Source organism: Ovis canadensis, chromosome 12 (assembly GCF_042477335.2).
Source record: "Ovis canadensis isolate MfBH-ARS-UI-01 breed Bighorn chromosome 12, ARS-UI_OviCan_v2, whole genome shotgun sequence".
In the NCBI taxonomy this organism is placed as follows: Eukaryota; Metazoa; Chordata; class Mammalia; order Artiodactyla; family Bovidae; genus Ovis; species Ovis canadensis.
In genome coordinates this window covers 12327113-12609368 of record NC_091256.1, presented here as the reverse complement: position 1 = coordinate 12609368, position 282256 = coordinate 12327113, and the positions used below count along the sequence as shown (strand labels likewise).

Sequence of the window (282256 nt, the reverse complement as noted above, 5' to 3'; positions counted from 1 at the left end):
AGTGTCGAAATAGATATGTGAATTCACAGGCACGTAAGAAGTACTCAGTACATCTCAGTACATGTCAGCTAAAGTGGTGTAACATGGCAACTGAAGACCACACAGTTCCTCTTGGTTCTTGACAAAGCAAATATTTTAAAGAATTGCAGAAGTAGTCTGGCAAAACGAAGCCACAATTTTAGAAAAGGATCGTGGAACTTTGATCAGTATGGAGAATAAGCTTTATTTCTGAAACTGTGTCTAAACACGGACCACAGGCTGGCCATGAGGAGCATAAACCATATTCTGGCCACGAGAGAGGGCCCCTGGGATTGGAGGTCAGGGCCAGAGCTTCGAGGGGCCCTTTACTGACACACACAAAGAAGCTGCCAATTAGTGTGGAATCTCTGGCTATCGCCAAATTGTACATTTGGACCTTTTCCCTGTTAAAACTGAAAACCATCATCAGTCAAAACTGAATATGCGATCTTTTGCTTTCTGTGACAAGTTGATTCAACTTGTTGGGGACGACTTTTAGAGTATGTGGAAAAATTCACGTTGTGTGTGTGCTCAGTCATGTCTCTGCAACCCCACGGACGCTGGCCCAGCAGGCTCCTCTGTCCATTCAATTTTCCAGGCAAAACACTGGAGCAGGTTGCGATTTCCTACTCCACGGGATCTTCCCAACCCACGCACTGTTTGGCAGGCAGATTCTTTACCACTGCGCCATCCGGGAAGGCCTATATTCTTTGGTGGTTAACAAATTTATGTGTATTTCCATAACAAAAAACTGGACTTCCCTGAACTAAAAATTTCATATATGCTTTCATGCTTGAAAATTCTAAATTGTTGAAGCCATCTAAGATCTCTTCTAAACCCTCTCTTCTTTAAAAGAATGACATTAGTTGAGTTAGAATAATAATGGGTAAGCATCATTGTCAGAAAAAAATCTTCACATGTGGGGAAGTTTGGCACCATGTCCTTGTAAAAGGTTTGTAAAGACAAATAGAATCTGTGAAATTGGATCACATACACGAAGGTGCAACAGCATTCTAACCGGGCCTCTGCTGAGGCAGGTCTCAGCCTGAAGTGATGCGCGACTACTTAACTCACAACATCAAGACGCTCCTACACCAGTTTTATTTAAAACACAAATGAGCATTTATCTTACTGTGATGGCGAACTGTTCAAATAATGGTGAGCATGAGTCACTGACTAACACAAGGCTTTACATATGGAACAAAAATTTTTTTTAAAAGCAAAAGAATAAAGGTTATATACAAAAGGGACCTGGAATCTACAAGCCGATTCCAAAAACGAAATGAGTAGAAAATCTGTGGTGAAACCAGAACATTTCACCCCTGCTTTGGAGAAGGGCTATTAGACAACACTCAGTCAGCTGAAGATGGACTGGTAGGTAAGTATCTATACATCAATTTCAAGTCATTTTTGCTTGTGTAGAATCATCCAGATCTTCCCAAGACTGAATTGGGCAGTCCTGTGGCTTTCTTCCTTTTCATATTCCCAACAAGGCTACACGAGGTTCAACTCTTGATGAGCCGCTTACAACAGCAGTTCCTTAGGAGCCAACACGACAGGTGGGTCAGATTTCCTTTTGAGAAACAAAACTGGCCACCTACAGCAAAGTATCAAAACGGGCACGTCCTTTCCTCTTCCTTTTGATTATGTATGTACAATATGTCTCCTTTCAAGACTATTATCCCCATCGTACTTGTTCCTTCACAAGTCTAAACCTTGAGGTGATATGAAGGAGATGAACATCAAGAAAAGAAAATTCAATTCAGAAATGAAGAAAACCGGAAGGCATACAATACACCCCCAGAGCATCTCGGTAACTCCTGCTACAATACAATTCCGGGTACTGCTGTAGTCCATGGATAAATAATGGCAGCTTGAGTGAGCTCGTTCTTCCCCCTCAGGTGGGTAAAGGGCACCAAATAAATACTGGGCAAGAGGAGTTTGCAAGGAGAATCAGAAATGAAAAAAACTAACCAATTTTTATCCCTGTGATAATACACACCAGTAAGGAAGCAAGCACTAAAGAAGAGAAGGGACAACTTTCTTGCTAAAAAATAAATTCCTGTAATCATTACGTCACCATCTCTTTTTAAGAATCCAGGGAATCCCAGAAATAGAAAATTAGTTTCAGAGGACCCCTGAGGCACTTTAAAGCCTTAAAAAATTACAGTAATAATAAATTAGCTATTGCCTTTCAGAGGCTTACAGAGCAGAAGCGTGAAAATCAGGTCCAAAAAAGTTATGTCCAAATTACAGGTTTCCTGAGCTGCTCAGCTGTTTCTAAAAGCTTAGTTGAATTCTCCAAATACCTTTAAAAAGACATACAATTTAACACAGACTGAGTGGATATTTTTTTTAGCGGCGGCATGAAATTTGGTCCTTAATGGTAGCAGCTGTCTTCACCCTTTTCGAACCCAGGTTAACAATAGGTACATTAAGACAATACATAAAAGAAATTATACAATAAAGGGAAAAAAGGTGAAAACTGACAAACACCTCAAGGAGTCACTAAGTTTTCTTCACCCTTTCACTTAGGTCTCCCGCTCAGTCTTTTTGTGGAGAGAGGGGTAAGACAGAACTTTTTTCTCAAAGATGCTGAACAATGGCATCAAACGGACAAAATGATTACCAAGGGATTTAAAAATCTGACCCCAAGGAATCCAGGACTCGTGGATAACTCAGACGTACACTTCTGATTTGGGGCAAATTCTAGACTAAAGAAATCACCGTTTTGGATAAATGTTATAATAGATGAAACTAAGTCCAGTTTTTTGGTGAGTTTTTTTGTTTGTTTTGCTTTAAATGTTCTACTACCACCTTCAGCTATCAATCATTTCTGACAGCTCAAGCAGAAGGTCATCTTCATCCTTCCCAGGATCCAGATCAATCTCAGCTTCTAATTTGCCTCCTGAAATCTCCCATATTAGTTTCTCAAAATCATCCTCCATAGAAAGTGGGGGCTTTCCTGTTGAGGCAGAGCTGAGTCGGCGAGTTTTTGTGGCCATCTGGGATGAGGAAGGGCCAGATACTTCCGGTGGGGGAGGCTCTGAAGAGGACTGGGCTGGAGGCAGTACAAAACTGTAAGAAAAAACCCAAAAGGTTATTAGATAATTGCCCTTTGTCAACGGGTGGCAGGTCGGATCACCTGGTCCTGTCAATGGTTGGCAGGTTGGATCACCTGGTCCCAGGTACACAAAGAATTTTAGTGAAGAGCTGTTTTTGAGAAAACACATAAAGAACTGTTTTACTGATTTGGGATAAACCAGTTTCATCCTTTACAGGAGAATTCAGATAGGTGTTTAAAAACATTTTTTAAATAACACAGGCAAAATACAAACAACAGCATCAAAAGAGAACAGCAACCCTGAATATCAGGGGTTTTTGCAGTTAATTTGAAGTTTAACAGATTTATTTAAATGTAGCTAAATTGTAAATATTTCAAATTATCTAGCAGTGTTATTCTTAGAAAACAAAAATGGTAACAGTGGTCTAAACTGTGGTTAGAAAGAACTGGAAGGCATTACCTGTCTCTAGGTTTTTCTGTCTCAGGCACAGTGACTGATTTGTCCTCAGAGAGAAGTGGGACAATAGCCTACAAAAGTGAGAGTAAGGTAACTCAGTGGCAAAGTCAGACTTTTAAATTTGAGCAGATTCACTTTTTTTGCTGCCTTCTTAGAATCACGGGGTTGCAAAGTGTCAGACACGACAGAGCGACTTTCACTTTTCTTCACTAGAATCACAGCTACCATTCTTTAAGACTAGGAATCCAAGAATCAGTCCAAGAATCAATAATCCAAAGACAGAATGTATAAATAAGCAAAATATTATAATTAGGCTTAAAAACCCCCAAAGAACCCTGCCTAAGCTGTAAATATAAAATACAGTAACTACCTACACAACTAAAAAAAATACTTAGCAAGTGACAGAAGATATTACACATAATAAAGAGAGCTAAAAGAGAATCTTCCTCGCTTTCTTATCACACAGACTAGCGTGCCCGAGCTGATCTGCCTCTTACCACAGCTGCTTTTTTGGACGGGCTCTCCAGCAGGACACTGCTGGAGTTGAGCGGCTTCACAGCTGCGATGACAGCAGGGTGGACCTCCACCGCCTTACGTTTCGGGGCCAGTTTGGGTGATGAGACAACTTTTACCACAGATGGCTTCACATTCACTTTAGGTTTAGCTACAAGACAGAAAACATCTGATTAGAAGCTAAAATAATCCCCTTTTTACATGGAGAATAAAATTTGGAATATCAAAATTCCTTCTCAGCAACAGTAGTATCACAAATAATTTTAAAACCAACCAAACAAGAAAACCAGATTAAAGATGGCCCATCAGCAATATGTGCTACACACAGCCATACACACACACGCGCACGTATTTATCTCATGAAACAATTCATGTCAATGGCTTTCGAATTTGCTGCTCACTCTTCATTTCCCCAGTGTTTCTCTCCTTTAAAACCAGAGGAAAAATGCACCATGGAAAGCTTTAGATAAAGCTTTATAAAGATCAATTTTAAATTGTAAGAAAGGAACTCATCTAGTCTTTTTGTCTCTTGAAAAACAGAAATATCACTATCCACCTGTGTGACCAGTAAACAAAGGCAAATGAAATTCAACCCAATTATTGCCAGGCGGTCACTGAAACTCAGTAACTTTGAAATTCAAAAAAAAGATGCACTAGTAAAAATACTCACCTTTACTTCGTTTTTCCAAGGGCTGCGTTGCACATTTCACATTCAATATTGAGTCCCCAATCCCTGAGGTTTCTACCTTTGCCTTCTGGGATGACTTTGAAGGAAGCCGCTTAGTCAGGTGCCGTGTGATGCCTAGCATGGTGGTGAGCACTGGTTTCTCAGCTAACTCGGTACTGTAAGAGAGTAAATCTCCCCGAAGGGGTGTCAAAACTGATTTTTCCTTCTGTGAGGTTCCTTTCTCTGGCAGTTTCGGCACATACTTTTCTCTCATTGTCTTACATCTCTTGTCTTGAATTTTAGTGATGCCAACTGTTGTGGTCTCATCTGAAGCCTATGGATAAATTTAAATGACAGAATTAAAAATCCAGTACCTCTAACAATCTGTATGATAACTATATTTATAAGTTAACAGGCTAACATCTACGTCAAGCAGTTACTAGATATGATCCAGAATACAAGAGCTTTTGCTCTTTATTTTATATTAAACAGAAGTGGAAGTGAAAGTGCTAGTTGCTCAGTCATGTCCTACTCTTCGCGAGCCCATGGACTGCACTGTCCATGGGACTCTCCACAAGATCGGAGTGGGTAGTCATCTCCGTCTCCAGGGGTCTTCCCGACCCAGGGACTGCACCCAGGTCTCCCACACTGCAGGTGGATTCTTTACTGTCTCAGCCACCAAGGAAGTCCTCTATCAAATAGAAAACTCAAGGTAAAAGACTGAAGATGTGTGGAACAATAAAAACCCAAATTCCATAGGTAGACAATCCTGACTGTAAGTCTAATACAAAATGTTTCCTAATCAGACACTTGCACAAAGATTCTGTAAAAAGATGTTCACCATCTTAATTGTGTAAAACAATCTAGTTCAGAAACAGACTATATTTGTGTAACAGGACACTAAATGACCAGTAAAAGCTATCATCTGAAAGAATTATTAATATGGTAAAGTAGGCTGCAAAATGATACACAGTAGAGTTCTCAATTATGTTCTAAATATGAGTTAAACATTAAACACATTCACATACATAAATATATAAAGAAAAGGCTTGAGGGTCTTCCCTGGTTGTCCAATGGTTAAGAAGAATCTGCCTTCCATTGTGGAGGACGTGGGTTCAATCCCCGGTTGGGGAAGGAGTCCACGTGCGGGGGTGGGGGTGGGGGGTAGGCACCAAGTCTGAGCACCACAGCTGCTGAAACTCCCGAGCCCCGGTGCCTAGGCACCACAGCTGCTGAAGCCCCCGAGCCCTGGGGCCCGCGCACCACAGCTGCTAAAGCCCACTCAGTGCAGCGCAAAGCCTGCACGCCAGAATGAAGGCCTGCACGCTACAACTAACACCAGAGGCAGCCAAACAGATGAGTATTTTTCTAATAAAGGAAAAGGCCTGAAAGATATGCATAAAGAAACTAACTGTGGTAACATCTGGATTGTAGAATTAAGGAGCTACTCATTCTTAAAAAAGAAAACCCCTAATTTTACAAATGAGTAGCATTACTCTGAAAGGCAGGGGAAAAACTTACTTTAAAAAATATTAATGGCCAATTAAAAACAATTTCCAGTATTCTTGCCTGGAAAATCCCATGGATGGAGAAGCCTGGTGGGCTGCAGTCTGTGGGGTTGCAGAGTGGGATATGACTGAGCAACTAACACTTTTCAAAAACACCTTAAAAGGGCATTAAAATATTGATGCACATAAAAGTACAGAAAACTCTGAAGGAAAATTACAAGCACAGTGAAAGACTGTTTACCTGATATATCAGTGAAGTATTAAACAGAAACTTAAAAGAACACTTATCATTCATCTAACCTTTGGCTGCCATGGATAAACCTATAAAATCTATCTAAATAAACCCACCTTTTTAGCTTCTGTTCTAGAAACACTGCTCTGAGAAGCAACATCACTTTCTTCTTGAAGTTTCTTCTCTTCTTTCATACCTAGATTCACATTAAACGCACCATTAATAATTTCATTCATGCTGCAACTTAATAACAGATGAAGTTAAATAAAACTTTTCTTCAAAAAAGTAACGAGGACTTCTCTGGTATCCTCTTAATGAGGCAGTTAAGAATTCGCCTGCCAATGCAGGAGACCCGGGTTCAATCCTGATCTGGGGAAGATCCCACATACCTTGGAACAACTAAGCTCTTATGGTAACTACTGAGCCTGAATGCCACAACCACGGAAGTCTGAGTGCCCTAGAGCCTGTGTTCTGCAACAAGAGAACCCCACAGGCAGCAGCACGCACACCACACCTAGCGTAGCCCCTGCTAACCACAACTAAAGAAAGCTCGCATGCAGCAATGAAGACCCAGCACAGCTAAAAATTTTAAAAAAAAACCAATTAAAAAAAAATTTTTTTTAAGAATAAAGATAGGCCAAATAAAACTGTAGACAAAATTTTAGTTCTCATACAGATTCAAAATGCACATTAAGACATCAAAGCTCTATACAACACTGCTATAAAGAAACAGCTTCACTTTGTGTGTGTGTGTTGTGGGGAGAGGGGAGCGGGGTGCTATGTGGCTTGTAAGATCTTACTTCCCCAACCCGTGTCTCCTTACAGTGGAAGTACAGAACCCTAACCACTGGACCAGTGTAATTTCTTTTAATCCAGTAGTTTTCAAAGTTATCTGAGTAAAGAAGAAGTTCTCACAGAAATCCGATGAATACTGTGTGGAATACTGCCATCTGAAATACTATCTGGGGAAAAGGTACTACAGATCAAGCTCTTTTGTCACCTGCTTTCTTAGTGATCCGGAGAAGCCGCTTCGCCGCTGGCACGGCCTCAGGCTGAGGCTGGGCGCCGGTGCTGCTCTCAGAGCTCTGCTGCACCCGGAGAGCCTTCTCCAGCTTAATTTCTTCCAGCGTCTTGATATGCACTTCCTGCATAGACTTTGCTCTACCTACAGGTTCCTCTGATTGTCCTCTGCTGGCTACAGTGGGTGGCAAAATCACTGTTTTTTTAATTTCATTGTCAGTCTTTAGCTTGACACAGCTCATGTCCTTTTTGCCCTTTTGTCTCTCTGCTTCCTGCTGCCGGTGCTTCTTTTCAGCCAAGACCTCGGAGAATGTTTTGATTCGGATGGTGGAGGAGGTTCTCGCTCCTGATGCAGAATCATCAACTTTTGAAGGTCCTTCTGTCTTGAGTTTAGTTTGCAATTCTCCACGTTTCTGACTGGCTCTTTCCAGAAGAATTTCTTCTAATGTCTTCACATGAATCTCACCAACTTTAGTAACTTTCTCTGTTTTCATGGGGGAAAAACACACCACTGTATTTGGAGTTCATCTCTTAACAACTTATGCTCTCTCTATTCTTGGATCAGGACAGAGTCCAATAAGAGTCATATAATTTAGGCAAGAAATTAAAATGAACAAAAGCACATTAGTTTCAACCTCAATTTTAGAGAGTGGTCCTCAAGGAAAACATGTAGGAGGCAAAAATGACTGATCTGGATTTCTATTCACAAGTTTATTCGTGAGGATTCTCAAAGCCTTTTACTAGTTGGAGAAGGTTGTCATTATAAATCTTACTAAAAAGAATAAATTAGTTCTTCCATTCATGGATAGATACAAACATCTGCCAGATACTACAATAGAAATATAATGGTAAGCAAAATGCAAACTGCCCACACATATAGTCTGCAGTCTAACAAATGAATAATTAAGCAACAACTAAGTGTGCTAATAATAACAGCTTTGATAAAAGAAGTACAGTTGATCTTTGAACAATGCAGGGATTGGGGTGGGATTATCTGGGCACTGAATCCTGTGCAGTTGAAAACCCCCATATAAAACTGTACAACTGGGCTCTGCATGCATGGTTCTGTATCTGTGGATTCAACCAGCCGCCATAGATCGGGTAGTACTGTAGTAAGTACTTAACAGAAAAAAAAAAGAATGCACATAAGAGGACTCACACCGTTCAAACGCACGTGGCTGAAGGCAACTATATAATGCTATGTAGAAGTATGCAGCAAGGACATCTGCTGCTGCTGCTGCTAAGTCGCTGCAGTCGTGTCGAACTCTGTGCGACCCCACAGACGGAAGCCCACCAGGCTCTTCCATTCATGGGAGTTTCCAGGCAAGAGTACTGGAGTGGGGTGCCATCGCCTTCTCCAGCAAGAACATCTAGAGTTTGGTTAAGGGAAGCTTTTCGGAGTAAGCGATATTTATAATAGCCAGGACATGGAAACAACCTAGATGTCCATCAGCAGATGAATGGATAAGAAAGCTGTGGTACATATACACAATGGAGTATTACTCAGCCGTTAAAAAGAATACATTTGAATCAGTTCTGATGAGATGGATGAAACTGGAGCCGATTATACAGAGTGAAGTAAGCCAGAAAGAAAAACACCAATACAGTATACTATCACATATATACGGAATTTAGAAAGATGGCAATGATGACCCTCTATGCAAGACAGCAAAAAAGACACAGATGTGTTATAACGGACTTTTGGACTCTGAGGGAGAGGGAGAGGGTGGGATGATTTGGGAGAATGGCATTGTAACATGTATACTATCATGTAAGAATCGAATCGCCAGTCTACGTCCGACGTAGGATACAGCATGCTTGGGGCTGGTGCACGGTGATGACCCAGAGAGATGTTATGGGGAGGGAGGTGGGAGGGGGGTTCATGTTTGGGAACGCATGTACACCCGTGGTGGATTCATGTCAATGTATGGCAAAACCAATACAGTATTGTAAAGTAAAAAAAAAAAAAAGTAAAAAATAAATAACTAAATAAAATGAAAGTAAGGTTAAATAAAATACTGTACATTTCACTACAAAAAAATAAAAATTCTATAAAGACTAAAACTTATCCTCAATATCATAGTGTAGAAAAAAATTAATTATATTTCATTAATATAGTGTGAATAGTAAACCTGGTGCTTAGAATATAGCATCTGAACTATCACTATTACAAGTAGTTAGTAGAGGTGATAGTCAAGATAGTCATAGGAATACTATTAAAAATGTCATCTCAATGTTGTGATACATACTTATAACATTAGAGAGAGTTTAAAAGTACTTACAATTTCACTTTATATAACACAGAATATACTACTGGTTAATGCAGATTGAGGATGATTTCCACACTAAGTAGCTAACTAGAAAATACACTGGATTTTTTCAGGGGGTAGTCAGCCCAAAAAATAAATAAATAAATAAAGAATGAAAAGGAGGTAAAAACAGGTTAAGACAGAAGAAAAATGAAAAAGGCCCAGAGACTGGCATGCCACTGAAGTTATTTTTCAAAATACATTAATCATTCTTTATGTGTTTAAACTAAAAAGCAAATTTCATATTTGGCAGGGGTTAAAGAAAGAAATAATGAAGTAATGTGAGAAAAATAAGAATATGGAGATTACACACACACATTTAATCTCTAAGCAACACCTTTTAATGAAACAACAAAACAAAAAATACCTTTTACAACCTGAAACACACCACGTTCTGCCTCATCTTCTGAATCTCCGAAACTGCTGCCCCTTCTACATGGACAGTGCCTACCGGTCACACTTCTGCTGCTGCCTAGCCAGAGTGAGCTCAGCTTGGAGCCCGACACCCTCCCGTCTAGTTTGTTTCTCTGATCACAGTACTGATCACAAAGTACGTTAACTGCTTCTATTTCCACGTCATGAAAACAGTGACTATATTTGTTTCAGTATAGAACCTATTACAGGGCAAGCATTCACTCAGTGATATTTCTTAGGTTTTTTAAATAAAAATTCTTCAAGATGGTAGTCTGATCTCAAAATTATCACTTTAAGAAAGTACATGAACAGTGACACAGAGACCCCATTTCCCTACCCTACAAAACTTCATCAAAACAACAAAGACATTAAAAGAATAAACCCACAACGGCCATGGAAAACAAGGATGCCAGTGGCAGAACTTAAGTCTTGAGAAATCTGAGACAGAAAGATGTCTGAAATTACAGAAACAGAAGAACAGATAGAAGTATAGGAGTGAGATCTGTTCTTTCTCAAAGAGAAAAAAATCTGCCCAACTAGTATGAAAACGAACAACGGCAGAAGTAAAGGACGATTTACGGAACGGCTGCGTCAGTGCAGCCCTTCTGCTAAGAGCTGCCCTCTCAACAGAGAAGACTCTGTAGGGAAAGGCAGCACAGTACAACGAGGTCGGGTGGAAGAGAAGTAAAACATGGACGTTTCAGGCCTTCCTTCCCAAATGCCAAGCAAAAAAATGAGACATGAGGGAGAAAACGAAAAGCAGAGCTAGAAAACAGTTAGTTGCACTCTGAAAGTAAACCAAGGCTTTTTCATGGCAGCAATTATATGAGCCCTCAGCCTTCTAGCCTATAACCAACGTAAGACACCACTTGGTGTACCCTCTCTCACTAAGACAGAGGTCTCCCAGCCAGGAAAATGGACTACTGGGGAAAAGACCTTTAGAATCACAGAAGAAACCTAGACCTAAGCTATGAAAAAGCAACATTAAAAATGAACCGAAATGAAGATAACCAATGAAGAAGACAAAATAACACATAGACCCATTAAAAGAAAAGAGTCAAATTAGAAACCCCAATCAATAAAACAGAATAGATAGCTCAGAAATAAATCCACATACCTACAGTCAACTAATCTTTGACAGAGCCAAGAAAATACAATGGAGAAAACAGTCTCTTCAGCAAGTGGTGCTGGGAAAGTTGGACGGCTGCTCACAAAGCAATGAAGTCAGAACACACTCACATACCACATACAAAGAAAAACTAAAAAGAAAAAGAAAAAGTCAAAATGGCTTAAAGGCTTTTAATATAAGACATGACACCATAAAACTCTTAGAAAAGAACACTGGCAAAACATTCTCTGACATAAAATTGTACCAGTTTTCCTAGGTTGGTCTCTCAAAAGAAAAGAAATAAAAGCAAACAAAAACAAAACAACCAAATGGGACCTAATCAAACTTACAAGCATTCGTATAGCAAAGGAAACCATAAGCAGAAAGACACCCTACAGCCTGAGAGAAAAATATGTGCAAATGACGCAATCAGCAAGGGCTTAACTTCCAACACACACAATCAGCTCACACAACCCAACGATAAAAAACACACAACCCAATGGAAAGATGGGCAGAAGACCTAAACAGACATTTGTCCAAAGAAGATACACAGATGGCCGACCAACAGGCACATGAAAAGATGCTCAACATAAACAATTATTAGAGAAATGCAAATCGAAACTATAGTAAGGCACTACACCTCACACTGGTCAGAACGGCCATCATCAAAAAGTTGACAAATAACGAATGCTGGCGAGGGTGTGGAGAAAAGGGAACCCTCCCACACCGTTGGTGGGAATGTAAACTGCTGCAGCCACTGTGGAAAACAGTATGGAGCTTCCTCAAAAAAACTACAAACAGAGTTGTCACATGAATCCTGCAATCTCACTCCTGGGCACATATATGAAGAAAACTGAATTCAAAAATGTTAAGGCACCTCCACACTCATTGCAGCACTACTTACAATAGCCCAGACATGGAAGCAACTTAAACGGCCACTGACAGATGAATGGCTAGAGGTGTGACAGCTGCAATGACTCCCCCTCAGTCACAAAAAAGGGTGAAATCACGCCATTTCCAGCAACACGGATGGACCCATCACCCAGAAAGGGAAAGACAAATCCTAGGCACTGTTACTCATGTATGTAACCTCAACTATGGCACAAATGAACTTATCCGCATAACAGAAACAGACTCACGGGCACAGAGAACAGACTTGCAGCTCTGCCAGGGCGGGGTGGGAGGGTGCAGGCGTGGGTAGGAGAGGAATGCATAGGAAGCCCGGGATTAGGAGATACAAACTATCACACATAGAATGGATAAATAACAAAGTGCTTCCTACCATGTAGCACAGGAAACTATATTCAATACGCTGTGATAAACCACATGGAAAAGAATACGAAAAAGGATATGAATATATGTGTTACTATATCACTCTGCTGTATAGCAGAAATTAATGCAACACTGTAAATCGAGTATACTTCAACAAATTTTAAAAAAAAACCCTCAGAACTGCGAGATATCAAGCTATGGGAAAGGACAAATCAGAGAACTAAGTAAGAAAAGTTCTTGAAAAATAAAAATCCAAGTGACAAAATAAATCTAACCAAACAACAATAACACTGCAAGGCCAGTAGAAAATCAGCCATCTAGAATAGGGTCAGCAAATAAATCTGGTCACGATCTATATTTCATAAATAAAGCTTTACTGGAACACAGCCATACTCATTTATTTATATACTGCAAACAGCTTCTTTCACATTAGTGGAAGAGTAGTTGCAGCAAGAGACTGTGGACCTCAAGCCTAAAATATTTACCATCCAATCCTTCACAGAAAAAGTACGTCAATTCTTAATCCAGAAAACAGCCAAGCAAAAATAACAGAATGTGAGGCAAAAAGCAAAGGAACAGAAAGCATGAAGGCCAGGTTAAGACATGTAGAGTATACGTCCGAAAGTTCCCACATCTAGTAAGAACTTCATAAAGAGAAAACATAAAAGGGTGGGGAGGACATACTCAGACAAGTTAGAGGAATATTTTCTACAATTAAAAAGTTAAGTCCTTAAAGATTCAAAACTCCCAGTGAACACTAAGCATAATGATCTCTCATACCAAAGTCCCGCATAAGAGGAAGAAACAGAAAACTCTTAAAGGAGGAAGAATCACAAGCTAGAATCAAGACAGCTGGGAGAAATATCAACAGCCTCAGAATTGCAGATGATACCACTCCAATAGCAGACAGTGACAAGGAACTAAAGATGAGGGTGAAAGAGGAGAGTGAGAAACTTGGCTTAAAACTCAACATTCAAGAAACTAAGGTCATGGCATCTGGTCCCATGACTTCACTGCAAATGTAAGAGGAAAAACTGGAAACAGTGACAGATTTTATTTTCTTGGGCTCCAAAATCACTGTGAATGGTGACTACAGCCATGAAATTAAAGATGACGCTTACTCATTGGAAGGAAACCTATTACAAACCTAGACAATGTATCACTTGGCTGACAAAGATCCGTATAGTCCAAGCTATGGTTTTTCCAGTACTCATGTATGGGTGTGAGAAATGGACCATAGAGAAGGCTGAGAGCCAAGGAACTGGTGTTTCAGAACTGTGGTGCTGGAGAACACTCTTTTGACAGTCCCTTGGACTGCAAGGAGGTTAAATCAATTAAACCTAAAGGAAAGCAACTCTGAATATTCACTGGAAGGACTGATGCTGAAGCTGAAGCTCCAATACTTTGGCCAACTGATGCGAAGAGTCGACTCAATAGAAAAGATCCTGATGCTGGGAAAAACTGAAGGCAAAAGGAGACTGCGGCAGAAGTTGAGGCAGTCAGACAGCATCTCTGACTCTATGGACAGGAATTTAAGCAAACTCCAGGAGACAGTGAAGGACTGGGAATCCTGGTGTGCTGTAGTTTGTGGGATCACAAAGAGCTGGACATGACTTAGCAACAGAACAACAACAATAAAAATTAGAGCACAAGAGGAAAATTAAATGAAGAAGATTAAAATTACTTAAATTAAAAATTAAAATTACTTTTAAGTGATTTTTTTTTATAAACACCCAGATAAAAACCAATGTTAACACTTTGGTGTATTTTTCTTTCTAGGCATTTAGTTTTATTTTTATAAAACTGGAAATCACCTCATACATAAGGACATTTTCTGAGGAATATGTTTCTATAATAAGAAAATAAACTTTATTACCCACCTCTCACCAAAAAAGTTTATGTTGCTCTAAGTCAAAAGCACTATGTGCTCTTTCATGACCTTTCCTCCTTCAAAACAGCGAGCTAAGCTTCCGACATCGCTGCTGTTCAGAATATGACTTCTCATGACAGCGACTATTTTAACACCTAACTATCTTAATTCCTTTTTGTTGAATAGATTATTTCTAGTTTCCAGTTATTACTGCTATCATAAAAAAAAAATCATGTTGCCATCTTTAACCACAAAAAGAGAATTCATACCAGTGAGAAAAATATTACTTAAAAGACAAACAAATCCATACATACAAAAAAAAAAAACCCCAGAACCTTCAACCTAAGTCAAAAGGTAAACTGGAGAAAAAGATTCTTAAAGTAAGGAAAACTTATCAGGAGCTAGTATTAGGGTTTACCTACCTGCTGCTTCCTCACTGTTTGGACCAGTCGACATGCCTAATCGCTCCTTCAGAGACTTGGAAACTTGGACTGTTTAACAAAAGAAAAGATTTAAAAAAGAAGTTAGACTTCTTAGAGATCAAAAATATTTTTCAAAGGTTACAAATCAGACTTATTACACTTGTTTTCTAAAGAAAATGCTTTTGAAAAATCTCTTTAGGTCTTAAAAACCTGTCTTCTTCACAGTATAGATAAGATTTATAGGAAATCACAGATTCTCTAGAGCACTTTGGAAAGCTCAAGGAAAAAAAAGTTACCTCTTTACATCTGAAAAGCAAAAACTACTTAATTTCGGGGAGTAGCTTTGCTATTGTACGACATTCTGAAATCTTACTGGCATCAAAAAGTACCCTGCCTTTTGAAATATGCTCTTTAGCTATGAGTCTTCAATGTGATTAACAGGCGACAGGAAAGGACATTTGATTGCAAAGAAAAAAAGCAACTTCTGTTTACAGGTCTGAGAATGTAAGAAAGAATATAGACCAAATATAGATGGTCTATTTATCAAAGCCTCTTGCGCTAGAGAAGACGTGGAAAGAAATTTCTTATCTTCAGGAGAAGTTAAAACTAAATACAAGAAGAAAAAACACCTTATTTATTTATTTAGTACTTAATACCATTGTTTCAACTGCATGTCATATAACGGGAAAAAATAAAAACCCTACCACTTCTTTCTATACATAAAACTTCAACTATAAAATCATTCTAACTCCCAACTACCTCTCAAGTTAGTCCACGCTTCTTCATACCAACCTCTAGAACACTAAATCCATGCCACTGCCTCTTCTTGCCTGTATTACGTTGAAAGCCTGCCAACTCCTTCCTGGGGAGCACTCTTAACCCTCTTCTCCGCATCTTAGACAAGGTGGTGGTTCCAAAATGCCAATCTGGGCACCCTGTTCCTTGTTAATAACCTTCCCATTGTTTGCTACTATCTTAGGATGAGCCCAAACTCTCCAAGATTTAAGCCATATTAGGCTTAAAAGACTCTGCATGACCAGCAGTCCCTTCATCCTCTCCTGTTATCATGCTCTTCTTTCCAAATTCTGATTCAGTCACAAGTGAGTCCCTTGAGCTTTGTGCCTTGCACGTGTTACACTCTCAGCCTCTAACCCTTCCACTTTACCTGGATAAACCATGTTTCAGGGCTGAGTGTCAACGTCACTTCCTCTGGGACCCTCACCCCGACAGACGGTGAGATCAGGTGCCCTTCCTACGTGCTCCCGTGACACCGTGCACTTCTGTCACAGAATTTATCACAATATATGTAGGTGTTCCTATCTACCATGAGACTACAAGCTCCTGAAGACTGTGATGGTGTGTTTAACCCAACGGTGACCTAGAATCCAGCAGAGTAAACCCTCACATGTTTGCTGAATGAAAAAACAGACATGAGAAGAGAATAATCTAATCCACTTGAGCAAAAAGAACGACAAACCATGCCTGTTACCATCACAACAGACAAGCATCAGGATCACACACACCAAGCGTATTGGAACACAGGTACCTTTCTTTGGTGTTCTGTCAGTGTTAGCCTCTGGAGCTTCAATTTTCTTCCCTAGCCTTTGTGCAAGGCTACGCTTTAATGGAGGATCACTGTCACCACCTACAAACAGAGGGAACTCAGCTTCAGATTTCAAGTCAACTTTCAGCAAGGTCAAGAAATACAATATAGAATAATTCTGCAAGCTTTCTGCATGTATATGATGTGTTCACCTTCTAGCTTCCTTATAACTCAATGTTAGAAAAGGAATAAAAAGGTACCAGGAAAAAGAGATGACAAAAAATTAGGAAGCACAAATTAACATTTACCAAATAATTAAAACTAAAAATGGAGGATTATAAACCCTGATTCAAGCTGAAATTCAAGATTTAGGAATATAAGGGAAAAAATCTTCATGCACAGAAAACTCTTTAATTGGCCAACTGCTGAAATCTAGGTAGATTCTGTGATTCAATGCAACTGGTATGATTAGGAGTACAGCAAAAGAACCATAAAATTTAAAAATTTCCTGTGACATCAAGACTGCAAAGGCCAAAACCTCATTTCAGATAAGAAAGCTAAGATTATGAAAGATGCTGTATCTCACCCCCAAGTTATCAGTCAGGGATAGAGCCAGGACCTAAACCAAGATTCTTAACTCCTGGTTTATTACATTACACTGGTCAATACAAGCTATTTAAATGTCAGAAGTTTTAAAAAACTATTCTTTGGATCACTTAACTGAAGATAAACCTTAGCAGGGTTCTGTAAAAACTTTAAGACCCTATACAGAGTATACTTTTCTGTCTCCTCTTATTTATACTTTAAATATACAAGCAAAAAAATCAAAAAGTTATCACATATGCTGATATTAAGAGATTATTTTCATAATTTTTTACCTAAAATTTCTCAGGCAGCAAGAATGGTATAAAACAAAACAGGTAAGATTTCATATGCATAAGCACATGCTAAACGAGTATGAAAGAAGCTCTGATGTCAATTAAGATTTTCAAAATAACTCTCTTGAGACAGACACACTAGGGTCACTACACAATAATTTAGTTACATGGTAAAATACTTGCCCTAAGTATAAAGCAGCACTAATAAATTTAACTGAATTTTAAATCTGTATGACTGCGCATGTTAAAAACATAAAAAGATTTTATACATGCTTTCAACCAGAAATACAAGGGAGTCAATATCAACACTGACTGGGCACAAGCAAGCAGAAAACAAAGAATATGCATAAAACTTATCTCACCTACTGAAAATTTTCGTTTCCCCAGTCTCTCGGTTAGACTCAATCTTACCAGAGGTTCGTCCCCTAAAATGGCAAAAACGGAATTTCTCTATCATTATCCAATTTTTCCTGTATTCAGTAACTATTAATGGATACAAAGTATGCTCTGATATTAAGAAAGTCTCTTGGAAATCAGATCTTAGTCATGAGAAATAAAGACTACTGACATTTAAAGGGGGAAAAAAAAATCAACCTATTGAGTAATAATTCAAATAAACAGTCCAAAGGAAGCAATAACACAGTCCTAATTATTAACAGTAACCAAGAACACAAAGACAAGCTGTGTCTAACCAATCGGTTACAAAACCCAGGCTATATTTTTGCTTGTGCACTTCCATATGTTAAATGAAATCACACTTATTCCACTGCTGCTGCTGCTGCTGCTGAGTTGCTTCAGTCGTGTCCGGCTCTGCGCGAACCCACAGACGGCAGCCCACCAGGCTCCCCCGTCCCTGGGATTCTCCAGGAAAGAACACTGGAGTGGGCTGCCATTTCCTTCTCCAATGCATGAAAGGGAAAAGTGAAAGGGAAGTCCCTCAGTCGTGTCCAACCCTCAGCGACCCCATGGACTGCAGCCTTCCAGGCTCCTCCATCCATGGAATTTTCCAGGCAAGAGTACTGGAGTGGGGTGCCATTGCCTTCTCCATACTTCACTGCTAACTCTCCTATATAACCTTCCTTGATCCAACAAGTAGTGAGCTCTTTTCTTAATTTTTTGTTGTCTGAACGACACAAACATTTAAATGTATCTGCATACTATATAATTACTTCTGTCATATTCCTTATTAGACTTAAAATTACTAAAGGAAAAGACTTTTACATTTCTCTCTAAATGAAAGGGTTTATTATAGTTCTTTACCTGCAATGGACAGTCAATAAATTCATTGGATAAAATAAACAATGTAAAACTTAAATATATAAATATGAAAGCTGCATGATTAACAATTTCAACCTTTTAAACAATAGAGTCAAATGCACTAATTCTCATCCTTCTATCCAATCAACATACTCAAAATCTCCCTGCAAATCCACCAATACACCAAACCCAGGGATTCTGCTCTCCTACTTAAAAGCAGGAACTTACAGCTGCTCAGATCTACCTGTACCTCACCTTGCTTGCTGGACAGAGTTACTGTCCTCACCACAGTCCGGACATTCTCTTTTTCAGGACCTGGCATGGGCTGTGACTGGAGTACAAGACTGGAAGCTCCCGAAGAAACTTCTAAAGAAAGTAAGTCAAAGAACCGTAAATAATCCATGAAAAATGAAGCTATCACAAATCAAGAAATTTTGTTTTTTGAGACCAGGTAAGTCCAATACAGACCACTGGACTACAAGCCAAGCAATCTTTCTGTTCCTGTTTGCCTACAATGAAATGGGAGTAGGGAAAGGGAAATAATCTTATTTCTTATCTGCCTTTGGCACAATGTGAAAATAAAATATAAATTGTTCTGAGTTACTCAGGCACTCAATCTACTTTTATTTACAGTAAGTAAGGCTAACATTATACTAAAGTTAACCTCAGAAGCACATCAGCTATTAGGTGTGTCAATTCAATTTTTTCCTTCCATACTCAACCATCTGCAAGACATAACTCCGAAGTTGCTACAGAACAAGCTTTAACAAGAACCAATCCTCTGATTCTTTCTAAATACATTTCACACCGTATCTATTAGGTTGGTACAAACGTCATTGCAGCTTCAGACCATGAATTTTAAATCAGTATAACTAGGCTCAAACACATCTTTATGCATCAAAATAGGAACCATTACAATTAATACATTCTTTGCCAATGAGGAATGTTTATTCCTGTAGCGTAAGAACCCATGCATTCGATGAACCCTTGAAGAGCATTTTCTGCATCCTGCTGTTTGTGAAACCATTTTCCCTGCAAAAAGTTGTCAAGGTGCTTAGACGTGGTTATCGGTTGGCAAGAGGTCAAATGAGTATGGAAGATGAGGCAAAACTTCAGAGCTCAATTTTGTTCAACTTTTGAAACATTGTGGAGAAGAACTGGGCCCTTTCTATTGACCAAAGTCAGCTGCAGGCATTGGGGTTTTCAATGCACCTCATTGATTTGCTGAACATGCTTCTCAGACGTAATGGTTTCACTGGGATTTAGAAAGCTGGAGTGTATCAAACCAGAAACAGACCACAAAAGAGAGACCGTGACCATGTTTTGGTGCGAGTTTGGCTTTGGATGTCCTTTGGAGCTTCTTCTCAGTCCGACCACTGAACTGGTTGCTGCCTGCTGTCACGTACAATCCAATTTTTGTTACATGTGATCGAGGAATGTGTACATAAATGTTACATATGGTCAAGGAATGGGTCGTTGTCATTGTGTAGAATAAGAGGAGAGCACACTTCAAAATGACGATTTTTTTGGTTTTTGGTCAGCTCATGAGGTTCCCACTTAACAACGTTCTTCACCTTTCTAATTTGCTTCCAACACCAAATGACCACAGAATGATCAACACTGAGTTCTTTGGCAACTTCTCATGTAGCTCTAAGAGGATCTGGTTCAATGACTGCTCTCAGTTGGTAAACTGTCAACTTCTGAGAGCTGTCCACTATGATCTTCATCTTCTTTTTTTTCTTCTGATCTTCATTTTCAAGTCTCCTTTGCAAAACTTCTTGAACCACCACTGCACTGTTATGCTTGTTAGCAGTTCCAGGGCCAAACGTGTTGCTGGTGCTGAGAGCTGACTCTGCTACATTATGACTCATTTTGAACTTGAATTAAGAAAATCAAAAAGTTGAATCTACTTTTTGTCTAACCCCATTTCCCTAGGCTAAAATAAATATTAAAATACATAGCAAGTAATAAGTCACTAGCAAAAAACAAAGTGAGAAATGAACATTAAAATGATGTATAACACATATTATTTAAGAATGTATCCCAATATCAAACAGCAAAGTTCAACAATGTAAAATCGCAATTACTTTTGCACTAACCTAATATTTTTATGGTTGGAAATACCGATCAACCAGACTAAGGCAAGTGCTAGAAGAAAATTCTAGCAGTTCCTGAGGAAGAATTCACCTACTACAAAATAAAGTCTTTCCCCTTTTAATAATAGTTTAGGGAATTCCCTGGCGGCTCAGTGGTTAGGACTCTTGAGCTATCGCTGCAGGGCGCACAGGTTCAATCCCTGGTCAGGGAACCAAGAGCCTGCAAGCCACGCAACATGGCCAAAAAGTTCACATGCTATTCTTTAGTTATATTTCTCAAAATAAACAAGCTCTTTCAGGGTTTCATTGTGTGCCTAGCTCTGAATAGTTAAGGACTGAAACACAGCTGCAACAGTTTAAAAAAGCAACTATGATTTAAATAAGACCATGTTTTTATTTAAACAAGCCACAAAAATCAAAATCTATTTGCTCATTTTGGTTCACGCCAAGTGTCCTTTTAGTCTTCTCTAGCAACATTCAATTCTCCATGTTAAAACTCCTGAGAACTCACCACCTTGCTTCTTTGATTTTTCCTTCATTTTCTTTGATTTAATTTCTTCAAGAGTTTTTATTCCAAAATTCAAACTTTCACCTAGGAACACAAATAGCAACCACGTGAGGAACTAGCACCATTTTACCCTTGCATTTTATTTGTACATACATAGCTGGCATTCCAATGTTTTCTCAATGAATAAGAGAAAGTATATTTAAGTGTGTATGTGTGAATGAGTGTAATGGACACAAGAAGAGGGAGGTACTGGTAACCATGAACTAAATTTCAAAGGTATTTAAGATAGTCTGGACATATCCAATAGTGCTGTAAGATTTACGAGCAGAAACTAGCCTCAAAATAGCCCCTTCTTACCTTGTTTTAAATTGACCCCAGGTTTCCGGGCAGAAGTCATTCGTAATCCGTTATGAACTTCAAGAGTTGGTTGCAGGGTAGGTGTTTTGGTTTCATCACCTTCCTCAGAAAATTGATCTATATTGTCAACATTTAAGGCAAATTTCCAATTAAAAAACAGATGCAGTTTCAAATCTGATGCTAACTCACTAGGTTACCCTGATCTTTTCCTTGTCCTAAAGAAAGAGCTAAAGCTCACCGTCATCGTCTTCGTCGTCGTCTGCAGCATTGATCACCACTGGTGGGTGTGTAGGGCTGGGAACGTTTTCTGAACTTTCTACTTTCATAACACTTCGCAGCTGAGGAGAGGGATTAGACTGGACAGATAATTTGCTCTGCTGAACTGTGAGCTGGCTAGCTTTCACTTCCTCTTCTGGTGACTCAGGCACAGTGGGCAACACAGCTAGACACAAAAAATTAGTTGTAAATTAAAAAAAAAAGTCCCAATTAATCAAAAAATTTCCAACTATCTATAATAAGCTTGGTGATTTGAGCACTGTCTTTTTTAATTTGTCTTTTAATTAAAATTTAATTTTTAATTTCCCCATTTTCCCAATTAGGTTCTAAACTTCCAGGAGGGAAAATGTGGCTTCTAGCTAAAAACTATTCACTCCATGTAAACACAAAGTGGGCACTCAAAGAATAAAAGCTAGATGCATGGTAATTATTTACACATTCTAGACATTAAATTTTAACACTGAAATTCTAGGCTGTAGGATCAAGAAGCAGCTTTTTAAAGAGACAGTGGGTAATACTTTTGAATCAAATCAAAAAGGAGTGAGCGTTTTTTCCCCTTAAAGAAGATAAGAATATACAGCCATCAGATTTTAATCACACAGCAGATGTGGCTTTTAAATGGCTGATCACTCCACTAGGAAATTACTTTATAAGGAAATAAATACTAGCTTTTGACAGAGTGTAAGTTTTATTTTAGATTATACCCTAGAGCAGGATAAGCAAAATTTTTAATATAGAGAAGTATACAATAAATATTTTAAGCCTTGTAGATCTGTGTTTCAACTACTCAACTCTGCAGCAGTAGCACAAAATTTGGCCATAGAAAATATGTAAACAAATGGGCAGGGCTTCATTTCAGTAACATTTTACTTTGAAATACAGGTGAAAGACCAGGATTGCCAACCCCTGGCCCGGACAATCAAGTTTCTTTTGAAAATCTCTGTAAGCATGGTAAGGAAATGGGAAATGACGTAAGCTAAAGTAACCTAAACTGCCATGCCAAGAAACATTTGTGAAGCAGCACAGCTTCTGTCAACAAAGTTTTAATCATGACTGCTACTTTACTGGCTTATGACTGTGCACAAGTCATTTAACCCTAATAAAGTTCAGTTTCCTCATCTGAAGTGAAAATAAAACTGCTCTCTCACAAGACCACAGAGACGGCAATGTTGACAGTACTCTACCAAGTATGCACGTAGGTGTTCGTTATATAGCAGCTAGCCTTTTAAAATTAAAAAACCAAACTCACTTTTGCTTGGAGGTAGGAAAAGGCCATCAACATATCGTCCTCTGTTGTGATGGAAAGCACAGTTTAGTTTCTGACATCCCATTGGCTGATTTTCCCAATAACAAGGAATCTCACTGCGTTTTTTCTGTAAGAGGAAGAAGACATCAGTATGACCTGTATTCATTTGGTCATGTTTTCTGGATAAAGTTCACACAAGGTTAAAAAATCTGAGGCATGTGAGGATTTTGAGTATAAGGAAAAGGGGTTGCTGAAAGTGACATATCCTAGCATGATGGAGAAATGAAAGAGAAGGGAAGAACTTTGCTGTTCTCTCCTCCTTGCCCTCATCTTAAATGTCCATAATTTAGAAAAGTGCGGTAATGTAGTAGGTTAGATTATAGAGTCCAAGATAATAGTGTTTGATTCTCTATCGCATTACTTACTGACTGTGTAATGACAGACAAATAATACCTCTTAGTCTCACTTTCTTCAGCTATAAAATGGGAGTACAGTAGCTATCTAATCAGGTTCTTATGAGAAATAAATGCAATAATGTACAAGAAGCACTTAGCGATAAAAGAGTCAATAAACTGCAGTTGTTATCTGAAGCTGAGAGTTCACGATTTGGATAAAAAAATTCTTCCCATTCACGATTTCTCAAAGGCTCATGTAACACACTAGAAAGGTTTCCTTCCCAAGCTACCTTGCTTTTATAAAAGGGAACAAGAAAAACAAGAATAGAATGATTTGCTGGATCACAGGATATATGTCCAAGAGAAATACATATTAGTTCTAACATAGACATTGCATTAGATATATATAAAGAATTTCAAAGCAACACTATTGAAAAGAGCTCCAAAATGGAAACAAACCAAATGTACCGCAACACTAGAATGGATCTATTCCAGCATATACATTCTGGAACACTTTGCAGTATATTCATAAAATACAATGCTACCCAGTAATAAGAGGGAATAAACAATACCATGGGTGCAAAATCGAAGAAGCCAAACAAAAGAGCACATACTGTATGATTCTATTTGCAGAAAAACCAAACAGGCAAAACTTTACTATGGCAGAATGGTCAAGATGGTGACTAGTTTTGGGATTGTGGTGAATGACAATGAGGAGATAAAGGGGGAAGACAGGGTTGGAAATGTTCTATTTCATGATCTGGGTGCTGGTCTATCAGGTACACTCACTCAATGAAAATTCAACATGTAACATAATGATTTGTGCACATTCCTATGTAACTCAAAAAAGTCCCGATAAGCACTTCTGAAAAGTAATTAATGTCTGATTAATAACCTGCATTATGTTAGATCTCTCATAATAAAGCAGCGTAAGCTTTAAATTTCAAGACAAGAACAGCAGTACTATTCAAAAACTTCCATTTTTCAATATGGAAGAAACAGAGAAACAACGCCTGAAACAAAAAGAACCTTAAAGGTATCAAGAAGGGCAATGATCCCAGTATCTGCTATACTGGGAGACTGATAATACACTGTGTTGGTAGGAATATGAAGAATCATGAGTCCCACACACTGATAACAGAAATGTAAACTACCTCAACATCTCTGAAAGGTGATTTGGTAAAAATTATGTCACCGTGCTTATTTAACTTATATGCGGAGTACATCATGCGAAATGCCAGGCTGGATGAAGCACGAGCTGGAATCAAGATTGCCGGGAGAAAAATCAACAACCTCAGATATGCAGATGATACCACTCTAATCAGAAAGTGAAGAGGAAGTAAAGAGTCTCTTGATCAAAGTGAAGAGGAGAGTGAAAAAGCTGGCTTAAAATTCAACATTCAAAAACACTACTAAGATCATGGCATCCAGTCCCATCATTTCATGGCAAATAGATGGGGAAACAATGCAAACAGTGACAGATTTTACTTTCTTGAGCTCCAAAATCACTGCAGATGGTGACTGCAGCCGTGAAATTAAAAGATGTTTGCTCCTTGGAAGAAAAGCTATGACAAACCTAGACAGTGAATTAACAAGCAGAGACATCACTTTGGCAACAAAGGTTCGTACAGTCAAAGCTATTGTTTTTTCAGTTGTCAGGTACGGATGTGATAGTTAGACCATAAAGAAGGTTGAACATTCAAGAATAGATTCTTTAGAACTGTAGTGCTGGAGAAGACTCTTTAGAGTCTCTTGGACAGCAAAGAGGTCAGCCAGTCAAATCCTAAAGGAAATCAACTCTGAATATTCACTGGAGGGACTGATGCTGAAGCTCCAATACTTTGGTCACCTGATGCAAAGAGCCAACTCATTGGAAAAGATCCTGATGCTGGGAAAGATTGAGGGCAGGAAGAGAAGGGGATAATAGAAGATGAGATGGTTGGATGACATCACTGACTCAATGGACATGAGTTTGAGCAAACTCTGGGAGAGAGTGAAGAGCAGAGAAGCCGGACATGCTGCAGTCCACGGGGTTGCAGTCACACATGACGGAGAGACTGAGCAACAACAATGTAAAAGAGTTATGTCCTGCACTTCCTGAACTTTATAGTATTTACTAGTATCCCGCTACCCTTAAAGGTTAGGTCTAATAGCTACAACTGCACTTCCCTGGTGGTACAGTGGCTAAGAATCCGCCTAAGTCAGGGCACATGAGTCTGGTCCCTAGTCTGGGAAGACTCCACGTGCTGTGGAGCACACTAAGCCCATGTGCCACGACCACTGAGTCCACGCTCCGGAGTCCGTGTGCTGCAAGTACTGAAGCCTGTGCTCCGCAACAGGAGAAGCTACCACACGAGGGGCCCGTGTACTGCGATGAAGAGCAGCCCCGCTGACTGCAGTTAGAGAAAGCCCATGAGGAGCAACAAAGACCCCAAGCAACCAAATGAAAAGTCGCTCAGTCCTGTCCAACTCTTTGGGACCCATGGACTATACACAGTCCATGGAATTCTCCAGGCCACAATACTGGAGTGCTAGCCATTCCCTTCTCCAGGAGATCTTCCCAACCCAGGGATCGAACCAGGTCTCCCGCATTGCAGGCAGATTCAAGACTGAACCTGTAACCAGCTGAGTTACCAGGGAAACCCATGAAGCTACCAGATGCTACCATTGTTATCACCAGGGAAGTGCAACCAAATAAATAAGTACATAAATACATAAACACATAAATAAATGTTAAGAAAAACAAAGCTACCATTTCTCTTTAAAATAACAAGTATCCAATTACTTCTTGAGGTAGCATCTAATGCCAATCTTCCCTGCTCCTGGATCTGTCTTTGCTTCTTTCGTAAAAGCAACCTTCAAATTATTGGATATGATAGCATTATCTTTAAACTGAAGTCACAGGACATTTATTTGACGTGTTTAATACCATTACTGAATTTTATTTCAAAATAAAAAGTAATATACAAATAATAAAGATGACTTGGAAAATAAAATTAATACCTATTATGCCATTACACAGTGAGTCACTTATTTTGTTACAGAATTCTTAAAAAAAAAAAAAAAAACCTGTAAAATGTATTGATTCACACTTAAAAGTTTTCCATATAATTCTGTGCATTTTCACTTAGCAACACATCCTCATAGTAACATTCTCCTACATGATTATTTCTTTAGCTTTTAAAAGAGCTATATATTTAACACATGGTTCAAAGATATACAGCTGGTCCAAAGATACACAGTGAATGCTCCTCATCTGGCGCAGTTCATGTACTATAAAGCTACCGTAAGTATTTAACTAAGAAATATGGAACCATTCTGTGCCTTAAGGACCCAGGGACTGAACCTAAGTCTCCTGCACTGCAGGCAGATTCTTCACCCACTAAGCCACCGGGGAAGCCCCATGTAATGGGCTTCCCAGAGGAAAAACACGCACACGTGTTGCTGCATGTTCACTGTTGGGAGAAGCGTATGTTCTCTGTGAACCCTCATGCAGAGATCATAACAGAAACGCATGTATGAGTAACTCCAGACTACGACTGTCTTTTGTAATCAGTGTATCCTTACTCTATCACTGTAATAAATCAGAATTCACATAAAATGCAGGAAACGTGGGAGATATACATTCAATCTCTGGGTTGGGAAGATGCCCTGGAGAAGGAAATGGCAACCTGCTCCAGTATTCTTGCTTGGAAAATCCCATGGACAGAGGAGCCTGGCAGACTACAGTTCATGGGGTTACAAGAGGCCAGCCACGACTGAGCACACACACATGCATGCGTGAATGCTTGCATAAGCCATATGCTAAGTCTCCTGAGTTTTCTAGAGACTTCTAAATGTATTAGGCTGATGTAAAACTGTGGTTTTCCCATTGTTGAAAGCTGCTGTTTCATACTGGAATATATTCTTAAATAAACATGATTATGTTATACATAATTTTAACGTGCATTTCTCACTTTATGTCTTTCTGCTAATGACTTATTAATGCTGTTTATTTTATATTTATTTTAGACTAGGGAAATGATATAAGACAAAAAGAAAAGTCAAGTGATTTTCTTATTCAAGTTCAAAATGGGTCATAAAGCAGCGGAGACAACTCACATCAACGATGCATTTGGCCCAGGAACTGCCAACAAACATACAGTGCCATGGTAGTTCAAGAAATTTTGCAGAGGAGACAAAAGCCTTGAAGATGAGGATCAGAGTGGCTGGCTCAGAAGTTGACAATGACCAACTGAGAGTGATCATTCAAGTTGATCCTCCAAAGAACTCAAAGGTGACCATTCTGTGGTTGTTAGGCATTTGAAGCAAATTGGAAAGGTAAAAAACTTGAAGAGTGGGAGCCTCATGATCTGACCAAAAATCAAAAATATCACTGTTCTGAAGTGTTCCCTCATACTATGCAACAAACCATTTCTCGATCATATTGGGACAAGCAACAAAAGGTGGATTTTATACAACTGACGATGACCAGCTCAGCTGCTGGATGGAGGAGAAGCTCCAAAGCACTTCCCAGAGCCAAACTTGCACCAAAAAAAAAGGTCATGGACCCTGGTGGTCTGCTGCCAGTCTGACCCACTACAGCTTTCTGAATCCCAGTAAGACCATTACATCTGAGAAGTATGCTCAGCAAATCAACAAGATGCACAAAAAACTCCAACATCTGCAGCCAGCACCGATCAACAGAAAGGGCTCAATTCTTCTCCACAACAACGCCCAACCACTGCACAAGCAATACTTCAAAAGCTGAACAAACTAGGCGATGAAATTTTGCCTCGTTCACCATATTCACCTGACCTCTCGCTAACCATCACTTCCTCAAGCATCTGGACAACTTATTGCATGGAGAACGCTTTCACAACCAGAAGGATGCAGACAATGTTTTCCAGGAATTCATCAATTCCCGAAGCAATTTATTTCTCATTGGCAAAATGTGTTGATTGTCATTCATTCTATTTTGATTAATAAAGATGTGTTTCAAGCTAGTTATAATGATTTAAAATTTACGGTCTGAGACAGCTATTACGTTTGCACCAATCTAATATATGTTCTTAGAGACTGGCACAGCTTTCCTAAGAGTTGTGCCAGTTTACTCTGCTTGCAATGTTACAGCATGATTTTTCAAAAGTTGCAAGAGCATTTCTTTTTCTGAATGTACTTAGTCAATCTGCTATTTGGAAAACAGCACAGAATGTTATTGTTTATTTGCTAAGTCATGACCACCAGACTCCTTTGTCCATGCGATTTCCCAGGCAAGAATACCAGAATGGGTTGCCATTTCCCTCTCCAGGGGATCTTCCTGGCCCAGGGGTCGAGCCCACGTCTTCTGCACAGGCAGGCGGATTCTTTAGCACTGAGCCACCAGGTACTCAACTGAAACCAGAATGGAGTGGCTACACAACCCCAGACCTACAAATTGCACACTTCGGCTCTTTCTTCTTTCCCCACCCCTTCTCAAACAATTCAGAAAGTCATTATGTGAGGCTGAGAGAGGTAGGAATAGCTGCTGGGAGAGGAAGGGCAAGTGGCCCAGAGCAGAGCGCTGGAAGCTGACTGAGATGAAGAAGGCATCCACGGGATGAAGTGGAATCGGCCCAAGTGGTCAGGGTTAGCAAAGCATGTGTGTAGGAGGATAGCCGGCACAATGCTGGAGCCTGAGAAGGGTAGGAAGGCCTCTGTGCAGAAGCAATCTCATTATAGGGTGAGGAGGGTGTACTCATGGAGGTCAGCCTAGAAGGGGCATCAAAGACTAAGCAGGTTGAGGAAGGCAGGATCTTCCCAAGTGGGGGTCTAGTGTAGTCAGATAACGAGCAGGGTGGGCAAACAAGTAGAGCATGTGAACCTGGACAATCCTGTTAGGCCAGAAAGTGAAGAAGTGTTCAAACAAGGATGGAAACACCACAAAGACACAAAAATCAGCTTTAAGGGCTCTTATCGGCCAAACATCTGAGGAGAAAAAAATGACAGTAATGGCATATACCACACTGAATAAAACAGGAAATCATTGAGGCCACACATAAAATGCTGGAAAAAAAAACCTTCATTCAAAATTTGATATGAAATGGGATAATTACAAGGTCTCAAAGTACCTTTCCAAAATACTTAATTACAAAAAAAAAAAAAAAAGTATAGTGAAGCAATCTGGTGGCTACCACCTTCATGAAGTGATGCAAGTTAACATCAGTAATGGATAATTAAAACTGTACACCACTCAATGGTAAGCGGTGAGAAGAATATCACCTCTGTGCTACTCCTGCCAAAAATATAAGATCTGAATTTAGCAATGAGGAAGTATTAGATGAACCCAAAGTGAGGAACATTATACAAAATAATTGTACTATAGTGACCAAAAATATCAAGGTCAATGAAAGGCAAGAAAAGACTGATCAACTGTTCTAGACAGAAAGCCAAATCACTATGACAACTCAATGCAGCACATGATTCTGGACTCACTCCTATTGCAATAAAGAACATCACCAGTTCAAGGGCAAAACCTGAATGGGATCTGAGGAGTCAATGAGAGTAATATATAAATGTTAATATTCTAATTTTGATGGTTTATCACAGTTATGGTTTAGTGGAAAGTTTCATACTATACTTGCAACTTTTCTCTAAGTTCAGACTGTTTTAAAATAAACACAGAAATATGAATACTCCCTAAATATATATATGATTTTTACACTTTAGACAGATTACCAAATGGCCTTTATGAAATATGATACTAATTCATACCATAAAGCATCTCGATATTAAGTGAGCATTTCACTAATGACAGAAATTTCACTAGGTCATTAAAAAAGAATTTAACTCATGTTACATAAAATGTTTTTTACTGCCATATTTTTTATTGTCCCATCAGGACACAAGACTACTTACTAAAACACCAGCTGAAGACTTACATCAATCTCCATGTGCCGAAACCTGCACACCTGTCGAAAACAGCGCCCTTCTTGCCATAATGTGCAAACAGTTTCATTTCCCAGTGCAGCTTCACAGTGACGGAATGGACAGCTGTCACCCTGTGAACAGAAAGAATACAGAAACAACTGTGGGATCAAACCAGCCCCCAGGCAAAACGCTCACTGTAAGTTTCTCGGTACCTAGACAAGCACAGAAGAGGACGGAGAGACAGGTAGACAACAACTGAAGTGGGATGGTAAGAACAATCTGAGGTCAAGAAATGTTTAATTTCCTAAAAGTGATTTCTTGACAGTATCGTTTATCTGATCTGACAACATGAATGACACAAGCTGAGAGATCGGGTTCAAAAATACAAGTGGGAATATTAGGTACCCTTAAAAAATATGTTTTACAGTTAATCTTCAAAACCATTTCATATATCCTGACTTGTATAACTAGCTTTAAGTGGAAAGTTAGAAAGTAATTGATTCAAATTTAAGTATAATTCCATATTTCACTATAAATTTCATACAATGCTACTATTTGAAATAAAATGCTACTGTTGTGCAACTTGTTGCATAAACTCAAAGCTTTGCGCAAAACTAACAATTTAAAATATAGCACCAAAATGATTTAAGAAAAGTACTTGGGGGAAAAAAAACACATGTGAAGAATTAGCCATCAAGGAATAACAGGAAATAATGGATAAACCTAAATGGAGCTGCAGAAGAAACAAGCTGAAAAACAGGAAGCTCCAACAAAGACAAAAGCTCTGATAGACCTGCAAAAGCGTGTCTAGAAAAGTGGCGTTAGGGTTCAGCAGGGAACCTGAAGACAAGCCAAATTCAGTCCATGACAATTCTATGAATACAACACAATCCACCCATTCATTTACTACAAAGTAAATTTACTACACAAAGACGAAAGTTAGCAAGCCACAGTCAAGTGTTCCTGATTCCTTAAAAGCACCCCGAACAGATTAATTATAGCTATAGGAACACTGAGTGATGACTAAATACTATCTTTTTACTTCTGGAGAGTATGGAGAACATAAAATGAACAGGAAAAAAACGATGAGTAACGAATTCGCTTAGGAATGCTATCCTTTACTAAAAATTGACAGCAGATAATAAACAGTTGAGCAAAAAATAAAAGACAACTTGGTATGCTGGGAAAAGTTTAGTCAATTTTATTAGGGAAATCATAGAAAGAACTGACTTAGAGATGCTAATTCTTACTTTAGTACAAGTAGAATAGAAAAAAAAATAACAGTCTTCTCCTTGATTAGGCATGCTGAGTAGATCCTTGGATGAGAAGTGGCTTTTTGAAAACAAGCCACTGCTTCCTCTAGGCGAGGACCAGCTCCAAGTCCTCTTGATATGGGTTTAATCTTCCAAAAGACAAGTCAATCACAGAAATCGTCTTTTAAATGTTAATCCTAAAATGAGAAGACAACAAATGACTTCAGGTAAATTCTTTCAACAATCTTCTCCAAGTCACCCTGACCAATGAGCAGAGCCTTATGAAAATTCTGATTCATATTTTAATCTGTGAATATTGTACATTCTCATCTACAATGCAAAATTTTTGTTAAACAGCCATGCTTCTTTCTTTGCATTCTCTATGGTGCTTCAGCATAAATTATGTAAGCATTATATACTCAACAAATGATCTGCAGTTTAGATTATTAACTTGGACTATTTTACACAAGATAATTTGCTCAATTTGTATTTCTGACAAACTAGACTTTTTTCATCTAACAAATGTTTCAATATGTTAACAAGCATTTTTGTTATTTCAAAAGCATATAATTCTAAGTATGTGGAAAAAACTCTCTCGCTGGAATAGCTGGTGAACCACTACCCTTGAAAAATCTGTAGAGCAAGCTAATACGATGAAGACGACCCAAGAGCTGCACACCAGTTACACACAAGGAGCAAAAGAAGTTCTCAAGGCTTATCCCTAAAACTAGTGCTTATGCAGAATGACCAACATTCCCTCTCCCCCTTAGTCCTTGCCATACCATAGTTCTCGCACTCAAGGGTTCAAGAAAGCAAGCTACAGAAGTAAAAATACATGACAAGAGCACATGTCAGAATCTGAGGGGTTTCTACAAACCCCTGCATCAGAGGATAAAGTTTCAGACACATGGATCTAGGGATTTCCCTGGTGGTCCAGTGGTTAAGACTCGCAATTCCACCACCCAGAGTGTGGAGTTGCTCCCTGGTTGGGGAAGTTCCACATACCAAGAGGTTTTAGCCAAAACAAAACAAAAAGATCTTAAAAGAGAAACATTGATCTACAACTTGAAATTAAGATGAATCAAATTTATTCACATTTTCTGCTAACAATTCCTAATCCAAGAATAGCAGGCCATGGTAAAACCAGCCTTTAACGTAGCAACCTAGGTTAGAAGAGTTATGTTACTAAACACACACGAAACCTTCAAAATTTAAATATCGTATGACTTTCAATTGTATTTCCAGAATTTATCCTGAGATTAATATTCAACAGTGGAAACAGTGACAGACTATTTTTGGGGGCTCCAAAATCACTGCAGATAGTGACTGCAGCCATGAAATTAAAAGATGCTTACTCCTTGGAAGAAAAGTTATGATCAACCTAGACAGCATATTAAAAAGCAGAGATATTACTTTGCCAACAAAGGTCCGTCTAGTCATGGCTATGGTTTTTCCAGTAGTCATGTGTGGATGTGAGAGTTGGACTATAAAGAAAGCCAAGCACAGAAGAATTGATGCTTTTGAACTGTGGTATTGGAAAAGACTCTTTGAGAGTCCCTTGGGGAGATCCAACCAGTCAATGCTAAAGGAAATCAGTCCTGAAAATTCACTGGATACTTTGGCACCTGATGCGAAGAACAGACTCATTTGAAAAGACTCTGATGCTGGGAAAGATTGAAGGCGGGAGAAGGGGACAACAGAGGATGAGATGGTTGGCATCACTGACTCAATGAACATGAGTTTGAGTAAACTGCGGGAGCCGGTGATGGACAGGGAGACCTGGCATGCTGCAGTCCATGGGCTCACAGAGTCAGACACGACTGAGTGACTGAACTGAACTAATATGCAACAAATATGAAAAAGAATAGTGCATAAGAAAGTTCATCACCATCTTCTAACAATGAAAAAACACCTAGAAATCTACATGTTAAAAAACTGATGCTTCTATAAGCCAAGGAATGACAAGGATTGCCAGCAAACACCAGAAGCTAAAAGCTAGGAAGGATCATTTCCCTACAGGTTTCAAAGAGAGCATGACCCCGTCAAAACCTTTTCAGACTTCTAACCTCTGAAACTGTGAATAATAAACTTCCGCTGCTTTAAGACATCCAAGTATGTGGTACTTTGTTATGGAAGCCCTAGGAAACTAATATACATTACAAATGGAGTCAACCGATCTTTGCCAAAGAAGCAAGGCAATTTCAAAGGAGAAAGGACAGTCTTTTCAATATACAATGCTGGAAGAAGTGGATACTGCATGCAAAAAAATATATCTAGACAGAGACGTTATACCTTTCACAAAAATTAAAATGGATCACAAATGTGAAATTTAAAAACTCCTAGAGAATAAAACAAGAGAAAATCCAGGTGATTCTAGGTGTGGTGATAGCTTTTTAGACATAACACCAAATGTACAGTCCATTAAAGAAACCATTGATAAGCTGGAGTTAATTAAAATTAAAAACTTCCACTTCTCAAAAGCACTATTAAGAGAATGAGAAGCCAAGTTACAGACTGGGAGAAAATTTTTGCAAAACACATAACTGATAAAAGGACTGGTATTCAAAATATACAAAGAACCCTTACAATGCAACAGTAAGAAAAACAAACCAGGGACTTCCCCAGTGGTCCAGTGGTTGACTCCATGGTTCCAATGCAGGGAGCACGAGTTTGACCCCTGGTGGGAAACTAAGATCCCATCACCCATGCCATGGGGCACAGCCAAAAAAATAAGTTAAAAATGAATTTAAAAATGGGCAAAAGATCTAAACAGACACCTTACCAAAGAAAATATACAGATGACAAACAAGCATATGAAAAGACACTCAGTATCGCTGGGAGTTGCAAATCCCTTTTAGAATAGCTGACAAAAATCCCAAAACTGACACCAAGTGCTGGTGAGGATGCGGTAGCAGGAAGAAAGCTAGAAAAATATAGAGCAAAGGTCAGTAGTAGTGATAATCACGGTGGTAGGATTACAGGTGGCTATTTATTATTTTATGCTGAGAATACCACTGCATTTTCTAATATGATGAAACACAGATGTAACAGAAAATTCAAGTCTACCCTAACTGACCTGACCATTGCTGATATACTACAGAACAGAACAAGGATTGGGTCTTTAATACTACTTCACCAGTCCACTACCAACATTCCTCTGACCACAAAGAGAATGCATTCCACCATCTGGGGTACACCAAAAGGTAGCTTTAAAGTCAGAGGGAGGAAGAGAATTTCCTGGTGGTCCAGTGGTTAGGCTTTGGTACTTTCATGGCCTGACTTCAGTCCCTGGTTGGGGACTGAGATTCTGTAAACAGAACAGCCAAAGAAAAGAAAGAAAATTTAGAGGCGGGAAAAATCAGGAGTTTAACATATACATACTACTACATATAAAACAAACAATCAACAAAGACCTGCTGCACAGCACAGTCTACTATACTACTCTGCAATGACCTGCATGGGAAAAGGATCTGGAAAAGAATGGATATCTGTGTATGCACAACTGAGCCACTCTGCTGTACACCTGAAACTAACACGGCACTGTACATCAGCTCTACCACAACATCAAATGCAGACTAAGAAATGGCCTCCAATGGGATAAGGCCTCCAGGAATGCTCAATCAACTACAATGACACACACAATAAGAAAAGTATTAGTCAGAAAAGAATGGAAACGTTTTACAATAGAAAGGTCTTTTGGTGTCCCTTTCATCCCTGAAATCAACATCCCAAAGAACATAAATGAAACTGTTGTTGGTTTCAGTAAGACTGCTACATATTAATCAAACAAAATGAGCTGCATGAAATAGCAGAAGAGCATGAGTTGTACTCCCCCGCCACCCACCGTTTTTTTCAAAATCAATTCTGTAAAACACCCTGAGGTAGGCAAGGCAAGGCATGGAGAGATTGAATCCTGAATAGATACGCACCACATTACTAATGTTTAAATAGAACAGTTCTTTCATATATCCCTTTTACATACTGAACTTCTAAAACTTTCACTAGGGGGTGGGGAGAAGGATATAACTGCTATGCAAGAAAATAGCCCCCAAAAATGTAGAGGTAAAAAATTGACTGTAATTATTACTACATAAGACAAAAGTCCAAAACCATGGTGCACATTCCCTTTTTTTAAAAAAAAGAAATAGTACCCAAGATAAATAAAAATTTGAATAAACACTGATGAAAAAGACAAAACTGAATTATAGAATATTACTATCAGAACATTCCCCAGATTGCAAAAAGATGTCAATGTGAGAGGAAAGATATATAAAATAGGAATAATTCCAGAAGATTCCATTTCTACACAGTGAAAATTAGACAAGGATGGAATGGAACTGGTAGAAATGATAATAAAATAAAAATACAAAGAAATTTCCCTAAACTGGATGAACTTAAGTCTTTTAACTAAAGGAGTCATCAAATGCCAGGCAGAAATTTTCTTTAAAGACATCGCTACTTCACCATATACTATATATAATGGTGAAATTTTTGAATTCCAATGGTAAAGCAGAATTATACAGACTTCTAGGGAAAAGCAGACTGAAAACAAAGGAAAGAAAATCAGACTTGACATTTGACACCTTATTTGAATCTCTAAAATTTCAAAAGACAAAATATCCAGAATTTAAAGGTGATATTATGACCCCAGATTGAACTTTTCAAATTACATTCCAAGAAAAGCTCAGGACTGGGAAGAAGGTTTTAGAAAGTCTCATAAAGTATATATCATATATGTACTCCACGTATTCTTTTAAAAATTACTAAAGGAAGCAGTCTAACTTCAGAAAAAAAAATTAGAAAAAATAAATAGTAGTAGAAAAAGAACAAAACAATGAAAAGGCATTATCTCATTATTTCTTTTTAAGTTTTAAAGCAACTACTTGGGGGTGTCTGATTTATGACACAGCTGATAAATCCTAAATAAAGTGAACCATATAGTATATCAAAAGAGTAACAAAACATGATCAAAGGAGGTTTATTCAGAACCAAGAGTGGTTTAACACTGGGAAATTCATTACTAGAATAAACAGGGGCTAAAAAAGGAAACTCTGCGGTGTCTTAAGATTTCAAGAACAGAAAAATGGTGAAAAAAATATTTAAAACTGTAGTTTTTTTGAAGTTAAAATGGCTTTTAAAAAACAGCTACAAACATCTATTCCCAATAAAAACTCTTTGTAAATTACAAGGAAGCTTCTTAGCATAAATGTACTAATTGATCAGAAACTATATGTGACATGGTAAAACATTACAAGTAAATCACTCAAGGGAAAAAAAAAAAGCCTGTCTCTACTACCACCCAACACTGTTTCAGAGTTCAGTGCATGCAATAAGGGAAAAAAGTATAAAGATTAGAAAGGATGAAGCAAAAAATTTAGTATCTGTAGATTATATGCCTGCAAACTATACAATCTAACAATCAATTAAGTAAATTGTAAAAATTAACATGTTTTTTAAAATCAGTAAATTTCTTATGTTCCAACAACAATCATTCAAATGATAACAAGAGTCCTAGTCACAATAAAACTAAAACATATAGGAAGAAAACAAAAGAAATATAAAAGACCCCATCAAATTAGAAACAAAACCAAAACTATTAAACTACTAAGGCACAAGAAGACCTGGATAATGGAGAGATAACGGAGTAGAGACTTAAAGAAGTCTACTTTTCCCCTAAATACCTTAAGTAGACTGAATGCAATTCAATTCAAAATCTCAATGATACTTTATTATTGGAACCTGACAGACTGCAAAATTATCTAAGAAAATCTGAAGAAGAATGAGAGGGCCCTGGGCTTCCTGTAATTACCACAGGTGTGAAATATAACATTTAAATATAATGTTGGCAAATGAATGAGTACAAGATAAACAATTCAGGCAGTTTCTGGAAAAAGTGGCATTTGAAATTAACCAAAATAAATTTAGCCATCCATTTGAAAAAATTAAATTCTATATCATACAAAAAAGGTTCCAGGAGAACAAAAGCAAGGATGACAAAGATGCTGTAACTCACTAAAAGCACTATATAAGAAAGAGTCTAAAGTCATAGCTATGCGGAGCTAAGAAAGCATTCTTGACAATGCTTAAGGGGAGGAAGATCGGCAATGTCATGCGACTACAATCCTTAGATTACATTTTAATATAAAATATGTAAACACTTAAGTCCTGGGAAGAAATGCATGGTTTTTTTTTAAATAAGCTCAGGATAAAAAAAATCTGTCCTAAACATGATACCAAAGTTACAAACCAAGACAAAACTCATAGAAATGACTACATAAAATGAAAACCATTCATATGGCAAAAGATCAGCAACATGGCCAAGGATTAATACCTTCGCTAAAAGGGATGTGTTAAGAACTTTTAAAAATCAAAAAGACTTCACTAATTCAGTAAATTGGTATAACCTCCTTAGAGAATTGTAACAATTCTACAAATTCACATTTAAGAACTGGTTCAAAGAAACAGTTCACACATATGTGTGTGTGTATATATACATATATATATAGCTGTTTTTAGATAAGGGGCTATTTTTGTTTTCAATGGCAAAAACCCAGAAGTCCATCGATGAAGGACAGACTAAGTTACTGCATATCCATTTCTATAAAGCAACAAACACAGCCACTAAGAAGAGGTGAGGCAAAGCTACGAGCATGGACATGGAACGATGCCACGATCAACTGTCAACGGTGGTCTTCTCTGAGGAGGCAGAATTACATGAAGAATCCACCTTGTCTACACTGCTTTTACTTTTATTATAAGTACATATTATCAAGAAAAAAAGGAGTAGTGATATTCCTATCAAAAAAGCCCCAAAACTTGTAAACAATTACAAGAAAAAAATAATGTGTTGACAATTATCCTTTTGATTTCTTACTGGTTCAGGAAAATTATGCCCTAAATTACAAAAATGTTTACCCCTTTAATGATTAAAAAAAAAAAAAATTTCCACACTTACATTAGCTGGTTGATCTCAACAGGAATGTCTGTGTCTTCACTGAGTTCCAATTTATTACGCCTGTAGGTCGAACCAACACTCAATCCATGAATTAATAATAATATTAGAGGCAGAAAGAATTTTCCTCCTCACATTGCCAAGGAAACCTCTCAGCCACAATTCAAACACAGGATGTGTTTTTAAAATATCTCTCAACTACTGAGAGTTTAAGTCCATTCAAATAACCTTTGTCAAACTGGAGACAGCTAGGGTTAGTTATCTCCTCAAAAACAAAAAAACAACAAAAAAAGAGTTCATATAAAGATGAACTTGAGATTCAAAGGATTATTAAAAAGAAAAAAAGATCAATCTTCCATAGCCGAACAAGTAATTTAAAAAGAAAAAAGAAAGAAAAAAATTTAAAAAAAAAACACCAAAATTCAATAAGATCCAATTTCTGGTCTTCAAGATTTCTTCACCTATTAAGAAAAAAACAGAAACCTTCCCCCATCTTTATTATCTGTATAATAAAAACATACTTGTATGTAAAAATATAGTGTTTTATGTATAATATACATATACATATATACTAACTGGCTTATAAACACACACACACACGTACACAAATGTGTAGAAATAAAACATCTGGGTAAGTTTTCCCTTTTAAAATACACTACAAAAGCCTTCAAATTTGGGTCATTATAAAAATAGTGAATTTCCTCTTATACAAAAGTATCATGAAGTCTTTTAATGTCACACTAAATTTTGCCCGGCCCACAAGATAAAGATGAAGGGAAATCCTTACACATGTATCACTGTGTATAATATGGATGCATGTATACTGTCACATCATCTTTCATCATCTTCAGGGAGTGTTTAACCAAAAAAGATAGAAATGCATAGTTACAGAGCAACTACAGAGTGGTGCAGCAAGCTGTAGGAGGCAGAGCAGCATTATAGCCATCCTGAACTGGCGCTGTCAAAATACAGGAAGTTTCTATCTAAGGGAAGACTTTTTTCTTCCTTTATAACACCAGTGTCACTGGCATGACATTCAACGGCGGCCCTGCAAAGGCTTATGCAATCTAGCTCCACATTCTTTACTAGTGATGGCTACAACTAAAGACTTTGTAGTTATCCATTTACTCCATTTAGTAAAAGGGTAAACTTTTGGAGTTGAAATTTCATTTCACAATGGTACATTTACCATTTAAGAATTTCAAAAAAACAAAAATGAAGAGCGATTTTGATACATAGAAATGAGTTCTAAATTTTGAAACCAGCCCAGTAACAAAGCAATTTGATTCTCATGTAATAAATACTACATAATTTCTAGGCTAAATCTTGCCAAATACTATCCAAGACAAAACTAAAATCAAAACTTTAAAAAAAGTGGACACCTTTTACTCACACTTAATACTAGTCAATTTTCCAGGAAATTTTTGGGCAGGGAATATCCCCAAATCTAAAATGAAAAAAAGGAAAAATTGGGATCTTACATTAGTTATTCAGTCTGAAACTTTTACTAAAAGTCATCATTTCTGGCCTCCCACTCGATCACAAAAACAATACTCTCAGAGTGGAAAGGGACAAGATCAACTGAGATCAATTCTTTCATTTTACCAGTGAGGCAATGATTACTAACACATGAAAATACTGACTGCTTATTTTGAGATAAGAGTTAAGGCCAAAATAATCTCACAGTTAAGAATATAGTATTATGGGTCATTCGATGTAATTTTTAAGAAGACATTTATGATCACTTAAATTCAGAGAAACATTCTTTGGGAAATGGATATTGGTTTTGTCACAGTATGCTCACGGGGCTTTCGTTTTTATTCCCATTTAATCTTCTCCAATTCTGTAAATTTTTTGTCATTTACCCATAAATTATATAAAAGTACCTATATAATCTTTTATTGTTTTTACAATAAAAGTTAAATAGGGCAATTCAAAGACTAAAAATATCTAATTGTTTTCTAATGTTTCCGTTTCATACAGAACCAATCTTAAATATAAAGGGCAACTCTATCACACTTAAATTATAAAATTGACCAGTATGAGGAGGCAATTAGAAACTCCGAAGTATAAAACAATTTTGTGAACTTTTGTTTTTGCCAAGCTGTAAGTATGAATCAGGGTTTTTAAAGAAATAGAAAAATAGTGGTGGTGGGGGGAGGGGAGATATATCAGTTTAGTACGAAAGTAAAGTCGCTCAGCTCCATATGACTTTGTGAACCCATGGACTATACAGTCCTGCCTTTTCTCTATTTCACTGGTTTCAGAGCAATCAACCTTCCCAAGTTGAGAGAAATTTTAACTTAAAACCAATTACTAGTTCAATCTACCAGCCAGAAATAGCCTAAGGCCTTTCAATGCTGCACTATATTTTTCTAATTAAAATATCTCTTTTCCCCTCTCAATTGGAACAAACAAAATTTCAGGTGATAGCTATACTGAATTACTACTATGAAATCTTTAAAGTTAATCTTTACTTTGTCGATACTGTATTACCTCTGAGGAATTTTCAGCCCTTTCTGTGTTTTCAGGTTTCCCCAGATAGTGCATAAAGAATAATTAGTATAACTACATATAACAATTATAGCAATTAGGACATACTAACATAGGAATAAGTTGCCCATTTTAAATGGAGAAAGGAAAAAGAAATTAAGATAGTATTTCTTTTTCATTGCTTTGAATAACTTCATTCTCAGGATCCCAGCTTAGAACCAATGCAGAATAATCATAGTTAACATTTTTCAAGTTCATTTTCAGAAACATCAGCTGTTCTATATTATCAAAGTCCAGGCTCATGATCTGCTTTGGATGAAAGTGGCTATTTGCAGTAAAGACACATTCAGATTGCCAACTACACATGGGGCAGCTCAGATACTGAATAGCAACTTGGGTCAAAGCTGGCCATACGTTCACCTTCTTCTGCCAATAAAACAAAGGGTCATCATCCCCTGAGATCTCTGAATACTTCTCTTTGAAGTATTCATCCACCACTGCCATAGCAGAAGGAAACATGAAGCTTTTGCCTCCAATGGCAACAATATCTGCAGCTGAGCTATCAACAGATCCTGAAATGGAGGTGCCTTCTCTTATAGATGAGGTAAATGAATCAGCTTCTACTATAGCTGAGGGGCCAGAAGCTTCTGAAGTTGCAATATGGCAGACCTCTGGTGAAGATTCCATATAGTTACAAACTTCTTCTGCAAGGATCTGCTTATAAGTTTCCAAATCAGCACCTTGAGGAAAAAAGTCTCCCAAACTGTTTTTAAAGCAAGGATCTAACAAAGTAGCCAAGATACAGGGCTTGGATTTGAGCATGGCACTTAGTAGGGTGTCAGTTTCAAGTTTCAGAGATAAACTGTCTACCAGATTGAGGGCCTGAGTAATACCTCTGACTTGAAAATCTTCTCTGAGTTTCTGCAGGGAAAGGAGTAGATGATGGATGAGGGGTAGCACCTGATTCAATCCTATGGTCTTCACACTCACTTTCTGGGTGGCCTCCTCAAATGGTTTAAGAATATCACAAACATATGTCATTAGAGTCCACTGAAGGGAGGTGAGCACAACTCCACTGGCTCTACCAAGACTATGGTGAACTGAGTAGCAATGCTCCAAGAGCCATTTTAACATATAAAAGGTAGAAATCCAATGGCCAGCTTCATCTTGTTTCAAATTTTTCCATGGAAGTTGGTGATCATTTTGGAACTCTTGCAGTATCTGACGGGCCTTGACTGAATGACTAAAATGATGACAGGTTTTCCTGGCAGCCACTAACATGTTCTCAATGCTTTTGTGCTCACAGAAAAAGTCCTGAATGACTATATTTAAACAACGCAGGAAGCATGGCACGTGGGTAAAACCGCCATCTTTGACTGCGTGTACTACACTAGACGAACTGTCAGAAACAATGAAGCTAGGGATGAGGAAATTAGGAGAAAGCCACAGACCAATCTGGTCATTTAATTCTTGTAAAATGTTGGTTATCAAACAGTTTTTGGCTAAACCTGTTACACAAAGAACTGCCCACCTTCTAAAGTTGGGGATCCTGCCATTATTGAAAGAAGGTGTAGTTTCCAAAGAGACCCAATGTACTGTCACAATGAAATAGTCAGTGGATGGGTCATGGGTCCATATGTCCACAGTCAGGTGAATCTTTTGGGTCTGAACATTCTCCAAAGTTAAGAAAATTTTTTCTCTGACAGAATCGTATAATCGAGGTACAGCCTTAGTGAAAAAGAAAGTTTCAGACGGTAACCTATAGTCAGGGGCCACAATCTGCAGGAACCTCTGAAAGGCTGGGGTTGAGAAATAGTTGTAAGGATGCATATCTTCCACAATCATTTGAATAACTGCCTGACTTATTTGACTTGAAGTTGAATTTCCACAGTATGCTGTGTCTTGCTCTTGTGCATGCATTTGAGTGTCTTGCTCTGCAGCAGGAGTAGGACTCTCAGATCTTCTATTTTCAACCTCTAATACAGGAGGTTCATCTGAATCAGAGTCACTAAGGTGCTCAGCTGCTACGTCTTGGCCGCCTGCAGACTTCTCTCCATGCAAAGTGTCACTCAAGAGATCATTTCTCTCAGTTTCAGCTTCATCTAATCCATTTCCAACTGCACCACTGTCTTTGTTGGCAACTGCCCAATGGATGGGATGAGTGGCCTGCAGGTGTCGTTGAAGTGTTGAAGTTCCTAGATGAGAACCTGGCCTACCCCGGCTCACACTTCGCTTACATATATTACACACAGCTCTTGAGATGTGCTGAGGATCAGTATAGAAAAAATTCCAAACTGCAGATGTCTTGGCTCTTGTTCCAGGAATTAAGGCATGCTTGACAATGTTACTTTTAATGAGAAATCTCCCTCTTTGTGCCCTCAGGGCATCAGATACTGATTTATCACGTTTCTTACCCATTCCATTATCTAATGGATCAGCAGGGATATATTCAAAGCTTCCACTGCTTCCAGCAGAAGAGGGAGATAAAGGTGCATCCAGAGGAAAATCTTCCTCCCCACTTGTAACTCCAAATTTGTTGGCCCTTGTCCAGTGAGGTGAATGCCTTGCCTGCAGATGTCGCTGAAGAGTAGATGTCCCAAGATGGCTACCTGGTTTACCCCTACTGACACTTTTTTCACAGAGGTTACAAATAGCCCTCCAGGTATACTGCGGGTCCACATGAAAGAAGTGCCACACAATGGAGGTCTTGGCTCTGGTACTAGGTAAATAGATCTGTTTTTCTATATTGCTTTCAAAGAGACTTTCTTCATCCTGCTCAGGGGCACTAGAAGCTAACAAAGTAGGGGCATCTGCAACTGGCCTCCCAGATACCAAATCCTTACTAAACTTTTTCGCAAGGATCAGCTTCTTTCGTCGCCTTTTCCCCTTAATTCGCAAACCCTTCTTTCTTTTCTTTTTAGTGGGCAGTTCTGCCTCTTTATCCATTCCTTCTGCTACCATCTTTCCCTCTACCACATCTTCTTCATCTGTGTTAGAAGTAATAGGAACACACCCCAGAATCCCAGCACCGCCAAAAGTGCTACGTCTCCTACCAGCAGAAAGTGAGGAAACTGGTACAGTTAAGGTACATACACTCATCCTTTTTACGTCTCCAAAATTCGCACCAGACTCTGTTAGTGAGTTTACTCCTCAAACGTATACACAGCTGTTCCTCTCTACTTGCATTACCTTTTCTCCAATTTCTATGGGGAGTCAAATTCCCTTTGGACCAATGACTTCCAAGCCAGGTTATTTTTGGAGGAAAAATGACAGCAATGGAGAACATTCCCAAACTTTTTCATGGAGGGCTTTAAGATCCCTTCCAACTTTCTGAGTTCTGAATTCAAATAGTCCAATTTATTCATGTTTACAGAAAAACAACTGAGGCCCACTTTCCCAGTGTAATAAAGTTGATAAGTAGCAGCTAGAAACCAGGTCTTTTAAATCCCAGGTCCATGTTCTTTCTATTTCATCAAAAACTAAACCTGCTTGAAATGTCTTCAGCTTTTAAAATGTTTGTTTTTTTTTAATGCTGCCTGATGATAGCAACATCAATTTCCCCTAATTCTCAATGAAGTTAATTATTTTCCGTAAATTTCATTTAAACAAAAACATAGTGCATCATTCAACATTCACCATTTAGGACTGCAATTTGGCAATACAACTCAAAACGTCATTTCTGGAAACTTAAATCAGACTCCACATACTGGTCATTAACAGCAAAATGCTATTTGAGCCCTTTCAACTCTAAAACAGTAACAGTAACACAGTTCTTTTAAAAATATGGGCAGCAAAAAAAAAAAAAGCTTTGAGAGTAAAACTTTAAAATTTTACTCACAAGCGATTTTTCAATTTATTTTTCGTATCAAGAGTTAATCCATGCTTGGTTTTCGGACATGTTTAGACTGGAGAAGCTGTACAGCCTATAAATGAGTAACTCCTAAGTTGGACTCTATATAAGCAGCAAAAAATGAAATACTAGCTTTAAACCATTCTCATGCCTTCTTGGTTGATCCCTCCCCTTCCCCCAGTACCTACACACATTTATCCTAAAAAACATCGCTATCACTAGTTCAGCCTCCTTCTCAAGGTCCAGAACCAAGGGCTGGAAGATGTCAACAATATGAGCCTTCCCCATAGGAATCCGCACCGATTATGGGAGTTTAGGGGGTGTTCTTCATTACGGTTTCATCAATCCCACAAGGAGAACGGAAGTGTCCCTGTTGTTCTTGATTCCGATGCTGAGGGCTGGGGGTGGGAAGTGTAATTAAGGTACGGAAGGGGTGTAGGATACCGGAATAAGGTCGGTGGCTTTCTGTGTGTGGAGTTTGAGAAAATCTCCCAAGTAGTGGGGCCCTAGAGAGGAATGAGAGTAAGTAAAATCAGCTCCTAGCACTCAATCCCATTTACGCAGCAGGGGTCCGCTAAGCTAGGGAAACTCTTGCCCCCGAAGGAACCGATTTAGTGTCAATACTCCTCTGGAGGAAGGCTAACAAGCCGGCTTCCAGGGGCTGCTCCGGGATCCCAGTTTCGCCAACACCGGATGTGGGGGAGGGGAAGAAGGCTGGGAAAGGAGCAGGCGCCGTGGGGGTGGGGGAAGTGAGGCGGGGGCGGGGTGGGGGCAGGGTGGACGGGAACTGGAAGCGGGAACCTGGGGCCCCCAGCCCGCCCTGGCGACGGCGGCCGCTGGAAGGTGGAGGAGGGGGTCGTTACCGCAAGACCTAAGGACCCGCTCTGACTTTCCGGGCTAGGCCGCGACCCAGGGGCGAGGGGAGGCCGCGGCCACTCCCCTCGCCCTCTCCCCCACCTCCCCGGCCCCAAGCCACCCGGGAAGCAAAAAAACGGGTTTAGTTACCAGAGAACAGAAACTTTACCGAACCGTCGACACTATCCCCGACTCCCGCTTGCTGCCACGTCTTTCTTCTTTCTTAGCCGCTGCCGCCCGCCGTCTTCTCAGCAGCAACACCAGCAGAAATCCAAGACTGCCAGAGTCAAAGATGGCGCCCGGCTACAGGCTCAGCTCTAAGACCCTGCCAGTAAAAGTGCCAGCACGACGCAAGCCGCAAGGATTGTGGGAGATGTAGTTTCCTCTATGAGGCGATGCTTAAGATGGCTTCCCTGTTTGGGAGGGTCACGTGAGACCGGAGGCGCTCAGCCGCAGCATCCCTTATCTTTTAGAAGTTTTAGAAAGTTACAGGTTTCTTGAAACTGTCTTTTATTAAAAACAGATTTTTAAAATCAAATTAACATAATCGAGAAAGCCGCGAGAGTTTCATCTAACCCGACAGTAGGCACTCAGTTTATTCTCACCAATGGGTTTGCTTAATGAATAAATCCAAATCCTGTGTAAATCTGATTTAGAAATAAACAGCTTTTTTGCTTGCGATGTTGAAGAATTTGTGCGTTTATTTTTATTTGCAGAAGTGAAATGTGTTTGAAGGGAGTTTCTTTTATTTATTAAAACATTTTCATATTGGAAAAAACAGTTCATGCTCATTAGAAAGTTGAGGGTTAAGATGTGAAAAGGAAATAACATTAGTTGCTTACCCACTTAATTATTAATATTAGCCTGTATTTTCCCATTGGAATATCTTTACCTTTTTTATTCGATTATAAAGGTATAATTTCTGAGGGTTTTTTTTAAGGTAATAATAGGGAAATATAAAAGTACAGAGTTTAAATCTCCATTAACCTCATTCCTGAGAAATAATCTCTCAGAAATTATCCTGTATTCTAACCTGTAATTTATCCTGTATTCTAACTTTTTTGAATGCAAATACATTTGAATATATTACACTAATATAGTAGGAACCCAAGATCCCCCTAGGGTTATAGGCTCAAGAGAACTTGCTTAGGATAACATTTTACTGAACTTGGATAAAGGATACCCTTTGATGGTAAAGCAGTTGAGACTCCAGGCACCTTTTATTTCCTCTTGGTCTTGTTCCTTCAGCTACCAGCTTAATGAGAGAGTCCCAGCCAGTCCAGGACTGGGCATGAATCAGGTCAGAAGGGTGTTGAGTCTCTTCACACTTGGACGTTGATCTGCTTTCAAAGTGAGAAGCCACAACATTAGAATTCCAGCCCCAATCACTCCCTTACATGACAATCCTCTGATTGCCATGTCAACCAGCCCTACAAGCAGGTTCTTGGTAACCAGTTTCTGTTTGTGCCTTAACACCTAGGGTTTTTCAGTTTAATAGAAGGCTTTCTAAACAGCTGAAGGGTTTTCCAGACTAGGGCTTTCAAGATGCAACCTGGTCTGATTAGTGTGCTATATACAGTGTTAAAAAAGAAGCAGGAGCCCCCAAATGGGGTCACTTATGCTAAGCACCACCAAGACTTAATACCTAAGGTAGTTTTGGCCTCTCCCAGGAGTGAGACATTTTAAACCAGTCTGAAATGTCTTGGTCTGCACTAGTGAGGCAATCTGCCTACTAAGATTCCACCCACCTTTCAAAGAAAAGGTAAACTTCCCCAAATAATCCACTTTAAACTTCCTTGTCCTACCCTCTTTCTGCCTGTAAAAAGCTTCCATTTCCTCTTAGCAAAACTTCCATTTTGTACAACTCTGTCCTTCTATTTGTCTTCTGTCTGGTACATGAGTCGTTGAATAAAGTAAATTTCATCTTTAAATTTATTTAGTTCAAGTTTTGTTCTTTAACAATTGTTGTATTTCATCAAATCTAAGGTATCATTGATTATGTATTTTATTTTATAGACCTCTAAGAGAAAAAACTGCCAATTAAACTCTGATAGGCCATTGATCAGAGATGTTAAAATTTGGTAGTGTGTGTGTGTATCTTAGAATGAATGAAATATAGTAATTTTAGGATAAGAACAGGCTACAACTATGCATATTGTTTTGCAACTTGCTTCCCCCACCTTCACCCCAGCCCCCCTTTACAATATATCTTGAATATCTTGGAATATTGTCCAATGTCAGAGCAAAGGTTTTGTAGCTTAGCCCTCTGGGCTTCCCTGATAGCTCAGTTGGTAAAGGATCCGCCTGCAATGTAGGAGACCAGGGTTCAATTCCTGTGTTAGGAAGATCCCCTGGAGAAGGGATAGGCTACCCATTCCAGTATTGTTGGGCTTCCCTTGTGGCTCAGCTGGTAAAGAATCTGCCTGCAATGTGGGAGACCTGGGTTTGATCCCTGGGCTGGGAAGATCCCCTGGAGAAGGGAAAGGCTATGCATTCCAGTATTGTGGCCTAGAGAATTCCATGAACAGTACATGGGTTTTGGACTGCAGAGTTGGACACGACTGTGAGAAAATTAGATTAAAAAGTGATTATTTGGGGCTTCCCTGGTGGCTCAGTGGTAGAGAATCCGCCCGCCAATGCAGGAGGCACGGGTTCGATCCCTGATCCTGGAAGATCCCACATACAGTAGAGTAATTAGGCATGCACACCACAACTGTTGTGCTCCAGAGCCCAGGAACCACGGTCACGGAGCCCACGCACAGCAGCTAGTGAAGCCCTCACGCCCTATAGCCTGTGCTCCACAACAAGAGAAGACGCCACAGTGAGAAGCCAGCACACGTCTAGAGAGAAGCCCTCCAATCGCCACAGCGCGAGAAACGCCCTCACGGCAGGGAACACCCAGCGCAGCCAAAAAAAAAAGAATAAAATAGCAGTGAACATTTATTTAGACGAGGAACAATAAACTGCATATAAAAATTATCTTAAACCATATACACTACAAACTAAAAAAGTCATTTTTTTATCCAATAAACTCTATAATCTTCTATAATAGATTTTTCTATATATTTGGCTACATAGTCTTTGATTGTCTTTTCATATGACAGTTGTGTAATATCTCCTATAAAGAGTATAAAAGTAGACCAGTCTTCCCTCTGGCATTTTATTTTGTTTTTTGCCTGGCTGGGTCTTCCTTGCTGCACGGGGGCTTTCTCTGGTTGCCGCGAGTGGGGGCTGCTCTCTGTTGCAGCGCGGGCTTCTCGCTGTGGTGGCTCCTCCCGTTGCGGAGCACAGGTTCGAGGCGCCTGGGCTGCAGTGGGTGCAGCACGCAGGCTCAGGAGTTGCGGCTCGCGGGCTCTGGAGCGTGGGCTCAGTATTTGTGACACTCGGACTTCGTTGCTCCACAGCATGTAGAATCTTCCTGGACCGGAAATCGACCTGTTCCCTGCATTGGCAGGTGGACTCATCTACTGCGCCACCAGGGGGCCCTCACTCTGGCATTTTCAATAAAAGTAGTTTTATCCATGATAGTTTAGAAAAGTCTATTTCACAACTTACTGGTAAAATTGGTGACAATTTTAGATTGCTGTCAAATTTAGGGAAACTTCTATCAAGTTTCTTACATATATAAGCACTAAAACTTTGTAGACTTTATGTTGAATTACTTAATATAGTCTTGGCCAAGAGAGAACAATCATTTTTGGTAGATATATTAGTTATCTATTGCTATATATGTTATCCCTAAATTTACTGACTTAAAACAACAAATATTTATCACCCCATGGCTTCTGTGGGTCAAGAATTCAGAAGCAGTTTAGCTGCGTGGTTCTGGCTCAGGTTTTCTCATAAAGTGGTGATCGGTTTGTCAGCATCTGAAGACTTGACTGAGGCTAGAAGATCCATTTCAAAATTCTCTCATGTAACTGTTAACAGGGGACCTCAATCTTAGCATATGGACCTCTCTACCAGGCAGCTTATCTTATGGGCTTCTGGCTTCTTCCTGAGGGGGAGAGAAAGAAGGCGAGAAAGAGGGAGACTGAGACAGGAGGTGTAAGCTGCAATGGGTTTCCCGACCTAGCCTTGGAAGTGACATGCCACCACCTCTTCTGTATTCTATTGACCAACACTGACATAATGTGGGAGGGGAGTAGGGTGTGAATAACAGGAGACAGAGCTTATTATCTTGAATGCTTGCTATTGTATCATGTGTTAATGATCCTCCGTTAGAAATTTTTCACATATGGTGATTGGAAGATTTTTCCAAAAATTAACTTCTGATTACATAACTTTCAAACCTGTCTCTCCTCCACAATCTACATACCACTTATATCAAGATGGTCCTACAACTGGTCCTACAACTATGGGCCATAACACCAAATGAGTCTACATACCAGGTAATAGAGATATTCTTGAAAGCCATTTCTACATTTACATGTGTGGCAATGACTCTAAGTGAAAATGACTGTATACCACATAAATACAGCTCAAAATATTTGTATCCCAACTCAACTTCCTCTTAGCAGATCCCAGAAATGGCTAACAGGGGGAAGGTATTGGAGAGAGAGTCTGAGTGAAAGGATACAGGGATCTTAATCATTGCTATGAGAATACTTTACTTATAGAATTTTATAATGACTGTATGAGCACATTGCTAAGGCCTTGCCCAGAGCCTTGAAAAGGGGTTGTGCAAGGAAGTGGTCCTGAATTTAAAGTTGGCTAACTTCATGGTAAATCCTCCTTTCTTGGCATAGTGTTAGGATGTGTTGACTGTGGTGTCATACGATCAGGATTCAAATCCTGGCCTGTCCCTCCCCTGAATCTCTAATCAACTCTGTAGACTCTACAAGTTGGCAATAGCCCTCTGTTTGTACTTCCCACATTAGAGAATAAAGTGGGAGAGAAACTACCATATAAGCGGTTCTGATCACCACTAGCCATCATCCTTGCTCTTTTTCTTCTTGCCTTTGAGTCTCAACCATCTGACCTGAGTGAGGAAATAAGAATCAACAGAGCCTCCTAGCCTGAAGCCTTGATAAGAGCCACAAATATCTGCTAACTGCAATGGATAAATTTCAAACCTCTTGCTCTAGCTGCAAGACCAGAGCTGGTATCACTGAAATCAGCCTTTCTAGGACTGCCTTCCCCTGTTCACTCCCAGGGCTTTCTTGTTTCCAAGTACAGAATTTTTCCCTTGGAATTTATTTTTGGAATGGGATAACTGTAGTTTTGTTGGGTGATGAGTTAGTTAAGAAAAGGCAGATTAGGTTCTCATTCCCATTTCAGTCAGTTCAGTTCAGTTCAGTCGCTCAGTCATGTCCGACTCTTTGCGACCCCATGAATCGCAGCACGCCAGGCCTCCCTGTCCACCACCAACTCCCAGAGTTTACTTAAACTCACGTCCATCGAGTCCGTGATGCCATCTAGCCATCTCATCCTCGGTTGTCCCCTTCTCCTCCTGCCCCCAATCCCTCCCAGCATCAGAGTCTTTTCCAATGAGTCAACTATTCGCATCAGGTGGCCAAAGTATTGGAGTTTCAACTTTAGCATCATTCCTTCCAAAGAAATCTCAGGGCTGATCTCCTTCAGAATGGACTGGTTGGATCTCCTTGCAGTCTAAGTTACCCTCAAGAGTCTTCTCTAACACCACAGTTCAAAAGCATCAATTCTTCAGTGCTCAGCTTTCTTCACAGTCCAACTCTCACATCCATATATGACCACTGGAAAAACCATAGCCTTGACTAGACAGACCTTTGTTGGCAAAGTAATGTCTCTGCTTTTGAATATGCTGTCTAGGTTAGTCATAACTTTCCTTCCAAGGGGTAAGCGTCTTTTAATTTCATGGCTGCAATCACCATCTGCAGTGATTTTGGAGCCCCCCAAAATAAAGTCTGACACTGTTTCCACTGTTTCCCCATCTATTTCCCATGAAGTGATGGGAGCCCATTTATCTTATACTAAATATTCTATGTTTAGGTTGCTATGCTAGGCATTGTGGGGAATCCCAAGTAGGCATAAAAGTTCTATGTGGAACTTTTCCAGGAAACATGAGAAATGTAAAGATAAATAATTGCCTTGTAGTGTACGCCACGTGTCCAGCTGCAGTTGAGACTTGGGTTTATAAACTCAAATGTTTACATGAGTCAGGCACAAGTGTGTATGAGAATGATGAGCCAGGTATAAAAATAAAACTTGAGAATGCACACCCTAGCTGAAGGGCCCACTTTACATTCAACTCCAGTCCAGACGTGCCAGGAGAGAAGGCCTGATTTTTTCAAAAAAAGCCAGAAATTCAGACTTTTTATGTGAAAACTTCTGATTACACTACTTAAAATGAAACAGACAGAAAAAATCACTTCATGGCCTGGCTTGTCACTCTAGTTCTAGGAGAGTTAGAAAGGAAGCGGGGATCATTGAAAAGCATAGTGTTCCAGGAAATACTTTCTGGAGGTATAAGCTGAACTTTAATTAGGACAGAACAAGAGGTAAGTGAAGACATTGTTAGGGGGATCCCTGAAGGAGCTAGGAGAGAAATTCAGCTGGGGAAGTCTACAGATTATAGGGAAAGACAGCATTGTAAACATAGCAAGATTATGGAGGGCCTTGAATGTTGGGAAGACATTTCAATACTATTCCTTGGACCACGGGAATTCCTTGATAGCTTTGAAAGAGGGACAACAAAGCGGAGGACGTGACATTTGCAGACTTAGGTTTCATAAAGCCTAAGCTAGTGGTAATGTTCAGCAGGAGCGAGGGCAGTGAGAGTCAATGGGAGCATCAAGCAGTGGTCCCGTATCGATCTTACCCATGACCACCTCTTGTCTGTTGTTTCAAAAAAAAAAATTATTGAACTATAGTTGATTTACAATGTTGTTTTCATTTCTAGAGTACAGCAAAGTGTTCGCTTATCCATATACATACGTACTCTTTTTCATGTTCTTCTCCATTGCCGTTTATTGGAGGAGAGGGACATAGTTCCCTGCGCCGTGCAGCAGGACCTTGCTGTCTACCCATTTTATATGTAGTAGTCTGTACCTGCTAATCTGAAATTGCTAATTTACCCCTCCTCTACCGTCTTTTCTCTTTGGTAACTGTAAGTTCGTTTTTTGTGTCTGTGAGTTTGTTTCTATTTCATAAATAATTTCATTTGTGTCGTATTTTAGATTCCGTATATGAGTGATATCATACGGTATTCGTCTTTCTTTTTGTAACTTGTTTCACTTCCATACGTTAATCTCTAGTTTCATCCATGTTGCTGCAAATGGTATGATTTTGTTCTTTTTTTGCGGTTGAGTAGTATTCCAACACACACACGTACAATCTTTTTGATCCACTCGTCTGTCAGTAGACATTTAAGATGTTTTCATGTCTTGGCTATTGTAAATAGTACTGCTATGAACATTGGGGTCCATGTATTTTTTTCAAATTATAGTTTTCTCCAGATATATGCCCAGCAGTGGGATTGCTGGATCATCTGGCTATTCTATTTTGAGTTTTTTAATGACCCTGCATGCTGTTTTCCATAGTGGCTGCGACTTAAATTCCCAACAACAGTGTAGAAGAGTTCCCTTTTCTCCACACCTTCACCAGATTTGGTGATTTCTGGACTTTTTAATGATAGCCATTCTGACCAGTGTGATATGGTCTGAGTGTAATTTCTGACTCACTGTAGTTTTGATTTGCATTTCTCCAATAATTAGAGATGTTAAGCATCTCCTAATGTGCCTATTGCTTCCTAGTGGTAAAGTGGTGCTAGTGGTAAAGAACCCGCCTGCCAATGCCAGAGACATAGGAGATACGGGTTCAGCCCCTGGGTTGGGAGGGTCCCCTGGAGAAGGGCGTGGCAACTCACTCTGGTATTCTTGCCTGGAGAATCCTATGGACAGAGGAGCCTGGCGGGCTACAGTCCCTAGGGTTGCAAGGAGTCAGACATGACTAAACTGACGCAGCACTTAGTAATGGGCCTACTGGTCGTTTGTATGTCTTCTTTGGGTAAGTGTCTGTTTTGGTCTTCTGAACACTTTTCAATTGGGCATTTGCTTTTTTGTTATTGAGTTGTATGAATTGTTTGTATGTTTTGGGAATTAAGCCGTTGTCACTGGCATCATTCGCAAATATTTTCTCCCAGTCTGTATGTTGTCTTTTTGATTTGTTTATGGTTTCCCTTGCTGTGCAAAAACTTGCAAGTTTGATTAGTTCTTTACTTTTGCTTTTATTTCTTTCCTTGGGAGACTGACCTAAGAAAACATTGATATGATTTATGTCAGAATGTTTTGCCTATGCTCTCTTCTAGGAGTTTTATGGTATCATGTCTTTAAGCCATTTTGGGTTTATTTTTGTGTATGGTGTGAGGGTGTGTTCCCACTTCATTCATTCCCATGCAACTGTCCAACTTTGCAAACATCGCTTGCTGAAGAGACTGTCTTCTCTCCACTGTATACCCTTGCCTCCTCTGTAGAAGATTACTTGACTGTAGGTGTGTGGCTTTGTTTCTGGGCTCTCATCCTGTTCCTTTAATCCATATGTCTGTTTCTGTGTCAATACCACACTGTTTTGATTACTGAGCTCTGCAGTATTGTCTGAGGTCTGTGAGGTTTCTGCCTCCAGTTTTGTTCTTCTTCTTCAGGATTGCTTTGGCACTTCTGGGTGTTTCTTGGTTCCATATAAATTTTAGGATTGTTGGTTCTAGTTCTGTCAAAAATGTCAAGGATAATTTGACAGGGATATCACTTAATCTGTAGATTGCCTTTGGCAGAATGGCCATTTAACAATATTAATTTTTCCAATCCAAGTTATATCTTATATTTTTAATTTGTCCCTCTCTAAGTTCTTCCCCTCCAGTACTCTTGCCTGGAAACTCCCATGGATAGAGGACCTTGGTGGGCTATAGGCAGTCATTGGGTTGCAAAAGAGTTGGCAACTAAAGAACAAGAGCAAGTTGTCCCCCAAAGCCTAATAATATACATGTTCTATATTCTGAAAAGGCTGGGGTGGGGGTGTAAGGGAATATTATGCTCAGTTCCTTGCTTCCCTCTGGCACACTTGTTTTATCATTTAATTTTCAATACCGAATTCCTTGACTCCTTTTTCTCCTCTCATATACTCTTCAATATGCTTAATTTGGATTGATATCTGCATGGCTTCTCTGAAATTACTGTGACAGGGTCATTAGTTTTAAATTGAATGAATTACTTTCAGTGTTTATTTTTCTTCTTATTAGAAATCAGCATGTAATGAGTTTATTATATATCAGGCACTGTACAAACAGTTTTATATACATTATCCAATTTAATCACAAAGTTTTGCCAAAAGAACACACTGGTCATAGCAAACACCCACTTCCAGCAACACAAGAGACAGCTCTACACATGGACATCACCAGATGGTCAACACTGAAATCAGATTGATTATATTTTTTGCAGCCAAACATAGAGAAGTTCTATACAGACAGCAAAAACAAGACTGGGAGCTGACTATGGCTCAGATCATGAACTCCTTATTGCAAAATTCAGACTTAAATTGAAGAAAATAGGGAAAACCATTAAGCCATTCAGGTATGACTTAAGTCAAATTCCTTAAGATTATACAGTGGAAGTGACAAGGGATTCAAGGGATTAGATCTGATAGAGTGCCTGAAGAACTATGGATGGAGATTTGTGACATTGTACAGGAGGCAGTGATCAAGACCATCCCCAAGAAAAAGAAATGCAACCCCCCCCAAAAAAAAACCCAAAAAGTTAACTGAGGAGGCTTTACAAATAGCTGAGAAAAGAAGAGAAGTGAAAGGCGAAGGAAAAGAGGAAAGATATACCCATTTGAATGCAGAATTCCAAAGAATACCAAGGAGAGACAAGAAAGCCTTCCTCAATGATCAATGCAAAGAAATAGAGGAAAACAATAGAATGGGAAAGACTAGAGATCTCTTCAAGAAAATTAGAATACCAAGGGAACATTTCATGCAAAGATGGGCACAATAAAGGACAGAAATGGTAGGGACCTAACAGAAGCAGAAGATATTAAGAAGTGGCAAGAATACATAGAAGAACTGTACAAAAGATATTAATGACTTGGATAGCCACAATAGTTGTTGTACAGAATGAGACATCCTGGAATACGAAGTCAAGTGGGCCTTAGGACGAATCACTACAAAGCTAGTGGGGGTGATGGAATTCCAGCTGAGCTATTGGAAATCCTAAAAATTGATGCTATTAAAGCACTGCACGCATTATGTCAGCAAATCTGGAAAACTCAGCAGTGGCCACAGTACTGGAAAAAGTCAGTTTTCATTCCAGTCCCAAAGAAGGGCAATGCCAAAGAATTTCAAACTATTGCACAATTGCACTCATTTCACACGCTAGAAAAGTCATACTCAAAATACTCCAACATAGGCTTCAGCAGTATGGGAACTAAGAACTTCCAGATGCACAAGCTGGATTTAGAAGAGGCAGAGGATCCAGAGATCAAATTGCCAACATTTGTTTATAGAAAAAGCAAGACTTATATTCTAGAAAAAGCAAGATTTGATTATAGAAAAAGCAAGAGAATTCCAGAAAAACATCTACTTCAATTTCATTGACCAAAGCCGTTGACTATGTGGATCATGACAAACTTTGGAAAATTCTTAAAGATATGGGAATACCAGACCACCTGACCTGCCTCCTGAGAAACCTGCATGCAGGTCAAGAAGCAACAGTTAGAACCAGACATGGAACAATGGACTGGTTCAAAATTGGAAAAGGAGTACATCAAGGCTGTATATTGTCATCCTGCTTATTTAACTCATATGCAGAGTACATCATGAGAAATGTCTGGTTGGATGAAGCACAAGCTGGAATCGAGATTGCAGGGAGAAATATCAATAACTTCAGAAATGCAGATGACTCCACCCTAATGGCAGAAAGTGAAAAGAAACTAGCCTCTTGATGAAGGTGAAAGAGGAGAATGAAAAAGCTAGCTTAAAATTCAACATTCAGAAAACTAAGATCATGGCATCCAGTTCCATCACTTCATAGCAAATAGATGGGGAAACAATGAAAACAGTGACAGACTTTATTTTCTTGGGCTCCAAAATCACTGTGGACAGTGACTGCTGCCATGAAATTAAAAAAAACACTTGCTCCTTGGAAGAAAATCTATGACAAACCTAGACAGCATATTAAAAAGCAGAGACTTTACTTTGCCAACAAAGATCCATCTTAGTCAACGCTATGGTTTTTCCAGTGGTCAAGTATAGATGTGAGAGTTGGACCATCAAGAAGGCTGAGCACTGAAGAATTGATGCTTTCAAACTGTATTGTTGGAGAAGACCCTTGAGAGTCCCTTGGACTGCAAGGAGATCAAACCACTCAATCCTAAAGGAAATCAACCCCGAATATTCATTGGAAGGACTGATGCTGAAGCTGAAACTCCAATACTTTGGCCACCTGATGGGAAGAACTGACTCACTGGATATGACCCTGATGCTGGGAAAGATTGACGGCAGGAGGAGAAGGGGATGACAGGAGATGAAATGGTTGGATGGAACCACAAACTCAATGAACATGAGTTTGAACAAACTCCGGGTGATGGTGAAGGACAGGGAAACCTAGCGTGCTGCAGTCCATGGGGTCGCAAAGAATCAGACACGAATAAGCACCTGAATAACAAAAGCAAATGACTCTATTAGGTAAGTAATATTATTCATCTTTTTTTTGCAAATGCTTATAAAGTTTGGTGTGTGTCCAAGGTGTCATTGCTGGTAATTGGCAAAGCTGGGATTTACACCTGGGTCTGTCCAACTCCTAATCATTATGCAATCATTTGGCCTCACTCACCATTTTCTCTTTCTTTAAACTCCTGCCTTGGTTTAAAGGACCAAATCTTACCTCAGTTTCTTTCCAAATTCTCTGGCTGCCTGGTTTCTAGTTCCTTTGCAGGTTTCTTCGCTCTCTCTCGTTCAGTTGTGGATATTCCGTAGGATTCAGTCCTCAGCTCCCATCTTTCCTCACTCTGCATTGTCTCCATGGGTTATTTCATTCATTTCCTTGGTTTTGACTATGAATTGATTCGATGTGGTGACTCCGAGATCTGTATCTCTGACCCAGATCTCTCTCTAATTGGCTTTAGGAATCTTTGATTAGATGTTACAGAGGCGCTTTAAACTCCAAACAAAAACTGAAATCATCCTCATGTCTCCAACATCTATTCTTCCTCTTGAAGTCTTTGTCTTAGTGGATGGTGCCACTCACCATCCACCTAGTTACTGAAGTCAGAAATCTGGAAGTCAATGAGGACTTTTCTCTTTTCTCACCTCCCATATTCAAATACTTAGGAAATCCTACCAACTTAACCTCCTAACTCTCTCTCTCTCTTGAAGTCTGGCTGTGGTGGCTCTTAATCGCTGGGCACAGGCTCTCTGTTTCCATGTGTGGGCTTCTCTTTAGTTATGGAACGCAGGCTCAGTAACTGCCTGTGGCACGCGGGGTCTTAGTTCCCCAACCAGGGATAGAATCTGCCTCCTCTCCATTGGAAGGTGGATTCTTAACCACTGGACCACCAAGGAAAGCTCTTAAATATCTCTTTTTAAAAAAAATTTTATTTATTTAGCTATGTTGGGTCTTAGTTTTGGCCCATGGGCTTTCTCCATAACACATGGAATCTTAGTACCTCAACCTGGGATCAAACCCATATCCCCTGCGTTGGAAGGTGGATTCTTAAACACTGGGCCACCAGAGAAGTTCCCCCTAAATAGCTCTTGAATCTTCCCTTTTCTTTTCCATTCCCATAGCTTCTGCTTAATTTGAGCCTTTGTCACTTACTGCTCATTTTCCAGATTGCTGCCACAGCCTCTTTGTTGCTTTTACTGCCTCCCCATCTTTCCCTCTCTTTACTCTCCCTTCCAAACAGAATCTCTCCTCACCACAGAACTTCTCCTTCCAAACTGCAACTATAATCTAAATAACACACACATACATGCTTGCTTATGCACAGAAAATTCTCTGGAGGAGGGTATTCATGGTGGTTAATTGAAGAGAAAGGAGCTGGATGTCCTGAGATGGAATGGAGACATGTTTTGTATTTTTTGTGTACTGATTCAAATGTCATTTTACTATACATATGTATCCCTTTTATTATACAAAAACTGTTTTTGAAAAATGACTTCTCTATACTTCGACCCAGAAATTCCACATCTAGTTTATCCTGCACTTGCATGTGAGCAAAGGCGACATGTGCATAGACGCAGTATAACCTGCACATGAGGTCGGCCACTCAGTCGTGTCCAGCTGACTCTCTGCGACCCCGTGGACTGTAGCCTGCCAGGCGCTTCTGTCCATGGGACTTTCCAGGCAAGAATACTGGAATGGGTTGCCATTCCCTCTTTCAGGGTATCTTCCCAACCCAGGGATCAAACCCATGTCTCCTGCATCTCCTGCATTGGCAGGTGAATGTTTTACCACTATGCCACCTGGGAAGCCCCCATGATATAGCTTAATTGCCTATAAATACTATAATCAGTTCAATTCAGTCATTCAGTCATGTCCCTTTGCAACCCCATGGACTGCAGCACCCCAGTCTTCCCTGCCCATCATCAACTCCCAGAGCTTGTTCAAACTCATGTCTATCAGGTAGGTGATGCCATCCAACCATCTCATCCTCTGTCTTCCCCCTTTCCTCTTGCTTTCAATCTCTTTCAGCATCGGGGTCTCTTCCAAAGAGTCAGCTCTTCCCATCAGGTGGCCAAAGTATCGGAGTTTCAGCTTCAGCACCAGTCCTTCCGATGAATATTCAGGGTTGATTTCCTTTAGGATGGACTGGTTTGATCTTCTTGCGGTCCAAGGGACTCTCAAGAGTCTTCTCTAACGCCACAGTTCAAAAGCATCCATTCTCTGACACTCAGTTCTCTTTATGGTCCAACTCTCACATCCATACATGACTACTGGAGAAACCATAGCTTTGACTAGATGGACCTTTGTCAGCAAAGTAATGTCTCTGCTTTTTAATATGCTGTCTAGGTTTGTCATAGCTTTTCTTCCAAGGAGCAAGCATCTTTTACTTTCATGGCTGCAGTCACCATCTGCAATGATTCTGGAGCCCAAGAAGATAAAGTCTCTCACTGTTTCCAAATGGCCACATACAAAAATAGTATAACTATATGATGAAGTTCTATGCTGTCATGAAGAAGAATGATGTGCTTTGTACTCTGTACCTCTGTGTATTAATGTACACGAACATGCAAAAGATCATTACAGCATATCATAAAGCAGAGATATTGCTTGGAAGAAAAGCTATGACCAACATAGACAGCATATTAAAAAGCAGAGACATTACTTTGCTGAGAAAGGTCCATCTAGTCAAAGCTATGATTTTTCCAGTAGTCGTGTATGGGTGTGAGAGTTGGAGCATAAAGCAAGCGGAGTGCTGAAGAATGGATGTTTTTGAGACTGTGGTGCTGGAGAAGACTCTTGAGAGTCCCTTGGACTGCAAGGAGATCAAACCAGTCAGTCCTAAAGGAAATCAGTCCCGAATATTCATTGGAAGGACTGATGCTGAAGCTGAAACTCCAATACTTTGGCCACCTGTTGAGAAGAACTGACTCATTGGAAAAGATCCTGATGCTGGGCAAAGTTAAAGGTGGGAGAAGGGGATGACAGAGGATGAGATAGTTGCATGGCATCACTGACTTGGCAGGCTACAGTCCATAGGGTTGGCAGAGAGTCAGACACAACTGAAGCAACTTAGAAAGCACACATATTTAAACTTTACTTGCTGCTTTTAGGATAAATTCAAAGCTTCTAATATAAGCTTCTAATAACAATATCAGTTATTATTAAAAATCTTACTCCTGCCTATCTATTTATCTCAAAAACGTATTAGCCCACTCTCCTCCTCTAGTTCTTCGCTTTGTCTTGTTGAATAACCAGCAGTAACCTGCATGTGTTCTACTTCTCAAGTCCTTGTACTTTGGCACACACAGTTTCTTCTGCCCCCAAATATCCTTTCTCCACCCTCAAACAACCTACTGAACCTCTGAGTTCCAGCAGCTTCTGCTTTGCCCCATGGTTTAGGAATTGGCATATTGCTCATTTCCTTCTTTCCATACACTGTAAACTCACTGGGAACAGTAACATCTTGCTCATCTTCATAGCCCCAGTGCCTGAAGGCATTCAATATGTGTTTGAATGAAATTGGGGGAGTAAATGCTAAACTGTGTAGATAGGGGAATAGAGTTTGAAAACCAGGGAGAGGAATTTGGATAATTACAAATAAAAATATCACTGTTTCTTGTGATAGAATGGAATTGGGGAGAGAGACTCTGGAGGAAGAAAGATTAGACAGGCAAATGTTGGGCACAGCACTGGTATAAAGAAATGAGTACTAAGATTAGGGCTTTGGCCCTGGGATGGGTAGGGAAAGTCTAAGGAGAAGCTGGTTTGGGAAGAAGGATGAGTTTATAGGCAGAAGCAAGCAATAATAGTATGATAGTAGTTAGCATTTGTTGAACATCTATGCCATGTACATGCAAGCATGTTACAGGCCTGAGCGGACCTTGAGCTCTTGTTGAGAGTTCAAGGTTCCTGCCCCAGTGCATCTGTTTGCTTTTGGGGTTTGATTGTCGTGGTTGGTGGATTCTGGTGTAAACACTTGTATCTTTCTGCAGCCAAGAATTTATTTAGGAACTAATCCACAAAACAGAGGGAGCAGGAACTCTGAGCCCACTGAAATTTAAGGTTACAAAAACATGATTGATGTATGGGGAAGGCCCAACCAAAGTAAGGTTTCAGGAAAGGACAATCAGGTTCCTAAAATCCCTACAATGTAAAATGGACTTGGGGTGAGTGACGTCAATTCAAAGACCAAAAAGGGAGCCTCTTTGACAGTGTATTGAGTGGAGGTGACTCTAGAGGAGTTATACGCATGCAAGTTGAATGAACTTACCCTACTTGGAGGAGCTTCCTAAGTGGCTCAGTAGTAAAGAATCTGCCCTGCCAGGCAGGAAACGTGGGTTTGATCCCTGGGTTGGGAAGATCCCCTGGAGTAGGAAATGGCAACCCACTCTGTATTCTTGCCTGGAAAATCCCATGGCCAGAGGAGCCTCTTGGGCTACAGTTCATGAGGCTGCAGAGTTGGACCCAACTGAGTATGCACATACATACACACACACCCCACTTGGAGAGTCAGGCAGCTTCTCCATGGGTTTAGTGGAGATGGAGTGTGTTCTCTCCCATTTCATTAAAGTTGTACTGTTGGGGGAAACCTAGAGAGGTCTAAACTAAGGCCAGTAGCAGTCGACTAGGGTTTTATTCCTTCTGCATAGCTGGGGTTGAAGCCAAGAAAACTGACACCAGTGCTGTGGATGGATTTCTAGCTTTACTGAGTGGTTCCATTATTAGCAGCAGCAGCAGGTGCCTGGCTGCCCACTCTGGAGCACAGGCCAGCAGGCATGAGTAACTTGGTCAAAGTGGTATCTCTGAGGGGCTGTTAGGGAACCAGAACTTGGGCCCAGCTCAGAGTGTACTTTTGTTTCCTTTTCACTAATGGGCTGAAGTACCAAGCAGTATCAAGGCTTCTTCATGGCCATGTTAGCATCATGGGGATTATCAAAAGCAGGAGCAGAAAGTAACCCCTGGAAAAGGCTGTAGCTTCCTATTAGTCAGACAGGCAGAGACTCAGCAATACCTGGAGCGTTGTTAGAAATACAATTCTCAGGCCTACTGAGTCAGAAAAACCCGTACTTTAGTAAATCTTCCAGATGATTCAACTAAATATTGAAGTTTGGGAATATCGTTGCAAAGTAAAATAATTTATACTGAGAATGACAAACACAGTTTTGACTGAAAAAAATTGTACAACCTAAAAGTATTATGTTTTTAAAAAAAATATTTGTAATGGTCTGCTTTTTCACATCAACACATTTATTTTATCTTATTTATTTTTGGCTGTGCTGGGTCTTCATTGCTGCATGCAGGCTGTCTCTAGTTGCGATGAAACAGGGCCACTCTCTAGTTGCGGTACATGCACTTCTTGTGGTGGCTTCTCTTGTTGCCGAGCACAGGTCCTAGGCATGCGGGCATCAGCAGTTGCGGCTCATGGGCTCTAGAGCACAGGCTTAGCAGCTGTGGCACATGGCCTAGTTGCCCCTTGATGTGTGGAATCTTCCCCAACCAGGGAATGAACCTGTGTTCCCTGCATTGCAAGGTAGATTCCCAAGCACTGGACCACCAGAGAAGTCTGAGAATTATGTTTTATTTGGCAGACGTACTGAGGACTTAAATCTGGGAAACAGCTCTGAGAGACTGTTCCAAAGAGGAAAGGGAGGAGCCAGGACATGTAGGAGTTTTTGCTGGAAAATAAGAAAGCCATGTATTCAAACATCAAAAGGTTACTGACCTATTCATAAAAGGTTACTGAATAATGATTTTAGTACTTTTCTATTAATGGGAAGATGCAAGAATCTGGCTCATTGCCGATATTCCTTTGATATGCATTTTAACTATCTAGGGCCAGCATCTTGTTTTTCTCTATCCTGAATTCCCTTCTGGTTGCACCATCAGGGGCTGTTGCAGTAGCTGATGTCCTTATCTCTGCAATATCCTTTGGTTACTGAAATGCAAATGACATTCTTTGTCCACACTGTGTGATATCATTTATGTGTGAAATTCAAAAAACAAAACAAACTTGATTATAACAAAAAGAAACAGACTCACAGATACAGAGGAAAAACCAGTAGGGAGATCGAAAGGGGGAGAAGAGCAAGGCAGGGAAAGGGGACTAAGGCAGAAACCACCATGAACAAAATAAATAAGCTGCAATAATAAACAGTACAACTCATGAAACAGAGCCAATACTTTATAATAGCTATAAATGGAATATAACTTTTAAAAATTGTAAATCACTGTTATACACCTCTATAGTATTGTACATCAACTATACTTCAATTTTTAAAAAGTAAAATCATTTGAACTCAAGCTAATGACGTCTTAGATACAGACTCTCTATAATCTATAATCCTCAAAATAGCCCACTTAACTGACAGAGAAACTCAAGTCACTATGTGCTCTGTGCTGACAAATCCAAAGAACATCTCCATGCCCCTTCTCACTCAACCTCTCAGCATCACTGACTATGGAAGACCATTCTTTCTTGGGAGCACTCTCTTTGCACGGCCTCTGTAACAACACATTCTCACAGTCTTCCCCCTATAACATCAGGCAATTTAGTCTCTTTCCCTGCCCATGGCTCCAACTTTCCAATGATAGAGCTCCAGGACTGGGGCTTGCATCTCCTTCTTTCTTCTATCCTGATCCTCTCCCCAGGGGACCGCTTCCCCATCCACGACTTTAAATTCTGTTTGTGGGCTTGTGACACCCTCGACTCCAAACTTTCATCTAATTACCTACTTCACATCTCTACTTGGCTGTCTATAAGTATATCAAATGTAATATATCCAAAATAGAGCTCTTACTTCCCCATGGAATTAAGAGGGTCCTGCTGCAAACCCCAACTTGAGTTTCAGCTAAAATCCTCATAGGTCTGTGCTCTTGGCTCTTCATACTTGGGAGCAGCTGACACCACAGTGAGAACTCCCATCATCGCCTTAATGACAGGACAGATAAAAAGGGAGACAGGGAAGGCAGGAACTCTTCAATCTTTCCCAGCATCAGGGTTTTTTCTAGTAAGTCAGTTCTTCACATCAGGTGGACAAAGAATTGGAATTTCAGCTTCAGCATCAGTACTTCCAATGAATTTTCAGGACTGATCTCCTTTAGCATTGACTGGTTGGATCTCCTTGCAGTCCAAGGGACTCCAACACCACAGTTCAAAAGCATCAATTCTTTGGCACTCAGTTTTCTTTATAGTCCAACTCTTACATCCATACATGACCACTGCAAAAACCATAGCCTTGACTAGACAGACCTTTGTTGGCAAAGTAATGTCTCTGCTTTTAATATGGTGTCTAGTTTGGTCATAGCTTTTCTTCCAAACAGCCAGCGTCTTTTAATTTCATGGTTACAGTCACCATCTGCAGTGATTTTGGAGCCCAAAAAATACGGTCTCTCACTGTTTCCTTTGTTTCTCCAACTATTTGCCATGAAGTGATGGGACCAGATGCCATGATCTTCGTTTTCTGAAAGTTGAACTTTAAGCCAACTTTTTCACTCTCCTCTTTCACTTTCATCAAGAGGCTCTTTAGTTCTTCTTCACTTTCTACCACAAGTGTGGTGTCATCTGCATATCTGAGGTTATTGATATTTCTCCTGCAATCTTGATCCAGCTTGTGTTTCATCCAGCCCGGCATTTCGCATGATGTACTCTGCATAGAAGTCAAAGAAGCAGGGTGACAATATACAGTCTTGATGTACTCCCTTCCCAATTTGGAACCAGTCTGTTGTTCCATGTCCAGGTCTATGTGTTGCTTCTTGATCTGCATACAGATTTCTCAGGAGGCAAGTCAGATGGTCTGGTATTCCTTAAGAACTTTCCAGTTTGCTGTGATCCACACAGTCAAAGACTTCACCACAGTCAATAAAGCAGAAGTAGATGGAACTCTCTTGCTTTTTCAAGAGCCAACGGATGTTGGTAATTTGATCTCTGGCTCTTCTGCCTTTTCCAAATCCAGCTTGAACATCTGGAAGTTCACGGTTCATGTACTGTTGAAGCCTAGCTTGGAGAATTTTGAGTATTTGTTAGCGTGTGAGATGAATGAAATTGTGCAGTATTTTGAGCATTCTTTTTCTTTGGGATTGGAATGAATTCTGACATTTCCAGTCCTGTGGCCACTGCTGAGTTTTCCAAATTTGCTGGCATATTCAGTGCAGCACTTTCACAGCATTATCTGTTAGGATTTGAAATAGCTTGGAATTCCATCACCTGCACTAGCTTTGTTCATAGTGATGCTTCCTGAAGCCCACTTGACTTCGCATTCCAGGATGTCTGGCTCTAGGTGAGTGATTATTTGGGTTGTGAAAATCTTTTTGTATAGTTCTGTGTATTCTTGCCACCTCTTCTTAATATCTTCCGCTTTTGTTAGGTCCATACCATTTCTGTCTTTTATTGAATCCATCTTTGCACGAAAATTCCCTTGGTATCTCTAATTTTCTTGAAGAGATCTCTAGTCTTTCCCACTATTGTTTTCCTCTATTTCTTTGCACTGATCACTGAAGAAGACTTTCTTACTTCTCCTTGCTATTCTTTGGAACTCTGCATTCAAATCGGTATATCTTTCCTTTTCTCCTTTGCCTTTAGCTTCTCTTCTTTTCAGAGCTATTTGTAAGGCCTCCTCAGATAATCATTTTGCCTTTTTGCATTTCTTTTTCTTGGGGATTGTTTTGATCACTGGAGCTGTACAATGTCATGAGCCTCTGTCCATAGCTCTTCAGGCACTCTGTCTGTCAGATCTGATCCCTTGAATCTATTTGTCACTTCCACTGTATAGTGTAAGGGATTTGGTTTAGGTTATACCTGAATGGCCTAGTGGTGTTTCCCACTTTTTCAGTTTAAGTCTGAATTTGGCAATAAGGAGTTCGTGATCTGAGCCACAGTCAGTTCCCAGTCTTGTTTTGCTGACTGTATAGAGCTTCTCCATCTTTGGCTGCAAAGAATATAATCAATCTGATTTCGGTGTTGACCATCTGGTGATGTCCATGTGTAATACTAGTCAGCCATAAAAAGCAACACAGTTGATTTAGTTTAAATTAGTTGCTTTTTGAACTCAAATAAGAAAATCACTCGCATTTCCTTCTTGTCTAACATCATTCCCAGAGTCTTAGTATAAAATAAACAGCAAGAAATGTCTTTAGAAAAAAAAAAATAAATAAAGCAAGACATGCACATTAAAATGATGTATAACATAACCACATTTATTAAGAACATATTCCAGTAGCAAATGGCAAATTTCAACAGTGCAAAAGCTGCAATTACTTTTGCACCAACCTCATAGCTTAAGTGTTGTGTGTGTGCCCGCCCCCACCCCGTTATCTGAGTGAGTTCTCCAAAGGAAACTGAAATATAACGAGTAAGCTATTCTTCCAACGCATCCTGATTCCAGGGTCTTCCCTGCCTTTCCCAGTAAATCCTATTCAGAATGTTATGAATCCTCTGCCCTCACTAAACCAACAAGGCCATGCACCCCAAAGTTCCCCCATCCCCCACGCTGGGCGTCACGGGAAATAGCAGTGGGAGCTGCCGTGCTGGGGGTCGTAAGGCCTCTATATGCGTCTTGCCTGTAGTTTTCACTGACATGGTCCATGCTGTTTAGTCATATGCTTTTTTCGGGTAAACATAAGTAGTTATATTGGTGACGAGATGATGCCCAATCCTGCCGTCTTCTGCTATCCTCAGGATAGCTATTTTTCCCGAGTTTTCTGTTCTTCTCTTCCCCTGGCTTTCTGTTCTGGGGAGTTACGGGAGCACAACCCCCATTTTTAATGTCAACAAAGGCCCCTCGGTGACCCTTTCTCTCCTTTCCCTGGGCTAGAGTGTGGTCTAGCCGTCAGTAGCCCAGAGGACGAAGGAGAGGCGGAAGCTGGCTGAATTGAGGGCGCAGCCATCTTATTCTCGGTGATCATCGTCGTGCTCGTGACTGCCTTCAATGACTGGAGCAAGGAGAAGCAATTCCGGGGGCTGCAGAACCGCATCGAGAAGGAGCAGAAGTTCTCCGTTATCCGGAATGGGCACATCATTCAGCTCCCTGTGGCTGAGATTGTGGTGGGTGACATTGCCCAAATCAAATACGGTGAGAGCTCTGTGGTTCTTTTCTCTTTTAGCTCTGTTTCTTACACCTGTGCCACCCTCCCTAACAGAGGGCTAGGTCCTTTGGCATAAGGGGGCTGGGAATTGCTGAGGATCCAAAAAGATAAGACCCCAAATTGTGTTAGCTTCTAGGTTAGAGTTTAAGGAGGTTATGGAAAAATAATTCAAAGAAAGCAGTAACTGACCCTGCCAAAGATGTCAGACTGTACCCTGTATGTCTTAGACTACAAGCAGGTAATATTCAGGCCATGGGAAGGTGTTTGGGGATCAGGAACCGTTTGAATTTATAATACCCAGAGCAGAGTTTTATCGCAGGTTGTCAGATCTGAAGCTGTCTTTCAGAGGTTCTCCAGGCTCTCCCGGGCTGTTGCCTCCAGATGGAGGCCCGGGAGCAGCCCTGAGAAGAGGCCAGATGGTCCTCACCTGCCCTCTCCCTGTCGCCCCTTCACCGCCGTGTGCTAGGTGACCTGCTGCCTGCAGACGGGATCCTGATCCAGGGCAACAACCTCAAGATTGACGAGAGCTCTCTGACGGGGGAATCGGACCATGTCAAGAAGTCCTTGGAGAGGAACCCCATGGTGCTCTCCGGTGAGGCCCTGATGACACCAGCCCCCCGCCCCCTCCCCGCAGACACAGCCGCAGAGACCGGTCCAGACCTTGCCCTGTCTTCCGACTGTGCCCCGACTCCTGCCCCAAGGCTCAGCGGGGGCTGTAGCGTGTCAGTGGGTTGAATACAAGGATACTGAGCAACCTAACGGAGGTTGTCCATGGAGCAGATGCTACAGGAGCCTTGAAGGGCTCTGCTGGCTGGAGTGGGTGGTAGGAAAGGAGCCTGACCCCAAAGCCGCTACACACATTGTTCTCCTTCCCCCCCGGGTCGCTTGCTCTTGATCTTTGCCTACTATCTGCCAAGTATAACACCATGCAGAGGAGGGAAAGGAAGAGGGATTGCTCTCTTCCAAGTTTGTGTCCACACCAAAGGATGGCCAGGTATTTAAAAAAAAAAAGGAAAAACTCTTCTCCCATCTTCTTTCCCATATAGGGACCCATGTAATGGAAGGTTCTGGACGAATGGTAGTGACTGCTGTGGGTATCAACTCTCAGACTGGAATAATTTTTACCCTCTTGGGAGCCAGTGAGGGGGAAGAGGAAGAGAAGAAGAAAGGTAAGGGGCTTTCAGAAGAGCCTCACCCCTCCCATACCCACAGACAGACTAGGAGAGGGAGCTGGTCTGCAGTGGAACACCTGGTTGGCAGACTGCAGGATGACGAGGACAGATCTCCAAACCCCTTCTTTAGCTGACGGTTTCCTCCCTGACTGCCCACGGTGCTGTAATGGAGACCAGATCCAGCTCTGCTCAGCGGTCAGGTTGCACTGGTTCCTGCGTTTACTGGTGGCTGTAAGACAATGAGGTGGAAGGCCTGTGCAAACGGGCCGGCGGTGTGCTCTGGCTCCAGCCCTCGCCACTTTCTTCCTCGGACACGGGGGGTTATACGAACCATCAAGGCTAAGGGAAAACTATCCAGGAGAAGAAACTGGTTTCCTGCTGAAACTGTGAGCAGGAAGAGAGATACAGCCAGAAGGGTGGGAACAGAGAGGGAATGTCTGCCTCAAAGTTAGCCCTGTCTTTGCCATTCACTTGTTCCTGAAAGCGAGAACAAAAGAGAAGTGGAAAGCAAAGGAGAAGAGGAAAGATATGCCCATTTGAATGCAGAGTTCCAAAGAATAGCGAGGAGAGATAAGAAAGCCTTCCTCAGCAATCAATACAAAGAAATAGAGGAAAACAATAGAATGGGAAAGACTAGAGATCTCTTCAAGAAAATTAGACATACCAAGGGAACATTTCATGCAAAGATGGGCTCGATAAAGGACAGAAACGGTATGGACCTAACAGAAGCAGAAAATATTAAGAAGAGGTGGTTAGAATACACAGAAGAACTGTACAAAAAGGATATTCACGACCCAGATAATCACGATGGTGTGATCAGTCACCTAGAGCCAGACATCCTGGGATGTGAGGTCAAGTGGGCCTTAGGAAGCATCACTATAAACAAAGCTAGTGGAGGTGATAGAATTCTAGTTGAGTTCTTTCAAATCCTGAAAGACAATGCTGTGAAAGTGCTGCACTCAATATGCCAGCAAATTTGGAAAACTCAGCAGTGGCCACAGGAGTGGAAAAGGTCAGTTTTCATTCCAATCCCAAAGAAAGACAATGCCAAAGAATGCTCAAACTACCACACAGTTGCACTCATCTCACATGCTAGTAAAGTAATGCTCAAAATTCTCCAAGCCAGGATTCAGCAATACATGAACTGTGAACTTCCTGATGTTCAAGCTGGTTTTAGAAAAGGTAGAGGAACCAGAAATCAAATTGCCAGCATCCACTGGATCATGGAAAAAGCAAGAGCGTTCCAGAAAAAATTTATTTCTGCTTTATTGACTATGCCAAAGCCTTTGACTTTGTGGATCACAATAAACTGTGGAAAATTCTGAAAGAGATGGGAATATCAGACCACCTGACCTGCCTGTAGAGAAACCTATATGCAGGCCAGGAAGCAACAGTTAGTACTGGACATGGAACAATAGACTGGTTCCAAATAGGAAAAGGAGTAATCAAGGCTATATACTGTCACCCTGCTTATTTAGCTTATATGCAGAGTACATCAGGTGAAACGCTGGGCTTGAACAAGCACAAGCTGGAATCAAGATTGCAGGGAGAAATATCAGTAACGTCAGATATGCAGATGACATCACCCTTAAGGCAGAAAGTGAAGAAGAACTAAAGAGGGCCTCTTGATGAAAGTGAAAGAGGAGAGTTAAAAGTTGGCTTAAAGCTCAACATTCAGAAAACGAAGATCATGGCATCTGGTCCCATCACTTCATGGCAAATAGATGGGGAAACAGTGGAAATAATGACTGACTTTATTTTTCTGGGCTCCAAAATCACTGCAGACGGTGATTGCAGTAATGAAATTAAAAGATGCTTACTCCTTGGAAGGAAAGTTAGGACCAACCTAGACAGCATATTCAAAAGCAGAGACATCACTTTGCCAACAAAGGTCTGTCTAGTCAAGGCTATGGTTTTTCCAGTAGTCATGTATGGATGTAAGAGTTGGACTATAAAGCAAGCTGAGTGCCGAAGAATTGATGCTTTGAACTGTGGTGTTGGAGAAGACTCTTGAGAGTCCCTTGGACTGCAAGGAGATCCAACCAGTCCATCCTAGAAGAGATCAGTCCTGGGTGTTCATTGGAAGGACTGATGTTGAAGCTGAAACTCCAATACTTTGGCCACCTGATGCGAAGAGCTGACTCATTGGAAAGGACCCTGATGCTGGGAAAGATTGAGGGTGGGAGGAGAAGGGGACAACAGAGGATGAGATGGTTGGATGGCATCACCGACTCAATGGACATGGGTTAAGGTGGACTCCGGGAGTTGGTGATGGACGGGAAGGCCTGGTTTGCTGCGGTTCATGGGGTTGCAAAGAGTTGCACACGACTGAGCAACTGAACTGAACTGAACTGTTCCTGAAAGAAGGAAAAACAGAAGGCAGAAAGATAACAAACCAAATGTGCACCTTTCCCTAAGCGTTCCTTGTCTTGGAGAAGAAAAGGATTTGTACCATTTGGCTGGAGGTGCATCTTGGGCTGTTTAGGGAAGGGCAGTTAATGAAAAGGCAACAAAGCTCATTCAGTTAGGAACCAGCCTGTTTCTGCAGCTGCCTTCAGAGTGAGTAAGGAGGAGGCTTGCCTGGTGCTGGTGAGCTGACACGGAGGCACCTTGCGTGGCCTTTGCTACCAGGCAGAAACAGTTCAGACCTCTCACTCCCTAAGCCCCACCCCATTTCTCCAAGTGGTTTGACTCAAGCCAGAAGCACCTCCCAACAGCAGCCGTGCTCCAGGAGAAAGCAGCTCAGGAGGGACTGTGCACGCCCCTCCATGAGTGGCCTGGTCCAAACCCCAGGGATTTGTGAGAGCCTCTAATAAAAATGGGGATAAACAGAGGTGTGAGCTTCCTTTACATCCCCTTGGCTGCAACTCAGACCCTTTGCTGTCACCCTTTTAGGCTCTGACCAGGACCGGCAAATTGGATATCTGATCTCTGAATAGTCATTTTGGGTCCCCACCCCATTTTTTTCTTTCTTGTTCAAACAGGTAAAAAACAAGGAGTCCCTGAAAATCGCAACAAAGGTAACCTTTCCACTCACTCATTTACCACCTCTACCTGCCCACACTCAAACCAGACCTTTCCAGGCCATCTGCCTTCCCCCTGTTCCTCTCCATAAGTCTGTTAGCTGCTTCTGTGGCCCAGATGCCTCATCCTGAGGATGGTGCAGAGATCTGGGGGTGGTCCCAAGCTGCCAAACCCAATCTAAGGTGGGATGCAGCACCCTCTGCTGTTAGCTCAAGGGGCCTCCTGTCAAGATTTCTCTCAGGAAGCCTGTGTGGTGATCTGCTCTTCCCAGGGTGCTGACCTCCTTTTTCATTGTCCTTGGCCAGAGTTAAAGAGCAAGGACCCTTAGTCTCTGGGTTGGAAGTGTGCAGGGTCCTTATGGGGGAAGGAGTTGGGATGGGCAGTCCCTGCACCCTCTTCTTCCTCTTTTGGTGCCGTCTTCCCATCTAGATGCCTTCTCAGCTAGTCTTCTCTGGGGTGCAGAGAGCCCTTTCTCTGTAACCTCTGTCCCCACTTCTTTCTTCTCTCCAGTCTGTTTTCTTCTTCCTAATCTGATGTGTGTTTCTTTTTTGGTGGTTGTGTTTACATCCTGTCTCTGTCTTATTTGTGAGTCTGACAGCAGAGACAATCTCTCAGGAAGGGCACCTAAGCAAAGGAGCAGAGCTCTGCAGGGTGAACCTGGAGGGGTGCTGGGGGCCAGCAGGAACTGCTCTCTTGAGACAGCTCCTGGAGCCTTTTTTCCTTTCATAACCCGCATCATAGTGGATTTTAGAAATAAAGACATCACGTTGGAAAACCAGGACTCAACAAAAAGTAATTCTTAAATTTCAGATCTCTTTAACTCTTCTTTTTAAAGGAAAATGGATTTCTATGTCTGTCTGTATCCCTGCCTTGTCTTGTTCCAGAGAGTCCCTGTACCAACTTCTTTCCTTAGGGAAAGGTACTCTGTACCTCCCTACCTTCATCAGACAGGGGAGAAAGGCGATTTCCTTCCCCTATGGCTCAACTAATATAAGAGGGAACTGGAAAATACCCTGTGTTTGGGCTCTGGGTTTCTTCCATGAAAATCTATATCTATGTAGAGAGAGAGGGGAACCTTTCAAAGAGCCAGCTAAGACCCTAATGTGTTTCCCATGTGGCTCAGAGGTAAAGAAACTGCCTGCCAATGCACGAGATGCAGGTTTGATCCCTGGGTCAGGAAGATCTCCTGGAAAGGGAAACGGCAACCCACTCCAGCATTCTTGCCTGGGAAATCCCATGGACAGAGGATCCTGGTGGGCTACAGTCCATGGGGTCACAAAAGAGTTGGACACGACTTAGCAGCTAAACAAGACCCTTATGCTCTAGGAACATTTACTAACCTTCCCCTTCAGCCCCTTTCTGCAGTAAAGAGTCACTGTTTTAAGCACTGAATTCCAGGAAGGATGGCTGTTGGTAATAGCACCGAGTGGCAGGACAAATCCTCTTGCGAGAAGAAACCTGGCTCAGGGCTCTGAGACAGTGCCAGGAAGCTGCCACTGAAGAGGAGAGCCATCCATTTCACCTCCAGTTGTTAAGATACCCTTCCCAAGGCCCTAAGAGAAGGTCAAGCTCCCTGTCTGGCATGGGGTGAGGGAGGTCAGATCTGATGCCAGAGGTCCAAGGTGTGTTCCAGAAACAGACAAAGGGGCGTGTTAGTTTCCCCTTGCTACTACTCAGGGCTGCTGCCTTGCCTGCTGACCTGTCCTCTTTGTGTGTGCACCCTAGCAAAGACCCAAGATGGAGTGGCCTTGGAAATCCAGCCACTCAACAGCCAGGAGGGGATCGACAGTGAGGAAAAGGAGAAGAAGGCCGCCAAGCTGCCCAAAAAGGAGAAGTCCGTGCTGCAGGGCAAGCTGACCCGCCTGGCCGTCCAGATTGGGAAAGCTGGTGAGTAGGTGGGGCCTTCTCAGTGTGTCCGTCAGTCTTCCTCTGGGTCCTCGCCACTTTGATTACCTCCTGTCTGTACCAACCAGGTCTGGCAGGAAGGAGCTGAAAATTCCAAGTGGCTGGTGCAGTTCAAGAATCTGTGTCCTTCCCTGTGACTGTTGGACCCTTGGCTTTAGCAGAGAGACATGTCTTTCTATTTAGAGTTAAAGGCCCAAAACAAATGGGAGATTAACATTAGCAAGAAGGAAGACTTTAATAACTACTCACCTGCTCAAGCATTGGCTTGAAAATTCCTGAAGGGTAGAGAAGGCTGCTGTTGGCTGGGAGCAATTCTCTAGCATAAGAATGGCCAGGCACAGAGCAATGAGTTCAAAATGAGGACTGGAAGGCAAAGGAAGACAACGATTAAAGAGGGGCTTTGCAGAGCAGAGGTCACTAAAGGTACTCCTGTGCATCAGGAAAGGAAACAGCTTCTCCATGCCTGACTCTGGAGAGGGTGATGGGGAGGGTGCGGGGAGGGATGGAGCTGGAAGAGGCAGTGAAAGGAAGACTGCTCCCTCAGCGGGTATCCCTCCAAGCAGTCTGCTCCCGCTGTTTACTTCCCGACAGCCCCCTGTGTTCACTACAGAGTCTAGCCCAATGCATCTCTCCGTGTGCTGTTCACCTGGGACCTTGTTACGCTGCAGATTCTGACTCAAGCAGTCTGGGTGGGACCTGTGTTCCTAACAAGCCCCTGGGTGGGGCCCGCGCTGCTGCTCTGCTGAGCACAGTGAGAAGCAGGAACCTGCGGCGATCCACTTGAGCATTCAGCTGCTCGGTCACATCAGCCTGTTTCAAGTGGTTGGTCACCACATGTGGCCAGTGGCTCCCTATTGGACAGTGCAAACAAAAGCCAAAGCAACTCTCCATCCTGAATAGGGAGGCCTAGGAGAGCTTCCAGCTCAGGGGAAGAACATGCAGGTTAGCAAACATCTGAGCACCTAGTGGGTATAAGCTATATGATGAAGTCGTTTTTAAACATTATCATATCTTGTTTGTCGACAGTACTGGGAATTAGGCAATACAGGTTAAGCTCTTCCCATTCTGCAAAAAAAGAGGGTCTGAGGCCGAGACGACACGTAACTGATCCGGATTGCCCAGCTGGTAAATGGAAGTGTTATCGTTCAGCCTCTGGGTCTCTGCCTTCAAATCGTGCAGTGCTTTTTCGACTGCATAATACCTGTCTTGATGTACCAGATAGGATATCTGATGAGGTCAGGCTTTCTTGGCTTAGATTGCTACCCGTGAAACAATTTACTGCCCTTTGGTGACGCTATGAAACCTCCAGCATAGGGAAAAAGAAGGACAGAGCGTAAAAAGGGAGGTAGTGACAGGGATTAGAGAGGAAGACCAAAAAAGCATCTTTTGTGGGAAAGCGGCCCTGCCCTCACCCTGGCGCACCTGTCTCCCCAGGCATCATCGACAGCACTGTCGGGGACCAGCGACAGGTGGTGGCTGTCACTGGTGACGGCACCAATGACGGGCCGGCTCTGAAGAAAGCAGACGTCGGTTTTGCCATGGTAAGCAGCTCAGCGTAGCATCTCTCTCTGCCTGCAAGCTGCCTGCGCCAGAAGGAAGCCCAGACAGGCTCTGGTACCCTGCTGCTTCCTGGACCTTCATAGCCCGCTTTGTGCTCTTTTCTCTAACTCCATCTCACCTGCCTGCCTGGCCAATAATAATAGATCTAATGAGGGACTCATGAAGTATGAAGACAGGGAAATCATGAGGTTTCATTACCCAGGAAAATAAGACAAACTGAGACTTACCCATGAATATGATCATATTGTCTGCCTAGGCACACTATAGAAAATTCACGTTCCATATGGAAAGTGTTTATTCTGTAGTTAGCACTGTTCATCACTCTGTTTGTGAGGCCAGGAGCATCAGAGTCACTTAGAAAGTTCATTTAAAATCACATAGGTCAAGGTTCGACAGTCAGCTATCTTGATTGAGTAGCATCTGGGCCAGGTCCCAGAATGTATGTTGTTGTTCAGTTGCTAAATTACGTACGACTCTGCGACCCCGTGGAGTTTGCTCAAACTCTTGTCCATCGAATCGGTGATGCCATCCAACCATCTCATCCTCTGTCGTCCCCTTCTCCTCCTGCCCTCAGTCTTTGCCAGCATCACGGTCTTTTCCAATGAGTCAGCTCTTCACATCAGGTGGCCAAAGTATTGAAGCTTCACCTTCAGCATCAGCCCTTCCAATGAATATTCAGGGCTGATTTCCTTTAGGATGGATTTGTTTTATCTCCTTGCTGTCCAAGGGACTCTCAAGAGTCTTCTCCAACACCGCAATTTGAAAGCATTAATTCTTCAGAACTCAGCCTTCTTTATGGTCCAGTCTCACATCCATACATGACCACTGGAAAAACCATAGCCTTGACTAGACGGACCTTTGTTGGCCAAGTAATGTCTCTGCATTTTAATATGCTGTCTAGGTTGGTCATAACTTTTCTTTCAAGGAGCACGGGTCTTTTAATTTCGTGGCTACGGTCACTGTCCACAGTGACTTTGAAGCCCAAACAGAAATCTTTAGGTGTTTCTAAATAGGTACACTTGTTGATTCTAATGCTCAGGGACACTTAGAAGCCCTCAGATAGCAAAGTACGTTCTCCTATTCAAGTAGGTAATGATTGTAAGCTTCCCATACATTTTGAACTGTTGGTGATTTTTAAGCAGTAGAAGGTGATTCAAGAAGAAATCTATCTTTAGGGTGCTCTCTTTACCCAGAAAATAAAATTTAAAAGTTTTTATCCAAGGGAATTTCAAGAACATACAAAAATAGAATAGTTTATTGAATCCCCGTGTACCTGTCACCCAGAATAAGTCTTGCTGGGTGGGCCAGTGTTGGCCCACACATACACATTTCCCCTTCTCCAGCTGGATTACTCCGAAACATCTCCAAGATGTTATATCATTTCATCCAGTATGTGTCTCTGGAAGAGAACTATGTATCGATAAAATATATTTAAAAGAACCGTATGCCATTGTCTCACAGCAATATTGATTCCTTGCTGCTGCTGCTAAGTCGCTTCAGTCGTGTCCGACTCTGTGCGACTCCATAGACGGCAGCCCACCAGGCTCCCCCGTCCCTGGGATTCTCCAGGCAAGAACACTGGAGGGGTTGCCATTTCCTTCTCCAGATTCCTTGCTATCATTAGCTATCTAGTCCGTGTTCACATTTCTCTTGATAAGATTTTTGTTTTTCTAAATTATTTGTCCAAATGGGAATCCAAACAAGATCCATACACTGTGGTTGGTTGATATATCTCTTAAATGTAAGAATCTATAATAGCAGTTCTTGAAGTGTGCTCTTCCGCCTCCGCCTGGAAACCTACAGAAATGCAGATTTTTCAGGCCTTGCCCCAGATCTACCTAGTGAGAAACCTTGCAGTGGGGCCCAGCACTCCGTGTTTGAACAGGCCCTCTGGGTGATCCTCACGCACCCTAAAGTTTGAGAACCACTGACCCCACAGGACCTATGTGTTAGGGGTTCCCAAGACCACCCTTCACATTTGTGGATTCACTGGAAGGGCGCAGGGGACGCGGCCTCTAACTGTACTCATGGCTAAGATTTAATCCACTGGTGTACTAAGAATCTAGTAAGACAGAGTCACAGACAGGGTCTGGAATCCACATGCAGGCTTGCTATGATTACTCCCTGCTCTGAGGGGGTCAAAAAGAGCACCTGCTTTCCCTAGCAACAAAAATGTAGTGATGCAGGTGATGTTTCTGCCCCGAGAGATGCATCAGAGACTTGGCACCCTAGAGGTCTATTAAGGTTGGCCATATAAGCACCATCAACCCTGCATATGCTAAGATTCCAGACTCCTAGAAGGAAGCAGGTTTTCAATGGAAAATAAGAAAAATTAGTGAATCGCTAACTGATTTTCAGTTAATGTTGACTGAGCACATTCTGAGAGCCAAGTTACCAGATGCTAACCAAGTGCCAGCCTTGCAAACAGACCTTTCACAAGATAGCAGTCTCAGTCATGCTGTGTTAATTCTTTTCTGCACATGCCCTTGCGTCTTTTTCCCGAGCTATTTAATCTTGAAGGAAACGGTTTGTTTTCCTATGTAAGATATACCACGTCATGGATTTTGTTGATTATATCCCTGTGTCCTTTAAAGTGCCCTTGTATTTCCTATAAAGTAGCATTTAGTTCTATGAGCAGTCAGAATCTACACCCCATCTTTCACTAAGGGCTGCAATATGACAATGTTCTGATTTTCTTTCTTTATTAACTTGAATACTTCTATAAAAAGACAATTACCCTCATCAACTCTTTGGTTCAGCTCCTATGTGAAAGATAAGCTAAATGCTTGATTTTTCTCCACTATTTACCAGTTCCCAAAGTAATGAGTTGATTTTGGGGGGGATCATCCAAAGTTGTCCAATGAACCTCATGTGAAGAGTTGACTCATTGGAAAAGACCCTGATGCTGGGAGGGATTGGGGGCAGGAGGAGAAGGGGATGACAGAGGATGAGATGGATGGATGGCATCACCGACTCGATGGACGTGAGTTTGAGTGCACTCTGGGAGGTGGTGATGGACAGGGAGGCCTGGTGTGCTGCAATTCATGGGGTCGCAGAGTCGGACACGACTGAGCTCCTGAACTGAACTGAACTGAAACTACTAAAAGTTAATTGTTTGTTTTTCAAATATCATTATGAGCTCATATTCTTTTGAATATATGTGGCATGTCTCCGCCCATTGCCCATATTACCATCTTGATGCTCACACTGGCCCACCATTAGCCTCTCCCGCTCTGCTGAGCACTGTGAGTGTGACCTCAGCTCTCTGGAGTAGCGCTCTCGGCCTCTTGCACGGTGAGACGTGCCACACCCGTCATGCATGTTTCTTGTCCTAGATCTAGAATCATCCACTTTGCAGAGGAGTTCTGCGTTGCTTTAGTGAGAAATGGCATTTAGAGAACACAATCTGAATGTCAGGGTGTTCTTTACTTCTGAGTAAATTCTTGTTTCTAGAACTTTTCAGTGGACAAAGCTAGGAAATACATCTTTTATATCGTATTTATTTGGTTTTGTGTTTCTTTGTTTTAAAGGTAGAATGCTTCATGAATTCATATTGCCATTTCCAATTCAAATTTAGAATTCTAGAACTTCCTAATTTTACTTGCCTGATTTTACATTGATCTAAGGGTATTAACATAATTATTATTGGCTTTATCCTAATATATATGGAATAGTCTCAAGAGAGCAATAATAATACAATTACTGTACTAAAAACAGGTAAAGATTTTTCTTACAGTTCTTTTTATCCTGTAGGTATGTCCTACTACAGATGTAGGATCAAAGTGCTGTGGATTTCAGAAAGTCATGTAGAACTTTGCATTTTGTGTGGTTTGCTATCAGCTGGTTATACCACTTCGTGATATCATGTGTTGGGCTGGCTTCTTTTTTTCCATTTTTGAGATTGCTTATCTTACACTTAGTCTTGTTTTACGCCTGTCTGAAGTAGTTACATGATTCTCAACTAAAATACATGGAACAAGGTCTGTTTATAGAAGTCTAGCTTCCATCCCTGTCACCTCCAGCCTGTTGCCTCCTTCTCAATCCCTCAGATAGCATCTTTGATTTTTGGTTTATCCTTCTGTTTGCTCCTTTAAAAATACAATCAAATGTGTAGTATCTTTATATCCCGTTCTCTTAAATAAGGGACAGTTAGCTATATTCACCTGTATACACACTATATACTCTTTTTTTCCCCACCTTGCTGTTTTTCATTTAACAACCTAACTTGGAGATTATTCCATAGTAGTACAATATAAAGACATCCTTTCTTTCTTTCTTCTTTCTTTCTCTTCTTTCTTTTAACAGTGCATAGTACAGAATTGTGTGGATATATTAGAGAATCTTTTGAAAGGGAAATTGAATTATATAGTATATCTAACAGATATTCATTTGTTGCAGTCTGGATAGGAAAATAATACTACCAGGTAAACAGAACGTATAATCTAATGGTACTCTGTAGGTTTTAGGGGTTGTGAGACATGGCATAGAAGTACGGTCTGGGGATATTAGGAACAGTTTTGTTTAGCAAGCAGGGCTTAAATAATTTACGGGGCGTTTAGGATAGATATCAGACACGACTGAGCAACTTTCACTTCATTAAGGATAGATAGGATTTAAATGGAAGGGGAAAGAGGATGCTCCAGGCTTGGACAAAGGGTGTAAGTGGAAGACTGAACTCTCGAAGTGAATGAGAGAATTCAGGGAGTCGTGAATAAATCAGTAGGCTTTGAGCAGAAAGCTTATATAAGAGCAGTTTGGAAAATGAACCACAGTTCACTTGTTGAAGGCTTTGACTACCAGCTTAGAAAGTTTAGTGTTTCTCAAGCACTGCTTTCTACCACTGGGATGTCTATTTACAAACCTTGAGTGGCAAAGAGTTGGACACGACTGAGCGTCTGAACTGAACTGAACTGAGTGGTTACCTGGAAACAGGATTTTGAATAAGGACAGAATATCTGAACCATGCTGCTGGACTGCTCCTTCTAGGAAAGAACGTAGAGTGACTTCAAGGTGTGGGGGACATGAGGATTTAAAGTGGATATTTAATTTGAAGGTAGAACAGAAAGGACTTTTCCCCTATCTTCTCATTGCTCTCTAAGATGGAGAAGTAGATGGGACAGGAGACCGGAATATCAAAGGCGACTGTGATTTCCAGCCTCAGTTAGGAGTGCGGTGCTGACACCATCGAATATGAAAGGCGACTGTGATTTCCGGCCTCAGTTCAGGAGTGTGGTGCTGGCACCGTGGAATATCAAAGGCGACTGATTTCCAGCCTCAGTTCAGGAGTGCGGTGCTGGCTCCATGGAATATCAAAGGCGACTGTGATTTCCAGCCTCAGTTCAGGAGTGCGGTGCTGGCACCGTGGAATATCAAAGGCGACTGTGATTTCCAGCCTCAGTTCAGGAGTGCGGTGCTGGCACCGTGGAATATCAAAGGCGACTGTGATTTCCGGCCTCAGTTCAGGAGTGCGGTGCTGGCACCGTGGCCCGGTGCCCTTTTGCACGCGTGACAGCGGCACATTCCCCTTCCTTTCCTCTGGGGGAGAAGACCAGATCACGCTGGTTTAGTCTGTGGAGCTCGTGTGGCTGCTGTGCCCTCTGGTGTTTGTGCCGAGTTCTGAAGCTTCTTGGAGTTGAGGAATGGGTTCCGAGTACAGAAGAGCTCCTTTTCCAGTTCCTCACTGTTTTCCTCCCCCCTCTTACCTAAGGGTATTGCAGGCACAGACGTGGCAAAGGAGGCCTCCGACATCATCCTAACAGACGACAACTTCACCAGCATCGTGAAGGCGGTGATGTGGGGGCGGAACGTCTACGACAGCATCTCCAAGTTCCTGCAGTTCCAGCTCACCGTCAACGTGGTGGCCGTGATCGTGGCCTTCACTGGAGCCTGCATCACCCAGGTGGGAGGAGCTGAGATGGGAGGGGTGGGGCTGGGGCCAAGAAACAAGGGGTGTGACGTTACAGTGCGTCGCTGAGGAGCAAGGCCCAGCGTTTGTGCAGGGGTGTTGGGGCAGGAGTTCGCTCTCCCGAGTCCATCTGCTCCTGTGGGAGCATGATCATGTATCCACCATTGATGCAGCACTTACCTGTTAGCCAGCATGCTAAGCACTAATTTGGGGTTCTCTGATCTTCATAAACAGCCTTGTAGAATAGGCATTATCCCCGTTTACAAAGAGGTTAAATAAGTTTCCATTGTGACTCAGCTGGATAGCAGGAGGTAGGCCCTTTCAGGGGCAAAGGTGAGGCTGACCAGTGAGGTGAGGGGTCGTCTGCAAGGAGAGCTGAAAGGAGTGGTGGCTCTTCCTGCCAGGACTCCCCACTGAAGGCCGTGCAGATGTTGTGGGTGAATCTCATCATGGACACCTTTGCCTCGCTGGCCCTGGCCACAGAGCCTCCTACAGACTCTCTGCTGAAGCGCCGGCCCTACGGGCGCAATAAGCCTCTGATCTCGCGCACCATGATGAAGAACATCCTGGGTCACGCCGTCTATCAGCTCACCGTCATCTTTTTCCTTGTCTTTGCGGGTGAGCCACGGGGAGGTTGGGCAGGGTGGGGTGGGGGCCAGCGTGTGGAGTTCGAGAAGGAGATGGGCAGAGAGGGGCCCGAGAGGAGGAAGGCGCAGGGCGCAGGCTGAGTCAGCGGGGCAGGAGCCTTTTCGCGCACCGGGTGCACCTCTGTTCCCAGGCCGTGGTGCGTTATGGCATTCTCTGACTCCTCTTAAAAATCTCTCAGGGGTAACTTTATGGCATATGGGGCTGCGAATTGCTGAGGAGGAGGGATAAAGACAGACATAGAAATCCATTTTGCTTTAAAAAGAAGAGTTAAAGAGATCTGAAATTTAAGAATTACTTTTGTTGAGTCCTGGTTTTCCAACGTGATGTCTTTACTTCTAAAATCCACTATGATGTGGGTTATGAAAGGAAAAAAGGCTCCAGGAGCTGTCTCAAGAGAGACAAGTCAAGGCCTAGGAGGGGCATTCCTCTAACAAGCTGAACCCAACACTGGGGCCGACCTAAGCCAGACAGGACTCTTAAGGTGCTGGGACCAAGAAGGAACACCCTCTCTTTCTCCCTCCAAGGCCTGGTGGGTCTGGAATCCCCTCAGCAGGCAGGCCTTCTGGGTCAAAGGCCAGGGAGAGAGAGAAAAAACGAAAAGGGCCCACGGGTGTTGCTGAGAGATGCCGAATTATTCTCGAATAAGAGACAGTTTCCTCTGTAATATATGAAACGCTGGCAGGTGGCAGCGGGTCAGGGCTGGGTTGAGTGGCCCAGGACCCGTCTTCTTCTCAAGGGGCCGCGGCGAGAGAGGCAGAGTCCCGGTCCTCCGCGCCTGCTCAGGGTCCCCGCCCGCAGCACCTGCTACTTCTGCCCCCCCTGGGCCCTCCGGTTCTGACTTTCTTGGACACCCAAGGCCATCGACCCCTGACAAACCTGACTCAGCACTCCCTCCCACCATCACCGGGGAGGGGGCGTTCCCGTCCCGAGAGGAGGTCTCCCGCCGGAGACCGCAGGGAAGCCAGGAGTCAGCCCGGCTCCCAGGCCCCCAGACGCCACCTTCTCCCGCCCGCAGACACTGACTGCGCCCTCGGTGCTGAGAAGCCAGTGTGCGGAAGCGAACTGTGCTCGTCCTGCTGGGTTCTGAACCCAGCCAGGGCCGCGGAGAGGGTAACCGGGAGAAGGCTCCCGGCACCCCGGGGGCAGGGAACCGCGCTCGGCCCAGAGCCCGGGGTGCCCGGTGTGCTCAGCCCCCGCAGGCCCGGGGCGGGGCGGCGGCCGGGCGTGGCCGCGACGGAGGGGGCGCAGCGCGGACACGCCCCGGGCCCGCGGGGTGGGCGTGGGGAGCGGGGAGCCCCTCGGCCCCCGCCCGCGGCTCAAAGCGGCGGGCGCGCCCCGCGCGTCCGGGAGACGCCTCCGCGAGCCCGCCGGGGTTGACCCGGGTCAGGGCCCTTCTGCACGCGGGACTCCCCCTCCAGCCTTCCATGGACAGGGGTAGGGTGGGGGGTGTCTACTCACCGGTCCCCACAGTGTGGCAACCACGCCGGAGTTGTTAGCTGGTCTCTTCTGCCTTCCCACGGAAACCAGGGAGTGGGCTGGGTCTCCACCGGCCCTCCCAAGGGAAGAACCTCTCAGGCTCCTGGAAGGAAAGGGGCGCCGGGGAGCTGGGCGGGTGTCCCTGGTCTTACTTTTCTCGGAGGGAGGAGAACTTTGTTCCTCCTTTCAACGCCGGGATTTAAACGGTTTCAACGGCAGAGCTTTCTTAAGAAAACGCTTGTCATGGCAACAGCTCCAGCCAATTGGGGCCACACTCTGGCTCACCAGCCCCGCCCCAGCGGGAGAAGGGGCGGAGCGAGGCCGGGCAGGGTGGGGCTTGGCGGGGAGCCAGGCCATTCCTCCGTGTTAAGGTGGTCCTGTTGCAAGCTGCAGCGGGTTCCTGGTTTGTCTTAAGGTGGTGTGGGGAAAGGAGCGGGGGAATCCTCTTTCCGGTGGGGTTTCCTCTCCGCCCTGCTCTCCCTCATCGAAAGCAACGCAGGCTGGGGGTGGAGCGAAGAGTGGGTGTGGGTGGTGGTGTTCAATGGTTGCTGGGTGGAGGGGAAAAAGGAAGCTTCTGCAGGTCGCTGGCTTCCTGCAGCTCCTCTCAACCTCTTACTGCCTTAGACCCGGGACCCAGATGTCTCAGTTCAGTTCAGTTCAGTAGCTTAGTCGTGTCCAACTCTTTGCGACCCCATGAATCGCAGCATGCCAGTCGTCTCTGTCCATCACCAACTCCCCGAGTTCACCCAAACTCATGTCCATCGAGTCAGTGATGCCATCCAGCCATCTCATCCTCTGTTGTCCCCTTCTCCTCCTGCCCCCAATCCCTCCCAGAATCAGTCTTTTCCAATGAGCAACTCTTCGCATGAGGTGGCCAAAGTACTGGAGTTTCAGCTTTAGCATGAGTCCTTTCAAAGAGCACCCAGGACTGATCTCCTTTAGAATGGACTGGTTGGATCTCCTTGCAGTCCAAGGGACTCTCAAGAGTCTTCTCCAACTCCACAGTTCAAAAGCATCAGTTCTTCAGCTAACCCAGATGTCTAGGTGTCTGCGAACTTGGCCCAGCCCCTGCACCCTCCCCCTGTGTAGGGAGCCTGCTGGAGGAGAAGGAATTGCTTTGGTCCAATACACCTGGACACAGCTTTGCTTGTACACACAGCTTAGTGCACAATCCTCACCCAGATCTCACAGACCCGCTGCCTGGTTAACCACCTCAGTAACCGCCTCAGGAACATCCCCAGTGCGTGATACTAGCTGCCTATATTGAATCTTACTATATATGGGCTATGGTGCCAAAAGCTTTGTACACATAATTTCTAATGTTCATTGTTAGGGCTCAGAGTATCGGTGCATAGCTCAGTGAGGTATACGAAGCCTAGGACCTGAGTCATGTTTCCTTAACAGAACATTCCTTGATGAAATTTGGAGAAATTCCTATACGCACCAACCTAAAGAAGGCTGGACGTGAGCTCATCCTACCTAGCCAATCATGTAACGCCAGATACCCCTGTATCTGAGACAAAAAGCTGCCTGTATATAAGCCACCATAATCCTTTGTTCGGGGCTCTTGTTGGATTCCACTGTGCTGGATGAGACTTGGGCCCTAGTGCGCTAGAAATAAACTCCCTTCTTGCCTTTGCATTACTGTGGTGGACTTGTTCTCTTGGTCGGTTTGGAGATACGGGCTCGGAGTATAACATCTGGGGGCTCGTCCGGGATCTCCATCCAACTGGGGAGAACAACTCTCCTGGTAGAAGGGGGTAACCTCGTTAGGAGGTATGAGCTCTGAGCACCGGTGTTAACGCTGTAAAGGCCCAGACTAAGTCCGGGGCCCAGTATCGTACTGGGGAGGCATCTGGGTATAGGTGCAGAGGGCAGCTGGCACTGAGGACGTCCTGACGGTAAGACGCAAGTAGAGAAGGGGTTTCTAGCTGTATAAAGAGGACCAAAGCATGCTGGGATTGGGTACCTGTTTGTTGTGCCGTTCCTGTGTCTCTGTGTGCCGGCACTGTCGTCGTGAGTCTCATTGTTATTTGTGTTCTTTGTACCCATGAGGCAGACTACTTCTACTCCGCTGTCTTTGATGACTGACCACTTCTCTGATTTCAAGTCTAGGGCTCAGAACCTGTCATTACTGGTGAAAAGGAGCCGACTGGTGACTTTCTGTTCTGCCGAGTGGCCCACCTTTGATGTCGTATGGCCACGAGAGGGAACCTTCAATCCCCAAATTATCCAGGCAGTTAAAGAGAGGGTGCTCACTCCTGGTCCTGCTGGGCACCCAGATCAGACTCCTTATATTCTGGCCTGGCAAGATCTAGTGAAAAACCCGCCGGAAAGGCTTAAACCTTTTGTTCTCACTCCTCCTAGGCCCCCTAAACCTCCCCGTCCCTCTTCCCCGATTCTAACCTCGCCAAGCCCACAGGTGCTAGTCATGAAGGCTTCCGAAGAGAAGGAAGGAAAAAAGGACAAAAATTGACCGAAGCCAGTCTTCCAGGAATCTTCTCTGTATCCTAATCTGATAGACCTGGAGACCAAATTGTCCCCACCCCCATATGCGGATCCACATCCGCCCTTGCTTCCACAGGTTCCACAGGTTTCATCGGGAGAAGCCCAGAGGGGAACCGAACCTTCAGCTGCTCCCAGAGAAGGGGGCCCCGCCCAGGGAACTCGGGGAAGAACAAGGGGAATGGCCAGCGTAGCAGAAGAAGAAGACCCAGAAGTCCCCTCCTCCACCATTCACGCGTTTCCGGTCCGGGCGGGGCCAGCTAGAGAGGGTGGGGAGCAGACATATCAGTATTGGCCCTTCTCCACTAGTGATCTGTACAGTTGGAAAACCCAGACTCCCTCATTTTCTGAAAAACCGCAGGGTCTTATTGATCTTTTAGAGTCTATCCTTTTCACTCACAATCCCACTTGGGATGATTGTCAGCAACTGTTACAGGTGCTTTTTACTACAGAGGAGCGCGAGCGGATCCTGTCAGAAGCTCGGAAGAATGTGCCAGGGGTGGATGGGAGGCCCACAATACAGCCTAACCTTATTGAGGAGGGATTCCCCTTGGTGCGACCCACCTGGGACTTCGAACGCGCTGAAGGTAGGGAGCGTCTCCGAGTGTACCGCCAGACTCTTATGGCCGGCCTTAGAGCGGCCACCAGGAAGCCAGCTAATTTGGCCAAAATAAATTCAGTGAGGCAGGAGCCAAATGAGAGCCCAGAAGCCTTCCTTGAAAGGATAATGGAAGCTTTTAGACAGTATACCCCTATTGACCCACAGGCAGATGAGTCACGAGCGGCAGTTATGTTAGCATTTGTAAATCAAGCAGCCCCCGATATTAGAAGAAAGTTGCAAATGATAGAGAGGTTAAGTGAACAATCCTTGCAAGATCTAGTGAGGGCAGCCGAGAGGGTTTTTAATCATAGAGAGACCCCAGAAGAGAGAGAGGACCACATTAGACGAGAAGAAAGATAATTTAGAGCTGAAAAAAACTATAAAAATCAAAAAGAGCTGGCCCAGATATTTTTTGCTGGGGTTGAAAACAAAAACAGTTTCCAAAGAGGAAAAAAATTGGACTTGAAAACTGAAGAAGAAACAAGGCGTAAGCTTGAGAAAAACCGATGTGCGTTTTGTAAAGAGTTTGGACATTGGAAAGATAAAAAAGACCAAAAAGAGAGACCCAGAACACCCAAGAACGAGACCCCTTCTCCCGAAAGTCAAATCCTCTACACGGGAGAGGATAGCGACTGGAGGGGTCAGGGCTCGATGCCCCTCCCCAAGTCCTGGGTAACCATAAACGTGGAGGGGAAACCGGTTGGCTTCATGGTAGACACGGGAGCCCAATACTCAGTCTTAAACCAAAAAGATGGACCTATGTCTAAAAAAAGTAGCTGGGTACAGGGAGCAACCGGGGCTAAACGATATGGATGGACTACAAAATGGCATGTGAACTTGGGAGCCCACCAGGTAACCCACTCTTTTTTGGTGATACCCAAGTGTCCAGCACCCTTGCTGGGAAGAGATTTACTGTCTAAAGTGAATGCCCAAATTCATTTTGACCATGGACAAGTGTCAGTCTTAGATGGGACCGGACATCCTCTTCAGGTCCTGTCTCTGGCATTGAAAGATAAATACAGACTATATTTGCCAGAGGCCCCAGCGACAATAAGCCCCGAAGTACAACCATGGGTTCAAAGATACCCTCAGGCCTGGGCTGAAACAGCAGGAATAGGACTGGCCAGAGGCCTCCTATCATTGTGGAACTAAAGGCCAGTGCTTTCCCGGTGAGAGTATGGCAGTATCCCATGAGTCAGGAGGCTCGACAAGGAATTACTCCTCATATACAACACCTCATAGACGCTGGGGTCCTGAAAAGGTGCCGGTCCCCATGGAACACTCCTCTGTTGCCTGTGAAAAAGCCTGGGGGGACTGATTTTAGGCCGGCTCAAGATCTACGAGAAGTCAACAGACGGGTGAGTGATATTCATCCTACGGTTCCTAACCCTTATACACTGCTAAGCAACTTGCCTCCAAACTACATTTGGTATACTGTTTTAGATTTAAAAGATGCCTTTTTCAGTTTACCTCTTGCCCCCGCAAGCCAAGAGATCTTTGCCTTCGAATGGCAGGAAGACGGTGATCAGACCCCTGTGCAGCTGACATGGACTCGCTTACCACAGGGTTTCAAAAACTCGCCCACGTTATTTAATGAGGCCCTCCCTGGACGAAGACCTCCGTGAGTATCGGGTTAAACACCCTACCATTGTTTTATGACAGTATGTTGATGACCTCATGCTGGCAGCCGTTACAGAAAAAGATTGCCAAGAGGCAACACGTGACCTCCTCCAAACTTTGGGGACTTTGGGTTACAGGGCCAGTGCCGAAAAGACCCAGATCGCCAAACAAGAGGTCACATACCTTGGTTATAAGATAAAACAGGGCCAGAGGTGGCTAACACAGGCCATGAAAAAAACCATCCTCCAGATCCCTGAGCTGGCTAACCCTAGGCAAGTGAGAAAATTTCTGGGAACTGTGGGATATTGCCGGTTATGGGTCTTGGGGTTTGCAGAAAAGGCTAGGCCCCTATATGAAGGGAGCAAAGAAAACAAGGACTGGAAATGGACTGAGCCAATGAAGAAGGCCTTCCAAGAGCTCAGGCAAGCCTTGCTGGAAGCTCCTGCCCTTGCCCTCCCTGACCCATCTAAGCCTTTTGAATTATTTGTAGATGAAAAGCGGGGGATAGGAAAAGGGGTACTAACACAGAAATGGGGACCATGGAAGCGACCTGTAGCTTACCTTTCCAAGAGGCTGGACCCAGTGGCAGCCGGATGGCCACCTTGTCTCCGTATCATCGCGGCCACCGCTCTCTTAGTCCACAATGCTGATAAACTGACTTATGGACAGAGACTCTTGGTCTACACTCCTCATGCCATAGAGAGAGTTTTAAAGCAACCCCCAGGTAAATGGATTTCTTATGCCCGCTTGACGCACTATCAGGCCTTGCTGCTTGACACCCCATGGATACATTTCCAAACGCCCTGTGCTCTAAATCCGGCTACTCTTTTGCCCAATCCGGAGGGAGATAGCCCCCTCCATGACTGTGATGAGATACTGGCCGGGGTAACGGCAATACGAAAAGACTTAACAGATACGCCACTGGATAACAGTGAGCTAATATGGTTTACAGATGGCAGCAGTTATGTAAAAGATGGACAGAGACGGGCGGGAGCCACAGTAGTAGATGACGCTGGACAGACCATATGGGCTGAGGCCCTTCCCCCAGATACCTCCGCACAAAAGGCAGAATTAATTGCCTTAATTCAAGCACTAGAGAGAGCTGAAGGAAAGAGAATAACCATTTTCACTGACAGTCGCTATGCCTTTGGCACGGTACACATCCAGGGCCCGATATATCGGGAACGGGGGTTTGTGACAGCTGAAGGAAAAGAAATTAAAAATTTGCCTGAAATCCGTAGACTTTTGAAAGCTGTACAGATGCCTCGGGCTGTGTCAATAGTACACGTACCTGGACACCAGAAGGGTGACAGCCCCACAGCACGAGGGAATCGTGCCGCAGACCTGGCAGCTCGAAAAGTAGCTGATGAAGATTTCATCACCCCTGTGTTGGCGATCGGACTTCCACCTCCAGGTATGGGAACTCTGCCCCCGACCCCTGAGTATTCATCCTCAGATCTTGCTTGGATCCAAAAACACACCAACCTTCAAAAAGGTGAAGATGGGTGGTACCGAGACTCAGACGGCTACTTGATAACTCCCTGCTCAGTTGGGACGGCAACTATGTAAACATCTACACTTGTCTACTCATCTGGGAGAGAAAAAGACCCTGATGCTCTTTCAAACTGTGCGCCTGCGATTGTTTGGTCCCCCGGCACCAAACAACTGTAAAGAACATAGTACATGCTTGTAAGGCATGTCAACAGATGAGACCAGGAAAAGGACAACATGCAGGACTGAGGTATGGGGAGAAGGACCAGGGCAACACTGGGAAATAGATTTCACCAAGGTAAGGCCAGGCAAGTATGGTTACCGGTACTTGTTAGTCTTGGTAGATACCTTCTCAGGGTGGGTAGAGGCTTTTCCTACAAAGGGAGAAACCGTGATGATAGTGGCAAAAAAGATTTTAGAAAAAATAGTTCCCAGGTTTGGCTTGCCGGTGACCATTGGCTCTGATAACGGACCTGCTTTCGTGAGTCAAATAGTTCAGAGCCTTGCCCTAGCCCTGGGGACCAAATGAAAATTACATTGTGAATACAGTCCACAGAGCTCAGGGCAAGTTGAAAAAATGAATCGGACCCTAAAGGAAACTTTAACTAAATTGGCTATAGAGACTGGTGGGGACTGGGTGACCCTCCTTCCCTTCGCCCTCTTCCGTGCATGTAATACTCCTTATCATCTCAATCTGACCCCATTCGAAATTCTGTATGGGAGACCTCCCCCTATATGTCCAATCTTTGAAGGGAAGAAACTACCACCTCCCACACTGGGACAATTCCAAGAGGCCTTGATGGCCTTAAGTAAGGTGCATTCCGTGTTTGGAAACTGCTCCGGGAAATACATGTGGGTCAGAATAAGGGAACTGTCCCCTCACATGACATTGACCCAGGAGATTGGGTATGGGTCAGAAGGCACCAAACCAAGGCACTAGAACCCAGATGGAAGGGTCCTTATGTTGTTCTTCTTACCACCCCAACTGCCCTAAAGGTCGACGGTATCGGGCCGTGGGGGCACTGCAACCACGTACGCCGAGCCACCTCAGCAGAGCAAGAGAACGCCAAAAAAGAATGGGGAGCATCTCTACACCTGTCCAACCCCCTGAGGCTGAAGCTCCGTCGTCGACAGGACCAAGACAAATCATCTGGACCACCTTGTGGATAACCATGTTATTCTGCTCCGAAGCTGCCAGTGTAAACCCGCATCAACCCGTCAGAATCACCTGGAAACTGCAAAATGGACTAACACGTGAGACGCTCAACTCAACCACCGCCATGCATCCGCCAAACACGTGGTGGCCAGATTTATACTTTGACCTTAAGCCGGTGGTAAATGTGCCTTGGGCTAGGGGTTACCTCCAGATGCAGGGGTTCTGGGCATGCCCGGGCCACCAGAGGACCAACTGGAAGACTTGTGCGGGGGCACAAGATTATTTTTGTAAATCATGGGATTGTGTTACTTCTAATGATGGGCCTCGGCACTGGGAGGTGGGAAATTGGGACCTGCTTAACTTCTCGTTTGCAAAACCCACCCCTAGAGCCTTGGGGACCCAACTTTTAAATGTGAAGAGAGTTGTAACTATGCACAGGTTAGGGTAAGGTTCAATCAGGAAAAAGAAAAAAAAGGGGGGGCTTGGATTTCTGGCCTATCCTGGGGAATACAAACAAGGGAAGTGGGAGGCACATACATTGACGGGGGAATTGTAATTATAAGCCAGATTCTAGAGCCAACGCAGATACACAGTATAGGTTCCAACCCAATGGAAAAAATTGATGTAACTCCTTACCCGACAACCTCCCTACCTATATCACAGAGACCAACAAGGGACCCAGAGGCAGGCCCCCTTGTTAAACTCGGACATACGGATCCACTATGGAAATTGGTAAAAGCAGCTTATACCACCTTAAATCAGACCCATCCTGAGGCAACTAAATCTTGTTGGTTGTGTTACAACTTAATTCCTCCTTACTACGAGGCAATAGGCCTCAATGCCTCTTACGACTTGGCCAATGGCACTGATCCTCCCCAATGTTGATGGGGAGAACGGAAAGTAGGCCTCACAATGAGAGAGGTATGGGGAAAAGGATTATGTATGGGCAAGGTATCATCAGAAAAATCTCCACTGTGTGCGCATGTCGTTGAGCTTATGGACTTGCCCATAGCCAGGTGGCTAATACCACAGATGGGAGGATGGTGGGTCTGTTCACACACGGGGCTGACTCCATGCATACACAGCTCAATCTTTGACCCCAAAAAAGAATTCTGTGTTATGTTAACAGTTGTGCCAAAAATACTGTACCGACCAGAAGAAACTATATATGATTGCTGGGCCCAGAGGTTGACCTTAAGTTCTCAAGAAAGGACTGACAGAGTTAAGAGAGAGCCTATTATTGCCATAACTATAGCAACTATGTTCGGCCTTGGAATAGCTGGGGCTGGAACAGGAATAACAGCCCTGTCCCTGCAAAGCCAAGGATTTAACTCCCTGAGAGCAGCCATAGATGAGGACATCACCCGTGTAGAGAAATCCATCAGTCATTTAGAATCGTCTTTGACTTCCCTATCTGAAGTAGTTCTGCAAAACAGAAGAGGATTAGATCTGCTTTTTCTGCAACAAGGGGGGACTCTGTGCAGCCGTAGGAAAAGAATGTTGTTTTTATGCCGATCACACAGGAATAGTCAGAGAGTCTATGGCCAAGGTGAGAGAGGGACTAGCCCAATGTAAACGAGAATGCAAGGCTCAACAAGGATGGTTCGAGTCCTGGTTTCAGCAGTCCCCTTGGTTGACCACTCTAATCTCCACGTTGCTGGGACCCCTGCTAGTGCTTCTACTGATGCTTACTTTCGGTCCCTGTATTATCAATAGACTTATAGCCTTTGTAAAAAAATGTATAAACACAGTACAGCTATTTGTGCTTTGGCAACAATATCAAAACTGTGTCTCAGGACCAAGGGGAAGATTCCTCTATATGATCTAAGGACAGGGGGGAATGTTAGGGCTCGGAGTATCGGTGCATAGCTCAGTGAGGTATACTAAGCCTAGGACCTGAGTCATGTTTCCTTAACAGAACATTCCTTGACCAAATTAGGAGAAATTCATATACGCACCGACCTAAAGAAGGCAGGACGTGAGCTCTTCCTACCTAGCCAATCATGTAACGCCAGATACCACTGTAACTGAGACAAAGCGCTGCCTGTATATAAGCCACCATAATCCTTTGTTCGGGGCTCTTGTCGGATTCCACTGTGCTGGATGAGACTTGGGCCCTAGTGCGCTAGAAATAAACTCCCTTCTTGCCTTTGCATTACTGTGGTGGACTTGTTCTCTTGGTCGGTTTGGAGATACAGGCTCGGAGTATAACATTCATGACAATCTTTTTTAACAATTTCTTTATTTTTAATTGAAGAATAGTTGCTTTCCAATATTGTATTGGTTTCTGCCATACATCAGCATGAATCAGCCATCAGTGTACATAGGTCCCCTCCTCTTGAACACTCCTCCCACTTCCCACCCTACCCTCCCACCCCTTCCCCCCTCCCCCCCCCAGGTTGTCACAGAGCACCGATGTGAGCTCCCTGAATCACACAACAAGTTTGCACTGGCTCTTTTCCAGTGGTGTGTGTGTCTCCGTGCACCTCTCTCCATCGTCCAGCCCTCTCCTTCCTCCACCCCTCCTGCCCACAGGCCTGTTCCCTGTGCCTGTGTCTCCACTGCTGCCCTGCAAATCAGCTCGTCAGTCCCATCTTTCTGTATTCCATATGTATGTCAGTAGATGGTGCTCGTTTTTTCTCTTTCTGACTTCTTTCACTCTAGAATAGGCGCCAGGTTCACCCACCTCATTAGAACTGACTCAAATGCATTCCTTTTTATGGCTGAGTAAAATTCCATTGTGTGTGTGCACCACAGACTCTTGATCCATTCATGTGTCGATGGACATCTAGGTTGTTTCCATATCCTAGCCATTGAAATAGCGCTGCGGTGAACATTGGGCTACATGTGCCTTTTTGAATTACGGTTTTCTCAGGGTATATGCCCAGTAGTGGGATTGTTGGGTCATATGGTGGTTTTATTCCTAGATTTTGTAAGGAATCTCCACACTGTTCTCCATAATGGCGGTATCAGTTTACATTCTCACCAGTAGTGCAAGCTAGTTAAGTCACTTCAGTTGTGTCCGACTCTTTGTGACCCCATGGACTGTAGCCCACCAGGCTCCTCTGTCCATGGGATTCCTAGGCAAGCGCCCAATAATGCAAGAGGGTTCTCTTTTCTCCACACCCTCTCCAGAATTTATTGTTTCTAGATTTTTCAATGATGGCCATTCTAACCGGTGTGAGGTAATCTCATGGCAAACTTGAGAGGTACTTATTATCTTCGTTTAAGTTGAGGAAATTGAGGATCAGTGACTCGTCCAAGGTTGCACATCTGGTTAATAACAGAGCGAGGATGTGAGGCTGAGTCAGACTGAGTCCAAAGCCCATGCGCTTCCCTGCACTTGGATCATGTTCCAGCACATATTTCCGTTTTAACTTGCACACAGATATTCATGCACACTTACACACAGACTATAAGCTGTTAACCACACCCAGCAGCCACACACTCACTAGCACTGTGTAACAGTGCCTCCCCCAGATGTTGCCTGAAACCTTCTGGCTTTCAGGTGTAAACATGCACCATCAACGGGTGCACATCTGCATGGACTGACATATTCCCATACCTCCCTCAGCAGGCGTGTAGACACAGGCAGACACACACACTCATATGCTAATGGGAGGCTCATCAAAACACAACTCACAGGTTAAAGCCGTAAACTATGATGTAGAGAAGGTGACTGGCCACAGCTTCAGGGTTTGGGAAGAGGCCTCTTTGATCTTCCCATCTTAACCCAGCTCCTCACACACACACCCCTGTCTTCCTTTGCCATCCACCCTGCAGGCCCAAGCATGAAAAGCCACGTGCACGTGGAGAAGCAGAGTTATGAGTTACAGCCTTGTGGTCTGGTTTTCCTCTGCCTATTTGCACCCTTGCCAGTGCCCTACCATTTGGGTCCTTTCTTTCCTCTTTTTTTCTATTCTAATAGTTCTCAATAACTCATTATGTCCTATTTCTGAGCCAGGGAAAGTTAAACAGACAAAAGTAAAGAAACTGTGTCGAGTGGTTGGCTGGGCGCAGAGCTCAGAGTTCCCTAGTGCGGTGCTAGATCGCCTGCCCCTGTCTGTCCTGGGAACTGAATCCAAAGCAAGGCCCATGCCCACCCTCGTGCCTGTCTTTCCCGGTCCAGTAGGTGCAGGATTCCAGGGGTGTGGAGGGGCGTTTAGGCTCGCACTCTCTGGAAGCCATCGTGGATTGTTTTTCAAGAAGCCCTTTCTTCCTCGGGAGTTAAAGTCTCCCCCCTTGGCATTAGAGGAACCCGAAGGTGAGGTGTGCGCTCCTTCAGCGCCCACCCCTCTTCCAGCTCCTCTGGTCCATCCCACTCCAATCTCCAGAGTGTTTCGGTGGAAGAACTGGTGGCAGGGATAGAGATGTTAGAGTTTCTAAGGTCCCACCAAAATGTCAGCTTCAGGAGCCCAGATCAATTGTTGAGGAAGACAGGGAAATGAAAGGAACGGAGTCAGTGAAACTGAACTTCATATTTAACGGCCGTCAGGCTCCCTGCCTGGTTGCAGCAACTTGACATTTTAGTCCCCAGTGAGTGTCAGCTGCATCTTCATCATTCATGAAAAAGCCAGTCTCTGAAATGGTGCTTTATATGGATTAAAGTGTATTTTAAGCTTGTCTGCAGTGGCTGTGTGGAGGCCTTGCCTGACTGTTCTTTGAGTTTGCCTTGGAGGAGTAACAATTTAGACAAGACGTGTGGTCCCATTTGAGGAAGGATCTCCTTTGGCGGCCTGGCATGTAGGGGCTGGGAAATGATGCCTGGTTAGTATGGAAAGGCTAGAGAGTCTCCTCAGACTCCCTGGTTCAAAGGAGGCAGGCTGTGCAGGGGTGGTGCATTGGGAGGCCCCAGTGGCTGGCTGGGATCCCTAGGTCGTGTCAGGTAGGATCTTCCCCGTGTCCCCGTCACTCGTGGGGCTTGTGGGATGAGGGGAGAGCCCCCTCAGCACAGCGCAGCTCCAGCCCCTTGAAACCAGGAGGGAGTGTGGAGTGGCTGCAGCTTTGTCTCTGTAACTGAACCAGTCCTGAAGCCAGTGTTTGCTGGATGCCCAGAAGCCTCCGTGCCTTCTTTCTTCTAGCAGGGGGCTTGAGGTCTAGAAGGGATAAAAATAAATCTACCATAAGAATAACTGCCCAGCGTGGGAGAGCAGAGGCGTGCCCCTTCTCCCACCATGGAGAGGGGAGGGTGTCGTCTCTCGCACTGGAAGTTCCTGGTCGGGCTGTTGTGGATGGCTGGTTGACTAGCTTCTGACTACACCCTTTTCCTTCTCCCTGCCATGCCCCTGCCTTCACGTGTTCTCCGATCCTTGAGCTGCAGCCTGGCTCTCCTCAGCCACGTGTCACGGCCTCTCCAGAGCCGACCAGGCCAGTGGGCTTCCGTCACTGTCGAGCCTGTCCCCACGCTGGCTCTTACTTGAAGAAAATGCAGTCAGCCTTGTCTCTCCCTTAGGTGTTTAACAAAGCATATTCCTCTGGCCTCTTGAGCCCCCCGCCTTGAGTTCCCCAAATCACCTGTGCCAGTTCTCCGCAGCTTTCCTGAATGCAGACTCTACCCTGCCTCACTGTGCGTGTCTACCGCTTCATCTGTCTAGAACACCAGACCTCCCCGCTGACACCCAGGCCCAGTTCTTCTTTAGGACAGTCTTTCTCCTCACTGCTGATATGGGAACTCCTTTTATTAGAAGCCCATCCCTACCTGACCCAAAGTGCGCCAATTACATTCCTTTCTGAGATTTTTGACTAAAAGGCCAAAGTGAAAATGAGGCTTGATTCCCTCCAGCAAGGACACTCAGAGGAATGAAGCTCTGGAAGTATGAGGTACTACGTTCCCTGCCACATGAAAGAAGCCTGCCATCGTAAAGAGTAAAGCTTACGCGCAGAGAGAGGCAGAGCAGAAAGCTGAGGAGCGAGTTCTGGCAGCATTTGAATCAACTCGACCTCATATCCTGCTATACCCTTGCTTTTCCCACAAATGAGTTAGTTACACGACTCATTATCAATGCATAATCTAGACTAAATTGGGTTTTTTGATCACTTGTACTAAGTAATACAGTAATATAGAAACCTTGTAAGTCGATACATACCATTTCAGCTCAGTTCAGTTCAGTCGCTCAGTCGTGTCCAGCTCTTTGCGACCCCATGAATCCCAGCACGCCAGGCCTCTCTGTCCATCACCAACTCCCGGAGTTTACCCAGACTCATGTCCATCGAGTCGGTGATGCCATCCAGCCATCTCCTCCTCTGTTGCCCCCTTCTCCTCCTGCCCCTAATCCCTCCCAGCAGCAGGGTCTTTTCCAGTGAAGATACACTCATTTCAGTGAATTTTATTCATTCATTTTATTCATTACTGAATACCTACTATTCAATTCAGTATACATTTATTGAATGGCTACCGTTCTAACATCCACTGGGCCTAGACGAGGCATACAGAGATAATAAAGCTTATCATTTAGTGGAGGAATAAAGATGTTCACAGCATAAAAACCACAATAGAAGGTGTTACAGTTATTCTTTTTAAGAAGTTATTCTTCTTTTAAATGTTTATTTAGGGCTTACTATGCGCTGGATAGTATATGGTGAAATTTGAAGTATGAAAATACTTCTCTGGAAATTCCAGGGAGTGATAACTTTTGACAAAAACATTAGAAGGCACTAGAAAATAGATGCTATTTGGAGGTTCCTGAAAAATCTTGAAGAGTACGCTTTAGCCTGTTTTAGACTGGGGGAGTGGGGAGGGGCGCGGGGCTGGCTGGAGCGGAGAGCAAAAGTCCAGAGGTAGGAAGAGCAGAGAGTGGAGACTGGGAGGCAGGCTTGGTATGGACTCTCCAGAGCCCTGAGTGGCCTCTTCAAGTCTATGTTTAGCAAGCTGGCTGTGGCAGCAACTTGTAGATAGCTTGGAAACCTAGGTGGCAGGCAGGGATAACCCACACCCAGTGCAACGCTGGGCAATTTTATGTAGTGTAGTTATATATAACGTAGTCCTGTCCTCTGGAAGCCTCTGATCTAGTTGTAGAGACCCATAAAACAGATCACAAAACAAAGTGTGTGATTAAGTCCAAAGCTTGGATCCAGATGAAAAATCCAGTGAAGTTCTAGTGAAAGGAAAGCTGCTGATGGGCTGGAGCCTTGCGGAAGGCTTTTTAGAGTTGGTGGGACTCCTGCTGGACTTCAAAATTCTATCCAAGGTCTCTCTTCTCATTCCCCTGCAGAGCAATTCTGGTGGTGGCTGAAGGTAGGATAGACAGAGACACTTATCCAAGCAACATCTGCCCCCATGCCCTTCGTGTGTCCTTATACATAACCCAAGACAAGGCTGCTGATGGAAAGGAAACTGGAAGACAGAGCTTAGGAAAGCAGTTTGGTTGCAGGTTGGTCCCCCAAACTGGGGGACAAGAATGCCTGCTAGCAACTGGGAGTCAGTGTGCTAGGCAGAGATATCAAAACAGAAGCCTACAGAATGAGCCTGGGTCAAGATGACAGGTAATGAAAGAAGACCACAGGTAGATAAGAACACGGATAGCCAAGACAAGCTCATCTGCTCGAACAAGGAACTCTCGACTCTGTGGTGAGCTTTGTTCCAGGAACCAGAAAGGGAGCACTCTATCCAGGAAGGCAATAGTGATTTCAGCTGGGAGGGTGGTAATATGAGAGAGACGCAAATCACAGCAGCTGTCTCAGCAGCAATAGCAGCAACAAGCTGGGGCTATTTTTCCACTGCAGGAAACTTGCTGGGCCCTCCACAGGAGGTCAGGCTTCCAGCTCACCCCTTGCTGAGTGTGGGTGGTCATCTACCCTAGACAAGCAACAATTTCATTTTTTCCACTTCCTGGGATTTTTGTGGAGAGGACTGGGTGGGACAACCTTTACTGAGATCATTAGAAAGCATGTCAGCTGTAAAGGGTGTGATGCAGGATTAAATCAAAGGATGCTTTCTCTGCTAACTGGAAGGAGCTGGTCTCAGGATCACCAGTCTCTGGCACCACAGAGGCCTTTGGGACTCAACTTTTATTCGCTGGATTTTGGGTGTTTAGTTGTGTTGCTGCTTCAATGCTCTGATTCTGGCAACAATGAGGCTTAGTAGGGGTGCCGAGAACTCCACCTCCTTCTGTGATCGCAGGCAGAAGAGGGTGTATAGTGGGGAAAGAGTTGAGATGGGCAGTGGGAGAGTGTTTGATGGGAAAAACGTGTGTGTTGAGCCCCTCCTGGAGTGAAGGGATTCTCTCTTCTTCATCTCTGCCTCCCTGGTGACTAAGCACACCTGAGGTGTCCGGGGCATCCTGTGAATGGAGTGCAGGGTCTACCGTGGGAAAGCCTGGACCAGCAGAGGCGAGGGCCCGCAGCACTTTCGGGATCCAGCGCTTCTGATGATGTGTAAAATTGGTTTGGTTTACTTGGGAGCATGTTTTACTGTTTCAATTTTACTCTTGTTCAGTTGTTTTGGAAACTTCAGTGGTTTGGTTTTAATTTCACTTTGAACTCATTAACTAGTTTTTGGTGTTTTTTTTTTTTTAAACTCAAGTTTGGTTTGTGATTTGTTTTTCTAACAAAATATTTGTCTTGCATTTGTTTCAGTCTACATCAAATCAGGGTCATTTAAAAATAATTTTTGGTTAATGTCTGTGTTCAGTAGAGCTGAGAAAGTAAATGTAGAAAGAAGGGAACAAGTGATGACTTTTAAATTTAATTTTTAAACCTAATTAGAGGGTCAGCAGTGCCTTAAGTGCTCATTAAGTTTCAAACAACAGAGAAGGCGTCAATGGCACCCCACTCCAGTACTCATGCCTGGAAAATCCCATGGGCGGAGGAGCCTGGTAGGCTGCAGTCCATAGGGTCGCAAAGAGTCAGACATGACTGAGCAACTTCACTTTCTCTTCACCTTCATGCATTGGAGAAGGAAAGGGCAACCCACTCCAGTGTTCTTGCCTGGAGAATCCCAGGGACAGGGGAGCCTGGTGGGCTGCCGTCTGTGGGGTCGCACAGAGTCGGACACGACTGAAGCGACTTAGCAGCAGCTGCAGCAGCAGCAAGTTTCAAACGAAGATCAAAGAAAAGCCAATTGGAAGGATCGTTTCTGGCCTCCACGCCAGACAGGAAGAGTTTATAATCTGTCCCATCTCACAGGCCCTCTGTTCCAGTCTTTAGTAGCTCTTCCATGTTTGCCCAGTACTTGCAGTTTACATGCTTTTTCTGCATAGAATAATTGGATCCTTGCAGTAGCTGTGTATGGTAGGGAGAAGAGGGTATGAGCTATTATTCCCGTTTTCCAGGTGGGGAACTGTCGCTTGGAACAGGATTGCATGATATCACATAGTTTGTGTGGCAGGTCCTCTGCCTGCTCAGCCGAGGTGCTTGTCCCCTGTCTTGAGTTGACAGGCCTTCTCACCCTGCATACCTTGGGTCAGTTCTTCAGACTTCAGACCCTCTAGGCTCAGGGGGTGCTGTGGAGCGCTGGGGAGAACAGCCCTGGCTGGGAAGGGCTGCAGGAAAGAGGAAGCAGCAATGGTTCTGCCTCCATCCCAGGAACTGAATTCTGGCCCCTCCTGTTTGTTCTCAAACTGACACTGGGTCCTAGATTCCAGAAATCCTCCTTCCTTCATGTTTTCGTCTGGAGAAGACCATAGGAGGTGGGCCCTCGCAGAAACCCAGAGTCGAATTTGCTCAGCAGGGAAGGCTTAGGCTGTGTACTCCAGGACCTAGGGCCCTTCAGTCCCTCCTGTTATTTAGGCAGCTCCTTAGCTCCCATCTTCATTTCCTTCCAAACACAGAGTAAGCTGAAGGGTTCCCACAGGGACCTGGGTAAATGCTTAGGCTGAGCACTTACCTTCCAGTCATTTCTCCAACGAATATCTACAATGGGCAAGCCAACTCACTTGCCTTATCTCCTTTCACTCTGGTGGTCCTATGAAGTAAGTGTCGTTACACTAATTTCATAGGAAATGAAGCTCAGAGAGGGCTTGTAACCAGTAAGTCATAGAGCTGGTTCCCCCGCTAGACATTCTGACCAAGCCTCTTGTGCCCATGTACTTCTGTTTTACTTGAAACGATGGACATGTGAGTGTGGTGTCCACACTAACTGAAACCACCCACTCTGGACAGGCACCATAGTAACCATTTGTGTGAATTATTTTGTGATAGGAGGTCCTGGTAAGGAACACAGTACTAACAAGCCACCACCAACCGGAAGAGTTCAGGAAAGGTTATAAGGAGATGCAATGTGTCCTACCACCTCCCAGAATCCTCCTTGCTGGCGGCCATCTTGACTGAGCAATGCGTGCACCACCAGGAAGGACCCTGAGTCAGAATGATTGGCCAGAAACAACCCGGAAACGAATCCATCGCCATAAAACTGTGAGCCACATGGCTGAGCGGTCCTCCTGGGTTCCCTCACCCTCCTGCTCTCCGCCCAATAAAGTCCTACCCAACAAAGTCCCTTGCTTTGTCAGCTGTGTTTCCTTGGGCAACTCATTTCTCAGTGTTAGACAAGAGCTCCCTTTCAGGCCCTGGAAGGGGTCCCCCTTCCTGCAACAAAGCCAGAGTGGCCAGTTCAGGGAGGAAAAAGAGATTTTTAAGTGTTTGGCTCGTCTGTGTGTCCATCTCAGTTTAACAGCCTCCAGAAAGCAAGGACTGAGGATGGTGAACATCTCTGTGACCGGTGTACAGGCTTTTGGTCAAGAGAGGAGGAAGAGGGACAAGAACACCCACTCTGTGTATTTAACCTGGGTGTGTGTGGGGGGCTGGGGGGAGTAAGCAGATGCAGGGCAGACCCCAAGGTGAAGGGAGGGTTCTGAGGGTTGGGGTGCCCTCTCTCCCCAGTGACCACCTACTCCAGAGCTCTTGGGGTCTCAGCCTGACCTCTGGATGTGTTGCGCCCTGTGCTTCTAAGAAGTCACTCAGTCCACACCCCTGCCTCCAGGCGATCCTGCTGAGGCTCACCAGGTAGAGAGCCCTCTTTCTGAAAATCTCCCTGAAGAAGGAGATTCTGCTGCCTGCTTACATTACACATTCCTTTTTTGATCCATTAGAAATAAGTAAATTCTTCAGAAGGGCTAACCTGAATCCGTCTTATTCAGATCCTGGTTGGCACTCACCAGAAAGAGAAAGAGGAGGATAAGTGAGATAGAGCACATTTTAAGACTTTTGCTCAGCTGTCTTCCCTGACACCCGACTCCACACTGGTATTTGGAGTCTGGAGCTCTGCCTTAAAGGCACTCTCGTCTGCTGGAGCTGGAAATGAGGGTACCAGAAAGAGTGCATCCACCAGGGTTGAGGACAGACAAAGAGGGGCTGCCGCAGCTGGTGGCCCCAGGCTGGCTCCCTTAATCTTAGTTTCTTCTGGGATTCAGTGGTTGTGGAGTGGAGAGAAAGTACGTCGGTAGGAAAAGCTATTTTTCTTTGCATTGTGTGGAGGGGTGTGGCTTATCTGACCAATTCAAGCCGATACAGACAATGTTCTATTTTTGGTTCCTCGAGTGACCTTTTGCAAAGTGTTCCGCTTCTATAGGCCTCGGTGGGCTCCCCACACCTGTGGCTTGGGAGCCTGGAAGTGGGATGCGTGCATGTCTCTCCTGGTGTGTGAAACCTGGTTAACTGGTTTGAAGCAAAGAGAATGGCAGCACTCTGAGCCAAGATCCTTGGGATAAGTTAGAAATAGAGTCAAATTCTGAAACTCTTATCAGAGGAGCCTCCAGAGGTCATCTGGTTCTTCCCTTCCATATTCCAGGCTGGAAGGTTCTTGTCACCATCCAATCTAGCTGGTTCTATATGAAGAGAAAGTTGTTCCATACCCTTCCCCACCACTCCCAGTCTCTGTGAGGACTGGCCTCTCTTCCTGCACTTTTCGTCGACCATGGTGGATGCAGCAACCTATGGGTGCATTCCAATGGGACCGCCTGCTTCTGGGCCTTAGGGCTTCATTCACCATAGGAGTCCTTGGTGCCCACGTTGTCATCACCCTAGAATCATAGGCATTGGGGTATAACTTCTGCTTGCTAATTACCCCAGTGCCGTCAGCTTGATATCATCTCCATGAGATAACCAGCCTGGCAATAACCAACTTGTTAGGCTTCTTGTATGATAAAGGCTGAGAAATAGTTCTAAAAATAACCGTTGCTCAGATCTGCTTGCTCAGCCGTCCCTTAAAACTCAGCTCATGTGTCACCTCCTCTGAGATGCCTTCCCTGAGTCCCCTCTCCCAAACACAAGGTAGGTGCCCCTCAAGGCTTCAAAAGTGTTCAGAGGTGGCCCTTATTAAGGCACTTATTGTGTACCGCAATGATGGCCTATTGCTGGGTCTCCTTCGCATTAGACTCCAGGCTCCTTGAGGGCAAAGCATCTTACTCAATTTTATATTTCCAGTAGTTGATACAGGGCCTGGCACAACAGGTGCCTGACAATTTATTATGGGAAAAATGAATCAACAGCTGACTGAATACATGAATGAGTATAAACTGTGGTTGGTGCTAAAGGTTTGGAGTTAGTCACAAGAGCATCCCATCAGATTCCAGAGGCAGGCAGGCCAAGAAGTCTGCCTCCTGGAGGTCTTTAAGAAGGAGCACCATGCTGTCTGCCTCTGTGTGTGTGTGCGTGCGTGCGTGGTCACTCAGTCGTGTCCAGCTGTTTGTGATCCTTTGAACTCTAGCCTGTCAGTCTCCTTTGTCCATGGGATTCTCCAGGCAAGAATACTGGAGCGCGTTGCCATGCCTTTCTCCAGGGGATCTTCCCAACCCAGGAATCAAACCGATGTCTCCTGTGTATCCTGCATTGCAGGTGGATTCTTTCCCCCTGAGCCATCAGGGAAGCCCTGCCATCTGCCTGGTCTGGGCCAGTTTTGGTTTTGCCAGGCCAGGGATGTAAGTCTCTGACCTTGCAAACCACAGATGTGAAACAAGGGAGGTAAAGAGTAGGGTCAAAGTTCTCCCTTTGGGAACTCACCCTCTGCTCCCTCATCTGTTTCTGAGGCTGCTTGTTGCAGAATAAAGTTGAAATGCTCAAAATCCTTTGACATAGGGAGTCTTGGGTAGGGTCTACACCCACCATTGATCATACACTTCTGAGTTCCTGCTGTGATAAAGGTTTTAGTTAGGCTACTGTATTTGAGTCTATGAAACCTTGAGGGGCTAGTATCATTATCCTCATTTTATTGAAGAGGAAAGTGAAGGTCAGAGAGGGTTGTTAACTTATCCAGTGGCACATAGCTGGTAAGTAGCAGCACTCAGTTTCAAACCTAGTTTCCTTACTAGGAAGGAATGCCCATATTTTCTCTTCCAAAGCCTGGGGCCCGTGGCTCTTGGACTTCTGACTGTCCCACCCCCATCCCTCTGCCTCTACGTGCTCTCTCTAAGTATAGAGCTCTCAAAACAGTTTATTTCTGGGTCTGGCATCTTGGTGGATAAACACAATCTGAATGAGGTAACTGATGCAGTCTCTGCCGTCCAGCGTGGACTGGCATGGGCTAGCCATCACACACTGCCACACACTAGCTAGCACAGCCACGTTTCCAGCTCCCTCTCCTGGATTCCCATTCCTTCCATCCCAGACCATGGCCAGGGATATTTCTCTTAACTTCTCCTGTCACACAGGAACAAAACCTCCTCTGTCTGGGCAAAAAAGGTACCCTGATTTTCATAACAGCTCTCTCAATTCAAAGTCATCGCATCCCCTGCATTGTGAAAACTGGAATTTTGCAAGAGGTTTCTGCCTCTTCGGGGTCCCTATGAGCACCGAAAGTTTGACTAAATATCCATTTTTCTTAAACTCACAGTCTTTTAAAATGCCCTGGAGGTAGTCAAGTCAAATGTTCTGGTTTCAGATTGAAGAAACAAAGGTGGATAAGACTGACTCTGGCTCTGAGGGGCTAGGAGTTTGTCAAAAGTTCCTCATGGCATCCATTTGTGTAAATGCTTCACCTAGCCCCAACAAACGCTTTAGTAGTTACACTGGACGTCTTCATATTAAGAAACTTGACCCACTGATTGAAGACAGCGTCTGTAGTGGTCATTGGCATCTTTGTCTGCTGCTGACAGCAGCAGCTGTTTACTCCAGGATCTAGGGCCCTTGTGTGCACAGAAATCCCCTAATAGGGTGACGTGTCCAGAATGTGAGCTTCAGATTTGATACCTACACCTGCAAAATTTCAGGTCCCTTTGCTCTGGTGGGTAAAATCACCCCCAGCTGATTCCCTGAGTGGTGGCACTTGGATTTTTTAATTTTTTCTTTGAAAACTCACTGCAGAAGGAACCATCACAATACTGTAGTGCAATTATCCTCCAATTAAAATACAATTTAAAAAAAAAAAAGAAAAATTACTGCTTCCTCTTGCTAAAGTCTTGCAGTTTGGGAAGAATTGGCCCTACTCCTGACTTCAAACCAGGGGATGAAACTCAATTCTGGAACTTTGGTCAAAATCTCTTCCAGTAGTGTTAATACCTGGATATGTGGGGCCATCTTGGCAATGCCTCCTGGAGAGCCAGCGTTGAAAGTCCAGCTGCAAGTGACAGAGGAACCAGTCCTGACAGTGAGATTTCTGTAGGCAGCCAGGCCTGTATACTCATGGATTTTGCTCAGGCCAGGTTTAGTTAGGTTTCTTTTCATTGCAATGGAAACAATCCAGACTAATGTTGGATTGAGGCCCATATCATTTAAAAAAAAAAAAAAAAGTTGCCTTTTTCTCCTGGCCTGAGGGAACAGGAGCAAACTCTTCTCCCTCCTACATCTCCTGCTATACATTGGCCTTTTCTTACTTCCTTTCCCCTTTCAGGTTACCCCAGAGTTTGGTCTAACCGGATTTCATCAGGATAAGCGTGTTAGTGTGTGTAGATGATGGAGGAACGAGCAGATTTCCAGACAGCGTTGTCCTGGTGGGGCAGGTGAGGCCATGGGGGACACAGAAGGAGAGCCCTCGGTTCAGGCTGGCTCCCGCTGCACGGAGTCGCAGAAACAGCCCTCAGGATGGCAGGCCACTAAGCTCGGGCGAGGGAGAAGCGGGTCCTCAGTGGGCAATTCCGCAGCCTCCTGAGATGTCCACCCTGCACCTTCTAACTCCTGATACTGAGATCACTGTCCTCTTCGCTTCAAAACTCCACAATACCCAGAGGTCTTGTTTCTATCCTTTTCTGTCCAAGACCCTGCTGTTGAGAGAGTCAGCTGGGGGTGATTTTACCCACCAGAGCAAAGGGACCTGAAAACCTGTGGTGATGGGTATCAAATCTAAAGCTCACATTTTGGACACATCAGCCTATTAGGGGATTTCTCTATGTACAAAATACTGCTCTAGCGCATCAGACCAACAGCTCTCCTTGGGGTGCTGCAGATGGACTTGTCAGGCGCGCCTCTGTCTGCTCCACTCCTCTGTCTCCCTGGCTCCTGTTCCTGGCTAGATTCAGTTTCTGAATTACCATCGAGAGGAGTAGGACTTGTATTAATTATCTGCACAATATTCGTCCCCTCTGGCCTGTGCTGAGATGAAAGGAAGAGCATCCTAGCTAGAAATGCCTGAGGGAGGGAAGCTGAAGAAAGTTCCAGCCAAGGACTAATGAGGGAGCCATGCCCAACAGGCTCCCGGGAGCTCTTTCCAATCCGACAGGGAACCAGTGTCTTTCTGTCTCCAGCTTGGCTGTGGCTTAGTCCGCAGGTACTGCCCCAAGCTTGGGTGCTACCTTGGCCGGGTTCTTTCTGTATTTGAGCTGATCTCCCAATGGCCAGCACCCTCACTGGCCAGCACTCCAGGTAAAGGTCCCCCCTCACTGCCCACTGCTGTTCCCTATTAGGCTGATTGGACACCCAGCGCCATCTGTTTTCACATGGGCCCCTGTTCTTTTGGTCCCAGGCTGCCTGAGGTTTTCTCCAGGCCCAGTTTGTGCAGCAGCATCTGCATTTCCGTCTCAGCCTGGCTCCATCTGGTTATTTCCTCTCTCTCACAGTCCCAGTCACCTTGAACTAGATCAGCAAGACAGAAAGCAGTAAGGAGAAGCGGGCTCTGAGCCCCTCTGCAGGGCAGGCACCTTTGTTCTGCTTGTGCTAGTGGCTGCTGCGCCCACACTCATTTGTCCCATCTTTGCTTGACCAGCAGCACAGTCAGCCGGGGTGGCCTGGACTCTGAGCCATCTATAGCCTGGACCCTAAGCCCTGATCTCGTTAGCCTAATGCTCCAGCTAAGCTCAGCTCATTTGCTCATTCAAAGCAGCTTTAGCATAAAGTCTGTGCCTAATTTTGTTATAGCTGCATGAGGAGTTACAGAAAGTCTATGGTGTAGTTGACTATAAAAACTTACACCTATGAAAATTCAGTCAGTTCAGTTCAGTTCAGTTCAGTTCAGTCGCTCAGTCATGTCCGACTCTTTGCGACCCCATGGACTGCAGCATGCCAGGCTTCCCTGTCCATCACCAACCCCCAGAGTCCACCCAAACTCATGTCCATCGAGTTGGTGATGCCATCAAACCATCTCATCCTCTGTCATCCTCTTCTGCTCCTGCCTTCAATCTTTCCCAGCATCAGGGTCTTTTCAAATGAGTCAGTTCTTTGCATCAGGTGGCCAAAGTATTGGAGTTTCAGCTTTAGCATTAGTCCTTCCAATGAATATTCAGGACTGATTTCCTTTAGGATGGACTGGTTGGATGTCCTTGCAGTCCAAGGGACTCTCAAGAGTCTTCTCCAACCCCACAGTTCAAAAGCATCAATTCTTTGGCACTCAGCTTTCTTTATAGTCCAACTCTCACATCCATACATGACTACTGGAAAAACCCATGAAAATTACCCAACAGCATAATAAGATTCCATGGACAGAGGAGCCTGGTGGGCTGCAATCCACGGGGTCACACAGAACAGAACATGACTGAGCTACTGAGCATGCACGCACACATAATAAAATGAGATGTGAATGACACAGAGTGTCCGGAATGGCCTGTGATTTGTTGTTGCTTGAATCAGAAGGGAAGTGCTGAGGGTATTCCGAGGACGGTGCGATGCCTGACGCTCTGACTGTTAGAGGACATCTGTCTGGGTTGATGCAGGTCTTGAAGCTTTGGAGGATATGGGCCAAGTGGGTCTGAAATTATAGCAAGTAGCTGGAACTCAGGGAGGCCTGAACTTTGGGGAAATCATCTTCCTGAATAATATTCAAGTTGCTGCTGCTAAGTCGCTTCAGTCGTGTCCGACTCTGTGCGACCCCATAGACGGCAGCCCACCAAGCTCCCCTGTCCCTGGGATTCTCCAGGCAAGAACACTGGAGTGGGTTGCCATTTCCTTCTCCAATGTATGAAAGGGAAAAGTGAAAGTGAAGTCGCTCAGTCATGTCCGACCCTCAGCGACCCCATGGACTGCAGCCCACCAGGCTCCTCCGTCCATGGGATTTTCCAGGCAAGAGTACTGGAGTGGGGTGCCACTGCCTCTCCTTACCTGTATCATATTTACTTACTTGTTCAACTGGAGGATATACTTAGTTTCAAAATTGCTAAACTATACTCCCATGAGACACAAATTTATCAATTAACACTGCAAGTGTTTGTGTTCAGCTCTTTGTGTCTTCATCTTACATTTTCAAGCAAAATATTGTTTTCCAAAGTTACTTGGGCCAGCTCAATTTTCCCCCACTCCCTTCAATGACATTATGTCATACATTTGTAAAACCAATTCAATTTTTACAAAATTTCATAAAATTTTTACACTCTGCATTATATTGTGGGCCCCTCAACAGCCTGGTGAGGTTTTAAAATTTGCATGTAATAAAGTCATCCTTTGTGCTGTACGGGCTTTTTTGTGTGTGTTTTGACAAACGCATACAGTCAAGTATCAATCACCTTATAGAAATATTGTCCTTAAAATTTCCTTGTACAGCTCCTGTGTTCCCGCTTCCCAAGCCTCTCAACCACTGATCTGTTTTCTGCCTCTACAGGTTTGCTTTTTTCAGAAATGTCGTATAAGTAGAACCATACAATATGTAGACTTTTACGTAGAGCTTCTTTCACTTAGCAAAATGTGTTTAATATTTGTCCATGTTGTTGCATGAACCTATACACTTCACTCATTTTTACCGTTGAGTGTGGATAAATTCATTGTGTGACTATAGGACAGCTTGTTTATCCACTCACCTGTTGAAAGACCTATTTCCAAGTTTTCACAATCATGAATAAAGCTGCTATAAACAGTCATGTATGAGGTTTTTTTTCCTCTTGTGAACACAACCTTTACACTTGGATAAATACCTAATACTGGAATGACTGGGTTATATAATAAGTGTATGTTAATAAGAAACTGATGCACAATTTTCCAGAGTGAAGCTTATGGCTTGCAATCCCCTTAGCAATGATGATAATTATTATTCTGCATTTTCTCCAGCATTTGGTGGTCCACACTCATTCTAGAGTGGAAACTCTCCCTCCCCACCCCACTCCAATTGCTTCATTCCTTTTGGCCTCTGCCTGGATTACCAAATAATCTGTTCTAGCTTTGCAGCCTGCTGGTATTAGCAAAGCCAATGATTTTAGGCTACATCGTGTTTCCACTGCGCACTAAAGGACTCTTCCGTTTTTAACCTCCTAACAATTCTGTAAGGTAGTTTCAGCAAACATTCTTAAGTTGGTATGAGAGGTAACAGAACCTTGCTGAGAAGAATTACTTTCTGGCTTTCTCAAAACTCTGCTTTTGAGAGCCCCTTAGCTCCTTGCTCATTTCATCTCCTTAGCCTAACCAAATGAAACCACTGAAATACAGGGTCGTCAAGGGTGATTCTGGCAGCAGCGACCACGTCATGTAGCTTGCCGGTTGGGTGGCTGGGTCTCAGTTTGTCAGGAAAGAGCCGTGGGTCAGGCCGCTGCTCAGCCCCTGCGCCTGCCTCGGCAGCTCACACATTCTCATAGTCATGAGAGTCCTCACTTGACGTCTCTGTCTCTTCTGCATGTTTCCACGGCCCGGTCTCACTGTGGGCAGATGACTGACAGGCCACGTAATCCTTTAAAGCCAGGAAGCTCCCTGACTGCACGGCAGGTAGGATGTGGGTCTCTGGACCGTCTGTCCTGCCCTCTACATGGTGTGTGTTTGAGGATGTCACTTCCTCCTCCTGCTGCTTGCTGCTACTGGGACCTGGTGGTACATTTTCATAATCCCTGCGGCACTGAAACGTCCCCCGGAGCTGCTTCCCTCGGGGGGTCCCGAGGTCCAACTCTGCCACGTTGACATAGTCATTCGAGGTCTGAGAAGACCCTTCCCCATCGCTGAGTGGGTCACTGTTATCAGTTCCTGGAGACCCCAAACTGGTGCAGTCACTGGCGTTCCCACAACCCTCATCTATTTCTTCAGACAGTGCCAGCTCCTGGGTGCTTGGGAGGATGAAGAGGTTCCCAGGAGGGTTACTGGCAGAAGCCAAAGTCTCAGCAAGCTCCTTGGCTGTGGGGATATTGACATAGTCTCTTGAATCCTCTGAAGAAGTGCTCGGGGAACCTCTTGAAGCTCTGACATTGACATAGTGAGGCGAGGGAGCAAGGTTTCCACACATCTGGGGCCACATGGCATTGTCATAGATGCCCACTGCATGCCCCATGGCGTGAGTATGGGCTCTGTGCACGTGGAGGGTGTCGCCTGCTTGGGAGGGCTGTAAGTAAGAAGAGAAGGCGAGTGACAGGGCAGGAGCAGGAATAAGGACAAGCCCTTTCTTCTCCCTACCCGGTACTGCTGTATCTAATGGCTCCTTCACTCAGCTCTTCACTGCAGAGAAAACCTCTGCAGCAGGGGTCTCAGATCACAAGGCTTCCGACGCCAGGTTGGGATGAGTGAAGTGCGCTGGGTTTAAGGAAAGCAGCAGTGTAAATGTGACAATAAGTTGTAACTAGTTTCTGGCCGCACTGTGGGGGTTCAGTGGGGGAAGTATTATGAACTAGAGAGAGCCTGCCACCCCAGAACATATTGCTAGGCCCAGCATAGTGGCTAAAGATAGAGGCTTAAGTTCAGACTAACAGTGCAAGTCCTAACCTTACCACTCTGTGCTGAGTTTACACAGTTACCTAATCTCACTGTGCCTCAGCTTCCTGACTTATACAATGGGGCTAATCATAATAATATCAATACCATGTGATTTTTGTGAAGAAAAAATGAATTACTACCTGTGAATTGTTTAGCTCCTGGCACAGAGGGGACACTACGAAATGCTTGCTGTTATTAGCATGGGCGCAGCTGACACACAGATCAGCTACGGCCATTTAGGAATGCTGGTCTGATGTTTCCAGGACGTCTGACTTTCTCAAAAAAGGCTGAATATCTGGACTTCAGTGTGAAATCTCTTAGGTTTTTAAATGTTCGCAACTGGTTCAAAACGTCCTTCAAACAGTACAGAGTACAATCCAAACCTGTTTGTAGGTTTAAGTCAGCTTGAGATCTAAACTCTAGGTGCAAAATCCCCTCAGGGCTCAGCTGAATCCGAGAACTAGCTTAAGCAGTAGATTTCCTCCACTCTTCCATTTATAGCCACGTGGACCTGCTGCCCTAGGAAGTCTTAGAAGCAGGACCAGAGTCTAAGAATGGGACACGCAAGAGCAGGAGGAAGCAAATGTGGCGACTTGGAGGCTGCCACGTGGTCATCAAACCTGCGCCCCCGGGTAAAGAAAGGCTGGGTAACAAGCCAATCAGCAGCCCTGAGTAAAGAAAGGCCGGGTAACGAGCCAATCAGCAGCCCTGGGTAACGAAAGGCTGGGTAACAAGCCAATCAGCGGCCCTGGGTAAGGAAGGGCTGGGTAACGAGCCAATCAGCAGCCCTGGGTAAAGAAGGGCCGGGTAACGAGCCAATCAGCAGCCCTGGGTAAAGAGAGGCTGGGTAACGAGCCAATCAGCAGCCCTGGGTAAAGAAGGGCCGGGTAACGAGCCAATCAGCAGCCCTGGGTAAAGAGAGGCTGGGTAACGAGCCAATCAGCAGCCCTGGGTAAAGAAGGGGCGGGTAACGAGCCAATCAGCAGCCCTGGGTAAAGAGAGGCTGGGTAAGGAGCAAATCAGCAGCCCTGGGTAAAGAGAGGCTGGGTAAGGAGCAAATCGGCAGCCCTGGGTAAGGAAGGGCTGGGTAACGAGCCAATCAGCAGCCCTGGGTAAAGAAGGGCTGGGTAACGAGCCAATCAGCAGCCCTGGGTAAAGAAGGGCCGGGTAACGAGCCAATCAGCAGCCCTGGGTAAAGAGAGGCTGGGTAACAAGCCAATCAGCGGCCCTGGGTAAGGAAGGGCCGGGTAACGAGCCAATCAGCAGCCCTGGGTAAAGAGAGGCTGGGTAACAAGCCAATCAGCGGCCCTGGGTAAGGAAGGGCCGGGTAACGAGCCAATCAGCAGCCCTGGGTAAAGAGAGGCTGGGTAACAAGCCAATCAGCGGCCCTGGGTAAGGAAGGGCTGGGTAACGAGCCAATCAGCAGCCCTGGGTAAAGAGAGGCTGGGTAACAAGCCAATCAGCAGCCCTGAGTAAAGAAAGGCCGGGTAACGAGCCAATCAGCAGCCCTGGGTAACGAAAGGGCTGGGTAACGAGCCAATCAGCAGCCCTGGGTAAAGAGAGGCTGGGTAACGAGCCAATCAGCGGCCCTGGGTAAGGAAGGGCTGGGTAACGAGCCAATCAGCAGCCCTGGGTAAAGAGAGGCTGGGTAAGGAGCAAATCGGCAGCAGCGGCACCATGGCCGTACTCACCCAGGGGTGCGGTAAAACCGAAGAAAAAAATTCTTTAACAAGCTAACAAGGACTTATCTGCAGAAACGAGCGCCCTGATCTTCAGGACAGTCCCTCTGCCCCACACTGCTGTGCGTCTCCTTCTTGGGAGCTGACTTCGGAGCCAAACGCAAAGGTATCCCCAACACGCTCAACACTTTTGACACCAGTCGCAGTGCTGAGTGACTTATGAGTATTTCTGCTATGGAGGAAGGTGGAAACAATTTGACATAGGCTTGGAAGTAATTCCCAAAGCAGAACTTTAAGGGTGCTTTGAGCACCAACAGCCCTGTAGGAAAATTTATGCACCCTCCCAAGGTAATTACGGTACAGGAGACAACACTTATTTGGGAAAATGCATTATCGTGTCTTTGTTAAAGCAGTACAGTTCGGTTCCAACAAGTATCCATGAACACATGTGCCTTGGTGCCTTTCTTAAAATCTCAAGCACTTGCTCCTCTCTTTCGAAATTTTTTGCCTTGGGTGGTAGGGCGGTCCTGAGGCTAGTCTTCCCATTTTCTAATAGGGCCTGAGGTGCTGTTTATAGTGAAATAAAAAGCAAAACCTAGAACTCTTGCACTTCAGCTCTTCTGCCAGAGACACGTCATTTCTCCCAAAGGGACTGTCGTTTAGCCTCACTCTTACCACATGCTCAGAAGGAGGGCTGTCAGAATTCCTGGAGAGGAGGCTTTCGGTGCTGACAATACGGATGCTTCTTGAGGGATGTCTTCCTGAAAGGACAGAAAGCAAACCCTGAGTGCAGTCAGCCAGTCCTCCAAGTGCTTCAGCCTGTTCATTCCTCACATTCTGGGTGAAGTGGACCTGTCTGATATCTGGTATTTGGGGGCCAGTGTTCTGTGGGGAGAGGATCAGGGCTTCAAGGATGATGAGCTGGGAGACCAGGAACACTCCTCAGCTGGCTGAGGACAAATGGACACTAACACAGGACTCGAGGAGGCTGGCTGGGAGGAGTCTTCTCGGGTGAGCCCTCCCTGACTTGAGGCTGGAGGCCATGTTCTCCTCCTGTGTGTCTTTCCCAACCTTAGACATACCCAGCTAACTACATCAGGAAAACCCAAAACTGTAGCCTGTGTAATCAAATTATCATGCTGTACTCTGTAAACTCATACAGTGACATAGGCCAGTCATTTCTCAATGAAGCTGGAGAAAACCCCAAACCAGATCCCTGACCCCGATGGCTCCCTGCTCCCTCTTCAAGCCCCCAGGCCCCACTGGAGGTGAACCTTGCCACCTGTCTGTCTCGTCCTCTTGCCGGCTCCCTGAAGAGCAGGACGGTAGCATGCTTAGAAAAAGCCGCTTTTGCAGGTGAGACCCTATATTCTGGGGGCAGAAGTTCTGTAGGCCTGGATTCCATGGATGAGAAAGAAAAACCTACCCAGCTCTTCTTGTCTTCGGGGCAAGAGGTCATAAATATTTTTGGCTCGCTGTCTGGGTCGAGGCAGAGTCAATAAGGGCGTGATGGTAACTCGGAGGTAGGGAACTTGCCCTGCAAGACAGTGAGAGACACAGAGGTCATGGCTGGGCTTAGCCACACAGAATTGGGGAAGAGACTGCGCCTGAAAATATTCCCCACCCTCACCATGTATTATGAAAAACTTGTTTCCAGACTTGACCAATGCCTTTGAGCTAGAAGAACAAGGGACTCAGGAGACAGAAGCAGGAAGAAGAAATGGGCACAGGGCACCAGGGCATGGCTTTCAGAATGAAGCTCTACTCAGCACGGAGCTTTCAGAGCCATGGCTTGTGATCCCGACGGAGACAATGACCTGTGTTTACACACAGGTAAGAACAGAGGACTCCTCAGTGCAATGGTTTATCTCGGGAGGGCGATGTGCGTGTCTGTGCTCCATCATGTCTGACTCCATGTGACCCCATGGACTGTTGCCTGCCAGGCCCCTGTCCATGGGATTTTTCCAGACAAGAATATTGGAGTGGGTTGCCATTTCCTCCTCAAGGGGATCTTCCTGACCCAGGGAGCGAATCTACATCTCCTGCATATCCTGCATTGGCAGGCCGATTCTTTACCACTGTGCCATCTGAGAACTGGGCTTTAAATTCCAGACTAGACAACTGATCATAGTGTGTCTCAACTCTGGACAAACAAGGGACTCACGCTTCTTCCGTTTACCGCAGTTCCACAGGACGCAGAAAACTGCCACAACCAGGAGGATGGCAAGGAGAGCCGCAAACCCAGAAAAGATGCTGCTGCTGTGGTCTCCAGTCCTGTGAGGAAAACCAAGGGCCACGATCCAGCCATGGGCCCGGGGTGGGGGGTGGGGGGAGATGCTTCCTCCAGAGGCAGGACTCGAGGCTTTGGGGTGGGAGCCGAGGGAAGGAAAACTGAGGTGGGATGGGCTGGGTGGTAGAAGAGCGTGTTACCTCCTCATGGAGAGAGGGAAGGAGGATGTGGGAGAAGGGAGCTATCCTTTCTGAATGCTCACTGGATGCCAGTGGTTTGCATTAAAGCTTATTTAATCTGTATAACGATCCCATCTCTCTTTGTGACCAAGGAACCTGAGATTTAGACTCAGTAAGGTAGAGTAACATAGGGAAGATCACATAGGTAGGAAGGAGCATGATGGAATGTGAATCTAGGTCTGTTTGGGCCCAAAGACTGTTCTTTCTATGGCTTCACACTGTCTTCCAAACTTGTCAAATCCATTTGCTCCTGCTTACCCTGTTCCCTGCCCCTCAGCTTTCTGTCTTTCTTGGAAGAGATTATCCACTTACAATTAAGGAGCAGCTCTGGGACAAGACTCCAGGTTGCTTGCATTTAATAATCCCTGTAGCATCAGCTTGTGGGGCTGGTCTTCAAGCAACACTCTGCTCTGCTGTGGAATGTGACCCAGGCAAATGCACTGGGTAAGGACCGGGCTGTTCGCAATTCCTGGGCAGGGCCAGGCTAGCTCTGTTTTGGCTATAGGAAGCAGCCAGTTGAGGTTACAGAGTGCATCACTAGCAGACTTGCCCCTCCAAATGCTAGAAACCAGGTCATCCATCGGGGAAGGTTTTTGTCCTTATGAGTTCTAGACTTGTTCACCCAGTTTCATACTGGACATTTCTATGTGGTAACCTAATAGACATCTCAAACCAAAAATGTTTAAAACAGAACTCCTGTTCTCCCCCACCCCCCATAAGCCTGTTCCTCTGGTGTTTCCTGTCATCTGATGGCTTGGTCAGAACCCTTGGAGCCATTCTTGAATGTTTTCTTTTTCACACCCCACTGCTAGTTAACCAGCAGTTTCTATCTGCTCAACCGGGACGTGTACCCCAAAGCATCACCTCTTGCTCCTCCATTGCCACCACCTCGGTCTGAGCCAACATGAGTTCCACACAGACCTTTGCCAGAACCTCTCTAATGAGCTCCTTGCTTTCACTCTTGGCCCCAACATTCTATGTTCACACAGGAGCTAGAGTGATCCTCTAAACAGTTAAATCAGATCACGTGCCCCCTCTGCAACCCCCCATGACTTCTCATCACACGTGGGATAGCATCCATTGTCCCTAACAGGTGAGAATGTGACGGCCTCCTCTCTTCTGCCTTTGCCTGCCTCTGACCTCCTTTCCTACTATTTTCCTCTGACCTTGATGACCAGGACTCCATGCTGCTTCCAGCAAAGCACAGTCTTGTCTCAGTCCCGCTGCCCCCTCTACCACAGTTCAATCCCCTCATTTAATTTAGGACTCTTCTGAAATGTCACCTCCTCAGATAGGTCCTCCCTGGTCACACCCTCCTGGGTCCTCCAGTCCCCTTACTCTGCCCTGGTTTTTCTTCATAGCTTACGACTGACTGATGTTATGCTAGCCATGCTTTTGTTCATCTGTTTGTATCTGACCCTCCCACTTAACTGTAACCTCCAGGAGGCTGTCCTTGTCTGTCCTATTCACCTTGTGCCTGCCACCGTGCTTGGCACTCAGTAGGAACCTGATGGATATTTGTTAAATGAATGAATGAATAAATTATCAAATGAATGGATGTAGAAATAGTATTGGAGGAGTGCTGCAGGATTCTGACACTTTATGAATTCCTTCCCCATCAACGACCTTGTCCACCTGCAGGGGACAGGTATTTGTTTATCATGGTAATGACATTTACCTCCCCAAACTACAGTGATTTTTAATTTATTGCTGTTGAGCTGTGCTTTTATCACTGCACTGAAATCAATACCTCTCAGTGTCAAAGTTTCAAGTATTGATGGACTTTTTGTTAATATAATATTGAAGGTTTTAACTGTAATATAATATTGAAGGTTTTAACTGTTAATATAATATTGAAGGTTAATATAATATTGAAGGATTTACATCTATGATTAATTCTGTGGGGTTTTATGATCTAAGGCTGTGTCTTTATCATATCTGTGATTCCATTTTCATTCATGGCAAGTGTTTAGGACGTAAAAGCACATCTGCGTAAAAAGTGGGCCGTTTGTTTCCATCCAAGTAGAAACTGGTTTTTGCTTCTGTTTCTTTGAGGAGTGATCTGTGGGACTTGAAAAAGGAAAGCTCAAGGACCGCCATGCGGGCCTCTGAGCATGAGAAACCCAGCCATGCCAGGAAGCCAGCTCTAAGGAAGTGGTGTGTTATCATATTTCCTCTCTTCCCAACAACTCCTTTCTGTTCGCAATACCTATTCCTTTCCTCCCAGCAGTTCTGAGCAAACCTCTCTGAGCCAAGAGTTTAGCGGTCTTAGGAGACGAGAGCCTGGTGAGGGGTGGCAAGGCTGCTGGGGCAGAAGCTTCCCAGGATAGACCAGGACCCTCTTTCTAAATCAGGGGAGGGGAGTGCTCACCGCCCCCGGCACTCACTTGTTCAGGCTGCCGAGGGTTCCCCGCAGAGTGCTGGGCTCTGAGGTTCTCCCTGCGGGCTCCGACTGCGCTGACGTGGTGGCATCCATTATTCTGCGACCCTCTCTGGCTTCAGCTTCTCCTCCTAGGCCTTCTCTTAGTCGTCATCAGCTTGCCAGTCAGCTTGCCACTTTTCCTGTCTCTTCCTAAACTGCTGACTCTCAAGAGAAAAGGCAGAATTGGTTTGTCTTTTACATATAATCCCATCTAGTATAAGCATTTTTTTTTAGTAAAGAAGAATGACAGAAATCCTCCTGGTCTCCATTTTCTGAACATTCCCTGACATACAACTCGACTCTCAAATTTTCATCTTCTTAAATCTTTATTTATCAAAATCCATCACAAAAAGTCTATTGGTTTTTACTTCTCCCTTTCTAAAGCTTCCAGTCTTTCTTTCTAGAACTTTCTCTCCCACAACCAACTCTACCTTGCGTCTATCCCTGAAATGTCAGGCTGACTTGACCCAAAATACAAAACAGCAAGTTTGGCTCTACCTGGTTGTGGCTGCGATGCTGACTGCAAGAGGGGAGAGCGCTTCTGGGTGTGGAGCTCCCCAGCTCGGCTCAGGGGGACGCCAGACGCTCTGCCTTGTGGCGGGGACGTGCGGGGCTCCGAGGGGGAGACGGCCAAGAGGGCAGAGACGGGCTCCTTGAGAAGTTCATCCTCCCCCAAACCCCCAAAGCAGAGAGAAGAGAGCAAACACTTTGCCAGAATGGAAACAGATAGTCAGCCACAGGAAGCAGTACCACCGACGTGCTGATGAAGCCTGGGGCCCAGGAAGTGATGCTCAGCTCTCAATATGATAGAAGCAAGGGCGCCTGCACCCTGTTGCCTGGGCTGGCTGATGCGCTGTGGTCTGCGGGGAGCGTGATTCAAGAGGGGTCAAGGTGATAGGGTGTGTGTGATTGCTCCCCCTGGGTTTCTGTGATACTGAGTTTTATCGGCCTCCGGATTGACAGTGTTTGTTTCAGCGTCTGAGGAGCACTGGAAGGTGCTTTTTAGAAACAAATGCAGATTTTGGGTGCCTGTGGCTGGCTCGTGGGTGCAGGGCTTCCCAGACCTGGTGCCAAGAGCAGACGGCGTGTGCACGGGCAGCCTGGAAGATGGCAGGTGGGGAAGCAGACAGAGCCAAACCTCAGAACCTCGACAGCTGCTTTAACAAAATTTTCAAGAACGTCCCCCTGCCTGCGACCATCTCAAGGTTTTCCCTTGTGTGATCTTATCATCTACACAGCGTGTTTGAGTCAGCCGAGTCTTCCATCCCCTCTTATTTTCTCCTGCCCCCATGCTTGAGGGAAACAGCCTCCTCACAGGAGGCTCCCAGGCCTCAGACTGAGCTCTGGGTCTTCCGGCTCTGGCTGCACCCCTGCCCTCGCCACAGTAAACCAATTAAACCAACCACTCAAAACAGAAACCAGGTGTCTGAAGCAATTCGTCCTGATAGTAGAAGAAAACCATTCACTCCTGGTGACCGCATATGTGTTTTAAACCTAACTGCTCTGGTGTTGCCTTTAACCACTTGATCAGTGCAAAGATACAGAGGAAAACAACAGAATGCGAAAGACCAGAGATCTCTTCAAGAAAATTAGACATACCAAGGGAACATTTCATGCAAAGACGGGCTCAATAAAGGACAGAAATGGTAGGGACCTAACAGAAGCAGAAGACATTAAGAAGAGGTGGCAAGCATACACAGAAGAACTGTACAAAAAAGATCTTCGTGACCCAGATAATCATGATGGTGTGATCACTCACCTAGAGCCAGACATCCTGGAGTGTGAAATCATCACTATGAACAAAATAGTGGAGGTGATGGAATTCCAGTTGAGCTATTTCAAATCCTAAAAGATAATGCTATGAAAGTTCTATACTCAATATGCCAGCAAATTTGGAAAACCCAGCAGTGGCCACAGGACTGGAAAAGATCAGTTTTCATTCCAATCCCAAAGGAAGGCAACGCCAAAGAATGCTCAAACCACTGCACCATTGCACTCATGTCACACGCTAACGAAGTAATAGTCAAAATTCTCCAAGCCAGACTTCAACAGTACGTGAACCGTGAACTTCCAGATGTTCAAGCTGGATTTAGAAAAGGCAGAGGAACCAGAGATCAAATTGCCAACATCTGCTGGATCATAGAAAAAGCAAGACAGTTCTAGAAAAATATCTACTTCTGCTTTATTGACTATGCCAAAGCCTTTGACTGTGTGGATCACAATGAACTGTGGAAAATTCTTAGATAGGAATACCAGATCACCTTACCTGCCTCCTGAGAAATCTGTATGCAAGTCAAGAAGCAACAATTAGAACAGGACATGGAACAATGGACTGGTTCCAAATTGGGAAAGGAATGTATCAAGGCTGTATATTGTCACCCTGCTTATTTAACTTCTATGCAGAGTACATCATGTGAAATGCCGGGCTGGATGAAGCACAAGCTGGAATCAAGATTGCTGGGAGAAATGTCAATAACCTCAAATACACCACCCTTATGGCAGAAAGTGAAGAAGAACTAAAGAGCCTCTTAATGAAAGTGAAAGAGGAGAGTGAAAAAGCTGGCTTAAAACTCAACATTCAAAAAACTAAGATCATGGCATATGGTCCCATCATTTCATGGCAAATAGATGGGGAAACAGTGGAAAAAAGTGAGAGACTTTATTTTCTTGGGCTTCAGACTCACTGTGGACAGTGACTACAGCCATGAAATTAAAAAGACTCTTGCTCCTTGGAAGAGAAGCTATGACCAACCTAGACAGCATATTCAAAAGCAGAATTACTCTGCTGACAAAGGTCCGTATAGTCAAAGGTATGTTTTTCCAGTAGTCATGTGTGGATGTGAGAGTTGGACTATAAAGAAAGCTGAGTGCTGAAGAATTGATGCTTTTGAACTGTGGTGCTGGAGAAGACACTTGAGAGTCCCTTGGACTGCAAGGAGATCAAACCAGTCCATCCTAAAGGAAATCAGTCCTGAATATTCATTGGAACGACTGATGCTGAAGCTGAAACTCCAATACTTTGGCCACCTGATGTGAAGAACTGACTTATTGGAAAAGACCCTGATGCTGGAAAGATTGAAGGCAGGAGGAGATGGGATGACAGAGGATGAGATTGTTCGAAGGCATCACCGACTCAATGGAGATGAGTTTGAGCAAGCTCCGGGAGTTGGTGATGGACAGGGAAGCCCGGAGTGCTGCAGTCCATGGGGTCGCAAAGAGCTGGACACGACTGAGTGACTAAACTGACTGAACTGAGTGACTTGAAGAGTTGAATGTGACATATGATTCTAAAGATTCTAGGATTGGTTTTCGATGGACAGGACGTAAGCATCTGAGCAACCAAAGCCCTTTGTGGTGGAGGGCAACATGCTAAACATCCTCTTTGGAAAAACAGAAGCACTGGGTTAAGAGTATCAGATCTTAAATTACTACCTGGGTGATCTTGAACAAGTCCTCTAATCTTTTGGGGTGTGTCTTTGGATGTAAAATGACAATCATAATGATATTTAAGTAATGCTGTTGTGAGAATTAATTGGTTGAACCATGAAAAATGCCTGGCTTAGGACTTGGCAGGTGCACCGGTTCATTAAATGGGGCTGCTGTTACAGTATCATCTCCTAATGCCTGAGGCTCATTTCTTTACACTTAATGGACCACTCCCTCAGGCTTTTCTCTCTTCCTCTCTGGATGCTTAGCCTGCCTACCTTTGTGTGTTCCTTTATTCTTTTTTTTTTTAAATTTTTTAATTTTAAAATCTTTAATTCTTACATGCGTTCCCAAACATGAACCCCCCTCCCGCCTCCCTCCCCATAACATCTCTCTGGGTCATCCCCATGCACCAGCCCCAAGCATGCTGTATCCTGCGTCAGACATAGACTGGCGATTCGATTCTTACATGATAGTATACATGTTAGAATGCCATTCTCCCAAATCATCCCACCCTCCCCCTCTCCCTCTGAGTCCAAAAGTCCGTTATACACATCTGTGTCTTTTTTGCTGTCTTGCATACAGGGTCATCATTGCCATCTTTCTAAATTCCATATATATGTGCTAGTATACTGTATTGGTGTTTTTCTTTCTGACTTACTTCACTCTGTATAATCGGCTCCAGTTTCATCCATCTCATCAGAACTGATTCAAATGTATTCTTTTTAACTGCTGAGTAATACTCCATTGTGTATATGTACCACAGCTTTCTTATCCATTCATCTGCTGATGGACATCTAGGTTGTTTCCATGTCCTGGCTATTATAAACAGTGCTGCGATGAACACTGGGGTACATGTGTCTCTTTCAATTCTGGTTTCTTCGGTGTGTATGCCCAGCAGTGGGATTGCTGGGTCATAAGGTAGTTCTATTTGTAATTTTTTAAGGAATCTCCACACTGTTCTCCATAGTGGCTGTACTAGTTTGCATTCCCACCAACAGTGTAGGAGGGTTCCCTTTTCTCCACACCCTCTCCAGCATTTATTGCTTGCAGATTTTTGGATCCCAGCCAATCTGACTGGTGTGAAGTGGTACCTCATTGTGGTTTTGATTTGCATTTCTCTAATAATGAGTGATGTTGAGCATCTTCTCATGTGTTTGTTAGCCATCCATATGTCTTCTTTGGAGAAATGTCTATTTAGTTCTTTGGCCCATTTTTTGATTGGGTCGTTTATTTTTCTGGAATTGAGCTGCATAAGTTGCTTGTATATTTTTGAGATTAGTTGTTTGTCAGTTGCTTCATTTGCTATTATTTTCTCCCATTCAGAAGGCTGTCTTTTCACCTTGCTTATATTTTCCTTTGTTGTGCAGAAGCTTTTAATTTTAATTAGATCCCATTTGTTTATTTTTGCTTTTATTTCCAGAATTCTGGGAGGTGGATCATAGAGGATCCTGCTGTGATTTATGTCTGAGAGTGTTTTGCCTATGTTCTCCTCTAGGAGTTTTATAGTTTCTGGTCTTACATTTAGATCTTTAATCCATTTTGAGTTTATTTTTGTGTGCGGTGTTAGAAAGTGATCTAGTTTCATTCTTTTACAAGTGGTTGACCAGTTTTCCCAGCACCACTTGTTAAAGAGATTGTCTTTACTCCATTGTATATTCTTGCCTCCTTTGTCAAAGATAAGGTGTCCATATGTGTGTGGATTTATCTCTGGGCTTTCTATTTTGTTCCATTGATCTATATGTCTGTCTTTGTGCCAGTACCGTACTGTCTTGATGACTGTGGCTTTGTAGTAGAGCCTGAAGTCAGACAAGTTGATTCCTCCAGTTCCATTCTTCTTTCTCAAGATAGCTTTGGCTCTTTGAGGTTTTTTGTATTTCCATACAAATCTTGAAATTATTTGTTCTAGTTCTGTGAAAAATATGGCTGGTAGCTTGATAGGGATTGCATTGAATTTGTAAATTGCTTTGGGTAGTATACTCATTTTCACTATATTGATTCTTCCGATCCATGAACAAGGTATATTTCTCCATCTATTAGTGTCCTCTTTGATTTCTTTCATCAGTGTTTTATAGTTTACAATATATAGGTCTTTAGTTTCTTTAGGTAGATATATTCCTAAGTATTTTATTCTTTTCGTTGCAATGGTGAATGGAATTGTTTCCTTAATTTCTTTTTCTACTTTCTCATTATTAGTGTATAGGAATGCAAGGGATTTCTGTGTGTTGATTTTATATCCTGTAACTTTACTATATTCATTGATGAGCTCTAGTAATTTTCTGGTGGAGTCTTTAGGGTTTTCTATGTAGAGGATCATGTCATCTGCAAACAGTGAAAATTTTACTTCTTCTTTTCCAATTTGGATTCCTTTTATTTCTTTTTCTGCTCTGACTGCTGTGGCCAAAACTTCCAGAACTATGTTGAATAGTAGCGGTGAAAGTGGGCACCCTTGTCTTGTTCCTGACTTTAGGGGAAATGCTTTCAATTTTTCACCATTAAGGATAATGTTTGCTGTGGGTTTGTCATATATAGCTTTGATTATGTTGAGGTATGTTCCTTCTATTCCTGCTTTCTGGAGAGTTTTTATCATAAATGGATGTTGAATTTTGTCAAAAGCCTTCTCTTCATCTATTGAGATAATCATATGGCTTTTATTTTTCAATTTGTTAATGTGGTGAATTACATTGATTGATTTGCGGATATTGAAGAATCCTTGCATCCCTGGGATAAAGACCACTTGGTCATGGTGTATGATCTTTTTAATGTGTTGTTGGATTCTGATTGCTAGAATTTTGTTGAGGATTTTTGCATCTATGTTCATCAGTGATATTGGCCTGTAGTTTTCTTTTTTTGTGACATCTTTGTCAGGTTTTGGTATTAGGGTGATGGTGGCCTCATAGAATGAGTTTGGAAGTTTACCCTCTTCTGCAATTTTCTGGAAGAGTTTGAGTAGGATAGGTGTTAGCTCTTCTCAAAATTTTTGGTAGAATTCAGCTGTGAAGCCGTCTGGACCTGGGCTTTTGTTTGCTGGAAGATTTCTGATTACAGTTTCAATTTCCGTGCTTGTGATGGGTCCGTTAAGATTTTCTGTTTCTTCCTGGTTCAGTTTTGGAAAATTGTACTTTTCTAAGAATTTGTCCATTTCTTCCACGTTGTCCATTTTATTGGCATACAACTGCTGATAGTAGTCTCTTATGATCCTTTGTATTTTTGTGTTGTCTGTTGTGATCTCTCCATTTCCATTTCTAATTTTATTGATTTGATTTTTCTCTCTTTGCTTCTTGATGAGTCTGGCTAATGGTTTGTCAATTTTATTTATCCTTTCAAAGAACCAGCTTTTGGCTTTGTTGATGTTTGCTATGGTCTCTTTTGTTTCTTTTGCATTTATTTCTGCCCTAATTTTTAAGATTTCTTTCCTTCTACTGACTCTGGGGTTCTCCATTTCTTCCTTTTCTAGTTGCTTTAGGTGTAGAGTTAGGTAATTTATTTGACTTTTTTCTTGTTTCTTGAGGTATGCCTGTATTGCTATGAACTTTCCTCTTAGCACTGCTTTTATAGTGTCCCACAGGTTTTGGGTTGTTGTGTTTTCATTTTCATTAGTTTCTATGCGTATTTTGATTTCTTTTTTTATTTCTTCTGTGATTTGTTGGTTATTCAGAAGTGTGTTGTTCAACCTCCATATGTTGGAATTTTTAATAGTTTTTCTCCTGTAATTGAGATCGAATCTTAATGCATTATGGTCAGAAAAGATGCTTGGAATGATTTCGATTTTTTTGAATTTATCAAGTTTAGATTTATGGCCCAGGATGTGATCTATCCTGGAGAAGGTTCCATGAGCACTTGAAAAACAGGTGAAATTAATTGTTTTGGGGTGAAATGTCCTATAGATATCAATTAGGTCTAACTGATCTAATGTATCATTTAAAGTTTGCGTTTCTTTGTTAATTTTCTGTTTAGTTGATCTGTCCATAGGTGTGAGTGGGGTATTAAAGTCTCCCACTATTATTGTGTTATTGTTGATTTCCCCTTTCATACTTGTTAGCATTTGTCTTACATATTGCGGTGCTCCTATATTGGGTGCATTTATATTTATAATTGTTATATCTTCTTCTTGGATTGATCCTTTGATCATTATGTAGTGGCCTTCTTTGTCTCTTTTCACAGCCTTTGTTTTAAAGTCTAGTTTATCGGATATGAGTATTGCCACTCCTGCTTTCTTTTGGTCTCTGTTTGCATGATATATCTTTTTCCAGCCCTTCACTTTCAGTCTGTATGTGTCCCTTGTTTTGAGGTGGGTCTCTTGTAAGCAGCATATAGAGGGGTCTTGTTTTTGTATCCATTCGGCCAGTCTTTGCCTTTTGGTTGGGGCATTCAACCCATTTACGTTTAAGGTAATTATTGATAAGTGTGATCCCGTTACCATTTACTTTATTGTTTTGGGTTCGGGTTTATACACCGTTTTCATGTTTCCTGTCTAGAGAATATCTTTTAGAATTTGTTGGAGAGCTGGTTTGGTGGTGCTGAATTCTCTCAGCTTTTGCTTGTCTGTAAAGCTTTTGATTTCTCCTTTGTATTTGAATGATATCCTTGCTGGGTACAGTAATCTGGGCTGTAGGTTATTATCTTTCATCACTTTAAGTATGTCTTGCCATTCCCTCCTAGCCTGAAGAGTTTCTATTGAAAGATCAGCTGTTATCCTTATGGGAATCCCCTTGTGTGTTATTTGTTGTTTTTCCCTTGCTGCTTTTAATATTTGTTCTTTGTGTTTGATCTTTGTTAATTTGATTAATATGTGTCTTGGGGTGTTTTGCCTTGGGTTTATCCTATTTGGAACTCTCTGTGTTTCTTGGACTTGGGTGATTATTTCCTTCCCCATTTTAGGGAAGTTTTCAACTATTATCTCCTCAAGGATTTTCTCATGATCTTTCTTTCTGTCTTCTTCTTCTGGGACTCCTATAATTCGAATGTTGGAGCGTTTCATATTGTCCTGGAGGTCTCTGAGGTTGTCCTCGTTTCTTTTAATTTGTTTTTCTTGTTTCCTCTCTGATTCATTTATTTCTACCATTCTATCTTCTATTTCACTAATCCTATCTTCTGCCTCCGTTATTCTACTATTTGTTGCCTCCAGAGTGTTTCTGATCTCATTTATTGCATTATTCATTATATTTTGACTCTTTTTTATTTCTTCTAGGTCCTTGTTAAACCTTTCTTGCATCTTCTCAATCCTTGTCTCTAGGCTATTTATCTGTGATTCCATTTTGATTTCAAGATTTTGGATCATTTTCACTATCAATATTCGGAATTCCTTCTCAGGTAGATTCCCTACTTCTTCCTCTTTTGTTTGGTTTGGTGGGCAACTCTCCTGTTCCTTTACCTGCTGAGTATTCCTCTGTCTCTTCATCTTGGTTATATTGCTGCATTTGGGGTGGCCTTTTTATATTCTGGTAATTTGTGGAGTTCTCTTTATTATGGAGCTTCCTCACTGTGGGTGGGGTTCTATCAGTGGCTTGTCAAGGTTTCCTGGTTAGGGAGGCTTGTGTTGGAGTTCTGGTGGGTGGAGCTGGGTTTCTTCTCTCTGGAGTGCAGTGGAGTGACCAGTAATGGGTTATGAGACATCAAAGGTTTTGGAGTAACTTTGAGCTGCCTGTATATTGAAGCTCAGGAGTGTGTTCCTGTGTTGCTGGAGAATTTGCGTGGTATGTCTTGCTCTGGAACTTGTTGGCCCTTGGGTGGAGCTTGGTTTCAGTGTAGGTATGAAGGCATTTGATGAGCTCCTGTTGCTTAATGTTCCCTGAATTCAAGAGTTCTCTAATGTTTTCAGGCTTTGGATTTAAGCCTCCTGCTTCTGGTTTTCAGTTTTATTTTTACAGTAGCCTTTAGACTTCTCCATCTATACAGCACAGATGATAAAACATCTAGGTTAAAGATGAAAAGTTTCTCCACATTGAGGGACACTCAGAGAGGTTCACTCTGAATTATTAAGGTGACATTTGTGAATTCCTGAAAACCAGCCGTCACTTGAACATTGGTCAATGTCCACCTTCTGAAGATTTATGTCTACTTTCATGACACCCCAGCTGGGAAATCAATGCTGACTCATCTTTATTAGTACCTGGGCCTTGGTGCCTGGGGAGCTACAAAGCCCTGGGGAAGGCACCGACACTTCCTGCAGGGGAAGCGGAAGTCTGTGAGACGAAGTTGGAAGAGAAAGTTCTCCGAGTGGCGAAAATCGTGCAGCCAAGTGCAAAGCAGACGCTCAAAAACTAAAAGCCTCACGCATGCGCACTGGCAGGGCTTGGGCCTCCGTTCCTTTATTCTTTAAGCACACGTCTCTGGGATGTCTTCCACCACAGAGTACCGGTTTGCACACGAACCAGATGTGGTCCCGGCCCTCCCGCTGTGGTCAGCTCCAGACCCCTTTGCCTTCTAAGCTGACCCAGCTCATTGTCCTTTCATAGTCTGGGCTTTTGCACTAGTTCCTTCATTTTAACAGTGTCCTTTTCTTTGGTAGAATTCCAGCAAAATCACATTTATGAGTTTATTTCTGGGTGTGTGACTTGAGGTATTTGGTTATTTTCCTTTTTTGGACCCATTGTTTGCAGTGTCATTTTTATAAAAAACCAAAATTGTTCTTTTAAAAAATTTGCCGTAAGCATCACCACTTCTGTAAAGCCCTTTGCATCTGGAGCTGGATTCTTGCTCTTCTGTATCTTCATGGCCCTGTGTGTAATAGCACCTCCCAGTTGTTGGGATGAGTTGTTTAAATGTTTGTTACCCCGTGTAGACTTTGAACCTTCTCAGGCAGACTGTGCTTTAATTTATTACATCTCTGGCATTTGACGCAGTGCCTGACTCTTAAGAGCTAACTGGGTCCTCTGAGACGTTCTCTTGGTGCTTATTGCTGTTGTGATATGACCTAAGTATGTGACAGGAGGAGATATTGAGAAAGAAACGAGCGTCCTAGTCTTCTTTTCCTGCTGTGCACCAATGGGCTGAGGACAAAGCCATCTCAGCACTGCCCTCGCTGTTCCTCCCAGGAAGGGCAACCCAGGGCCTGTGTTGGCTCTCCTTCGAGTCTTCCCTGGTGGCTCAGATGGTAAAGCATCTGCCTGCAATGTGGGAGACCCGGGTTCGATCCCTGGGTTGGGGAGATCTCCTGGAGAAGGAAATGGCAACCCACTCCAGTACTCTTGCCTGGAGAATCTCATGGATGGAGGAGCCTGGTAGGCTACAGTCCATGGGGTCATAAAGAGTCAGACACGACTGAGCGACTTCACTTTCACTTTCACTTTTGCCCTAGGAAGGGGTTATCAGTGGCTCTTGTATTTCTGGACTCATCCAACATGCCAAAATTGCCCTGTGGGAAAGACAGCTGCAGCCAGGCTTCGTTTTTGAAGGTCTAGGAGCTGAGACGATGGAGCAGGAGGACCGCTGGTTGATAGCCGGGTCCTTCCTTGCACGTTTGCTCATGGAGAGGCCTTCTCCAGTCCAGACCTGTCTGAAGCAGAACAAAGGCAGCAGATGCCCTCCTTTTAAGTTAACACTGTGAGAGAGCAGAGTTCGGATAGAGAAACTTGGAAAGTGCATAAATATTTCTTTCACTTCTCTGCTCCCTGCTCTCATTCAACCTAAGGTCCGCAGGAAGAGTTGTGGAGAATTTGGAAGCAAGAAGTGAGAGCCTCTGTCTGCTAGGCTGAGGCCCAGGGGAGGATGCGGGCGCCGCTGCCGAGCAGGCCTTTCCGAGGCCTCGGTCTGAGGGCAGGCTCCCCTGCGCGGGGTCGGCTGAGAGCGCCGGCAGCTGCGGAGCCACGCGCTGACGCCGGGGAGGCTGGCCGCCGGCCTCTGCTCCCTCGGCCCGGCCCACGTGGGCGGGAAGACGGGGCATCGCGGCAGGAACCGGCAAGAGCACAGAGCACGTCCGGGGAGGCGCCGCGGCAGCAAGACCCCACGGAGCGAGCGAGGCGGACGTCAGGACGGTTCCCTGTTCCCTTCTCCTGGGCGTGAACAAAGTATCATTTCAACTGTTTCATGAACCAGGGCCTGAACAAGCTGGGGCGGCAAACAGTTCAGTTCTGTTTTGAACAGGCATTTTCTTTTTGTGTGTCATAGGACCACAGCCAGACAGGGAGGCTGAATTTACCTGTATCCCTGAGTATTGGGCTAGGCCCATGTGAGGCGTGTGTTGCACGTGTGTTCCTTCCATTTTCCCTAGACTGCAGCCACGTAACAGCCAAAGTTACCCCCTTAAACTGTAAGATAGGTCATCCGAACCCTCAGCTAACGCCCTCTCATGAAGTCCTGTCTCAAGAAAGCCAAGCTTATGCTGGCGTCCGGGTTCCCATCCCTCCATCTCTGAACTTACTCCTCCAGTTTCCCACTTAGTCACTCAGTGGCGATTCCTGCCGCCTTTGCATGGCCTCAGAGCAAGAGTGCCTGCCTCAGGTCCTTCGCACTTGCTGTATCCTTTGCCTGAAATCTCTTTCCTCTGCATATTTACTAGCTCAGGCTTTTACTCCAGAACCTCTCTTTACAGCCTTCCTCTCCAGAGACGCCTTCCCCGATCACTCGCTCTACAGAAGACCAGTCCTCATGGCCTGTGCTCCCTGTTTTTCTCACAGCACTTCACCATTCCCCTTGGTCCTTGTCACCATTTGACATGCTCTGTATTTATTTGTTTTGTCTCTCTCCACAAGACTAATTTAAAAGTGTCAGAGTTTTTGTTTTGTTCGCTATTGTATCCCGAACGCATTCGTTGGTGCCTGGCATAATAAGTGCTTGATGAATGAAGGAGTGGACCAATATCCAAGGGGAGGAGATGAGACCGTAAACAAAGGACTAGCAGAGGCCTCTCGCAGATCTTGGCCAGTGCTATTTTGGTGCTAGAGTTGACTTGATTTAGAAAAGAAATTGATTTCTTGTACTTTAAGGGCCAGGGAACAGTTTGTCTTTGTTGCAGGTATAAGTGTCTGAGCTCCAGGTGAAGCCTGCAGGTACCAGTATGCGGTAGTGCTCAGTACACACACAGCGCTGCGTTCTAGAGGCAATAAAGCAATGGAGAAAGGCCGTCTAGATATTCTCTCATGGTTATTAATAGCAATTTTAGGTGCCAGAGCAAGCTTGGAAAGTACGTCAGAGTTGGAGAGACTCTTAGGTCACAGCAAATGAGCAGCAGGATTGGTGATTGTTTTAAGAACAATTATTTCTTTCTTTAGCCGTGCCAGGCCTTCATTGTGACATGGGAATTCTTAGTTGCAGAATGTGGGATCTAGTTCCCTGATCAGGGATCAAAATGAGAGGGTAACAGGCGGGAAGGCCAGGGGTCTCCAAACGGAGGAAATAGCCTGCAAGCGTCAGACATTTTCTCTCTCTTAAGCGGCAGGAGGAAACAAACTAGCGATATTTTCTCCTTCTCTATACAAATTTAAAAGGAGGTTTCTCTCAAAATTCTGTGTTGCCGTAGTGACACCTGGTTTCACCTGAAGTTAACCAATGCCTTTCTCTTACAGAAATGTTTCTCTTAAGCTATGCTAATGTACTATGCATTTACCCCAAACTCTGTCTTCAAGTCGGTTCCGCCTTTTGGGCTCAGAACCTACTTGATAAACCAGTACGTTATACTCCGATATTGTTCCTCTAATCTATGTAAATGAAACTATTTGTATGGTGATCTGCCCTTCTTCAAGATTGAAGTTAATCCTTTTATGGCCCAAGATGAACCATTTGGAGCCAAGATTATCCCAAAATGCATCTTATGGGTGAGGGGCCTGGTGCCATTCTGAGTTTTGAGACATTCCTTTCTTTCATTAACAGACTGCTGGTGACTATATAACATCCAGCTGAAGACTAGCAGGGGGTACTCTTTCTGCCTCCTTCTGATGCCTATGTCAGAAGCTTTCTCTATCTCCTTTATACTTTAATAAAACTTTGTTACACAAAAGCTCTGAGTGATCAAGCCTCGTCTCTGGCCCCGGATTGAATTCTTCTCCTCCCGGGGGGGCCAAGAATCCTGGCGTCGTAATTCAACAACAACCTTTCAAAAACTGGCTGCCTGCGTTGGGAAGTTCAGAGCCTTAGCCACTGGTCTACCAGGGACGTCCCAGGGTTGGGATTGTAACACAGGCCTTCAAATTCCCTGGCTAGCTCTTTCTACCAAAGCTCAGATGAGCCCTCTCGCTTCTCTAATTTCATGCCATTCCACTGGATTAGGTCTCTGGATTCCCAAACTACTGCTCTTTCCCAACAAATTCCAACCAGAACAGCCAGATAACAATCTCAGCTGAAGGATCTATAATCACAAAGTTTTACTCTATATTATTTATGTTACATTAATAACTATAGTAGGAGACAATAAAGACAGGATCCCAGTTAGGCTGGCTTGTACATTTATTCACACAACTTGTTGTGACATTGTCACCCACGTTTGGATCATTTCAGCACTGATGATTTGATTTGTTCACTAGAACCTCAGCATTTCAGAGCTGGGGGCCCTTAGAGATGGCTAGTTCATAAGGCTTTTAAGTCAGTTTTTAAACCTACAGCTGACCCAGAAGTCAATTAATTATATATATTTAAAAAGTGCTCCTTTTGTTGAATACCTGTGGGCTCTGAATCAACACTAAGGAATCCCTTTCAGGTCTTTAAAATGTAGCTTGAAAATCATTGATGTAGTTCCACTTTTTCCTTGTAGAGATGGAAAATCAGGCCAGTCAAGAAGCAGAGTTTATATCAGGATTTTACTCCATCTAATTACTCTGTTTAAGCTCCTCCACCATAGGGTGAGCAGAAAAACATTCAAACTCCTTTTTTTCCTAGCTGATCAGCAGCAGTTTCAGTTCAAGGGTTTAATGGGAAAGATGGAGAAATGCTTAACTCAGATGAAGAGTTTGTGTAACCACGTCTGAAGGCAATCAGTAGTTTCCAGTCCTCCTCTCCCCAGCTTCACATCCTCTTTTAAGTTTTCATATATATTTGCTTCTTTTAAAAATTTTATTGTTATTTTTTGGCCATGTTGTGCAGCTTGCAAGATCTTAGTTCCCTGACCAGGGATTGAACCTGCACCATTGGCAGTGAAAGCAGAGTCCTAACCTCTGGACTTCTGGTCAATGTTGCTCAGTCGTGTCTCTTTGTGACTCCATGGACTGTAGCCCACCAGGCTCCTGTCCATGGGATTCTCCAGGCAAGAATGTTGGAGTGGGTTGCCATTTCATTCTCCAGGGGGACTTCCAAGAAATCCCCTATATTTGCTTTAAATAAGGCCTACCTAGATATGAAGATCGGGAGTTAAAACAAGAACCCTAACCTAATCAGTTGTGCTGTTTGGAGGGTGGTCTTCATGGCCATTAGTCCAGGGGACACCAGAGAAGCCACGTAGTGCCCAGGCCTGAATCCAGGGGCCAGGCCTGAGCGGAGACACTGCGGCCAGCTCTGAGTGTCATGGCACTGGCCGCTCAGCTCAAGCACTGTGTCTTCTGAGAGCTGGGAGGTGTGCTTTGAAACAGATTTCAGAGATGTATGATTAGTTCCATCATGATACGGGCAAGCCCAGAACCCAGAAGTCACTGCCTAAAAGGCTAAAAGGCAAGGCTAAAAGTATCCTGGTCTATGAATCTAGTTGACTATTACTCCTGAGAGCTCAGGTTCATTTGGGGGACAACTGGATGTGAATGGTTACACAGATAGTAACAGGTTCACATGTTTTATTTATAGCAGGTTTCAAAATCTGCTGGTAAAGGACATGCCATTTTTATCCTGCTTGCAGTGGCATGGAGGCCATGCCCTAATAGACCCAGGTCAAGGATTGGTAACCAGCTTCCTGGTACCTAGTGAGTCATCCTTGGATTTTCCCAGAATAAGTTAGGGAGTTGTCTGGCTGTGTGCATACACTCGGGTGGGGTGGGGGTGGGGGTGTGGGGCTGGGGGCAGGGTCAGTCAGTCCTGGTGGAGAGTTTCAAACAAACCCAGTGACCGCTGGGAGAGGATGCAGTTGTTGAGAAGGGGAGACTCACAAACCATTATTAAAGACGGAGAGCAAAGAAACTGCTCTTTTTTTTTTTTTAAGAAACAGGGGTAGGAAAAGATGGAAGAAAAGAACAGTGTTTTTTCCATGTGGTAACTCAAGCCTAAGGAGCTGAGCTGGCTATATACCCCATTAAACCAATGTCTTAGGAAACACTGGTCTCTGCCAGAAAGCTGCTCTGAAGCTCTGCTTTATGCCTCACGACACACTGGGGTTGGGAGGTGCGGCTCCTTGGGATCCTGTTTGATGTGGCAGACGCACAGATGTGGGGCCCAGCAAAGACAAGGTGAGAGGCAGGGGGGAAACATCTGGCCAGACTTTAGAAAGGACTCGAGCTGTGTGTGTGTGTATTCTGCATCCCTTTTAAGTAAGGGTATTTGGGATGGAAGCTACAAAGTAAAGAAAAAGACTTTAGTCCTGTTTTGTGAATGATTTCTGTTTTCAAATAAGTCCCAGACCCTGTTTGGTTGGTTGGTTATTAGTTATTTTCTCCCCAGCACGTTTGAAAGAACCTAGGTGGGCAGTGTGTCCGTGCCCGTGGAGAGCAACCTGGGACAGGCAGGAAAGGTGGGTAACACTTCCCATTACCGAAGACTTGTCAACCGTGGCTGGTTCCTCCTTCAGAATCGACCTCTTCAAACAGCCAGGAGAGCTGGGCTCTTCTTCAACATCATACTTTCCCTAAAATACCTTGGGGAGCCAACAACTCCTTTCCTTACTTGCTGTTTTAAAGGAGAGTAGGTGCCTCTGGATTAGAGTTGCTGGGAGGAGTTCTGAATTCTGAGATGTGAAAGCTCAGAACCTAAATGACTTGCCAGGAGGCTGCTTTGACCTGAAACTAAGGCCTAATATTAGTCATGTTAGAGACCCAGTGAATGGAACAGCTAAAACAAACAACAGACTCTCAACCCCCCAGAAACCTCTGGGAAGGTGGGAACTGAAGAACTCAGGAAGGAAGGCAGGGAATAGCTGCTAACACGTGGTGGTTTGGTTGCTAAGTCGTGTCCGACTCTTGTGACCCCATGGACGGCAGCCCGCCAGGCTCCTCTGTCCATGGGATTCTCCAGGCAAGAATATTGGAGTGGGGTGCAATTTCCCCCTCCAGGGGATCTTTCCCACCCAGGGATCAAACCTGGGTCTCCTGTGTTTCAGGCAGATTCTTTACCGACTGAGCTCCGAGGGAAGTCTAGCTGCTAACATAAAGGAAACATTTTCCTGATAGGCATTTTGTTAAAAATTAAAACAAAGAAAGAAAGGACTGCCAAACCTGACTCTTTTTCATCCTTCCAGATTCATCCCTTTTCAAAAGCCCCAGCTTCATAGTTCTCTGATTGCAGACTCTAACCAAGGTGGGCAGAGCAAAGCTCGTTTCCTGAGGGAATGAAACTGGCAACCAGGGCTGTGAATCACCAAAGGGAAGTGTTGGCAGAGAGGCACTTCAGGACCCAGTAACAGGCTGAGTCCTGGGCTTGCACAGTTAGGCGCTCAACGTGGCCGTGGCAGGGCCCTTCTCGATTTCAACAACCGGTGACCTTTCCCCAAAGTGGATCCATACAGAGGATAGCACAGTCACAAGCGGGCATTGATTTTTATTCTCAGTGCACAATAGTTTGGTTTTTGCTCATCAGCAACAGCTTCATTGTTCTAAAAAAAGATCTTTTTTCCCTTCTTTTAAAACTCCCCTTCCGTTCTTCCTGTCTCAATGGAACAACATATTTGAATTTCAGAATTGCCATTTATAGCATTTTTTTCCCTAAGAACCATATAAATACATGCAAAACATTGTACAGAGAGCTTAAATAATATTAAAATGCAAATACAGTTTGGGTGTACTGTTCAGCTGAACTGTAGATTATAACCACACACACTGGGGTACACACTGCTTTGATATCACCGTTTGTGTATGTCATGCGGATCACAATAATCAATCTTCTGTTTTGGTTTTTTTCTTTTATACAAAATACCAGTGCCTGTTATACTAGTTACTGAAAAGAAAAAAAGAAACTCAGAATCCCTGTGTGTGTGCTAACCTGAAACACTGTAGACAGGTGTGTTGGCACGTGTATATGGCATACTCACACACAGCATATGCACACACAGGGGGACACATGAACGAAAGGCCGACTCAGCCGTGGGGAGCTCACCTCCCCCCACCTCTCCTAGTCAGGAGGAAAGGACACAGCAGGTCTAACAGCAGGCTGGGGAGGCAAGGGCAGCACTGAGCTAAACGGAGGCCTGTCGGGTCTGTTCTGAGGAAGAGCCTGGAAAGGCTTAAGAGAGCAGACATTTACAGAGGGTCCCACCCCACCCACTGCAGTGAGGGGGCCCCCAGCTGTGCAGAGGGAGGAAGAGGAAGTGTGCACTTTGGGATGGCATCACGGGCTGCTTCAGTCACTAGGCAGGGGAGACAGGAGAGAGAAGAAGTGATGGATGAGCTGAGAGGCTTCAGGACACATGTGAGCTTGCCATGCCCCTGGGTTTTGGCAATGAGGTAATCACTCAGATATAAGTGTGCGATTCTCCCCTCTGAAGCTCAAGGGAAGAAGAAATGCAAACCCTGAAGAACTCACAAGTGCCTGCGGGATTTCTTGGTCTCTCTACCACACTTAGAGATGGAGAGTCATTTTAGAAGCAGAGGACACCTATGGGAAGGATCTAGTCAAGATTGTCACCTAGGGCTAGAACCAGCCTTTATTTTTCCATGTAGAGCTATTATCTCCCATCCAATATATTGCATGAAACTTTTCTAGGGGAGGGGGAGAAGTCTCAAATCAAATCCTTGCACAAAAAAATCACTAATGGAAAACTCCAGGGGCAATAGGAAGTGAAAGAACCGTAAAAAATGCAACCCCCAAATCAGAGTACCCGTGCAGCCCAAGTGTCTTGGGTACCACTCTGCTAGCTGTTCTTCAAGAAATACAAATCTACCTGAGGTCCCTGATCCTGATCACTAGTTCCTGATACCCGTTTCCATGGGGATGTGCACTTATTTCCTGCCAGCTGTTCCTTCTTCCTGGATGCCTTCCTTCCCATTGGTAATCAACTGCCCATTTTTCTAGTTTTATCAAGAGAGGAATCTAGGATAATATTTCCCCCTTTTCCCCATCAGGCTCTTTTCAAATCCAAAGCACCATTTTTTGGGGAAAGGTTTATTAACTTATGCCATATTTATCCACTGCCAGTGGGATCACTGAAACTGAATAGGAAAAAAAACCCCACATATAAAAAATATATGCACACAGCACTTAAACTTGCTCAATTCCATACCAGCAAAATTTATATTAAAAAGTTCTAGATCCAACAAAATTCTTCCCTGTAAGCATGAAGATGGCTGTTTGGAGAAAGGTAGTATGGTGCATTAGTTTAAAAACCAATTGCAAATACACTGTGAGTCACCTGTCATGTCTAACAGCTGCTTTTGTGCCCCCTTCCACAGGGTTACAGGACAGCACTTTATTTTAAATCCTTTAAACAAAATACATATGGCTGACTCAAAAAATATCAGTTCATGATCTAAAGAAAACTATATATTGTTTGCATAATATTTCTATATTTTCTCTCTTACTACGGAAACTAGAATACACAGAAAAAATCCCATTGACTTTAAACAAGTAGACACAAGCCCTCAAGGGTAAACTTGTCAGGCACCATGAGAGTCTTTCGGGAGCAGGAATGATAAAATAGCCTCCAAAGTTTGTTTTAAAAACTGATCTGAGGTAATAAAAGACTTGACAGAACTAAATCTTCCAATTAATAAATATATATGTGAACCTCGAACACCTTGGGTGAGCTATTTTTTCCCCCATTAGTACTGAAGACAGAGGAAAAAAAGATCACTGGAACATGTAACTTTTACAAAACCAAAATCAGATTTGGGGGCTGATGTACTAATGGGAATGTGCAGGGGGTACAATGCCTTTATTTTTCCTTCCTAGGGCAGCTCTGGTGAGAGGGGGAGCAGGGAGGGAGCCACAGGAAAAGGCTGGAGAGGACAGCTCAGGTCAGCGGACCCCCAGATGGAAATGGGGCAGTCCCCAGCAGCCTCAAGGCCCTTCTCCCCATCCCCATCAGTCGAGAAAGAGGGGAGAGGCTTCATTTACCCGATGGAGATGGGACTTGGCCGACATGAGCCGACTCCTGCACAGAAGAGCTTACATCAGCGCAGCAGGGAGAGAAATGGAGAAACTGCAAATGCGGCTCCATCGTGTCCCACTGAGGGGCACTTAAAAATCTCCTAGCCAGTTCCCTGGCCCCTGAGAGCCAGGCAGGGAAGGGGATGCTCTGGGCAGTGCTCAGGGAGAGACGGCACAGGCCTAACTGTGCCGCAATGAGCGTTCTAGGAGGGGCTTGAGCAGGGTGTAGGGCGCGGGAGTGAGGAGGGGAGCCTCCTTTCCCTCCTTTAAGTCAGCAGTGTCACTGGAGCCATATAGTTTCAAAAGGCTGGGGCCCTTTCAGCGACTAGCTGAGCTAGGGGACACAGCAGAGAACTAGAAGACTGAAGGCAGTGTCCAAGCTGGCCCGTCACCCGAGCTCCAGCGTTCTGACTGCTCTGAGGAAGGGTTTCTCAGGTCCTGCTGCAAGGGCACTGTGGCCTCTCCCACGCCTTCGCAATCGTCCCGCCCCCAACGATCAGGCCCTACCCGAGAACAGCCTTAGCAGATGGCTTTTGAGAGCTAGGAGGAGGACTCCTAGCTGACTCTGATGGTCTGTCTTGCCCTAGATCTGCCAGCTTCTGTTCCTTAATATCCAAGCCCAGTTAGGAGGCAGGGTCAACCTTAATTCATTCCTTTGCCACCACTTTAGGAAAAGGAGGAAGCTCAGGCTTCAGGTAAAAACTAGAGACCACATATGTGTGAGCTTCATGGTCAAGGCTAATCTTCCTGGCGCTTAGAAACCACACACCCCAGGCAAGATGGCAGTTTAGAAGATAACCTGGCAACAACAGGAATATAGTATTACCTGCTCTCAACTGCTTCCAAAGGGCCATTAGCAAAGAAATGTATGTGTCTCTAGAAATAAATCGAGAGTTCCACTGGGGCCAGAAGGGAGAAAGGTCAAAGTTGACTCAACTCACCCATATTCTTTCTATTTTTTTAATCATCACAACTTAAGAGTAAAGGTAAGGAAGACAATGGTCGCAAAGGACCAAGAGATTGTGGGGAGGTTTGATTGGAAGGGCAGAAAGAAGTTAAGGGCCTTGGGTATAAGTTTTCAAAATGGAAAAATTGTTTTAAAACAATCTGATTCTGTACCTTCCATTCTTACCTCAACACATTTCATTTGATAATGTTTGTAGCTCTGAATTTTGAACTGAGCTCATAAACAGCATAGACTCATAGGGTAAAAATCCAGAAGTAAGGAGACTGGTGACATAGATACGAATGTTGGGGAGGATTGGAGGTGGGGCAGACGCCAAGATGATTGTCGCCATTTCTTTCAAAATGACTACTGACATGTCCAAGGAATAGATCCACCCCGCATCACTTGCCTGGGGCTTAGCTGGGTCCTGCTGCAAACCCCAACTTCGAGTTTCAGCTAAAATCCTCGTAGGTCTGTGCTCGTGGCTCTTCACACTTGGGAGCAGCTGACACGACAGTGAGAAGGCCCATCATCGCCTTAACGACGGGACAGATGAAAAGGGGGACAGGGAAGGCAGGAACGGGAAGCAGAGAACGAAGTTCAAACTGACGTCTCCAGGCTGTGCAGAGGGCTGTCCGAGTGGGAAGCAACAATTTGTGCTCGGGAGCAATCCACCGAGCTGTTGTTTTCGTTGGTTTCTGGAGTGTCCTCACCACCCGGCGAGGACATCTTAGTCCCAGGCTTAGACACCTTTTCAAAAATTTCCTCTTCTTGCTCATCCAGGAGTGGTGTTCGTGGCCCCTCCTCATCTATGGTGAATTCAGGGTGGGTCATGAAGTTGTGGATGGAGTTTTGGTTCTTGGGTTTCTGAATGCTTTCGTGGAGGGAACTATGGAACGCTTTGACCACTTTGATCTACACCAGGGGAAGGAAAAGGAGGGTGAGAAAACGCAGCGGTGAGAACTGGTCAGCAGAACAGGGGACTGGGTGGTTTGATGTCAGAAACAAAGCCCAGCTACAGAACACTACTGCCCCACAACCCAAACCAAAAGCATGAGAAGAGATCATGAAACACCAGAACATCACGTGACTTAAATTTCAAGCACTGAGGTGGGGTGGGGAGAGTGAACAAAGACAAACAACCAGAATATTTCAAAGCTGCATAAGAAAAAGTAGAAAACCCAAAGCAAAGTTAGCATTTCCAAACAATCTACTCTCGAAATTAAATAGGAAACAAAAAGATTCATTAGTTCTTTTGGATGGAAGGCAAGAACATTGGAAATAGATGCAGTTTAATAGTCAAACTTAAAAGATGATCCAGACATGTGGACTTCTGTGTTGGGGCCAAATATTTTCTGAGTGTGGAATGGAAGATTACACACTGAAGTTTAGTTATCTGTTGAAAACCCTCAATAAGCCAAACACATATCAATTTGCACACAATACACGTTGGGTGATAAGCGACCATTAATACTGTGCGGCAAGGCAGACAATACCGTGCAGCTGTGTTAGCAGCATGCAAGAAATCAAAATTCTTATACTCTCCAATTTAATAATTGCTCTTTCAGTCAGGAAACATGCATATGTTTATATCCCACAATCTCCACTGTGTCCTCTTCCCCCAAACAAAGCAGAACTCCACTCCTTCAGCCCCTCCCCTTGAAGAGGTGGATAAATACAGGCATCACAGTTGCCCCCTCCGAGGCTGACAGAGGCCTGCTCTCTCAGTTCAGATGCGGCTGGACGCATGCGGCCATGACTCTGATGCACAGCGGCTGTGCCGAGTCACAGAGCTTTCTCCAGCTGTCTGTAAATTACGAAGAGGAACATGATCTCAGGTAGGGGAGGGAGAGCGCGGGCTCAGAACAGAAGCTACTCAGGCCAGGAGGCTTTCCTGCTGGGATGGATCACGAGGATGGAGGAAAGGGAGCCCCCTGCGGTTTCTCAAAGGGGATACACTCCTGTGAGTGTCACAGGCTTTGCTCTACTGCACAACAGAGGAAGGGGTTCCGTTTAGAGGAGAAGAAGAAACACCTGACAAGCACTGATCCCTCTGCCCAGCCCTCACTTTATCCATAGGCACCAGCTCTCTGGCAGCTGTTTTTCCAAACTGGAAACCTCTCTGAGGTACGCGTTAGAACTCGGGTTGGTAGTACTAGAGTAGGGGCAAGGTGGGATCCTGAGAGGCTGGAGAGAGAGGGGAAAAGAAAGCGGTCGTAGGACAGTTTCAGTTCTGGGAGGTGGCTGATCCTAGACTGATCCCAAAGTTCTTTCATCAGAAAAGAAATGGAAATAATGCAGGAGAGACTGTTGAGGTGGCAGAGGAGAGAGAAGTGATGGGGGCTGGGGCGGGGCACCTCTTCCAGCAAAGAACACCTTCCTGAAGAATATGGACCCAGCGAGCACACAGAGAGGCAAATGAACTGTGCAGCTGGTCTCAACGCTTCCCGTCACTGTGCAGAACCTTCCAAAGTAACGCACAGGGCAGGTTCACGGAAGCTGCATCTCTGCCGGCTAAGGCTTTATCTTGCCTCACTCCACAGCACCCCGGCAGACCCACAGGACAGAGGGCACTCAGAGCTCAGAAGGCAGAGGACGCTGTCACTCAGTGACATCCGCTCAGTGCTTCAGCCAAGAAGAATCGAGGAACCTGGGCACACATTCACCTTGCTGCACACAAAGTGAGGATCTATCCTTCTATCCCTTTGGTAAGATCAGATGGAATCCAGGTTACATCTGGGTTTCAGGAAGTCCCAAGTTATAATGGGTCTACACCAAATCTTAGAGCAAAGCACCTGGATGAAGCGAGACCGAATCCAATGCCCTCAAAGCCACACTCCCCCTGCAGGAGTGCTAGCACAGCCCACTCTTTTCACTCTTCCTATCTCCACATTTCTAACACGTGCTACAGGCGACAGGCACCTCTATATCACGAGCTGGTCATCTTCAGTATGAGTGATTTTCAAACTTCCTGCTTCTATTTTTTTTTAAAGTGACTGAAAACTTTGTTAAAACAATTATATGTTAAGTCCAATCTAGAAAACAGATGTTTAAAAACAGGGGTCGCAATGAGGTTCTGGAGCCCTGTTTGGTGGCTTTTCCTCTCGCCTGTTGGGGGGATGAGTCACTGTTACAGGCAAACAATAAGGGAGATGAAGGTGACGTGGGGATGGGGGGTGGAAAAGATAGGGACAGTTTCTTCTTTAGGGGAGCAAGGAACAGTCATCCAGCTAGATAGCAGGGCTCTGGACTCTAAAGAGAAAGCAGCCACCTGTAAGGGAAGCTCGAGAAGAGGAGTCAGAGAGCTAGGAAGCACCATCTGTGGCCTGGCAGGCGGAAAGGAGGGTGGTGGGCAGAGGGTGTGGGTTGTGCCAGAAGGCCTCTCAATCCCAGTGCTGACCTTGGAGACCCTGTGACACGCACGGATGCCCACCACACAGCTACCTCATCACCAGCCCACCCCAGGCGGTGGTAGCCTCCCCTCCTGACGCACAGTGCCTGGTGCCCGAGCAGTGTGTGGGGGACAAGACACAGATAGAGGCGGCTGCTGGGCAAGCTTCAGGCCCTCTCCACTTGGCCAATCAACCTTTCCTTCCCCAATCACTGTCGCTCAGAGTCTCTGGGAAACGTCCCTCTGGGGCGCTTATCCTACAGATGAAAGTGGCTGATTGAAGAGCAACTGTTTCTCACGGCTCGGAGGCCTGAACCAGGCTGGCCCTTAGATGAGGCATGAGTGCTAAGGGCCACTCTCTGGAGTTCAGCAAATGGGAAGATGAAGATTCCCTTTTCTTCAGCTGGTATTCTGCAGTTTGCCTTTGCAGAAATTAAGGGAAGAGAAGGAATTAGGGCCTTCCTAGAGAGGGAAATCTTGGGCTTCCCAGGCGGTGGTAGTGGTAAAGAACCTGCCTGCCAATTCAGAAGACATGAGAGACACAGGTTCGATTCCTAGGTCAGGAAGATCCCGGGGAGGAGGGCATGGCAGCCCACTCCAGCATTCTTGCCTGGAGAATCCCATGGAGCCTGGCAGGCTACAGACCACAGGGTCACAAAGAGTCGGACATGACTGAAGCAACTTAGCATACAGAGAGGGAAATCTTAGAGATCTGTCTGCCAAACATTAGATAAATAATTGAATTTGTTTGGAAATCTGGAATGGGAAATGGGTTTTAAAATGCCTGACTATAACTTCTAGGCCCTCCAGTAAGAAGGCACAGCTGGAGGAAGAGCAGGGATGGCCTGACTTTCCGGGTTTTCTACCTTTGAGGGGTTGCACCATATCCTCCACCAGCAACTCTACATGAGCCCAGTGGTCACTGTTTTTTGCTTTGTGTCCTCCCACCTTCAAATCACCAGGACAGTTGACACTAACCCTTCCCAACAGAGAGGCAGGGTTTAAAATAGAACAGAGACTAGTTAGAAGGACATGGTAAAGCCAGAAGAAAGCAGGGAACAGGAGGAATACGGGAGGACTAGAGCAGGAGAGCCTTGCGTGCTGGAGGGTAAGACACAGATCTTGGCTGCCTTTGGGCCTGAAGAACACGCATCCACATAGACCTCCTCTCCCGCTGCTCCTCACACCTCACATGAGAACACTTAGATAGAAAGACAATGGGTAATCTAGGTCTGACCACCCTACACTCACAATCAAGTGAACCACAGAGAAGGCAACTGCACTTTCTTTACCCCCATCCCAGGGTTGGAGTGGTGGTATCCAGGAGTTGGGGAGAAAGAAACAGACTAAACACTCAGGTATTTGAAGCCCACAACATACTTAACACAGAGAGACGCCTTCCCCACCAAATACCTTAACAGCACTATCAGCAAAGAGACTTCTGTTTCCTCTCTGGGTCCCACTTGGGGAAGGTAAAAAGATCAGGAATAGGAAGGCATAAGCATTAGCAATAATCCAATAATCTACCTATAGTCTACCAGATCTTAGGGTGAGCCCTGATGGCATTCTGGTTGACCAGATGACTGAGAAAGGGGTCCTAAAATTTTACAGCCAAAATAAAATGTGAAGTGTTGGTTATAAGTAAAACAATCAGATTAGAGGAAAGGAGGAAAACGAAAAAAGGTTGCTCTTCAGAAATTCCTATAAGGAAAAAAAATTTTTTTAACAGGTGAAAAATACGTTATTTTGGTCTTTTTATATATTTCTCCTACGAGATGTGAATGAACAGATTCTTAAGCCAGAGTTTGGCTGAAGATCCCTGAAAAGTAAAACAACGGGGATGCTCAGGCCTGTGCATGTGAACTGAACATCTTTTCTTCACATTCAGTTACCACTTTTATGCCAATACCGCCAGCTAACAGTGGAGTGGTGGCCAAAAAGACACTATTAGTATTGGCCAAACTCAACACTGATTCAACTATGACAGATCTACTGCTTAAAAAAAATGGGACTAATAGCCCTGTTATGCCTTTTTTTAGGAGATCTCAACTTTGCCCCCAGATGAAGAGAGTTCTCGAGTCTTCATTTGGCTTAACCTTACGCCTAACCTTAGGAGACAGAGTTGACAGTCAAAGGAGCCGAAGGAGAGGAAAGCAACAACAACATCTTCAAACAAAGCAACAAGCAAAGTGAAGTAAAACAAACAGAACTCGAGGAAGGAACAGGCAATGCAGGGGAACAGTCAGAAAACAAGAGTACTGTCTTTAAAATGGTTACGGTTTAATAGCTTTTCAACATTAAAAAAATACCAATTAAAGGGCACACAGCTAGTTTTGAAGTGGGGATTTTGCCCCAACTTTTTGCCCAACTCAAAGACCAAAGGGAAAAACCAAAAGGAAAAGATAACCACGACTGGTTAAAGTGACTGCCACATGCTCTCTTGTGGTCATTTTAGCAAATCATGCATCAAAATAGACTATCACTCACTGCCCAGAGTAGGAGATGAGACAGCAGCAGCCACAGAAGTGGTGGGGGGAGATTTAACTGGCGCAACTGTTACATAGGACGAGCTAGGAACATGTTTTACATCAAGGTGTTGACCCATGGTCTGGCGCCTTAGGACTCCCTTAAAAGAGGCTCCCGTCTGGAATGTGTTAATTACGTCGATCTGCAAAGAATCAGAAAGTGAGACAGCTTTGCTCCACAGTCAGAGAGAAGTGAGAAAAGAGGAAGGGAAGGTCCAAGAGGGTTAGGGGAGGGGATGGAAAGAGCTGGGGAAAGGGGACAGGAGACGGGAAGCCAGAGAGAATCCCTCACACACAAAACAACAGTCAGGAGAAGGGGGGAAAAACGTTAATTGCACATCACACTTCATTTAAGGAACAGTTTGTCGTGGAGTCTACATACCCAGCCAGAATCTAGCCTTGCATTCCCTTCCCTTTTAGCCTGTGATGGACATTCGAGGTGTGCCGGTGTCCAGACACATCTAAAATTAAAGGGGCTTTTCCCACTCCTGACTCCTGACAGAGAATGACAGCTTATTCACAGTTTTGACCCATACTCTTGAAAAAATAAAGCATGCAATTTAAAATAGTAGGCAAAGTATATATTCCTGAGTTCTGAGGCTCAGGAACTCTAAACCAATTAAATTGATTACCTATTCTTGCAGATTTTCCAGGAAAACAACTTATGTGTTTAAACAGAGGCAATATAGTAGCCCATACACAAGTGGCCTTGGGGAAAAGGCTCCTGGACCACGAAATTGCTGGGCTCACCCTCTTCTGGGTTATTCGCTGAGATACCCCTTCCTTGGGTGGGAGTGGACAAGGCCTCTGAAGGCGGAGCTCAGGAACACAGGGGTCAGGCCCTTAGAGAGAAGGCCTCCAACAGCAGTCGTGCGCTGGGGTCCTGGAAGCACTGGCCCAAGTCAGTCATGAGCTCAGAAGGCAGACAGGCCCAGGAGGAGGAGCTGGCGGGCCCAGGAGGAGGAGCTGGCTGAGAGTGGCGCGGTGCTCACCAGCTGCGGGTCTAGCCCTGCACACACTGCCTCTGATTTTCAGGGTCCGACTCCTCGGAGACAGAGGCAATGAAGGCCATTTGTCTTCTGACAGTGGCCTTGATCTGAGGCCTCGGTAACCTACCACCCTCATCCCTGACTTCTGAATGACAAGGAACAAATCAAAAAGAATTCCCTTACCCTTCAGGATCTGGTAGAATCACCTTAAAAATGCCCAAATGCCTAACACCACGGGTCAGTCTACCAGGGAGGTGGGAGAGGTGCTGACTCCACTCATCTAACCTCACTTCCCCAGGTGAGAAGGTGGGAGGGCAGGGACCTTGTGAATCAGACAGCGGCTCTTATTTGTAAAGCTTCCTGAGAAGCCATGAAATGTTTAGGGCTAGTTTCTGGTTTCAGACCAGGTTTGAGCTAAAATACCACTCTTATCACATGATACAGTCCTCACTTCCAAGGGATGGAGGAGCCTGACGCTGTGGGAGAGAAAGGTCTGCATGTGGGAAGGGGTCAGCCACAGGGCAGAAGGGGCTGGAGAGTTACTCCTCGGGCTTGTTAAGGCCACAAGGCCCCAAACAATGAAGCTGGAAGTTTACCAAGATTCAAGCCCTCGAGTTTCCCAAACTTCTGCTCTCTAGTGCTTTTAGGTCTCCCAAAGTTACAGGGACCAGGACGGGACAGAGCCTGGCACTTCCCATCTCAGGTGTTGCAAGGAGAATGACAAGGACCAGCTCTGCTGAGTGAAGGGCTTATGCCACGAGAGGGCTTTAGGATCCAGGGTGAAGGTTATTAGCACAGTCAGCCGCAGCTGCTGTGGAATCAGGGGTGATGGCACAGACTGCTCATCACAGCATCTCTAACAGGTCGCCTATGTTGCCCAGGTTCGGGCTTTAATGTCATTCTGGTCCAAGTGCCTCTTGCTCCAACAGAGAAAGGTGGTATACCTAAAGCTATGCAGGCAGCAAAACCAGAGGGGTATAGAGTCGAGGGGGTGGACACTGGTAGTGGAGGGAAGGGAAGATCCATGAGTCTCAGCCCCAGGAGAGAAGCCTGGGAAGGAGCCACGAGACACTGGAACGAGGGGATCCTGGCTAGGAAAAAATGTACATAGTAGAAGAGGAGGCAGATGATCCTGAAGGGAAGAAAAGAAGACAGGTTATTCTGAAAAGAGCAGACCTGCAGGGAAGCTCCGAGGCCTCAGAGACGGGAGCCACAGGAACTGAGCTCTCGGGGTCTGCGTGTGGGAAGGGGTCAGCCACACGGAAGGGGGTGCACTATGTGCAGCCTGGAGCAGGGGCTGCTGTGGAAACTCTGCACGTGCTCAGGGGGCTTTTGCAGACCCTGGGATTTCCCTCTGCAAGGAGGAGCTCCAGACGGGAAAGGGGCCCAGGACCTCCCTCCCGAGCCCTGGCTCCCCATCTCCATCTGCTGTCCTGTCTACTGGAGACCAGTTCCCAGCTGCTACAGGAGTCCTCCCTCACCTGCAGGGGTAAATCCCAAGACCCCCAGTGGGTGCTTGAAATCGCAGATAGTGTGAAATCCTGTATACACTATGCTTTTTCCTAGACTGATGGGCAGGTAGCTGGTATAATGAGGATATGATAGGCAGTGGAACGATTTACGTCCAGGGCAGGATAGAGTGGGGCAGTATGAGATTCATCAGCTACTCAGAATGGCATAAAAGGGAAAACTTACGAGTTATTTATTTGTGGTATTTTTCACTTAATATTTTCAGATTGTGGGTGACCACAGGTAACTGAACCCAAGGAAAGCAAAGTCATGGATAAGGGGCGATCACTGTCTCTACCTTAGAATATTCATTTCACCTTTCTTCCCTAGAAAGTGGTGGGCTTGACGAAGGAACTTTTGAAACCACCTGCAGTGCTATTTAGAGGGTGAAATTTACTTCTGGGATCTCTAGCCAATCTGCAGAGAGGCATAGGCCTGTTCTCTGGAGAACACCTTTGAGAACTTGGGGATTTCCAGTTCCCTGAGACAGGAAATTTTAGGACTAACACAACAGAGGTATGTGAGGTAAGAATAGGGAAGTGCCTAGACCAGGCCCTTTACCCCGGAACAGGGAGCTACAGCTGCTGCATGAAAGGTGGGGAGAAGAAGCTACTGCAGGGCTAGGGCCATGGCACTTCTGAGCAGCAGGAGCAGCTTCTAGCCCATTTCAGAGATCGCGGGAAGGGAAATGGTGTGAAGAAATTATAGCCTCTTCTCTTCTGGGGAGAAAATCTGAACCTGTAAAAGACACTCAGGCACTCAGAGACTACTGTTATTTATATGCACTTAGCAATAAGGCTCCCCATCACGGTCTTACGTTTTGAGTGGGGAAGACATAGAAGAGTGAGTTTCTTTCACAAAGATCCCCCAGATAACATCTACATCCCCTTAACAGCCGCCTGAGGATGTACAGTAAATGTCTGCTGGGGATGATGGTGCAGAGATACTGTCTGAACCCTTATCTTCTGCAGGGTCAGGAAAGACTGAACATTTCCCACCGGAGGTTAGGCCTAGTGCTTACAAGAGACTGTAAGCAGGAAGATGCCTACCTGTGAAGGGTGGGAAGCGGCCTTCAGACAAACCCAAAGCTAGAGGACCATGCTAGCAGCTGGGGTCCTGTGCTCTCGGCTCTCCACGATCACTCTCCTCTCAGAGGAGCCCGAACGGCCGCCTCTGCCTCTGTCTAACTTGAAGCAAGGGAGCTTGGGCTACCCACCGGTGAGAGGGCCTTAAGAAGGGTAGAGACACTGGCCACCAAGAACTACTGCCCTCCCAACACCTCCCAATAAAGACAGACGGGATTCCTCCTCCAGGGCAAGCACAGGCCACCATCCCCATACCTGAGTCTGGATACGGTTCAGGCCCCGGAACCAGAGGATCTGGCCTCGGCGCAGCTCCATCTCTGCGTGGTCGATCTCGTCCAGCCCCTCAGCATCCTTGGTGATCTCCTCTTTGGTGGTGCCATGCCCAGCCTCCTTCAGGAACTTCAGGGATTGGGTAGGTATCGTGGAAATGACCTGAGAGCAGGGGCAGCAGAAGGGGAGACGCCAGGATCAGGGCGAGAAGAGCTGTCACTCGGCTGCATGCGCCAGGCTCTGGGCAAGTCACGCTGGGCCCCACACCCCTCTCCCTGGGAGGGAGAGCAGAGAGAGAAGCACCAGCCCGCCTGGGCCAGCCTCTCCCAGGGCCCGACCAGCTGTCTGCGCTTGCGGACGCTCGAAGGAGAACTTACATTCTAGTGTCTGACCAGCATCTGCCTTGTGACACACTTTATTCTCCTCCTCCTGTCTCTTAAGGGAATGCGTGCTACACGGCGGGAATGCGTGCTAAAGGGTGGGAATGCGCGGTACACAGTGGGAATGCGCGGTACACGGTGGGAATGCAGGGTACACGGTGGGAATGCGTGGTATAGGGTGGGAATGCGCAGTACACGGTGGGAATGCGTGCTACACGGTGGGAATGCGTGGTACAGGGTGGGAATGCGGGGTATAGGGTGGGAATGCGGGGTACACGGTGGGAATGCGTGCTACACGGTGGGAATGCGTGCTACACGGTGGGAATGCGTGCTACACGGTGGGAATGCGTGGTATAGGGTGGGAATGCGCGGTATAGGGTGGGAATGCGTGCTACACGGTGGGAATGCGCGGTATAGGGTGGGAATGTGTGGTACACGGTGGGAATGCGTGCTACACGGTGGGAATGCATGGTATAGGGTGGGAATGCGCGGTACAGGGTGGGAATGCGTGGTATAGGGTGGGAATGTGGGGTACACGGTGGGAATGTGCGGTATAGGGTGGGAATGTGTGGTATACGGTGGGAATGCGCAGTACACGGTGGGAATGCATGGTATAGGGTGGGAATGTGCGGTATAGGGTGGGAATGCGTGGTATAGGGTGGGAATGCGTGGTATAGGGTGGGAATGCGTGGTATAGGGTGGGAATGCGCGGTACACGGTGGGAATGCGTGGTATAGGGTGGGAATGCGCGGTATAGGGTGGGAATGCGTGGTATAGGGTGGGAATGCAGGGTACACGGTGGGAATGCGTGGTACACGGTGGGAATGCGTGGTATAGGGTGGGAAAGCGTGCTACACGGTGGGAATACGGGGTACACGGTGGGAATGCATGGTACATGGTGGGAGGGGACACAGACAAGAATCTGGGGCAAAACATGGCTGGGGACAAGACGGTCACAACGTGTGTGTGTGCACAAGGGGGACGGAAGGCTGTCGGAGGGGAGGGGTCCTCTTCTCAGTTTCCACATGCTAAGTGAATCCTCCTTTATAAAACTACAGTGAGAGGACCCTGGAGGTCTTCCTGGGCTTCAGGTGAGAAAGTGGATGGGGCAGCCCAAAGAAGAAGGGACATATGCATATTCTCAGAGGACATGGAGCAGAAGCTCGGGCTTGCGATTCAAAGTGAACCACTCAGTAAGCTCAGTGCCTGCCGGTCAGCTCTCCTTTACAAACAAGAAGAGGAGCAGACAGGGCTCAGCTGCGAAAGGGGGGCCGCGTGAGCAGTCCTACATGGAGTCAAAACGTTTGAAACAGAACGTCCACATGCTGCTTTCGGATGCTGGAAGGAGCTGTTGTGATACAGAAGGAAGGCTTCAAGGCCACGTGGCCACATGTGAAACTCGATCCAGGGGAGTGTTTCAAACAGTGCATGAAACAAGAAAGGTTTAGGGACCCACTGGTAAACAAACAGCAAACAGAGCAGGTTGGAGGGATGTGTGTTAGGAACTTGGATAGGGGTTCATCAGGGAGGCAACTAGGAGGTATGGAAGAAATAACCAGCAGGTCTATGGGGGAAAGCCTGCAGTCCTAAGAGGAAACTTTGGGGCCAGTTAGAGCAAAGCCTCCATTACTCAGGTGGCTGGGCACCAATCAGTGGAGACCCGGGGTCTACAAAGCAGAAGCGGAGCCCAGGGCAGAATTAATGATGAGGGGAAGCTGTAAAGTGGTACTAGGGAAGGAATCAAACTCTCATCAAATCTGCTTATATTATTATAATGTTAATAGCTAACATTTATTGAGTATTTACAAGGTATTAGACATTTGTCTAAGTCATTTCTATATGGAAACTGGGTTGCTGATTAAGAATGATTCACAATGGCCTTGCTATCCTGAGTTGAGGAAACTGAGGCAGAGCTGCTAAGAAATGTACTCACTATGATGCAGTTTGTAAAAAACAACCAGGATTCAAACCAAGGTAGTCGGTTGCAAAGTCTGGGCTTTGAACCATGCGCTATAATGCTTCTCTAGAGACCACGTGAGTCTGAATTTATCTTAGGTGATGGTCAGGCATTCATCCTGGATAAGGTGATGGTGACAAACAGCAGCGGCAAGGGGGTCCTGCTGCATGAGGCAGAGCACGCACAGCCAGACTGCAGCTTCACTGCAGACACGGGCTTTGCAAACGCTTCTGCTTCTAAGACCCTTACTTTTTCCTTTTTAGCAAAATCAGCACTGAAAATTTCCACTTCCATCTCAGAGAAGCTAAGGGATTTGTCTGTCTCCAGGCATGATTAGAGAAGAGATCAGAAGCCTCTGAAGTGCCGGGCACTAATCATTCGGCTTGGAATCCTTCAGGATGGAAAGAACCTGAAAGCCTGGTGGCAGAGGGAACGGGGAAGCAGAACACAAAGGTCTGGAGCTGGGGGGTCTCCAAAGCTGCTTGCTCCATCTCATCTAGGGGAGGGGAGGTCTGCCGGCTGTGTGACTGTGGGAAGGCTGTGTCTGTACTCACCTGGCCCCACAACAGCTCTCCAAAACCAATGAAGAGGCACCAGAACCACTGGGACAGGGTGAGTTTTGTACAACTGAATGGTTTGCCCCCAAATTCCACGATGATGATCTAGAACAGACAAAGAGGCAGCCTGTGACTGGGAGGCAAGTAACAGGTAGCCAGCCCTCTAGTCAAGGCCACCAAAGCCACGTCAGCTCCCTGCCCCAGGATCCCTGCGGTGCAAACCCTGGTCTGCTTGTTGGGGAAGGAGAAAGAAGAGACCCAGATGGGGGGAAGGGGAGAGAGACACCAACAGTCTTTGCAGAGCCTTCTGGTGGGGAGTTTCCAGTCGCTGTGAACACTATTAATGCAAAGGCGAGGGGATCAAAGGGAGCTAAGGGCTTCCTGTGACGGAAGCCGACAGTGACAGAGAAGGGAAACTTAGGAAGTGTGCAAGTGAGGAAGAGGCAGACACTCTTGTGCTCGTCATCTCTTGCATGGCACCTGTCTTGGGATATCTCTGACGGTGGCAAGAGGAAAGGCGCTCGATCCTTTCCCCAGCAGGGCAGTCATGCCCTTGACTCCAGCCCCGCAGAAGGGATCCACATCAGGCTTATCTGCAACTGCACATGGCATCATGCCATTTCTTCTCCTTTACTCTTGAATCGTGTAGCGTTTTGCACCATGAGCCCTTCCAGAACAAAGCAGCAGGGACAGAGAGACGCCTATTCGGCACCTGCATGCACATTTCAAGTGCACCGGTACGAGGCATGAAAGGGGTTACAAGACAGAGACCTTCCTCCCGGTCACTGTGTTAAATTTCTGTGTTCTAGAAAGTTAAGGAAAGAATTCTACAAATTTTATTTTATTCACTACCAACATGCTGCCGTGCACTGGAGCACTCGACGTACAGGGATCCAATTCTAGAGAAATGAGCAAATGAGAGCCAGCCGGGAGACCCAAAGGGTGCAGCCCGCAGCCTAAGTCCCTAGCCCTCTTCTGGGGCACCCAGGCAATCCTGGCTTCCAGCATCTGGCCTTTATCTTCCCAGACCTTGTACCCCAATCCTGCTGGAATCTCACCTGGCCGATGAATGTGCCCAGCACCACTGAGCAGAAGATGAGATTGTGGAAGATGCCCGAGAAGACATTCCTCTCCCCATGGATCTTGCGGGAGTTGATTTCGTTGAAGAGCTGCATGAGCACGAAGGTGTTGAAAATAATAGTGTAGTGCTGGCTGGGCGGAGAATGCAGAGGCGCTCTCCTTCCGCTGTCAATGTCGAAGAACTTCTCACCTAGTTGGGAGAGGGGTGCACCGGAAGATTGAGCACACTCTCAGGGAGGGCTGAGGTTGAGTCAAGACAGATGAGTGGGGCCTCACTGTTGCTTAGGGTTGGTGTCCACCCTAACCGGTCAGTGTCCGAGCCACACGGTCACCAGGCGTTTTCAGTGTTAGCCCTGGTCTCAGCATTTCTGACCTTCTCTCTCAGTTTGTTCCATCAATGTTTGCCTTCTTGTGGCAACGCATGGTGGTAAAACTACACGTGCTAGAGTCTGGCAGACATAGGTTTGAAACACAGTGCCGCTATTTACTCAATATGTGACCTAAGCTTCAGTTTCATGATCTCAAGAAAGGTATCATAAAGTTACCCCTGAGAGGTTCTTAAGAGGAGTCAGAGAATGCCATAACGCACCACGGCGTGGGAACAGAGGTGCACCCAGTGCGCGAAGAGGCTCCTGCCCCGCTGACTCAGCCTGCGCCCTGCGCCCTCCTCCTCTCGGGCCGCTCTCTGCCCATCTCCTTCTCGCACTCCACACGCTGGCCCCCACCCCACCCTGCCCAACCTCCCCGTGGCTCACCCGCAAAGACAAGGAAAAAGATGACGGTGAGCTGATAGACGGCGTGACCCAGGATGTTCTTCATCATGGTGCGCGAGATCAGAGGCTTATTGCGCCCGTAGGGCCGGCGCTTCAGCAGAGAGTCTGTAGGAGGCTCTGTGGCCAGGGCCAGCGAGGCAAAGGTGTCCATGATGAGATTCACCCACAACATCTGCACGGCCTTCAGTGGGGAGTCCTGGCAGGAAGAGCCACCACTCCTTTCAGCTCTCCTTGCAGACGACCCCTCGCCTCACTCGTCAGCCTCACCTTTGCCCCTGAAAGGGCCTACCTCCTGCTATCCAGCTGAGTCACAATGGAAACTTATTTAACCTCTTTGTAAACGGGGATAATGCCTATTCTACAAGGCTGTTTATGAAGATCAGAGAACCCCAAATTAGTGCTTAGCATGCTGGCTAACAGGTAAGTGCTGCATCAATGGTGGATACATGATCATGCTCCCACAGGAGCAGATGGACTCGGGAGAGCGAACTCCTGCCCCAACACCCCTGCACAAACGCTGGGCCTTGCTCCTCAGCGACGCACTGTAACGTCACACCCCTTGTTTCTTGGCCCCAGCCCCACCCCTCCCATCTCAGCTCCTCCCACCTGGGTGATGCAGGCTCCAGTGAAGGCCACGATCACGGCCACCACGTTGACGGTGAGCTGGAACTGCAGGAACTTGGAGATGCTGTCGTAGACGTTCCGCCCCCACATCACCGCCTTCACGATGCTGGTGAAGTTGTCGTCTGTTAGGATGATGTCGGAGGCCTCCTTTGCCACGTCTGTGCCTGCAATACCCTTAGGTAAGAGGGGGGAGGAAAACAGTGAGGAACTGGAAAAGGAGCTCTTCTGTACTCGGAACCCATTCCTCAACTCCAAGAAGCTTCAGAACTCGGCACAAACACCAGAGGGCACAGCAGCCACACGAGCTCCACAGACTAAACCAGCGTGATCTGGTCTTCTCCCCCAGAGGAAAGGAAGGGGAATGTGCCGCTGTCACGCGTGCAAAAGGGCACCGGGCCACGGTGCCAGCACCGCACTCCTGAACTGAGGCCGGAAATCACAGTCGCCTTTGATATTCCACGGTGCCAGCACCGCACTCCTGAACTGAGTCCGGAAATCACAGTCGCCTTTCATATTCGATGGTGTCAGCACCGCACTCCTGACTAAGGCTGGAAATCACAGTCGCCTTTGATATGCCGGTCTCCTGTCCCGTCTACTTCTCCATCTTAGGGAGCAATTAGAAGATAGGGGAAAAGTCCTTTCTGTTCTACCTTCAAATTAAATATCCACTTTAAATCCTCATGTCCCCCACACCTTGAAGTCACTCTATGTTCTTTCCTAGAAGGAGCAGTCCAGCAGCATGGTTCAGGTATTCTGTCCTTATTCAAAATCCTATTTCGGGGTAACCACTCAGTTCAGTTCAGTTCAGACGCACAGTCTTGTCCGACTCTTTGCCACTCAAGGTTTGTAAATAGACACACCAGTGGTTGAAAGCAGTGCTTGAGAAACACTAAACTTTCTAAGCTGGTCGTCAAAGCCTTCAACAAGTGAACTGTGGTTCATTTTCCAAACTGCTCTTATATAAGCTTTCTGCTCAAAGCCTACTGATTTATTCACGACTCCCTGAATTCTCTCATTCACTTCGAGAGTTCAGTCTTCCACTTACACCCTTTGTCCAAGCCTGGAGCATCCTCTTTCCCCTTCCATTTAAATCCTATCTATCCTTAATGAAGTGAAAGTTGCTCAGTCGTGTCTGATATCTATCCTAAACGCCCCGTAAATTATTTAAGCCCTGCTTGCTAAACAAAACTGTTCCTAACATCCCCAGACCGTACTTCTATGCCATGTCTCACAACCCCTAAAACCTACAGAGAAGCTTGTTTGTGAATCTGACCTGTACCATTAGATTATTTGTTCTGTTTACCTGGTAGTATTATTTTCCTATCCAGACTGCAACAAATGAATATCTGTTAGATATACTATATAATTCAATTTCCCTTTCAAAAGATTTTCTAATATATCCACACAATTCTGTACTATGCACTGTTAAAAGAAAGAAGAAAGAAAGAAAGGATGTCTTTATATTGTACTACTATGGAATAATCTCCAAGTTAGGTTGTTAAATGAAAAACAGCAAGGTGGGGAAAAAAAGAGAGTATATAGTGTGTATACAGATAAATATAGCTAAGTGTCCCTTATTTAAGAGAACGGGATATAAAGATACTACACATTTGATTGTATTTTTAAAGGAGCAAACAGAAGGATAAACCAAAAATCAAAGATGCTATCTGAGGGATTGAGAAGGAGGCAACAGGCTGGAGGTGACAGGGATGGAAGCTAGACTTCTATAAACAGACCTTGTTCCATGTATTTTAGTTGAGAATCATGTAACTACTTCGTATAGGCGTAAAACAACACTAAGTGTAAGATAAGCAATCTCAAAAATGGAAAAAAAGAAACCAGCCCAACACATGATATCACGAAGTGGTATAACCAGCTGATAGCAAACCACACAAAATGAAAAGTTCTACATGACTTTCTGAAATCCACAGCACTTTGATCCTACGTCTGCAGTAGGACACACCTACAGGATAAAAAGAACTGTAAGAAAAATCTTTACCTGTTTTTAGTACAGTAATTGTATTATTATTGCTCTCTTGAGACTATTCCATATATATTAGGATAAAGCCAATAATAATTATGTTAATACCCTTAGATCAATGTAAATCAGGCAAGTAAAATTAGGAAGTTCTAGAATTCTAAATTTGAATTGGAAATGGCAATATGAATTCATGAAGCATTCTACCTTTAAGACAAAGAAACACAAAACCAAATAAATACGATATAAAAGATGTATTTCCTAGCTTTGTCCACTGAAAAGTTCTAGAAACAAGAATTTACTCAGAAGTAAAGAACACCCTGACATTCAGATTGTGTTCTCTAAATGCCATTTCTCACTAAAGCAACGCAGAACTCCTCTGCAAAGTGGATGATTCTAGATCTAGGACAAGAAACATGCATGACGGGTGTGGCACGTCTCACCGTGCAAGAGGCCGAGAGCGCTACTCCAGAGAGCTGAGGTCACACTCACAGTGCTCAGCAGAGCGGGAGAGGCTAATGGTGGGCCAGTGTGAGCATCAAGATGGTAATATGGGCAATGGGTGGAGACATGCCACATATATTCAAAAGAATATGAGCTCATAACGATATTTTAAAAAACAATTAACTTTTAGTAGTTTCAGCTCAGTTCAGTTCAGGAGCTCAGTCATGTCCGACTCTGCGACCCCATGAATTGTAGCACACCAGGCCTCGCTGTCCATCACCACCTCCCAGAGTGCACTCAAACTCACGTCCATCGAGTCGGTGATGCCATCCATCCATCTCATCCTCTGTCATCCCCTTCTCCTCCTGCCCCCAATCCCTCCCAGCATCAGGGTCTTTTCCAATGAGTCAACTCTTCACATGAGGTACATTGGACAACTTTGGAGGATCCCCCCAAAATCAACTCATTACTTTGGGAACTGGTAAATAGTGGAGAAAAATCAAGCATTTAACTTATCTTTCACATAGGAGCTGAGCCAAAGAGTTGATGAAGGTAATTTTCTTTTTATAGAAGTATTCAAGTTAATAAAGAAAGAAAATCAGAACACTGTCATATTGCAGCCCTTAGTGAAAGATGGGGTGTAGAATCTGACTGCTCATAGAACTAAATACTACTTTATAGGAAATACAAGGGCACTTTAAAGGACATAGGGATATAATCAACAAAATCCATGACGTGGTATATCCTACATAGGAAAACTGTTTCCTTCAAGATTATATAGCTAGGGAAAAAGACGCAAGGGCATGTGCAGAAAAGAATTAACACAGCATGACTGAGACTGCTATCTTGTGAAAGGTCTGTTTGCAAGGCTGGCACTTGGTTAGCATCTGGTAACTTGGCTCTCAGAATGTGCTCAGTCAACATTAACTGAAAATCAGTTAGTGATTCACTAATTTTTCTTATTTTCCATTGAAAACCTGCTTCCTTCTAGGAGTCTGGAATCTTAGCATATGCAGGGTTGATGGTGCTTATATGGCCAACCTTAATAGACCTCTAGGGTGCCAAGTCTCTGATGCATCTCTCGGGGCAGAAACATCACCTGCATCACTACATTTTTGTTGCTAGGGAAAGCAGGTGCTCTTTTTGACCCCCTCAGAGCAGGGAGTAATCATAGCAAGCCTGCATGTGGATTCCAGACCCTGTCTGTGACTCTGTCTTACTAGATTCTTAGTACACCAGTGGATTAAATCTTAGCCATGAGTACAGTTAGAGGCCGCGTCCCCTGCGCCAGTGAATCCACAAATGTGAAGGGTGGTCTTGGGAACCCCTAACACATAGGTCCTGTGGGGTCAGTGGTTCTCAAACTTTAGGGTGCGTGAGGATCACCCAGAGGGCCTGTTCAAACACGGAGTGCTGGGCCCCACTGCAAGGTTTCTCACTAGGTAGATCTGGGGCAAGGCCTGAAAAATCTGCATTTCTGTAGGTTTCCAGGCGGAGGCGGAAGAGCACACTTCAGGAATTGCTATTATAGATTCTTACATTTAAGAGATATATCAACCAACCACAGTGTATGGATCTTGTTTGGATTCCCATTTGGACAAATAATTTAAAAAAACAAAAATCTTATCAAGAGAAATGTGAACACGGACTAGATAGCTAATGATAGCAAGGAATCTGGAGAAGGAAATGGCAACCCCTCCAGTGTTCTTGCCTAGAGAATCCCAGGGACGGGGGAGCCTGGTGGGCTGCCGTCTATGGAGTCGCACAGAGTCGGACACGACTGTAGCGACTTAGCAGCAGCAGCAAGGAATCAATATTGCTGTGAGACAATGGCATACGGTTCTTTTAAATATATTTTATCGATACATAGTTCTCTTCCAGAGACACATACTGGATGAAATGATATAACATCTTGGAGATGTTTCGGAGTAATCCAGTTGGAGAAGGGGAAATGTGTATGTGTGGGCCAACACTGGCCCACCCAGCAAGACTTATTCTGGGTAACAGGTACACGGGGATTCAATAAACTATTCTATTTTTGTATGTTCTTGAAATTCCCTTGGATAAAAACTTTTAAATCTTATTTTCTGGGTAAAGAGAGCACCCTAAAGATAGATTTCTTCTGGAGTCACCACCTACTGCTTAAAAATCACCAACAGTTCAAAATGTATGGGAAGCTTACAATCATTACCTACTTGAATGCGAGAATCTACTTTGCTATCTGAGGGCTTCTAAGTGTCCCTAAGCATTAGAATCAACAAGTGTACCTATTTAGAAACACCTAAAGATTTCTGTTTGGGCTCCAAAATCATTGCGGATGGTGACTGTAGCCACGAAATTAAAAGACACGTGCTCCTTGAAAGAAAAGCTATGACCAACCTAGACAGCATATTAAAATGCAGAGACATTACTTGGCCAACAAAGGTCCGTCTAGTCAAGGCTATGGTTTTTCCAGTGGTCATGTATGGATGTGAGACTGGACCATAAAGAAGGCTGAGTTCCAAAGAATTATTGCTTTCAAATTGCGGTGTTGGAGAAGACTCTTGAGAGTCCCTTGGACAGCAAGGAGATAAAACAAATCCATCCTAAAGGAAATCAACCCTGAATATTCATCGGAAGGGCTGATGCTGAAGGTGAAGCTTCAATACTTTGGCCACCTGATGTGAAGAGCTGACTCATTGGAAAAGACCGTGATGCTGGCAAAGACTGAGGGCAGGAGGAGAAGGGGACAACAGAGGATGAGATGGTTGGATGGCATCACCGATTCGATGGACAAGAGTTTGAGCAAACTCCACGGGGTCGCGGAGCCGTACGTAATTTAGCAACTGAACAACAACATACATTCTGGGACCTGGCCCAGATGCTACTCAATCAAGATAGCTGACTGTTGAACCTTGACCTATGTGATTTTAAATGAACTTTCTAAGTGACTCTGATGCTCCTGGCCTCACAGAGTGATGAACAGTGCTAACTACAGAATAAACACTTTCCATATGGAACGTGAATTTTCTATAGTGTGCCTAGGCAGACAATATGATCATATTCATGGGTAAGTCTCAGTTTGTCTTATTTTCCTGGGTAATGAAACCTCATGATTTCCCTGTCTTCATACTTCATGAGTCCCTCATTAGATCTATTATTATTGGCCAGGCAGGCAGGTGAGATGGAGTTAGAGAAAAGAGCACAAAGCGGGCTATGAAGGTCCAGGAAGCAGCAGGGTACCAGAGCCTGTCTGGGCTTCCTTCTGGCGCAGGCAGCTTGCAGGCAGAGAGAGATGCTACGCTGAGCTGCTTACCATGGCAAAACCGACGTCTGCTTTCTTCAGAGCCGGCCCGTCATTGGTGCCGTCACCAGTGACAGCCACCACCTGTCGCTGGTCCCCGACAGTGCTGTCGATGATGCCTGGGGAGACAGGTGCGCCAGGGTGAGGGCAGGGCCGCTTTCCCACAAAAGATGCTTTTTTGGTCTTCCTCTCTAATCCCTGTCACTACCTCCCTTTTTACGCTCTGTCCTTCTTTTTCCCTATGCTGGAGGTTTCATAGCGTCACCAAAGGGGAGTAAATTGTTTCACGGGTAGCAATCTAAGCCAAGAAAGCCTGACCTCATCATATATCCTATCTGGTACATCAAGACAGCTATTATGCAGAGGCCCAGAGGTTGAACGATAACACTTCCACTTACCAGCTGGGCAATCCGGATAAGTTACGTGTCGTCTCAGCCTCAAACCTTCTTTTTTGCAGAATGGGAAGAGCTTAACCTGTATTGCCTAATTCCCAGTACTATCGACAAACAAGATATGATAATGTTTAAAAACGACTTCATCATATAGCTTATACTCACCAGGTGCTCAGATGTTTGCTAACCTGCATGTTCTTCCCATGAGCTGGGAAGCTCTCCTAGGCCTCCCTATTCAGGATGGAGAGTTGCCTTGCTTTGGTTCTGTATCTGTGCTCGCCCTGGTCTGCCTTCCTCTATCCCAGGCACCTGCTCAGGAGCCGACCTCACCTTTCACCAGCGTGTGCTTGTCAGTGGGGGAAGACCGCGCCAGCACTCGGAGCTTAGGCCAGATCTCGTCCAGCTTCTCCTGCTCCACCTGCAGCAGCAGACACACCCGCGTCCGTCCAGCTCAGAGCAGCTGCCAGGAACGTCTCCACACGCGCCAAGTTCCCGGGGCAGCTCGTGTCCCAGGGCCCCCCAGGAGCGTGACCCTGGCCTCCAGCGGAGGCGAAGCAGCCAGCTCGGCTCCGAGGGCGGGTTCACGGACGCTGACCGTTCAGGCCCTGCTTGTCTCCTTTTCCTCCCGATTCCCTCCCTGGGAGCCAACCCCCTAGTTTTGAGACCCGAGACGGAAGGTGGGACCCTCCGCTGCTGGCTGAAGTAGTGCCTCTGAGGTCTTCGCTTCGATCTCTACTTAGACCAGAAGCTGTGGCCTTCCCACACCCAGTTCATACCCTGTCCCCAGCCTGAGCCCCTGCCAGTCACAGGGCAGTGGCACAGGAAGGGCGGGGTAGAGGAAAATCCGGGAAAATCATCCCACGACTGGAGAAAATGGGGAGATGTGAAAAGTGAGTCTCCAAGGTAGCTTGTGAATGAATACAGTGACAAGAAAAAGTTCCCAATTTTACCGTCTGAGCAGCTTTGGCAAAAGGCACGTCTCACTATGAATAGATTTTAATTTAAAAACCATTTACTTTCTCCCACCTGTCCTGGATGCCTTACACATGCATCAGCCTTCCCCTAATGAAGGAGGAGGCTCTGATTCCCACCACCTAAAGCTCACCTCGCCCTTCTCGTTTCGGATGAGGCGATTGAATTCTTTGCCTTCTAAGCACAGGAAGTCGTCCCCAGGTGTCACGATGCCGCACTTGGTGGCGATGGCACGGGCTGTGTTGATGTTGTCCCCTGTCACCATCCTGACAGTGATGCCCGCTCGCTTGCACTTGGCAATGGCGTCTGGCACCTGCGGAGAGTGAAGCAAGCGGAGAGGAGAGCTGGGGGCGGCGAGGCCTGGCCATCGGCTTCTGCTCAGCTGTCCCTCACTGCGGACAGGAGAGGCACCCTGGAAGTAGAACCACGCGACGAAGGCCGAGTCTGGTCAGCTTTGTATTGCTTGGTGCCACCTTACTTCTCTCCTACCCACGAAACTCACATTTGAATTTGCCTTATTGCACCATGAGTTGAGGGCTTCCCAGGTGGCGCCAGTGGTAAAGAACCCGCCTGCCAATGCAGGAGGCATAGGTTTGATCCCTGGGTCGGGAAGATTCCCTGGAGGAGGGCATGGCAGCCCACTCCAGGATTCTTGCCTGGAGAATCCCATGGACAGAGGAGCCTGGCGGGCTATAGTCCACGGGGGCGCACTCAGACACGACTGAGCGACTTGGCATGAATGCACGCACCACGAGCAGAAGGGGCGCTCTGTCTCGGGAGCCAGGTGTAAAAACTCCTTCTCTCACTCACAGTCTAGATCTCTCAGCAGGGCACGCTGGACCTTTTGAGATTTTACCACTGCCGTCCTTTCCAGCAGAAGTTTTAACTACCTTCCACCCCTGGCACATACTCCAACCACATCAGTTCTTTTAAGTTTCCCAATTGCATGACACCCCGTCATGCCTCCAAAAGTTGAGAGTAGTGTGGAGCTACTCTACGGGTGCCTGACAAGACGTGTTGATTGAAGGGACGTGACTAGAGCCCAAGTTGGTGTCTCAGTTAATTCCATCTCCTCACTATTCTTAAGTGCCAAACTGTTATTAGCCCAGTAAAACCTATGCTTCTCACCCCATAGATGGCATGAACCACAGGAAGTGGGATTGCCACTTTGTATTAGTTCAGTAAGCTACAGGAGTTCTGTGAAGCAGGAAGCACAGAAACAGAATCCCGGCAAATGAGAAGCAGTTAGGTGACTTGCCCAAGTTTCCTACAGCTGGAAACGGAGCTGGTCCCGCAGTTCCCGTGACTCCTGCATGGTTGCTCATTAGGTCACAGCGGGCCAGTGCAGGGGCCGTGGCCGCTGGAAGGCTCCCCTTCATGCTTCCCAGCCCTGTTCCCAAGTCAGAGCCTCACCTCCGGGCGCACAGGGTCCTCGATGCCCACCACTGCGATACAGGTCAGCTCAGTGAGGATCTCGCTCTCATTGTCCCACGGGGGCTCTCCATCATTGAAATCCCGGTAAGCGATGCACAGAGTCCGCAGCCCCTCACAGGCCATGGGCTCGATGACGGTGCGGACCATCTCATCTCGGTCCTTATTCTTGAATGGCATGGCCTCCCCATTTTTGTCCAGGATTCGATTGCACCTGGGAAGGCGCACAGTCAGAACACAGCACCCCGCCTCCCGCCCAGTGTGCTTCCACACGTTACAGACTCCGACCACTCGGCATGCCTCCTAAAGACACTGCCACGTGGCTGTACATCTCCACGCGTCACCCAGAGCTGAGCCCCTGTACCCAGGGTGGGGTGGCCGGTAGGTGGACAGAGCGCGTCGCTCTCCCGTCACCTGCTCCTGCTCCTCTGGGGGCGCAACACCGAGAGCCATTCGTGGGTCGCCTACTCTTTTGAGCTTCTCAGTGGTAGAGAGACATTCTCAATCCCCAGTCTCTAGAGGACTCAGGCCAGAGGGTGTGGGCAATGATAGTGTGTCACCCATGGTGGCGCTGAACCCATGCTGGGGCACTGGGTTTCAGCTACTGGCCCTGAATCTACATAGGTCAACCTTTAATGCCCTATGGATCGTCTAGCTAATTTGATTATGCAACTTCCTGTGATCAGAACTGAGAATGAAAAGGAAAAGGAACACAGAACTAATATTTCTAGTGCTTACTATGTGCAAGGCGTTTTTCATACACTGAATCATTTAATCAGAGTAACCCTGTGAGATAAGTGGGTATCATCGCTTCAGAATAGGAAATGGAAGCATGGATTGCCCAGGTCTGAACCCTGCCTGGACCACTGTCAGTTGCATCACCTCTAGCAAGTTACTGAACTTCACTACACCTCTGTTTCCTCATCTGTAAAACAGGGACAGTGAAAGCATCTGCCTCGAGCTGTGAAGTGTAAGTATAGTATCCAAAGTACATAATCGTACGGCTTGGCCAGAGCCAAGCTCAGATTTTGTCATGATGTTACCACCCGGAAGGAGGGTCCGCTATTATCCGGGTGGCTCAGCATGGGGCCGACACCCAGACCTCCCCAAGGGGGGGACCGTGGGGGAAGAAGCTGGGGGGCTCACTTGCGCAGGATGATCTCGGAGGCGCCCTTGCTGTACATGCGGTAGCCGCCGCCCGGCTTCGCAATGACTGTGCTCATGGACTTGCGCACCGAGTTGAAGGTGTACACCTTGTAGAGCTTCTCCTCGGGCACCTCGCTGCGCACGGCGTGGTAATCCTGCTTCAGGTCCGAGACGAAGCCCAGCAGGGCGCACTCGGTCTTGTTGCCCACCTGCCGGGGTAGGCCGCCCTCCTTCTCTGGAGGCTGGAAAGAAAGGTACCAGTGGGCTGGCTGGGCGAGGGGCCGGCCAGGGGAGGGCTCCCTCAGGGGCTTTCGCACATGTGCCCGGGCCCACGGGGGCGCGGGCCATGGTGACCTGGCCCCAGAGCCACCCGGGGCCTGGGGTCTTTTTAGACGCCGTGGGGCTGGTGCTGGTACCTCTAACACTCTCTCTCAGCTTCCAGAAACTAAGTGATTTACTCGTGATAAGCTCAATTCTGCTACCAGCATGAGGCCTCTTTTTAGAGATACTGCCTTTCCATGGTGATTTCACAGCCGCAGATTCCTACCTGCCTCACTCCCCTACCCCATCTCCCAATCTCCTTCCACGGATTATTCCCTAGTCTCACCCCAAACACGTTCACTGGGGAGTGGGAAATGGGAACTGGGATGGCAATTCAGGCAGAATAAACGGGAGAAAAATCAATGGTTCCTTCCAACTACCCATTTTAAGTGTCCTGGCAAAAGAAGAGCTTACCAGAATCTTAGAGGTGTAGGCACTGTTGATGGAAATACCATTGACAATGAGGTCCAGGACCTTGGGCACAAGGTCATCAGGGCTTGGGATCTGGTGGTAATGCGTGTCTCCAATGTAAGCCTGCACCACACTCATGCGGTTCATGGTCAGCGTGCCTGTCTTGTCCGAGCAGATGGCTGTGGCGTTGCCCATGGTCTCACAAGCGTCCAAGTGCCGCACCAGATTATTGTCTTTCATCATTTTCTACAAAGGAGAATAGATGAGACTGCAGAGGGCCAGCTGCGCTCTCCAAAACACAGGTCAAAGGCCATTTTCCAGCCAGCAACTCTCCGCATTTCATTTCCTGCTCCCATACAAAAACGCAAGATACCATTTTTGTAAACCCTCTTAAGATGCTATGGGTTAGGTAAACGTTGATGCAACTGATCCAGGTGGTCCTTCCAAAGTGCCAGCGGCTTGTGCCCCCGGAAGGCATCACCCAGAGTTTATGAAGACAAAGTGGCCGTCCTTTCAGCAGAGCTGCTTGGCGCCCCTCCCTCTGGTATGTGTTCTCAAAGAGCAGAGCCTCACCCCAGCCTCACCTTTACAGAATAGGCTAGTGAGATGGTGACGGCCAAGGGCAGCCCCTCAGGCACAGCCACCACCAGCACCGTGACGCCAATGATGAAGAACTTGACAAAGTACTGGACGTAGATGGGGGTACACTCGGCCAGCCACGGTCTGCGCTGGATCGCAAAGTTGTCGATCACAAAGTACAGAATCAGGATGAGAACTGTGATTGCAGACATGATCAGACCTGTCCAGGAAACAAATCACGTGAACCCAGGCTTGAGGGCATTCCTAGGGCCCTAACTGGAGACGGATATCTATCTGGTCATACCCCGAGGCCCTAGCTAGTCTCTGGTACTTGTTCATTACGGTGTAGGCGAAAGACCTGATTTTGCATTCTAAAGACATGGGTATTAGTTTTGGTGCTATACCAACTTGACTCATGGCTTTGGACTGGTCTTGACCCCTCTCTGAGCCTATTTCCTCATTTATAAATAAGGGGGTTGGTACAGTTTTCCAAAAGCAGCATTTTAAGATTCTATCTCAGAGCTACTATCTTCCGACAAATCGTGATGTAGTGACTACCGTTACCTCTTTCCTAGCAGTTTACTGACTTTTTCTCTAGTAGACTGAGAATGCCAGGCGATTCACAATGTTTTCGCAGCGACACCCTGTGGTGTTAGCACAACACCTACGTAACTAACCCTCAGAAGAGCGCCTCCCAGCCTGTCTCCTGAGGTGGCACAGAGACAAGACAACAGCAATGGCAACTGTTTGGGCAGTGCTCACCATGGGCCAGGCAAGCACTTCCAGGGAGTAACTCATGAATCCTCACAACAACCCTGCGAGATAAGTTACTACTATCATCCTCTTTCACGAGGAGACAAAGGCACAGGCAGGTGTTGGTATGGCACACCAGAGGGGGACCAACCACCCTGGCCTGTCTGAGACTGAGCAGTTTCCTGGGCTGTGGGACTTTCAGTGCCAGAACTGAGAAGGTCTGCAGCAAACTGCGACAGCTGCTCACCCTGTACATCCTACAATAGAACAAGCTCTGTCTGGGTCAGCAAACAACTGGCCTGGGGGCTCCAGCTGCCGTACCTATTGCCTGGCTACTCTGAGAGCTGGGGGATCAATACTTGGGCACCTGTGTCTACCTGTGGCACAATATCTGGGAAGAGTGCTGCTTTCTGATTCGTATCTTTGCTTTTCCCGAGGGCCCAGTGAGTCAGGGGAATCAGAGCGAGGCTAGAGGTGATTATTTCAGTGAAGGCATATTCAGGGTCAGGACAAGCAAGGCATCGAGCGAGGGTGCACACTTTAGGAAGGCCTTCACTCTCAGGGTAGTGCATTCCCTTGCTTCCTTCTGGTCCTTGGCCTCGCTTGATGTGGGAAGTACACAGAGACCAGTGACAGCCCTCAGTGGCCTGTTCTCCCTAAAGAATAAGGTGGGGATTAGGAGCACAGCAGGAGGCCTGAGGCAGGCAGTGTTTAATGCTTCAAACCTGTGTGCCAGGCTCCATGATTTGATTTCATACTTCAGTTTCTCTTGTTCATCTATTGTCTCTTTGCAAGGGGTGTCATGGTGTCAAAATTAGCTGGGTACTGGAGCTGAATGACCAGGCCAGGCTGACGCTCTGTCAACTCTGTGATGCTCACAATGTTCTCTGTTTGTTTGCACTGTCCAATAGGGAGCCACTGGCCACATGTGGTGACCAACCACTTGAAACAGGCTGATGTGACCGAGCAGCTGAATGCTCAAGTGGATCGCCGCAGGTTCCTGCTTCTCACTGTGCTCAGCAGAGCAGCAGCGCGGGCCCCACCCAGGGGCTTGTTAGGAACACAGGTCCCACCCAGACTGCTTGAGTCAGAATCTGCAGCGTAACAAGGTCCCAGAACAGCACACGGAGAGATGCATTGGGCTAGACTCTAGTGAACACAGGGGGCTGTCGGGAAGTAAACAGCGGGAGCAGACTGCTTGGAGGGATACCCGCTGAGGGAGCAGTCTTCCTTTCACTGCCTCTTCCAGCTCCGTCCCTCCCCTCACCCTCCCCATCACCCTCTCCAGAGTCAGGCATGGAGAAGCTGTTTCCTCTCCTGATGCACAGGAGTACCTTTAGTGACCTCTGCTCTGCAAAGCCCCTCTTTAATCATTGTCTTCCTTTGCCTTCCAGTCCTCATTTTGAACTCATTGCTCTGTGCCTGGCCATTCCTAAGCTAGAGAATTGCTCCCAGCCAACAGCAGCCTTCTCTACCCTTCAGGAATTTTCAAGCCAATACTTGAGCAGGTGAGTAGTTATAAAAGTCTTCTTCTTGCTAATGTTAATCTCCCACTTGTTTTGGGCCTTTAACTCTAAATAGAAAGACATGTCTCTCTGCTAAAGCCAAGGGTCCAACAGTCACAGGGAAGGACACAGATTCTTGAACTGCACCAGCCACTTGGAATTTTCGGCTCCTTCCTGCCAGACCTGGTTGGTACAGACAGGAGGTAATCAAAGTGGCGAGGACCCAGAGGAAGACTGACGGACACACTGAGAAGGCCCCACCTACTCACCAGCTTTCCCAATCTGGACGGCCAGGCGGGTCAGCTTGCCCTGCAGCACGGACTTCTCCTTTTTGGGCAGCTTGGCGGCCTTCTTCTCCTTTTCCTCACTGTCGATCCCCTCCTGGCTGTTGAGTGGCTGGATTTCCAAGGCCACTCCATCTTGGGTCTTTGCTAGGGTGCACACACAAAGAGGACAGGTCAGCAGGCAAGGCAGCAGCCCTGAGTAGTAGCAAGGGGAAACTAACACGCCCCTTTGTCTGTTTCTGGAACACACCTTGGACCTCTGGCATCAGATCTGACCTCCCTCACCCCATGCCAGACAGGGAGCTTGACCTTCTCTTAGGGCCTTGGGAAGGGTATCTTAACAACTGGAGGTGAAATGGATGGCTCTCCTCTTCAGTGGCAGCTTCCTGGCACTGTCTCAGAGCCCTGAGCCAGGTTTCTTCTCGCAAGAAGATTTGTCCTGCCACTCGGTGCTATTACCAACAGCCATCCTTCCTGGAATTCAGTGCTTAAAACAGTGAGTCTTTACTGCAGAAAGGGGCTGAAGGGGAAGGTTGGTAAATGTTCCTAGAGCATAAGGGTCTTGTTTAGCTGCTAAGTCGTGTCCAACTCTTTTGTGACCCCATGGACTGCAGCCCACCAGGATCCTCTGTCCATGGGATTTCCCAGGCAAGAATGCTGGAGTGGGTTGCCATTTTCCTTTCCAGGAGATCTTCCCGACCCAGGGATCAAACCTGCATCTCGTGCATTGGCAGGCAGTTTCTTTACCTCTGAGCCACATGGGAAACACATTAGGGTCTTAGCTGGCTCTTTGAAAGGTTCCCCTCTCTCTCTACATAGATATAGATTTTCATGGAAGAAACCCAGAGCCCAGACACAGGGTATTTTCCAGTTCCCTCTTATATTAGTTGAGCCATAGGGGAAGGAAATCGCCTTTCTCCCCTGTCTGATGAAGGTAGGGAGGTACAGAGTACCTTTCCCTAAGGAAAGAAGTTGGTATCAGGGACTCTCTGGAACAAGAGAAGGCAGAGATAAAGACAGACATAGAAATCCATTTTACTTTAAAAAGAAGAGTTAAAGAGATCTGAAATTTAAGAATTACTTTTTGTTGAGTCCTGGTTTTCCAACGTGATGTCTTTATTTCTAAAATCCACTATGATGCGGGTTATGAAAGGAAAAAAGGCTCCAGGAGCTGTCTCAAGAGAGCAGTTCCTGCTGGCCCCCAGCACCCCTCCAGCTTCACCCTGCAGAGCTCTGCTCCTTTGCTTAGGTGCCCTTCCTGAGAGATTGTCTCTGCTGTCAGACTCACAAATAAGACAGAGACAGGATGTAAACACAACCACCAAAAAAGAAACACACATCAGATTAGGAAGAAGAAAACAGACTGGAGAGAAGAAAGAAGTGGGGGCAGAGGTTACAGAGAAAGGGCTCTCTGCACCCCAGAGAAGACTAGCTGAGAAGGCATCTAGATGGGAAGACGGCACCAAAAGAGGAAGAAGAGGGTGCAGGGACTGCCCATCCCAACCCCTTCCCCCATAAGGACCCTGCACACTTCCAACCCAGAGACTAAGGGTCCTTGCTCTTTAACTCTGACCAAGGGCAATGAAGCAAGGTCAGCACCCTGGGAAGAGCAGATCACCACACAGGCTTCCCGAGAGAAATCTTGACAGGAGGCCCCTTGAGCTAACAGCAGAGGGTGCTGCATCCCACCTTAGATTGGGTTTGGCAGCTTGGGACCACCCCCAGATCTCTGCACCGTCCTCAGGATGAGGCATCTCGGCCACAGGAGCAGCTAACAGACTTATGGAGAGGAACAGGGGGAAGGCAGATGGCCTGGAAAGGTCTGGTTTGAGTGTGGGCAGGTAGAGATGGTAAATGAGTGAGTGGAAAGGTTACCTTTGTTGCGATTTTCAGGGACTCCTTGTTTTTTACCTGTTTGAACAAGAAAGAAAAAAATGGGGTGGGGACCCAAAATGACTATTCAGAGATCAGATATCCAATTTGCCGGTCCTGGTCAGAGCCTAAAAGGGTGACAGCAAAGGGTCTGAGTTGCAGCCAAGGGGGTGTAAAGGAAGCTCACACCTCTGTTTATCCCCATTTTTATTAGAGGCTCTCACAAATCCCTGGGGTATGGACCAGGCCACTCATGGAGGGGCGTGCACACTCCCTCCTGAGCTGCTTTCTCCTGGAGCACGGCTGCTGTTGGGAGGTGCTTCTGGCTTGAGTCAAACCACTTGGAGAAATGGGGTGGGGCTTAGGGAGTGAGAGGTCTGAACTGTTTCTGCCTGGTAGCAAAGGCCACGCAAGGTGCCTCCGTGTCAGCTCACCAGCACCAGGCAAGCCTCCTCCTTACTCACTCTGAAGGCAGCTGCAGAAACAGGCTGGTTCCTAACTGAATGAGCTTTGTTGCCTTTTCATTAACTGCCCTTCCCTAAACAGCCCAAGATGCACCTCCAGCCAAATGGTACAAATCCTTTTCTTCTCCAAGACAAGGAACGCTTAGGGAAAGGTGCACATTTGGTTTGTTATCTTTCTGCCTTCTGTTTTTCCTTCTTTCAGGAACAGTTCAGTTCAGTTGCTCAGTCGTGTGCAACTCTTTGCAACCCCATGAACCGCAGCACACCAGGCCTTCCCGTCCATCACCAACTCCCGGAGTCCACCTTAACCCATGTCCACTGAGTCGGTGATGCCATCCAACCATCTCATCCTCTGTTGTCCCCTTCTCCTCCCACCCTCAATCTTTCCCAGCATCAGGGTCCTTTCCAATGAGTCAGCTCTTCGCATCAGGTGGCCAAAGTATTGGAGTTTCAGCTTCAACATCAGTCCTTCCAATGAACACCCAGGACTGATCTCTTCTAGGATGGACTGGTTGGATCTCCAAGGGACTCTCAAGAGTCTTCTCCAACACCACAGTTCAAAAGCATCAATTCTTTGGTGCTCAGCTTTCTTTATAGTCCAACTCTCACATCCATACATGACCACTGGAAAAACCATAGCCTTGACTAGACGGACCTTTGTTGGCAGTGATGTCTCTGCTTTTGAATATGCTGTCTAGGTTGGTCATAACTTTCCTTCCAAGGAGTAAGCATCTTTTAATTTCATTGCTGCAATTACCATCTGCAGTGATTTTGGAGCCCAGAAAAATAAAGTCAGCCATTATTTCCACTGTTTCCCCATCTATTTGCCATGAAGTGATGGGACCAGATGCCATGATCTTCGTTTTCTGAGTGTTGAGCTTTAAGCCAACTTTTAACTCTCCTCTTTCACTTTCATCAAGAGGCCCTTTAGTTCTTCTTCACTTTCTGCCATAAGGGTGGTGTCATCTGCATATCTGAGGTTATTGATATTTCTCCCAGCAATCTTGATTCCAGCTTGTACTTCTTCCGGCCCAGCGTTTCACATGATGTACTCTGCATATAAGTTAAATAAGCAGGGTGACAATACACAGCCTTGATGTACTCCTTTTCCTATTTGGAACCAGTCTGTTGTTCCATGTCCAGTTCTAACTGTTGCTTCCTGACCTGCATACAGATTTCTCAAGAGGCAGGTCAGGTGGTCTGGTATTGCCATCTCTTTCAGAATTTTCCACAGTTTATTGTGATCCACACAGTCAAAGACTTTGGGATAATCAATAAAGCAGAAAGAGATGTTTTTCTGGAATTCTCTTGCTTTTTTGATGATCCAGTGGATGCTGGCAATTTGATTTCTGGTTCCTCTACCTTTTCTAAAACCAGCTTGAACATCTGGAAGTTCATGGTTCACATATTGCTGAAGCCTGGCTTGGAGAATTTTGAGCATTACTTTACTAGCGTGTGAGATGAGTGCAACTGTGTGGTAGTTTGAGCATTCTTTGGCATTGCCTTTCTTTGGGATTGGAATGAAAACTGACCTTTTCCAGTCCTTTGACCACTGCTGAGTTTTCCAAATTTGCTGGCATATTGAGTGCAGCACTTTGACAGCATCAGCTTTCAGGATTTGAAAGAGTTCAACTGGAATTCTATCACCTCCACTAGCTTTGTTCGTACTGATGCTTCCTAAGGCCCACTTCGCATCCCAGGATGTCTGGCTGTAGGTGAGTGATCACACCATCATGATTATCTGGGTCGTGAAGATCTTGTTTGTATAGTTCTTCTGTGTATTCTTGCCACCTCTTCTTAATATCTTCTGCTTCTGTTAGGTCCATAACATTTCTGTCCTTTATCGAGCCCATCTTTGCATGAAATGTTCCTTTGGTATCTCTAATTTTCTTGAAGAGATCTTTAGTCTTTCCCATTCTATTGTTTTCCTCTATTTCTTTGTATTGATTGCTGAGGAAGGCTTTCTTATCTCTCCTCGCTATTCTTTGGAACTCTGCATTCAAATGGGCATATCTTTCCTCTTCTCCTTTGCTTTCCACTTCTCTTTTGTTCTCGCTTTCAGGAACAAATGAATGGCAAAGACAGGGCTAACTTTGAGGCAGACATTCCCTCTCTGTTCCCACCCTTCTGGCTGTATCTCTCTTCCTGCTCACAGTTTCAGCAGGAAACCAGTTTCTTCTCCTGGATAGTTTCCCTTAGCCTTGTTGGTTCGTATAACCCCCTGTGTCCGAGGAAGAAAGTGGCGAGGGCTGGAGCCAGAGCACACCGCCGGCCCGTTTGCACAGGCCTTCCACCTCATTGTCTTACAGCCACCAGTAAACGCAGGAACCAGTGCAACCTGACCGCTGAGCAGAGCTGGATCTGGTCTCCATTACAGCACCGTGGGCAGTCAGGGAGGAAACCGTCAGCTAAAGAAGGGGTTTGGAGATCTGTCCTCGTCATCCTGCAGAGTCTGCCAACCAGGTGTTCCACTGCAGACCAGCTCCCTCTCCTAGTCTGTCTGTGGGGATGGGAGGGGTGAGGCTCTTCTGAAAGCCCCTTACCTTTCTTCTTCTTCTCTTCCTCTTCCCCCTCACTGGCTCCCAAGAGGGTAAAAATTATTCCAGTCTGAGAGTTGATACCCACAGCAGTCACTACCATTCGTCCAGAACCTTCCATTACATGGGTCCCTATATGGGAAAGAAGATGGGAGAAGAGTTTTTCCTTTTTTTTTTTAATACCTGGCCATCCTTTGGTGTGGACACAAACTTGGAAGAGAGCAATCCCTCTTCCTTCCCCTCCTCTGCATGGTGTTATACTTGGCAGATAGTAGGCAAAGATCAAGAGCAAGCGACCCGGGGGGGAAGGAGAACAATGTGTGTAGCGGCTTTGGGGTAAGGCTCCTTTCCCACCACCCACTCCAGCCAGCAGAGCCCTTCGAAGGCTCCTGTAGCATCTGCTCCATGGACAACCTCCGTTAGGTTGCTCAGTATCCTTGTATTCAACCCACTGACACGCTACAGCCCCCGCTGAGCCTTGGGGCAGGAGTCGGGGCACGGTCGGAAGACAGGGCAAGGTCTGGACCGGTCTCTGTGGCTGTGTCTGCGGGGAGGGGGCGGGGGGCTGGTGTCATCAGGGCCTCACCGGAGAGCAGCATGGGGTCCCTCTCCAAGGACTTCTTGACATGGTCCGACTCCCCCGTCAGAGAGCTCTCGTCAATCTTGAGGTCGTTGCCCTGGATCAGGATCCCGTCTGCAGGCAGCAGGTCACCTAGCACACGGCGGTGAAGGGGCGACAGGGAGAGGGCAGGTGAGGACCGTCTGGCCTCGTCTCAGGGCTGCTCCCGGGCCTCCATCTGTAGGCAACAGCCCGGGAGAGCCTGGAGAACCTCTGAAAGACAGCTTCAGATCTGACAACCTGCGATAAAACTCTGCTCTGGGTATTATAAATTCAAACGGTTCCTGATCCCCAAACACCTTCCCATGGCCTGAATATTACCTGCTTGTAGTCTAAGACACACAGGGTACAGTCTGACATCTTTGGCAGGGTCAGTTACTGCTTTCTTTGAATTTCTTTTCCATAACCTCCTTAAACTCTAACCTAGAAGCTAACACAATTTGGGGTCTTACCTTTTTGGGTCCTCAGCAATCCCCAGCCCCCTTATGCCAAAGGACTAGCCCTCTGATAGGGAGGGTGGCACAGGTGTAAGAAACAGAGCTAAAAGAGAAAAGAACCACAGAGCTCTCACCGTATTTGATTTGGGCAATGTCACCCACCACAATCTCAGCCACAGGGAGCTGAATGATGTGCCCATTCCGGATAACGGAGAACTTCTGCTCCTTCTCGATGCGGTTCTGCAGCCCCCGGAATTGCTTCTCCTTGCTCCAGTCATTGAAGGCAGTCACGAGCACGACGATGATCACCGAGAATAAGATGGCTGCGCCCTCAATCCAGCCAGCTTCCGCCTCCCCTTCGTCTTCTGGGCTACTGACGGCTAGACCACACTCTAGCCCAGGGAAAGGAGAGAAAGGGTCACCGAGGGGCCTCTGCTGGCATTAAAAATGGGGGATGTGCTCCTGTAACTCCCCAGAACAGAAAGCCAGGGGAAGAGAAGAACAGAAAACTCGGGAAAAATAGCTATCCTGAGGATAGCAGAAGACGGCAGGATTGGGCATCATCTCGTCACCAATATAACTACTTATGTTTACCCAAAAAAGGCATATGACTAAACAGCATGGACCATGTCAGTGAAAACTACAGGCAAGACGCATATAGAGGCCTTACGACCCCCAGCACGGCAGCTCCCACTGCTATTTCCCGTGACGCCCAGCGTGGGGGATGGGGGAACTTTGGGGTGCATGGCCTTGTTGGTTTAGTGAGGGCAGAGGATTCATAACATTCTGAATAGGATTTACTGGGAAAGGCAGGGAAGACCCTGGAATCAGGATGCGTTGGAAGAATAGCTTACTCCTTATGTTTCAGTTTCCTTTGGAGAACTCACTCAGATAACGGGGTGGGGGCGGGCACACACACAACACTTAAGCTATGAGGTTGGTGCAAAAGTAATTGCAGCTTTTGCACTGTTGAAATTTGCCATTTGCTACTGGAATATGTTCTTAATAAATGTGGTTATGTTATACATCATTTTAATGTGCATTTCTTGCTGTATTTATTTTTTTTCTAAAGACATTTCTTGCTGTTTATTTTATACTAAGACTCTGGGAATGATGTTAGACAAGAAGGAAATGCGAGTGATTTTCTTATTTGAGTTCAAAATGGGTCGTGAAGCAGTGGACACGACTTGCAACATCAGTAACAGCTGGCACAGGAACTGCTAATGAACCTGCAGGGCAGTGGTGGTTCAACAGGGAAATGAGAGCCTTGAGGACGAGGAATGGAGCGGCCGGCCACCGGAAGCTGACAACGACCGACTGAGAGCCGTCGCTGGAGCCGATCCTCTTACACCTAAACAAGAAGTTGCTGAGGAACTTCCGTTGACCATTCTACGGTCGTTTGGCACGTGAAGCAAACTGGAAAGGTGAAAAAGCTCGGTAAGCGGGAGCCTCGTGAGCTTACCGAAAGCAAAAAAATCGTCATCCTGAAGTGTCATCTTCTCTCATCCTACAAAACAACAGCGAACCATTTCTCAATTGGGTTGGGATGTGAGGCAAAAAGCGGATTTTACACGACAACTGGCGATGACCAGCTCAGTGACTGGACTGAGAAGACGTGCCAAAGCACTTCCCAAAGTCAAATTTCCATCCAAAAAAGGCCCTGGTCACTGTCTGGTGGTCTGCTGCCGGCCTGATCCACTGAACTTTTCTGAATCCCAGAGAAACCATTACATCTGAGAAGTATGCTCAGCAAATCAATGCAATGCACCAGGAACTCCTACGCCCGCAGCTGGCACTGGTCAACAGAAAGGGCCCAATGCTTCTCCACAGCAGTACCCAACGGCAGGCCACACAATCAACACTTCAAAAGCTGAACGAATTGGGCCACAGAGTTTTGCCTCATCCACCATATTCACCTGTTCAAAGCTCAGTCCTGTCCGACTCTTAGTGACCCCAAGGACCGTAGCTCTCCAGGCTCTTCTGTCCATGGGATTCTCCAGGCAAGAATACTGGAGCGGGTTGCTATTTCCTTCTCCAGGGCATCTTCCTGACCCAGGGATCGAACCCCAGTCTCCTGCGTTGCAGGAAGACTCTTTACCATCTGAGCCACCAGGGAAGGCCATATTCACCTGACCTCTCGCCAACTGACTACTTTTTCAAGCATCTCGACATTTTGCAGGGAAAATGCTTCCACAACCCTAAGGATGGAGAAAAATGCTTTCCCAGAGTGTGTCGGATCCTGAAACACGGATTTTTACACTACAGGAATAAACAAACGTTTCTCATTGGCAAAAATGTGTTCATTGTAATGGTTCCTATTAAAACTAGTTATGTTTTAAAATTCACGGTCTGAAACTGCAATTATATTTGCACCAACCTAATAAAGTTTGTCAACAAATACTGCGTGCTTTTCAGTGACAGTGGAAAGAACCCAGAAGAGAGTCACGCTTGTCTGTTCAAGGTACTCACGTTCATTTTCTCCCCCCGGGGGGCGGTAAAAGGACAGGACCAGGGAGATGATGGCTGCGATCTCCAGGATGATGAGCGTGACGTCCTGAAGGGCTTCCCACACCAACTCCAAGAAGGTCTTGGGCTTTTTGGGGGGAATCAGGTTCTGTCCAAACACTTGTTTACGTTTCTCCAGATCTGCAGGGTTCCCAGACAGGCCTGAAAGAGAGACAGGAGTGGAGTGAGTGAGCAACAAAAGAGTGGAAGCGCTGAATGACAGAGGAGGGCAGTTAAAAGAGCCCTTTAAAGAGGATCCCTTGCTTCCCAATCTGCCCAAATATGAGATCCAATTAGGGTGACCAACCCCCCTCATTTTCCCCAGACTCAGCAGGTGTGAAATGGGGGCAAACCAAGACAAGCTGGTCACAGGGGCCGCTCACTCCTCTTGGTCTCCAGGGTAAGCTAACCCAGACCTACAACTTCATCTCTTCCTCACTGAGTTTGCACCAGGCTTCAGCCCTAAGAGTACCTTAAAATGTTTCCTGAGACACAGAATTTTCCTCTTATATTAACATGTAAATGCTGTCCATGATTTAAAAGCAGAGGTGGCTTCTACCTACTGGCTCACACAAAAAAGCCATAAAGAATAAGCTATTGGCTCAAGGTCATGCTAGGAGGCTAGGAGACAGAGCCCAACCAATTGTCCTGATTCCAAATTCCAGAGGTTTCAGGACATGAAGAGGATACAGACTTCATGAGACTCCAGCTTCGGGCATCCGCTTTAGGCACACAGAGCCATCCCATTCCGTCATACACAGAGGCACACACACACACACACACACACACACACACATATCTTTAGGAGGTACTACTGTTCTACTGAGAACTACGCACTTGGAGATGTACTAAGTGCTACGAGTACTGCTTCTTTCGGAGTGAATAGAGAGAGAACAGTGGAGGTGCGAGCGCTGAGTCAGTCCGTGAGCATCGGCGCGCCCTCCACGACCACACGTGTGCTTACATACCTGTGTGAGTGTGCACACAGAGTCCAGCCACGTCCCCAGAGGGAGTAAGAGGCAGAATCATTCCCAGAGTCCTAGGCTCTTCTCAGGGGCCCAAGGGGGGTCACACTTTAAGGAAAGAGGAGAACGCATACAATTCAAATTAATGCCAGGGGGCATTTTTCAAGTTGCTTATGCAACTTGATTAGCGAACAGCCTCGGTTTGGCACTGGTCGTTGGCTGAACTGCTTAATGGGTTCCCCAAAGGTAGGGTGAGGCAACATTTGTCTTGAAAAAAGATCAGCAGTGAGGAGGGTTAGAATCAGAGGATGGAAGCACTTAACAAGGCTTTACCCAGAGGCACCGGGACGAGGAGATGCCTGGAAGCTGCAAGGCAAGGACGGGCTACTGATGCCAAGGACCTCACACCTCTTCACACTGAAGGGCTGGTCCGCTGGAGGGGAGGGGGACACAGCGGCCGGCAGACTTCTATGTCCACTGAATACGACCCAAGGGCCTGACTTTAAACGGCAAAGAAAGAGAGGTGGGTTAGAACAAAGGAAGACATTCGGACAGGGATTTTGAAAATGGGAAAATCTGTACCCAAGGGAGTACTGTTTGCAGGGTCCATTCCTCCACCCTAAAGACGAAAACCATCAGGACAGGTATCGAAATCTACCTGGGCACCCTGCCTGGAGGTAAAGCAGGGGTGTGAACTGGCACCCACGATCGCGGAGTGGGGACTGGAGACCGCTTCCTTCCACCTGCTAGCGCTCAGCAGAGAGAAGCAGGAAGCTGGTTCAGGAAGTAGAGCCTGATGTTCTTATCCAGGGCCTCCTGCCTCCTTGGGGCCAAGAGCAAGAGCTGAGAGGCACAGCAGAACTCTGCAGGGGAACGGGTGGGCGGGGCGGGGGGTTGGCCAAAGCACTGGAAGCAACACGGGCTGCTTGCCAGAGGCTCCCTGCCCCCACCACTCTGAGTGGTTGGTTCTCAGCAGGCAAGAAACGCCAGAGCCTGGGAAAGGAGTGTCCCTGGGCAGGGCATCTTGATCCCCAGGCGGGCAGAGGCAGAGTTGCTAGGGAACAGGGCCGTGCGGCGTGTTTCTCCCAGGGACCTGAGATAACACGTGTGTGCCAACTTGGAACTGCTGGACGGCTAGGCCTGCCCTTGAGAAACAGGAGTCCTGATAGCTTGTTAATCTAGCTGGGATGTTTCTTAAAAAAACAGGATTCATGACGTAAAGGGAGGACATGCTACTCACTCCATAAGAAGGGTGAGCAGACAACTATGAGGGCAAATCAACACATCAGAATCAGAAGGTTATCACATGCCAATAGTTCAACGGAGGCCAAAAGGGCAAAAGACTCAACACCAGTCTAGCTAAAAGAGCTTCCCTGGTGGCTCAGATGCTAAAGAATCTGTCTGCAATGCAGGAGACCTGGGTTCGATCCCTGGGTTGGGAAGATCCCTGGAGAAGAGAATGGCAACCCACTTCAGTCTTCCTGCCTGGAGAATCCCATGGACAGCAGAGCCTGGCGGGCTACAGTCCATGAGGTCGCAAAGAGCTGGACACGACTGAGCGACTAACACTTTCACTTCCACCGAGGTAACCCTGCCTGACTCTGGTCTCATGTTAATGCCTCGCAATCATCCTTGACTCCTCTCGCTCTCGCTCTCGCTCTCGCGCTCTCGCTCTCTCGTCTACAATACCCATTTAGTCAGAAAATTCATCATCTCCACCTTCAAAATACATCCAGGTCGCCCTCACTTCTCATCTCCCACTGCTCGCGTGCTGCTTTAAGCCCTGGCCGTCTCTCAGCTGGACACGGCGACCGTCCCACAGGCCTGCTGCTTCCAGCCTTAGCTTTCTGCCCTCGGTGTCCTCTCGGTCCAGAATGGCCTCTTCCAACCCCCCATGGCACTCATCTGCCCTTTTACGTAGGCCCCCTTCGTGAGCACCCAGTTCCCCACCTGTGGAGTGCTACCATTTCCGCCTTGTTCACCGAGATCCCGCCAAGCTAGCCTTCCTGCGATTCTCTGTGTGCACCAGACAGGTTTCCATTGCAGGGTCCCTGCACATGCTGTTTTCTTTCTCAGATTTCCCTTCCCTAGTTAGGGCTTGTCCTTTCACTTCCTTCAGGTCTGTGGACAAAGGCCCTAACCCTGACCAACGTATTTCACGTGGAGTCTCTGCCCCAGCACATGGGATCCCCTTGGCCTGCTCAGCTGTTTCCCTCCTCAGGTCTTCTCCTGGAACAGGTTATTGGATACATTTGTTCCACATTTGTTTATCTCCCTCTACAAGGCCAGGGCTTTTGTCTTTGTTCCTTAGGTCTAATGCCGTGCCGGACATGTACACAAATTCGTTGAATGAACTGCATGAGTAACAGGTATTACTGTGAACATTTAAGTGATGGCAGTTGTGCCAGGCACATTTGTGTCTTCTCACCGAAGCCGCAAGGCCCTGTGCGGCAGCAGCTATTAACCCCGTGTCACATACAAGCCACCTGAGGCCTAGACAGGTTTGGTACCTACTCAGGTAAGTATGTGGCAGTCTGTAGCTGCTCCACAAGCAGCAGCTGGATTCCAGCTCACACACAGAGGGGCTGGGGCATGGAGGCAGCTGTGCTCAGCTGAGGCTCATTTTGCTGTGACTAACCTTTCCTACTCGGCCTAGGACTTTCCAGATTTCATCACTGAAGCGCCCGTCTCCTGGGACAACCCGTCAGCTCCAGGCAAACAGGAATGGTGGGCCAGCCTTCTTCAGTTACCTCAGGGCGGGCCCTCTCGCCGCTTTTCTCTGCACCTCTAGACAAATCAGCCTTGTTCCTACTCTTGATTTACAATTGGCGTCAATTAGTCCTGTCTGTTTCCTGTCCTCAGGGATGGCGACACCAGGTCTGTCAGAGTCCAACCTATGAATTTTATATTCAATAAAAGTTTCATTATTGGCCTTATTTTGGACCCAAGCAAACAAGACAAGACACATTATGGAAAACAAAAGAGGTCAGGCCTTGCTCTTACCTAGATGCTCTCAAAGTCACACATTTACTCCCTTTGCATTTTCTCTCACCTCTCTGCTCCACCTTAAGTCACCGTCAGCTCTTAAATAGAAGTCCCCCTAAGAAATCAAATGGCCCCAGGATCCTCTGGCAGGGAGGGGCAGTGTGGGGCTGCTAGCAGGTGGCCTTGGGAATGAATCCTCTCTGACATGCAGGATCGCACAGGAGAACCATGTGGGACTGGGAGCTCCACCAACCCCCAATGTGGGCCTTTCCATTCCAATTCTTCCAGCCCCCGAGAGGCTCTCAGGCCTTGATCTCAGCAGCTGTGATTTCATATAAATACTTGCCCAGGCCAGAAGGGGGTTTTAGTTCCTCATCTTCACAGCTGCTTCTCAGGTACACTGCTTCCCAAAGTGGGGAAGGAGGACTTGGCAGCAAGAGAATGCGGGAAACTGGAAAGGGGTTTCCCCTAGAAATACATCAAGAAAATAAGCAGAAACCGTGTCCGACAAAAAGTCTCGCCCAAACTGGGAGTACCTCTGGTCCTCAGCCAGATTTAGCACATGAGCTGGGAAAGGGGACAAGAATGTCGGCCTGGGAAGTCACCGCCCGCACCCCAGGCTGGGGACTCACAGGGCCCCTGCCCGGCTGGAGGAGACAGAATGGGCGGCGGTGGAAAATCTGTGTCTGCTCTGAGCCCTGCGGGCCGCGGCTTGGGAGGAGGAGCGGCAGCCCAGCCCCTCGTGGCCTGGCTCCAGTGGGAAGGAGGGAAGGGCCGGGCCGGCTTCCCCACGGAGGCCGAGGACTGTCGGCAGAAGCACCCCTTATCAGAGCCAGCGCAGAGAGGGTGCGGCCAGGTCCCACATCAGGAGGGACTTCCCAGCTGTGTGGGCGATGACACCTTGCCCAGGGGAGAGCAGAATCTTCTGCTGCACAGACAGTACCAGGGAGAGGTTTCTCTGGGTTGCTTAGAAGCCAATCCTATTTGGTTCATGAGAACAGACATCAGAATATCTTTCAAGTCCTACCTTAAAACCCTGGATTAGGGGGTAAAAGAGAAGTGAAAGTGTTGGTCACCCAGTCGTGTTTGACCCTTTGTGACCCCATGGACTGTAGCCCACCAGGCTCCTCTGTCCATGGGATTCTCCAGGCAAGGACACTGGAGTGGGTTGCCATGCCCTCCTCCAGGGGATCTTCCCGACCCAGGGACTGAACCCAGGTCTCCTCCATGGCCGGCAGATGCTTTACTGTCTGAGCCACAAGGGAAACCAAGAGGGAAGAGCAGCTGAAAGTCAACACGAGGACTGAAAGGCTTCAGCCAGCTCCTGTGCCAAGCCGCTGCCACTGCTCTCAGGGGTCGGAGCATTTCCTGCTTCTGCATCTCCCACTTCTCACACCCGCAGCTTGGAGACGCGCTCTGTGCCTGTGGCCTTCCTGCCCCTAGAGGGAAGGCAGCTCCCCTAAAGTCACAGCAAGAGGTGACGGACTGAGAAGAGAATGGCCCTTTCCTCACTCTCGATCCCAAAGCCTGCCCTTGGTGGACAGCTTTGTCCGGGGGTGTGTCTTTCTGTCTGGTCCTCCGCTATGCACCTTTTGTGAACTCTCCGACTCTGGCACAGAGAAGAGAGAGCTGCCCAGAGTGCCCTCCTTACCCTCTGCTCAGTTGCCCTCTCCCCGGCTGTGTGTTCATCTGCCCCTCTGGTATCACACCCCCAGTGCTCACACCTTGGAGCTAAATAAGAAGAGTGAAAGCCCCACTTCCAAGGGCAGACGCAACATCTGCCTTGGCTGAAGAAGGAATGCCATCTTTTTTCCCACCCCCAGCTGACATTCAGAGCAAGGCAACCGCAAGGTTCAAGGAAAAACAAAACTTGCAAGAGACTCTGCAGAGCTGCCAAACGAATGGAGCACCAAAGGTCCTAGGCCTGGGAGAAGCGGGGAGGGTTCTCGGGTTCAGAAGACGCAGCGACTCTCCCTGCCTCCAGGATTCCCTATCCCCTGCTTGGCAGCATTATGCCAGCTAAGCCAGAATCCCCGCTCCAGGCAAGGAGGAGCTGGCTAGGAAAGAATTCCGACAGCCTGGAGTTGGCCTGGGAAAGCGCAGGCCTGCGGCTGCCATGCACCCTTGGCCTAATTCAGCCCTAGGCGCATAATTCAAAGCAGACAAGGAACTCCCAGGAGCAACATGGAATCCCCTGCAGGGTGGGCGGGGCTCAGCAAGGGCACTCTTTCTCTCCTGTCTTTCTCAACCATCTACCATCCAGCTGTTGGTGCTGCTTCCTGTAGGTTTTGGGAAACCTCCACCCCTCTACCACGTACTAAGTGTTTCTTTCTTGAAGCTCCTGGACTTGCCTCAGCTATCCTCATAGCAGTGTAGCTGCTCTCGGGCTGTTTGAGCTGGTTTGCTCCTTTCTCCTCCCTCAAAGATAATGAGGTGGATGAAACTGGAGCCTATTATACAGAGTGAAGTAAGCCAGAAAGAAAAACACCAGTACAGTATACTAACGCATATATATGGAATTTAGAAAGATGGTAATGATAACCCTGCATGTGAGACAGCAAAAGAGACACAGATGTATAGAACAGTCTTTTGGACTCTGTGGGAGAGGGAGAGGGTGGGATGATTTGGGAGAATGGCATTGAAACATGTATAACATCACATATGAAACGAATCGCCAGTCCAGGTTTGATGCATGATACTGGATGCTTGGGGCTGGTGCACTGGGATGACCCAGAGGGATGGTACGGGGAGGAAGGAGGGCGGGGGGTTCAGGATGGGGAACACGTGTACACCTGTGGCGGATTAATGTTGATGTATGGCAAAACCAATACAATATAATAAAGTAATTAACCTCCAATTAAAAAAAAGAAAAAAAGAGAGTCTTCTGCTATGAGTCTCTCTCATACCTTAAACTTAATATATCCACCCAAAGTGTGATGGGCAGAGAGGACCACAGACTGTTCATCTTGGCAGGCATGCCCATGTGACTGGTTTCTAGGGTAATTTACTTGACATCTTCAAGGTGATGGCTACGGGGCAGAGGGCATAAGGAGAGAGGCAGCTTAGCCGTGCTTCTAAGCTGAGCTGGATGGACTCCTAAAAGCGGACTGCTCATGAGTCTGAGCAAGCTCTGGGAGCTGGTGATGGACAGGGAGGCCTGGTGGGCTGCAATCCATGGGGTTGCAGAGTCGGACACGACTGAGCAACTGAACTGAACTAACTGAAAAGTGGATTTTCTGAAACAGACTAATTTTCTATAACAGACTAATAAACAGACTAGAGATAGGGAGGAAAATCTCAGAGAAACCAGTTACCCATTTTCCTCTCACATCCATTCTATCCCATCTCCACTTGCCAATTTCTTTATACACCCCCTGGCAATATTAACGTTCTCCGAGGCAGTGGTCTCTAAACAGGAGGCATGCGTTCATCTGTTGCAGCGTGGGAAAGGTACTAGAATTTTTTGGATTACTTCACCCATTCCTATTTCTTGCAGAGTCTACTATGTAAACGATATTAGTGTTAGAAGTACTAACAGTAACACAGCAGCATGTAGTTGAACGTTTCCTGGGGCTACGTGTGCAATTTTCTCCCAGACTGACAATGCTACTAGAAATTTCAATCTGCTGCACTGAGGAAGAGCCCAACCTCAGCACGTCCCAGCTTTTGGAGAAACAGTTCGTGGTGGGACATACCGCTGGCCTCAAAAGGCGCGGCAACAGAAGCACAGCGGAGATGCCGCTGAGCCCCGGAAGCCGTAGGGAGGCAGGAGATAGTAACTTAAACCCTACAGGCAATGAACCCAAAGTCAAAATCTGGGCTGTCTCAAAGCAGTTTCTTTCCCCTTCCTGACATTTACTCCCCAAAGAACCCCAACTCCCAAAACCTAGTAGCTGCTCAACAATTATGCAAGGCAGAGATGCTTGCCTCTTATGCCAGGAACGTTTAGTAAGTGGTAGCAATTACCCTAGAGCACAGCCAGGCCAGAGCTTCCCTAGACAGTCACATGACTGAGGAGTCCTATCTCCAACTCCTAGGCCCACCTGTCCTCCCCTCCAGGTCCCCATAACACCATCATAGCACTATGACACTATTGCTGAAATCGACTTAATCTTTGTGTATTCTCTTAGTGCCTGTCAAGCCCTATGGAAGGAAGACCTGTCCCTGTTGTGTTCACCACTGTGTCCCCACTACCTGCTGGACACTATTTGTTCACTGTCATTAAAAGGAAATTAGAATCCCTGTGTCCTACGGCCAGACCTCAGCTCTGCAGAGGAGAAAAGAAACAGCAGGATGTAGAGGAAAGATGAAACAGAAATTCCCACCAATGTTCTTAGTGATCCAAATTCAATATAAATAGCCTTTAGCTTTCTGCAAGAAGCCCACAGGTAATTATTCAATGTTTAGTCAAGACTCCCCTTCTCTGTCCTTTCTGGTCTGGGCCCAGGTCCCCCAACCCCCGTAACTGTTGGCATAGCGCCTCCTCAGAAAACAGCATGCTTTCTCTGAAGAAGGGTAACACAGCTGAGGACCCACGTGGAAAGGTTCTGTGGGGAAGGAGAATTCATACAACTTTCTATCTGCACCAAAGAATCTCTCATCCAGACCTTCTCTTCTTCCTGCACACCAAGGCAGACTAAGGAAAAGACTTCTTTCTCTCCCTCAGTTCAGTTCAGTCGCTCAGTCGTCTCCCACTCTTGGCGACCCCATGAATCGCAGCACGCCAGGCCTCCCTGTCCATCATCAACTCCCGGAGTTCACTCAGACCCATGTCCATCGAGTCAGTGATGCCATCCAGCCATCTCATCCTCGGTCGTCCCCTTCTCCTGCCCCCAATCCCTCCCAGCATCAGGGTCTTTTCCAATGAGTCAACTCTTGGCATGAGGTGGCCAAAGTACTGGAGTTTCAGCTTTAGCATCACTACTTCCAAAGAACACCCAGGACTGATCTCCTTTAGAATGGACTGATTGGATCTCCTTGCAGTCCAAGGGACTCTCAAGAGTCTTCTCCAACACCACAGTTCAAAAGCATCAATTCTTCGGCGCTCAGCTTTCTCAGTTCAGATTCACATAGGTTTTTCTTGCTCTTGGAAGCCAGGAGATAGCATGGAAAATTAATCAGAAGATAAAAGGCTACCTTCCAGTGGGTATCATCCAGCTCTTTGAGGACTGGAAAAATCTGGGGATGGGGATGGAATCGGGAAGCAAGCGGCAGTGAAAAGAGAGAGAGAAACTGAAATGAGGAAAGGAGCAAACTGAAAAGATCCTATCAGTGCAAAACGCTCAGGTTTTTCTTACTGATAAACCTCAGGCAACACAACCTCTTAGGGCTTCCCCGACGGCTTGGCAGTGAAGAATCTGCCTGCAGTGCAGCAGGTGTGTGTTTGACCCCTGGGTCGGGAAGATTCTCTGGAGGAGGAAATGGCAACTCACTCCAGTATTCTTGCCTGAAAAATTCCACAGACAGAGGAGCCTGGTGCGCTACAGTCCATGGGAGTCAGACACGACTGAACACACACACATACAATGCAACCGCTTACCCAACCAACACAATCACCTCTGCCTCTCTGCTGAGCCTTGTCTGCTCACTGATGAGTGCTGTGGGGGCTGAGCACCTCCATGTCGTCTCAAATGTAACCAGCTCTCAGCCACTGGGGCATCGCCTCTTGTTCCAACTAGTCATTGGACTCAAGGAACACAAGCCAATATTAAATGCATATCAGTATCGGGTCACAGCTAGGCATTCTATCAGGCACCAGAATATAAAACAAACTGCAAAACTCTCTGTGCTTCTGAGAGTCTCTGTGTTGCTGCTCTAGCTGAGGAGGCAGCAGAGCATCAATGGTCTATGAGTCAGAAAACACAAATTATTCCTCAAGTTCTACCCTGTGGTAAGACTTTAGGCAAGTAATTTAATTGTTTTGGTCTGTTGAGATCACTCAACGAGACAGACAAAGAGAGAGAAGTTAAACTATGTTAGTGTCGGAAAAGTTATAAACTGCAAGTTCCATAAGGTCCCTTAGTAGCTATAGTTTAAAACAATCTATCCTAAAGATACTATCAATCCAACAGAAAATAGAGGGGAAGGGCCATATTCTAGGAAACGATCTTCCCAATCTTACGTCACTTTACTTTCCAATCAGCAGAATTCAAGCGCTGGGAAAATCTCTTTATGTTCTTATTGTTAGCCTGCAGGGGCCTACCACAGGTGAGAAAGCTATGCCAGGCTGTCAGGCACGCTAGCGTGGTCTGCTGTGCATTGGCTGGCTTTTTCTGGCACCTGGATACTGACGCTCTTTTCTCAGCCTGTCCAAACAAACCTCTGTCTGGGGAGAGTCCCACGTCATAGCTCTTCTGCGGCTTCTTTTCCTACCCCTTTACTCTTCTCACACGTGAGGCACTGAGGGCTGAAACACTCATGGGAAAGTTGTTCCTGAGAGCCTGCTTCCCAGCTCCAGGACAGCCCAATAGAAAGCTGTAATACTGAAACACATCAGGATACAGGTTTGTGATCCAAGGAAGCAGGGGATGGCAGTGGACAGCTGCGCCGGCGGCACGGGTCCTGGCGTGGCCAGGGTCTGCAGCAGCAGAAGCACCTGACATCAGAAGGCGACTTCCAACCACAGGTCTAAATCTGGGATTGGAAAGAATCTAAGCATTTGACATCTGATTCTGACATGAAAGAATATGTACGTTGGCCTCTGGGAATGGGAGCTCTCTGGGCACTAGAAGCAAACAGCAGCAGCTATGAGAAAGCGTTTGGAAAATTGGGAGGGAAGTCTGATTCTGCTCTTGGAAGTTCCTCAGGTTCCAGTTTATTCGGAGTTTCACCGTGTCAGACAAGCAACTGAGCCAAGGGAAAGAACGGAACAGGAAGAGGGAAAGGAAGATCCTGCTCAAACTCTGACGAGTGTTGCTGAAGTGCTGCATCATCTCAGTGGGAACACAGGAGCAGCCACTGTGGAAGTGGCGAGATAAAGCGATCTAGCTGACAAGAAGCAGGCATTATCCAGAGCGCAGTCTTCAGAGACTGATCAGACGGCAACGGCTGAGCCGCATGGAAGCAGCTCAGCACCGCCGCCCTAAGCAGGCTTCTTCTGACATCAGTGGCGAAGGTGGAGAATGGACAGCGGCGGCAGGCAGCCTGCAGCAGCCTGACAGACAGAATAACACGCTGCACTCCATGGCTCTCATATTCTGGCAAATGTGGGCTCTGTTTTAATGTGAGACAACTAATTTATTGAACACCTATTATGAGAACAAGCATTGTACATACATTATTTAATCCCAATAACTGTACAGACTAAGTATTAATATCGTTTTCAAAAACGAAAATGGTTTCTACTTATGGAGAAGGAGTAAACTATTCAATGTTATTCAGCTAGTAAATGGTAGTACTGAACTCAAAGCCTATGAGATAAGAAAGTGAACTCTAGAAGTACAGAGAACATGTAAGGCAGCTCTCCCTGCTGGTAAAGAAAATAAAACATGGGCAATGTACAGATATATCTAGATAAAAATTTCTCCCTTTTTTCTTTTAATCATAGAGTCTGGACTCCAAGTCACTAATTTATAACACTGGCTAGGGATCAAAACTTCTTAGAACTGGCAAAAAATACGGCTTCCAAGAAAGGGTCAGAAATGGTACACCTCAAGAGGCTGATGGCATCTAAAGGACAAGATCTTTGCTCTATCTCAAGCTACTCAGTCAAGGCCTGCCTGACTGATAGGGCCAAGCAAGGACCCGTAACAGAGACGCTGAAACTAGGCAAAAAGGAGCAAATAAGATTTCTCTAAGTACTATCTCCATTTCAACGAAATAAAATTACCATGGCTCACTGGGCAACTGGGCTGAGCCAGGTAAGCATGAAGCTGGATTTTTCATTTTCTTTAGAGAATAGATTAAGAAGAACTATACTAAAAGTGCATCAGACAGGGTTGAAAAAGTCATCAATAATTTCCTGAAAGAAAACTGAGTAGCCCAAAGATATGGTGGCTAAACTCTCTCCATTTTGATTCACCATCCCGTTTCTAACAGTGTACCATAGAGAAGTACTGCATTAGGTAGACAGACTCATCCACGCTTCTTCCTATTATACTGTAAGATCAGGGTAGGGAAGAATCATATCTTCAACCTTTTGCAATCAAAGACTGATACTGAGTTAGGGACTTGATTAGTTACTGATAAACACACCTCTAACATAAACATTTATAAGAGACATTCCCCCTTCTGTACAGTGATATAGAAAGAGAAGGAAAGAATGATCTTCAGAGAATACCGCAGTCACTAAACCTCATTTCTGGGAGAGAAAGAATGTTTCTCTCCACAGCCTGACATCTTTTCCGTGCTTTGGAGACTGTACTTTGCCCACCAGGCACAGATACAGCAGCAAGGTCTCCAGAACATTGCTTTTCTAGAAGCCGACAGAACAATGTATCTTAACACGGGCTGCCTTCCTCCAATCCCCCACCCCTGGCGTGGCCTTTACCTTCCACAGGGTTGGTTTTCAGCCTACTGCAGAGACTCGTCACTCCTCCGTAGTGGATGTTGATGTGGTCTATTGCGTCACTTGAACGCAGCTCCATCAGCTTCCTCAGGTCCATCACTGTGCAGCCAAACTCCCCTTCACGGCTCTCAAGTATCGAGTTGGCCGGCAAGGTGTGTTCTGTTGGGTTCGTCATTTTGCCTGCTGTTACCAAGCCCCTCAACACAAAATATGTGGACTCTCCCTTCCACTGATTCAGAGTCTCTCGTTTCTCTTCCTCACTTCTTTCTTTCTTCTCTCAGAGTCCAGATGCGAATAAGACCGACTATATCTTGTGCAGGAAGCTTCAGAGCAGCAGCCTGTGGTCCAGGTCCTTTCGTGTGTATGAAGCTTGTAAGCCTGAGGAGGAAGAGGAGGGGGGAACTGAGTGTGAGCCGGACCACGTGTTACGATGACTGGTGTCCCCAGGTGGTGATGGACCAGGGTAGGTAGGTTCCTAGTTTAGACCTTTCCCAGATGGTGGTATAAACAGGATGCGCATGTTACCACAGAGGCAACCTTAGCAACAACCAGCAACTGCAGTGGCAGAGAGGTGGCAGGAGAGGAGAACGAGCAGGGCTCCCTGGAAACCAATGACAACTCGGTCTCTGCAATAAAGATTCAAAGGCAGACATGAAGAAACAATTAGAAGAGCATGGGGTCCAGCACCTGCAAGGACAAGAGGTACTCATCCCAGCACAAGGGTTTAGGTGACAGTTGGTATCTGAGCTGAACGGATAGCTCAGGCCTAAGCTGAGTGCCCTGACTTGGGAGAGGCCCCTTCTTCCCTGGGGGCCCCCCAGCAGCCTGTAAACTCCAGTGTAGAGAAGCAACTTCAGCTACACTCCAGCCTTCACAGCTCACCTCTGCTAAACCAAGCAACACAAACCCTACAGCTTGAGAAGCTTGGAAATAACAGGTTATGTGACCTCTAATGGCTCTCCCTGTCTATTTGGGGGATCTGCAACAGAATGTGTTAGTCTGTTTTAATCTTAGAATGTTTTCGTCTTACCTCTAAGAGGTGAGAAGAGATCAGGAAAGGAGTCCAGACCAGAGTGATCTGGAGGGTAGCCTGCCAGTCTGCCACCCTCCTCCACACCCTTCACCCTGCCACACTCCTAACACACACATGTACAAACCAGGAGGGCAACCCGGGAGAAGATGGCCACATCCCCTGCCGCCCCTCCGAACACTTGGCCTGACACTGTATAGAAATCCTGCAGCCTGACGCAGCTGTCAATAGACCAGGTATGACGTTCAGATCTTGGAGTCTAGAAAGCTCTGGGGAGAAAAGGGTGAGTAAAACGCTCCAGCAGTGGGCGATGCAGGGTGGATACATAACGGGAACAGAAGGACCTCTGAGGAAGAAAGATAAGTTTGAAGCCTGTGAGTATTCAAGTTTCTCTGGGATTGCAGGACTATGACAGCTATCAATTCAGCTAGAGCCTAGGGCCACAGCAAGGTCAGTAGGGGGGGCAAAGTCAGCTTGCGTGTGAGTGACAACGGAGGGTCTCGGCTCAGCAGTTCTCCTCTCGGGAAGCCACGTGTCACCTCACACGTGCTGACTAGGGAGAGAGGGACGGGTGGGAACAGGGAGGATGAAGGAGAGAAAAAGGCTTATCCTAAGCCCTGTTCTCAGCTTCAGGCTAGAGGACCACCACACACCAGCTACTTAAATGCCAAGGGGATTTTTCTGAACGTGGCACCAGAGCATTGAGGGCCCAGCCCTGGTCAGCCCCTCTTTATACATGGATGACATCCTTGCTTCTAGACAACGAACAGCAAGTACAAGGGTCATCAGATAAGGGCTTGACTACTTTATTACTTTTCCAAAAATCACATGTGGCCGAAGTTATTAGATTGATAATTCTAATCCATCCTGTTATTGGTAGATTCCGCAGGGCTGGAGGAGGTTACACCCCTCCCTCTCCCAGGATGCCCGCAGCTTACTTCTTCTACTGTGAATTTTTAGTGCTATCCTGACTTATAAAGGGTTATACAAGCAGCGTTTTGTTGTTATTGCGATTGTTTTTCAAATATCATGCTCCCTTTTTAGGTGTCATTCCTAGGGAACAAGAAGAGAAGCTGAGGCAGTGTATCACACTCCTTTCTATCCTCCTGGCGCCAGGACAGGCAATACCATGGACATTTCTCTCCACTTCAGTTTCTTCTCCAAGCCTGGAAGCAGTGGGAAGGGCTACAGCAGCAAGAAGGCCATTTGACCCTTAAGTGGAACTCCCTAACCTTTGAAGAGGATGTTGAGGGCAGTGCTGATTGACAGCTTAACTGGAAATTATAACCTTTTTTTTTTTTTTAAATTTCTACCACCTACTGCCACGTTTGTTTCATGAAGGCAGAGATTTTTCATGTGTCTTGCTCAGTGCTTTCTCCCCAGTACCCAGACAATGACCTACACAAAGCAGGCATTCAGCTAATTTTTTAGCTGAATAACTCATAGTAGAGTCAGAACCAGATTTACCATCTTCCCAAGACCCTTTTGAGCAAGTCACTTAGCTTTCCTAGAGCTCAGTTTTTTAAGGGCTCAGTTCCTCCCACCTTTTTTTAAAAATATTATTTTTTTAATTTTTTATTTTTATTTTACTTTACAATACTGTATTGGTTTTGCCATACATTGACATGAATCTGCCACGGGTGTACATGAGTTCCCAATCCTGAACCCCCCTCCCACCTCCCACCCCATATCATCTCTCTGGATCATCCCTGTGCACCAGCCCCAAGCACCCTGTATCCTGTATCGAACATAGACTGGCAATTCGTTTCTTACATAATAGTATGCATGTTTCAATGCCATTCCCCCACATCATCCCACCCTCTCTCTCTCCCTCAGAATCCAAAAGTCCGTTCTACACATCTGTGTCTCTTTTGCTGTCTTGCATAGAGGATCATCATTGCCATCTTTCTAAATTCCGTATATATGTGTTAGTATACTGTATTGGTGTTTTTCTTTCTGGCTTACTTCACTCTGTATAATCGGCTCCAGTTTCATCCATCTCATTAGAACTGATTCAAATGTATTCTTTTTAATGGCTGAGTAACACTCCATTGTGTATATGTACCACAGCTTTCTTATCCATTCATCTGCTGATGGACATCTAGGTTGTTTCCATGTCCTGGCTATTATAAACAGTGCTGCGATGAACACTGGGGTACACGTGTCTCTTTCAATTCTGGTTTCCTCGGTGTGTATGCCCAGCAGTGGGATTGCTGGGTCATAAGGCAGTTCTATTTGCAATTTTTTAAGCAATCTCCACACTGTTCTCCATAGTGGCTGTACTAGTTTGCATTCCCACCAACAGTGTAGGAGGGTTCCCTTTTCTCCACACCCTCTCCAGCATTTATTGCTTGCAGACTTTTCCTCCCACCTTTATCTGGGAGAAGAAATTAATAAATGAATGGCATTATAAACAGAAATAGTACCTGGAAATCTTAGATGAAAGATGACCAGTGTCCTGTATAGGACACCTGAGTGATGTGAAAAGGTTAATTTGATCGTAATGAACTTTTGTTATCTAGTCCTTTAAGCAGAAGAGCAATAATCCCCATGTTCCCCTCCATCTTTTCTTGTGAGAGTGAACTCCCTCACCCCCCAAATGAATGGAAAATTCCACACAGCATTATTAGCAATAACCATTAGCTAGGTTATAACCATTAGCAACAACCACTTCATGGATCACAGCCTTGTCGTGGTAAAGGGGCCTCCATAACTGAATGAAGCTGTAAGGGCCACCCAAGACAGACAGGTCACAGTGAAGAGTTCTGACAAAACCTGGTCCACTGGAGGAGGAAATGGCAACCTATTCTAGCATTCCTGCCGCAAAAACCCTATGAACAGTATGAAAAGGCAAAAAGATATAACACGGGAAGATAAGGCCCTCCATGTCAGAGGAAGTCCAATATGCTGCTGGGGAAGAGTGGAGGGCAGTTCTTCATAGCTTCAGGAAGAATGAAGCAGCTAGGCCAAAGGAGAAATGATGCTCAGCTGGGGATGTGTCCGGAGGTGAAAGTAAAGTCCGATGCTGTGAAGAACAATACTGCATAGGAACCTGGAATGTTACACCCATGAATCAAGTTTGAACATGGTCAAACAGGAGATGGTAAGGTTGAACATTAACATCTTAGAAATCAGTGAACTAAAATGGATGGGAATGGGCAAATTTAATTTCGATGACCATTTTATCTCCTACTGTGGGCAAGAATCCCTTAGAAGAAATGGAGTAGCCCTCATAGTCAACAAAAGAGTCTGAAATGCAGTACTTAGGTGCAGCCTCAGAAACAACAGAATGATCTTGGTTCATTTTCAAGGCACACCATTCAACATCAGAGTAATCCAAGTCTATGCCCCAACCACTGATGCTGAAGAAGCTGAAGTTGACTGGTTCTATGAAGACCTACACTATCTTCTAGAACTAACACCAAAAAAAGATGTCCTTTTCATCACAGGGGATTGGAATCCAAAAGTAGGAAGTCAAGAGATACCCAGAGTAACAGGCAAGTTTGGCCTTAGAGTACAATATGAATCATAGCAAAGGCTAACAGAGTTTTGTCAAGAGAATACACTGGTCATAGCAAACACCCTTTTTCAACAATACAACAGATGACTCTACACATGGATGTCACAGGATGGTCAATACCGCAATCAGACTGATCATGTTCTTTGCAGCCAAAGATGGAGAAGCTCTATAAAACAAGACCTGGAGCTGACTGTGGCTCCAATCATGAGCTCCTTATTGCAAATTCCAGGCTTAAATTAATGAAAACACGGAAAACTACTAGGCCATTCATATATGACCTAAATCAAATCTCTTATACAGTGGAGGTGACAAACCAATTCAAGGGATTAGAACTGGTAGACAGAGTGCCTGAAGAACTATGGACAGAGGTCGGTAACACTGTACAGGAGGCAGTGACCAAAACTGTCCCCAAGAAAAAGAAGTGCAAGAAGGCAAAATGGTTGTCTGAGAGGCCTTACAAATAGCTGAGAAAAGTAGGGAAGAGAAAAGCAAAAGAGAAAGAGAAAGATACACCAAACAGAATACAGAGTTCCAAAGGAGAGCAAGGAGAGATAAAAGGGCCTTTTTAAATGAACAGCACCAAGAAATAGAGAAAAGGCAATAGAATGGGGAAGACTAGAGATCGCAAGAACATCAGCAACATCATGCAAGGAGAAGCATGATAAAGAACAGAAACAGTTAAGAACCTAACAGAAGCTAAACAGATTAAAAAGTAGCAAGCATACACTATATAAAAAAGGTCTTAATGATACCCATGATGGTGAGGTCGCTTACCCAGAGCCAGACACCCTGCAGTGTGAAGTCAAGTGGGCCTTAGGAAGCATTACTATGAACAAAGCTAGTGGAGGCAACAGAATACCAGCTGAGCTATCGAAAATCCTAAAAGATGATGCTGTCAAAGTGCTGCCCTCAATATGCCAGCAAATTTGGAAAACAGTGGCCACAGGACCAGAAAAGGTCAGTTTTCATTCCAACCCCAATGAAGGGCAATGCCAAAGAACCTTCAAACTCCTGCCTATTGCGCTCACTTCATACGTTAGAAAGGTTATGCCCCAAATCCCTCAAGCTGGGCTTCAGCAGTATGTGAACGGTGAACTTCCAGATGTACAATCTGGATTTAGAAAAGGCAGAGGAACCAGACATCAAGTTGCCAACATTCACTGGATCGTGGAGAAAGCAAGGGAATTCCAGAAAAGCATCTGCTTGTGCTTCATTGACTACACTAAAGCCTTTGACTGTGGGGACCACAACAAATGTGCAAAATTCTTAAAGAGATGGGCATATCAGACCATCTTACTTGTCTCCTGAGAAACTTGTATGTGGGTCAAGAAGCAACAGTTAGAACCACACATGGAAAAACTGACAGTTTCAAAACTGGGAAGGGAGTATGAGAGGGCTGTAAAGTGTCACCTTGCTTTGTTGTTATGTTCAGCTGCTCAGTCATGTCTAACTCTTTGCGACCCCACGGACTGCAGCACGCCAGGCTTCCCTGTCCTGCACCATCTCCTGGAGCTTGCTCAAAGTCATGTCCATTGAGTCGGTGATGCCACCCAACCATTTCATCCTCAGTCATCCCCTTCTCCTCCTGCCTTCAATCTTTCCCGGCATCAGGGTCTTTTCCAATGAGTCAGCTCTTTGCATCAGGTGGCCAAAGTATTGGAGCTTCAGCTTCAGCATCAATCCTTCCAATGAATATTCAGGATTGATTTCCTTTGGGATTGACTGGTTTGATCTCCTCACTGTTCAAAGACCTCTCAAGAGTCTTCTGTAACACCATAGTTCAAAAGCATCAATTCTTTGGCATTCAGTCTTCTTTATGGTCCAACTCTCACATCCATACGTAACAATTGGAAAAACCGTAGCTTTGACCAGATGGACGTTTGTTGGCAAAGTGATGTCTCTGCTTTTTAGTATGCTGTCTAGGTTTGTCACAGCTTTTCTTCCAAGGAGCAAGTGTCTTTTCATTTCATGGCTGCAGTCACCATCTACAGTGATTTTGGAGTCCAAGAAAATAAAATCTGTCACTGTTTCCATTGTTACTCCATCTATTTGCCATGAAGTGATGGGACTGGGTGCCATGATCTTCGTTTTTTGAATGTTGAGTTTTAAGTCAGCTCTTTCACTCATCAAGGGGCCCTTTAGCTCCTCTTTGTTTTCTGCAGTAAGGGTGGTGTCATCTGCATATCTGAGGTTATTGATATTTGTCCTGGCAATTTTAACTGAGCTTGTGCTTCATCCAGCCTGTCATTTTGCATGATGTAATCTACACAGAACTTAAATAAGCAGGGTGACAATATACATCCTTGACGTACTCCTTTCCCTATTTGGAGCCAGTCTGCTGTTCCGTGTCTGGTTCTTGCTTCTTGGCTCACATACAGGTTTCTCAGAAGACACATAAGCTGGTCTGGTGTTCCCATCTCTTTCAGAATTTTCCACAGTTTGTTGTGATCCACAGAGTCAAAGGCTTTAGCATGGTCAGTGAAGCAGAAGTAGATACTTTTCTAGAATTCTCTTGCTTTTTCTATCATCCAACGGATGTTGGCAATTTGATCTCTGGTTCCTCTGCCTTTTCTAAATTCAGCTCAGTTCATGTACTGTTGAAGCCTAGCTTGGAGAATTGTGAGCGTTACTTTGCTAGCGTGTGAAATGAGTGCAATTGTGTGGTAGTTGGAACATTCTTGACATTGCCTTTCTTTGGGATTGGAATGAAAAACTGACATTTTCCAGTCCTGTGGCCACCCTGCTTATTTAACTTATCTGTAGAGTACATCATGGAGAAGGCACTGGCGACCCACTCCAGTACTCTTGCCTGGAAACTCCCATGGACGGAGGAGCCCGGTAGGCTGCAGTCCTTGGGGTCGCTAAAGATTGGACACAACTGAGCGACTTCACTTTCACTTTTCACCTTCATGCATTGGAGAAGGAAATGGCAACCCACTCCAGTGTTCTTGCCTGGAGAATCCCAGGGACGGGGGAACCTGGTGGGTTGCTGTCTATGGGGTCACAAAGTTGGATACAACTAACGTGACTTAGCAGTAGCAGCAGAGTACATCATGCGAAGTATCAGGCTGGATGAATCACAAGTTGGAATCAAGATTGCCAGGAGAAATATCGATAAACTCAGATATGCAGATGACACCACTCTAATAGCAGAAAGTGAGGAGGAACTAACGAGCCTTTTGATGAGGGTGAAAAACGTGGCTTGAAACAACATCCAAAAAACTAAGATCATGGCATCCAGTTCCATCACTCCATGGTGAATAGAAGGGAAGGGGAAAAAACGCGGAAGCAGTGACAGGTTTTCCTTTCTTGGGCTCCAAAATCACAGCGGCGGATGGTGACTGCAGCCGTGAAATTAGCATATAAAAGTGGAGATGTCACTTTGCCGACAAAGGTCTGTATGTAAAGGCAAAGGTATGATCTTTCCAGTAGGCATGTCGGTGTGAGAGATGGACCGTAACGAAGACTTGAGTGCTAAAGAGCCGATGCTTCATTGGAGCCGATGTGACATTGGAAAGACTCTTGAGAGCCCGTTGGACTGAAACGAGATCAAGCCAGTCAATCCTAAAGGAAATCAACCCTGAATATTCATTGGAAGGACTAATGCTGAAGCTATAATACCTTGGCCATGGATGTGAAGAGCTGAGTCATCGGTAAAGACCCTGATGCTGGGAAAGACTGAAGGCAAAAGGAGAAGGGTGTGGCAGAGGATGAGCTGGTTAGATAGCATCACTGACTCAGAGCCGTGAGTTTGAGCAAACTCTGGGAGATGCTGGAGGACAGAGGAGCCTGGCGTGCTGCAGTCCACTGGAGGCGGGAGGCGGCCGTGACTCGGCAATGGAGCAACTACCGCAGGGCAGCCTCGGGCCTCCGGAGGAGCGGGGGCAGCCTGAAGAGCCCAGCGTCTTCCACTTCCACAGATAACCAACGCGCAAAGGCCAGAGAGGGTCACAACTCTTGGGGCAGGCAGAACACAGTGAAGCTGCTCTGCTTCTGGCCGCCCTTGAGACACACACACAGGCCAGGCACGACGCTGCTGGCACAAAGTCAAGGGGTGCTGCCCGCCTGGGACCCCCTTTTGAGCTGGGCTCTCTGCAAAAAGTGCCTCTGGAATTCGGAGGCATAGCAGGAGCCAGAGCCAATGCTGCCCTCCCTCTGCGGCCGAGCTTGCCTAGCCCCTAACCTTATTAGGCAGCTGGCAAAGCAGGGCCGCTGAGTGCTCAGGCAGCCTCAGCCCCGGGCGCAACGCTCTGCTGCCCGGGAGGCCGCCGCCTCCCGTCAGGTCGGGATCAGTCACGCCGCTCGGGGCTTTCTGGGTAAGGCATGCTCTCACTCCCTGTTTCCAGCATTTTGCCAGCCTAATGATGACAGGACGGAAGAGGGAATTTTCACCCCTTCCTGCGGGGTCAAGAAATCCTACTACTTACATGACCATTAAATCATTTTAATTTTTTTCCTCCTAAAGTTCTGTAACAGCTGTTGTACAACTTGTAGTGACACGTGACAGGATTTGGCATACCGATTTTAGGTAGGACGGCTGTGACTCCCACCCTACAGGTGAAGACGCTGAAATTCAAAGCCATGAAAAATGCCTTGTTCTTTGGCAAGTCAGTGGCCTTTGCTGTGCGGTCCTCTGTGCCTTACTCCTCCCCTCCAATCTGGGCCTCTTCATGTTCTGATAAACATCTAACAGGTTCTTTGTCACCACTTAGAGGAAGTACCGACTCTGCACTTGCTCTTCCTCTTTCAGAGCGAGTTCCCTCACATTCCACACAGGATCAGAGATCCCCTCCAGCTCCTACACATACCTGAGAGGCAGAGCACCCTACACCTCCTGATGACTCAATCTGCAGCTAACCTCCGTACCAAGTTCCAAAGTGAGGAGCTGCCAGAGATAAAAAACCTCATGTCTTAAGCCATAAACAATAGTCAGATGCTGTTTCCTCCAATTTTGCCAAGAAATCTCTTACTCGTCGAAACCTTCCTGGGGTGCTCTCAGAATACGAGGGAAAAAGTTAACTTCCTATGTAGGGGACAGAGTAGGGTATTTTGAGGATCTGAAAGGAACCCACCCCTGAATCTCCGCTGCCAAAGGCTGCTAATGACTCTGGCGTGATGCATGGGAAATGAAGTATGACTGGAAACAGGAGAAAGGAAATGGCAGGGGGCCGCGGGCCCAGGCTGCAGGCTGGTGGCCGCAGCGAGACCTGCCGGGAATTGTAAGGAGCTCAGCTCCAGCCTCTGGGCTGCCGGCAGCCACTAGGGTGGGGGTGGCACAGGAACAGGATCCTGACACCTTATAATGCGCCAAACTGAGCACGAACCCTGCCTCAGGCCCACCCTTTCCCATTCAGAGAGAGAGTGTCATGGAAATACACACGTGTTATTACTGATAAACAGCAGCCTAGGGTCGCAGCTGTTAAGTAGTGGTTGGTCCATACATAGTCGTTATTCCACATATTGTTTGTCTGAATCTTCTTTAACAGCCTTATAAGGAGGGCACGCCTTTTTATAGGAGGGAATACAGATTTTGAGAACGAGGATTTGTGTCCTAGCCTGAATCCAAACCCTCAAGTGCAAGGTCAATCCTCTACGAAAATGGAAACAAAGCTACAGATTTACTTCCTAAAGCTTGACGAGAAGCCCCTATAAACCTATCTGGCCCAGAGCCCCTAAAGGGGGCTCTGTTTCCCACACATCAGGGAAACACCTCCTTACCTCTTTCAGCTTCCTGGGCAACCACAGCAGTAGGTCACAGCTTATGAGGGGCTGACACCCTCCACTCCAGCCCTGCCCCCACATACATATGCCCCGGCCAGAATGCCCTTGGCTTCGGATGGCATGACTCCAGGTATATCCAGTTCCCACTCAGAGGCTGAAGGAGGGGGCTGAGGGCTCCCTGCACTCCATCCCCTCACACTCGGGGCATCAGCCCTGGGATGGGGAGAGGCGCAGAGACACCTCTCCTCTTCTTACTCCTGCAGAGGCAGTTCCCCGCAGTGTCTTCAGCTTCACTCTTTGTCTCGTTGCTGGCATGCCTCTAAGAGGCCTTTCATGAAAGCTGGCAAGCACCTGCACATGGCAGGCTGCCCTGCATGAGACATCCTTGGCTGGCCCTCCTCTGAAGGTCTAAACACCACGCGGAGGCTGCTTTGCTCCATCCTCATGACATGACAGGCCTCTCATTCCCATGACCAGAGGCAGGCCCACCAGCGCCGGTTCTCACCGCTTGGGCCGCGCAGCCGCCCTGCCTGTGGTTCTGGGCGCTCCTCCCTCCCCCTGCTCTAGTGCCTGCTGGCTTGCCAAGGAGACCTGCGAGCACGCCCTCCTCCAGTCTCCGAGGCCCTGTGGAGGCATATGGGCAGAAGGCTGGGGCAGAGGATGCTGGCACGAGTTCAGGCGGTGGGTGGCACTCTCTCTCATCGCCAGCAACAGCCAGGTTGGTGCCAGGAAGCCAAGGGAGTGCTGAGGCACCAAAACTAGGCCTCCGTACTGACCACAGCATGACACACTGCAGCCTGCGGTGCTGGAACCCGATGCTAATTCTCTGCTAGCCCCTGGGCCTGGGTTCTGGTGGGTACTCCCTCCCTAAAGCGAAGACATCACTTGCTGGTGAGCAGGTGGCTTACATGTGGCCTCCTGGCCTACTGCTTCCTCCCCACAAGCCCGCTACCCAGAGAAAGTGAGTGTCTGACTCTTTGCGACCCCATGGACTGTAGCCCGCCAGGCTCCTCTGTCCATGGGATTTCCTAGGCAAGAAAACTGGAGTGGGTTGTCATTTCCTTCTCTCGGGGAATCTTCCTGACCCAGGGATTGAACCCAGGTCTCCTGCATTGCAGGCAGATTCTTTACCATTTGAACCACCAGGTAAGCTACCCTGAGAAGGTCTTCTTCAATTCAGTAGCAGAAATGCAGTGCCAGAATCAAAGCATCTGTGCAGAGAAGATGTGGAGCCCTCAAGCCCTGGGTCTCAGGGATTCAGAATGTCCCCCTCCTCCTTGGAGCCACCTTGCACTTGACCAAACTAAGTCTATGTCTGTGGTGACAGAGTTGAAGGCAACCTGGGATCCCCTCTCCCACTGATGGGCAGAAAAAATACATAAGCTAGATAACAGAGAGTACCATGCAACAAAAATACAGACCAGATGTACACACAATATTGCTGATCTTAAAAACAGTGCTTAGTGCAAGTGATAAAAGATACTTTAACAAAAATTAAAAACATACGCATCTGAAGCAAAACTATACATTTTCAGGGATATATTTAAACAAAAGGACACACATTAGGCTGCTGCTCACAGGGAAGGAAGGGAAAATATGTGGAATATGGGTAACAGTGAGCACAGGAAGGGTCTTGCATGGATCACGGTTAATACTGGACCATGAATCCACAGTACGATTGACTCAACAGTCTGCACCTGAAACTGGAAAAAGATAAAACAGACTATGCTACTGAAGCCTTTCAGACCTGGAGGGACTGTACTGTCTAAGATATGCTATGACAACGAGGACAAAACTTACCAGTTGTGGCCAGATGCCTTCAGATGGCAGGGAGAAGGTCGGGCCCACAGAGAGCACAAGCTCTCTCTACACAGTGATGCCAAGAATTGGCCCAAGGCTGATGATACTCTGTTCCTGATATCTATTGATCCAGCCCCTGTCAGAGACCCCAGAACCATCAAGGTGAAGACAGGAAGTTTCATGACATGGGTTGGGAAACTGAAGCTGAAAGGTTCCTAACAGGGCACTGTTACCCTCCTGGATTCATCCTAAAAATAGCATCAATAGATCAAAATGAAAATGTGCAGTCCCTTGGGCCTAGAGCCATAGGGAATATACCCTATTTCCAAATAATCTGAGTCATACTGGCCTGAGTCACCCCTATGGCTGCCTGTGACTCAGGGGGTGTTAAGGGAGTGTTCACAGGAAGCTGGGGCTCAGGAGAAAAAGAGAAAAATGTAGAGGGTGGAACAGTGGACGAAGGAGGACAAGAGCTGACTTCAGGCAGGAGTAACCGTCCATTCCGGAAGGCCTGTTGTCTGAGGCAAGGAGTGCTGGCCAGATGGTGGGAAATGCGCTGGACACGGGTTAGAAGGGCACCTTCCTCTTACACTAAGTGAGGAGCAGCTGCTTGAAACCGGGACAGTTAGCCACTAGGTCAGCAGACAGGAGGCAGACCCTTGGGCAGCAGCTTTCGCAGACCCAGGACACATACACTCATGGGCAACAGACTGCCCTTCTTGGTGCTGAGGTGGTTGGCCCCATGGGAAAAAGAGGGGGCGCTCTTTAGCAGCTGGACTATATCCTGTGTTATTTTTAGGAACAAATTTCGGGAGCGCCATGCCACGCTCACGGAGAGGGAGAAGGGCCCATTTCCCTTGGCTACTGGAGTTGCTCAGCATCTCGTTGCTCCCAGACCTCAGGCTCTGGTGGAAGCCTCAGGGTACGAGGGAGGTCACATGATCCACCAAAAGGGTGTGCTGCGGGCAGCTGTCCCAGGGGCTGAGGAGGACGCAAAATAACATTCCTGTGTGCCCCGGAGTACCACACGGCCTGGCTGGCACTCCCATTGCCTCTGTCCGCTTCATGACAGTCTTGTCAGTACAGACAGCCACCCCCGGCCCTGTCTAATCCAGACCTCTCAGCCCAGCTAGTTCCTGGGAGCTCCAGACAAACGGGCAAAGGCTCCATGCCAAGAAGATGGCACTCATCAGGACAGAGATCCGGGAGCATCCCACTCTCCTCTGTTCATACACTATGCAGGCAGGAGACGCTGAGTCGGCGTGGGTCCTCTGAAATTGGGCAGGTCACACTTTCCTGCACTTGGAGCAGCGGTTCCGAAACCTGCGTGAGCGTCAAGACTCCCGGGAAGTTGCAAGCCCCGCTTTGAGTTCCCTGGGTCTAAGAGCAAATTGCTGTTGGCTGTCTCTTTTGCATATGGTAGCTGCCCTCTATGGGGTCGCACAGAGTCAGACAGACTGAAGCAACTTAGCAGCAGCAGCAGCGGTGTAGGTTTTCATGTTACTCTCTCCGTACATTCCACCCTCTCCCTTCTCCTTGACCCCGTGGCTAGAGCTCTGTTCTCTATGTCTGTGTTTCCATTCAGTTCAGTTCAGTCGCTCAGTCATGTCTGACTCTTTGCGACCCCATGAATCGCAGCACACCAGGCCTCCCTGTCCATCACCAACTCCCGGAGTTCACGCAGACTCACGTCCATCGAGTCCGTGATGCCATCCAGCCATCTCATCCTCTGTCGTCCCCTTCTCCTCCTGCCCCCAATCCCTCCCAGCATCAGAGTCTTTTCCAATGAGTCAACTCTTCACATGAGGTGGCCAAAGTACTGGAGTTTCAGCTTCAGCATCATTCCTTCCAAAGAAATCCCAGGGCTGATCTCCTTCAGAATGGACTGGTTGGATCTCCTGGCAGTCCAAGGGACTCTCAAGAGTCTTCTCCAACACCACAGTTCAAAAGCATCTTCTTCGGCGCTCAGCCTTCTTCACAGTCCAACTCTCACATCCATACATGACTACTGGAAAAACCATAGCCTTGACTAGACGACCTTAGTTGGCAAAATAATGTCTCTGCTTTTCAATATGCTATCTAGGTTGGTCATAACTTTTCTTCCAAGGAGTGAGCGTCTTTTAATTTCATGGCTGCAGTCACCATCTGCAGTGATTTTGGAGCCCCGAAAAATAAAGTCTGACACTGTTTCCACTGTTTCCCCATCTATTTCCCATGATGATGGGACCGGATGTCATGATCTTCGTTTTCTGAATGTTGAGCTTTAAGCCAATTTTTTCACTCTCCTCTTTCACTTTCATCAAGAGGCTTTTTAGTTCCTCTTCACTTTCTGCCATAAGGGTGGTGTCATCAGCACATCTGAGGTTATTGATATTTCTCCCGGCAATCTTGATTCCAGCTTGTGTTTCTTCCAGTCCAGCATTTCTCATGATGTACTCTGCATGTAAGTTAAATAAGCAGGGTGACAATATACAGCCTTGACGTACTCCTTTTCCTATTTGCAACCAGTCTGTTGGTCCATGTCCATGTTGCTTCCTGACCTGCATACAGATTTCTCAAGAGGCAGGTCAGGTGGTCTGGTATTCCCATCTCTTTCAGAATTTTCCACAATTTATTGTGATCCACACAGTCAAAGGCTTTGGCATAGTCAATAAAGCAGAAATAGATGTTTTTCTGGAATTCTCTTGCTTTTTCTATGATCCAGCAGATGTTGGCAATTTGATCTCTTGTTCCTCTGCCTTTTCTAAAACCAGCTTGAACATCAGAAAGTTCATGGTTCACATATTGCTGAAGCCTGGCTTGGAGAATTTTGAGCATTACTTTACTAGCATGTGAGATGAGTGCAATTGTGCGGTAGTTTGAGCATTCTTTGGCATTGCCTTTCTTTGGGATTGGAATGAAAACTGAATTGCTTCCCTGCAAAAAAAAAAAAAACAACTTCCGGGAGGGTTCCCAGAGTTGCTGGTTCAGGAAGTCTGAGGACATGCATTGAAACAAGCTCCCTGACAAGGGGATGCTGCTGCTGGTCTGGGTACCACACTTGAGAAGGATGCAGAGTTTACAACCTCGTGAGAATCTCCAGCGACACCAAGATAAAGCAACCGAGGCTCCCAGCAGAGGCCCAGGCCCAACATTGTCCTCGGACCCAGGCTGACAGGGGATTTACACGAGGGTCTTGTCCCATCTCCCCCTCCTTTAGTCTTTCCAGAATGTTGATCTCTGCTTCTGTTCATCTCAGTGCAGCCTCATTCCCAGGGAGACCCATGATCTTCCCAAGGGAAGCCCCTGTCCTGTGAGTCCTTGAGAAAACAGACTTGAGAGAAGCTCCCTGAAGAGGCTGCAACAGAAGCCAGGATTTATTTAGAAAGTTAAAACAAGCTGCCTCGTGAGGTTCAGAACCCGGACCCCTTTTGGGTTCATGTGCAGCTAAGCACCCCCTGCACTTTGGTTCTGACTTTGCAGATGAGAGATGGGGTGATGCCCAGGGGAAAGAGAAGCAGCAGGCAGGAAAGACACCCACCCCTCACTTCAGGTTCTTGGGATGTTACCGCTCCTCGGCACATCTGAGGGCTTCCTAGGTGGCATAGTGGGTTCCTGCCAGTGCAGGAGACGTGGGAGTCTCGGGTTCGATCCCTGGGTCAGGAAGGTCCCCTGGAGAATGAAACGGCAACACACTCCAGTGTTCTTGCCTGGAAGATTCCACAGACAGAGGAGTCTGGAGGGCTACAGTCCACGCGTCGCAGCGTCGGACACGGCTGCACATCTGGATCCCATGCTGCCTCGGCTCTGCCATTTCCCACGGCCCCACCACACCTCGGGCTGGGGTGGGGGGTGCCCGCTGCTCTGAGGCCCAGGAGGCACGGGTGTGGCGGGTGAGCCGCAGCAGCTGCTCTTTTCCAGCCGGGGCGACAGGCTGCTATAAACACTTGCTGAGGTTGCTATGGCAAAGTGAGAGTGCAGCCCCACGATGGTGCAGCTATTTATGTGCGTGTAATGGCAGAGCGGCCAGTTTTATTATTTTACTTTCAAAGTTTTCCTTTCCCAACCCCCAAGACTTAAAAAAAAAAAAAAAAAAGCTATGGCATCTTTCCTCAGGAAGAGAAAGGCTGTATTACAGAGTCTGGGATTTGAACCAGCAAGGGGAAGACTAAAGGAGTGCAGTCAGCTCCTTTAAAGAGGGAAACGCATGGCTTCTTGCCCCTACCTGCCTCTGCCTTGGCTCAGCAAGGGGAAGCCCCAACTCTGGGTTTTCTCACCTCTGAACCACTGGCTCTGAGAAGAGACAAAGACGCTTTGTCCTATGTCTTCTGTCAAAGCTGGCCCCAGCCAGCAGCATTCCTTAGGCTCCCTGTGTCCCCACCAGTCCCCACCAGATGCAGGTTTTGTCAGGACCAGGACACGGGGTCGTGGGAAGACAGTCTCAAGACGATCACCCTCCGCTCCCAGCCCAGCTATGGGTGCAGAGCCATTCCGCGTGGATCCCAGACACTCCTGGCTAGAGGGCTGTAGGAAATGACCTCTGAGGTACCTCTGCAGGGACACTTGTTTCTGCCACTTGTACAGAGAACTTTCATTCAATTCTCTCTTCTCAGGGAGCTCTCGGGGGAAAGGATACTCCTGTAGAACAAGGTTTAAGGTCCAAGTCAGGATGGTAAGGTCCTCTCACCAGCACCAAGGAGCCAGCATTAAAGGTTCAAATGCTGGAGGATCATCGGAAGCAAGGTTGATTTATCCTTGGACACCAGGACACTAGGCACGTGGGAAAAGCTTTTCGTAGAAGTAGGGAGTATTTTCCGGCTACTGGATGGGGCAACACAGCCTCCTACCTTCTCCACTTGCCCAGGCAAATGTGAAGTAATAAATACGCACAACGAAATGCGCCATCAGGCATCAGCATCCCCAGAGGGAGAGAGTGGAAGATTACCGTGCGGGATCTCACACCCACACCCACGCACAGACACAACTGAGCTGAGAGTGTGTGCTGACCGATAAATACACCAGGTACCAGACGACATCTAAGGGACAGAGAGCCACCTTGCAGAAACAGCTGGTTGGAATGCAAAAGATGCTGAAGGATTTACCGTTCCTCTTTCTCCACCTTATTCTAGTTCCTTTCAGATGGTTACTTCCTTAGTAGGAGGAAAAAACCCCACCTGCCGAAGGGCATATTAATCAGATTAAAAATAAAGTTAGGGGCAGTTCTAACAAGAGCAAATCACACAGACGGTTCAATTCTTTCCATCTCAGACTGCAACAGAATGCCTCCCAGATGCCACTATGGCTCAGAAAGGCTATCAATGAGAACAGTCCCTAAGGGGAAGAGAGAGGCAGAGGGGGAAGTTGCTGCTGATTCCACAAGAGAAGCACCCCCTGCTGCCCCAGGAGAGGTCAAAGTCCTAACTGACAGCCTGGGTTAGCAGATACAATCTTGCTGGGAAAATCAGCAACCTGGGACAGAAATCAGTCTTGGCAGCACCTTGAGGTCAAAGGAGCAGAGCGGGCATGGTCTCTAGGCTTGTCAAACCAGCTGTCGCCAGCACGCCACTGTCCCTGCAGGGCAGGAAGGGAGGGCCCAACACGGGCGCCGTCTTGGGCTGCGGGGAGCTGACTGAGGCCGCCCCAGACGCCAGGGCTCCTGTTGGTAAGTCTCGGGGCATTTACTCAGGCTGAGCGGTCGTTCCTTAGGAATACACTAAAGACAAAGAAGCGGACATGCCCTGGAACCCCCATGGCAGACTAAGCTTCCAAAAATCTCAGTTATAAAGAGCATTTATTCAAAAGGGCTCAGATGGACATAGGGCCCATTGTTGAAAGAGACAACGGGCAGGCAGAGAGGTGAGTCAGCCCCAGCTGGCGGTGGTTTATGCGTCTCAAGAGAAAGTGCAAGGTACTGTGTATTCTGGGCGAGTGGAAAGGGTGTCTCATCTCTTTCCCCCAGCTCCTGCCTCAGTGCCTGACCTAAAATGTGGAGGTCACGAATGAGCGACCCTTCTCTGCTCCCATGCGCTTCTGTTCCCAGGGGAAAGAGAAAGATGGAAGGCCGGGAAGGGGACCCAACCTGCACAGAGAAGCCACTGTTCAGTTCCAGGGGCCCAGCCTCAGCACAGGCCCGGCCCCGCGGCCCCTCGGGGGCTGTGGGGCTGGCGTTCTGGAGGCCCATCACCCTCGCTCTCCAAACCACAGCCACAGTCTCCAGGACACAGCCACAGGGCTTTTCTGCTGCGGATGGAAGGGCAGCCAGCTACAGGAATCACTGCAGGGAGCACCTGCCCTCTAGGCAGAAGCAAAGACCAACTATGCAGAACTCAGGTTCTCCTGATACCCATTCAATTCTCAACTCCCACGCACTGCATTTTAAACATCACTGCCATACCTCCAAGGAACAACCTGGGAGAACCATGGTGATTGTTTCTTGGGGAGAGGTCTGTAGGAAGTGGCAGAAAAGCATGTTTTCTGGATTATTTCTGAAGCACTGCACTGCCAGAAATCATGGGGAAAACAGCCAGTACCAGTCTCTTTTGCCTCATTTTTCTCTCTCTATCTCAATTCTAAGCCTTATTTTTTCATATTTCTGCACATCACTTCCCACATCTCTCCCTCACTTCCTGCCTGCTTCCTTCTCTTTCTCTCTGCCTCTCACCCTCACAACCTATCTATTTATCAGTCTGCCTATCTGTCTATCTCAGTCTCAAAATCTCTCTCCTTCTCTCTTTTCCACATTTCCAGGGGCAATCTAATTGGGCAGAATTCCATCCTCCTTACCTGGGTAATTTCTGAAACCAATCAGCCCTGTCAAGTCCACATCGGCTCAAACAGCAAAGGAGGCTGGGAACGCACAGAGGCGAGCAGGGCACTCGTGGGGCTGCCACGGCTAGTCCCCGCACAGGGCCAGGTCTACCCGTGTCCCTCGGAGAATGGCCCGGAGACAGGCAGGCTAAACTCTGAACCAACCTGCATTCTCCCAGACCTACCTGGAGCTTGCCTGGCTAAGTCGAATAAGTAAGTAAGTAAGTAAGTGAAAGTCCCTCAGTCGTGTCCAACTCCAGGCCAGAATACTGGAGTGGTAGCCTTTCCCTTCTCCAGGGGAATCTTTCGAACCCAGGGATCAAACCCAGGTCTCCCACATTGCAGGCGGATTCTTTACCAGCTGAGCTACAGGGGAAGCCCGGCTAAGTCAAATATGTAGCACCCAATCATGCTTGAAGCAGAGGCAAACACTGAGGACTCAGAAGTGAAGACCCCTAACAAAAGCGGTGGGAAAGGAAGGATGGGAGACTATTCCTACGGGTAATAAACTGAAGTCAGGATCTCGTATGCTCAGCCAAGTTCCCAATCCAGTATAGATAGGAAGTGACCTGATGGAGGAAGAGGCTGGGAGATTAGACAGATAAAACACATCTGGGGCCACAACTGGACTCCGGCTCCTCTCTGTGCTGCCACAGAAGCTGAAAATTCACAACTGAACATGATAAGCTAGTCCTACCCAACCATAAGCTGCTAAGTGGCTCCACTGTTCCACTTGAACTGCACTGTAAGTCTATCAAATTGGGGCTGGGAACAGACAGATGGAGGCGAGCATTCAGCTCCCTGGTGACACGGCCACCTTCTCCTAGCTCTCCCCACCACTAGGCAAGCAAGCATTCAGGGCTTCGCAGAGGGGTCCAGTGGGGGAGCAGCAAAAGGCATCCCAGCCCAGCGGGGCCAGAGCGCCACAGGCGTCTCACACTGTTCGTCTAACATTCGCTTCGGCAAAAATTTGCTGGAGCACTCTTCCCAGCTTCTCCAGTCTCACACGTCCTGGCCAGCTGTTCCAAATCAGTTAAGACCCGTATCAGCAGAGAACAATCCTTTCCAGTGTAGGGGGGAGGTCAGCGCCCCGCCCTTCAGGGCTTCAGCCCGAGCCCTCCCTCTGCAAGCTGCCAAGTCCAAAAAGAGGCCAAGGACAGGCTACCCCGAGTCCCGCCCTCCCTCCTCCAACAGCCGGCGCAAGAGGATTCCTTCTCGGGGACGTCCCACAGCAGCGAAGCCATGGAAACTTTGCCGTCTAAGGCTGTGGAATTCTTCTACCGGGCGCCTGCAGTTAATCATCACAGCTCCCTGGATGCCCAGCTTGGGACTTTAAAAGGTAGCACCAGAGCAAGAAGTACAAACATGTCAAGAGAGAAAAGAAAAAAAAGTTGAGGCAAGCTGAAAGATAACCAGCTTCAACAGTCTTCTAAGTAACTGAGTAGTTATGAAAAGTGAAAGAAGAAAGAGGCAAATGAAAAATGCGTGGACCACAGCTTCAGGATTCCCAGCTAATGTCTACATTTATATTCCAGATCCTGCAGGAAATGTTACTTCCATTCCTAACCCAAGGGGTTGGTTCGTTTGAAACTTTCTTCTTTGAGCAGAACTGAACATTCAGAGGCTCCTGTCCCACTTTGGAAAAACACGTTAGAGTCCAGAGCTGTGAGTACAAGGCTTTGGAACATTAACTCCCAAGATGGTAGAAGTGGCCTCCTAAGCCAGGTTGCCATGGTTTCCAGGAGAACAAACAGAATATGGCCCTAAAGAGGGGTAGGAGGGTGAACCGCCTTTTTCTCCTGATTGGAGTCGTTTCAAGAGCCAAGACAGGAGGGGGTATGGCAAAACGAAGTGATGTTTACAGGGGAAGGACAATGGTCAGTCTTCATTCTTAGTTCCCATTCTTCCTGGGGAGGCGAGGGTGAAGGCCCTGCTTTTAGGATGATAAGGCACCATGTGGGGGAAGAGTTAAACTCAGGAATTACGTAGGAAGATGAGCAACCCCTCTTCTATATCAAATGCCCAGCCAACCTAACCTAGGAGGCAGGGAGAACACAGGCTGTAACCGAGCTGCTCCGGGAAAGGCTAGGCCCCTGAGTTTCGCCCGGAAGTGATATATAGAGGCGCTGTATCCCCAGAACTGAGGCCTACCCCTCTCATCACTTCCTACACCAGCATCGGTGCACTGTCTCCCCAGGCCCCGGTCGGGACTCCTGACTCTCACTCCAAAGGACCAGACGGGGCAGAAAAGTGTCGAGTGCGAATGCCACCACGTCTTTCCAGCAGGGGTGCTCAGCTGAACGGGGCCACCTAGTCTAGGAATTCCCTTTCATGCGCGTGACAGCTCTCTGCATTGTACAAGAACCCCCTGGATGCCTCCTCCAGAGTTCCTGCCAGCTTGACTCACACTGGAGAGGTGGAAAGGACAGAGCTGACCAGGATTCTCTACACCCAGAAGTGGCGAGTGTAGGACCTTTGTAGGTTAAGTACCATGTATGCCCTGCTAGCTTCTCAAAGCAGGGTAGGGCCGGGGGTTGACTGGCCACAAGCTAGGAGGCAGGTTTATCAGTGAGTGCACTCCAGAGTTAAATTCCTTGCCTTTTCAGGGAGCAAATCCTCTGCATTTCCTACCAACTAAAGCAAACATCTCCCAGAACCCCAGTCCTTCCCCTTTGGGGAAAGCCTGATGGAAATCCCCTCATTTCACACTGAAGCTTCTATCAAACACTGTGCCAGGCACTGGGACAAAGAGACTGCAGTCTATGTGGGAAAACGGGGCCAATAACGCAAAGGAATCTGCATTAGGTGTCAACCAAAGGGTGGAAATGCCTCCCTTACCCACCCGCCCGTGTGTATCCAGCACCTCCAAGGTCTGCCCCACAGGCCAGCTGGCAGCCGGGACAAGATCACTCACAGAACCCCTGCCCCCCAACTCTGGGCCCCACCCACACCATATGCAAAGGGGAACTTTCCAGAGCTGCTCCATACAGCACACGGGTGTGCACAGCATGCCCCGAGAATGGTGAGCCGACAGTGAGCGGGCACTGGGAGATGAGACACGCCAAGTTCTGCCAGCTGGGTGATGCATCCACGGGCTGGGTTCATCTGAAGGCAGCACCTTGCTAACATCGTTAGAGAGGTGCCGTACAGGCTGGCAGTGACACTTTGCGGTCAGCCCGACACACTGCCTTGGGTCACTGGATTCTAAGAAATGCCTAAGGAAGAAAAGCGGAAGCAAGCCCAGCGTGGGCTCGGCTGGGCGCAGACCTGCCGCGGCCCCAGGCTCTGCCCCGTGGGTCTTCCTGAGCAGCACTGGACTCGCCTCCCCTCAGCCACTCTCATCCAAGTCCGTCCTTCCTAGGCCTTAATTTTCCCATCTGGGAAAAGGAGATAGTGAAAGTAAGCAACTGACCTCATATTAGGCTGGGAGGTGATTACTTCTTTCGTATCCAAAGGCTCTTTGCCTTTGGATGGAGATCAGGTGCATTAAAAAGCTTTAGCAGAATGGAGGCAATCAAGGCTGCCCCTTTGTCAGAGGCTCCCGGTACCTCTGGCTACCTTGCTCTTACCCTTCTTAGCACCTGTTCTGGATCCTGGCTCTATGTACCAGGAGGATACTGATACTCCCCCTTCACGGATCTCTCCAGAATCACCAACTTTTTCAGCCATATCTGGGGAGTTCGCCTGAGGTTTTCTGTTAACTGGTGTCAGGAAAACCAAGGAGGAAGGCAGAAAAGTTCATGAGAGTCAAAGAAGACTGTGGCAAGAACTCATGTCTGCATACTGCTTTATAGTTTCAGAGCACTTTGACGTGATCTGAAACAGCCTTTAAGGATAAGCAGGACTATGGTGGGAAGGGACAGTTAGAGAGTTTGGAATAGACAAGTACACACTGCTATCAATATATTTAAAATGGATAAACAACAAGGACCTACAGAATAGCACAAGGAGCTCTGTTCAATGCTATGTGGCAGCCTGCATGTGAGGGGCGTTTGGGGGAGAATGGGTACACCCATATCTTGGGCTGAACCCCTTTGCTCTTCCTCTGAAACCATCACAACATTGTTAATTGGCTATGTCCCAACAAAAGTTCAAAATCTAAAAAATAGAAGTAAAAAGATAAACGGGACTGATGATCCTGCTCCTCCAGATTTCATCACACAGGGTCTTAAAGGTGACATAACTCGGCTACAGCACACATTTCATCACACAGGGTCTTAAAGGTGACGTAACTCGGCTACGGCACACATTTCATCACACAGGGTCTTAAAGGTGACGTAACTCGGCTACGGCACACAGGCAGAGCGCGCCCGGAACCCGAGACACACTACGCGCTACTAGCTCCTATTTGAAAGGTGGACAGAAGCCAAAGTAAGCGAGGAGAGCCGCCTATGTGAGCAATCAGGTAATTTTAGCCCCGCCCAGGACACTGGAGCTGGGAGATCCCTACCCTGATGAGCTCAGAGGGTTAGCATAGGTGCTCCACTCCCCTTGAGAGGGAGCTGTGAGACACCCTGAAGATACGTCACCGTTGGAGTCAGGGCTACCTTGGGCGCAGACTGTGGTCCAGATAAGGGCTCCAAAGCTCTGGTGCATCGCGGGGCTGTAGGAGGGAAAGCAGAGAAGGGAGAACAAAAACAGGAGGAGGGAAGAGTCAGAGAGAGGAAGAGCGCCTTCTAAGGGAACTCCCAGGTACAAAAGTCTAAAGAAGACCGGACATGTTGTCTGTTCAGAAACCCTGAGATTATAGTATAGTACACGCAGAAATACTGACCTGCCAAGCAGAAGACAGAAAGGACACAGACTGGTAAGAAGGAATATACAAAACAAAGCATACAAAAGCTCAAAGATATAAACACAAAATCCAAAGCTGCTCTAGAATCTCTATACCCTGTGCCTGCAGCTCTGACAATGGAGCGCCTCTGGGGCAAGGCCGGCTCTGTCCCCAGGAAGGCGGCAAAGGCAGGCTCGATGCCCAGGTAACCCTGCTCTCTGTTCCCACGAGCACTTCTGGGTCTGCTGATGTCAGCACATTAAGTACCTGTTGGGAAGAGACTTCTGGAAGGGTGAAACCCAGTAGAGGCTTCAGAGCAGAGTTTACAAACAGCACACTTGACTGCACCTGCCCTCACCTTCTGGGACAGTGACCCCCTCCGTGTTCTACTGCAGGGAAAAAAGCTGCTCTCTCCATATTATTGCAAATTATGATGCACCGAAAGAAAAGATTAAAGTCCAAAGATTAAAGAAAAGGGAGCGTTCATCAACAGATGAACGGATAAACAAAATGTTGCATATCGAACACTGTATCGATCGATGCGATGAAATATCATTCAGCCTTAAAAAGGAATGAAATTCTGATATATGCCACAACATGAATAAAACTTGGAAAAGTTATGCAAAGTACAGACGCTAGAAGCAAAGGATGAGCACTGGATGAGTTCACTTACGCCAAGTGCCTACTCCAGACAAATTCAGAGAGACAGGAAGCAGCATGGGGGCTGCCTAGGCTCAGTTGCGGGTGGGGGTTGAGTGATGTACACAGATTACTGTTTAATGGTACAGTTTTTCTTTGGGATGATGAAAAGTTCTGGAAATGGATAGTGGTGATGGTAGCAAAACAATCTGAGTGTAATAAATACCACTGAACTGTGCATTTAAAAAATGGTTACAAGGGTACATTTTATGTGTATTTTACCGTAATAAATTTTTTAAAAGATGAGAAAGCAAACAGAATAGTGGTGGTACAAAGAGGTGAGAAGGGAAGAAACAGTCTAGCTCAGAACTGTGGAACCCACTTGCTGCGGCCACCAAGAGCTCAGCCCCATCTTGGCAGCGAAGGCAGAGGCCCAGTGGCCCAGAGGGCAGCTACCCCAGACTCACACAGAGCTGAGAGCCCACGGAAGGTCTAGCACATCAGACAACTCACCATCCTGACACGGAGGCGTGGACAGGCCAAGGGGAGGGGAAACCGGGCTTTCTGAACACCATGCTCTGTGTGTTGGGGCGGCCGATGGCATAGAAGGGTGATCAGGGCAATGCTCAATGCATCCTTTAAAGCAGCAGATAAAAGAGTCAGTCTTCATCCACTCATTCTCCCAAAGTCACCCCATTATCAGCTCAGAGCACCTCAGTTTCTGCTTAGAACAGGCACAGCTTCCTGACTCACGATGAAAATACAGGGTCCCCAGTCTTTCTGAGTACATCCTGTATGACCTCCCTTGATCCTCCCAACAAACATGGGAAGCAGATACCACCACCCTTATTTTACAAAGAAGAAAACTGGTTAAATATCTTGTCTCTGGCCACAGGGCTTCCCCTGGTGGCTCCGATGGTCAAAGCGTCTGCCTGCAACGTGGGAGACCCGGCTTCGATCCCTGGTTCAGGAAGAACCCCTGGAGAAGGAAACGGCAACCCACTCCAGTACTCTTGCCTGGAAAATTTCACGGATGGAGGAGCCTGGTGGGCTAGAGTCCATGGGGTCGCAAAGAGTCGAACACTTCATTGGCCACGTAGTAAAGCAGGGCCAGAATCCAAATCAGAATGTGACAAGGGCCACGCTTTTCCCACAATGTTGCCTTGAAGGTGCTTTCCAGACACGAGGGCTCTTTTGCTCAGTCACCTTTCAGGATACAGTGCAATCAATCCCGGATCCACCATCGCTACCTGCTTGACCCTGGGAAAGTTACTGTCTCTCTACTTCCATTTTAGCATTGATAAAATGGGGATAATAATGGTGACCCCACTTAAAATGCTTGACAAGATTTTAAGATAATTAAATAACCTCTGTAAAAGCACACAGTGCTGCCACATAGTAAGCACTCAGACATATTATTACGGTCATTATTTAATGCTATCAATCAGTCCTCAACCGCTGGGTCTGGAGTCACTAGAGGCCTGCTCACCAGTCAGAGAGTGAGCAGCGATGCACTCAAGTATTTCCCTTGCTTCCGCTTAAGGAAGAAGTGAACACCCTAAGGTCACCCAGATTAATCTCTACTCCAGGGTTAGAAACGATTCTCTTCTTGCTGTTCCCTAAAGCGCCTACTCTCTCTTATATGAAACTGGGACCTAATTTGTGACCTTCACCATCAAAGTGATTGGCATGCGGTCTCACAATCTTACAAACACCTTTAAAAAAACAAAAGACTATTTAATTGTGGCTGTGCTGGGTCTTCTCTGCCGCGTGTCGTCTTTCTCTAGTTGTCGCGAGCAGGAGTTCCTCCCGGGCTGTGGGACACAGGCTTCTCCTCAGGCTGGCTTCTCCCGCAGTGCAGCATAAGCTCCAGGGTGCGACGGCTTCAGCGGTTACGGTGGGCGTGTGAGTCTAGCTGTTCTGCAGGTGGGATCGTCCCAGACCGGGGGTCACACCATGCTCTCTGCACTGGCAGACGGAGTCTTGGCCACTAGACCACCCCGGAAGCCCAATCACCTGTTTTAATGTGCGTTTGCTCAGTCGCTCCGTCACGCCCCACCCTTTGCAACCCCATGGACTGTCACCCACCAGGCTCCTCTGTCCATGAGGTTTTTTTCCTTTTTTTTTAGTTTTTTATTTTTTTAACTTTAAAATCTTTAATTCTTACATGCGTTCCCAAACATGAACCCCCCTCCCACCTCCCTCCCCATACCATCTCTCTGGGTCATCCCCATGCACCAGCCCCAAGCATGCTGTATATCCTGCGTCAGACATAGACTGGCGATTCGATTCTTACATGATAGTATACATGTTAGAATGCCATTCTCCCAAATCATCCCACCCTCTCCCTCTCCCTCTGAGTCCAAAAGTCCGTTATACACATCTGTGTCTTTTTTCCTGTCTTGCATACAGGGTAGTCATTGCCATCTTTCTAAATTCCATATATATGTGTTAGTACTGTATTGGTGTTTTGTCCATGAGGTTTTATAGGCAAGGATACTCGACCAGCTTGCCACTTCCTAATCCAGAGGTTCTTCCCGACCCAGGGATCGAACCCAATCTCCTGCATCGGCAGGTGGATTCTTTACCACTGCACCACCTGGGAAGCTCACATTTCTTAATAGCTGTTTTCATCTCCTTTAAACAGTTGAAGAAGTGGAGGCCTCAAGTCCTACAGCAAACTAAAGTCCTAGAGCCATCAAGCCAGGCCATGAACCCAGGTCTGCCTGCCTCCATAGCTCCTGCTCTCAGCTCTTACGTGGACACTTCTGCATCAGAGAAGAGCGGGAAAGTCTGCACACGGTAGAGGGGAGAGCAGGTGTGGCTGAAGTCCACACGCCTGGGTTGGGCTCTGCACACGTCCTCCAGCAATGGCGCTCATCATTTGGCGAGCGCGGAGCATCCAGTGAAGACTGCTGTGTGTCATGCACTGCTGACTTACTTTCACAGATGGGAAAACAGAGGGGCACTTGTGCTCAACCCCCTTAAGAGGCGAGTTTCACTTTCATACTGTCTGTTGCTTTTCTTTTCCTCCTGTTTCTCAGAGCCTCAGTTTGCTCATCTTTAGATAGGAATCAATATTCATTCCCATTTAATTTTCTTCAATAAATGAGTGACTACTAAGTTCCAGATCCTGTTTTAAGCACAGGCATGTAGTAATAAGAGAAACTGAAAATTTTAATGTCTACTTTGTATTTTACATGAAATTATGAAGATTAATAATTCAAAATGACTAACAGCATCTACTCAATAAATGGTAATAGCTATTACTTTCTTCTGTGTCGCAGTCTGAACTTTTTTTAACTGCCACATTTCCTATTATCTTCATTCTTTTCTTTCTTTCCATTTTCATCCCCCCTACTAGTTTGGAAGTTACATTATTCCTAGTTTTTGTGTTAGTTTAGAAATCTTAAGAATCCTAGAATGTACGTTTAACTTAGAAACTTCTGATAATATCTTGAACCTCTTCCCAAACTACACTAGGAGCTTAGAACACTTGGACTCCATCTTCCAATTTATATGCTATTGTTACTGGCAATGTTAGCGTGTAGCTTCATTTTATCGTTAGAAATTAAGACTCTGTTATCCTTATTTTCGTTGTAATATTTAGACTTAGCACCATGCTTACAATTTCCTTTGCTCATCGTTCCTCCTTGAACCTTCCTTTCGGGTAATTTCTCTTCTTCTTGAACTATTTCCCCTAGAAGTTGCCTTCGTGGAAATCTCACTGGTAGAACCTGGTTTTGTTTGTCTACAAAGGGCGCCATTTCGCCTTCATTCTTCACAGACTCCCACTGATGACAAAATACTGTGTTGGCAGTTTTTTGCTTCAGAACTTTGAAGATACTATTTCACCACCCTCTTGCTTTTATTGTTGAAGTTGGAGAATCTATTGTCAGTCTAATTGTCTTTCCCTTAATTTATCTTTTTAGTTACTTCAAAAATTATTTATCTCTGGTATTTTGTAGTTTTATTATTGTGTGTCTAAGGAATTTTACACATCCTTCTTGGGATTCTTTAGGCCTCACAAGTGTATTAATAATGATTATACCTCATCAATTCTTAAACCATTGCTTCTTTAAACATTGTCATAAGTGTATATTGGAATCTTTTTACTTTGTTCCCAGCGCAGGCAAACTATACAACCTGGGCCAAATCTGACCTGCTATCTCTCTTTGTAAATAGTTTTCCTGGCACACAGCCACAGCCATTCATTTATATATTGTCTGTGACTGCTTTACAACAGCAGAGTTGAGTCGTTATAACAGAGACCGTATGGACCACAAAGCCTAACACATTTACTATTTGGCCAATCTCTGTTCTGTATTCTATACTTCTATAGTTCTTCAGCATTTTCCATCTTCATTTCTTCCATCTTCCATTGTCTATGTAATTACTCAGAAATATTTTACAACTCATTAATTTTATCTTTGGCTGCAAAATACTATTTCAAGCAATTCATAAACATTAATTTCTTTTATTGTATTTTTTTCATTTTTAGATGTTCTCTTTGAACATGTGCCTCAACTGAGTTTCCTATCCCTGTACTATTTCAATACTCTATTTCTTTCAACATATTAAATATATTCTATAATTTTCTATATCCAATAAAGCCAATGTTCGCAATTTTTGTGGGTCTGATCTGTGAAGTATTATTTTTGCTCTTCAACCTCACTTAATCAGAGAAATGCAAATCAAGGCCACTAAGAGATATACATAGACAGCATCACTGACTCAACGGACATGAATCTGAACAAACTCCAGGAGAAAGTGGAGGACAGGGGAGCCTGGCATGCTGCAATCTATGAGGCCACAAAGAGTTGGACACGACTTAGCAACTTAACAGCAACAACAAAGAGACACTATTTATACCATTCAGTTGGCAAAAATTTAAAAGTCTGATGATACCAGGTACTCTAAGGACATGGACCAAGAGCAACTCTTACACTTACTGCTAGAAGCAAAACCACTACAAACATACTGGGAAACAATCTCTCATTCTCTTGTAAAGCTGAATATTCACATACCAAGACCTAGCAATTCCCTTCTGAGACTTGCACAGGAAAAATGAACAAGAAAGTCTGTGGTAATCCTGTTCTTTATGGTGAAGAAGGGCGATAGTCTCCACCAATAGAATAGTTCGTAACGGTAAAAATGGAGGAACTGCAGCTACACTTGACAGGGACAAACTTAGTATTACAATATTGAGTGAAAGTAAGCTCCAGAAGACTGTACACAGTACTTTTTTAATAAAGAATATGAAGATTAAATAATATATTTGGTTAGGCATACATAGGTTTATGAAAAGAATGGTAAACACAAAATTCTGGATAGTGGTTGAGATAGGTGATAAAGTAAGGGGCTAGCATAGAAAGGGTGCATGCTGCTGCTACCGCTAAGTCGCTTCAGTCGTGTCTGACTCTGTGTGACCCCATAGACGGCAGCCCACCAGGCTCCCTCGTCCCTGGGATTCTCCAGGCAAGAACACTGGAGTGGGTTGCCATTTCCTTCTCCAATGCATGAAAGTGAAAAGTGAAAGTGAAGTCGCTCAGTCATGTCTGACTCTTAGCGACCCCACGGACTGCAGCCCATGGGATTTTCCAGGCAAGAGCACTGGAGTGGGGCCCCTTTGCCTTCTCCGAGAAAGGGCGCATAGGTGGATGCAAAATATGGGTGGGATCTCGTTTCTGGACTGGGTGACAAGTTCAAAATTTTTGGACTGGGTGGTGTCTTCAACAGACACATTAACACATTAACATAAATAGTAAGAGAGAGGGATGCATAAACCAGTGAAGAAAATGTATTATGAACCATTCATTTTTGTGCCTCAGAGAAACAAAAGGAAGAAAAAAACTGAGGCAGAGATCTGAGAGAGGAGTGTTTCCACTATTTCTGCCTGCAACGTTTTTAATCTGCATGATCAAAGACAGTCATGGGTCCACCAAAAGTCAGCAGCTCTTAGGTGCACCCTTCTGTTACCGATTTCACAGTCTACAACTGCCATTTACCACCACAGTGAATACACTGCATTTGACCATGCTAGCTAATAACATTATCAACCAACGCAGCAATTCTGATTTTCGGGGGTGGGGTGGTAGGCAAGCAGGGCAGAAGGTCGGATCTGCATTATTCCTCTAGAGACCTGAGAGCCAGAAAGCGGGGCTCCGAAAGAAGGCGGGAGGGAGAGCTCAGCAGGGACCAGCCGGGGACGGGTGAAGAGAGGCATTTCATCTCTCAGTGCAGGGAGATAGCAATCGGGGACAGAGGAAGCGAAGCGCCAGTGTTCTCTGGGGCGCAGAGCGAACTGGCTCAGGGGAGCCCCACTGAGACTCCGGGTCCTCCACCGCCACACCCTCACCCAGGCAGGAGGCTCCGCAGGGCGGGCCCCGGGGTGGGGGCGAGGAGCCGCAGCGCCCCAGCCCGAGCAGGCCCCAGCCCGCTTGCCTGTCTCGGGAGGAGCCCCGGGGAGGCCCCGTGCCCGGGGGCGTCCGGGGCAGCGGATGCCTGGCGCTCCAAGCCCGGAGCAGGCGGGCGGCCCCACCCTCCGTGGCCAGCGGAGCCGTGACTCACCGCGGCCCGCCCAGGACCTGCTCTCCACCTCCCCTCCGGCGCCCCCCAGGCCCCCGCCCACCATCCCCGGCCTCCCCGACACTGCGAGCTCAGCCCCGTTCCTTCCAGCCCTGATCCGGAGCTGCCCGGACCGCCGGCTCCCCGCTCTGCCCGGCACGCCCAGGGCATGAACGCAGACAGGAAGGACAAATATCGGGGCAACTCTGAGATGTTAGCATGAAAGGCACCTCCCATCCCAGTGGAAGGGAAGGGCGTGGCAAATTGGAGAGGCTTTAACACAGGACACTAAGGTACACAGAACACGAGGGTACAGTCAATGACTTTCCATCTGTCTTGGGATGCTGTTGCTGCTGCTAAGTTGCTTCAGTCGTGTCTGACTCTGTGCAACCCTATGGACAGCAGCTCACCAGGCTCCTCTGTCCACAGGATTCTCTAGGCAAGAATACTGGAGTGGGTTGCCATTGCCTTCTCCAGTACTGGGATGTGGGAGACCTGAAACAGAAGGGCCACACATGTGGGGAACCAGAGTCGTAGAGTGCAGTGCAGCCTGGTCAGGGTCCAAGGGGGATTGCTTGGACTCAGCTTTTTATGGCCTTTAAAATTGAGGGAGTTGAGTGATAACCCCTTCCAGTGCTGATATAATGTACTGTTGTGTGTTAGCTGCTCAGTCACATCCGACTCTGCAATCCATGGACTGCAGCCCACCAGTCTCCTCTGTCCATGGAATTCTTCAAGGCGAATACTGGAGTGAGTAGCCTTTCCCTTCTCCAGGGGATCTTCCAGACCCAGGGATTGAACCCAGGTCTCCTGCATTGCAGGCAGATTCTGATATAATAGGATTCTAGGGGTCGCTAAGAGTCGGACACGACTGAGCGACTTCACTTTCACTTTTCACCTTCATGCATTGGAGAAGGAAATGGCAACCCGCTCCAGTGTTCTTGCCTGGAGAATCCCAGGGACGGGGGAGCCTGGTGGGCTGCCGTCTATGGGGTCACACAGAGTTGGACACGATTGAAGCGCCTTAGCAGCAGCAGCAGGGTGTGTAATCTTAATCAAACACTGGTTCCTCTTGACATCTTCAGGAACACATCTGAGCTCTAATAGTGGACTATCACACGTGTATAGTGCTTTTAATTTCTCAGAACACTTCTGTTTAGAGTCTACACTGTCCTCCTAGATTATTAACAATCTTTATGGTTAGAAACAGATGACAAATGAGGTTCAAAGGTTAAGGGGCTTGCTCAAAGTCATGCTGTTAGCTAGTGGCACGGTCAAGAGAGGAACTCAATTAAGGAGCTCTTTTTAATCGCTCTAGAGTTCCAGCTTTTTCTCCCACTTTGAACAAATCTTTCACACTTGCTGCATCTCACCTTCCACCCACAGCATAGGTACAGCACCTACCCTAGGAAGAGGGTTCAAATTTTAGATGAGCTGGAAAAAGGCCTTCCTAACCTCAGAGGAGTCAGGTGAGGAGGGGCTTCCTCATTCAAGAATCTTTGTAAATAATTATATATTTGTAGGCCCTCTACCTTGTACAAAGTACAAGTATCTCATGTGATTCTTGTAATGACCTTGGAAGGTATTCAAAATTCTATTATCTAATATTTTAAGGAGGATGAAAAAGATGAAGTTCAGAAGCTGGGTGACACGTGTGATGAGAACACCCAGTCTGTTATCTTCCTCTGTTAGGGCAAGAGGTTCTGGAGTAACCAGAATAAAAACAATAACAAAGATCCTCCTATTTTGTAATGGAAACCACAGCATCTCCCTCCATTTCCCTCATCTATCTCCCTAGATGGGAGGAAGGAGGAAGGTAAGGGATGAAACCTCCTTAGGAAAGAGGAAAGTGCAAGGGAGAAACCTCCCTATGGGCCAGGGGACAACAGTGGAAGGCTTCCCAAGTCACATGGGGAGGTGGCACCAACTCATGGGTGAACCTAAGACTTCATGGCCCAGCCCTTGAGCCTACACTGAACACGTACCAATATTATTCGGATAAGTCTACACTCATCATGATGGTCATCAAGGCTCTCTGTCACTCTTAAATGTATAATTGCTGGTTGGTACAACTTTTAAGAGGCTGACATCTCAGGCTGTCATTTCAAAGCATCCCAACTATTGAGGGGTGCTGAGCTGCCTACCAAAAGCACAGGGACTCTGTCTCCATCAGAGGCACTAGACCCCGTCTTTGTCCCCAGCGCTGGATTTGCTAATTTTGGTGGTGGTGACAGCCTCTTGCTCTTCCTAACTCCTTTTTCTCTGTCCCTCTCTGACCCAGGCTCGGATGATTATTTAAAATCAAACAAAACAAAACAGTTTCTTTCCTTTAAACATATACCCCGAGATAAACTCAGAGAAAGAAGACAGGAAAGGCCATTACCGTTCTTTCAAACCAGGGGGCTAGTGTAAGGGCCCAAACTCAGCAGGAGGAGTCAGCTGTTCTGCCACTAAGAGTAACTCCACTCACAGCTTTATAGGGGTATTCCACATCTTCTTCCAGAAAGCCCTATCCCTAGCTGAGTCTGTGTAAAAGCCACTTTACATTTTTAACTCTTACTTCAAACACAAGTGGGCCTGAATCTTCATGTGGGATCCAAACACACAGAGAGAAGGAATTTTCAAAGGCAATTCAAGGGTTCCAGGCTTTCTCCCTCTCCTGATCTTTCCATCCCAGGTTCAGACCCCTGTGCCCAGCCCAGGTTGGCTCCAGACTGCCAACTTTCAAGGCAAAGGGTGCAAGCATCAGTATTTTAATTTTCCTTCCAAAATCACATCACTCTTTCACCTCAGGTTGCCTACTACTATCAGATTCCAAGAACCATATTTGTGACTGACTTGTGGCCAGTTCCTGAGGCTGTAAGAAAATGCTCATCATATAGTATTGAGCTGGAAAACAACTGAATCAGAAACTTGATATTCAAATTATTCCCAGTTTTATTTAAAAAATGTGTAGTCACCTACATATATAAAAGAATAAACATACCAGAATGTTAACAATTATGTTTGGACTTACGGAAATCTTACTTCTCCCTTAAGGAAAGCATGCAGGATTTCCCTAGTGGTCCAGTGCAAGGGACACTGTTTGATCCCTGGTCTGGGAGGATTCCACATGCTGCAGGGCAACTAAGCCCATGGGCCACAACTCCTGAGCCAGCACTCTAGAGCCCTGAGCCCCAACTACTGAGCCTGTGAGCCACAACTACAGAACCCCACACACCCTAGAGGTTGTGCCTTGCAACGAGAGAAGCCACCACAATGAGAAGCCCCCACTCACTGCAACTAGAGAAAGCCTGCACGCAGCAACAAAGACTCAGCACAGCCAAAAAGAAATTAATTAAAAAAAAGCATGCAAACCAGAAAGTAGGAAAAACAAATTCTATGAATGGGTATGCAAAGAAGGTTCTGCCTGCTTAGGGTAACAGAGAGGCAGAGTCGCCTAGGGCTCAGACAGGATGATTAAGGAGCTGAGTGAGAAACGGGGAACAAGTCAGCTCCCAGTCAGACAAAGGACTCTGGGATCAGCCAGCCCTGGGGAGGCCTGAGGTACTGCTGTTGATAGCAGCAGTGCAGGAGATAAGTGGAGTAAGTTAACAGGGGAACAGGCACTTCACCGATAGGATATAGCTGGGATCCTAGGTTGCCTCATGTTATATTTACTCCAACAGTGTGAACTGTTTTGTGATCAAAATACTAACAGAGGGTGGACAACAGAAAGAAGTGCAAAGGGAATTACCAGCCTTGCGAGGGTCTTAGATGGAGCCCTGAGCTCCCTACCGTGTAGTGGCAGATACAGTTATACCAAGGAGGCCCCAGGGAGCCTTCCAAACTCCCGGCAGGCGTCCAAGGAAAAGGAAACTGGTGAAGAGGGAAGGCTTCCTCAGGCAGGGCCTTAACAATTCTTGGAGGACAAGTCCCTACGCAGTCTCCTGGGCACTGGCCACTGCTCCCACTCGCATCCCTGCCACTGCCTCCCAGGAGGATCCCGTCCTCGTCTCTGCACCTAAGCTCAGCTGAGCTGCCGCCCCATCCTAGCTGCCTCTCCCTCCACCCTTCGAGGTTTTGTTTTCCTCATTCGAGGTCTGCAAATCAACATGCCTGCATGGGCCAGGCAGCCACAAAAACGAGTGAAGCGGCCTGAGCATTAGGCAGCAGGGAGAGGAGGCGTCTGTGGCAAACGGGAACGCAGACGCTGTCTGAACAGGGCAGCGGTTACTTAGATCCTGCTAACTGTTGCCATGGAAAAAAGGTGGAACTTTTGTGAGAGCTTCCACTTTTTGAGAAGCAAGAAATTTGGATTTCTATGGTGAATCTTATTTTTACAATTTGGTAACCAACTATAATTAATCTGCACGGTTGTTTGGGCAGGAGGAGGCAGAGAATTGGGAGTTAAAATCTCCTCGAAGTATGTTTAGGCCAAACTATTCATTTTACACATGAACAAATGGAAGCCCAGATTTATCCTTAAAGTGATAGAGCAACTTAAATAGTTGAAATCCCAGGTCTCCCGACTTCTAACCTGTAATTTGCCCTTCTAGACTACCCTGTCCATCATTAGGAGTCCTTTGCAATTATTCAGCATGACATGATGAGATGCTGAACAGGGATGATGACCCTGAGAAGAAAAAAGGTAAACTCTGCTGTGATCTTGACTCTAAAGAAAAATTTTCTATTTGCTTATTCAGTTATTCACCCACCCAACGTTTACTGATGATCATCCAGTAAAGAACCAAGGTTCTCTTCATCCAGTAAAGGTTCTCTTCATCCAGTAAAGAACCAAGGACTTTACTGCGCTGTGCTTAGTCGCTCAGTCATATCCAACTCTTTGTGACCCCGTGAACTGTAACCTGCCAGGCTCCTCGGTCCATGGGGATTCTCTAGGCAAGAATACTAGAGTAGGTTGCCATGCCCTCCTCCAGGGGATCTTCCCAATCCAGGGATCAAACCCAGGTCTCCCACACTGCAGGTGGATTCTTTGCTGTCTGAGCCAGCTGGGAAACCCAAGAATACTGGAGTGCGTACCCTATCCCTTCTCCAGGGGATTTTCTTGGCCCAGGAATTGAACCGAGGTCTCCTGCATTGCAGGCAGATTTTTTTTACCAGCTGAGCTACCTGGGAAGCCCAAGAACTGTGCTAAACACTGGCTAAACAGAGGCAGAGCACCAGTCCTGGCTCACAGGCTGCGCGTGGGCTAAGCGGATGCTGCAGCCAGAGCTGACAAGTTGATCTGCCCCAGCAACCACGCTGCCACAGGCCCGCTCACATGAACTCGGTTACGACTCACATGCTCACTTCTGCTGAAAGCATCTCCTATCACAGGATGCCATCGCTGAGAAACTAGGAGGCGGCTGGAGAATCTATCTCCTCCATTCCGAGAGAGCCTGGAGCACTTAAGTAATCCACTGCCACGCCCCTTCCAGCTCAGGAGAGCAAATCTGGTTCGTGCCTTACCTTGGCCAGGCTGGCACTTCACAACAGCTAAAGTCTCTGTGCGGGTGCGTGCTGGAGAGAGAGGAGGCGATCCCAGACTGGGACTGTCCTGCCTGTTTATTAAGCAGCCTGCTCAATTCCAGGGGCAGCTGGCAAATATCTGTCTGACCAAAGAGCGATGGCATCCTCAGGCCGCAGCTGCTACAAGCGAGCAGAGAGCACTGTCGCCTGTTCTGGCTCCTACAGGAGAGGTCCCAGCACGGCGGCGCTCCCAGCATCTTCCTGCCGGGGGAGGAACACAGGGCAGGAGCAGACAAGAGGGGACTGTAGCTCTCCGCCTGCCGCTCCTCATTTTGCCAGGACTCTTGTTGTACGAGGGTCAAGCACGATTTTGGAACTGCGGCCACGTGGAAACAAGAGAGTCCTTGGTCAGCCCGTGAAGCCATTTGGTGGAGAGCTAGCTGTAGGAAGTGGGGGCCTCCGGGCCTTTTGGTGACTTGGGGACAATGGGCTCTGAGCCCAAAGGTTAGCAGGGAGCAGGTGCGCAGGCTTGAGCCAGGATCCATGAAGGAAGGGAGAACTGGAGGGATGAAGGGGTAAAATCAAAAGGCAATGAGGACCTACTTTGGGCCAGGCCCTTAGAACATGGATCACTCTTTATTAATAAATAATCCTCTTTTCCAGAGAAAATCGAGTCCAGTCACATGAAAAATTTGTCCATGGTCACAAGGATGGGAAGGCAGACTTGAGCTCAGTTCCATCTGACTCTCCCAAACCTGAGATTGGGAACACTGTCTGGGTGACTGGGGGCAGAGGGCACTGCTATGCAGAAAGGCATGGGAAGAAATCCAGGATTTGCTAAACTGAACCTTGGGGCCGAAAACCCAATGGAAATTAGCATTATTTTGCCTGGCATTCTATGTCGTTTCAGTAAGTGAATTTTCTAGTGTTAGGGAAACCTTTCACCTGACCTCTTCACAGGGCTAAGTGTCTGGGATCAGGTGTACAGGACAGGAAACACAGATGGAGATAGAGCTATACCATCCTTTAGAGTCCGCTATGTTGAGGGACTCTTCCTAAAGTCCCCTGTCAAAGGAGAGTTGAGTTAGGGATCAGAGGCACACCCAGAAGGCTATCCTAGTTATTTCAGTGGCCCATTCTCAACAGTTAGAATGTTACCCTTTTCCCTCTGACCAGGGGAAGCCCGGGGTACAGAAGATACTAAAACAAAATCCATTTGATGATGTTTTAATTGAGCATTTACTATGAGCCACATACTGTTTTACGTGGTATATGTCAGTGAACAAAAAGACTAAGATCTTTGCCCTCATGGAGCATACCTCACAGCAGAATCAACATCAAATAGTCTTCTTTGGTGAATTTTGGTTAATAGGAAGGGTCTTACCGTCAGACAGGCTTGGGTCAAACGTTGGCCCAGCCCAAACCAACCAGAGGACCTCTAGGCAAGACGCTTGGCTTGCTGAGTATTAGCTTTCTAACTTATAAAATGAAAACAATGACATGTTCTAAGGTTGAAAGAGAATACAAAATGCCTGGCATATAGCAGGGTTCAAAAAAGGTATTCTTACCTTTCCGGGCCCACCTGAACATGCACATTCTAATACAAATGACTCATCTCTTTAGGGGCTGCGGCAGGGCGTCACCTCTATGACATCCGTAGGGACAGTCTTCTGTGATAAACCGCATGGTGGGTTTGCATCCGTCTAAGGTCAAGGACTTCCCCTCGAGAAACATCTGCTCCCACCCACAGCCACTATTGGAGGGACAGGCCTGGGTGTTCATGATTTGATTAGTCCACACTCTCCTCAAGCAGGCCACACAGATCAGAGATAATTAGCAGGGATGGACATCAGATCTGATCTGGAAATCAACATCTCTTGATATCTGGGCTGAGAAACTTGAGTTAATTTACTTTGCAAAGCTAAGCAGGAAGGTCATCAGTCTGGACACTGAAACTGCTGCTTGGTGAACCACGATGAGAGCTGTGCGTGTGGACTGGGGGGCAGAGGAGAGATGCTGTCCACACGGAAGCCGCACTTCTTGCTGCTAATTCTGTGATATTTCTCTGTGACCTACTAGTGCACTTTTGCTTTTTTGGACTGGTTTCTATTCTGCAACCAGAGAATCTCTAAGACAAATCCAGTAACTGTCTCAGATGGTGGCTGTTGTGACATAATTTGAAAGCAGCGTATTTAGTCGACATTCAATAAATGCTGTCAAATCTCTCCCTGTTCTTGTCAGCCAGTCAGTCATTCAGCAGTAGAAAGAGTAAATTCAGAAAGAGGCTAAACTAGGGCTGGACCTCAGCATGTGTTTTATGAACATCTTTACTAATCTGTAAAATGAAGATAATACTAGTACTGACTTCATCGTCAACTAAGAATATTAAATGAGATAATCCACATTTAATATCTAGCACATAGACTATTACTTTTTACTGTTATCATTTAAGATGCAACAAGTGGTGTTTTAGATCTTGATCTAGGCAAGGAGAGAAGACAGGGTAAGAGCAGCATCTGGAGTGGAAGTGAGAGATCAGAGAAGGACGCACTGGCGAGGGGGATCAGAGGACTGGGCAGCAGAAAGGACTGAAATGCGAACTGGAAGATGAGGAGGGGGCACTGGAGTAATACGCCTTATGTACATCCAGCACTTTGGCGTTTACCCAACGCTGTCATCTACCATATCTCATTTGTCCATCACAGCACTTTACAGGGTAGATAAGGAAGGATGATCTTATGTACACTTCAAAGATGGGAAAGCTGGGGCGGTGCTAAGATGGCAGAGGAATAGGACAGGGAGACCACTTTCTCCCTCAAAAATTCATCAAAAGAACATTTCAACGCTGAATAAATTCCACAAAACAACTTCTGAATGCTGGCAGAGGACATCAGGCACCCAGCAAAGCAGATCATTGGCTTCAAAAACAGCAAACCTCTATGGGTGACCCTCAATGTGGAGAAACCTTTCATCTTTAACCTAGATGCTTTATCATCAGTGCTGTATTGATAGAGAAGTCCTGAGGCTAGGGTAAAAATAAAACTGAAAACCAGAAACAAGAGGCTTAAGTCCAAATCCTAAGAACATCAGAGAAATCCTGAATCCAGGGAACATTAATCAATAGGAGCTCATCAAATGCCTCCATACCTACAGTGAAACCAAGCACCACCCAAGGGCCAACAAGTTCCAGAGCAAGACATACCACGCAAATTCTCTAGCAACACAGGAACACACCCCTGAGCTTCAATATACAGGCAGCTTAAAGCTACTCCAAAACCACTGACGTCTCACAACCCATTACTGGACAATTCATACCACTCCAGAGAGAAGAAATCCAGCTCCACCCACCAGAACTCCAACACAAGCCTCCCTAACCAAGAAACCTTGACAAGCCACTGATACAACCCCACCCACAGTGAGGAAACTCCATAAAAAAGAGAACTCCACAAATTCACAGAATATAGAAAGGCCACCCCAAATGCAGCAATATAACCAAGATGGAGAGACAGAGGAATACTCAGCAGGTAAAGGAACAGGAGAGTTGCCCACCAAACCAAACCAAAGAGGAGGAGATAGGGAATCTACCTGAGAAAGAATTCCGAATATTGATAGTGAAAATGATCCAAAATCTTGAAATCAGAATGGAATCACAGATAAATAGCCTGGAGACAAGGATTGAGAAGATGCAAGAAAGGTTTAACAAGGACCTAGAAGAAATAAAAAAAGAGTCAATATATAATGAATAATGCAATAAATGAGATCAGAAACACTCTGGAGGCAACAAATAGTAGAATAACAGAAGCAGAAGACAGGATTAGTGAAATAGAAGATAGAATGGTAGAAATAAATGAATCAGAGAGGAAAAAAGAAAAACGAATTAAAAGAAATGAGGACAACCTCAGAGACCTCCAGGACAATATGAAACGCTCCAACATTCGAATTATAGGAGTCCCAGAAGAAGAAGACAAAAAGAAAGACCATGAGAAAATTCTTGAGGAGATAATAGTTGAAAACTTCCCTAAAGTGGGGAAGGAAATAATCACCCAAGTCCAAGAAACACAGAGTTCCAAACAGGATAAACCCAAGGCGAAACACCCTAAGACACATATTAATCAAATTAACAAAGATCAAACACAAAGAAAAAATATTAAAAGCAGCAAGGGAAAAACAACAAATAACACACAAAGGGATTCCCATAAGGATAACAGCTGATCTTTCAATAGAAACTCTTCAGGCTAGGAGGGAATGGCAAGTCATACTTAAAGTGATGAAAGATAATAACCTACAGCCCAGATTACTGTACCCAGCAAGGATCTCATTCAAATACGAAGGAGAAATCAAAACCTTTACAGACAAGCAAAAGCTGAGAGATTTCAGCACCACCAAACCAGCTCTCGAACAAATACTAAAGGATATTCTCTAGACAGGAAACACAAAAAGGGCGTATAAACCCGAACCCAAACAATAAAGTAAATGGCAACAGGATCACACTTATCAATAATTACCTTAAACATAAATGGGTTGAATGCCCCAACCAAAAGGCAAAGACTGGCTGAATGGATACAAAAACAAGATCCCTATATATGCTGCCTACAAGAGACCCACCTCAAAAAACGGACACATACAGACTGAAAGTGAAGGGCTGGAAAAAGATTTTCCACGCAAATACAGACCAAAAGAAAGCAGGAGTAGCAATACTCATATCAGATGAAATACACTTTAAAACAAAGGCTGTGAAAAGAGACAAAGGCCACTACATAATGATCAAAGGATCAATCCAAGAAGAAGCTATAACAATTATAAATATATATGCACCCAACATAGGAGCACCGCACTATGTAAGACAAATGCTAACAAGCATGAAAGGGGAAATTAACAGTAACATAATAATAGTGGGAGACTTTAATACCCCACTCACACCTATGGACAGATCAACTAAACAGAAAATCAACAAAGAAACACAAACTTTAAATGATACATTAGACCAGTTAGACCTAATTGATATCTATAGGACATTTCACCCCAAACCAATTAATTTCACCTTTTTCTCAAGTGCTCACGGAAACTTTTCCAGGATAGATCACATCCTGGGCCATAAATCTAACCTTGATAAATTCAAAAAGAATCGAAATCATTCCAAGCATCTTTTCTGACCATAATGCATTAAGATTAGATCTCAATTACAGGAGAAAAAAATATTAAAAATCCCAACATATGGAGGCTGAACACGCTTCTGAATAACCAACAAATCACAGAAGAAATCAAAAAAGAAATCAAATTATGCATAGAAATGAATGAAAATGAAAACACAACAACCCAAAATCTGTGGGACACTATAAAAACAGTGCTTAGAGGAAAGTTCATAGCAATACAGGCATACCTCAAGAAACAAGAAAAAAGTCAAATAAATAACCTACCTCTACACCTAAAGCAACTAGAAAAGGAAGAAATGGAGAACCCCAGAGTTAGTAGAAGGAAAGAAATCTTAAAAATTAGGGCAGAAATAAATGCAAAAGAAACAGACCATAGCAAAAATCAACAAAGCCAAAAGCTGGTTCTTTGAAAGGATAAATAAAATTGACAAACCATTAGCCAGACTCATCAAGAAACAAAGGGAGAAAAATCAAATCAATAAAATTAGAAATGAAAATGGAGAGATCACAACAGACAACACAGAAATGCAAAGGATCATAAGAGACTACTATCAGCAGTTGTATGCCAATAAAATGGACAACATGGAAGAAATGGACAAATCCTTAGAAAACTACAACTTTCCAAAACTGAACCAGGAAGAAACAGAAAATCTTAACAGACCCATCACAAGCACGGAAATTGAAACTGTAATCAGAAATCTTCCAGCAAACAAAAGCCCACGTCCAGACGGCTTCACAGCTGAATTCTACCAAAAATTTTGAGAAGAGCTAACACCTATCCTACTCAAATTCTTCCAGAAAATTGCAGAAGAGGGTAAACTTCCAAACTCATTCTATGAGGCCACCATCACCCTAATACCAAAACCTGACAAAGATGCCACAAAAAAAGAAAACTACAGGCCGATATCACTGATGAACATAGATGCAAAAATCCTCAACAAAATTCTAGCAATCAGAATCCAACAACACATTAAAAAGATCATACACCATGACCAAGTGGGCTTTATCCCAGGGATGCAAGGATTCTTCAATATCCGCAAATCAATCAATGTAATTCACCACATTAACAAATTGAAAAATAAAAGCCATATGATTATCTCAATAGATGCAAAGAAGGCCTTTGACAAAATTCAACATCCATTTATGATAAAAACTCTCCAGAAAGCAGGAATAGAAGGAACATACCTCAACATAATCAAAGCTATATATGACAAACCCACAGCAAACATTATCCTCAATGGTGAAAAATTGAAAGCATTTCCCCTAAAGTCAGGAACAAGACAAGGGTGCCCACTTTCACCGCTACTATTCAACATAGTTCTGGAAGTTTTGGCCACAGCAATCAGAGCAGAAAAAGAAATAAAAGGAATCCAAATTGGAAAAGAAGTAAAACTCTCACTGTTTGCAGATCACATGATCCTCTACATAGAAAACCCTAAAGACTCCACCAGAAAATTACTAGAGCTCATCAATGAATATAGTAAAGTTGCAGGATATAAATCAACACTCAGAAATCCCTTGCATTCCTATACACTAATAATGAGAAAGTAGAAAAAGAAATTAAGGAAACAATTCCATTCACCACTGCAATGAAAAGAATACAATACTTAGGAATATACCTACCTAAAGAAACTAAAGACCTATATATCGAAAACTATAAAACACTGAGGAAAGAAATCAAAGAGGACACTAATAGATGGAGAAATATACCATGTTCATGGATTGGAAGAATCAATATAGTGAAAATGAGTATACTACCCAAAGCAATCTACAGATTCAATGCAATCCCTATCAAGCTACCAGCGGTATTTTTCACAGAACTAGAACAAATAATTTCAAGATTTGTATGGAAATACAAAAAACCTCGAATAGCCAAAGCTATCTTGAGAAAGAAGAATGGAACTGGAGGAATCAACTTGCCTGACTTCAGGCTCTACTACAAAGCCACAGTCATCAAGACAGTACGGTACTGGCACAAAGACAGAAATATAGATCAATGGAACAAAATAGAAAGCCCAGAGATAAATCCATACACATATGGACACCTTATCTTCGACAAAGGAGGCAAGAATATACAATGGAGTAAAGACAATCTCTTTAACAAGTGGTGCTGGGAAAACTGGTCAACCACTTGTAAAAGAATGAAACTAGATCACTTTCTAACACCACACACAAAAATAAACTCAAAATGGATTAAAGATCTAAATGTAAGACCAGAAACTATAAAACTCCTAGAGGAGAACATAGGCCAAACACTCTCCGACATAAATCACAGCAGGATCCTCTATGATCCACTTCCCAGAATACTGGAAATAAAAGCAAAAATAAACAAATGGGATCTAATTAAAATTAAAAGCTTCTGCACAGCAAAGGAAACTATAAGTAAGGTGAAAAGACAGCCTTTGGAATGGGAGAAAACAATAGCAAATGAAGCAACTGACAAACAACTAATCTCAAAAATATACAAGCAACTTATGCAGCTCAACTCCATAAAAATAAACGACCCAATCAAAGAATGGGCCAAAGAACTAAATAGGCAGTTCTCCAAAGACGACATACGGATGGCTAACAAACACATGAAAAGATGCTCAACATCACTCATTATCAGAGAAATGCAAATCAAGACCACAATGAGGTACCATTTCACACCAGTCAGAATGGCTGCGATCCAAAAGTCTACAAGCAATAAATGCTGGAAAGGATGTGGACAAAAGGGAACCCTCTTACACCGTTGGTAGGAATGCAAACTAGTACAGCTGCTATGGAAAACAGTGTGGAGATTCCTTAAAAAATTGCAAATAGAGCTGCCTTATGACCCAGCAATCCCACTGCTAGGCATACACACCGAGGAAACCAGAATTGAAAGAGACACATATACCCCAATGTTCATCGCAGCACTGTTTATAATAGCCAGGACATGGAAACAACCTAGATGTCCATCAGCAGATGAATGGATAAGAAAGCTGTGGTACATATACACCATGGATATTACTCAGCCATTAAAAAGAATACATTTGAATCAGTTCTAATGAGATGGATGAAACTGGAGCCAATTATACAGAGTGAAGTAAGCCAGAAAGAAAAACACCAATACAGTATACTGACACATATATACGGAATTTAGAAAGATGGTAATGATGACCCTGGATGCGAGACAGCAAAAGAGACACAGATGTATAGAACGGACTTTTGGACTCTGACGCAGAGGGAGACGGTGGGATGATTCGGGAGAATGGCATTGAAACATGTATATTATCATGTAAGAAACGAAGTGCCAGTCTATGTTCGATACAGAATACAAGATGCTTGGGGCTGGTGCATGGGGATGATCCAGAGAGATGATATTGGGTGGGAGGTGGGAGGGGGATTCAGGATTCGGAGCCTGTATACACCCATGGTGGATTCATGTCAATGCATGGCAAAACCAATACAGTATTGTAAAGTAAAATAAAGTAAAAATAAAATTAACAAAACAAAACAAAACTCAACATTCAAAAAATGAAAAAAAAAAAGATGGGAAAGCTGAGGTTCAATAAAGATGTGTATAACATGCATCGATCGCATCTAAATCCACTGTCTTATCCTCTAAGCTCAACGTTCAGAAAACTAAGATCATGGCATCCAGTCCCATCACTTCATGGCAAATACATGGGGAAACAGTGGCTGACTTTATTTTTCTGGGCTCCAAAATCACTGCAGACGGTGATTGCAGCCATGACATTAAAAGACGCTTACTCCTTGGAAGGCAGGTTATGACCAACTTAGACAGCATATTTAAAAGCAGAGACATTATTTTGCCAACAAAGGTCCGTCTAGTCAAGGCTATGGTTTTTCCAGCAGTCATATATAGATGTGAGAGTTGGACTACAAACAAAGCTGAGCACAAAAGAATTGATGCTTTTGCACTGTGCTGTTGGAGAAGACCCTTGAGAGTCCCTTGGACTGCAAGGAGATCCAGCCTGTCCATCCTAGAGGAGATTAGTCCTTGGTGTTCATTGGAAGGACTGATGTTGAAGCTGAAACTCCAATACTTTGGCCACCTGATGCTAAGAGCTGACTCCTTTGAAAAGACCCTGATGCTGGGAAAGACTGAGGACAGGAGGAGGGGGGATGACAGAGGATGAGATGGTTGGATGGCATCACCAACTCAATGGACATGGGTTTGGGTGGACTCTGAGAGTTGGTGATGGACAGGGAGGCCTGGTGTGCTGCAGTTCATGGGGTCGCGAAGAGTTGGACACAACTGAGTGACTGAGCTGAGCTGAACTATCCTTCAATATCACACTGCCAAGTAGGGTGGAAGGGCTGAAATGAGAGATAAGGATTGGAGGAGAAACTGAAGGGCTTCTCTGGATGTTTATTTTTTCTTTCCAAGGTTCCATTCAGATCCTTCTGCAAATCCTAGCAACAGAATCTCTCCCATCAGATTCTGAGAACATAAGGAGGGGACTGCAGAGTTAGACAACACTGGGATGCCAGCCCAAGGACTGGGTATAGCCGGCTGGACAAACACCCAACTCCAGCACCAGACCCTGGCCCAGAAGACAAAGGACAAGGGTAAGTCCTTCATCAGGCCAGTCTTATCAGTGACACAGGGGTGCCCCTCCCAGCTCAGTCCATCATGGAATCTAAGCCTGATCTTCCTGAGCTCAGGGGTTAAAGGTATACTTCAAGGACACAAATGCAAGTTCTTGGGAACAGTGCCACAATCAGGGCTTGCTGTGGGTGCCCAGGCTCAGCTCACTTGTCCTTGAGCTGAAAGTAGGTGATTCTTAGTCCTTCCCTGCCTTCTGGACACCACTTCCTCCCAAATTCTAACACTGCTCCGGACACACAGTTCGTGCTCATTTTGTGTTTGCTGAATGAACAAATGAATAAATGAACAAGCAAATGAATGACCGATTGGCTCTGGCGATAAAATCAATCTGTTCTGTCCTATTACAAGTGGCTCAACTCTGCTGGTTCTTAGCCCCTAAATCAGAGCTCCCAGCCAACCCAGGTTAGTCAGCTGCCAAGGAAGAAGTGAAGGTCAGTGTGTTTTCCCTCCACACTCCTTCCCAAAGTCCACGTTCTGAAAAAAGGGTAGAGCTGGGGATACCCAGGCAGGAGGAGAGTTCTGCCTACCCTTTTCCAGGACTCTGCTTCTGCTCTGCGTTACTCTGCCTTTCCCAGCTCAAGGCCCAGGTGCCTGAGAAGGGATGTGGAAAGGACCAGGAGAAAAACTCAGGCCCATGAGAAGCTACAGTGACAAGGGGGTACCAAAGCGCTTCTCCTTTGCATTTTCTCTAGTCCTAATAACCTTAACTGCTAATAGCAGCAGCAACAGTAATAAGCATGGCACAGCAACCCCATGGTTTCTGGCATCTTTCTTCAAAAAAGCTTCTAGCACACGATCTCATCATGCTGCACATCATCCCAAGAGAGGCTAGAATAATCGCCCCAATTACATGGGTAGAGAAAGTGGGTACCAAGGCGATTTGACATCCATCTGGCTCACGCAGAAATGCATGGAGGGGCCCAGGGGCCTAATCACAGGCGTGGAGTGGGGCGAACTGGGCTTGGCCTCCAACTACTCTGGTGTTCTTGGACAAGTCTCTACGTTTCAGTTTTCTCACTTGGGATAAAGGGAAACTGGACCATTTCTCCAGGTCGATCCATCTCAAATGCTCTGGCTCAATAAAATAAAACCTCCCCAGCCCAAAGCCTGGTGACCAACCTCCCTTGTACCAAAGTCAGAAAGCCCCTGGAAGTTTGGATGCCAGCTGTGCCCATCCTAGCATTCCAACAGATGTCCTACAAATGCTTCCCACAAACAAGGCTGTAGTGTAGACAGCGGGGAGGGAACATCAAAAAAAATCCGAAAGGTCCACGGTACCAGGAGAGCAGGCAGGCAGCAGGCTGCAGCTGAGGCCGGATGCCGCCTCCCTGAGACCTGGGCACTGGCTCAGACAAAGGACGGGACAGCAGACAGCTTCCCGTCAGCTGCCAGAGCGCCTGACTCTCCACGATGCTGAGAGTCCTCGGCCACGTGCAGACAGTGCTTCCTCCCAAACCACCCATCCTCCCCCATCCTCTCCTCCATCAAAGCTGTTTCTCTCCTCGTCCCAATCCTGTTTGGCAATTACCTCCTCTAAGGATGGGGTGCTGTGCTGCTGCTGCTAAGTCGCTTCAGTCGTGTTCGACTCTGTGCGACCTCACAGACGGCAGCCCACTACGCTCCCCCGTCCCTGGGATTCTCCAGGTCTCCAGACCTGTCAAATTCCGGCCTCCACATTGCCACTAATTCTTTCAGCTCCCAGGATCCTGTGCCAGATGAGGCTTCAGGGGTGCGTCCCACTGCGGTCCGCCACCAGAGGGGGAGAATTAGATTGGCCTTTCCTATTTCTTCCTTTCTCAGTTTCCTCCATTCTCAACTCTGCAGATATGAAGCAGGGCACAGGAATAGTCAACTACAGATGGACAGCACTCTCCTCTCTACTCACAGGCAACTGCCCTGGCCAGTTACCAGAAAAACTAATGCTGAAATCTCAGCTAGAGTCTGGACAAGGACCTGGCTAATGTGTCTACCTCCAGGGCTAAAAGCCTGGATTGAGAGAGAGGACAAACCGGCCTAGCAGCTGGTGACTCTCCCCAAATTTCTCTAAACCCAATCCATCGTTCAGATGGAAATCTCATCTCTCCATTCCACAGCACTGACTGTAGTTCCTGACTTCCAGTGTTTAATAATATTAACGTTAATTTGAATCATAGTAAGTTGCCTTTTATAGGTCAAAAGAGGTTGCAAACTGGCAATTTTATATGGTTCGACCTAATAACTCTCTGGGGGAATCACATTTCTTAGGAAATAAGTAAACTCCTTGAAGTCTTGGATTTCTGTATCTCCAGCCAATCTTTCTTAATTTCTGGTTTAGGACATAACAGAACTCTGGCCTTGGAGGTGCTGAGTATGTACTCAATTAACTTTCAGGCCAGTGGGGATGGGGAATCTAAGAACTTTGTTCTACTCCCAGACTTGGAGGGTGTGGCTGTCCACCAGGCAGATGTTTTTAGCTCTCCTTACAACTGGTCATTCTGGGAAGAAAGATGGAACTTAGCTACAGGATGTTACATTGTGATAGACTCTATGAGAAAACAGCTTGGTTTGGGTGTTGAGTTTTGCCTCTTTGTAGAAAAGGGGCCTTGAATCAGAAATGCCTGTTTGTCTAACCTTGGTTTCATTTTATAGTGGGAGCGATTAAGGCCCAGAGACGTCACCTGCTTCAGTCAAGGTCACGCAGTAGTCATAAGCCCAGATCACCAGTTTTCTGACTCCTAGTCCCGAGTTCTTCCGGCAGGTCTGGCAACACAGAACAAACTGGTCCCTATCTGCCCCCTTCCAGCTTCTTGGCTGCTGCTCTTTCAGGCTCCTCAAGCAAGAGAGAGGGGAACTGACCAAAGAACCCAGAGTCCTCTCCTACCTGAGAAGGGCCGCAAGTCAGCACACAGGACCTAAGCCCCAGGGTGCCCAGGGAGAAAAGAGAGGAGAGAGGAGAATGCAGGCAGTTCTGGAAACCTGCTCTCTCTCCGGAGTCAGAGCCAGGCTGAAGGCAGCGGTGGACAGCATGGTGATTCGGGTTAGTGACCGTGCAGCCCCTGTGCCGTCTCCAGCAGGGGACGGTCCAGGCGCCCTTGCTTAGCCCACCTAGAAGGCTCAGGGCAGGCACAGCTGGGTTCCCTCAGAGGCACCTCATTGTACAGTTCAGAAAGGAGGAGAAAGGTTGGCAGAAGCGACTTCTGAACCGTGGTGGGTCCCTCCTCTTACACGGAGGACCATTCTCAGAGGGCACGCGGTGATTCTGGAAGCCTCCGCCCCCCGGCCTCCCCGGCTGGCCATGGCCCCACAGGCAAGCGCCTGCGTCCACCGGCTACTCCGGGCTGTCCAAGCTGCTCCCACCCAGAGAGAAGAGCCTGATGCTAAGGCGGGGAGGGGAAAACAAAACTTCCCAGAGGGTGCAGTGTGCTGGCGAGGGAGCTGAGAGCAGACGCGCTGTTGGTTCAGTCACGGGTGAGTGAGGGAATCCAGGAATCCAAGGGTCCCCCTGGCATGCACTTCTCTCCCTACCTTGTCAGGAAACATTCCAAATCTGAAATGTTGAGAAAAACAGTGCAATAAACAACTCCAGACCCGCCACTTAAGATTCACCAGTTGTTAGCATCTTGTGTGCCCTCTTGATGTACATAAACACACACACACACACTTTTGTTTGCTGAACCATTTGAAAACCACTTGGAGATACTGTGCCCTTGAATACGTTTGCATAAATATATTCTCTTATAAAATCATTATCATGGCCATTAACACACCTTCAAAGATTAACAAAAATTACACGTCATCTAATATCTATATTAAATATTTCCCAGTTGTCCCAGAATGTCTTTTATGGTCTTTTTATTTTTTTTTTCTGACCCAAGATCCAATTAGGTTTATGCATTGCATTTGACTAAAATACCTCTTTAAATCTAAAGAGGTTTCAGCCTCCCTACCCTTCTCTCCAAACACACAATTTTAATTTTTTTTTTAATAATTTAATAGCTTTTTTGAAGTTTCAGTTGTTACGGAGAATAACTCTCATTCTACCCCAGCAGATTTTTTTTGGTTGCTAACATCCAGAGATGCCTGCCTTATTTCTTACTAGGTTTTTCAACATTTCAGGCTGATGACATCAAATAATAGTCCAACTACCAACTAATTTCATACCTCTAAACATATGATAGATTAGCTTCAAAAAGGTGACCATACTAAGTGCTGGTAAGGATGCAGAGCCAATGGAATTATCATGCAGTGTTGGTTCAAAATAGTAGAGCCACTTTGGAAAACATTCTAACAGTTTTTTATAAATTATAACTCTAAAGAAGTGAAGAATTTTCCCACAAAAACCTGAGTCCAATATTTAGAGTGAATTTATTCAATCTCCAAAAACTTGGAAACAAACAAAATCTCCTTAAACTAGTGAACAGATAAAAACAAACTGAAACAATGGGCATCTACTCTGTAATACACGCTCTTGCGACACAAAAGAACACAGGAGGATCTGAACTGTGTCATGCTTAGTGAAAGTCAGACACGAAAGATCACATCCTGCGCAATTCCATCAGTAGGATGTGTGGGAAAGGCAAATATTGTGGTTCAGTATGTCATGGCACATCAGGGTCTTTCGTAAGATAATAGACCCTGATGCTGGGAAGGATTGAAGACAGAAGAGGGGGATGACAGAGGATGGCTGGATGGCATCACTGACTCAGCGGACATGGGACTGAGCAAGCTGAGAGATGGTGAAGGACAGGGAAGCCTGGCGTGCTGCAGTCCATGGGGTTGCAAAGAGTTGAGCAACTGAACAACAACAATCTCATGGTGGCGGTGATTATAGGATGATCACTTTTGTCCAGACTCACAGGACTGCACACCAAAAAGTGTGACTTTTATCACACAGGAACAGTTAAAAAGTGAATAAATTTATTAGATGGGCATGTAAAGAAATAAAAAAGAAGGGCTCTCATTCTAGACTTGTCTTTCATCTCATGATTAGAATCAGGATAAACATTGACAAGAACATAGATGATATGATAGAACTTCAGGAGGGATTAGCGCCAGGTGTTTCCGCTACTGCTGACGTTTGGTTATGAGGTTAAGGTGGTCAGTGCGGACTTGCCCTATTGTAAAGACAGTTGTTCCCTTTTCTAGGGGGTAATTACGAGGCAACACACTAAGACCAGCCTTTCACCCAGTTGTCTTGGCATCCATTAAGTCTAGCCCAAATCAGCTATTACTTTAGGGCTGCAAACGGGTAAGTTTAAAGTTCTGTCCTCACTTCCACACTTCATTGGCATTTATCTTTACAGAGTTTTCTCTCCCCACTCCTCCCTGCTGCTTTTTAACTTTCAGAATGGACTCAGGGAACCTTTTATTCAGTGTCTTACACTCTATTACATTCCCATTCCCACACTTGGAATCAGCCATATGTCCAAGGAGCATTGCTTTCTTTTAATGGAAAGTGGTACTTAGAAATAAAACTCCAAGCGCTACGTGTGTTCAGTGCTACTGCACAGCATTGCTTCTAGACCCTTCCAGGGAACAGACCTAGGAGATTCATAAAAAAATCATAGGGCTTTGCCTCACCTTCCCCCATTTTTGTCTTTTTCCAAAGTGAGACTCTGATTTCCAGAAACATCAACATAGTTGAGAGGGGCACTCCGCAGAAAGAGAGAGGCAGTGGAACTTCCCTCAGCAAAGCCGAGGGGTCCCGAGGAGAGGTGAGCCTGCTGTCCTCCAACCCAGCCCCTCTGCAAGCAAGAGACATCAGACGCCACAGGCGTTCCGTCGAAGCAGTTCCGCTTTATTAATGCAAACTCTTGGTTTATATAGGCGAGCAAGGTGGGAGGGGGGTGGTTTTCGAGGGTTGCACCAATCACATTAAAGGTCAAGTCGTCATGTGCTTCATCCTAACAAGAGTCTATGGTGATCACACGCTGTCCACGTGCACGGAAATCAAGACAGCCAATCAAAAGTTTTAACAAACAACTTAGGCTACTACCTCATCTCCTCCGCCAGGCGCCATCTTAGCTCTCAACCACAAAGCTAGCCCTTCTTTTTTAAGGTTTCCCATGTAGGGCCCCACAATAGTTACTTCTTTGAGCTAGCCTACAATAATCAGATAAAGCTTCCATTTTATTGACCAATACCACAAAGTTCTCTGAGATTTCTTTGCAGTTCTTTTTATCCTTAGAATATACATTTCAGTATGGATATAGGGTCAGGGCACCAAACTAAAAAACTACTAGAATTAACTCTCTTATTTGTAATCAAATTGATATTCAGTTAGGATCTTTATTTCTGTTGCAGTCAGCTTTAGAGTCTGCTTTTTTCTTTCTTTTTGATCTAATTTTGTGAATACATAAAATATTTACCTGGTTCAAAATTCAAAACAGTCTAAAAAGGCATCATTAGAGTTTCATGCCAAGCTCTAGTCTCTCTAACTAGTTTCTACCTACCCTCTATAGGTAACCATTTTAATTAATTTCTGGTTTATCCTTCCTGTGTGTATGTATGTATCAGTTTGCGAAAAAAAAAAAAAAAAGCCATATTTCTCCCACTTCCTCAACCCAGAGATGGCATACTCTGCACACTCTTTCGCATCTTGCTGTTTTCACTTAATACCACATCCTAGGTATCATGTATTAGATCACAGAGCTCCTGCTCATTTTTTTTGGCTGCATAGTACTCTATGTGTCTATTAAAGATGGACATTGATAGTTTCCAGACTTCCTAGGTGGCACAGTGGTAAAGAATCCACCTGCAATGCAGGAGACATGGAAGACACGATTTAGGTCCCTGGGTCACGAAGATCCCCTGCAGTAGGAAATGGCAACCTGCTCCACTATTCTTGCCTGGAAAACCCCACAGACAGAGAAGCCTGGCTGCAGTCCTTGGGGTCGCAAAGAGTCACACACAACTGAGTGCACACACAGAGACACTGAGAATTCCAATGATTTCCTTATTACAAATACGCCTTGAATAATTACCTTGTGCACCTGTCTTTCTCTATCTGTGAATGTGCATTTTCTGGATAAATTTCTAGAAACAGGACTGCTGGGTAAATGCGTATGTTGTTTTTTAGATATTGCTTACTTGCTCTCCACAGGAGTTGTACTAGGTTGCACCCCTGACTGGAGAAGGCAATGGCACCCCACTCCAGGACTCTTGCCTGGAAAATCCCATGGATGGAGGAGCCTGGTAGGCTGCAGTCCATGGGGTCGCTAAGAGTTGGACACAACTGAGCGACTTCACTTTCACTTTTCACTTTCATGCATTGGAGAAGGAAATGGCAACCCACTCCAGTGTTCTTGCCTGGAGAATCCCAGGGACGGGGGAGCCTGGTGGGCTGCCGTCTGTGGGGTCACACAGAGTCAGACACAACTGAAGCAACTCAGCAGCAGCAGCACCCCTGACACTGATTTTGCAGGTGGAAGATCACAGCAGGATGCTATGAAGTGTTCTAAGCTGAGAGTTTCCCTGCGCTTATCCGCTTATCCGAGAGTCTTTAACCTCCTCGACAATTAACACATTACCCTAAGCTCCCTCTGCCCTGAGTGATGCAGCTCAAGGAGGCCAAAGCAAAGCAGTCTCACTGATTTCATCCCAGTCCGTCTCCCTGAATTATCCCAAAGATTTTGGTACTTAACTTGGGAAACCAGAGCAGAGAGAAATGATGAGGCTGAAGACTATAGCCAGAGAAGAATTAAGAGTGAAGCGAGTCCAAACAGGGGTGGGGGAACTGTTGCCCCCAACACCTGTGTGCTCACCCCCTTTTTCTCCTTTGGCCTGTCTGCTCCGCCCCTGTTCCAGCACAAATTGCCTGCGCCAGCTCCTCCCCTGGCTGGCAGTCGTCCCTGGCTCTAAGTTGGTCCTGTCGGTTCCCTCCTCAGCCCTGTCTCTGTGGGCGGAACACAGAGGACTGGCTTATGGTGGAGGGGCTGCAGCGCTGGTCATTTCTGCTTCACCACGTGCAGAGGAAATAAGTCAGTGGGACAACAATGGCTCATGCAGGGAAAGAGGAAAGAGGAGACAGAGAAATGGCCGGGAGAGGAAGTGGAGCACAAAGCATTCCGCACCAGCCTTCTGGACCGCAGCCTGCTGTCCTCTAACCCGCTCTGCAGCAGGGGGAAATGAGTGGGAAGGGACTGCATCCCAGCTGACTCTGCTTCCCTGGGACCCCTGCCTTGCTCATCCCTCCCTCCTTCTTACCCCAACCCAGCAAATACCCATCAGAGATGACAGGAGTCAGTGCGGGTCTGCGGAGCGGGAGCCGGCAGGGAAGGGAGCCCTATCCCGGGGGGCTGGTAGAGGAGGTCGGAGGCAGGAAGTCCTCCAGGGAAGGCAGTGGGGCCTAGGAGGGGCATTCCTCTAGCAAGCTGAACCCAACACTGGGGCCGACCTAAGCCAGACAGGACTCTTAAGGTGCTGGGACCAAGAAGCAACACCCTCACTTTCTCCCTCCAAGGCCTGGTGGGCCTGGAATGGCCTCATCGGGCAGGCCTTCTAGGTCAAAGGCCAGGGGAATAGAAAAGAGACGAAAAGGGCCCACGGGGGTTGCTGAGAGAAGCCGAATTATTCTCGAATAAGAGACAGTTTCCTCTGTAATATATGAAACGCTGGCAGGTGGCCGCGGGTCAGGGCTGGGTTGAGTGGCCCAGGACCCGTCTTCTTCTCAAGGGGCCGCGGCGAGAGAGGCAGAGTCCCGGTCCTCCGCGCCTGCTCAGGGTCCCCGCCCGCAGCACCTGCTACTTCTGCCCCCCTGGGCCCTCCGGTTCTGACTTTCTTGGACACCCAAGGCCATCGACCCCTGACAAACCTGACTCAGCACTCCCTCCCACCATCACCGGGGAGGGGGCGTTCCCGTCCCGAGAGGAGGTCTCCCGCCGGAGACCGCAGGGAAGCCAGGAGTCAGCCCGGCTCCCAGGCCCCCAGACGCCACCTTCTCCCGCCCGCAGACACTGACTGCGCCCTCGGTGCTGAGAAGCCAGTGTGCGGAAGCGAACTGTGCTCGTCCTGCTGGGTTCTGAACCCAGCCAGGGCCGCGGAGAGGGTAACCGGGAGAAGGCTCCCGGCACCCCGGGGGCAGGGAACCGCGCTCGGCCCAGAGCCCGGGGTGCCCGGTGTGCTCAGCCCCCGCAGGCCCGGGGCGGGGCGGCGGCCGGGCGTGGCCGCGACGGAGGGGGCGCAGCGCGGACACGCCCCGGGCCCGCGGGGCGGGCGTGGGGAGCGGGGAGCCCCTCGGCCCCCGCCCGCGGCTCAAAGCGGCGGGCGCGCCCCGCGCGTCCGGGAGACGCCTCCGCGAGCCCGCCGGGGTTGACCCCGGTCAGGGCCCTGCGTGGGGGGCCGCCGCGCGGACGCGGGGGTTACGGGCAGCCCGAGTGGGAGACGGCGCCGGGCGCGGAGGAGAGGGTGGTTTCGGGGTTGTGCTTCTGCAAGATGGTGGCGCGGAGGACGGGGCTCCCGGGCCAAGAGATGAGCTCCTCTCCCTGGCTTTCCTCCGGACCCAGGCGGGGTCCTGCCGTGGGCCCCCTGCCCGCGGGGTAAGGACCCCCTCGCTCCTCCCGCAGAGTCTAGGGAGAGGCGCGGTCTGACCTTGCAGGAGTGCAGGCAGCCCGGTCATCCAGAACCCCAGAGTGGAAACGGATTCCTGTTGCTTCCCGGCCTCTGTGTCTGCTCTCCCCCAAATCTTCTGCTTCCTTCTTTCCAGGTTCTAACCTCGCCTTTAAGACTCTTCCGACCAAACTGGCTGAGAGGGCGAGGGCGGGCGCTCGGTTCCACACACCTGCACTCCCCAGCCTCGGGGGCAGGATCGGCTCCCCAACACCCTTCACCAGCCCCAGAGCGTGCTCCGTGGGCCGCCAGCCCTGGCCAGCCACCGAGGGAACCCGCCTCCTACACTTTCTCCCCGGGACCCTGCCCCGGAGGCCCCTCTCCCCAGAGCCTGCCGCAGCCTAGGATGACCTTGGTCTCGGCCCTTCCTTGTAAAGAGGGCCTTGAGCTGAGGGGACAGTAGGGGCAGGGAGCTCCAAGTGGTAAGGACTAGAAGGGGCGGCTCTGGGGGGAGGCTCCGGGAGGGAGAGAGACCGTCTCTCCCGGCCAGGCACTCCACCCAGGCGAGGTGGGTGCGGTGGGGGTTTCCGGTCCCTTTGGCGCCCTCACCGCCGCGGGGGCCTACTGCGTCAGCTGAGATCCCCCCTACCAGGCTGGCGGGCACTAACTTCAAGTTACTGTGAGTCTGGCAGGTATGCCCGGGAGGGCCGTGATCATGGCCAACAGAGTGCCCACTCTCTACCAGGATTGTGGCCAGCCACTCCCGCACCCTCCACACCCGGCAGGAGCGCGGTGGATCCTTCAGAGAGATGACGGAGGCGTATGTGAGGCTGGACTCGCCTGCAGAGGATGCCAGCTTGCCTCCTCCACCCCAAGGGCGAGCCAAGTATTTGAGTGTGTTTGTGAACCAAAAGGAGGGACAATCCCAGCATGAATTTCTAGCTCTTCATCAAGACAGCACAGTGGCCCAGGATGCTGGGACCCTCCTAATGCTGCCTGTGGCCCACCCTAACCACCAAACACTCGCCAGCCCGGTGAAACTGCAGACTTTCCAACTTCACCCCTTTGCCTTTCTCCTCTTTGGGAACAGCTATATATGGGGCGGTGCCCTCAGAGACACTCATACAGTTGGTTCTTGACGCTCTGCATACACTCAAACAACAACGGTATGAGGGAACTCCCAGCTTTTTCCACGACTAATTATAGACGTGAAAGTCTGAGGATGTTTTGCAAGCGGTAGAGAGAAACTGCTGAGGTTTCTCTACAAAGCCAAAGAAAATGTATGCATTCCCCTTCCCCGCCCCCAACTTCTCCTAGCTCAAACCGCCACTCACCCCTCAGTGAGCCCTGTCTCAGCCCCCAGAGCTGCCCCTCCTTCCTGTTGAAGATTTCATACTCAGTTTGTTTTTTTTTTTTTCCATCTCTCTTTAGGGCTTTCAAGAAAGGCAACAGACACGGAAAATATTTCTGCAACAGTTTTCCATTCTGTGTCTCATTCCCAAGCCAAGGGAGAGGAGGGGGCAGGGAGGGCAGGAACGAATGGGGGAAAACAGATGCTTTTGCCAGAAGCTCAATTTAGGTATGAAAAATACAGACCCTCCACTTCCCTACCCCCACAGCCTAAGAATGACAACTGGGGGGCGGGGAGGAGAAATCACTTGTTTGATTATATGGTTTCTAAGAACTGAATCTAGGAAGGAAATACAGTATTTGACAAATCTGTGCACATATCTACACATACACACGCCCTAAAGCCAGTCGCAACTAATACGCTAGGAAGAAATTCAGGGAGTTAAAGAAGTCGTTGAGAGGAGAGAAAGAAACTAAGTTTGCAAATCACGAACGATTCAATTCATTCTCTGCAAGCCTACCTCTCTTTCTTGGCAAAGATCCAGGCTTCTGCACGCGGGACTCCCCCTCCAGCCTTCCATGGACAGGGGTAGGGTCGGGGGTGTCTACTCACCGGTCCCCACAGTGTGGCAACCACGCCGGAGTTGTTAGCTTGTCTCTTCTGCCTTCCCCGCGGAAACCAGAGAGTGGGCTGGGTCTCCACCGGCCCTCCCAAGGGAAGAACCTCTCAGGCTCCTGGAAGGAAAGGGGAGCCGGGGAGCTGGGCGGGTGTCCCTGGTCTTGCTTTTCTCGGAGGGAGGAGAACTTCGCGCCCCCTTTCCACGCCCGGATTTAAACGGTTTCAACGGCAGAGCTTTCTTAAGAAAATGCTCGTCATGGCAACAGCTCCAGCCAATTGGGGCTAGACTCTGGCTCACCAGCCCCGCCCAAGCAGGAGAAGGGGCGGGGCGAGGCCGGGCAGGGTGGGGCTTGGCGGGGAGCCAGGCCATTCCTAGCTGTTAAGGTGGCCCTGTTGCAAGCTGCGGCGGCTTCCTGGTTTGTCTTAAGGTGGCGTGGGGAAAGGAGGGAGGAATCCTCTTTCCGGTGGGGTTTCCTCTCCGCCCTGCTCTCCCTCGTCGAAAGCAACGCAGGCTGGGGGTGGAGCGAAGAGTGGGTGTGGGTGGCGGTGTTCAACGGTTGCTGGGTGGAGGGAAAAAGGAAGCTTCTGCAGGTCGCTGGCTTCCTGCAGCTCCTCTCAACCTCTTACTGCCTTAGACCCGGGACCCACAGTTCAGTTCAGTTCAGTAGCTTAGTCGTGTCCAACTCTTTGCGACCCCATGAATCGCAGCATGCCAGTCGTCTCTGTCCATCACCAACTCCCCCGAGTTCACCCAAACTCATGTCCATCGAGTCAGTGATGCCATCCAGCCCTCTCATCCTCTGTTGTCCCCTTCTCCTCCTGCCCCCAATCCCTCCCAGAATCAGAGTCTTTTCCAATGAGTCAACTCTTGGCATGAGGTGGCCAAAGTGCTGGAGTTTCAGCTTTAGTATCATTCCTTCCAAAGAACACCCAGGACTGATCTCCTTTAGAATGGACTGGTTGGATTTCCTTGTAGTCCAAGGGACTCTCAAGAGTCTTCTCCTATTCCACAGTTCAAAAGCATCAGTTCTTCAGCTAACCCAGATGTCTAGGTGTCTGCGAACTTGGCCCAGCCCCTGACCCTCCTTCCCCTGCGTAGGGAGCCTGCTGGAGGAGAAGGAATTGCTTTGGTCCAATACACCTAGACACAGCTTTGCTTGTACACACAGCTTAGTGCACAATCCTCACCCAGATCTCACAGACCCGCTGCCTGGTTAACCACCTCAGTAGCCGCCTCAGGAACATCCCCAGTGCGTGATACTAGCTACCTAATTTGAATTCTACTATGTGTGGGCTATGGTGCCAAAAGCTTTGTACACATAATTTCTAATGTTCATGACAATCTTTTTTTAACAATTTATTTATTTTTAATTGAAGAATTCTTGCTTTCCAATATTGTATTGGTTTCTGCCATACATCAGCATGAATCAGCTATCAGTGTACATAGGTCCCCTCCCTCTTGAACCTTCCTCCCACTTCCCACCCTGCCCTCCCCCCCCCCCCCCCAGGTTGTCACAGAGCACCGATGTGAGCTCCCTGAATCACACAAGAAGTTTGCACTGGCTCGTTTCCAGTGGTGTGTGTGTCTCCGTGCACCTCTCTCCACCGTCCAGCCCTCTCCTTCCTCCGCCCCTCCTGCCCACAGGCCTGTCCCCTGTGCCTGTGTCTCCACCGCTGCCCTGCAAATCAGCTCGTCAGTCCCATCTTTCTGGATTCTATATGTATGTCAGTAGATGGTGCTCGTTTTTTCTCTTTCTGACTTCTTTCACTCTAGAATAGGCGCTAGGTTCACCCACCTCATTAGAACTGACTCAAATGCATTCCTTTTTATGGCTGAGTAAAATTCCATTGTGTGTGTGCACCACAGATCCTCGATCCATTCATGTGTTGGTGGACATCTAGGTTGTTTCCATATCCTAGCCATTGAAATAGCGCTGCGGTGAACATTGGGCTACATGTGCCTTTTTGAATTACGGTTTTCTCAGGGTATATGCCCAGTAGTGGGATTGTTGGGTCACATGGTGGTTTTATTCCTAGATTTTGTAAGGAATCTCCACACTGTTCTCCATAATGGCGGTATCAGTTTACATTCTCACCAGTAGTGCAAGCTAGCTAAGTCACTTCAGTTGTGTCCGACTCTTTGTGACCCCATGGACTGTAGCCCACCAGGCTCCTCTGTCCATGGGATTCCTAGGCAAGCGCCCAATAGTGCAAGAGGGTTCTCTTTTCTCCACACCCTCTCCAGCATTTATTGTTTCTAGATTTTTCGATGATGGCCATTCTAACCGGTGTGAGGTAATCTCATGGCAAACTTGAGAGGTACTTATTATCTTCGTTTAAGTTGAGGAAATTGAGGATCAGTGACTCGTCCAAGGTTGCACATCTGGTTAATAACAGAGCGAGGATGTGAGGCTGAGTCAGACTGAGTCCAAAGCCCATGTGCTTCCCTGCACTTGGATCATGTTCCAGCACATATTTCCATTTTAACTTGCACACAGATATTCATGCACACTTACACACAGACTATAAGCTGTTAACCACACCCAGCAGCCACACACTCACTAGCACTGTGTAACAGTGCCTCCCCCAGATGTTGCCTGAAACCTTCTGGCTTTCAGGTGTAAACATGCACCATCAACGGGTGCACATCTACATGGGCTGACATATTCCCATACCTCCCTTAGCAGGCGTGTAAACACAGGCAGACACACACACTCATATGCTAATGGGAGGCTCATCAAAACACAACTCACAGGTTAAAGCCGTAAACTATGATGTAGAGAAGGTGACTGGCCACAGCTTCAGGGTTTGGGAAGAGGCCTCTTTGATCTTCCCAGGTTAACCCAGCTCCTCACACACACACCCCTGTCTTCCTTTGCCATCCACCCTGCAGGCCCAAGCATGAAAAGCCACGTGCTTGGTGGAAAAGCAGAGTTATGAGTTACAGCCTTGTGGTCTGGTTTTCCTCTGCCTATTTGCACCCTTGCCAGTGTCCTACCATTTGGGTCCTTTCTTTCCTCTTTTTTTCTATTCTAATAGTTCTCAATAACTCATCTATGTCCTATTTCTGAGCCAGGGAAAGTTAAACAGACAAAAGTAAAGAAACTGTGTCGAGTGGTTGGCTGGGCTCAGAGTTCCCTAGTGCGGTGCTAGATCGCCTGCCCCCGTCTGTCCTGGGAACTGAATCCAAAACAAGGCCCATGCCCACCCTCGTGCCTGTCTTTCCCAGTCCAGTAGGTGGAGGATTCCAGGGGTGTGGAGGGGTGTTTAGGCTCGCACTCTCTGGAAGCCATCGTGGATTGTTTTTCAAGAAGCCGTTTCTTCCTCGGGAGTTAAAGTCTCCCCCCTTGGCATTAGAGGAACCCGAAGGTGAGGTGTGCGCTCCTTCAGCCCCCACCCCTCTTCCAGCTCCTCTGGTCCATCCCACTCCAATCTCCAGAGTGTTTCGGTGGAAGAACTGGTGGCAGGAATAGAGATGTTAGAGTTTCTAAGGTCCCACCAAAATGTCAGCTTCAGGAGCCCAGATCAATTGTTGAGGAAGACAGGGAAATGAAAGGAACGGAGTCAGTGAAACTGAACTTCATATTTAACGGCCGTCAGGCTCCCTGCCTGGTTGCAGCAACTTGACATTTTAGTCCCCAGTGAGTGTCAGCTGCATCTTCATCATTCATGAAAAAGCCAGTCTCTGAAATGGTGCTTTATATGGATTAAAGTGTATTTTAAGCTTGTCTGCAGTGGTTGTGTGGAGGCCTTGCCTGACTGTTCTTTGAGTTTGCCTTGGAGGAGTAACAATTTAGATGAGACGTGTGGTCCCATTTGAGGAAGGATCTCCTTTGACGGCCTGGCATGTAGGGGCTGGGAAATGATGCCTGGTTAGTATGGAAAGGCTAGAGGGTCTCCTCAGACTCCCTGGTTCAAAGGAGGCAGGCTGTGCAGGGGTGGTGCATTGGGAGGCCCCAGTGGCTGGCTGGGATCCCTAGGCCGTGTCAGGTAGGATCTTCCCCGAGTCCCCGTCACTCATGGGGCTTGTGGGATGAGGGGAGAGCCCCCCCAGCACAGCCCAGCTCCAGCCCCTTGAAACCAGGAGGGAGTGTGGAGTGGCTGCAGCTTTGTCTCTGTAACTGAACCAGTCCTGAAGCCAGTGTTTGCTGGACGCTCAGAAGCCTCCGTGCCTTCTTTCTTCTAGTAGGGGGCTTGAGGTCTAGAAGGGATAAAAATAAATCTACCATAAGAATAACTGCCCAGCGTGGGAGAGCAGAGGCGTGCCCCTTCTCCCACCATGGAGAGGGGAGGGTGTCGTCTCTCGCACTGGAAGTTCCTGGTCGGGCTGTTGTGGATGGCTGGTTGACTAGCCTCTGACTAGACCCTTTTCCTTCTCCCTGCCGTGCCCCTGCCTTCACGTGTTCTCCGGTCCTTGAGCTGCAGCCTGGCTCTCCTCAGCCACGTGTCACGGCCTCTCCAGAGCCGGCCAGGCCAGTGGGCTTCCGTCACTGTCGAGCCTGTCCCCACACTGGCTCTTACTTGAAGAAAATGCAGTCAGCCTTGTCTCTCCCTTAGGTGTTTAACAAAGCATATTCCTCTGGCCTCTTGAGCCCCCCGCCTTGAGTTCCCCAAATCACTGTGCCAGTTCTCCGCAGCTTTCCTGAATGCAGACTCTACCCTGCCTTACTGTGCGTGTCTACCGCTCCATCTGTCTAGAACACCAAACCTCCCCGCTGACCCAGGCCCAGTTCTTCTTTAGGACAGTCTTTCTCCTCACTGCTGACATGGGAACTCCTTTTATTAGAGGCCCATCCCTACCTGACCCAAAGTGCGCCAATTACATTCCTTTCTGAGAGTTTTGACTAAAAGGCCAAAGTGAAAATGAGGCTTGATTCCCTCCAGCAAGGACACTCAGAGGAATGAAGCTCTGGAAGTAGGAGGTACTACGTTCCCTGCCACATGAAAGAAGCCTGCCATCGTAAAGAGTAAAGCTTACGCGCAGAGAGAGGCAGAGCAGAAAGCTGAGGAGCGAGTTCTGGCAGCATTTGAATCAACTCGACCTCATATCCTGCTATACCCTTGCTTTTCCCACAAATGAGTTAGTTACACGACTCATTATCAATGCATAATCTAGACTAAATTGGGTTTTTTGATCACTTGTACTAAGTAATATAGTAATATAGAAACCTTTTAAGTCGATACATACCATTTCAGTTCAGTTCGGTTCAGTCGCTCAGTCGTGTCCAGCTCTTTGCGACCCCATGAATCGCAGCACGCCAGGCCTCTCTGTCCATCACCAGCTCCGGAGTTTACCCAGGCTCATGTGCATCGAGTCGGTGATGCCATCCAGCCATCTCCTCCTCTGTCACCCCCTTCTCCTCCTGCCCCCAATCCCTCCCAGCATCAGGGTCTTTTCCAGTGAAGATACACTCATTTCAGTGAATTTTATTCATTCATTTTATTCATTACTGAATACCTACTATTCAATTCAGTATACATTTATTGAATGGCTACCGTTTTAACATCCACTGGGCCTAGACGAGGCATAGAGAGATAATACAGCTTATCATTTAGTGGAGGAATAAAGATGTTCACAGCATAAAAACCACAATAGAAGGTGTTACAGTTATTCCTTTTAAGAAGTTATTCTTCTTTTAAATGTTTATTTAGGGCTTACTATGCGCTGGATAGTATATGGTGAAATTTGAAGTATGAAAATACTTCTCTGGAAATTCCAGGGAGTGATAACTTTTGACAAAAACATTAGAAGGCACTAGAAAATAGATGGTATTTGGAGGTTCCTGAAAAATCTTGAAGAGTAAGCTTTAGCCTGTTTTGGACTGGGGGAGTGGGGAGGGGCGCGGGGCAGGCTGGAGCAGTGAGGAAAAGTCCAGAGGTAGGAAGAGCAGAGAGTGGAGGCTGGGAGGCAGGCTTGGTATGGACTCTCCAGAGCCCTGAGTGGCCTCTTCAAGTCTATGTTTAGCAAGCTGGCTGTGGCAGCAGCGTGTAGATAGCTTGGAAATCTAGGTGGCAGGCAGGGATAACCCACACCCAGTGCAACGCTGGGCAATTTTATGTAGTGTAGTTATATATAACGTAGTCCTGTCCTCTGGAAGCCTCTGATCTAGTTGTAGAGACCCATAAAACAGATCACAAAACAAAGTGTGTGATTAAGTCCAAAGCTTGGATCCAGATGAAAAACCCAATGAAGTTCTAGTGAAAGGAAAGCTGCTGATGGGCTGGAGCCTTTGGGGAAGGCTTTTTAGAGTTGGTGGGACTCCTGCTGGACTTCAAAATTCTATCCAAGGTCTCTCTTCTTATTCCCCTGCAGAGCAGTTCTGGTGATGGCTGAAGGTAGGATAGACAGACACTTATCCAAGCAACATCTGCCCCCATGCCCTTCGTGTGTCCTTATACATAACCCAAGACAAGGCTGCTGATGGAAAGGAAACTGGAAGACAGAGCTTAGGAAAGCAATTTGGTTGCAGATTGGTCCCCAAAACTGGGGGACAAGAATGCCTGCTAGCAACTGGGAGTCAGTGTGCTAGGCAGAGATATCAAAACAGAAGCCTACAGAATGAGCCTGGGTCAAGATGACAGGTAATAAAAGAAGACTGCAGGTAGATAAGAACACGGATAGCCAAGACAAGCTCATCTGCTCGAACAAGAACTCTCGACTCTGTGGTGAGCTTTGTTCCAGGAACCAGAAAGGGAGCACTCTATCCAGGAAGGCAATAGTGATTTCAGCTGGGAGGGTGGTAATATGAGAGAGACGCAAATCACAGCAGCTGTCTCAGCAGCAATAGCAGCAACAAGCTGGGGCTATTTTTCCACTGCAGGAAACTTGCTGGGCCCTCCACAGGAGGTCAGGCTTCCAGCTCACCCCTTGCTGAGTGTGGGTGGTCATCTACCCTAGACAAGCAACAATTTCATTTTTTCCACTTCCTGGGATTTTTGTGGAGAGGACTGGGTGGGACAACCTTTACTGAGATCATTAGAAAGCATGTCAGCTGTAAAGGGTGTGATGCAGGATTAAATCAAAGGATGCTTTCTCTGCTAACTGGAAGGAGCTGGTCTCAGGATCACCAGTCTCTGGCACCACAGAGGCCTTTGGGACTCAACTTTTATTCGCTGGATTTTGGGTGTTTAGTTGTGTTGCTGCTTCAATGCTCTGATTCTGGCAACAATGAGGCTTAGTAGGGGTGCCGAGAACTCCACCTCCTTCTGTGATCGCAGGCAGAAGAGGGTGTATAGTGGGGAAAGAGTTGAGATGGGCAGTGGGAGAGTGTTTGATGGGAAAAACGTGTGTGTTGAGCCCCTCCTGGAGTGAAGGGATTCTCTCTTCTTCATCTCTGCCTCCCTGGTGACTAAGCACACCTGAGGTGTCCGGGGCATCCTGTGAATGGAGTGCAGGGTCTACCGTGGGAAAGCCTGGACCAGCAGAGGCGAGGGCCCGCAGCACTTTCGGGATCCAGCGCTTCTGATGATGTGTAAAATTGGTTTGGTTTACTTGGGAGCATGTTTTACTGTTTCAATTTTACTCTTGTTCAGTTGTTTTGGAAACTTCAGTGGTTTGGTTTTAATTTCACTTTGAACTCATTAACTAGTTTTTGGTTTTTTTTTTTTTAAACTCAAGTTTGGTTTGTGATTTGTTTTTCTAACAAAATATTTGTCTTGCATTTGTTTCAGTCTATATCAAATCACGGTCATTTAAAAATAATTTTTGGTTAATGTCTGTGTTCAGTAGAGCTGAGAAAGTAAATGTAGAAAGAAGGGAACAAGTGATGACTTTTAAATTTAATTTTAAAACCTAATTAGAGGGTCAGCAGTGCCTTAAGTGCTCATTAAGTTTCAAATGAAGATCAAAGAAAAGCCAACTGGAAGGATCCTTTCTGTCCTCCACGCCAGACAGGAAGAGTTTATAATCTGTCCCATCTCACAGGTCCTCTGTTCCAGTCTTTAGTAGTTCTTCCATGTTTGCCCAGTACTTGCAGTTTACATGCTTTTTCTGCATAGAATAATTGGATCCTTGCAGTAGCTGTATATGGTAGGGAGAATAGGGTATGAGCTATTATTCCCGTTTTCCAGGTGGGGAACTGTCGCTTGGAACAGGATTGCATGATATCACATAGTTTGTGTGGCAGGTCCTCTGCCTGCTCAGCCAAGGTGCTTGTCCCCTATCTTGAGTTGACAGGCCTTCTCACCCTGCATACCTTGGGTCAGTTCTTCAGACCCTCTAGGCTCAGGGGGTGCTGTGGAGAGCTGGGGAGAACAGCCCTGGCTGGGAAGGGCTGCAGGAAAGAGGAAGCAGCAATGGTTCTGCCTCCATCCCAGGAACTGAATTCTAGCCCCTCCCGTTTGTTCTCAAACTGACACTGGGTCCTAGATTCCAGAAATCCTCCTTCCTTCATGTTTTCGTCTGGAGAAGACCATAGGAGGTGGGCCCTCGCAGAAACCCAGAGTCGAATTTGCTCAGCAGGGAAGGCTTAGGCTGTGTACTCCAGGACCTAGGGCCCTTCAGTCCCTCCTGTTATTTAGGCAGCTCCTTAGCTCCCATCTTCATTTCCTTCCAAACACAGAGTAAGCTGAAGGGTTCCCACAGGGACCTGGGTAAATGCTTAGGCTGAGCACTTACCTTCCAGTCATTTCTCCAACGAATATCTACAATGGGCAAGCCAACTCACTTGCCTTATCTCCTTTCACTCTGGTGGTCCTATGAAGTAAGTGTCGTTACACTAATTTCATAGGAAATGAAGCTCAGAGAGGGCTTGTAACCAGTAAGTCATAGAGCTGGTTCCACCTCTAGACATTCTGACCAAGCCTCTTGTGCCCATGTACTTCTGTTTTACTTGAAACGATGGACATGTGAGTGTGGTGTCCACACTAACTGAAACCACCCACTCTGGACAGGCACCATAGCAACCATTTGTGTGAATTATTTTGTGATAGGAGGTCCTGGTAAGGCACACAGTACTAACAAGCCACCACCAACCGGAAGAGTTCAGGAAAGGTCATAAGGAGATGCAACATGTCCTGCCACCTCCCAGAATCCTCCTTGCTGGCAGCCATCTTGACTGAGCTATGCGTGCACCACCAGGAAGGACCCTGAGTCAGAATGATTGGCCAGAAACAACCCGGAAATGAATCCCATTGCCATAAAACTGTGAGCCACATGGCTGAGCGGTCCTCCTGGGTTCCCTCACCCTCCTGCTCTCCGCCCAATAAAGTCCTACCAACAAAGTCCCTTGCTTTGTCAGCTGTGTTTCCTTGGGCAATTCATTTCTCAGTGTTAGACAAGAGCCCCCTTTCAGGCCCTGGAAGGGGTCCCCCTTCCTGCAACAAAGCCAGAGTGGCCAGTTCAGGGAGGAAAAAGAGATTTTAAGTGTTTGGCTCGTCTGTGTGTCCATCTCAGTTTAACAGCCTCCAGAAAGCAAGGACTGAGGATGGTGAACATCTCTGTGACCGGTGTACAGGCTTTTGGTCAAGAGAGGAGGAAGAGGGACAAGAACACCCACTCTGTGTATTTAACCTGGGTGTGTGTGGGGGGCTGGGGGGAGTAAGCAGATGCAGGGCAGACCCCAAGGTGAAGGGAGGGTTCTGAGGGTTGGGGTGCCCTCTCTCCCCAGTGACCACCTACTGCAGAGCTCTTGGGGTCTCAGCCTGACCTCTGGATGTGTTGCACCCTGTGCTTCTAAGAAGTCACTCAGTCCACACCCCTGCCTCCAGGCAGTCCTGCTAAGGCTCACCAGGTAGAGAGCCCTCTTTCTGAAAATCGCCCTGAAGAAGGAGATTCTGCTGCCTGCTTGCATTACACATTCCTTTTTTGATCCATTAGAAATAAGTAAATTCTTCAGAAGGGCTAACCTGAATCCTTCTTATTCAGATCCTGGTTGGCACTCACCAGAAAGAGAAAGAGGAGGATAAGTGAGATAGAGCACATTTTAAGACTTTTGCTCAGCTGTCTTCCCTGACACCCGACTCCACACTGGTATTTGGAGTCTGGAGCTCTGCCTTAAAGGCACTCTCGTCTGCTGGAGCTGGAAATGAGGGAGAACGAGTACCAGAAAGAGTGCATCCACCAGGGTTGAGGACAGACAAAGAGGGGCTGCCGCAGCTGGTGGCCCCAGGCTGGCTCCCTTAATCTTAGTTTCTTCTGGGATTCAGTGGTTGTGGAGTGGAGAGAAAGTATGTCGGTAGGAAAAGCTATTTTTCTTTGCATTGTGTGGAGGGGTGTGGCTTATCTGACCAATTCAAGCCGATACAGACAATGTTCTATTTTTGGTTCCTCGAGTGACCTTTTGCAAAGTGTTCCGCTTCTATAGGCCTCGGTGGGCTCCCCACACCTGTGGCTTGGGAGCCTGGAAGTGGGATGCGTGCATGTCTCTCCTGGTGTGTGAAACCTGGTTAACTGGTTTGAAGCAAAGAGAATGGCAGCACTCTGAGCCAAGATCCTTGGGATAAGTTAGAAATAGAGTCAAATTCTGAAACTCTTATCAGAGGAGCCTCCAGAGGTCATCTGGTTCTTCCCTTCCATATTCCAGGCTGGAAGGTTCTTGTCACCATCCAATCTAGCTGGTTCTATATGAAGAGAAAGTTGTTCCATACCCTTCCCCACCACTCCCAGTCTCTGTGAGGACTGGCCTCTCTTCCTGCACTTTTCGTCGACCATGGTGGATGCAGCAACCTATGGGTGCATTCCAATGGGACCGCCTGCTTCTGGGCCTTAGGGCTTCATTCACCATAGGAGTCCTTGGTGCCCACGTTGTCATCACCCTAGAATCATAGGCATTGGGGTATAACTTCTGCTTGCTAATTACCCCAGTGCCGTCAGCTTGATATCATCTCCATGAGATAACCAGCCTGGCAATAACCAACTTGTTAGGCTTCTTGTATGATAAAGGCTGAGAAATAGTTCTAAAAATAACCGTTGCTCAGATCTGCTTGCTCAGCCGTCCCTTAAAACTCAGCTCATGTGTCACCTCCTCTGAGATGCCTTCCCTGAGTCCCCTCTCCCAAACACAAGGTAGGTGCCCCTCAAGGCTTCAAAAGTGTTCAGCTGCTGCTGCTGCTGCTGCTGCTGCTGCGTTGCTTCAGTTGTGTCCGACTCTGCGACCCCAGAGATGGCAGCCCACCAGGCTCCCCCATCCCTGGGATTCTCCAGGCAAGAACACTGGAGTGGGCTGCCATTTCCTTCTCCAACGCAGGAAAGTGAAAAGGGAAAGTGAAGTCACTCAGTCGTGTCTGACTCTCCGCGACCCCCTGGACTGCAGCCCACCAGGCTCCTCCATCCATGGGATTTTCCAGGCGAGAGTACTGGAGTGGGGTGCCATTGCCTTCTCCCAAAAGTGTTCAGAGGTGACTTTTCTTAAGGCACTTATTGTGTACCACAATGATGGCCTATTGCTGGGTCTCCTTCGCATTAGACTCCAGCTCCTACTCAATTTTATATATCCGGTAGTTGATACAGTGCCTGGCACAATAGGTGCCTGACAATTTATTATGGCAAAAATGAATCAACACAGCTGACTAAATATATGAATGAGTATAAACTGTGGTTGGTGCTAAAGGTTTGGAGTTAGTCACAAGAGCATCCCATCAGATTCCAGAGGCAGGCAGGCCAAGAAGTCTGCCACCCGGAGGTCTTTAAGAAGGAGCACAATGCTGTCTGCGTGCGTGCGTGCGTGCGTGGTCACTCAGTCGTGTCCAGCTCTTTGCGATCCTTTGAACTCTAGCCTGTCAGTCTCCTTTGTCCATGGGATTCTCCAGGCAAGAATACTGGAGCGCGTTGCCATGCCTTTCTCCAGGGGATCTTCCCAACCCAGGAATCAAACCGATGTCTCCTGTGTATCCTGCATTGCAGGTGGATTCTTTCCCCACTGAGCCATCAGGGAAGCCCTGCCATCTGCCTGGTCTGGGCTAATTTTGGTTTTGCCAGGCCAGGGATGTAAGTCTCTGACCTTGCAAACCACAGATGTGAAACAAGGGAGGTAAAGAGTAGGGTCAAAGTTCTTCCTTTGGGAACTCACCCTCTGCTCCCTCATCTGTTTCTGAGGCTGCTTGTTGCAGAATAAAGTTGAAATGCTCAGAATCCTTTGACATAGGAAGTCTTGGGTGGGGTCTACACCCACCATTGATCATACACTTCTGAATTCCCACTGTGATAAAGGTTTTAGTTAGGCTACTGTATTTGAGTCTATGAAACCTTGACGGGCTAGTATCATTATCCTCATTTTATTGAAGAGGAAAGTGAAGGTCAGAGAAGGTTGTTAACTTATCCAGTGGCACATAGCTGGTAAGTAGCAGCACTCGGTTTGAAACCTAGTTTCCTTACTAGGAAGGAATGCCCATATTTTCTCTTCCAAAGCCTGGGGCCCGTGGCTCCTGAACTTCTAACTGTCCCACCCCCATCCCTCTGCCTCTACGTGCTCTCTCTAAGTATAGAGCTCTCAAAACAGTTTATTTCTGGGTCTGGCATCTTGGTGGATAAACACAATCTGAATGAGGTAACTGATGCAGTCTCTGCCGTCCAGGGTGGACTGGCATGGGCTAGCCATCACACACTGCCACACACTAGCTAGCACAGCCACGTTTCCAGCTCCCTCTCCTGGATTCCCATTCCTTCCATCCCAGACCATGGCCAGGGATATTTCTCTTAACTTCTCCTGTCACACAGGAACAAAACCTCCTCTGTTTGGGCAAAAAAGGTACCCTGATTTTCATAACAGCTCTCTCAATTCAAAGTCATCGCATCCCCTGCATTGTGAAAACTGGTATTTTGCCAGAGGTTTCTGCCTCTTCTGGATGCCTATGAGCAATGAAAGTTTTGCTAAATATTGACTTTTCTTAAACTCACAGTCTTTTAAAATGCCCTGGAGGCAGTCAAATGTTCCGGTTTAAGATTGAAGAAACAAAGGTGGATAAGACTGACTCTGGCTCTTGAGGGGCCAGGAGTTTGTCAGCAGTTCCTCATGGCACCTACTTGTGTAAACGCTTCACCTAGCCCTTGTGGGGCCCTAAATGGGAAACCTTAGAGATGGGTTAGCTTTGTGAAATGGAAACTAAGATGGCGCCTGGCGGAAGAGATGAGGGTGCGGCCTAAGTTGTTAAAACTTTTGATTGGCTCTCTTGATTTCCGTGCAGGTGGACAGCGCGTGATCGCCATAGACTCCTGTTACAATGAAGCGCATGATGACTTGACCTTTAACGTGATTGGTGCAACTATGGTATATTAAGATTTGACCTTTAACGTGATTGGTGCAACCCTCGCAAAAACCCCCTTGCTTGCCTATATAAACCAAGAGTTTGTGGCTATAAAGTGGAACTGCTTAGATGGAACTCTTGTTGTCTGTGCTTGTTTCTTGCTCGCTGAGGGGCTGGGTTGGCGGACAGCAGGCTCACCTCTCCTCGGCACCCCTTGGCTTTGCTGAGGGAAGTTCCGCTGCCTCGCTCTTTCTGCGGAGCACCTCCACAGCCCTGACAAACGCTTTAGTAGTTACATTGGATGTCTTCATATTAAGAAACTTGACCCACTGATTGAAGATAGGGTCTGTAGTGGTCATTGGCATCTTTGTCTGCTGCTGATAGCAGCAGCTGTTTACTCCAGGATCTAGGGCCCTTGTGTGCACAGAAATCCCCTAATAGGGTGATGTGTCCAAAATGTGAGCTTCAGATTTGATACGTACACCTGCAAAATTTCAGGTCCCTTTGCTCTGGTGGGTAAAATCAACCCCCAGCTGATTCCCTGAGTGGTGGCACTTGGATTTTTTTATTTTTTCTTTGAAAATTCACTGCTGAAGGAACCGTCACAATACTGTAGTGCAATTATCCTCCAATTAAAAATAAAATACAATTTAAAAAAAAAGTTACTGCTTCCTCTTGCTAAAATCTTGCAGTTTGGGAAGAATTGGCCCTACTCCTGACTTCAAACCAGGGGATGAATCTCAATTCTGGAACTTTGGTCAAAATCCCTTCCAGTAGAATTCACACAAGTAGTGTTAACACCTTGATATGTGGGGCCATCTTGGCAATGCCTCCTGGAAAGCCAGAGTTGAAAGTCCAGCTGCAAGTGGCAGAGGAACCAGTCCTGACCGTGAGATTTCTGTAGGCAGCCAGGCCTGATATACTCATGGATTTTGCTCAGGCCAGGTTTAGTTAGGTTTCTTTTCATTGCAGTGGACACAGTCCAGACTAATGTTGGATTGAGGCCCATATCATTTACAAAAAAAAAAAGTTGCCTTTTTCTCCTGGCCTGAGGGAACAGGAGCAAATTCTTCTCCCTCCTACATCTCCTGCTATACATTGGCCTTTTCTTACTTCCTTTCCCCTTTTGGGTTACCACAGAGTTTGGTCTAACCGGATTTCATCAGGATAAGCATGTTAGTGTGTGTAGATGATGGAGGAACGAGCAAATCTCCAGACAGCATTGTCCTGGTGGGGCAGGTGAGGCCATGGGGGACACAGAAGGAGAGCCCTCAGTTCAGGGTGGCTCCTGCTGCACGGAGTTGCAGAAACAGCCCTCAGGATGGCAGGCCACTAAGCTCGGGCGAGGAGCAGAGGGCCCTTGGTGGGCAATTACACAGCCTCCTGAGATGTCCACCCTGCACCTTCTAACTCCTGATACTGAGATCACTGTCCTCTTCGCTTCAAAACTCCACAATACGCGGAGGTCTTGTTTCTATCCTTTTCTGTCCAAGACCCTGCTGTTGAGAGTCAGCTGGGGGTGATTTTACCCACCAGAGCAAAGGGACCTGAAAATTTGTGGTTCAGTTCAGTTCAGTCGCTCAGTCATGTCTGACTCTTTGCGACCCCATGAATCGCAGCATGCCAGGCCTCCCTGTCCATCACCATCTCCCGGAGTTCACTCAGACTCACGTCCATCGAGTCAGTGATGCCATCCAGCCATCTCATCCTCTGTCATCCCCTTCTCCTCCTGTCCCCAATCCCTCCCAGCATCAGAGTCTTTTCCAATGAGTCATCTCTTCACATGAGGTGCCCAAAGTACTGGAGCTTCAGCTTTAGCATCATTCCTTCCAAAGAAATCCCAGGGTTGACCTCCTTCAGAATGGACTGGCTGGATCTCCTTGCAGTCCAAGGGACCCTCAAGAGTCTTCTCCAACACCACAGTTCAAAAGCATCAATTCTTCGGCGCTCAGCCTTCTTCACATTCCAACTCTCACATCCATACATGACCACAGGAAAAATCATAGCCTTGACTAGATGGACCTTAGTCGGCAAAGTAATGTCTCTGCTTTTGAATATACTATCTAGGTTGCTCATAACTTTTCTTCCAAGGAGTAAGCATCGGGTATCAAATCTAAAGCTCACATTTTGGACACATCAGCCTATTAGGGGATTTCTCTATGTACAAAATACTGCTCTAGCGCATCAGACCAACAGCTCTCCTTGGGGTGCTGCAGATGGACTTGTCAGGCGCGCCTCTGTCTGCTCCACTCCTCTGTCCCCCTGGCTCCTGTTCCCGGCTAGATTCAGTTTCTGAATTACCATTGAGAGAAGTAGGGCTTGTATTAATTATCTGCACAATATTCGTCCCCTCTGGCCTGTGCTGAGATAAAAGGAAGAGCATCCTAGCTGGAAATGCCTGAGGGAGGGAAGCTGAAGAAACTTCCAGCCAAGGACTAATGAGGGAGCCATGCCCAACAGGCTCCCGGGAGCTCTTTCCAATCCGACAGGGAACCAGTGTCCTTCTGTCTCCAGCTTGGCTGTGGCTTAGTCCACAGGTACTGCCCCAAGCTTGGGTGCTACCTTGGCCGGGTTCTTTCTGTATTTGAGCTGATCTCCCAATGGCCAGCACCCTCACTGGCCAGCACTCCAGGTAAAGGTCCCCCCTCACTGCCCACTGCTGTTCCCTATTAGGCTGATTGGACACCCAGCGCCATCTGTTTTCACATGGGCCCCTGTTCTTTTGGTCCCAGGCTGCCTGAGGTTTTCTCCAGGCCCAGTTTGTGCAGCAGCATCTGCATTTCCATCTCAGCCTGGTTCCATCTGGTTATTTCCTCTCTCTCACGGTCCCAGTCACCTTGAACTAGATCAGCAAGACGGAAAGCAGTAAGGAGAAGCGGGCTCTGAGCCCCTCTGCAGGGCAGGCACCTTTGTTCTGCTTGTGCTAGTGGTTGCTGCGCCCACACTCATTTGTCCCATCTTTGCTTGACCAGCAGCACGGTCAGCCGGGGTGGCCTGGACTCAGCCATCTATAGCCTGGACCCTAAGCCCTGATCTCATTAGCCTAATGCTCCAGCTAAGCTCAGCTCATTTGCTCATTCAAAGCAGCTTTAGCATAAAGTCTGTGCCTAATTTTGTTATAGCTGCATGAGGAGTTACAGAAAGTCTATGGTGTAGTTGACTATAAAAACTTATGCCTATGAAAATTCAGTCAGTTCAGTTCAGTTGCTCAGACATGTCTGACTCTTTGCGACTGCAGCATGCCAGGCTTCCCTGTCCATCACCAACTCCCAGAGTCCACCAAAACTCATGTCCATCAAGTTGGTGATGCCATCCAACCATCTCATCCTCTGTCATCCCCTTCTCTTCCTGCCTTCAATCTTTCCCAGCATCAGGGTCTTTTCAAATGAGTCAGTTCTTTGCATCAGGTGGCCAAAGTGTTGGAGTTTCAGCTTCAGCATTAGTCCTTCCAATGAATATTCAGGACTGATTTCCTTCAGAATGGACTGGTTGGATGTCCTTGCAGTCCAAGGGACTCTCAAGAGTCTTCTCCAACACCACAGTTCAAAAGCATCAGTTCTTCGGCACTCAGCTTTCTTTATAGTCCAACTCTCACATCCATACATGACTACTGGAAAAACCTATGAAAGTTACCCAACAGCATAATAAGATTCCATGGACAGAGGAGCCTGGTGGGCTGCAATCCACGGGGTCACACCGAACAGAACATGACTGAGTTACTGAGCATGCATGCACACATAATAAAATGAGATGTGAATGACACAGAGTGTCTGGAATGGTCTGTGATTTGTTGTTGCTTGAATCAGAAGGGAAGTGCTGACGGTATTCCGAGGATGGTGCGATGCCTGACGCTCTGACTGTTAGAGGACATCTGTCTGGGTTGATGCAGGTCTTGAAGCTTTGGAGGATATGAACCCAGTGGGTCTGAAATTACAGCAAGTAGCTGGAACTCAGGGAGGCCTGAACTTTGGGGAAATCATCCTCCTGAAGAATATTGAAGTTGCTGCTGCTAAGTCACTTCAGTCGTGTCCGACTCTGCACGACCCCACAGACGGCAGCCCACCAGGCTCCCCCGTCCCTGGGATTCTCCAGGCAAGAACACTGGAGTGGGTTGCCATTTCCTTCTCCAATGCATGGAAGTGAAAAGTGAAAGTGAAGTCACTCAGTCGTGTCTGACTCTGTGTGACCCCCTGGACTGCAGCCCACCAGGCTCCTCCGTCCATGGGATTTTCCAGGCAAGAGTACTGGAGTGGAGTGCCATCACTTTCTCCGATATTAAGTTGAGGTCGGCCTAATTGAAGCCAGAGGTTCTTATCAGGGGCAGTGGAAGATGAGAGAATGTGACACTTTCTCTAACTTTGGGGAAAACTAAGAACTCATTTGTCAAAGTAAGTAACATTTATTGATAAAGTCTTTTATATGCATCAACTCATTTAATCCCTAAAACAATGCTGTGCAATCAGCATCTAGATTACCCCTGAGTTTTAAAGATGAGGAAGCTGACGCTCAGAGAGTTGAAGACCCCAAAGCTATGTCAGGAAATGAAGCTGTGTGTCCTCAGAATTCTTAACTTGTCTCACCATATCCTGCTGCCCACCCCACCCCTGGTCCTCCTTCCTGTGGGTCCTGGTGACTCACCCTCTTTCTTGGCAGACCCTGTGGTTTTTGATAACTCGGTGAGTGAAGTCATCCTGATGGGGCCACACCTCGTGGCCCCACTTCAGTGCGCTCCTCAGGCCTCTTGGTCGCTGGAGCAGGAACTCTGCAGCTAACGCTGCCTGGTTTTTTTGTTTGTTTGTTTGTTTTGGTTTTTGGTTTAAGTTTCTTCTTTGAAAGAACGAGGACCAGGTTTCCCAAGGGCTGAGCCAAAGCCATTTAAGTAATACGCTCAGTTACGTAAAGAAGCTTTTTTTTTTTAATCAAGCACAGGCGTTCTCATCTCAGGTGAGCTCCCCAGGCTGACAGCCCTTGGAGCAGACTCTGTCCTTCTTTGGCCCTTGTAAACGTGATATATTGGTTGTCAGTGTCTATCTCGCAGGACGCCCAGGGTGTTCTGTGCTTAGTCGCTCAGTCGTGTCCGACTCTTTGTGACCCCACAGACTATAGCCCGCCAGGCTCCTCTGTCCATGGGGGTTTTCCAGGCAAGAACACTGGAGTGGGTTGCCATGCCCTCCTCCGGGAGATCTTCCCAACCTAGGGATGGAGCCCAGGTCTCCTGCACTGCAGGCAGATTCTTTACCATCTGAGCCCCCAGGGAAGGTGCTTCTTGTAGCGGGATGTGGAGGGAAGTAATAGGGAGGCAGTCAGAGGGGGCTAATGCAAGCTAAGTGAATTCCGCGGGCTAGGCGCTGTGCCTTCCATGTATTTTAAAGCTGAATTATAGTGGTAGATTATCGGCACTATTGGCTTCATTTTGCAGTTGAGAAAACTGACGTTCAAGGAAGCTGCAGAGAAGTCCACCAAAGGTCGAACCAGGTTTCTCTTGATTCTGAAGCTATTTATCCTTCGTGTCAGACCTCATCCAGCTTGAGTTTTATCCTGTAGGCAATGGGGAATCACTGAGGGTGCCCAGCAGGAAACCAAGAGGCTACAGGAGCATTTTAGGAAGGTTAATCCGACAGCAGTGAGTGGGATGGGTGGGAGAGAAGTGAGGCCAAAGCTGTGAGGACAGGTTAGGAGGCTTCTGCCACGGAGTCGCTGTGAGATACCTCCAGAGGGACAGCAGAAGCAGACGGGATACTGAGAAGGAGAGGAGCAGCTCTGAAGAGCTGAGGACCCCGACATGATGGGGAAACCTTTCCTTCTTTCTGATCAGCTAGGGTCTCGCTGGCTCTTGGTGGCCGGTGCCAGGGGTGAGACTCGGTGGTCACTTCTGCTCAGGTCGGTTCATCCAGGGGCAGAGGCATGTGTGAGCTGAGAAGGCGCCTTGGTCTGCTCCTTGGCAGGGCTGGGCCGGGCTGGCTGCTCTTCCTGGGCAAGGCCTAGACCTTTGCAACTTCTATTATCTAGCCCAGGAGACGGCATCATGTATGCTCAGTAAATCACAATTGGAGTGGTGAGCTCAGAAGTGTCTCTGACATAGACAATGAACAACACTGTTTATGAGCAACTCACCTCCTCAGCTGGGGGAGGCGAATGGGTCCAGTGACTGCTCCTTTACTGTCGGGGAAGCCAAGGCTCAGAGCTTATGTGACTTTCCCACGGTCGCCTGTGGAGCCAGAGGCAGAGTTATGATTCAGGTGTGCGGTACTCAGCTTTGACCTGAAGTCTTGCTGGCTCCCCACCTCTTCTCTCCGTGGTGTTGAACAAACGGGTGAAATTAATGGTAAGCCTTCCGGTATGGCGGTTTATGGTTTGCAAACCTGCTTGCCATTCATTATCTCATTTGATCCTCACAGTAACAAGGTATTATTATACTCATTTCACAGAGGAAGAAACCGAAGCTCAGAGAATCGAGGGCTTTGCTCATTCCACTGTGAATGACAGAGCTGGAGTTCAAAATGAGGTTTTCTGACTTGAAGTCCGCAGCTCTGTCCCAGAGCCATGAGAATAAGGGGGGGGGGGGGGGAAGAAAGAAAAACAGGGCATCAAAGAGGACAAACAGAAGACTCAGAGGAGGCAGGGCAGTGAACACAGTGTAGATGGTTCTGGAGGCCTTCAGGTTCAACATAATAAAATGCTTCTGGGCAGAAAAGACTGTTCATTGTAGGTGTGAGTACCAGGGGAAATCAGTCTATCCGCTTGGGGAGTGAGCCTGACTCTTCCTAGAGGCTGATGATTGGAAGAAATGACCTCTGAAAAGTCTCCCCCTTCTTATCCACAGATCTTGTGAAGAGAAAGAAGCCAGAGAAAGAGCAAAAATGGACAAGTCAGCATTTTTCTGTTAGGTTCCCAGTGAATTAGGCTGAGTGGATGGATGGGCGGATGAGACTTCGGAAAACGGTACATCTACTGAGCCACACACCACACGGTCCTCCTCACAAGTTCTGAACAGCTCTCCCTGCTCCTCTGTCCTTTCACCCATCTACGTAATATCATGCTATAAATGACAGCAACTCTTCCAGCCAAGGAGGAAAAATAGGGGCAGCATTAAGGGAGAAGCTGAGAAGTAATGTGCTTTGTCCAGAAGAGTGGAAGAATAGATGGAATGGAATCTCCCCACCTCCTCTCATTTGCTGACGCCCTGCTCTGGACTAAATTACGATTGCTTCCTGCCCGGTTTCCCGTGAGGTGATCCATCTGGCGTTTGTGGTTGGGCTCAGAGAGGTGAGGAGCCTGCAAGGGTCCGAGAAGCCAAGAGCTCTGCTGGTGCAGGGTCTTGTTCTCTGCGTTTCTGTCAGAGAAACACTGCAGTGGGCCCCTCTCAGGCCAGGCAGGGGAAAGGCCAAAGGGCTGCGGATGGTCCATAGAGGGCTGGGCCTTTGCTCACTGCTCAGGCTCAACCACCACTTCCCAAGCTGAACCAGTAACTCTGGCCTGAAGGCTGCACTGTGGTCTCATCACAGAGAAGTCCCGGGCCTGTGTCTCCTGACCCTGGGTTCCAGTTCTAGCTATCGTTGATGATGCCTAGTATTTAACACAGCATCTGTAGGTAGTAGGCACTCAGTAAAGAACTGATGGAGCGAGGAACGAACGAAGCAATTAGCTGTGACCTTGATTTCCACATCTGCAGAGGGGGCATGATAATGCTGTCACTGCCTCTCACTCCAAGTCATCCCCTGAAGCTCGGGAAGCGGACGGGCGGATGTTCATGCCCAGTAGGGTCTGGCTGCGTGTCCGTGATTGATGTGTGAGCCTCCCCACCTCAGGTCATGTTACTGCTGGCTTGGTGGTTGGAAGCAGCTCTAGCCTCAGGCTCCTGGAAGACCTGACCCACGGCAGAGTCTCTCTGAATTAACCTGCAGTTTCCTTCTCCCCTAAAGAGCTTACCTTTAGAGGTTCTGCCTCTGGGAGGATGCTTCAGTGTGCTGGGAGGCCTTTTCGCTGCCCGCTTGGTACAGGACCTAGTGTGGGAAGGAGAGGAAACAGCTCACTTATAAACTCACCCCAGCCGAGCCTCTTTCGGAGACACTGACAGAGACTTCAAGACTAACCACCAGCGCTGAAGGCGCCTTTAGGAGATCCCGACCTTTGAGCTGAACATAGTCGCTAGAGGGAAGGCGGCAGAGATTTGGGGTGGGGGGAGCTAAGGAGTGGGAGGGATGAAGCCTGGAGGAGAATGGGAGGAGGGAAGGAAGGGAGGAGGAAGAAAAGAGGCAGCAGAGTCTGAGAGACAGAGAGGGAGGGGCAGAAAGGAAATGGAGAGATGCGGGTAATATGAAGAGACGCAGAAAAGAGCTGCAGGGAGAGAGGTGAGAAGGGGAGAGCTGGAGAGACAGATCCCTCAGTCTCTGGGAATGGAAGAAACCTCAGCAGCGTTCCGATGCTGGGAAAGTGTGCCGGCTTGGTGGAGGCAGCGCTGGGGCACGACAGAGGTTGCCTGGAGTGCAGATAGGCTGGGATGAGGCCCAGTGTGGGGTCTGGCCACCTCCTAAAAGCCCTTGCTAATTGATTACCTGCTGCAGTGATGACCAACACAGCGAGCAACCACTCCAGACCACAGACTCCCTCCCCACATCTTCACTGGGAGCCAGGCCTGGTGTTACCCTAACCCCAAGGCAGCACTAGCGTCCCAGCCAGCCTGCCTTCGGCCTTGGCTGGGGGTAGGGCAGTGCTTCTTGGTGATGGTGGCCTTCTAAATGGGTGGGACTGTGGTATAACACAGTGAAAGAGAGCAGTTTCAAAGACACAGAGGAGAAATCTGCTTCCATAGCTTCAGGCCCCTCACTGGCCAAGGCCATGGACGTAAGATGTGGGTCGAAGCAGCAGCCTGGAAGGCCCGATGCGGAGTGAGTCGGGGGCAGGCCAGCTGGGCTGAGGCTGCCTGTGAGCGGCTAGGCTGGTGGGATGAGGACGGCCCCGCCTGGGGAGTCCTCCAGGGCTAGAGGGGCTGCTGAAGCACGGAGAGGGGATGGTCTCAGAGGTCTGGCGAATCCACTGCTCTTGGCTGTAAAAGCTGCACCATGTGAACGTCACGTGCAACCATGCTGCTTTCACGAGTGCTCCCGCCCGTGGGCTGTGAGGTGGGCCGGGGCTCCGTGGGGTGAGACATGGGTGGGGTCTGGGAAGGGCGGCTGTTGGCTCTGAAGCTGCTCTGTGGTTTGTTTGGGGCGATGGTGGAGGGCGGGCATCCACCTCAGGGACCCAGAAGCCCAGAGCTCTCCTTTCTCATCCCTGCCCTTTCCTGTACAGATCCTGGGAGGAGAGACTGGGCAAGGAGAGAGAGGAAAAGTGGCCTGTCCCCCACTGCTGTGTGAGCACAGGAGGAGAGAGATAAATTAGCCTTGTCACGCTTTCCCCAGGCTCTACAAGAGCAGAACAGTTCCCGTCCCCTGTGGGAAGATCAGCCATTATTTATGAGCCCCTTTGAAGGGGGCACCGTGGGAATATCCATCCTTGCTCCAAGCTGGGTGGGGGGAGGAGCTGGGGGGCCCACCGGCATCTGCCTTCTTAAAGGCACAGGAGACCCTCGCTGGAAGCCAGGGTCCAGCCCAGACCGGAAGTGGGGCAGCTTCCAGTTAAAGCAGAGAGCTGCTATTGAGCCCTGGTGCACGGAGACCCCGCCATGGGCAGAGGGTAAAAAACACTCAAGTGAGTAACGGAAGGGGCACTGGGGTTTCCACCTCGGCACCCCGAGGCGAAGAGCTCATCGGGCTCTGCTAGTGTTGGCCCAAACACAGCCTGCGGGATGGACGGACGTTCACTGGACCAGCGGGCGCAAACCAAAGGCTAAAGGTTGGGAGTCTGGGCAGCGGGTAGAGGCCTCGGCACAACAGGAGGATGGAAGTCACGTTTTTCTAAGGTTTGGGGGCCAGGAGACACCACGCTATTACTCCGTCTTTCTCCTTGTTGGAGAGAATGACTGGGGGTGCAAGACTCCAACAAAGGGAGCCCGAGCAGCTAAGGAAGAGGCTGGGGAGCTAACAGAGGTGCGGATGCGGAGGTTGGAGGGCTGGAGAGGGGAAGGGAGGGAGAGACAAAAGCAGCAACCGAGCGGCAGGCACTTAGGAAAAAGCGCGGGCCAGGGGTCCACAGCGTGGAAAGCAGCAAGAGGTGCGGGTGCAGGGCCTGGAGACAGGCTGAGGGAAGAGACAGGGCACCCGGCTGCTGTGAGGCAGGGAGACAGGCGGAAAGTCAGGAGCAGCAGGAGGGAAAGGCGGGCAGGGGGCAGGTGGGGGGCGGCTGGAGAAGGGGCCGGAGGGCTGTGGAGCGGGGTGTCCGCCTCAGGGAAGGGGCAGGGGGATGACCCACTCGGGAGGGCAGGAGCCAGCAAAGGAGGGTCTGCTGTTTTTTTTTTTTCTTCCCCATTCTTTCATTTCAATTGCTATCAATAATCCATTCCCAAGGAGCTGCCCTGACAGCAATTAACAAAGCCTTTATGCTCCAGAGAGAAGCTGAAATCATTTCCTCCCGCCTCCCTGTGCTCCCTGGGCAACGGGCCCTAGCGCTGAGATCCCCAGTGGCATACGGTCCAACCCAGGACATGCCTGGGAAGGGACGGACAGGGGCCAGGGAGGATCCTCCACTCCTCCCCAGAGGGGGGCTGTCTGAATGCTTTATACCAGGGTCTGGGTGGGGGGGGGGGGTGTCGTGGGAGATGGGAGGTGCAGAAGCAGGGGGTTTTAAAGATGGCACATTCGGTAAAACCTTTCCTGATGACCAGTCCTCAGCGGATGGTAGAGGGAGGCTGGCTGCCTCTTCAGCCTGGTGGCCGAGGGTGACACCTCTCTCTCTTTGCTAAAGTACCAAGAACCTAGGAGCTTAGAACACCGTGAGGAGTGTTTTCTAGAGCTGATTTCAGTTCAGTGGACCTTCACTGAGCTTCTGTTGTGTGCCAGGACTTCTGACAGGTGGAGGGGGTGTTTGAGAAAGAGCAAGAGGCTCCCTGTTCTCTAGGAGCTGATCATCTGGTGGGCAAGAGGCACAGTGAACAAAACAAAGAGTTGCCATGCCAGGCAGGTGGCGCCCAGAGGCAATGGGAGCACCAGGAATCCGGAGGGGGGAGGGAAAGAGAAGGCGACAGGGCAGGGCACTGGAAGAAGCTCTTTCCCAGGAAGGGGCCTGGGGCCATTCCCGCTGTGGAGCGGGGACGGTCATTGCTCCATCGCCTCCTCACCTCTGTGAGTCAGGCTTTGTGCCAGGCACTTCACGTCCATTGCCTTCTACTTGGCACCTCACAGGGTACACCATAAGGAGGCAAATGTTTTAACAGACTTGGAAACCAAGGATTAGTAAGGTCTCATAGCTTGCTGGAGGACGCACAGCTGGTAAGCCACGGAGCCAGGTTGAAAGATCTCAGTCTCCTCCTGCTCTTTCTGTTTTGCTTCCCATCGGTAATGTTTAATTTCAGAGCTTGCTTACTCAGCAGTTTCATGTCTAGGAATTTTTCTTACAGATGTCCTTGCGCGTGAGCACAGTGACCTTGTATACAGAGTTGTTCACGGTAGCACCCTTTTTCATAGCAAAGGATTAGAAATGACCTAGTGTCCATCAGAGGGGACTGGTTAAACGGATTTGCAGACAATGGAATATTCTGCAACCATCAAGAGAAGTGGAGAACACTTTATGTATAGATATGGAATAATTTCAAGGACACACTGTTTAGTGGAAAAAAAATACAAGCACAGAGCAATGTATTTAATATACTGCCATTGTTTAAAAAGGATGGGGGGAGAATATTTATACAAAATTAATGTTTTGCACAATATGTACATGGAAGGAGATAGAGAAAACAGTAACTGGTTGCTTCTAGGAAGAGTAACATGTTTGGGGATCAACAGTGGATGGTATATTTTTCACGGTATATTCTTTTGTAACATGTGTGTTTTGGACTTTTTCAATGTATTCCCTGCTACAAATAAAGAAATAAAAATAAATGTCCTGGTCTAGGTGATGCGCGTCTTACTGAACAGGAAAGTGGAGATGACAGTTTCTGGAAGAAATGATAGTACTTTTGGAGAGGTCGTTGATACTGGCTTTAGAAAAACCTGGATTTTAAATCTGCATGCTGACACTTTTAAGGTCCAAGTCGTCAGACAAGTCACGCCACCTTGTTGAACCCCAGTGGACACGTGTGTAACCAGGGACTCTCCCTCCGCACGTGGAGGACGGTCCTCGTCTGTGCTGAGTGCTCAGACAGCTGCAGCCGTGCCCACCGTGGGCCCTGGGGAAGCCAAGAGAAGGGGCACCCGGGCGCTGCTCACGGCTGGTCAGGAACACTCACTGATTCTTGATGCCTTTCTGACTCAGGGCATCCCTGGCAAATCCATGTGCCCTCTTGCCTGAAACTGCTGGGCCCCACAAAGAAACTCTGCTTGGCCAGAAACCCTGAGGGCAATCCCAGCCCTGCTGCTCTGACCTGAAGGTTCTCTCTGTCTTCTTTTTTGCAAGGAGCGTTCAGTTGTCCTCAAAGATTTCCTCTCCAGCCCAAAGGCTATGCTTCTCGGGAGGCTGTACTTTGTTGAGTCCCTATGAGGCGAGGCGAGGCAGAAGGCTGTCAGGAGAGGTGGCAGGCTGGAGTCAGAGGGTCTCAGTCTAAACTGAGCTACAGGTCCTTCAGTGCAACTCCCTAAGCCTCAGTTTCCTTCTCTGTAGAATGGGGATGTGTCCTGTGATGATCAAATATGTGGCAAAACCACTGCGTCCTGTCAAATACGTGGTGAGAGCACTGTGTTAGTGTAGGAGCAGGAAAGCTGCCTGAAGCGTGCTGGCTTTTTCTCAGGATGGTTGTGATATAGACAGCTGCGGAGGCTGGGGAATGGGCCTCAAGTCAGGTCAGACCTAAACAGTATCAGCAAGGGTTTCAAAGGAGCACGATGAGGCCGTGCCAGTTCTGCTCCTGCTGCTGGGGAGGGGCTTGTGTGTGGGCAGGTGAGCGCTGGGTAGAGAAGAGGGGGTGAGTGGACTGGCTGAAGAGACTGTTCTGGGGCTTTTCTCCACTCACTCAACAATCAGGAGTGGGTATCCCTTTACTGGTTCTCCTGGGAGGTTCTGAGACCCGGGTAGTCCCATCCTTGAGAAACACTCAGGCAGATGTGGGGCAGAGATCATTCGGTCATTCAACAAACACTTACCGAGCCACTTATGAAAATGGCTATGAAGGGTGCCCAGGATGGGTCAGCCCTGGCCCCTGTTTTCTAGATGCTTATAGTATGGCAGGGAAGATCATTCAAGGCACATAAGGCTGCATTTTCATAAGAGAAATTTTTACCATTGTGCCAACTGATTGTGCAAGAACTGGATGGACATGGGGCAAAAGTGCTCAAGGCCAGGGGGCGTCCGCTAAGAAAGGGCTTCCTGAGCAGGCGGGAGCCTGGTCAGCTGGACCAGCACCAGGAGGCCATGGCGAGAGGAGGCGGGGTGAGCCGTGCAGGACCCTGTGGCGCGGCGTGTCCCTTCAGGAGAGTGATGTGCAGTGAGCTGGAGAGGAGCAGGCTGCTGGGGGTGGACTGGGGCCCTGGGGCAACACGGGTCCCTCTCCCAAACTGTCAGCCCTGCAGCTGTGCTGCCTCCTCGCTCTGCAGGGAGGAGGAAACTGCTTATTATTCTCCCCTCAGCCTCACCCGGGCACCTCACGCTGCCAAGCAGCAGAGTGAGCGGGAGCGGTAAACGTCTGGCAGAGGCACACGTCAGATCTGGCCAGTGGAGCAGCGGGGCCTGGTTGGCTCCTGGCTCACGATGACCTCAGTCCAGCCAGAGCCACCAGGCACCTGGGTCACCTGCTTTGTGTCTGAGTTAAAGCCCGCCCGGGCTGGGGAGGGCAGCTCTGCCTCTGTCTGCTGGGCCTCTCTGTCCGGCAGGCCTGACTGGGAGATTCACATCAATATTGATTGTCTGCTCAGCCATCTGGGAAGGGGAAAGCGAGGCCAGGCGGGGGAGCCCCATCAGTCAGCCCTGGAGGACAGGGCGCCCGGGCTGAAGGCTGGCCGAGGCCCTCTCGGCCTTCTCCCTGTAGGAGAGGCAGGACTCATAGGGGGACACCTTGCAGGGTGGTACACACGGAACTCAGAGGAGTGCTCACCCCGGGTGAACGAGGAGCATGTCAGCAGAGAGAGCAAGGGGACCTGTGGGGCATTCTTAGCGCCATTCCGGATCTTGCTCTTGGTGTCTTTCTCTGTGTCTGAATAGCTTGGAACACAGTTTTGTTTAGTGACCTCGAGAGTGCACGGAACTCTTCCTCCAGCCTCCAGGCGAAACTTCAGCAATGCGCTGGACACTGGTGGTGTTTCTGTCTAAGTTTACAGCTCTAGAGAAGGAATTCGCAAGCCCCCAGCATAACCCAGGTGCATCCTGCTTCCTGCCCTTCCTCCAGTTGGTCAGACGAAGCTGCTCCTTCTCTGAAAGCCCTGCCTCTGTGGGGCGGGAGAGCCTGCCTCTGGGCCCCGGGCAGCAGCGCTGCAGTGCTTTGTAAGTCCCTCCCCGATCCTTCCTCTCTGCTGGCATCATCCCCGGTGCCCCTGCCCCCAGGGGCCCCACTCTCTGAGCAGTCAGGGGGAAGAGACTTTGGGGGAAAGTGGATCTGGCAGAGAAGCAGAGACCAGACAGTTGTTCAACTGCCCTCTTTTCCTTTTATTCCCACCTTCCCAAGACAAATGCCCTTATGAAGGACCAGGGACTTGGAGAAGTCTCAGGGGGATTTTCTTACAAAAACTCTATCTAGAGTTGATGGATCCAAATTTGGTGACTAAGAAAGAGGTTGAAACTCCTTCCTGTCCTGTCAGTCACGGGCATGACCTTGGAGCAGTGGGACAGTCATTTGCACTTTAGTGGGGGGTTCTGTCAACCTGGATATACAGGAACAAGCCATCAAACATCAGAGGAATCCCGTCAGACTGTAGACTCTGTGGGGGCAGAGACCCCTCCTATGATGGTGCCGGGCACTCAGAAGGCACTTCATTAGGGCTTGCTGAAATGCTGGGAGAAAGTCAGCCCAGGGAGAGTGCTTTCAGAGCCGGGGAAGGATGGCACAAAAGTCACAAGCTTTGGAGTCAGACCTGGACTTGAACCTGAACCCTGCTGTGTATCAGCTATGTGACCAGGGGTGTTGCTTCACTTCTTTACTCCGGGGTCCCCTGAGCTGTAAACAGGCAGTGAGAGTGCTCACCTCGTGGGGTGTTACACAGTCTAATGCACAGAATGTAGCTGGTCCATAATAGAGGCTAAAATCCTAAAATCCCCAGCCCCTACCTTGAACACTTCAGTTCCTGAGAACCTTCTCTCTCTCTTTTTAATATATATATTTCATTGAAGTACAGTTGACTTGGAATGTTTCAGTGCTTGAGAACCTTCCTGAAGCTCCTGGTGGAGAGACTTCTGTATCTGTGTCTTAGCCTGTGTTTCTGTGTTGCCTTGCTTTTGCTTCCTTCATGACTCCCTTTTCCACCTTTTGGGTCAGGTTTTCTTTCTCCCCTTTCTGTGTCTCTGCTCCTTTCCTTCCCCCCAAACCACTTTATTCTTACTATCTTCCAGTCCACCCCCTCCCATCCTCCTTTACCTCCTCCTTTCCCCTTTCTGATTCCGACCCTCCAGGGCTGTACTTCTTGCCTTGCTGCTCCACGTTCCTCTATTCAAGGAATAGGATGACTCTCCTTCAATCAGTGGGTGAGACACATCTCTCGGTTCACAAAGCAAACAGGGAGCCGCTCTCCACAAAGGCTGCACCGGATACTTAGTCACTCCTGGGGAAACCTCTTAACTCTTGGAACCCGAATGGCTCCAACCCCTTGTTATCGCCCCTGCTTTCCAAGGGCCTCGCTATCCAGTAGGGTCTTCGGCAAACCAACAGCCAGGCCTTGAAAATTGCGTTGTCCAGGCAACGGACTCCTCCCAGGTCAGGATTCTGCAGGGCTCTGGAGGGAGTGGACAAGGATTGTTTGCAGGATCAGAAGCTCTCATCTAATGGAAGAGTCAGCACTCTCATGAGTCAGGCCTGATGCACGCTCAGACAACAAGCGATAAATAGAAAGCAATTTTCTTCCTGAGCGCTGAGAAGCTGTGCCGTTTAGAACAAAACAAATGTAATCAGAGAAGACTTCTTGGAGGAGGTGAGTATGAGTGCAGGGACTGAAAATAGGTACTGGGCCGGGGGGACACCCAGATAGAGAATAGTGGCCTGGGTCCTCTCACCCAGAAGGGGTGCTCCTGAGGGTAGGTGAGGGTGCCCAGGTTGAGTTGTGTTCCAGGGCTGCGCGTTCAGTTTTACAGGTTGGAGCCAAGAGCCGTCATAATGAAATTAGATCGGCAGGGACGGAACAGTGGGAAGACAGGGCTTCCCAGAGCAGCTGGGTCAGGTCCAGCTGGGCCAAATCAGGCTGTCAGTCTGCGGGACGCGCAGGTGCTCGGACGGCTGGTGCCACCCCCTCTGGAAAAAACTTCGGACGGTCCAGTTCCTCCCCTAGCCCCAGGCCCCCAAGACTGCTGTTTGGGAGAAGCCCACCCTATAGGAGGGGGGAGTGGGGGGGCCGGGGGTTAGAAGGTCAGTGAGTTCATTTGACTTTCTAGTATGTGGGTGAGGGAAGGAGGAAAGGTACCTCAGGATAAGTGAACATCTCTGCTTTGTGAGTCTATGTGTATATCCGAAAAAGACATTAAAAAAAAACCTGTGTAAATGGGAGCATCTGTGTATGTGTCTACATGGGACCCAGGGCCACACTCCTACTGTTCTTATTGATGGCCCCTTTTGGTCCTACTGACATTTTCTCTTTTGAGACCTGAGGCCCCATCCACCCCTCCAAGATCTGGGGCCTCGGCGCTGGCCAAGCCCAGTTGCATCGTTTTGCCCTCTGATGCCTCAGAATGGCTGCGGAGAGGCCCCGGCCCCAGTGGAATCGGGGCGGGGGGGGGCAGGGTGGGTAGAGGGGAGGGGAACCCTGCCTTACCGTCTGCAGGCGGGACAGAAGGATGTTTAGGAACCGACTCACCGAAGCTCGCCTGGCCTGCATTTTAATGAGGTTCTCATTAGAGATGCTGTGTGCTGTGGGGAGACTTATTACAGAGCAGAGGGTTCCTTACAACCAGACTTTCCCTGGTTTCCTCCTGAATTTCTCCTCTTCCAGGGAGACTGGCCCCACCAGTTGGCACCTGCCCCCTGTCTTGCCGTTCTTCTCTCTGCTTCTCTCCCCGCTCCTCCTGTGGCACCCCGCAGGGCAGGGCAGGCGGAGCGGTCCTCGGCCCCTTGAAGCCCTTGGGAGTGGGCGCAGAGGGGCCAGCCCGCAGCAAGCTGGGCCAGCAACCAGCAGCATCCATCCAGGTCTTCGCCGCTGACATCAGAAGCCTTGGTTGCCCGAGGAGCAGAGTAGTCTGGACAAGCTTCTGGCCCTTTGCCCTCAGGCAGCCCTTGGTTTTCTTTAGGTTGTAGTCTCAGAAAGCAGGGATCAGAGATCTGAGGCTGTTGTCCTGGATTTTTCAGTGTCCCCTTGGGAGAGGTGACGGTGTGGCCCAGGGCAATGCTATCTGTGGGCTCTTATCTAAACCAGACAGGCTGGGGCTGGTGCCCGGAGCCGTGCGAGGAGGCGGGGCTGGGCACTCCCAGCCGCCCCACCTCGCGTTTGTCTCCATCACCGCCCTGTGCCTTCTCCCTGGAAGAAGACGTGTTGCTATAGTCTACTTTTTGCTTCTGGGTCTTCGTGTCGTTAGTGCTTGGAGAATGTGGCCTCCTTTGTGCTCTCCCGCCTTCTCAGACTGGGGAGTCCCGGGGCATGGGCCACTTGTCCTCAGTTTGGAGCCCGCTGAGGGCTCCTTACTTTTCCCCTGTATCCAGCCTAATGGGCATGGAGGGTGCGGGTGGGGATGGGGGTTGAGCGTGGCTTTGACTGATTAGGAAATTTGCCTCCTGCTGGGAATCCTGGGCTGACAGGAAGATGGAGAGAGCCTGGAGCCAATTCATCAGCTTCTTCCTCCAAAAACCTCCAAGGAAACCTCCAAAACATGTTATGAAGAAGATCTCTCTGTCCTCCTGTGATGTCTGGGAAACCAGAGGGCAAAATCACTCTTTTCCTCTATCAGAGTAGGAAACCCTTAAAGAAACCAAGCATGTTAGCCAGACACGTACATCTGGAAGTAACAAAATCAGAGTTCAAATGCAGAACCCTTTTGTCTCCAATCCTCAGCTTGACCCCGTTGCTCCTATTAGGTGGGATTTTAACAGGTCAAAAAAGTAGCTCATTGGCATCAGTAAGAGCTACTGAAACAGCTTACCAGCCCTTGGTTTTCTGCAGTCAGTTCACTCGCTTGCTGTTGCTAATGGATCATTCTGTCTGGCTGTATAGGGAGACACGCCAGACACGGGGCTTCATGCATACAGAAGAGGCCTCTGGTCTGACTGAAAGCAAGTTACCAAACACTGCAAAGGGAAATAAAGAAATAGGGTAAAAGCAGAGGGGGGTGAGTGGCAGTCAAGAAATGCTGTGCAAGGGCCTGTCTGCAAGGGCGAAGGGTGGGCTGCAGGGGGAAGGCTCCTGGGCCAAAGCAGGGACAGATCACGTCTGCTGAGCCCAAGTGTCGGATCATGTGGCAGGCTGGCCAGCCAGAGCAGCAGGCTGACAGGGGGTGCCCAGCGTGGCGAGACACAGGGGCCAACCTAGGGTGGAAGCCAGGGCTGCTGAGGAGGGCACGGAGGGCTGGGAGGGAAGGGGCCAAGTTGTCCTTGGTCACCCTGCCTCCAGCTTCTGAAAGGGAAGCTTTTATGAGTGTCGCTGAGAAGGGGAGAAGTAAATTGTTACTGAGGAGAATGGGCCCAGGTGGTGGGGAGAGACAGAGGCAGGGAGGAGAGCCGGGATGCCTGGCGGTGCAGGGCAGCTGCAAGAGGTGTACGCCCCCCTCTCCTGGGCACCCCCCAGGTCTGATGCAGCCAAGGCTCCCCTGGGGTGGGGGGGCAGCCCTGCTTTCCTCTCCTCGCGGTGTGCCTGCCTGCCCAGGAGGAAAAGGGGAAAAGATGTGCCAGCTGATCACCTCCAGCTGTTACCTCCTCTCTCCAACCCTCTCAGATAAGCACAGGGCACCCCATCCCCTTGTCACCCCACTTCCTACAACAAAAGTTGGCTTCACTTTGTTTTACTTTCCTGGGACTGGAGGCGACAGAGAACTTGTTAAGTGCTCATAATTCCTCTGGGAGGCTGGTGTGTTTTGTGAGCTGAACTTATTGTTATATCACATTAAAAAAAAAAAGTTTAAGCTTGCTGCTATTGATATCTTTAAAATTGATGGTAGTACATAAAAGCTTCATCCAAATTAACAGATATGTCTTTGGGTGCTAAGAATTCATGTGAGAGAGGCCCATTAGCAGGGCCTGGAGAGCAGATAAGGGCAGAGAGGAGGTCAGGGCCCGAGATCAGTGCTGGGACTCAGATGGGCCCAGAGAGAGGTGTCTTGTCTGACGCCTGCCAAGTGGGGCTTTGGACGTGCAGCCGGAGGGAGAGCGTCGGGGGGCTGGTGTGGTCCCCTTGCTCATTCGCATCTCAGCCACATCTGGGCGGACGAGACACGTGTGTTTCCTGAAGACGTCTCCCAGCAGAGTGAGACAATCTGCATGGAAAGCCTCAGTGCGGATGGGAGAATTCCAAGGGGTAGTGCTCCTTGTCTCCCTACGGAGTGGGATGCGCAGTTTCATGCTCTGAAGCTAGAAGGGAGGGGCAAAGCGCCTACAGTTTGAGTTTTTATGAATCTTATTACTATCAGTGATATTGTGAATGATTAATAAGGCATTTGAATTGGAGGCATTGTTCAGTGGAGATGAGGAAGGGAGGGAGGGAAAAGATGAATGTTTATTGAGTGCTGGTGTGCCAGGCGCTCTGCTTGGAGCTTCCTCACACCTTATCTCTGTAGTTTAACCTAGGCAGCTGCAGTCCCTGGTAGTTCAGACGGTAAGGAATCTGCCTGCAATGCAGGAGACGTGGGTTCAATCCCTGGGTGGAGAAGAGCCCCTGGAGAAGGGATAAACGGCAACCCACTCCAGTATTCTTGCCTGGAGAGTCCCATGGACAGAGGAGCCTGGTGGGCTACAGTTCATGGGGTCACAAAGACTCACACACACACACACACACACACACACACGGCTGCAGTGTAAAGTTAACTCCTCGCCGTCCACAGCTTTCTCCTGTCTCAGGTCCACGTTCCCTCTGAGCTTCCATCCCCGTCCCCAGGGGCTGTCTTGGAGCTGGTGTATCAAGGGAACAGTGGACCATCATCACCTCAGCACTGCAGGCCAGGGGAGCCCGCTGTCCCCTGGAGACTCGTGGAACAGGCTTGGAAGGGGAGAGGGGAGGGCGGGGAACCGGCTGCTCCTCTTCACCTTCTCCCAGCAGCACGATGACCTTTGCCCCTGGCAGGCCCTCTGGGGCGGGCCCGGGCTAGAGGCACAGCTGGTGTGCACTCTCTCCTCTCCCGCTGCTGATCGGAGTCGGGGGCCCGGGGCTGGTTCGGGCTGAGTCCTCACCCGCCTTCCCTCTTCAGGCTTCAGTTCCTCCTTGGTGGGCGCTCAGGAGCTATTTCTCAAGGTCTCTAACAACGCTTCCAGAGTTGACTTTGCAGTAGAATGTGAGATCCACGAGGCAGGGACTCTACTGGCCTCGTAAACAGTTGTCTCAGAGCTACTGCATAGCAGACACTCAAAAAATGGTTGCGCCTAAGCCTCCTATCCTTCCTTTCCCAGGAGGCCCTTGGGCTGGTCCTGGGGGAGCACACGCAGAGGTGGGGGTCCGGCTGGTCTTGCACAGCATCCTGGCGTGCGGGCCTCCCGGGCTCAGTAACCTGCCGGGGAAACAGCAGCTGGTGCCTCAGCGGAGAAGAGCGCAGGGAAGGAGCGGGTGCCTCTTGGCAAACTCCGCTCGTGGCCACTCGTGGCTTTGCCCTGCAGAGTACACCATAGTCACAGGAGGCTAAGGTGTGGGGAGGGGGCAGCAGGCGGCCTGGCTGAGGAAGCAGGGAGGTGAGAGAGAAGGCTGAAAGGGACCGAAGGAGGCCTGGCACATTGAGTGGGAGTTTCAAGTTGTGACCAACAGGTGCTGCCCCTAACCCCACCAACACTTCAGAGACGGCTGGGCTGGGGTGGAGGAAACCTCTCCCAGAGGCTCAGTTACCAGTTGGAGAGCGACCATTGTTTCCTGCCCAGGTCATCTTTGCGAAGTGCTTTGTGAGCACCGTGGGCAGGAAGAGTCCTCCAGAGGTCATCTAAGTCATCCGTCTGCTGCAGACACCCCGGGTGCCTCCTGACTGGCCAGGTGGTCAGAAAGGGAGATCAGTGTCCCCTGGGTCATTGAATCTTTCTGCTCCCCTTGCAAACACTTCCTCTCCCCACATCGCCCCTTTCCAGCCAGCTCAGCACTTGAGCAAGCTTGCAGGCCCATCCCACCGTGGAGGGGTGAGCACGCCCTACAGCTCCAGGCGGCCACGGGCTCCTCACTCCGAGGGGAGGACCTGCGGTCTGGCCCCCAGGCGGCAGCGCCAACAGCCCTTGGGGCCCAGGGCCCACACCATGGCAGAGGCTGGAACCCTGGCAGCTTCTCAATGATGGCAAGCTCTCCTCTTCCCCGACAGATCTAGATCGAGCCCTCCCGTAGGTGGGAAGAAAAACGTGGCTGCCATTCCACACGATCTGTTGGCATTGTCGCCTAGGAAGGAAAATAAGTGTAGATTTGCTTCTCCCAACATGTTACCCATTTCACACCAGAGTTTGGGGAACTAATTCTGGGTCTTACAATTTCCCTGTTAGCCTCCTCCGCCCGTGATCTCCCAGGTCCCCCAGCTCATCCAGCTCAGAGGAATTCCAGGTCTGGAGGCTCTTCTTAGAAGCTGGAGGTGAGGGCTGGGTGCTTCCACCATGTTAGCCGTTGGAGTAGGCCCCAAGGGTGCTGCACGTTGGGAGCCGCTCTCTGCCTCTTTGGAATCTTTCCTTGGGTTCCAGAAGGACGATGGTGTCATTTTTATTAGTTTTGGCTCATTGCTGCACACTGCTCCTTTTTGGGGCTCCCTCCCCACTCCTCCTCTTCTCGGTGGTCAGCAGGGCCTGGAAGGCCATCCTGCCAGCAGACGGTGACAGGCAGAGCAGGCGGCCATGCCGCAAAAGGCCGAGCGATTAAAACAAAATGATTCATCTTGGGAATAAGTGCCATTCGCGTTCCATTTACTGGAATTGGGGCTGGGCTCCAAACAGACTCTGAGGGCCCTGAGGAGAGATGGGAGTCTGAGCCATTGACCGTTAAGTAATGCGCTCCACTGAGTGTTCCCTGAGGAATCGGTGCAGAGGGGGTCTGGCTGGCAGGGCAGGCGGGGGAGCCCAAGACTGAGCAGGGCCGGCCTGAGGTTGCACAGCTAAGCCAGGGCACAGGGCAGAGTGGGCAGTGCCTCTGTGGGGGCCTGGGAGGGTCTAGAGGTCCTGGGCAGCGTGATTATTGGAGACCTCTGGAAACGGTCAGGCTGGGGCCACCTAACCCTCTGCTTCATCATCAGTGCTTCAGGAACCCACAAGGCTATTTAAAGAGCCTTTGCTGAGTGTGCCAGGCTTTGAAGAGCTGGAGATTAATAAGGCATGGATCTTGTCCTCAAGGAATTTATAGTCCAGGGGCGGGCGGGCGTTCAGCAGGTCGACAGAGAAAAGCACCGTGACGGAGACAAATGGAGGACGTCGTGGGGCCCTAAGCGGGGAGATGCCAGTCTTATCTGGTGGGGTGGGCAAAGTCAGGAGAGGCACCAGGTGACTCTAGCTGTATCCTGAAGATGGCTGAGTGTTCTCCAGGTGGACTGCCACGTGGGGGTGTGTGGTGTAGACAGCAAGATGCAGTGAGGAATTAATCTAGCTAGAGAGATGAGCTTCAGGAAGGTCCATGTCTAAAAGCCTGTTTGAAAAGTGCTGGAATGTGAACGTTCTAACCAGGGCACGGTGTGGGGAGGTGGGGAGCTTGGGCTTGAGTCTGGGAAGGCCGCACCGTGGAGCCTGGGCTGGCCTGAGTCACGGAAAGGGTTCAATCAGGTATGTGCTGAGGTCAGGTTTGCACTTTTAGGTGACTTCCAGCCACCCTGGGTTTTTTCCATCTTTTCTCATCCAAGCCTGTTATGTTCTAAAGAAAGAATCTGAAACACATATGTCAGACTAACACACGTGCCATACATGTGTGTGAGCACTGATTGGAAAGGGCAGTGGGTGCGTGAGTGTATGGTACTTTATTTTCTGTACTTTTCTTTGAGGGTTTTTCTGACCAGATGGGGTCTCCGTTGCTGTGTGGGCATCTCTAGTTACGTTTAGCTGCTCTGTGGCATGTGGGATGTGGGATCTTAGTTCTCCAACCGGGGATCGAACCCAAATCCCCTGCATTGGAAGATGGATTCGTAACTGGACCACCAAGGAAGTCCCTTCTTTGAATTTAACATTTTCAAAATTAATAATGAATTTTTGTGTATTCTTATGACAGGATGGGCTTCCCTGGTAGCTCAGCTGGTGAAGAATCCACCTACAGTGAAGGAGACCCTGGTTTGATTCCTGGGTCAGGAAGATCCCCTGGAGAAGGGATAGGCCACCCACTCCAGTATTCTTGGGCTTCCCTGCTATAGCATTGGCCTGCAATGCGGGAGACATGGGTTCCATCCCATGGTTGGGAAAGACCCCCTGGAGGAGAGCATGGCAACCCACTCCAGTGTTCTTGCTTGGAGCATTCCCACGGACAGAGGAGCCTAGGGGACTACATACAGTCCACGGGGTCCCAAAGAGACAGACAGGACGAAGTGAGTAAGCACCGCACAGCACGCGACGGAACGCTGTGCAGCACTGAAGAGGGAAAGGGAAGTACGCATGCCGTCATGACGGAATATGAGATGCTTTTAAGCTGCAAATCAGGATGCGAATAGTGTGATCTCATTTTTTAAAAATGAAGTTGTTTTAGTTAATGTAAACACTTTTTTCTTTTCTTTTCTTTTTTTTTTTGCCACATGGCCTGTGGGATCTTAGTTCCATGACCAGGGAGCAAACCCATGCTTACAGGAATGAGAGCTGGAGTCTTAACCGCTAGACCACCAGGGAATTCCCTGACTCTATTTTTGTAAGAACTACAGCAAGAAATAAATGAATAAACAAAGTGGATCCAGAAGGAAGCGATCAAACTCTAAACAGTGGTGATGTCACCTGTGAGGAATGGGATTTGGATACAGGATTTTCGTTTCCTGTTTTATGCCTTTTAGCGTCGCTTGCTCTTTACTGTGAGACTGCATTATTTTCAAACAAAAACCTCCTTTTTAAATTGCTACCTTTTTATTTTGATGCAATTTCAAACCCAGAGACAAGTGGCAAGAATAGTGAAGGATCGAGGAGGAGGAAAGGACAGACGCCTTTTTTTCCCCCTCTGCATTCCTTAGTCTTAGTCACATAGAACGTATTTTTTCT

The 282256-nt window shown here is 46.7% G+C and overlaps 6 protein-coding genes and 1 long non-coding RNA gene across 43 annotated transcripts; 2 read left to right on the top strand and 5 right to left on the bottom strand.

Moving 5' to 3' along the window:
• Positions 1-1100: 1100 nt before the first annotated feature.
• Positions 1101-46330, bottom strand: ZC3H11A (zinc finger CCCH-type containing 11A). Of its 25 annotated transcripts, none has more exons than XM_069545167.1 (20): positions 45891-46330; positions 45167-45372; positions 39917-39970; positions 38527-38586; positions 31569-31768; positions 30330-30449; positions 23039-23162; positions 21752-21955; positions 21514-21630; positions 21160-21240; positions 18808-18918; positions 17658-17720; positions 16421-16519; positions 14875-14943; positions 7460-7963; positions 6576-6655; positions 4723-5053; positions 4037-4203; positions 3543-3610; positions 1101-3096 (listed from the first exon to the last, which is right to left on the bottom strand). In XM_069545167.1, exons 5-20 carry the CDS (start codon positions 31620-31622, stop codon positions 2838-2840), a joined length of 2451 nt encoding a protein of 816 aa, XP_069401268.1. In that variant the 5' UTR covers positions 31623-31768; positions 38527-38586; positions 39917-39970; positions 45167-45372; positions 45891-46330; the 3' UTR covers positions 1101-2837. The 25 variants fall into 25 exon arrangements, with proteins under 25 accessions (XP_069401268.1, XP_069401254.1, XP_069401266.1 ...); XM_069545153.1 differs by having other exon boundaries at positions 38527-38984; positions 39906-39970; positions 45872-46073; XM_069545165.1 differs by having other exon boundaries at positions 39906-39970; positions 45872-46073.
• On the bottom strand, positions 39273-39563 carry LOC138416312 (uncharacterized). The gene has a single exon (XM_069545179.1). It carries the CDS (start codon positions 39467-39469, stop codon positions 39371-39373), a length of 99 nt encoding a protein of 32 aa, XP_069401280.1. The 5' UTR covers positions 39470-39563; the 3' UTR covers positions 39273-39370.
• ZBED6 (zinc finger BED-type containing 6) lies at positions 40612-45160 on the bottom strand. The gene has a single exon (XM_069545151.1). The coding sequence runs from the start codon at positions 44113-44115 to the stop codon at positions 41173-41175; it is 2943 nt and encodes a 980-aa protein (XP_069401252.1). The 5' UTR covers positions 44116-45160; the 3' UTR covers positions 40612-41172.
• Positions 46331-66815: 20485 nt separating the features above from the next.
• On the top strand, positions 66816-81945 carry LOC138416274 (plasma membrane calcium-transporting ATPase 4-like). The gene is given in 8 exon segments (XM_069545098.1): positions 66816-66891; positions 67170-67427; positions 67907-68032; positions 68487-68609; positions 74210-74292; positions 74897-75082; positions 80809-81000; positions 81411-81945. Coding segments are annotated over 8 exon segments (1368 nt in total). The 3' UTR covers positions 81735-81945.
• A 26057-nt stretch (positions 81946-108002) lies between these two features.
• LAX1 (lymphocyte transmembrane adaptor 1) lies at positions 108003-117829 on the bottom strand. 2 transcript variants are annotated; one of them, XM_069545148.1, is made up of 6 exons: positions 117525-117829; positions 116992-117190; positions 114300-114409; positions 113562-113672; positions 112811-112896; positions 108003-110088 (listed from the first exon to the last, which is right to left on the bottom strand). In XM_069545148.1, the coding sequence occupies exons 2-6, from the start codon at positions 117078-117080 to the stop codon at positions 109342-109344; spliced, it is 1143 nt and encodes a 380-aa protein (XP_069401249.1). In that variant the 5' UTR covers positions 117081-117190; positions 117525-117829; the 3' UTR covers positions 108003-109341. The 2 variants fall into 2 exon arrangements, with proteins under 2 accessions (XP_069401249.1, XP_069401250.1); XM_069545149.1 differs by having other exon boundaries at positions 116992-117184; positions 117525-117764.
• On the top strand, positions 112092-114667 carry LOC138416309 (uncharacterized). The gene is made up of 3 exons (XR_011247609.1): positions 112092-112301; positions 113793-113968; positions 114320-114667. It is a non-coding gene; the product is annotated as an uncharacterized lncRNA (long non-coding RNA).
• A 16208-nt stretch (positions 117830-134037) lies between the features above and the next one.
• ATP2B4 (ATPase plasma membrane Ca2+ transporting 4) lies at positions 134038-245043 on the bottom strand. 12 transcript variants are annotated; one of them, XM_069545143.1, is made up of 22 exons: positions 244603-245043; positions 187059-187454; positions 174585-174782; positions 172250-172507; positions 171646-171771; positions 171066-171191; positions 168062-168097; positions 166172-166333; positions 163650-163864; positions 163069-163311; positions 162334-162575; positions 161170-161401; positions 159890-160069; positions 159115-159202; positions 158405-158511; positions 152670-152861; positions 152046-152259; positions 151269-151480; positions 150208-150315; positions 147302-147478; positions 143426-143606; positions 134038-138462 (listed from the first exon to the last, which is right to left on the bottom strand). In XM_069545143.1, exons 2-22 carry the CDS (start codon positions 187249-187251, stop codon positions 138437-138439), a joined length of 3516 nt encoding a protein of 1171 aa, XP_069401244.1. In that variant the 5' UTR covers positions 187252-187454; positions 244603-245043; the 3' UTR covers positions 134038-138436. The 12 variants fall into 12 exon arrangements, with proteins under 12 accessions (XP_069401244.1, XP_069401248.1, XP_069401236.1 ...); XM_069545147.1 differs by having other exon boundaries at positions 143526-143606; XM_069545135.1 differs by lacking the exon at positions 143426-143606.
• Between the last annotated feature and the right edge of the window lie 37213 nt (positions 245044-282256).

Excerpts from the sequence above, each read along its gene's own strand:
- ZC3H11A (XM_069545167.1), bottom strand. The coding sequence starts at position 31,622 with ATGCCTAATCAAGGAGAAGACTGTTATTTTTTTTTCTATTCTACTTGT. Across the intron at positions 18,919-21,159 it reads AAAATCAAAGAAGCAAGGTG|AAGTTTCTTCGGGAGCTTCC; the intron begins GTGAGTTCTCAG and ends TACTTTCTTTAG. Across the intron at positions 7,964-14,874 it reads AAACAGTGAGGAAGCAGCAG|AGAAAGTTACTAAAGTTGGT; the intron begins GTAGGTAAACCC and ends CCATGAAAACAG.
- LOC138416312 (XM_069545179.1), bottom strand. The coding sequence starts at position 39,469 with ATGGCTATAATGCTGCTCTGCCTCCTACAGCTTGCTGCACCACTCTGT.
- ZBED6 (XM_069545151.1), bottom strand. The coding sequence starts at position 44,115 with ATGAGTGTATGTACCTTAACTGTACCAGTTTCCTCACTTTCTGCTGGT.
- LAX1 (XM_069545148.1), bottom strand. The coding sequence starts at position 117,080 with ATGGATGCCACCACGTCAGCGCAGTCGGAGCCCGCAGGGAGAACCTCA. Across the intron at positions 112,897-113,561 it reads CCGAAGACAAGAAGAGCTGG|GAAGACATCCCTCAAGAAGC; the intron begins GTAGGTTTTTCT and ends CTGTCCTTTCAG. Across the intron at positions 110,089-112,810 it reads GCCCTCCTTCTGAGCATGTG|CCCTCCCAAGCAGGCGACAC; the intron begins GTAAGAGTGAGG and ends TCTTACTTACAG.
- ATP2B4 (XM_069545147.1), bottom strand. The coding sequence starts at position 187,251 with ATGACGAACCCAACAGAACACACCTTGCCGGCCAACTCGATACTTGAG. Across the intron at positions 171,192-171,645 it reads GGACCCCATGCTGCTCTCCG|GGACCCATGTAATGGAAGGT; the intron begins GTGAGGCCCTGA and ends TTTCCCATATAG. Across the intron at positions 163,865-166,171 it reads CGTCCAGATTGGGAAAGCTG|GTCTGATCATGTCTGCAATC; the intron begins GTGAGTAGGTGG and ends TTTCCTGGACAG.